Source organism: Taurulus bubalis (assembly GCF_910589615.1).
Source record: "Taurulus bubalis genome assembly, chromosome: 16".
Taxonomy (NCBI): domain Eukaryota; kingdom Metazoa; phylum Chordata; class Actinopteri; order Perciformes; family Cottidae; genus Taurulus; species Taurulus bubalis.
The window spans coordinates 4,710,324-4,912,823 of record NC_136604.1 but is presented as its reverse complement, the minus strand read 5'-3'; the positions used below and the strand labels follow the sequence as shown (position 1 = coordinate 4,912,823).

Here is a 202,500-nt window from a genome sequence, read left to right as displayed (position 1 = left end):
TAGTTTATTTGTTTTATATGTTTTTAATTTGCATTGTGAAGGAAATGTTTGCAGTTTTCTAAAAGTAGATCTGCTCCGTTTGGATTCAACATTCAGTTGATTTGTGTGGTTATTTTTGGAACGGGAAAAGAAGTCTTGTTGAGATTTCAAAAAGATAAAAACTGCTTTATTTGCATGTATTGAATGACATTAGTGGTGGAGACGTGAAATGTATTACAGTAACTTACTCTAGCAGCTTTAAACAGCCTGAGGACTTTAGTAACTTGTAACTGAATCTCTGCTTTTAAGTTTAGTATTGTACATCATATTGTCTGGTGTTCCTGTTGTGTAGAAATAATTATTTTCTTGTACAAAGATGGTCGTTCTTTGCTGAATGCAAATCTGATTTTACCCCAAAAAGACCCAGTTGTGATGTGATGGTACAAATGGATGGGATCAGAACTGTGGTGAGTTCAGGCTGAAACCACCAAGTGAACTTTTTACATTTCTGTTTGTGTCCAGATGAAACAAACTAGACACAACGTGTTGATAAGTGAGCTTCAGCGCTGTTTTCAGACCTGAGATGGAACCAGGCTGCTGTTTCTCCCTTTATGCTAAGCTAGGCTAACCACATTCTGTCTGTAGCTGCATGTTTACCACATAGACTTCTCTTTACTCACTTGGCGAGAAAGGGCAAGGGATCACTTTCCAGGCATGTCGATACACAAAAACATCGCCTGGTTTTTTTTCCCCTGGATGACTGTATTTTACTTACAGTAACTCTAACTGGGGTCATATCTATCTCTCTTGGTGTTGCTTTGATTAAAATGTGGATGAACACAAAATACCACGTTGATTACTTGTTCCTGTGTTACTGCATACTGCATATTGTTGAAGAACTTGTAAATAGTGGCATACTTCTTCTTTTTTTGCCTGTACAGTTCTGCTTCTAAATGTGTGTGACTGTTGAGACGACACTCTTTTTGTACATGACTGTCTTTTTATTTGAGCATATTGATTCTGTCCCTTTTCATTCTAAAGTTGAGTTTGAAGAGTTCAGACATGCCTGCAGTTTGACTTTAATAAAGCTGTACTCTGTCTCGGTGAAAGGCTCTCGCTGCATGGGATTCATTACAACGCATTCAGTCAACTACTTTGAAATAAAAATGCAACACATTAAGATAGATTGAAATGTTGCTTCCAAGCGTGGTAGAAAGAACGCAATTAATCATAATTACCCACAGTTCATAGCAATGTTATGTTAAACACATAGTTCCAAAAGGAAGAATGGAGACGTTAAAAAAAAAAGGTAAACAAAGAGACACGTGGGCGTTTAGCCCGATAAAATACATTTAATCAGAGGAATGCAAGCAGAAATGATATTTATAATATTTATTTACATTCATCAAACATTTCGTTTTGACAACACGAGTAAACAGATCATTTAAAATGACTTCTCATCTCGTGAGGAAGACGTTCAAATCAGTGAATAAAAAGTATAAAATAAATACACAATTGTACACAATATTTGGTTATGTAGTCACGTGATGTGTTGCAGCAAAGTGCTGTCCCATTCATATTTACACCATCAAGCCCTCACAGACTCTCACACTCAACCACTTAGCAGCTGACGTCAGTGAGTCCCTGAGGGTTCAGGGTTTGAGGGTTTAGGGGACATTGGGATTGTCCAATGTCTCAATCTCTAGTTTTAAGTCTTCTTCAAAACAGCATGAAGTTCATTTAGTAAATTATGGTCCATTTAGAGTCAAACAGACCATAATGCAGAGTATGCTTTAGGGGCGGGGATTACTGTGATTGACAGGTCTCTATCATATTAATACTAATTATTATTAGCTTCGTGTATCCAGTGGTTCACATTCACAAAGAAAACATGTTCAATTAGTTTACAACTCTGTTAATGATTCAATTATAAAACCGGTAAATAATGTGAATATAAAAGATATCCATAAACGCGTCAGTAATGAAGGTCCTATGTTTCTTACTGTCGAACATCATTGATTACAGAACGAGCTCCTGTCGTTAACCTAAAATACTTATTTTATAACATTGATCATTTTATGAAAATCACAACTTAAACAGATTCCAGTACTACTTCTTTGAAGTCACCATCATGTTATACAATTGTATTAATACTCTATATATTTAATAAGAGAGAAGGGAACATAGATTTGATTTGATTTTTTATTCATTCATTTGAGGGGAAACCTGGTCACCAGGAGTACACCCATCATGAATAGGACTAATTGGAAATTAGTGTGTACATTTTTGGAGGTCATGTCATACAATTGTATTAATACTCTATATATTTAATAAGAGAGAAGGAAACATAGATTTACTTTTAATTTTTTTTATTATTCATTCAAGGGGAGGACCTGTAGTAGACCCATCAGTAGTAGTCCATAGTGTTTTTTGATTATGTGGGAGAAACCTGAGTACCAGGAGTAAACCCACGCGAACACAGGGAGAACGTTGAAACTCCACTCAGAGACAAGGGTGGAGGTGTCTCTGTGAGGCTGCAGTGTTAAATCACTGCAGCCACTGTGCTGTCCTTGATTGGTTCCAGCTGTCTGCCCCACACCTGCCTGAATAGACTGGCCTGGGTAATTGAACCGTGCCATACTACCTCAACCAGAGGGGTGTCCTCAGCAGCCAGGCTGTTCTGCACCACTAGGGAGAGCGGTCTCCTCTCCCCATTCAATTAACATGGACTCACCGACTGCTACATACCATGCAGTGGGCGATGGCTCGGGAGTGTCTCTTGCTGTCACGGAGACCTCATTATGTCTGTCTTGTATTCTAGTTTGTTGTTATTTGTCACTTTGTTAAGATTTTGTTTCCCCAATGATATGTACAGGTTAAGATGGGGAACAAAAGCTTAGCAAAGTGATAAATAACAACAAACCAGAAATCAAGACAGACATAATGAGGTCTCCGTGAAAGCAGGAGACACTCATTATGTATGTTTTGAATTGTAGTTTGTTGTTATTTGTCAGTTGGTTAAGATTTTGTTGCCCCAATGATATGTACAGGTTAAGATGGGGAACAAAAGCTTAACAAAGTGATAAATAACAACAAACTAGAATACAAGACAGACATAATGAGGTCTCCCAGTAAGCAGGAGACACTCCCAAGCCATATCCCAAGCATGGTATATAGCAGTCGGTGAGTCCATGTCAATTGAAAGGGGAGAGAAGACCTCTCTCTCTAGTGGTGCAGAATAGCCTAGCTGCTGAAGACACCCCTCTGGCTGAGGTAGCATGGCACGGTCCAATTACCCAGGTCAGTCTATTCAGGCAGGTGTGCTGCAAACAGCTGGAACCAATCAAGGCCAGCACAGTGGCTGCAGTGATTTAACACTGCAGCCTCACAGAGACACCTCCACCCTTCTCTCTGTGTGGAGTTTCAACATTCTCCCTGTGTTCACGTGGGTTTACTCCTGGTACTCAGGTTTCCTCCCACATAATCAAAAAACACGTGGGTTTACTTCTGGTACGTCGGTTGCAGGTAACTGGCGGAAACTGTTCGCACTCGTGTCAACTCCACATATCTAAATTGAGTGCATTCAATAAAGATAAGGGATACACAGGTGTTTTCAGCTCCATCTAAAAGGTGTTCACTGCAGAGATCTAGAAAACATCACCTCCCATTAGGCCTGTCGCTGTTACGGCAGGTTCCAAACTTCACACAGAGACAAAGGTGGAGATGTCTCTGTGAGGCTGTAGTGATCAATTAAATCACTGCTGACTTTGTCTTTGGGGAAAGGGGACGGGAGGGAGATGGTGGGAGGGAGGGGGAGAAAGAGGTCACTGCTGATCTACATCAGCTGTAACCTCTTCCGCCTGTCCACCACCATCACCCGATGACTTTCTGCCAAGTCGGCCGAAAAACCCCGTCTTCACCTTTTCCTTCTTTTTCTCTTCCTTCTCCTTGTTTTTTTTCACCATCTTTTGAAGCTCTGTTGTTCTATCCACGATCTTCTTTCCAAATAGACCTCTGATTTTCTTCTTCTGCGCAAGGCAGACATCTGCGAGGTCCTTGTTCTCTTCGGTTAGATTATGGATTTCAGACTCCTTACCCCTCACTGTCTCTTCCAGCGTTTGAACCTGAGTCCTCAGGATGTGTTCTTGAGTTGCCCATTCTGATTCACTCTCTTTGGCTTTGCCTTTCAGCTGCTCTATTTCAGAGTGATTACCCCTCAGTGTCTCTTCCAGCGTTTGAACCTGAGCCCTCAGGATGTGTTCTTGAGTTGCCCATTCTGATTCACTCTCTTTGGCTTTGCCTTTCAGCTGCTCTATTTCAGAGTGATTACCCCTCAGTGTCTCTTCCAGCGTTTGAACCTGAGCCCTCAGGATGTGTTCTTGAGTTGCCCATTCTGATTCACTCTCTTTGGCTTTGCCTTTCAGCTGCTCTATTTCAGAGTGATTACCCCTCAGTGTCTCTTCCAGCGTTTGAACCTGAGCCCTCAGGATGTGTTCTTGAGTTGCCCATTCTGATTCACTCGCTTTGCCTTTGATTTTCAGCTGCTCTAATTCAGACTGATTACCCCTCACTGACTCTTTCAGCGTTTGGAGTTGAGTTGCCCATTTTGATTCACTCGCTTTGGCTTTGCCTTTCAGCTTCTCTAATTCAGAGTGATTACCCCTCAGTGTCTCTTTCAGCGCTTGGAGTTGAGTTGCCCATTTTGATTCACTCGCTTTGCCTTTGCCTTTCAGCTGCTCTATTTCAGAGTGATTACCCCTCAGTGTCTCTTCCAGCGTTTCAACCTGAGTCCTCAGGATGTGTTCTTGAGTTGCCCATTCTGATTCACTCTCTTTGGCTTTGCCTTTCAGCTGCTCTATTTCAGAGTGATTACCCCACAGCATCTCAGCGAGCGTTTGGAGTTGAGTTTCCAATTCTGATTCACTCGCTTTGCCTTCGATTTTCAGCTCTAATTCAAAGTGATTACCCCTCAGTGTCTCTTTCAGCGTTTCAACCTGAGTCCTCAGGATGTGTTCTTGAGTTGCCCATTCTGATTCACTGGCTTTGGCTTTGATTTTCAGCTGCTCTATTTCGGACTGATAACCCCACAGTGTCTCTTCCAGCGTTTTGACCTGAGTCCTCAGGCTGTGTTCTTGAGTTGCCCATTCTGATTCACTCACTTTGGCTTTGCCTTTCAGCTGCTCTATTTCAGACTGGTTATTCCCCAGCCTCTCAGTGAGTGTTTGGATTTGAGTCGAGCTAGTTGCCCATTCTGATTCACTCGCTATGGCGAGAAGTAGCTTTACTTCCTCCTGATGACTTTTCTGCGTCTCTTCAAGAAGGACGCGACAATGCCAGTTCAGGTCTGCAGAGGCCAATTCTTCTTCCCTCTCTATTGCTTTAAGGCGAAGAAGCTCTAATTTAGCTTGGTGACTCTGCTTCGGTTTTGCAGGCTTTTGGCGCTCAGCTTCCTCCAGTTGTTTCTTGGGCTTGGCAATTTCCAGGTCTTTGTCCACATTGCGCGCTAGACTTCTCTCCAGGCGGCTATATTTCACTTCCCCTTCATGAACTCGTTGGATGAGATTCCACTTTTCGATATCAGCTTTGGCAATTCTCTTTAACATCTCACTTTGTTTGGCATTTAGCCAGGAGATGTGATAGTCCTTATAACCCATTGCAGTTTGTGGGAAATCCTGAGGGGAAATTCGTGCAGACTTGAAACCCTCCTTCTCACGTACGTCCACCGCACCAACTATAGCCCGTGGTGGATTGGCATGTTGGTTCTGTGGAGCACACTTGAAACCCTCCTTCTTACGTATATCCACCGCACCAAATATGGCTTGTTGCGGATTGGCATGTTGGTTCTGTCTATCAAAAGACTTGGAAGTCATCTTCGCACGGGATATGTTTAGCAGTTTGTACACTTGTATGACGAGTTCGATACTAGAGATAAACTCTATGGGGTGTTGTATGACAAGTTCAATACTAGAGAAACTCTATGGGGTGGTGTATGACAAGTTCAATACGAGAGATAAACTCTATGGGGTGGTGTATGACAAGTTCAATACTAGAGAAACTCTATGGGGTGGTGTATGACAAGTTCAATACTAGAGAAAAACTCTATGGGGTGGTGTATGACAAGTTCAATACTAGAGAAAAACTCTATGGGGTGGTGTATGACAAGTTCAATACGAGAGATAAACTCTATGGGGTGGTGTATGACAAGTTCAATACGAGAGAAACTCTATGGGGTGGTGTATGACAAGTTCAATACGAGAGATAAACTCTATGGGGTGGTGTACGACAAGTTCAATACGGGGGAGAAACTGCTAAACTGCGAAGGTTGCGAAGGGTTGTGTGGGTCGTGCGGACAATGTATGACGAGTTCAATACGTAAGCAAAGAATCTCTCCCAAGCGGCTTGACTTATGGACTAAACATCAATGCCACGTTGAGCGATATCGCATCACTAACAGTTCAAAGCCACAGGGACTTTCCCTAAAACGTTCCATAATGACGCATTCCATCTCCATGGATACGACATGGACTACAAACCAACGACGACGGGGAAACGGGGCCAGATGTCTTGTTTGACAGATGTTGCTTAGCTTAGCTTAGCGCTGTCGGCTAACATATAGTTTCTACAACACAGGGACTTCATGCTAGCTTGTTAGCCTCGGCCAGTGCTTCGTCAGAGGCCGTGCGTTTAATATTGTCTTCATAAAAACACGACAATAAGACTTAAATCTATGCAATTAAAGAGCAGCTTTTAAATATGTAGCTTACCCGGAAGAGGAGGGTGCAGGTTCAGCAGGTTGGCCTCCATGTCAGGTTTTAGACAGACCGAAGCTGCAGGATACTCAGTATCCTAAGCAGTATCTTTACCAGTATTTCAATATTTATAACATATGTACTGTGAGTGAAAGTAGTGGAGGCACTTTATAGAAAGGATAATATTTTGCTCAGGGACAAGGGTCAGTAAAGACTGCTGATGTGGCTTTATGGAGCTCATTGAGAAACTGTGGGAGTTTACACTGCTTGTGTTTCATAAGACCACCATTTTTTCTGTGACACTGACGCTTGTCTAAATGTTCAAATTCAGAAGCATTCATTTGTCTTTATAAACTATTTTGAAGTGGATGCAAGAGGTGTATTTGTGTGCTTTACAAACAATAACTCCATTCCAAAGTCTGTCCACAACAGTCTATTTTGCAACTGCCAAATATCCAGTTGAGCGCACATCTTGGTCACAGTTTTTTTTAATAACCAAACTGTCTAAACCCATCCTAACGAAAACAACACTAGTGTCAGGAAGATGTCGGATGACTTGTCACTACTTTCTTACACTGTCCTAAAAAAAGAAAAAGGATGAGCACAAATACAGAACAAAAACAAGCCTTTGTTTCCTTCAGATAATCCATCAGGATTATACTTGTATTTAATTATGTTTAACTGATGTATACAGTAATTCGATTTACTGTAATTAGCTCATGAAATATGAGCTCACCACTCATTCATTTTTCCTTTCAACACACAAGTCAATGGTATAAACTTGAACTCTGCTCTTCATTTAAAACATTTTTTATTTTACCAGTCCCAGTTAAATTAAATGAAAGCGGAGTGACGATGTTTGCTGTCGACTGAAGTCCACTCCGAGAAAGAATCAGTTCTCAGGTAAACGGCAGTAATAATGTTTCCCGCTCTTTACAGACTAATCTACCGCCTGTGTGTTTGAGCGAATGTACATTTGATGTAGCGTTAATGTCGTAATTCCCCCAAACTAACCTTCTGCTACCTGAATAAAACCACGATGATCTACACCTCCTCGTTTAACCCTCACAGGCTGAGATGGCTCCTGAGACCACGCTGAGTCCACAGAAAGGTAGGGGATCCGTTTGTCATGGCTCCTTTTTGAAACCTCTGCTGTGGAAACTCCCATGACACACAAAAGTGAAATCCATCTTTTTTTGTCCTTTTCTTTGGTGATCCTCTAGGAGCCAGTGAGATCTCAGATGCCTGCAAGCCCCTGAAGAAGCTGTGGCTTTCAAGGAAGGAAGGAAAGAAGAACTTCTTTCTACTCATGACTCAAAGTCCTTGGCGACGGTGGCCTCGGTTAAACTGGTTGTTGTTGTTGGGTTTTTTTTATTTGGGGAGGGGGAGGTACATTTAATCAGCTAAAATAAAGTATTTAATTGGCGACAAGAAAAATCAGAATCAGAAACATTTATTTGCCAGGTATGTTTACACAAACGAGGATTTTTTCTTGACGGAAGGGGCATAACATTAGACATTAGACAAGACAATCAACGACAACACCAGTGCAATAGATGTTAAATTAAGTGTAAGATAAAGTGCTCAGACAAACATAACAGTAATGTAAAGTGTATGTTAAAGTGACATGTGTATTTAAATATGAAGTGTGAAGGGATGTGCAGGGGAGTGACCGGTAAGAAACTGATATCAAGCTGGAAGGAAACGTTTATTCACTTATTCATTTATTATTCATGTGCCTGCAACAGCTCACAAATCTCCGTTTGCCAAATCACAGGCGAAGTAGTCTCAAAAAGTTATTTTTATAAAAAATAATCAAATGGACACATCAAATGGAATAGAGGAGCCAGGGCTCGATCCACCGGGCCTCTGACTTATGCTGTGTTCACACCGACCGCGACACGATTTTGTCACGCGACCAGATTACATGCAAAGTCAATGCACGGACGCAACAGGTTGCGAAGGCGCGACATTTCCGGCGGGCGACGCGAACAGACCGTTTGACGCGGGGCGAACTGAGCGAAGGACGCTGGGCGAAGTCGCACGAGTTGAAATATCCCAACTCTTGCGACAAAAACGCCTGAGTCATAGTTGCGTCAGCCAATCAGCGTTGAGAATCAGCGTTGAGAAGCTCCGCCCGTCATCACCTCCGTCTTGCCGTTGCTGAATCAAACCGTTGCTGCTCCTCCAGAAGTAGCGCTGGTAGTCATTCAGACGCTGTTGTGGGACTACGGGTAATATTATGAACCCAGGCACCATGGAGTTTGATGTACCGACGTATGTGGAATTTACACAACAAGTATAAAGCAGAACTAGTTATTTCCATGGTGGATGAAGGAAACGGTAACTGTTTTTACGGAGATAAGCCAGACGCAGTTCCTGGAGGAGTCGGTGAAATTCACCGAGCTGTGTGCGGCTACGGATGATGTTATGAACCCAAACTCGAGGGTGCTTGATGTTGCGACATGTTTGGGACTTCCACAACAAGTATAAAGCAGAAATAATAGTTATTTATTCCTTAGTCGATAGCGGAAATGAAAGCTATGAAATGAAGAGCTATGAGAGCTATGAAATGAAAGTGAACTAATCACTCTTTTTGTTCATTGTAATGATTTTATTCATTGAAGAGAATAACTGTACATATTCTGTGTGAATATCAAGCAGTTTAACTTTACATCTTATTTCATACAGAGTCTGTTTACTGTGGTGATTGATTTTCACGTCATTAAGACATTTAATAAAATGTATCCCGTTACATATAAACACATTCGTGGGACGCGTTCATCTCTTAAACTCTGCATCTTGACACATTATATGGAGAATATCCATTTCAACCTTTGTTAAATCCACAGACATTTATTTCCACTTCCAGAAGAAAGCGCCTTCTTTAAAGACACCAAATACATGAAGCTGAAGTCTGACTTTGAGTAAATCCGGTAAATTAATTATATCTGATGTGCAACCACAGAAAACATGTTGATTAATAGTTTTGTCATAAAGCTTCATTTAAGAGTGAGGCCTATTACATTTACAGAATACAGTATGTGTTATTGGGTGATGAAAGTTAATAAATAGAATAGATGCAAATGTTTTTTTGGTGTGAAAAGTGGTTTGAATAACTATTAGTCACTTTGGCCAACTTTGATTTGTTTTGTGAATATTGGTGAGATGGATGTGGAGTTTACGGACAATTAAAAAAAGATAATCGTTATGTATTTTTTGGACTATAGACTGTATTGTTATTACACTTGTTATCATAGGGTGACCAGACGTCCTCTTTTTCCCGGACATGTCCTCTTTTCGAGACCGAAAAAAATGCGTCCGGCAGGGATTCCAAAAACGTCCGGGGATTTTGCCTCGTTGGATATTTGTGTTCCTCTGGGTCTTTCACAAACTAGTTATTACGCCCTTACAAGTTTTGGAAATGGTATCTCCCTTATGTTCCACCTTCTTGCGCGAGCTCTGACTGTCATTGGTCAACCGATCTCAGTGTTGCCAGATGCACGATAATTATCCTCCAAATACGACCATTTTGAGCCTTTGGTATGATACTTGGCCATTTCCAATCTGGCATCACTGAGCACCTTGCCACCTCCACTAGTTGCATTGTTTACAACAGCACATGACATCTGCAGCCATGCCGAAACCTAAATGTAAGTTCACGGACGAACTGAGAAAAAAATACCCATGTTTTCGCCTCGGCCGTGATGCTTCGGAAGCTGAGTGCATGACATGCAGAGCAGGCACTCACGTGTCAGTGGCAAATAAAGGTGGCAGCGATTTGGAAGCTCACGTGCACTCTGCAAAACACAAAACTGCAGCAAGAGGAGAGAGCTCATCCAGTAAAGTGACAGACTTTTTTGTGAATAAAACAGACACTTCTGTTACGGCTGCAGAGGGCACCCTTGCTTTTCATACAATAAAGCATCACAACAGCTACAGATCAATGGACTGCACATCTGGTTTTTTATTTGTTATCATTATTGCTTTAATATATGGACAAGACACATTAAAGAAGCACCGGACTAAATGCCCCAAAAAAGATTTGTTTTACATTTACACTTTGCAATTTTGTTAAAGTTCAATAAACATGTTCATATAGTCATTTTTGTCATTTCATTTGTGACATTTGTATGCATTCACATATATTCATATGTGGCATGCTATACACTAGCAGCAGCGTTAGCTAGCAGCAGCGCTAGCTCGCTACAGCGGGGACACCCACCGAATGTAGAAGCGGCTTGTAACCCGACTTTTACGGTATGTTTAAATAGCGTCCCTAGTGGTAGCTAGTATGTATTACAATGTGTTTACAGGTTAAAGGTCAAGCCAAAGGATTAACACTGAATGTACACAATTATATTAAAGTAGTAACACTGAATGTATTATGAGCCTATATTAAGGAATAACACTGAATGTAGTAGGTGAGTTTAGCAGAAATGTACGTATAAGAGACAATATTTAGGGCCCGAGTACTGACGTAGTCAGATCGAGGACCTATTGAAATGCTAAGTATTATTATTCCCGACCTATGCGCAGGGAAAAGAGGTGCTTGGGATAAACCTACATTCTTCAAACTTTGCACACCCATCAGACTCGGCGAAAATTTTAATATAATTTGGGTGTCGACCAAAAGTCTGAGAAAATGTCCCTATAGCGCCCCCTTTAGGCAGAAAGGCTACGCTTTTTGCCAACTATGGCCGATTGACTTGAAATTTTACACACATGTCCGGGTGGGACTGCTCTACAAAAAACTGATCCGTGAAATTAAAATGCGCCTAATTAGATTTTCCGCCATTTTCGATTTTGTAAAAAACACATTTTTGCCCATTCCTCCTAAACGCTGGGTCCGTTTCTTACGAAATTTTCTGTGAATCATCATTGGCTCAATGTGGTCAAACGATATTGTCAACCGTGTTGATATCTCATTGCGTTCAGAAGTTATTAACTAATTAACCTCTTAGGGGCGTGGCTCAATATGTCAATACACATAACTTCCTAATTACTTGGCCTATCTTCACAAACTTTGTAGCATATGTCAACATCGTGTCCCTTAACGTACCCAAATTGTTTCAAAATATTCAAACACTAGAGGGCGCTGCAGTGAACCGATCAATTTTGGCATTTTCCTTGTTTTCAGGCGTTGTATTCTGACGAACTCCTCCTAGAGATTACACACGATTGATTTCACATTCGGGCAATATGATGTTGAGACCTTTGCAGGGAAAAGTTATCAAAAGATTTTCAAAATATCGAACTATGTGAGCGCAGAGCAGCGGCAAAGAGACACCATTTTCCATGAAAATGGAAGTTGCTTTAACTCGGCCATACATGATGGAATCTACACCATATTTGTCATATGCCATGACCTCCTGACCCTGAAGACATCCATATGATCATTTTTAATCCTAGTCATAGCGCCACCTAGAGGCAACAGGAAGTTACATGTTTTCTACTTGTACACCGTGCTCCTCACAGATTATTCAGATCCCTCTCAAAATGCGTCGGAAGAGACTTAAGACATTGATAATGCATCACCTTGAAGATTGTAAGGATCCGTTGAACGGCGTAGCGTCGGTCCATCGCAGAAGTTCGATCCTTCGCCATGACCGAATAAACCGATGTAACTCGACTCCACATGATAAGATCCTTTCCAGGTTTCACATGTTTGATCAGCCTCCAGGCCTGAAGACATGTGCAGTCTAATTTTTAATTAGAGTCATAGGGCCACCTAATGGCAACATGAAGTAAATATTTCTATACTTTGGCTTGCTTCTCTTAGTCGGTCAATCAGATCAACTTCCAATTACTTCTAGACAAACATAAGACTTTCATGATGTCAGCCCCTAAAGCTTTTGATTTTTTGTGTAACGCTGTTGCCGTGGCGCCCCATCCTTCGCGGTCAACAACAAAGTCACTTTTGAGGGACTAAGCATGCTCGAAACGTAACTAAACTTGGCACACACATTTAAAGGCAAAGATGTAGTTGCCTGATATGACTTGAATGACTCAAAACTGGAACTTCGGCTCGATAGCGCCCCCTACAAATATTCAATTAATCAGCCCCAGCACTACGGTTGACCTACATGTATGAAACTTGCTAGGAATATGTAACACATGTAAACTTAGAAATAACTCTCTTGGGACCATGCTCTAAACCGTACAGGAAGTCAGATAGCGCCCCCTAAAAAAACGTGTTTTTTTTTGACAACCTGTGAGTTGTGAAAGCCCACAGTTTTTGCCCCCTATCACCAATTGACCTGAAATTTGGCACACATGTCCGGTTGTGTCTGCCCTACAAAAAAGTACGTGGTCGCACTATAGTCCGCCTACTTAGAATTTCCACCATTTTGATAAAAACAATTTTTTCCTCAAATCTTCCTAAACGCTGGCTTCGGTTTTTACAAAATTCTCTGTGGATAATTAAAGGTTCAATTTCATAAAAATATATCAAAAGCTTGTTTGTATCTCATTGTGTTCAAAAGAAAAGGAGCCATTAACTTCTTAGGGGTAAATTCAACTAAATTCAACAAAGCAGCCCTCGCAGTACGTTCAACATAGATATACAATATTTGATAGGCGTATGTACCACATATTAACTTAAAAATAACTCTCTTGGGACCATGCTCTAAACCGTACCAGAAGTCGGACAATTTCATTTTCGTCCTTCATTTCTAGTTCAAATTGCCATTGTTTCCCAGTAGGTGGCGCTCTGACTATGAGTTCATATTGGCATGCAGAAGTCTTCCAGCCATGCCTCTCATAAAGCATGTTAACTTTGGAACAGTTTTGACAAAGTACAGTGGAGTTACAACAGCTTGCTGCATGATCACGAACCATATGCAATAGTCGTCACACCACTTCCACGCCGTTCCATGAAACCTCAAGCTTTTGATCACTTTTAATACATATTTTTATCTTTTATATATATACTTACATGTACAAAATATATATACATATATTCCATTTTCCAGAGGTCAACCTTTCTGCAAAAAAGAGGAAATACGTGTCTGTCATCACATCAAATGACAGAACTCAGTTTGCGCTTCCCAGATCTTTCTGCCATTGAGAACGAGTTCAAGCTGTTCTCGACTCTTGATGATGCAGAAGAAGTGAAGAGAGTCTGAACTAGAACTGATGGAGATGCAGTGATGAATCTCTGAAGAACCAGCTTCAGTTTCTCTCCCTACCGACTTCTACTGGAGCTTGGAAAAGGCCAAATTTCCTCTGATGTGATTTATATATACGTATATATATATACATATATATATATATATATATATATATATATATATGTATATATATATACGTATATATATACATATATATATATGTATATATACATATATACATATATATATACATATATACATATATATATACATATATACATATATATATACATACATACATACATACATATATATATATACATACATATATATATATACATATATACATATACATATATATATATATATATATATATATATATATATATATATATATATATATATATACATAATTGACCTCATTTGATTCATTTGGCCATATACCTTACCTGAGTAGCCCAGACTTTCATATATTTTTCTGTTTGTGTCGGTGAAAAACGCTTTGACACCCCTGATATATATGTATATATATAATATATATATGTGTGTATATATATATATATATATATATATATATATAATCTTCCTCTAAATTAAAGCTGCGAGCAGCTGTGACTGGGCCCTCGCTTTAAGCACGTCGGGGTAAGCCGAAGGGTCGCCGGCTCGTCCGTCCGAGAACGTTCGCCTGCCAGGCGGATGTTCGAGGCCGGGAGAGTCGGCGACCCGCCGGCGTCCCCGACCTGCTTGAAGCGAGGGCCCAGTCACAGCTGCTCGCAGCTTTAATTATTATTATTATTCCCCTCTGATCACTTATGTGTAATACACAAAAATAATGATATGCAAAGACCACAGTGAGCGTTTTAAATTTAGTTTTTTTATTGATCAACGAGAGGTTTGACTGACACACAACATCTCTAATCACACAACCATGTTCCCGGTTTGTCGCACACATACACTCATAAAAACAGAATGGTAATTTCATACTGCCATTGTACACCTGAGAGTATATATGTTGGTTCAGGCCACTTAAGAACAGGGTCCTTTGACACCAGCTGCAGGCAGGACGAGTGTCACGACATCTTAGAAAAGAGAGCAGGGACATCGTGGCAGAAAAGCAATCTGAGGGATGAAGGAATGTCAGACGTACACATTGCTCCATGATGTGTTGTGGCAGGGATTTCATTGGTATTTAGACGGTTCCAAATTGTAATTGGCATTGATTGCAGAGGCAGTGTTTTTACATTTTTTTTATATAAACTGGGGGTATCCGTTTAGAAACTATCAGACAGGAAGTAGTTTGTTGCCATGGCGAGGATGGGAGCTCCTGTTGGGACACCGGGGAACGGCCCACTGGACCCAGCGATGTCAATGTGGGAGTACCAATGTGGGAGTACGGCAGAGGGGCCACGCCATGCTGCGTCGGAAATAAAGAAAAAAAAGTTAGTCACAGGCAGTCCAGGTTCTATTGTTCACACTTACAGATAAATAACAGCTCAGTCTGACAATATGCGAGCACCTTGTCGAGCCCCGCGGCCAGGATGAGGAACGCTGCAGGGGCCTGATGTCCTCGAGGTGTCATGGTGGACGGCAGGTTGTTGCTCTGCAGAATGTCCTCGTACTCAGACTTTCCCTTGTGGAAGGCGTAGTCCTCTCATCTGATGCTGGACACCTCGAACACGTCGCCCAGCGCCTCTCCAGCTGCACAAGAGCGGACGAAGACCAAGAGTTAGTTGTTGGTGGAAGAAATAAAGCCTCAAATCACCATGAAGCAGTCGTGCTGGAACTTATTTACTGTTTTACAAGTCAAAATGGCGACATCTGCTGGGCAGCCAGAGTTACTGCAGTTATACAAAGACTATCCAAGATGTGTAGAGACATGGGTGGAAAATAATGTTCAGTCCAGGGGGACATTTGGGCCAAATTTGAAGAATCCCCCCCGAGGCGTTCTGGAGATACTGTGTTCACGAGAATAGACCGGACGCCTCCGGCCATGACAGTCGTGGAGGCATAAAAATGAGCTTTCACCGTTAAACTGTTTTCTTCTTCTTCTTCTTCTTTTATTAAACATTTATTCAATAATTTGCACAAGTACAATTTCATAAATTGACAGTAGCAAATGGCAAAATACATCGTTAATCCAACAAGTCAGGGGCAACTGCAGAGAGGAAGAAAAAAAAGACGAGGCATACAATTAAATAAAAAAGAGGAAACTAAGCACGATTGTGTAATTACAAACATATATTACTGGCAACGCATGAACTACAGTTCTCATGGCCTTTTTTTTTTTGGAACAGCCTTTCAGAGTTTTTATACATAATTCAAATTCTTTGCAAAAAACACAAAAAAATAGGTTTTTGGTTTGTAAATTTACATTTGTGAATATAAAATTTAGCAAAGATGATTAATACATTCATAATATGTCTTTTCCTCAAATTTTCTGTCATAGCTAACAAATCCAAATATAACATGTTCATTAAATAATATAACATCTTTGTACAAAACATTGCTAATACATTGTGGGACATTTTTCCATAACATTTTGGAGAACTGACAATGCCAAAAAAGATGAGGCACCAGCACAACAATACAGGAAACCACAAAGTGACATGTTGAGAAGAATACAGGCAAAAGCAATATTACATGGATAAAGAATGGTAAATTATAAGAAAGCATAATATAATTGGCCGAGCACATATAACGTAAAGGCAGATATTGAGAATCGCAATTCAGTGGCGGGCCGTGTATTTTTTACCTAGGCCTGCTGTCTGATATCGTATACATAAATATGCGCACGACGGGATGCTGTTTGGCGCACACTTTGTGGACATCGGCGCCGTGAACAGTTATCTCTTGCACAGCTGTTCACGTTGAGGCAGGACCCCACCCAGACCAAGCCCTTCACCCACAAGGCCTTCAGGGAGCAGTTGGCCAAGGAGATGCTGGAGTTTGCCCCACCCTCCACCACTTGCATGCCCGTGTATATCGGCAGCGAGGAAACACAGGTTAGGAAGCATTGCAAGAGGTGCCTTGATGCTGGAATGCCCAGGGTGAAGACTTCCGTGATTTACAGGAAGTGTAATGTTCCTCTCTGCTCCAACTCCAAAAAGAACTGCTACCAGCTGTGGCACGATGCACAGTGACTTCCTGATGGACGTGTGCAAGTAAATGGACAATTTGGTTTGTGTATTTTTACAGTTTAAAAAATCCAATTGTGTAAATAATGTAGATAGTTTATTTGTTTTATATGTTTTTAATTTGCATTGTGAAGGAAATGTTTGCAGTTTTCTAAAAGTAGATCTGCTCCGTTTGGATTCAACATTCAGTTGATTTGTGTGGTTATTTTTGGAACGGGAAAAGAAGTCTTGTTGAGATTTCAAAAAGATAAAAACTGCTTTATTTGCATGTATTGAATGACATTAGTGGTGGAGACGTGAAATGTATTACAGTAACTTACTCTAGCAGCTTTAAACAGCCTGAGGACTTTAGTAACTTGTAACTGAATCTCTGCTTTTAAGTTTAGTATTGTACATCATATTGTCTGGTGTTCCTGTTGTGTAGAAATAATTATTTTCTTGTACAAAGATGGTCGTTCTTTGCTGAAAGCAAATCTGATTTTACCCCAAAAAGACTCAGTTGTGATGTGATGGTACAAATGGATGGGATCAGAACTGTGGTGAGTTCAGGCTGAAACCACCAAGTGAACTTTTTACATTTCTGTTTGTGTCCAGATGAAACAAACTAGACACAACGTGTTGATAAGTGAGCTTCAGCGCTGTTTTCAGACCTGAGATGGAACCAGGCTGCTGTTTCTCCCTTTATGCTAAGCTAGGCTAACCACATTCTGTCTGTAGCTGCATGTTTACCACATAGACTTCTCTTTACTCTCTTGGCGAGAAAGGGCAAGGGATCACTTTCCAGGCATGTCGATACACAAAAACATCGCCTGTTTTTTTTTTCCCTGGATGACTGTATTTTACTTACAGTAACTCTAACTGGGGTCATATCTATCTCTCTTGGTGTTGCTTTGATTAAAATGTGGATGAACACAAAATACCACGTTGATTACTTGTTCCTGTGTTACTGCATACTGCATATTGTTGAAGAACTTGTAAATAGTGGCATACTTCTTCTTTTTTTGCCTGTACAGTTCTGCTTCTAAATGTGTGTGACTGTTGAGACGACACTCTTTTTGTACATGACTGTCTTTTTATTTGAGCATATTGATTCTGTCCCTTTTCATTCTAAAGTTGAGTTTGAAGAGTTCAGACATGCCTGCAGTTTGACTTTAATAAAGCTGTACTCTGTCTCGGTGAAAGGCTCTCGCTGCATGGGATTCATTACAACGCATTCAGTCAACTACTTTGAAATAAAAATGCAACACATTAAGATAGATTGAAATGTTGCTTCCAAGCGTGGTAGAAAGAACGCAATTAATCATAATTACCCACAGTTCATAGCAATGTTATGTTAAACACATAGTTCCAAAAGGAAGAATGGAGACGTTAAAAAAAAAAGGTAAACAAAGAGACACGTGGGCGTTTAGCCCGATAAAATACATTTAATCAGAGGAATGCAAGCAGAAATGATATTTATAATATTTATTTACATTCATCAAACATTTCGTTTTGACAACACGAGTAAACAGATCATTTAAAATGACTTCTCATCTCGTGAGGAAGACGTTCAAATCAGTGAATAAAAAGTATAAAATAAATACACAATTGTACACAATATTTGGTTATGTAGTCACGTGATGTGTTGCAGCAAAGTGCTGTCCCATTCATATTTACACCATCAAGCCCTCACAGACTCTCACACTCAACCACTTAGCAGCTGATGTCAGTGAGTCCCTGAGGGTTCAGGGTTTGAGGGTTTAGGGGACATTGGGATTGTCCAATGTCTCAATCTCTAGTTTTAAGTCTTCTTCAAAACAGCATGAAGTTCATTTAGTAAATTATGGTCCATTTAGAGTCAAACAGACCATAATGCAGAGTATGCTTTAGGGGCGGGGATTACTGTGATTGACAGGTCTCTATCATATTAATACTAATTATTATTAGCTTCGTGTATCCAGTGGTTCACATTCACAAAGAAAACATGTTCAATTAGTTTACAACTCTGTTAATGATTCAATTATAAAACCGGTAAATAATGTGAATATAAAAGATATCCATAAACGCGTCAGTAATGAAGGTCCTATGTTTCTTACTGTCGAACATCATTGATTACAGAACGAGCTCCTGTCGTTAACCTAAAATACTTATTTTATAACATTGATCATTTTATGAAAATCACAACTTAAACAGATTCCAGTACTTCTTCTTTGAAGTCACCATCATGTTATACAATTGTATTAATACTCTATATATTTAATAAGAGAGAAGGGAACATAGATTTGATTTGATTTTTTATTCATTCATTTGAGGGGAAACCTGGTCACCAGGAGTACACCCATCATGAATAGGACTAATTGGAAATTAGTGTGTACATTTTTGGAGGTCATGTCATACAATTGTATTAATACTCTATATATTTAATAAGAGAGAAGGAAACATAGATTTACTTTTAATTTTTTTTATTATTCATTCAAGGGGAGGACCTGTAGTAGACCCATCAGTAGTAGTCCATAGTGTTTTTTGATTATGTGGGAGAAACCTGAGTACCAGGAGTAAACCCACGCGAACACAGGGAGAACGTTGAAACTCCACTCAGAGACAAGGGTGGAGGTGTCTCTGTGAGGCTGCAGTGTTAAATCACTGCAGCCACTGTGCTGTCCTTGATTGGTTCCAGCTGTCTGCCCCACACCTGCCTGAATAGACTGGCCTGGGTAATTGAACCGTGCCATACTACCTCAACCAGAGGGGTGTCCTCAGCAGCCAGGCTGTTCTGCACCACTAGGGAGAGCGGTCTCCTCTCCCCATTCAATTAACATGGACTCACCGACTGCTACATACCATGCAGTGGGCGATGGCTCGGGAGTGTCTCTTGCTGTCACGGAGACCTCATTATGTCTGTCTTGTATTCTAGTTTGTTGTTATTTGTCACTTTGTTAAGATTTTGTTTCCCCAATGATATGTACAGGTTAAGATGGGGAACAAAAGCTTAGCAAAGTGATAAATAACAACAAACCAGAAATCAAGACAGACATAATGAGGTCTCCGTGAAAGCAGGAGACACTCATTATGTATGTTTTGAATTGTAGTTTGTTGTTATTTGTCAGTTGGTTAAGATTTTGTTGCCCCAATGATATGTACAGGTTAAGATGGGGAACAAAAGCTTAACAAAGTGATAAATAACAACAAACTAGAATACAAGACAGACATAATGAGGTCTCCCAGTAAGCAGGAGACACTCCCAAGCCATATCCCAAGCATGGTATATAGCAGTCGGTGAGTCCATGTCAATTGAAAGGGGAGAGAAGACCTCTCTCTCTAGTGGTGCAGAATAGCCTAGCTGCTGAAGACACCCCTCTGGCTGAGGTAGCATGGCACGGTCCAATTACCCAGGTCAGTCTATTCAGGCAGGTGTGCTGCAAACAGCTGGAACCAATCAAGGCCAGCACAGTGGCTGCAGTGATTTAACACTGCAGCCTCACAGAGACACCTCCACCCTTCTCTCTGTGTGGAGTTTCAACATTCTCCCTGTGTTCACGTGGGTTTACTCCTGGTACTCAGGTTTCCTCCCACATAATCAAAAAACACGTGGGTTTACTTCTGGTACGTCGGTTGCAGGTAACTGGCGGAAACTGTTCGCACTCGTGTCAACTCCACATATCTAAATTGAGTGCATTCAATAAAGATAAGGGATACACAGGTGTTTTCAGCTCCATCTAAAAGGTGTTCACTGCAGAGATCTAGAAAACATCACCTCCCATTAGGCCTGTCGCTGTTACGGCAGGTTCCAAACTTCACACAGAGACAAAGGTGGAGATGTCTCTGTGAGGCTGTAGTGATCAATTAAATCACTGCTGACTTTGTCTTTGGGGAAAGGGGACGGGAGGGAGATGGTGGGAGGGAGGGGGAGAAAGAGGTCACTGCTGATCTACATCAGCTGTAACCTCTTCCGCCTCTCCACCACCATCACCCGATGACTTTCTGCCAAGTCGGCCGAAAAACCCCGTCTTCACCTTTTCCTTCTTTTTCTCTTCCTTCTCCTTGTTTTTTTTCACCATCTTTTGAAGCTCTGTTGTTCTATCCACGATCTTCTTTCCAAATAGACCTCTGATTTTCTTCTTCTGCGCAAGGCAGACATCTGCGAGGTCCTTGTTCTCTTCGGTTAGATTATGGATTTCAGACTCCTTACCCCTCACTGTCTCTTCCAGCGTTTGAACCTGAGTCCTCAGGATGTGTTCTTGAGTTGCCCATTCTGATTCACTCTCTTTGGCTTTGCCTTTCAGCTGCTCTATTTCAGAGTGATTACCCCTCAGTGTCTCTTCCAGCGTTTGAACCTGAGCCCTCAGGATGTGTTCTTGAGTTGCCCATTCTGATTCACTCTCTTTGGCTTTGCCTTTCAGCTGCTCTATTTCAGAGTGATTACCCCTCAGTGTCTCTTCCAGCGTTTGAACCTGAGCCCTCAGGATGTGTTCTTGAGTTGCCCATTCTGATTCACTCGCTTTGCCTTTGATTTTCAGCTGCTCTAATTCAGACTGATTACCCCTCACTGACTCTTTCAGCGTTTGGAGTTGAGTTACCCATTCTGATTCACTCGCTTTGGCTTTGCCTTTCAGCTTCTCTAATTCAGAGTGATTACCCCTCAGTGTCTCTTTCAGCGCTTGGAGTTGAGTTGCCCATTTTGATTCACTCGCTTTGCCTTTGCCTTTCAGCTGCTCTATTTCAGAGTGATTACCCCTCAGTGTCTCTTCCAGCGTTTCAACCTGAGTCCTCAGGATGTGTTCTTGAGTTGCCCATTCTGATTCACTCTCTTTGGCTTTGCCTTTCAGCTGCTCTATTTCAGAGTGATTACCCCACAGCATCTCAGCGAGCGTTTGGAGTTGAGTTTCCAATTCTGATTCACTCGCTTTGCCTTCGATTTTCAGCTCTAATTCAAAGTGATTACCCCTCAGTGTCTCTTTCAGCGTTTCAACCTGAGTCCTCAGGATGTGTTCTTGAGTTGCCCATTCTGATTCACTGGCTTTGGCTTTGATTTTCAGCTGCTCTATTTCGGACTGATAACCCCACAGTGTCTCTTCCAGCGTTTTGACCTGAGTCCTCAGGCTGTGTTCTTGAGTTGCCCATTCTGATTCACTCACTTTGGCTTTGCCTTTCAGCTGCTCTATTTCAGACTGGTTATTCCCCAGCCTCTCAGTGAGGGTTTGGATTTGAGTCGAGCTAGTTGCCCATTCTGATTCACTCGCTATGGCGAGAAGTAGCTTTACTTCCTCCTGATGACTTTTCTGCGTCTCTTCAAGAAGGACGCGACAATGCCAGTTCAGGTCTGCAGAGGCCAATTCTTCTTCCCTCTCTATTGCTTTAAGGCGAAGAAGCTCTAATTTAGCTTGGTGACTCTGCTTCGGTTTTGCAGGCTTTTGGCGCTCAGCTTCCTCCAGTTGTTTCTTGGGCTTGGCAATTTCCAGGTCTTTGTCCACATTGCGCGCTAGACTTCTCTCCAGGCGGCTATATTTCACTTCCCCTTCATGAACTCGTTGGATGAGATTCCACTTTTCGATATCAGCTTTGGCAATTCTCTTTAACATCTCACTTTGTTTGGCATTTAGCCAGGAGATGTGATAGTCCTTATAACCCATTGCAGTTTGTGGGAAATCCTGAGGGGAAATTCGTGCAGACTTGAAACCCTCCTTCTCACGTACGTCCACCGCACCAACTATAGCCCGTGGTGGATTGGCATGTTGGTTCTGTGGAGCACACTTGAAACCCTCCTTCTTACGTATATCCACCGCACCAAATATGGCTTGTTGCGGATTGGCATGTTGGTTCTGTCTATCAAAAGACTTGGAAGTCATCTTCGCACGGGATATGTTTAGCAGTTTGTACACTTGTATGACGAGTTCGATACTAGAGATAAACTCTATGGGGTGTTGTATGACAAGTTCAATACTAGAGAAACTCTATGGGGTGGTGTATGACAAGTTCAATACGAGAGATAAACTCTATGGGGTGGTGTATGACAAGTTCAATACTAGAGAAACTCTATGGGGTGGTGTATGACAAGTTCAATACTAGAGAAAAACTCTATGGGGTGGTGTATGACAAGTTCAATACTAGAGAAAAACTCTATGGGGTGGTGTATGACAAGTTCAATACGAGAGATAAACTCTATGGGGTGGTGTATGACAAGTTCAATACGAGAGAAACTCTATGGGGTGGTGTATGACAAGTTCAATACGAGAGATAAACTCTATGGGGTGGTGTACGACAAGTTCAATACGGGGGAGAAACTGCTAAACTGCGAAGGTTGCGAAGGGTTGTGTGGGTCGTGCGGACAATGTATGACGAGTTCAATACGTAAGCAAAGAATCTCTCCCAAGCGGCTTGACTTATGGACTAAACATCAATGCCACGTTGAGCGATATCGCATCACTAACAGTTCAAAGCCACAGGGACTTTCCCTAAAACGTTCCATAATGACGCATTCCATCTCCATGGATACGACATGGACTACAAACCAACGACGACGGGGAAACGGGGCCAGATGTCTTGTTTGACAGATGTTGCTTAGCTTAGCTTAGCGCTGTCGGCTAACATATAGTTTCTACAACACAGGGACTTCATGCTAGCTTGTTAGCCTCGGCCAGTGCTTCGTCAGAGGCCGTGCGTTTAATATTGTCTTCATAAAAACACGACAATAAGACTTAAATCTATGCAATTAAAGAGCAGCTTTTAAATATGTAGCTTACCCGGAAGAGGAGGGTGCAGGTTCAGCAGGTTGGCCTCCATGTCAGGTTTTAGACAGACCGAAGCTGCAGGATACTCAGTATCCTAAGCAGTATCTTTACCAGTATTTCAATATTTATAACATATGTACTGTGAGTGAAAGTAGTGGAGGCACTTTATAGAAAGGATAATATTTTGCTCAGGGACAAGGGTCAGTAAAGACTGCTGATGTGGCTTTATGGAGCTCATTGAGAAACTGTGGGAGTTTACACTGCTTGTGTTTCATAAGACCACCATTTTTTCTGTGACACTGACGCTTGTCTAAATGTTCAAATTCAGAAGCATTCATTTGTCTTTATAAACTATTTTGAAGTGGATGCAAGAGGTGTATTTGTGTGCTTTACAAACAATAACTCCATTCCAAAGTCTGTCCACAACAGTCTATTTTGCAACTGCCAAATATCCAGTTGAGCGCACATCTTGGTCACAGTTTTTTTTAATAACCAAACTGTCTAAACCCATCCTAACGAAAACAACACTAGTGTCAGGAAGATGTCGGATGACTTGTCACTACTTTCTTACACTGTCCTAAAAAAAGAAAAAGGATGAGCACAAATACAGAACAAAAACAAGCCTTTGTTTCCTTCAGATAATCCATCAGGATTATACTTGTATTTAATTATGTTTAACTGATGTATACAGTAATTCGATTTACTGTAATTAGCTCATGAAATATGAGCTCACCACTCATTCATTTTTCCTTTCAACACACAAGTCAATGGTATAAACTTGAACTCTGCTCTTCATTTAAAACATTTTTTATTTTACCAGTCCCAGTTAAATTAAATGAAAGCGGAGTGACGATGTTTGCTGTCGACTGAAGTCCACTCCGAGAAAGAATCAGTTCTCAGGTAAACGGCAGTAATAATGTTTCCCGCTCTTTACAGACTAATCTACCGCCTGTGTGTTTGAGCGAATGTACATTTGATGTAGCGTTAATGTCGTAATTCCCCCAAACTAACCTTCTGCTACCTGAATAAAACCACGATGATCTACACCTCCTCGTTTAACCCTCACAGGCTGAGATGGCTCCTGAGACCACGCTGAGTCCACAGAAAGGTAGGGGATCCGTTTGTCATGGCTCCTTTTTGAAACCTCTGCTGTGGAAACTCCCATGACACACAAAAGTGAAATCCATCTTTTTTTGTCCTTTTCTTTGGTGATCCTCTAGGAGCCAGTGAGATCTCAGATGCCTGCAAGCCCCTGAAGAAGCTGTGGCTTTCAAGGAAGGAAGGAAAGAAGAACTTCTTTCTACTCATGACTCAAAGTCCTTGGCGACGGTGGCCTCGGTTAAACTGGTTGTTGTTGTTGGGTTTTTTTTATTTGGGGAGGGGGAGGTACATTTAATCAGCTAAAATAAAGTATTTAATTGGCGACAAGAAAAATCAGAATCAGAAACATTTATTTGCCAGGTATGTTTACACAAACGAGGATTTTTTCTTGACGGAAGGGGCATAACATTAGACATTAGACAAGACAATCAACGACAACACCAGTGCAATAGATGTTAAATTAAGTGTAAGATAAAGTGCTCAGACAAACATAACAGTAATGTAAAGTGTATGTTAAAGTGACATGTGTATTTAAATATGAAGTGTGAAGGGATGTGCAGGGGAGTGACCGGTAAGAAACTGATATCAAGCTGGAAGGAAACGTTTATTCACTTATTCATTTATTATTCATGTGCCTGCAACAGCTCACAAATCTCCGTTTGCCAAATCACAGGCGAAGTAGTCTCAAAAAGTTATTTTTATAAAAAATAATCAAATGGACACATCAAATGGAATAGAGGAGCCAGGGCTCGATCCACCGGGCCTCTGACTTATGCTGTGTTCACACCGACCGCGACACGATTTTGTCACGCGACCAGATTACATGCAAAGTCAATGCACGGACGCAACAGGTTGCGAAGGCGCGACATTTCCGGCGGGCGACGCGAACAGACCGTTTGACGCGGGGCGAACTGAGCGAAGGACGCTGGGCGAAGTCGCACGAGTTGAAATATCCCAACTCTTGCGACAAAAACGCCTGAGTCATAGTTGCGTCAGCCAATCAGCGTTGAGAATCAGCGTTGAGAAGCTCCGCCCGTCATCACCTCCGTCTTGCCGTTGCTGAATCAAACCGTTGCTGCTCCTCCAGAAGTAGCGCTGGTAGTCATTCAGACGCTGTTGTGGGACTACGGGTAATATTATGAACCCAGGCACCATGGAGTTTGATGTACCGACGTATGTGGAATTTACACAACAAGTATAAAGCAGAACTAGTTATTTCCATGGTGGATGAAGGAAACGGTAACTGTTTTTACGGAGATAAGCCAGACGCAGTTCCTGGAGGAGTCGGTGAAATTCACCGAGCTGTGTGCGGCTACGGATGATGTTATGAACCCAAACTCGAGGGTGCTTGATGTTGCGACATGTTTGGGACTTCCACAACAAGTATAAAGCAGAAATAATAGTTATTTATTCCTTAGTCGATAGCGGAAATGAAAGCTATGAAATGAAGAGCTATGAGAGCTATGAAATGAAAGTGAACTAATCACTCTTTTTGTTCATTGTAATGATTTTATTCATTGAAGAGAATAACTGTACATATTCTGTGTGAATATCAAGCAGTTTAACTTTACATCTTATTTCATACAGAGTCTGTTTACTGTGGTGATTGATTTTCACGTCATTAAGACATTTAATAAAATGTATCCCGTTACATATAAACACATTCGTGGGACGCGTTCATCTCTTAAACTCTGCATCTTGACACATTATATGGAGAATATCCATTTCAACCTTTGTTAAATCCACAGACATTTATTTCCACTTCCAGAAGAAAGCGCCTTCTTTAAAGACACCAAATACATGAAGCTGAAGTCTGACTTTGAGTAAATCCGGTAAATTAATTATATCTGATGTGCAACCACAGAAAACATGTTGATTAATAGTTTTGTCATGAAGCTTCATTTAAGAGTGAGGCCTATTACATTTACAGAATACAGTATGTGTTATTGGGTGATGAAAGTTAATAAATAGAATAGATGCAAATGTTTTTTTGGTGTGAAAAGTGGTTTGAATAACTATTAGTCACTTTGGCCAACTTTGATTTGTTTTGTGAATATTGGTGAGATGGATGTGGAGTTTACGGACAATTAAAAAAAGATAATCGTTATGTATTTTTTGGACTATAGACTGTATTGTTATTACACTTGTTATCATAGGGTGACCAGACGTCCTCTTTTTCCCGGACATGTCCTCTTTTCGAGACCGAAAAAAATGCGTCCGGCAGGGATTCCAAAAACGTCCGGGGATTTTGCCTCGTTGGATATTTGTGTTCCTCTGGGTCTTTCACAAACTAGTTATTACGCCCTTACAAGTTTTGGAAATGGTATCTCCCTTATGTTCCACCTTCTTGCGCGAGCTCTGACTGTCATTGGTCAACCGATCTCAGTGTTGCCAGATGCACGATAATTATCCTCCAAATACGACCATTTTGAGCCTTTGGTATGATACTTGGCCATTTCCAATCTGGCATCACTGAGCACCTTGCCACCTCCACTAGTTGCATTGTTTACAACAGCACATGACATCTGCAGCCATGCCGAAACCTAAATGTAAGTTCACGGACGAACTGAGAAAAAAATACCCATGTTTTCGCCTCGGCCGTGATGCTTCGGAAGCTGAGTGCATGACATGCAGAGCAGGCACTCACGTGTCAGTGGCAAATAAAGGTGGCAGCGATTTGGAAGCTCACGTGCACTCTGCAAAACACAAAACTGCAGCAAGAGGAGAGAGCTCATCCAGTAAAGTGACAGACTTTTTTGTGAGTAAAACAGACACTTCTGTTACGGCTGCAGAGGGCACCCTTGCTTTTCATACAATAAAGCATCACAACAGCTACAGATCAATGGACTGCACATCTGGTTTTTTATTTGTTATCATTATTGCTTTAATATATGGACAAGACACATTAAAGAAGCACCGGACTAAATGCCCCAAAAAAGATTTGTTTTACATTTACACTTTGCAATTTTGTTAAAGTTCAATAAACATGTTCATATAGTAATTTTTGTCATTTCATTTGTGAAATTTGTATGCATTCACATATATTCATATGTGGCATGCTATACACTAGCAGCAGCGTTAGCTAGCAGCAGCGCTAGCTCGCTACAGCGGGGACACCCACCGAATGTAGAAGCGGCTTGTAACCCGACTTTTACGGTATGTTTAAATAGCGTCCCTAGTGGGAGCTAGCATGTATTACAATGTGTTTACAGGTTAAAGGTCAAGCCAAAGGATTAACACTGAATGTACACAATTATATTAAAGTAGTAACACTGAATGTATTATGAGCCTATATTAAGGAATAACACTGAATGTAGTAGGTGAGTTTAGCAGAAATGTACGTATAAGAGACAATATTTAGGGCCCGAGTACTGACGTAGTCAGATCGAGGACCTATTGAAATGCTAAGTATTATTATTCCCGACCTATGCGCAGGGAAAAGAGGTGCTTGGGATAAACCTACATTCTTCAAACTTTGCACACCCATCAGACTCGGCGAAAATTTTAATATAATTTGGGTGTCGACCAAAAGTCTGAGAAAATGTCCCTATAGCGCCCCCTTTAGGCAGAAAGGCTACGCTTTTTGCCAACTATGGTCGATTGACTTGAAATTTTACACACATGTCCGGGTGGGACTGCTCTACAAAAAACTCATCCGTGAAATTAAAATGCGCCTAATTAGATTTTCCGCCATTTTGAATTTTGTAAAAAACACATTTTTGCCCATTCCTCCTAAACGCTGGGTCCGTTTCTTACGAAATTTTCTGTGAATCATCATTGGCTCAATGTGGTCAAACGATATTGTCAACCGTGTTGATATCTCATTGCGTTCAGAAGTTATTAACTAATTAACCTCTTAGGGGCGTGGCTCAATATGTCAATACACATAACTTCCTAATTACTTGGCCTATCTTCACAAACTTTGTAGCATATGTCAACATCGTGTCCCTTAACGTACCCAAATTGTTTCATAATATTCAAACACTAGAGGGCGCTGCAGTGAACCGATCAATTTTGGCATTTTCCTTGTTTTCAGGCGTTGTATTCTGACGAACTCCTCCTAGAGATTACACACGATTGATTTCACATTCGGGCAATATGATGCTGAGACCTTTGCAGGGAAAAGTTATCAAAAGATTTTCAAAATATCGAACTATGTGAGCGCAGAGCAGCGGCAAAGAGACACCATTTTCCATGAAAATGGAAGTTGCTTTAACTCGGCCATACATGATGGAATCTACTCCATATTTCTCATATGCCATGACCTCTTGACCCTGAAGACATCCATAAGATCATTTTTAATCCTAGTCATAGCGCCACCTAGAGGCAACAGGAAGTTACATGTTTTCTACTTGTACACCGTGCTCCTCACAGATTATTCAGATCCCTCTCAAAATGCGTCGGAAGAGACTTAAGACATTGATAATGCATCACCTTGAAGATTGTAAGGATCCGTTGAACGGCGTAGCGTCGGTCCATCGCAGAAGTTCGATCCTTCGCCATGACCGAATAAACCGATGTAACTCGACTCCACATGATAAGATCCTTTCCAGGTTTCACATGTTTGATCAGCCTCCAGGCCTGAAGACATGTGCAGTCTAATTTTTAATTAGAGTCATAGCGCCACCTAATGGCAACATGAAGTAAATATTTCTATACTTTGGCTTGCTTCTCTTAGTCGGTCAATCAGATCAACTTCCAATTACTTCTAGACAAACATAAGACTTTCATGATGTCAGCCCCTAAAGCTTTTGATTTTTTGTGTAACGCTGTTGCCGTGGCGCCCCATCCTTCGCGGTCAACAACAAAGTCACTTTTGAGGGACTAAGCATGCTCGAAACGTAACTAAACTTGGCACACACATTTAAAGGCAAAGATGTAGTTGCCTGATATGACTTGAATGACTCAAAACTGGAACTTCGGCTCAATAGCGCCCCCTGCAAATATTCAATTAATCAGCCCCAGCGCTACGGTTGACCTACATGTATGAAACTTGCTAGGAATATGTAACACATGTAAACTTAGAAATAACTCTCTTGGGACCATGCTCTAAACCGTACAGGAAGTCAGATAGCGCCCCCTAAAAAAACGTGTTTTTTTTGACAACCTGTGAGTTGTGAAAGCCCACAGTTTTTGCCCCCTATCACCAATTGACCTGAAATTTGGCACACAGGTCCGGTTGTGTCTGCCCTACAAAAAAGTACGTGGTCGCACTGAAGTCCGCCTACTTAGAATTTCCACCATTTTGAATTTTGATAAAAACAATTTTTTCCTCAAATCTTCCTAAACGCTGGCTTCGATTTTTACAAAATTCTCTGTGGATAATTAAAGGTTCAATTTCATAAAAATATATCAAAAGCTTGTTTGTATCTCATTGTGTTCAAAAGAAAAGGAGCCATTAACTTCTTAGGGGTAAATTCAACTAAATTCAACAAAGCAGCCCTCGCAGTACGTTCAACATAGATATACAATATTTGATAGGCGTATGTACCACATATTAACTTAAAAATAACTCTCTTGGGACCATGCTCTAAACCGTACCAGAAGTCGGCCATTTTCATTTTCGTCCTTCATTTCTAGTTCAAATTGCCATAGTTTCCCAGTAGGTGGCGCTCTGACTATGAGTTCATATTGGCATGCAGAAGTCTTCCAGCCATGCCTCTCATAAAGCATGTTAACTTTGGAGCAGTTTTGACAAAGTACAGTGGAGTTACAACAGCTTGCTGCATGATCACGAACCATATGCAATAGTCGTCACACCACTTCCACGCCGTTCCATGAAACCTCAAGCTTTTGATCACTTGTAATACATATTTTTATCTTTTATATATATATTTATGTACAAAATATATATACATATATTCCATTTTCCAGAGGTCAACCTTTCTGCGAAAAAGAGGAAATATGTGTCTGTCATCACATCAAATGACAGAACTAAAGTCTGCGCTTCCCAGATCTTTCTGCCATTGAGAACGAATTCAAGCTGTTCTCGACTCTTGATGATGCAGAAGAAGTGAAGAGAGTCTGAACTAGAACTGATGGAGATGCAGTGATGAATCTCTGAAGAACCAGCTTCACTTTCTCTCCCTACCGACATCTACTGGAACTTGGAAAAGGCCAAATTTCCTCTGATGTGATTTTTATATATATATATATATATATATATATATATATATATATATATATATATATATATATATAATTGACCTCATTTGATTCATTTGGCCATATACCTTACCTGAGTAGCCCAGACTTTCATATATTTTTCTGTTTGTGGCCCTCGGTGAAAAAAGCTTTGACACCCCTGATATATATGTATATATATAATATATATGTGTGTATATATACATATATATGTGTGTATATGTATGTATGTATATATATATATATATATATATATATATATATGTATATGTATATATAATCTTCCTCTAAATTAAAGCTGCGAGCAGCTGTGACTGGGCCCTCGCTTCAAGCACGTCGGGGTAAGCCAAAGGGTCGCCGGCTCGTCCGTCCGAGAACGTTCACCTGCCAGGCGGATGTTCGAGGCCGGGAGAGTCGGCGACCCGCCGGCGTCCCCGACGTGCTTGAAGCGAGGGCCCAGTCACAGCTGCTCGCAGCTTTAATTTAAATTGAACTTTCTTTATTTAATTTGACAGTCAGTTATTGACTATTGCCTGTTGGCTACTTCAATATATACATAACATATTGGATAATATTGTGATGTTCTGGACCTTTGCCTGAAGAAATTCTCTCTAAATGGTCACGTGACGCGTGTTTCTGATGACTGCAACCACTGATCACATCTGCTGTCAGCTGTCAGTCGGCTTTAACAGCTGGAGAGTTTAGATTACTGTACTTCTGATAGAGACACCGTTATCATTCTGACGTCATTATTAAATAATCAAGAATGTGATTGTTGTTTCTCTTGAACACTGGATTAATTTATTAGGTTCAATGTTTCAGGTTAAATCATATCATGAAATGATACGTGTAAAAAAGTGTTTCCTCTCTTCAGCTCTTACTGAATTAATAATTGTATTAATAATAAAAGTTATTGAGGGATGTACCGATCACGAAAAGACATTTATTTTTTTTATACATGAAGAAAGTTGTTTGTGGTCCTTATGTTGTTCAGACCTACAATGAACATATTTAAACCAGATGAATCAGAAAGCAAATCCAGTATAAAACTTGAGTTTAATCTGTGATCCGTCTTCTTTGGTAGAAACTCCAGTGATGTTGAGTCAGGTCAGGTCAGTCTGATCAGCTGAAGCGGCCAATCAAATAACCGAGGAACAATCAGGGGGCGTGTCGGCCGCTAATCACTTCCTGGAAGGCTGCTCTCGCGCATCCTCGCTTATGGCTCCTTTGTGACGGCTCAGAACAACTTCCGGTTCAAGCGAGGATCGAGGATAAGGAATGATGATCTCGTGCGTTTTTCTTGACTATTTTAGACATACTATAAGTTTGATTTTTTTTCTTCTGTACTATTACTTGGTTTTCAAACTGTTTTTACATACTGACTTTTTTCAACTTACTAAATATACTATCAATTTATTTTCTTGACACATTAACTACCATGACTTTTTGACAAAACGTTCGACATACTATGATTTATTTTAGATTTATTTATATTTATTACATACTATACTAGGAATGCTTATAGACATACTATTCTATGACTTTTTTGTTTTACTTTTCAACATAATATATATTACTCTTTTCGATGTGCTTACTAGTAGTGCTTTATAAGTCGTTTAATGTTATACTATGCCAGAAATAGAAACAGGTTTAAATATGAAGTGTCACTATAATAATTCCATAACAATATATACATTAGATTTTGCATTGATAATCAAACAATGGTGTGCTTCTCTGCCTTAATGAATCATGGTTTTGCTTTTGCCTCCAGTGAGCAGGAACTGATGTGTAAAACAATCCTATTACCTTTAACATCACTAAAGTGGAGCGCTTCATGTTGGCTTTTAGTGTGCTGCCATCTACACATTAAACAAATATTATATATATATATATATATATATATATATATATATATATATCAGAAAAAGCCAACATGATCTGTCAAAATGTAACAATGACTAAACCAGAGAAAACCTTCATTTTCATGTTTATTTACATAGCGTACGGTGTTACAATAAAATTCCATGTCACCATTTTATTATAAATACACCCTTTTCGAAAAGGTTTGACAACCCTCATTAAAATACATCCTTCAAACCTTTTGAAACATAATAGTAAAACAAATGCTTTAATGGATTCCACTATTTTGTGTTTGCACCTTTTTAAATGTTAGTAAATCATGCAAAGCAGAAATAAAGAGTAAGAAAATAAAATAATATAGATGCTTTACAAAGGAGAATTAAAATAAGTGGAAAATACAAATTCTGGGTCTGGTGGCAAAGCTTAAAGATCTTTCTCAATCGTCAATGTACAGTACATATATTACATTACTATCTGTGTACGGTGGGGGGATTTAATTGTAAAATTGTAGCTATTAAACACTTAAACATTACATTGTAGCCCTGTGTGAATATTACATTTCTCACACTGACATGAACAGTTATTCTAAAGTTAGACTGACATACTGTAGTTGGACTGTAAAAAAGGCTTTCCTGATAGCACAGCAATTATACCAGCACGAGTAGCGTTGCTCTTTCAGTCATGCATCAGCCAGTTAGCAGAGTAACCACTGCACCGTGTTAATACTCAACATCCCATTGAAGGGGTTCAGAGTATTTTGCAGGCATTTACAAAGCATGGTATAGGCCTTTTAAATAAGTTCAATATTAGAATGAAATGCCATATGAGCAATTGTGTTTTTGTAACTGTTAGATTAAAATCATGGACAGAGTCTGAGTTAATGCCATGGGTGACTGGAGGACATCGGAGCAAAGAGCTGGAGATGAACTGTGGGGACAATATCTGAAACAGAATAATTCAACATTGAACAACATCATTAGACTTTAGAACCTAAATTACTAAAAACGTTACGAGAAATTGCACTAAATTGAGGCATAGTTGAATATCAGTCTTCTGTAAACGTACCTTTTTAAAGTGTCCAGAAAGGCGGGGCCTTGTATAATGTCTTGGTCAGATGGTGTTAATAGGCTACATAATCATTGCATTTATGGGAGCTTGCTCTTTGAGGTTCATCACGAGGTTAGCATGTTGCTGTAACTCCAGGTTATACGACAGACAACTGGGAATGGAGTAGATAATGGAGAGTATATGCGGCAGTGGAGCCCAGGAGAGAAAAGATCTTGAAGCTTGGCATTCTTAAAGCAGACACTCGTAGTGTGTATTCATCTTTGCGAGAGACTCCTTATTCTGCTCTGCAGAGTGGCATTTATCTTTCTTTTGCTAACTTTTTTTCTCCCCAAATATTCAGAAATTTACACATGTACAGAAATGTTTGTTTGGTTCAATCAGGTAATGAGCAGTTCTAGTGTAACACGCACAATATTGTAAATATAATCCAGTTTCTGGAACAGTAAGTCCTTAAACTTAAAAAAATCCAAACAAAAAAAGAGAACATATACACTTGAAACTTTTGTGATAGATATTAGAAATAATAAACAGCTCCTGCGTATGCTGCTTACAGAACGGCAAGTCTGATACAATAGCAAAGACATAACTAAAAGTAAATGTGACACATAAAATAAACATAATTATTAAACTTGTATTAAAGTCCGGTAATAATCACATGCAGAGCAGAATAAAAGTAGTCCATGTTCCACTGAGAATTAGGCATCTGGTGAGCACTGTGGCATTCTAGTGTGTCCTTCCCTTAGAAAATCATTGCTTTACTGTCAAACTCATTAGTATCGGCGGCCATAGCTTGGTGAACTATAGGAAGAGGAAGTGGAAGAGAAGGTTGTTGTGAAACCTGATCCCGTGGCATCAAAGCTGCCTCTTCTGGAGCCCGACCTCGAGCCGGACCGTGACCCAGAAGCGGAGCCTGACCCGCTGACGCTGTAGGGGCTGTACAGGCCTTTGCTTGATTGGGATGATGCTTCAAGTAGTCGCAGACCAGAGCCCTCCTCTATCATGCTCCTTTCCATAGCATCCTTGTAAGAGATCTTCAGCTTGGTTTTAGGGCACGTGAGGTATTTTGAGTAAGCACTAACATCTCGTAACTTCTGAGCAGTGCGTGCATCTAAGGTGCCTTTCTTTAAGGCCTCGTCTATTGGGACTCTGCTGGTAGCATCTGGTTCAATTAATCCACCGGTGAGATACTGGACCTCAAGGAATCGCTGGCCAGCCTCATAGTATAGCCAGCCTTTCTTTAGAGCTTGGGCTGCTGACATTTTGGTTTTGGTTCTGGGATCCTCAAATCCATTGCACGCCTTCTGGGCGAGACTGATGCGGTCGACCATGATTTTATCCACAAGCCCCTTGTTCATTGCATCCGCAACAGCAAATTTCTCCCCCGTATTTGGGTCGATAATACCTCCTGTGCAGGCCTGAGCTTCCAGCAACCTTTGACCTGTTATATTGTCCACAAGGTTTCTGTGTATGGCCTCTGTGATGGACACCTTCTCCAGTGTTTCTGTGTCTAAGATTCCAGCCACAGGGCCAGTTTCCTCAGTCGGGTCGTTCCATATGGTTGCTGGTGCGTTGATGGAAGGTATTGGAGTCATGGGGTAAGAGGAAGAGGAGCCAAAGGAGGACGACCGTGATCGTACACCGCTCGTGTTTCCAGATAGCATGTCTGCAAACTCTGTGATGGACAGAGTTCCTGCACGGTACTGATCCAGAGCCGACTTGTCGATCAGGCCTCTTGAGATTGCATCATCAATGTCATACTGCCGACCAGACCTTCTGTCAATGATCATAGACTTCACAACTCCATCAGATGAGGTGATGGTAATCTCCTCCCACTCACACTCCTGCTCTGCCAGCTCAAGATAGGTCTGGTGGTCAATGAGCCCTTTCTGGTACGCCTCGTACACGGACATCTCTTTGCCCGTCTCTGGATCGACGATGACGACCCTACGTTTGCGAACAGAGGACTTGGACGATGTCTTCCTCTCGCGCTTCTTCTCTTTCAGCAGCAGGAGGGCGAGGCCTGTTTCTGGGTCTATCATACAGCGCTCCATCAGTTGCAAGTAGGTGAGATTTTCCTCAGTGTTGGGGTCAAAGAAGCCCTTTGTGTCATCGGATGGGTCAGTGAGGATTTCATTCATTTCCTCATCAAAGAGGCCACGTTCATAGGCGGTTTCAACGGGCAAGCGATGGCTCTGCTCTGGATCAATGATTCCACCAGTAGCGATTTGAGCCTCTAGCAGGCGAATGCCGTGATCTTTCAGAATTAGGCCCTTTTTCATAGCCTGGAATAGTGAGATGATCTTGCCAGAATAAGGATCCTTGTAGCCTGTGACTGCTCGTTCAGCCGAGTGGAGTTTATCTTTAAACTCTGGGCCAACAACACCCATCTTAACAGCATCAGGGACATTTAGTTTCAGGTTCTTAATAGGATCAATTACATATCCTGTGGCGGCTTGAGCCTCGAGGAGCTCAAAGGCAGTCCCTGGTCTGATCATGTTCTTCTTCATTGCTTGGTAAATAGACAGGCGTTCTTTGCTAGATTCTACAAACACACCAGCAATACAGCTGGTACCCTCCAGGTATTTCTTCAACTCTCTGCTGACCTCCTCCACTGTAATGGTACCGTCTGTGAGTTCATTGTATGTCTTTTGGTTGATGATCTGTGAACGAAGCAGCTCGTCCACAGTGATTTGCTTTCTGATACCCTTGAAGAGAAGTCTTCTGTCTGCTAGTGAAAGCAGCCGCAAACCACTTGCTTTATCAACTCTGCATCTTTTCAGTAGCTGGGCGTAGGATTGTTTTTCCTCGGTCGTTGGATCAGTGTAGCCTTGCACATCCTCAGTAGGTTCAGATATTCTGTCGAGCGTCTCCTTGTTGATGTATCCACGCTGCATGGCAGCATCTGTGGGGAGGCGGAAGTAGTATTCAGGATCAATTAATCCACCAGTGGCATTCTGGGCCTCCAGAAGCCTCAAGGCATAATCCTCAGGAACAAGGTCTTTTTTCATTGCCTGGAAGAGAGAAATCACTTTCCCGCTGTACGGGTCCTTGTAACCTGTAACTGCCCTTTCAGCAGAGAGAAGTTTGTCATGAAGTTCAGGGCCCACAAGCCCCTTGCGTACAGCTTCATCTACTGTTAGAAGTTCATCTTTTACTGGATCGATCATGAATCCTGTCGCTGCTTGTGCCTCGAGGAGATTCAAAGCAACTTCAGGTTTAATCTTTCCGCTCTTCATTGCCTGGTAAATGCTGATCTTTGGAGGATTTTCTGACATGATTCCAGCAATGCAGCCTGAACCAAAGAGGTACTGTTTGACTGATGGCATTTCCATTACCTCCCGAATAGTCATCTTTTCTTGTTTCAAAAGGTTGTATGTCTGCAAGTCAATAATTCGAGCACTATATAACTCTTCAATAGTAATTCTTCTTCTGATTACATCACATGACATGCTCTGCTCCAACTTTAGAGTCTCTCTTTGTTCAATGAGTTCAATGATGATGATTAGCATTCTGTCCTTTGAGATTTGTCCCAAGCGATACTGCTCCATGATGCGCAGTCTCTCCTCCACAGGAAGCATATTTGAGTTCATGACTTCCCAAATGGTCGTAGTCTTTCCTGCAAAACTCTTATGAGGGATCTCAATTTGAGTGTCAGCTAGATCGGCTTGGGCTTGCTCTTCTGTGTACTGATACGATTTCTCAACAGGAGTAGGAGCTTCAATCTTTGACAGAGGCAGGTAGCACAGACCAGAATTGGCATCTCTTACACATTTCTCCACCAACTGCTTGTAAGTAACACTTTCATTGGTGTTGGGATTGGTGAAGCCTTTAACATCGCCTGAGGGTTCATTGAAGGACTCGGACATTTGTTTACTGCAAAAGCCACGCTGAATGGCCACATCATTGGGAACACGATGGCTGCTGGCTGGATCAATGATCCCTCCGGTAGTAAACTGAGCCTCCAGGAGAGGAATAGCATGCTCCCTTAGAACAAGTTCCTTCTTCATGGCTTGGAATAGAGAAATTGTATTGCCTGTATACGGATCTTTGTATCCAGTCACTGCTTTTTCAGCTGAGAGAAGTTTCTCATGAAGCTCTGGGCCAACAACTCCATCCTTCACAGCATCATCCACAGAGTATTTCAGATTTCTGACCGGATCAGTTATGAAACCAGTTCCAGCTTGGGCCTCAAGTAGCGTAAGCCCAGTGTTTTGCTGCAAAACGTTCTTCTTCATGGCTTGATATATGCTTAACTTCTCATTTGCATCTCCCATAGTGATACCATCAATGCGGTCTGTGCCCTGCAAGTACTTCCGTACTTTCTCAGTTTCACTCACCTCTTTAGGTGTCTTTTTACCCTGTTGGATTTGGTCAAATGTAGCCTTATCAATGATGTTGGAATCAAGCAAGGAGCTGGCAGTGACTGGTGCTCTAAGGCCTTCAAAACAGGCCTCTTCCTTTGTTTTGTCTTCTTCTTTTTCGTCAACCATTGTTATCACAATATTGATCAACTTCTCAATTGTCACCTGCCCCATTCTATACCGGCGAATCAGCTCTATTCTTTGCACCTCAGTGATGTATTCAGAGTGTATGATCTCCCAAATAGTGATTTTTCTGCCTTTGAAAGGGCCATAGTCCAGCTCCATGGTTGAATGGTTCAAAGCCTCTTTTGTCTTCGCCTCTGTAACCTGTTTGTCTTCTTTGGGCTTTTTTGCAGCCTTCTTTGAAAGAGGAAGCAATAGGAGTCCAGTTTCTTTGTCTGGGACACATTTCTCAATGAGCTGAGCATAGGTCGAATGCTCTTGTGAGTTAGGATCATAAAACACCTTTGTGTCGTCAGTGTTTTTGTTCAAGGTTTTGCCGATTTCCTCATCAAAATATCCACGCTTACAGGCTACCTCATGTGGGATGCGATAGCTGTTAACCGGGTCAATAATTCCACCTGTTGAGAGTTGTGCCTCCAGCAGACGGATGCCATGGTCTTTCTTTATGAGGCCTTTGTTCATAGCTTCAAACAGAGACACCTTCTTTCCTGTATATGGATCTTTGTAGCCGCTGACGGCTCTCTCTGCTGACAGGAGTCGTTCATGGAGTTCTGGGCCCACAAGACCCGACTTAACAGCTTCGTCAACAGAGACCTTCTCATTTTTGACAGGATCAATTACAAACCCAGTCGCTGCTTGAGCTTCAAGAAGGTTTGACACAGTTTCTGGTGACAGTAAGTCCTTCTTCATAGCTTGATAGAAAGGCATTTTCTCCTTGGTTGGCTCATTCAGTAGTCCAGCGATGCTCGGTGTTCCTAGGAGCGCCGTCTTCACAGGCTCCATCTCAGAGATCTCTTTCACCGTTATCTGGCCATTACTCAGTTTGTTGAACAAGTCTTTGTTTATAATCTTAGACTCCAACAGTTCACTGGCAGAGACTGGAGCCCTCAAACCATTAAACACGTTTCCTTTATCCTTCTCCTTGTCTTCCACAACAGTGATGACAATTTTGAAGATTTTCTCTACCGTGATCTTGCCTGTCCTGTACTGGCGAATCAATTCTCTTCTTTGCTCTTCTGTAAAATATTCTGAATTGATGACTTCCCAAATGGTGACGGTTTTGCCTCTGAACCTTCCAAAAGGCACAACAACGTTTGACGTACTGAACACGTCTTTGGTCTCCAGATCTGTGTATGTCCTCTCACTCTGAGCAGCTTTCTCGGTTACTGGTAATATCAGCAGTCCTGTCTCTGTATCCTTGGAGCATTTCTCCAGCAACTGTTTGTAAGTGAGTTGCTCCTGAGTGCTGGGGTCAATGAATAACTTGCAATCCTCACTGGGATCAGTGAGTTTCTTGTTCATGTCTGCATCAAACTGACCTTGCTTGTAGGCAGTCTGAAGTGGCACTCTATGGCTATTGATAGGGTCAACGATGCCGCCAGTTGCAAGCTGTACATCTAGGAATTTGGTGGCCTGCTCCTTTTCAATAAGTCCCTTCTTCATGGCCTCAAAGAGAGAGATTTTAGCTCCGGTATAGGGATCTTTGAAGCCAGTGGACGCTCGCTCTGCAGATAGCATCCGGTCATGAAGCTCAGGGCCGATTAGCTCATTTTTAACAGCCTCATCTACAGTGAGGAGTTTATTTTTCACTGGATCTACGATGTAACCCGAAGCTGCTTGAGCTTCCAGGAGCATTGTGGCAGTGGCGGGAGTGATCTTGTTCTCAGTCATAGCCTGATAGATGCTCATTTTCGTTTTGGATGGAGTCAAGACCCCTCCGACGCAGCTCTGACCCTTCAGACATGACTTCACTTTATCGGTCTTCCCGAGGTCTTGCACCGAGACCTTGCCCTTTTTCAATTTGTCGAATTCCTTTTTGGTCAGGACACCAATTTCATGAAGCCTTTCAGCAGGAACTTTCTCTCTCATTCCATCAAACGCAAACGGTGATTCTGCATCTTTCTTCGCTCCGTCCACGTCAACAGACCCATTGAAAACGGTCTGTGTTTTTCTCACCGTTGTCATGGTAACTAACTGCTCCTCAGGAACCTCATCCGTCTGGACTTTAATGTCCTTCATTTTGGAGGCGCCCTGTTTGGAGGCGACCTCCAGACTCTGAAGTTTCTCCCGGAGCTTTTTGTTTTCGTCTCCCAGGAGCTTTTCTTGTTCAAGCCTTTTCTTTTCGAGCACTTCCATTTCTTTCTGCTTGTTTTTCATCTCGTCTTCAGCCGCCTTTTGCTTCTTTACAGCATCCTCCAAAATGGCCTTCAGTTTCTTCTTCTCCTCTTCCATTAGCTTCTGCTGCCGTTCTTGTTCATCTTTGAGAGCTTTAGCCTTGTTGACCTCATCCTCAAACTGTTTCTCAAGCTTCTTTTTCTCATCTTCAACAGCCTTTTCTCTTTTCAACAACAGTTGCTTCTCTGTGAGGAAAGACTGCTGAAGAACGACCTTCTGTTGCTCAATTTGTTCTTGTTGGGCATTTGCCATCTATTTGGGAAAAAGTAGAACACAATTAGTCAAATGCCATTGCATGCAACTTATTATTAAGACTAATAGTTAAACAATATTGGAAATATGCTTTCTTGCTGAGAGTTGGATGAGAAGACTATTCTCTGTACACTGTATGAAGCTTAGTAAACAGACTGAATATGAAACATTTCGCTCTGTACCAGCAGCTCTAAAGCTAAAGCTCACTAATTAACATACGTGCAAAGACCAAAGTGAACTTGACGCCCAGGCTAGCAGTTTCAAGTCTTTATGCTGGGCTAACGTCTCCTCTTCAGCTTTAGCATAGCCATATCAGTCTTTTTAAAAATCTTTTTTTTTTTTTTTTAAGTATTCCAGTCAGTATTAGTGACCATTTGAACTCTGCAGTATTGTGTTTGGAATGGCATTCATATAAATTGCTGATTGTTACTTTAAGTCTCTGCAATTTGCATGAAATGCTACATGTGATTCCACAAATACTGTAGTTAGTTAGCGTGTTTAACAGGACTATGTTAATTGGAAAGGTTGTGTAAATTGAACTGACAGTGTTAATAATTCGTGTCAAATACCTCTTTAGATTTTTTCTGAAGTTCCTCCGCCTCCTTTTTCAGTTTTTCCTTCTCATTTTCAAGGTCAGCGATGGCCTCCTTTAAGTCCCCTGCCTCTCTGGTGCTCTGCAGCCTCTGTGTCTCCAGCTTCTGCACAACAGTTTCTGTAGTTTGTTTTTCTGTCTCCTGGAGACGCACTTTTGCTTCATCGGCTTGCTTTTTGAATTTCTTAGCCTCCTTTTCAGCTTTTGACTGAGCATCACTGAGCTCTTTCACCCTCAATTTCAGTTTCTCTGCTTCAGCTGAAACTTCAAGCTGCCTCTTCCGCTCAGCCTCTAATGATTTTTGGAAGTCCTCTGTCTCCTTATCAAGGCGCTGCTGGATCTGCTGTTTGTCCTCTTGTAGTTTCTTAGCTTTTTCCTGTGCCTGGTTCTTCTGTTTCTGGAGCTCCTCTGCCTCGGCTTTAAGTTTGGTAGCCTCTTGGATGGCCTGCATCTTCTCCTTCAGCATTTTCTCTGCAAGTGCCCTCTGTTCAGCCAAGTCGGACTCAGCGGTCTGTCTCTGTCTGGCTGCTTCCTCAGCTTCCACAGTCAGCCTGGCAGCGTCCTCCGCCAGGCTCTTCATTTTCCCTGCTTCCTCCGCCAGTAGTGTCTGTGTATTATCTTTGTCTTTCTGCATGAGGCGCCGGTTTTCTCCCTCAATCTTAAGTTTAAGTTTCAGGAGCTCGTCCATCTGGATCTTGACTTTGGACAGTTCATCCTCCACCTGTGCCTTTTGCTTGACGGCGTCATTTACTTCACCTTTAACTCGCTGAAGCTCCTCATCCAACACAGATTTCTGCTTATCAGTCTCGTCCAGCCGCAGTTTGACCGTTGTAAGTTCCTTCTCAACCTGGGACTTCTGCTTGAGAGCTTGTTCTGCTTGTTTTTTGTGCTTGGCCATCTCTTCATCCGCCTGCTTCTTCTGCTTTAGTGCTGCCGCCTCAGCTGCCGCTCGCTTGGAGGCCTCCTCCTCTGCTTCTTTCCGCAGTCTCTCCGCGTCTTTTTGAGCTTTGGCTTGTTTGGCGGCTTCATCCTCTGCAGATTTCTTCTGCTTCTCAGCCTCTGTGGCTTTTTGTCGGAGCAGGGCAGCCTCTTTCTCCGCTTTCCCTTTGGCCTTCTCAGCCGCTTGTGCAAGCTTTTTAGCATTTTCAAACTCCTCTTTCAGCTTTGCCTGAGCGAGGCCGTCCTCTTTATTCTTGCTGAGAACATCTTGGGCTTTCTGCTCTGCCGAACTGCATTTCTGCGCTGCCTCTTTGGCCAGAATGACCTGCTTCTCTGCCTCTTTCTCAGCCTTGTCTTTCTGTTTATTTGTTTCAGCAGCTTTCTTTTTGAGACGTTCAACTTCCTCCTGAGCGGCTTTGCATTGTCGAGCTGCCTCTTCTTCTGCTGCAGTGATCCTCTTCACCTTCTCCTCCGATTCCTTCCTTTTCTTCTCTTCCTCAGCAACAAGCTGTTTTAGTTTCTCAGCCTCTGCCTCAGCTTTGAGTTTGCTCTTCTGAGTTTCATCTGCAATACCCTTCAACTTCTTTAATTCCACCTCTAAATCCGACTTGCCTTTTGAAGCTTTCTCAAAATTGATTTTAATGATGTAAATTTCCTCTTCAACCACCTTCTTCTGTCTCAGAGTTTCTTCCACGATGGTTTTTTGTCTCTCCAACTCAGAATCAGACGAGCTCTTCAGGTGTGTGATTTTCTCTTGTATGTCTTGTTTATGCTGAGCAGCTTGATCCTCCAGCAGCTTTCTCTGATAAGCTTCGTCCTCAGCTTTTCTTTTCAGTCTTTCGTTTTCGGCTTCTTTGGCTTTCAGTGCGATCTCGGCTTCGGTCTTCAGACGAGTTGCCTCGTTGATGGCAGCTAGTTTTTCTTTCAGTATTTTCTCTGCCTCAGCTCTCTGCCGAGCCGCCTCATCCTCCGCGGTCTGCCTCTGCTTCTTTGCCTCTTCGGCAACTGATCTCAGTCGAGTTGCTTCATCTGCGAGTTGTTTCATTTTCAACACTTCAGTCTCAAGAAGCTGCTTGCCCTTTTCTGTGTTTGACATCGTCTGCTTCTCAGCTTGAATCTTCATCTGCAGAAGAGCATCCATTTCACTTCTGACTTTGGCCAACTCGGTTTCCAGTTGCTTCCTCTGGTTTTCAGCAGCATTTACCTCGTTTTTCAGACGCTGGAGCTCATTATCCAACAGGCCTCTCTGTTGTTCAGCGTGGTCAAAGTCGGCCTTTAGTCGTATGCATTCCTGTTCTGCAGACAGCTTTTGCTGGGCTACTTGTTCTGCAAATTTCCTCTGATTCTCCAGCTCTTTCTCTGCATTCTCCTTCTGTTTAAGAGCAGCATCTTCAGCTTTAGCCCTTTTCTTGGCATCCCGCTCAGCCTCTACTTTCTGCCTCTCCGCATCCTCTTGAGCCTGACTCTTCTTTTGAGCTTCCTCTTCAGCTTGCAGCCTTAAGCGGAGAGCCTCATTGGCTTTTTGTCTCCATGTTTCAAGCTCTTTCTCTGCTTGCTCCCTGGCTTTGTTCGCTGCCTCTTGTTGCTTCCTGAGTTTTTCGGCTTCCTCCTGCAACTGAAGAACAGTGCCCTGCTCTTTCTTAAGCGATAACTCCAGCTTTGTGGTCTTATCGCTGAAGGTCATGGAATGGGTTTGCAGCTGTGTGGCAGCACTCTTTTGTGCCACCTCCTCTACGACCTTGATCTGCCTCAGCTTCTCCTCCTCAGCCTGTTTCATGCGCCTCTCTGCCTCCTCTGCTTGCATTTTGAATTTCTGCAGGTCATCCATTGCTTTCTGCTTTTGCTTGGCAGCCTCTTTTTCTGCCTCGGATTTCCGTTTCAGCTCATCTTCTGCATTCTTCTTCTTCTGAGTCTCTTCAGTCACTTGCTTGCGAAGCCTCTCTGCGTCTTCTTGAGCAGCTTTTCGGAGCTTCTCAGCTTCAGCAGCCCTGTCTCTGAGCTGCTGCAACTCGGCCTCAGCGGTGCCTTTCTGTTTTATCGTTGTCTGTAACTGGAGTCTAATTATGTGGATCTCCTCCTCGATTTTGGTATGACTGACTAGCGCCTCCTCCAGCTGCTGACTCTTGGACTTGATCTCTTGCTCAGACAGACTCTTCAGATGATGCAGCTCATGCTGTATGTTTTGCTTCTGTTTCTCAGCATCCACCGCGACGTCTTGCCTCTTGCTGGCTTCTTCCTTCATCTTCAGCTTCAGCTGCTGGGCCTCTTGTTCGGCTTTGGCTACTGATTTAGCATGAGCCTCTGCCAACTGTTTCTGTTTATCTAACTCAGCTTGTATCTCTGCCATCTTTTTCCTCTCCTCTTCTTTCAGTTTCTCTGAAGCTTTCTGTATTAGTAGAAGCAAAGAGGGATCAAAGGTAATTGAGAAAATGTTAGCGGTGTTGGACGACAAAATAGAACATGTAGGTACATGAAAATGTAAATACATGAGAATATGTTACAGTTAATTGTCCACAACAGAGAACGTTCATTTAACGAGAGAAAATACAGTATAGGGAAATGCTTGTCAAGTTAATTAAACGTGTGGCTCACAGAATGACGCTTTACTTCACAACATCACAGCACGTCACTACACTTTGCTCTCATGCTGTTGAGGTATTTTAATTGATCTTTGTGTTATTCAGTCACCATTCGATATTTAGGGTTTGACTCCATCTTTACATTCATAAATAGCAGCTTCCGTAAAATGTGTAGACTCATTGAGATGAAATAGGAAAGGAACGATAGATAATTAGCAGCATGCAAAAAGTAGAAAACAAAAGATACGCTCACTATGAAGAAGAGCAGAATGATGCAGCAAACACAGCATGATTTGATGTAAACTTGGATTAAACTGGAAGTGACAAGACATAAATCCAAGATCAAGGCACAGTGAACTGACGACAAACATCAAGAGACGACTTCTACTCTTTAGTAACATGGGCAACAGAAACAGGTGATTGACACTCTAAAAAGGAAGGTCCAACACTTAAGAAACCGGTCATATTGATCTCTGATTGAGCTCTGGTTTAGAACAGTTATTTATGCTATATTTGCATCAGACTCCTATATTTATTTGCCAGTAAAAATGGAGGGAAAAAACAGTTTCACAGCTGAAACAAAGACAGAACTACTACTACTAATCAGAGGCAAATCATTTGAGGATTTGTTGACTTTCTTTGTTATATATTATTGCAAATCAAATATCTTAGTTTTTTTTTATACTTTTAGTCAATCAAAAGGCATTTCAAGATCTTACTTTCGACTCAAAGCTGCAAAGTTGTGATGGAAACTTTTTCACTATTATTAAATCTAAAATAACTCGTTGCAGCCCTAAACAGTATTGATACAAATACCAATAAGTCCTTTAAAAAGGGAAAGTGCTTTTGTGACAGTTATTATATTAAAAAAGTAGTAGTGAATTTCATTAAAAGTTGACATTTACACAGAAACCGGATGCCAATTGTTTTTAAATTGAGAATTAACTCAATAACGAAAGGTCTCCAACAAATCCTGAACCTTCCCTTGACCACAGACACGGGTCTGACACAGAGACGAAAGACATGAACTGTGAGGTTTTTAGTTTTCTTTTAAATACCTGGTGCTTTGGGGTTAATTCATCTCTTAAGGGTGTGATTAATATTCATCATGACAAAAGACTGGCGAGCAGGTCAAAAGGATCAAACACAATAGAAAGTTAGAAAAGGAGGGGGAGGTAAAAGGTAAAGTAGATTAAAAAATGAGATATCTGAGAAGGCAGGCAGCCAAATTGAAGTCTTCAAATCACAAGTGTAGGTGATTTCAAGAGGAAATAAAGAAGCAAATCCTAAATCAAGCAGTTGCAAAACGTAAGTGAGGTCAGGGCAGATGGCTGCAGCCAAATCTAGAGTCATATGTACCGACTATGTGACATGACTCAATACACAGAGTAGGGGAATGAGAGACAGATACTGTAGTGGGGATGTGATGCGCTGACACCAGGATGAAACCTTTTGCTTCACCACTGAACACTGTCTACACGGCGTAGTCACACGTTTTGAGTGCCAACACTTTCGGTATTAATGACAAATGATTTCCCATACATCAAATCGGTTAACAGGAAACGGGTGGCATTGTTTGCGTTAGTGCACGTCTCCAGAGTCTGAGTGTATTTACCTCGTCCTCCTCCAGGCGGCGGCGCGTCTCCGTCATGAACTTAATGTACTGGCTGGTGAGAGTCATCAGCTCACTGTAGCGGGTTCTCAGAGTAACGTACTGAAAGAAATGCAGTGTATTTACTTATTCATTTCTTGCATTCTTTCTACTATAACTTCAGTTCCCAGGATTATGTGTGTAAGAGTTAAACGGGGTTGTTTGAGTTTCTTCATGTACGGCTGTGGAAGCAACAACAAAACGTTTTTGGACAAAAAAGTCTACACAATATATCTAGAATATTTTGACCACTTTACCGAAGACTTTATCTCTGCTCTCTTCAAAGCCACTAGACTTCATTAAATCTTTAAATTGTATTATAATTGTCTGGGTGCAGTGTCTTACTCAGTCAGACAGTAGGCCTCGTGATTTAAGGACAAGTCGTTCTACCCACTGAGCCGCAGCCGCCCAAAAACAATCATTTCACCGAGTAAAACATGTGAGTTCTTGGTCTACCTCTGCCTCGATTGGTTAGTTAGTTTGTGTTATTGTGTGACTTTCTGGTGAATCCGAACCAAACTATTAAAAATACCAAACTATCGGATAGAGGCAGCGCTAGACCCGCAAATATTCTGCTGTGTTTGTCACAGGAGTCTCGTGGCTTTGAAGAGATGGATAGAACAGCTTCAGTCTGACGGCAAGGTAACACGGTGAACATTTTCTAAATAGTTTACACTTAAAACTGATATTGTTTTTTGTTTTTAGATGTCTAAAATACATTTGGCGGGTTTAATAAACATTTTTATGGCAGAAAGGTGATGTGTGATAAACATACCTCTTGAATGATATCATCAGATGCACACTCCATTTTGGGTTTCTTTAAAGGAGATGCAGTGGGATCCTGGAGGGCTTTGTAAGTCAAAATCTGGAGCTCGTAATCCTAAAAAAAGAAGAAAATAATCTTAAACCAAGCCATAAAAAAGATCGCTTGTTGTCAAGCTTGAAGTAGCTGTACATACCTTGACTGAATCAATGTAAGCCTTTGCATTTTTCTGGCAATTTTCAATCTTGTCTTTGTTCTTCTCAATCTCTTCCAGGAGTTTCTGCAAGTATGAATTAAAACATAAAAAACAAACAATGTTTCCCTATTCCGAATCTCTTTTTTACATTTTCATTGCATATTTCACAATTGTTGGTCAAGGGAAATCCACATCTACTACTCTTAATATGATCACTAAGAGCCAGTAAAGTGCACTACTCTGGTGGTCAACTACATCTGACCACCAGAGGGCGTAATGACCGTACTTCCCTTTACCTCACACAACTCATTCCTTCTTTTCCAATACCTTCTCCTCTGCCAGTTGCTCCTTGAGAGCCTTGCTGCCACTGATGGGCACAGCGTGAATTTTCTCCTGCCTCTGCCGCGCTTCTCCCAGCCAATGGATGAGCCACTCGTAGCTTCCATTGTAGGAGTTCATATGGCGCCCGAGGAGGTCGAGCTCCCGCTTCCTCAGGTCCACCTGAGCAAACACGGCCTGCCAGCGGTCCAGCAGGCCGTTGACCAGCTGGCGGTAATGCTCCAGCTCGGCGTCGCGCTCGCCGTGGATCCTCGTCATCTTGTCGTTGACTAGCGTTGCCTTCTTCAGCTCGTCCTGCAGGCGGTCGAATACCACCTGGTCGGCCTCTGCTTCAGCAAGCATCGCCTGTCAGATGGAAAAAAAACTGATTAATCACCTTTAACGTGGAAGCAATGCAGTCCAGTTTGAGTTCAATCATGGTATAAAACAAAATATGTTCAGAAAAAGAGGAAACACCTTCAGCTGGCTGCGCTGCTCCTCCAGCTCCTTCTCTCCGGCCGGCACTTTGCTCACATCGCACAGACGAGTCTCATAATTCTTCAGTGTGTCTTCTGCGTCTTTAGTGTTTCTGATCACAACATCAATGGTCTTCAGCCTGAAATCAAAGAGGTTTCCACTTAAAAAAAAAAGAAGCACAAATACCAGCTAGAAATTCTTCGCGAGGCGCTCAGTCACAAAAGCCTCACTTGTCCAGGTAGACGGAGGAGAGGCCGTAGACGTGGTCCATCTTCCTCAGCGTGACGTCCAGTTCGGAGCGCAGCATCGGGCCGGAGCTGGTCTGCTGAGGAGACACCAGCACCTCCTCTGTCTTCTCACTGATGGAGTTCAAGTCTTTCTTTAAGCCCTCCAACTCAGACTGGACTTTCTGTCAAAGAAAAAAGGGAGGTGGTCTGGAGAACTAATATTATAGCCAATAGTATGAATATGTTACCATTCAATCGGCAGTAAAATCAAATGGGATATGCAACAGAATACCTGATGAGTATTTAAACAAAAGGTTTATGAAGCACTCTAGAAATACTGTTCAGTTTTGGTAATTCTCTTTCCTTTCTGATTTTGTGTATTTTGTTTTGTACTAGTGTCATTGGTACCATTTGCTCTGCCGTCTTCAGGGCGCAGGCTTTGAGCGGCTCTCTGTCCACCGGCTGGCGGAGACGAGTCATTGTCCGAGTCTCACAACCCTCCAGCCTCAGACGAAGGTCTTGGATCTTTGTCAGGTACGTCTTACACACAGACTCGTCTTGCTCTCCTGGTTGGATTGGAAAACAAGCATTGATTACGATTGATTAACACAAACTCTCGATAAGTGCGATTGTCTGTAATACGTTACAAAAAAAACGTAAACTACAGAGGCTTTAGTACAATGATTTGATTTGAGGAAGTATTAATGTCACATTGTGCACAGCATATTTACTTATTCATGCTTGATTTGTTCCATGTTGATTATTCGTCACAGTGGTTAATTTATCAGTTAATTAATTTAATCATTCAGTGCTAAAGATTGAAAATCAGCTGCTGTTAAACCCATGCAGAGACAAGAATGCAACACTGAGTGAAGTTAGGAGGGATATCAGAATCAGTGAGGAACATGAAGCGGATTGAGTTATGGATGGAATGAAACATGACAACACAACAGCACTCGATACACACACACACACACACACACACACACACACACACACACACACACACACACGTTCCTGTTCAGCCAATCAAAAGCTCCTACTTCACATCTAGCACTGTAACTGAAGCACCTTACCTGCTCTGGGTGGCACATAGCCTGAAATGTGAATCCAACAGTCAACTCACACTCAAATGACCATGACTGAACGTCAACACAAATGTCTGAGAAATGATTCGATGTCCCACAAAAAACAAAACAAAAATGTGTCTCATAATTAATGTCGGAGCACGTCTGGGTAAAAAAAGAACCCGCAGTGGTTCATGAAATACTAAACAGCACACACCTTGCTCTGCAGAGCTGACCATTGTGTTGTAGTGCTGGTTGGCTCGGTTGTAGTTGGACTCGACCTGCATGCGATCCTCCGCCCCGAACATCTGGGAGTCCTGACTGTCTCTCAGGAAGTCCTGGTAGTGCAGCTCCAGGTTCCTCAGTGCGAGACGGTACTCCTCCACCCTCAGGGTCTTAAACTGCAAGGTGCAGATGAAAGATGGATATTAAATGCTGTTTGTTTATTGAAATGAATGATTGACAGTATAATAACAAATAGAATGTAAACCAAGAACAGATTTATGTTTGCATGGTAAACATGAAACAAGGTGTAAATAATACTTCACTTCATTGTTTTCACCTTCAAATGAGGTGAAACAATAACCCTGACCCCATCATCTGAATTTAAGTTTAAGTTTACTGGTAATCCATTTTCTAAGTCTTGTATAAACTGTATTCTCTGCTGTGTTTAAGACTTGAAGGAACATTGTGTAGGATTAAGTGGTCGTCCGTTGTTTTTATGTGGAAAAAAAAAGTTTGGGCATTCGTGTTTTCTTCCAGAGAGTTTAATTTCTCCATGCACTCTCAACAAGTTGTGTACTTTAAACCTCACCTGGAAGAAAACACACATGCTTTCAGTACTATTTAAAACATTTGTTCGTGTTGTACTTTTGGCCTCTTGTGGCCAAAATGATCTCACCAACAACAACAATTCACCAAACTTTTTTTCACCTGTTCTTAACTCATAAACACAGGAGAGAAATAATTAAGATCAGAGACGGATTTTCACAGTAACTGAGCGTAAACTTATGTTTCCACATACTGGTTAATTGCAGCAGATATTAATGCAGTAACTAAAAACGACCAGGTATACTGGCACAAATAATATCATTAACGTTAAAATACTCTTCTGCAATTCCCCAGGTTTAATGACAATGTAGATTTTGATGCTGAATATTTAAAGTTTAAATACATTCCCCTCCTGTCCTTGTTATATGGATTCTATAACAACCTAAAGGCCCCATTGGTGCATTAGCTCTTCTCTCATACAGTATGCCCAGTGTTATTACCATGGTGACGTTCCAGGTCTTGATGATGGTGATGTCTCTCATCAGGTACTGCCAGGACTGCATGCTCTTCATGTCCACAAACATCGTCTGCCACATCGTCTGCAGCCTCTGGAGGTTTCCGTCCAGTCTGAGGAAGGTTAATGGAGATTAGCACTTAACGCCACACACTGTGTGCCCGTGAATTCAGATTTGAAGTCATTTAAGACAGCGGCTCTCATCTCACCCGGCAACACTGTTCACAGCGTCCTTATTGGTGGGTGGAACCAGGAAGCAGATGGACGGTACAGTCGCCTCGCTGCCTTGATCGTTCAGCACCCTCCACTTGAAAGGCTGCGAATTGTTCAACAGAGCGCACTCGTCTCCTCTGTGGACTGTGATCTGGAAGAAGGTCAGTGAAGATGCTCATGTCTCGCTGACTTGATATTCCTGTAAATGTTCTGGTGTTTACCAAGAGAGTGACTTCACTTCATAAAAATTAACTGAAAGTTGGACGCAGCTTTTGAACGGCAGATCCATTAAGAATTTAGCAACTATAAGAATATTGAACAATATTAAAACATTTGATCAATTCTGGGGATATCCAAAAATATTGAACTGAATTAGTTAGAATAACTTAAGACGCCTACCTCCATCTGCTTGAAGTCGCAGACGGCCTGGACGGGCTGTTTGCCCTTTATCGCCGTAGCCGGGTTACGTGGTTTTAGCTGGATGACGGTCTTGGCCCTTCGCTTCAGGCCTTCCAGGTGAGTCTTGAATTCAGTCAGTTGCTCTTTTTCATCCTGTGAAGAAATAATTAATTGATGTGTTATGGTGATCCATGCACAATTACTCTGGTTAAGCAGTCTCTTCTCGCTACAGAGCTGAAGTGTGATAACGTAACAGTGACTTGATGTGTTCGGTACATAAGCATAATGGTGAAAAAACCCACAGCTGCGTCTTGCAGTAGATCTTCCAGCCGGGTGACTGTGATGGAGCGGTCGCAGGTGTACTTCCTCTTCATTGCGTCCTGCATCTTTTTGATCTTGTCCTCTGCCTCCTTCACGTCAGAGAAAAACTAGACGAGGAAGAAAGTGGAAGACGTTAGCAGCAGCTTTGAACACTCCCCTAAATACACAGGCAGCAACAGCAGGTCAAACAGAAGGGCAACATGTGTACTGATGGGACAGGTGAGCAATGAGGATTTCTAAATGAGCTTTGATTAAGTTAACTATTTCTAGATGAACAACAAAAGGGACAGTTGAGTTGACACAACAATTAATATGCCATTTATCAATCTAGATGTTAGTGTGAGTTGCAGAGTGTTGGTGTTAACAGCCGATGTCGTCTCTTCAGTATAATGGGACTAGATGGCACTCAAAACAAACGCATTTAAAAAACTCAACAGCTATGTCTTTTTCCAGAAATTATAACCCGGTTACTCAAACTCATCCAAAGACCTTGTTGTGATATTTTGTTTATACAGAAATACACACTCCAACATACCTGATACTGCTAGCTCACCTAGCACCACTGAGCTAGCTAACGTTACAGCTCAACCAAGCCCCGCGAAAAAAACATTGTTGAGTTTTGTATGTTCTGGCGCTTTGAGCGAAGGCAGACATCTCCACCACTCACACCAAAACTGTCTAGATTGATAAACAGCGCTACAGGTAAGAGGAAGAAGTAGTTTTGATGTTGGAGTGAACTGTCCAACATACCTGGTAGTAGGCGGTGTTTTCTTTCAGGTGGGTTTCGACGCAGCAGCACAGCTGGAGGAGCCAACTCCACTGAGTCTGCAGAGCTGCAGTGAAGGCCTGAGCAGGAGGGTAGTGGGGGAGAACAGGTGTTTTGATGAGGAGGGTAAACACTCTGATTTAAAACTAATACAGTCAAAGGCTTTAATTAAAATGTCTACAATTTGATACGGTGTTTAGTCTTGATTTTTTTTTTTTTATTTTGTTTAGATTTTTTTGATTTTGTTTAGTACGATGATTAGTCTAATCATCGTACCTCAACAGTCTTCCTGGCAGGGTGTCCGTCCCTCAGCAGCTTGTCTCCTGTGGCCTGGACAACGTTCATCTTCTTCTCCCTGAGCTCCAGGTCTCTCATCAATCCCTGCTCAGAACCGGCAATGATCAGAATCCCGCCACACTCATCCTCAGTAGAAAGCACTGCTGGTGAACATCATTGGATCATTGTCATCCTACCGAGTAGTTGTCTTTCTTGGCTGTCATGTTGGTGTTTCGTTCACTCCAGTCGTAGTTGACCTCCTCCTCCTCTTTGTCGTTCAGCCACATCAGCTCTTTGGTGGCTGCAATGACGAAGGCGTGCAGCTGGTCCAGGTAGTGCAGACGGGCCTTAGAGGCGTTCTGCGAAGGAGACGACAAACCATTATATTGACTTTTGAGGGACTCATTCAGAAGAAACTGGACGGGAACAGAGCGCTAAAAAGTGACATTGTGCTGTCATGCTTCATGATGTTTTGACTATGCTTAGCTTAGCATTGTAACAGCTCCGTCTCTACAAGGAGCTTTAAGTTGAACACATTTCTTGACCCAGGATCTCTTGTTGTGTATTTGTCGTAGCGTACCTGGAGCTTGCTGTACTGCAGCTCCAGCTTTACCAGATACTCGCGATAGGCAGCTTTACTGGCAGGTGAGATCTGACTCTGGAGGAGGAAGAGGCAAAAAGAAACATACAAACATAGGTCAGTCAAGATATAATGGTAGTACGTTAGAAAAAAACACTTTTGTCTGTTCTGAAGAGATCACTTTATTTCATTGTCCTTAAAATATCCATAACGTTGTTTACCATCATGCATGCTACTAGCTTCATAAATCATATAAAATATTTCGTTTCACTTTACTCGTTTATCTGAGATGTTAATTCAGCGGTCTTGAACCAGGCTACTTTGCTACAGCCTATAACACAATTTTCCTTCTCAGATAAAATATCGTTCTGCTTCATCACAAATATGTCTTCACGTTTCACCAGCTGTCCGTACCTCATCCGCCTTCGCCCTCTCGATCTTGGAGCGGAACTCCTCCACAGACTGGTGCAGGCCGCGGTGGCTGCCCAGCTGGGACTCGACGGTGGGCAGGTCGGAGCCCCACTCCCCGTCATCCACCCGCTGTTGGTTCTCCTCCACCCAGCCCAGCAGATCTCGGGTGTAGCGCATGGTAACCTCATCCAGCTCCGGCCGCAGCCTCATGGGGGCCTGCTGCAGGGTGGTGACCTGGGCGGTGTGGATCTGAGTCATGGGGATCTGGGTGGTGGTCACACCGGACTTGAGGCGCAAGTTGTACTCACTGCGGAGGTTCACCAGCCTCTCATGGAGACGATACACTCTGGAGCCAGAATAAGAATACAGAATGTCAATTAATGCATTGATTAGTCAATCAACAGAAAAAAAAAATCTACAGTATTTTTTAATCGGTTCATTGTGTAAGTCATCAAGAAAAAAATACCAAATATTTACTGAATCCAGCTTCTCAATTTTGGGGGAGATATTTGTTAATTATCTTATCTTCTACTACTGGTTCTGCAAATGTAACTACAGTGATAGTTGATCAAATAAACAATTAATAGAGAGCTGGAGGGATGATGGATTTTTGTAGGCCACCCCCGGAATTTATCATCACACTGGTTCCCTCGACAAAAAGGAGATTTTTCCATTGGCGTTTGGATTATTGCAGAAAATAAACTTATGATACGAACATGTTTTGTTCAGGTGAGCGAGAGTAAACACAACGAGGCCGTGAAGACGGACTAGTCGGCATGATGGTCTAATTACGACACCTGTTAGCAACCGGATTTTAAAAAAAGTTAAAATCTCTTAGACCTTATTTCAGGCATCTAATCCAAAAGCTCATTCAAAAACAATCATTGACTTCGAGACGAGGGAACTGGAAGTGCAAACAACCCAACTCAATTCCGGATAGGACTAATTCCTGCAGTACTCGGTTGAGTAATTAAAAAAAGGGATTGGCAGATCAAATAATAACTAGAATACTCATTAGTTGCAGGCCTCATGTCATAGGTTGGTCATCTTAAATTTCGCAAAGTTTGATTTTTGCACCTGCGATACATCTGCTCGGCCTGAAGGTGGCGTCCATCTTTAAGCAGCTGAACATCATTGAAGAGGAAGCGGATCATTCCTTCTGCTTTGTCCAGATCTGCATCCATCTCTGCCGTGTGCTGAGCAGGTCTCCCTGAGCTCAGCATCCTCACGTCCTGCAGCGCGCAGACAAGCACAGTTACCGCGCTGCACGTGGCTCTAATGACGCCCGATAGCACTAAAGTCACTCAATGTTCGTGTCTCACCGTCTGCAGCAGAGTCTCCACCTGGTTGAGCTGCTCCTCACACACCCCCGACTCCATCTGGACCTTACTGACGACCCTCTGGAGTCGCTCCAGCCTGCAGAGGGAGAGGGGGAGGTCAAAGGTCAAGAAGCAATTTAATAAGGTCGACTAACTGACAGTCAAACTAGCCTCCACGGTACTTTCTAGCTTTCTAGGTAAAAACTACCTGTTGACAAATTAAGGTTAGACTACTGAAAGAAAAAGAAGCACTCACTCCGTCTTCCGGCGGAATAAATACTTTAAGTCGTATCCCTGATGCATGAAAGCCATTGTAGAGCCCTGAGTGTCCACTAAAGTAGAGGTGATCTACTCCACAGCACTTTCTCCAGCCGTGGCAGAACCAAAGGCAACGCCCTGATAACCTTGTGATTAATGACAAGTTTATGACTATCAGATGACCATAATATTTTTGCAGATGGTTGCCGTGGCGAAGGCATGCTTGTCATGTGTTTGCCCTAATACAACTTTTACTTCCCATCCCACAAAGCCAATCCAGTTTCATTTTATTGCCAAAGTGGACTGTATCATTAGGAAATGAGTCATCGTCATAGTCACACAGTAACCAGTAGGTGAATCATTTCTGATCTTCATTTCTTAATATTTTGTGTATATTTTCATGTGTTTGCTTTGGCAACAGAGCATGTGATGAGGTTCAGATCGTGGTCTACTCGCCTCTCAAATTCGGTCCTGAGGAGCCGTTCTCTCTCCAGTATGGCGACGTGCAGACGACCCCATTCCTTCTCCACATCAAAGGGATGGTAACCCGGCGGCACTTTGACGACACCTGCCTGAACGGCACCCTGCAAAAGAAGAAGTAGGTTAGGGCTGCAACTGACCATTATTTCTTTAATGGCATTTAAATGTCAGAAAAGAAATCCCAAAAGCCAAGTTAACATATTCAAATGTGTTGTTCTGCCCAACCGTTGGCAAAAAAAAGTGTCGCATTTTAGGAGCAGTTACTCGATGCTTGAACAATGACTGCAACCATGAATCAATTATCAAATCAGTTGCCGATTAATTTCAGCTCTAAAACAGATCAAGTAAACTGAAGCTACTTCATTTGCGTTGCTGAGGAAACTCACCTCAAAAGACTTGAAGATGTGTTTGGAGCGGTTCTTGTCTGCCTCTTTAGCAGGAAGCTCGGTTTCCTTAAACTTCAGAAACTGACGCCAAAGAACCTGCAGACCACAAGAAGGGCATAATAAATGTATCGTCGGCTTCATCATCATTGGTTATTCTGCTGATATGTTAGTCAAAACACTTCCTTTGAGACTTCAGGCCCAGACCACTCACCTCGATCTCCTCGTAGCTGGTGGGGAACTTCCTCTCCTCAAAGACGAGGATGTGGTGTCTGATCCACTGCAGCAGCATGGTGACCAGCTCGTAATACTCCTGCCAACGAAGCTCCAGCTCCTGAAGCACGGATACAGAAAGAGGTTCAAGTTAACCAAAGACCTCCTAGTCATTGTTCATGTTTTAGGCCTTTTCTGCTTTGATTTGAAATGAGTAGAAAAGGGGGTGAGACGGGCCGGTGTAACATGCAACAACGGTCCCACGGCCAGATTTGAACCCAGGACGTTGCATTATATGAGCTGTATCCACTCGTCTGCCAAGGCGCTTCTTTACACAGATTATTTAAAGTTGCTGATGTTGTGACACTGCTTCACCAGACTCATCCTTTCTTGGAAAAGGTATTATGAATCAAAAGCTTTAAATTTGATATTTTCCTGGATATTAATGTCATTCTGTTAACACAGTGAAAAACAACTCATGAATCGATGATTTTGGTGGAATGCGCAGAACGCAAATATTTGTGACGGCTTTGGTGTGAACGTGAAAAATCACCAGCTAATATTCACTTTTTATTTGTTTTCATCCCCGGTGGGAAAAGGCCTTTGCTCCTAATTGCTTCGATGATCTCTCGTTCTTATTATCATTATCTCTGCCAGGAGATTATGTATTCAGTCATGTGTGCACCTGACTATAAGCGAGCGTGTCTCCTCATGTCGGTAGGAGGAGAGCTAGTTAGCCGTTAGCAGCTGGTGGGCAGCAGCGTCTGGAAGTGTGTTTGACTAAGCGAGCTAACGGAACTAGAATAAGGCAGAAGAAGCGTGAAACAGTCGACATGAAGGTGTACACGGTGAACTGCAGTTTAACTGCATGGAGCGGGTGCAGTGATTGTGATCTGCTCTGAATAAGAGCGTCTGCTACGCTACATAAATCATTACGGTGATAATTTAGGCCACGTGTATAATACTACTTCTAGTCTCTGCTGCTAAAACATCTTCATAGAGATCTGTTGAGGATCTGATGAGGAGGAAGAGGGAACTCACATTGGCTTTGACCCCGCTCTGAACGTCGGGAACCCTGGGCATGGCGTCGTACAGCGAGGAGACGTATGTGATGATGGATTTCTCATCTGGATGGGGCACATCCACATCTGTAGATGGGAGGTAAGGTTTTGTTGGTTTATTATGAATATTAACTGTGTGAAGCTGAAAACAGGAAATGCAAATAAGCTCAGATATTCCCTGAGCAAAGCGTTCAGGATCCTCTCACCCTCAGGGTCCAGCAGTCGGGTGACGCCCAGCTCTCTCTCTGCCACGCTGAAGGCCTGCTCCAGGTTCTCCTGGTTGCTCTGTCGGTACACTTGGCTCATGTCGATCAGAGTGGGCCTGCGGACAGAAAGCAGCCAGAGAGGTGAGTGCAAATTAGTGGTTACGTTATTACTACTGCCAATCAACGCTTAATAACTTTAATGAACGATAGACGGTTAAATATGTCAGCGAGAAAGATACTCATCAATCACCTTTTGACATTTCTCTGACTTCTGTGTTTTTGCAATTTCTTTAATTTTCTCACCTGACAGCCATAATTCCACATTGATGGCTGTCAGGCAAAAAAGAAAGATACACATTTCATATGTAATGAAAGTGAGTAGTGGGTCTATCCTGATATCTGGGAGGGCAAGCCGAAACAAGAGTCCTCACTGCCACAGATGCTTGAAATTCCCCCATCGCTTCATACACAAAGACAGACAGACGTGTTGCTTTTGAGTGAACTTTGGCAGGAAGATAACGGCAGTCTAATAACATGCAGCCACAAGTTCAGAGCATAAAACATAAAAGCGCATCTCATGCCGACAAATATCCAAGACTTTCAGGACAAAGAACGTGGAGTAAATTCTGCACATTTAAGCTTCATTTGAAAAAGAATCACGCATACGCTTGCATGACTCTCTGGATGTAGTATTCTTTGTGTGGTGCTTGCTCCACGTAGCAGGCCTGTCTGTAGGACAGTCTGTCCCCGCTCAGGTGGATGGTGCGAGGCTCCGATCCCGATTCGTGCTCCTCGCTCCGGGAGACTCGACTGGAGCGAGCCCCGGGGCTGGTGGAGCCTCGGCCCGAGTCAAAAGAGTTCTCCGTTGGGATGTCCTCGCACAGCATGACCACCCGGTCCTCCAGGTCACTGACGGAGCCGGCGGTGCTGCTGGAGGCACTGTTCAGACGCCTCTTTGAGTGGAACTTCCTCTTTAGTTTCATCATTGTGGCAACGGTCAAGTTTCGCAACACTTCCAAGTGAGTAAAAAGTGTAGCTTTTATCTAGGCCCCAAATAAAAAATACTAAGAAAATACAACTGATTTCATTCTAGCTCAAGTCCACTGGTGATTCCTAATTAAATCCAATTCTCGTCGCTAAGACTCCTCGCTGCAGCCGTTAAATCTCTGCACGTCCTGCTCTTCCTCCACCAACACAGCATCTCTGCTGGAGCAGTTAGCAGTAAGTGTTTTGCTACAACCTGCCGAGCCTCCAGTGAGCATTCCTTGAGGACAGCCTTTTCTCAAATGAAGAGGATACACCCACATCTAGAAAGGAAAACGCGCTTTCTCTTCACAGCGAAATGATGCCAACTCAGGATGTTGATGTTATTTTTTTATCCCTGCAGGGCTTGTTTGTCTGTGAGAGCACAAAGTGGTGCTCCACCCAAAATATATGGTTTGAGTCTAAAACAGACGCCGCCTGTAGGCTTGAAAGGGTGCTGTTAAACTGTGCCATTTCTTTAGTGAGATGGATAGCAGCTATGGGAAGCAAGTTTTCACAGCAGGATAAATTATTAAATCATCTATAAAAGTTTTTCAAACTTCAAATGATTTATACACCCGAGTATGTTCAAAACAGTCACATTTCTAAATACGACTGGTACTGCAATTCTGATGGAAGCAGTGTATTCAGAGTTACCAGAGAGATTTCTGGTCAGAAGACATCTGAATGAAATGTGTTGTGCTGTGATATTTATCTCGACGTTTGATTTACAGCTGAGCCGCATTTCGTCCCGACAAGTCAGGTGTGCAGCTGTAAAACTGCCTCTGTACACGTGAAATATGAAAAAGGTCACAGAGGAAAATCAACTTCAACGAAGAGAAAATGTCATGTCCTGCGGTGTTACGAGATCCAAGTCCAGGCAAGCTTTTCCCATCAGAAAATGTTCCTTTGTGGTTTAAAAAGTTGCCATAGTGTCCTTTCTTAGATAATCATTTGTGTCAATATTATTTTGACAGGTGGTTTTAATCACATTTTTAGCTCCTTCTTGCAATGTTATAGTGTTTATTGCATGTATGTTTGATTCAAAGTTGTGTCTTTCTTTCCCTCTTACCTCACCATTTTTATCCAAGACAAACGTTTCAATAGTGCAAAGTTTGACTCAAACTTCTAAACCTGCGTCTGCTGAGGATCGGCGCCTCACCTGTGTTTGTGTATGACGGCGTTGAAGAGCTTGCCATCCCTCCAGCCGGTGGTGAAGTTGTCGCAGCGCAGGCCCTGGTATCCCTCCACCATCCTCTGGGACCAGAGCAGCAGCTTCTCCTTGGCCGTCATGTCGTCCGACTGGCCGTTCACCTGAATGTCTGAGATCTGAAGGAGGAGACGGTGCAACTGGTCAGAGATAGTAAACTTCCGTTTCATTTCGTCTTTAAAGAAAAGCCCTAAACACTTCTACTGAAGCTCTTTGTAGCTCTTTTTGAGTATAAATGCACGTATTTTAAGTCACTTTGGACAATGATAACTTCCAGATGAGTTTTATGATTTTTTTCCTAATTATTACATCTAATGCTTCAACCAATACTGTTATATTTATGAAAAGTAAAACTCAAAAGACTTGTATTCATTTTGGCATCGACCTTCCTTTTCTTTGATATTCTGATTTCTTCCAGACTTGAGATGAGTCACGTTTGAAACCTCAAATAACAACCAGCACTTTTACTTTGAGGGCAAAAGAAACATTCAGCTCACTGTTTTGGAGAGAAACACAAACGCATTTACTAAACGCCAGCAAACCACAAATTAGAAGAAGTAGTGAAAAGTCAACGATCTTACAAAGTTATACTGTTCCAAACAGAAATTCTCATTAAATACTAAATGCTGTGACCCAGAACGTCCACAGGCAGATCCCTCTTCTGTTAAGAGCTATGAGTCACAAGAGCACACTACTGAAAAACATCCCTCAACAATGTGCCGTTTCTTTGCATGAAAGACGACGAGCCTAAAATAAACCACAGGTTTAATCAACCCAGATGTCCTCTGAGGTTAATGCTGGCGCTGTGTCGACCCCGAGGGACTTGACATGAATTTTACTATTTAAATTTTGCAGCAGTCGACTTCGTGTTTATTTTGCATGAATCCATCATCCAGTAGTTGTGACAGCGATCATCAGATGTGCAAACGGTACTTGTGAAAAGTCCATTGTGTTTGTTTTGGTGGGCTTGACGTACCAGATGGGTGGAGCTAGCGACAAAACTAGGCACAAGTCGTAAAAAGTCGCAACAATCGCAGGAAAACCTCTGAAGGTGAACTGCGTGTGTTTGAGACTTCATTTGTTTTGATACCGAAAACTGAGAAAAGTCAGTTCAAAAGAAATTCTGCAACTTGGTGTCTGTGTGTCACTACTTTGTGACTTTATATATAAGACCAGACAAAGGAGTTAATACATCTGAAGGTTCCAGTCCTGATCAATGTGTCTCGTACTGGAACACACTCCAGTGTTATTACCACAATATACTAATTCTAGTGTTTTTAGGTATGACGATGAGTCATAGCAGAACTACCAATTCCACTGACATGCTTCTTTCTATTTTAATGCAGGAAAGGGTGGAGGAGGGAAAAAAGAAGGCATCTCTTCCTTCTGCTATTTCCCTTCAGAAGGGAAACCCCGGTGCCACAGTGTGGACGTGGGCACCGAGTGACTCAGAGGCTCAAACGGGACCTCCGCCCTCGCAGCCTCGTTTTTTAAAAGTGTCGAGAGAATATCAGCTCCCTCTCTGTCACGAGGCAAACCCATTATTCATTATTATAGTGTTAGTATGCTGGGATCTGCATCTGGGGAGAAATACACCATTGTTTGTGATGACTTGCATGTTACAAAATAAAGAAGGTTATGGGTTTGTTATTGAAGAAATAATAGCTTCCTGGTGACTAAGTGCATCTAAAAGACATTTGTTTTAGGTTTCTTCCTTATGTTCAGTTAGATATCAGAGAAAATGGAACTTTTATAACATGTGCAGACTGCATGCTTTTGAGTTACGCCCACGTCTCCTTCCAGCTTTCTGAGTCACACAGGACGAGGAAAAGGATCCCACATCCCAACATAACCACAATACCCATCAAAGAATGTCCATGTACTCCCACTGTTTTTGTGCTAAATGAATCAGGAACACATCTGACGAATTACTTTTTCCAATGTGGCCTTTGCTGCTATAAGCAATTAGAGACTGTTAATGTTTGAATGAAATGTTTAGATTTAACAGTAACCTACAGATGTGCATAGAACCATAGATACGAGTATATAAAAAAATAAGAAAAAGGCTCTGAAATTGATCTGTGAACATTCTTCTTAAAAAATGAATGAATGGCTCTTTTCTAGTGTTTAGACTGGGTGCACTCAAGGACAGGAGAAGCGGTGGTGGTTGTATAAAAGAGCCTAAGTGCTGCCAAATGTCCAATAAAGCCCATTTGGAAATGATTGGCTGTTGGACTCCGCCGTACTGTAACTGCTGTGTCAACATCAGGAGAAATCGAGGCTAATGATTGAACCCCGAAGAGGGAACGGCTTTTCCTCACCGAGCCGCGGAAGCAGACTATTCACAAAGTAATGAAAGTAAACTGAAATGCATGGTGCTATGGGATAATTTGATCTCAAGCAATTAATGGGCAGTTTAAAAGAAAAAAACACATGCAGTTCAGGAAATGTGAGTCAGTCAGTCTAGTTTGAATACATGCAAAATGCAAGGAAAGGCAATTTAAATAACGACCGACTGGGTTTTAGTGTCCAAAGCTTTCTCTCAAATCTCCTAAATGAACTCCACTGTTGTAATGACAGTAAATTGGGACTGTACGGTTTTGTGTATTTGTACTGAACCGTCATGGAAAGCACTGCATTTAGATTGATGCAATTAGTGCGGGACCAAAGTTCACACGCCCAAATTCCATCCGGAAACTTTTAGCTGAACGCTGTTGTGAGCATAACAAGAGGACCGGCGTACGAGTCAGTCCATAGGAGATGATTTGAGGTTGCATAGCCTATTGAGACCTGGTGCCAATTGGGAAAGTGTTTGATGAACTCTCCAGTCCATCTTTGACACCTGCACCACAATAAATGAAAATAAATGGATCCTCATGCATTTACGGAACATACTGAACCATGACACCTAAACTGTGGTTGAACCAAACCGTGACTTTGTGTACCGGCACACCTAAAGTAAATTACAGCAAAGTTAAAAGTGCCCTACATACCTGGAAGTGAAGGATGATGGTCCATATCAGCCCCAGGGTCAGCTTGGGGTTTCCATCTGCAATGTCGTCGTTCCTGATGTTGACCAGTTTGACCTGAGAGGGTGCAGTTTTCAGGTTAGCGTGGAAAGTTGAAACAGAAACACTCAAATGCTCGTTTGAAATGTGTAACTGTGATGTAAATGTGCATCGTTGAAAGTGTCATGGTCGACCGACCTGTCTGCGTTTGAGAAAGTCCAGGGCGATCTGGACATTCTGCAGCTTGTGGAAGCGCATCCGGCCTTTCTCCCGCGGCTGCAAAAGACGAGAGACCACATTAAAGTGTGATGAATGATCAACAAACAGCAAAGCCCCGTGACTGAGGAACAGGTGTTTCGGTGGACCAGCAAGAACCTTTTGTGCTAAAAACAAAAGATCTAACCTACTGGATAGAAAGATCATCACAGTCATGGTCTGCTTAAGATTCAAATACGGCAAATTTGAAGTGCGATTCAAATTCTGCGTGATTGTGATCAAAGCGTTTGGTCAGACCTTCGACCAGATCTGAGCCTACATGACACCAGAAATGCATTCGAACAAACCAGCCAGCATGTCTGCAGGTGGGAGCGTGTTGATGGATGAGACACGATCTGAGTGATTCCCCCGATCATCCTTCACAATCCTCATTTTCTATTTGACCTGCGATCAACAGTTTTTCTGCCCCTTTGTTCTGAAACACCTTCTCCATCTTATACTGTCTTTGATTTAAACTGCAGTCCAATCGAGCGGGATCTCTGATCTCTGAACCTGCACAGGACAGAGTTACCCATCACATGCGTCTTAAACCGGTAAGAAGCTTTGGATTAGTCAACATATCAGCTTGCATGTGATGAAATATTCGCCTTTGCTTTCAATGCAGTGAGGGAACCCAATACGGGACCATTGTAAAGGAGCATGCCAGCGGTGGTTTGTATGTTTAAGTTCAGAGGACAAAATAACTGAAGATTGATTTCATACATTCCACGCACTCATCTGCGTCTATTCAAAAAAGTAGAGAGAAAAAGAAAGTCTAATGCCACTGATTCAGCTTTATTTTTAATTATTACATTTTTTGAATTATTAATTCCTGGTGATTCAGGTGTACCTTTAAGTTATGCTCTTCACTTCTTCATGAAATTTGAGTGAAAACTTATCCGATTACTGGACTCCACATATGAAAAATATCCACCATGAAATTACTTTTAAATAAGCAATGACTGTAGAAATGATTCCACTAAAACCTGTACTTGCACTTCCTGTCTCCTCAAAAGACTCCTGATCCCGGCGAGCTCTCTGATACAATGGAGGCGGGGCGATGTGGACACAGAAAGGGGACAATACAGGGACTGTCATCATGCACAACCCAGCAGCCACCTGGGGTGGTGACGCATGCTACGCCCGACGCCCGCAGTCCAGGCGCCACTCACCAACCGCACGTTCCTCACAACGTCGCGTTCCCTCGGCTACCGCAGCAAGAGCATTGCAAGAGAGGAAGGCGGAGGCATAGGGGAAGAGGTCAGGGCAAAGGTCAGCAGGAATTAGAAAAGGGAAAATAAACCAGGGGTCAAACAAGTCAGTGCAGAAAGGTTACGAGATGGAAGCAAAGAATGAAAATTAGTGTCTTAAGGCTACATCACCAGAAGGTGTGTTCCCAAGAAAACAGCTACGGTAAGTAAAGTAAATAAAAGAGTGCGCATAACCTCAGCATGTTCTGAAATGTCCAAAAACCTCCACAGAATCAAAGTCAACGCATGCAAGAGTGGAGACAAGAAACCAGCACGATAACATTTTAACTCAGAAAAACACAGAAAGCGGTTCATAGCTGACTGGACAGTAGAACAAATACAGCAGCAAAATAAGTCGTAAGATAGGTTTGGACAGGACGGGGTTAAGGCAGAAGCAGATGTCCTAACAGCTAAAGGCTCAAAGGTCACCAAAGCTCACCAGTGTCTCTCCGGAGAGCACCTCCAGCAGGGAGATGAGGTTGTGTCCATCTCTGAGGTCCTCGTACAGGTCAGTGATGTGTCTCTGGGTCTATGGAGAGAAGACAGGAGGCAAATGTTAGCGATAGAGTATTGACCCGTACATCGAGTCCCATCATGTGAGCATCAGTGGTGAGCCACAGGTTTGACGTTCACACGTAATACACACAGCACTGAAGCTGCTGAGCACCTCAACACAAACAGCGGGATGGGATTAGAGTAGGCACAGACACGTGTGACTGAATCCCGTTATGTTAGGTCAAAATTACAAAAGCAACTGAAAGGGAAAGTCTGGATTTTGTTTTAATGAGGTTGTATGAGGTTCTTATCCATAATCAGTAGATGGCGGTCAGCACAGGAGCAACGCGATGTACTGCTGCCTGACGGACAGTTAAAGTAGTGACGAGAATCCAGCGTCACTTAGAACTGATGTTGATTACTTCAGGTAGCTAAATAGGTTTTGCTGCGGCCCGTCCACAGCAGTACATCACTTTGCTCCCGTCCTGTCCGTTTCTCCAAACTGGGGGTTGTGCCGACCGCCGTCTGATGTGGATGAGCACCTCATACAACCCCAATTAAAAACGATTCCTTTAAAAAGGCAAGGATGATGCACAACAACAACAACAACTGTCTGCCTTCTGCAGTGGCAACTGCGTCCAGTTGGGCTTTAAAATAGTTTTCATCTTCATAGTTTTGGCTCATTCAGGTGACAACCACAGTGAGTACCAAACTGTTGGTTAAATCCCTCATTGCATGGAAAAGGCGTGGAGAGTATAGTAAATATAGTAAAGTATTGTGAGCTCGATAGGTCAAACTTCAAGTTATGTAAAGCAAAATCTAATACATCTTTTCAAATGTTTTTGGGGTAAATAGGTATTTGTTTGCCTTGATTTTCTCATCTGAAAACATTAACTAAACCCTGGGGTGTTGTTTGGAACCTCTTTGATCACTTGCTCGCTAATTTCCCATCATCTTTTTGGATGTGGTGATGTTGCTGTGTCGCCCAATCACAGCAATGAAGCTGATCATCAGAATATTACGTCATAACCAAAAAGAAGGATATCAGAGCTATTATTAGTAGAAACGTATATATTTATAACACCTCCAGTAGACTTTATGCACGACCCTTATTACTTCATAAACTTTCATGTGTAACTATTTATTTATTCTAGCTGTTGTAAACCGAGGGACAGAACATGAAACGACAAGTTGCACTGCAAAAAAGGCTCCGACAGGAGTTAGAAAAGAAAGTGTTAAAATGAAGGAGAAGGGAAAGGGTCAGAAGCTAAAGAGCTCAGGTAACGTATGGGAGTGAGGGGGTAGAAATGTAGACACAGACGTGCAGGCAGAAACTAATGTACGTCCACTCAGCACTCTCACTGACAGCACCTACCTCTGCCTTCCAGTGCTGATGGGAAAAGGAAGGGAGGACAGGATGAAGGATGGAAAGAAGAGACAGTTGGATGAGAGAAGGTATAAAACTGCAGGGACTCGTGGGGCAACAGAGCAGACCAAAGACAAGCAGGCAGACGCTGGTTTGATTTGACACAAAGACAGTTTTCATGTTTGTTTTTTAATGAAAGAAATCTGTTGTATGATTTGACTGGTCCCTCCAAAACAACTGTTGTTTTCAGTATTGTTTTAATGAACGTTAATCTGTGTCTGGTCTACATTAAAGTAGCATGCGTAAATAAAACACAGAGCTACGTCTGGTTTTCCTGAAGAGATGCAGGAAAGCAGAGACAGCCGCTGAACCAAAATGCAGCGCCCCTTTTGTCCTTAAATCCCATGACTGTCTTAGAATGCCTTGAGGGCAGCCAGAGCGCCGACCCGCTCGCTCTTTTGGACCCAAATCGGAGGGATTTCCAGACAAAGAAACGAGGAGTACGGGTCGTCTCGGACAGAGCCCTGTGCCACACGGAGAGGACAGCAGACATTCCTCACAGTTTAACACACTTCAGTTCCCGGGTGAAAACAAGGCTTCGTCGACCAGCAGTAAGAGAGTAATTTAACATTTTGATTTAGTTGATAAAAGTCTTGATATTTTAGTGGATTCACTTAGTCTTTTAGTCTATAAAAGGATACTATAGATTAATAGTCAGAGCCATCTTCAAACTGCAGTGAATGTTGAGCTTGATAATCACTTGACTAATGGTTTCAGCACTACTTAAAAGCCTTTAAGTAGTTTGTAGCTGCGGCCCTTTATTCTGCACCTGACTTCATAGATCAGGGGCTTGCATGTTACACAAAAGGACTTCCTTTTTTTAAGGGTCATGGGCCAGAACCCTTAACAAGCATTGCCATACAGTATCATAGCTGCAAACCTGTGAAGTACCCTCCACATTCAGAGGTTCCTGTTCCCCTGCAGAGCCCCGAGAAGCCGCCCCGCCGGTGTGGAGCCCAGATGTAAAAAGCTGCCCGGCCCGCGATGCCACAGTTCCTAAAGCGAGGCCAGGTGTCCATGACTCACTCCCTCACACTCATACAGTTAAGGCAAAGAAGGAGCCATTTCTATGTTGTTTTTTTTACTTTTCCAAAAAGGGTTAGGTTTCGCTCGTTTTGAAGAGAGATGTCGGGAATCGAAATCTGATTTTGCTTTGCATTTCTGTTTCCAGTTTATTTGTTGTTGCTTTCAGGCAATTTTTTACAGCCCTCAGACTCAGTTAGATCAGACAGTCCATCTCCTCCTAGAGAAACATGTGTGTGTAATTTAAGATATTGTAACCAGGTGGGATATGAAAGAAACGGCTTTGGGCAACCTCTGGGGTTATTCAAGGACAGTCGAAGTCCTTCTGTTTACCAGGAAGGATTTGTTCAGTTACAATAAGTATGTTTCATAATCTACATCATTTTTCAACAGATGTACATTTGTAGAACAATAAGTATCGTATTGGCAAAGGTTACCTTCATCAGGTGCTTGTTGATCCATTTTGTGAAGGTCTTTTTCTGAACTCGATCACGTTCATCTGTGGAAAGACAGACCACACAGAAGTTTAATCCGATGTTACAATGCAAGGGTTGTTGCACATTTCACCCTGTTTTAACAAAACATTTCCATTAAAGTCAGCATGCCATGAAAATTATTGTACATAAAACCTCCGGTTTAGATAAATAATCTAGTGCATTCAGAAGAGAACGTCAATAACGTTTCATGTGAATGACCCATCAAGTAAATTACAAGTCGCAAATGCAAATTGTTTTTGTTCACATAGGGAAATGAATTTAAATCAAGGGCCGCCTGGAGGAATATAGAACAATGACCCCCAAATGTATTAGTCTATGACCTCAGAGGGAGCAATGCCGGATGGCTTCACATCGTGACACTGCACATGTCTACCAGTTGGAAACAGTTCTCAAAGGGGAACGTTTACTTCTCATGGACTTAGTCTTCGGTTTTTAGAGGCCTGAGGCAGTCAAACAAAGCAGAATTGGCAAAAATAACACTTTGTGACCTCACAGAGGGGTCTTGACCAACGAGTTGGGAACCACTGCTGTAAAAGATGGTTGGCAGTAAACATCCAAAACTACCGTTACGGTCCCACATCTGATGAGACGCTCCAGGGAAAACATCACTTGATGAATATCTGTTCTCCCCAAAGCCCGAAACCAGAACGTTGAACATGAGACTGCACAAGTTGCTGTTACGCTGGTTTAAAATCAGTCCGCCGACACAAAGGAAATATAAAGGTGTTGCGCTTGTCAGGGGAGACGTGTAATTTACCGCCGACATCCCTCAGATTAGCACCTCGACGGGAACATGTTGCAGCTTGCGAGACTGTTGCTGTTTAGGGTTCTACAAGCAGGGCTCTCACATACCAGCAGGTATATCTAGCAGGAAATGTTTTCCCTCCTCACCCAACTACCACCCTTTCGGATCCCTTTCACTTGTTCACCGTGGCGCTTCAATAAGTGATGAGAGTGGTTGTCAAACGTAGAGGCCGGTATGACGCAACAAAACAAGTCTGCCTTTGAAGAAGTGATTAGAGACCTGATCTGAAGAAACAGTGGAAGCATTATGCTAGCTTTTCTTATCGGTCACACAGCATGACTACATTATCTGGATGGACTGAAGTGATCAGAGGAAGAGAGCAAAGGAAGCGACATCCCGTGGTGCCAACGCCCACGTCGGGGTGGCATTATGTCGCTGACTCACAGACACGCTCGTGACTGTGAGTCTGTTTCAGAGTCTGACCACAGAAGTGAAATTCACATTACATTTCATTTAGCTGACGCTTTTATCCAAAGCGACTTACATTTTTTTCTAAACACCGTAGACACATCAACGGAGAGCAATTCAGGGTTAAGTGTCTTGCTCAAGGACTAATGGCACCGGGGCTTGAACAACCGATCTTCTGATTTAAAGACGCTAACCACTGAGCCACAGTCGCCCAAATTTAAAAGAGAAAACCTCAAAAGAGAAAGAGAGAAATTCCTGAAGTTAATAATAAGTTCTGTAGAAACTCAATCTGCTGACATTCCGTCTGCTGAGGACACCGTTATCCATGACCAGGGTCGGACAACGTTCCAAAACTCAGGAACTTTTAAGATGAGGCGAGAGGCCATGAGGCTCCTTATTAAAGATCATTCCTTGTTTGTTCATCGCTGCATGGCTGCGTCACATGGAGAGGACACAAGCAAAAGAAAAAACTTGTCTGGTTAATGCATCCGAAAACTGAGCCCTGCCAGATATCGTCACTGCTTCGTTGATCTCTCGTCTGGTTGACCAACAAAAAGAGGATCCAGCGTGACACATGAAGGGGCGTGGCCCGTTTGATTCAAGAGGTCGCAGAAGACCACCGCAGGGAAGACCGACGTAGATTCTACCATTTAGGACATTAGACGACATTTACACCAGTTCTTCATAGAATACCAAAGAATTTCCACCTGGTGTGATGGAAGCGACCAGAACACTAAAGATTAAACAAGAATGAACACAAAAGGCCTCCACGCCTGTACAAGTGAAACAATGTAAAGAGGACTCTACCTTTCCTGTTATCCATGGCCTTGAGCATCCCCTGATAGTGGGATTCCTCTATGAAGACCCCGTCGCTACTCACACTGTCGGAGGAGTAGTTTCTGAATCTCCTCTCCATCGCCATGCCGGCCTTATCTCAGTGATCAACAACAAAGCAGCAGGTTGAGAGACGAGGTTGAGCTTTACGAGACTGCCACTTCTTGTTGTTGCCTGAGACACTGCTTCACAGTGTAGGATCCTGTTGTTAAGTGGGAGTGTTCAGGACACTGATTCAGTTCTTACTCCCTTTTTTTTTCCTCCCTGTGCACGTCTCTGACATTCTATGCTGCAATTTCTTTTTTTTCTTTTTTTTCAGCAGTACTTGCTAAATGCCTGCCCGCGGGCTACAATGTCAGAAGCTGTCATTCAACACGCAGACAGGGATCTGTGGAAGGAGAGGGAAGGTTCTCCCCCCGGCCCAGCCCTGTTATGCACCAGCCCCACCCACCCAAACACACCTCTCCAGAGACCCTCACTGAGCACTTCACCAATACCTTCTGCACCGATTACATCAAAGGCACAGATGTGCAGCTCTTCAAGAACTTCTGTGCGTCTCAAAGTTTACTTCACAGTTGCACAGATTATTAGTCACTTTGGATTCAACGATTTCACATGTTGCATTTATCTTATACTACTTACGAACATTTTCAAACTCATATTTTAGATTAATTTCCCTGCAAGCTCAGTATGTTCAAGGATGATATCCGTGATTTCAGCTAATTAAGTTCTTAATGAGACAAACAGAACCTTTTCACATTTTATTGTCTAGCAGCGGAGCACAATTTCCACAGCTTCCCTAAAATTGGTTCCTTAAAAAAAAGAAAATAAATCCTGCTTGTAGCTGCTGTACCAAACCATAACTACATGTTCACATTGTAGATTCCCAATCTCAAGCAAGTTGCAAGTCTCTGAGAGCTCTTAGTCAAATCGTAAAACAAACGCATGCAAATGGAAAGCTGTCTGGAAGAAAAGAAAAATCCAAGTTGGAAAATGATTGTCAATAATTCACTGAATGCTATGTAAGAAAAAACGTCTGGATGTTGCTTCAACTCAATTTCAACGAGGGCATCAGCAATACCGCCAGTGACGACGGCATGATTTGTGGAAGATTATCTGGGGAGGGAGGTCAGAGGTCAGGCTAATGAGTCAAAAACAGGAGCTTTTACTCGGGTGGAAGGACGGAACAAAAACCATGCTGTTCCAAAACATACAGTGTGTCCTTGAGACCCGTTTGTCAAACAGACCGGGACGAGGGGGGCACTGCCTCATTTAGACCAGGCTGTACGGACACGGCCCACTGGAGCTTGTTAACCCCAACTGAGCTCCACAGCGCAGGCTGGCAGTCTCCGGTTTGTGTGGTCGGAGGCTGGAGGGCTGGACCTGCCACGCAACCACCACAGAGCCTCAAAGAAAAGCCTGTTCCTCAACACGGATGGGAGGCCGCGGCGGTGGAAACAAACGCCCGCGGCCATTTCTCGACACGGAACAATCACGACAAAATCTTGAGAGCGAGCGCTCTTCCACCATCAGGACGCAATTACGGGGGAACTAGCGCTGAGGGGTTGGTTTCCGTATGCGAGGGCAGCGAGAGGAAGAATAGAAGCATTTCTAGATCTCTAATGAGAACAACCTGCGAGGGGAACATTTTATTTCTCTTATGATGAATTTCCAATTTTGAATAATTTGCTTCTGTTGAGCCAGTGGCTTACAAAACAAATAAAAGATCTTAACAGAGTAGCCACGCTGCTGCAGAAACTGAGCGACACAAAGAGGCTATTGTGGCTCTGAGTGGACTGAACGGTGCATGAGTGGTAAAAGAAAAAGAGAGAATTGTTCCATCTGCATCTGTTTCATGCAATAAAACTTATTTCCAGCCGCACAACTCTGCCTATGAACAAAACACAAGTTCTGCATTCGGGTGCTCTGAACCAGCACCTCCCTCACTACCACGTTCATGTCCCATAGCACCTAAATACCTGCACCACCTCTCACCCTTGGGAGCATCAATATTCCGTGCAGATACTGACACCAGACGGAGTAACGGAGGCGGCTTGTCGGGACTTGTGTGTTTGTGGAAGCTGCAGCCCTCAGCTCGTCACTATACTGTACGTGCTGGAAATGTAATCGGATCAAAATGTTGTCGTGCCGAGGACATGAGCGTGGTCACAGATTATTTAGTAGCTCTAGAATGAGCAAAGTGCAACGTGTGTAAAACGTAGTGGTGTGCAGCTCCCAGAACACTGCAGGCCAAACTCTTAATTTGTGCAGATATCAGCTGATTGAAGTTGTGACACAATCAGTGGCAGTGAGAATTGATTCATTGACTTAAAACACAATTTTGTGTAATGTTTATGAAGCACTTTTATTGCGATGCAATTATGTGGATCGTTCTCCTTCCCCTGTCCCTGATAACATGCAGTGATAAAAAACCTGAGCCCTGAGAGCTGATAGGAGTTTTACGATGACAGTTCTGGCGTGAGAAGTCAATGCATTCCTGAGGGCGCGCCCGCCCTCCTTGCAGTGTGGGGGGGGAGGGGAGGAGGAGACGCCTTTCTGCGATAACACCACCCCAGCCCCCCCCAAAAAATGTAAACTCTGTCTGCCTGCTCCCTCCGTGCAAGTGACAGCACGCGGTGTCAGTCCCACCGAGGACAGGAATGTTTGGCGTATCATGTGGCGAGCGCCTCTTGATGGAGTTCATGACTGAGGGGTAATGGTATGAGAGTTGGACAGTTCGGGGAGGGCGTTTGCCAAGGTGAGGAATGAAAGCCCCGGGGCATTATGGGGCAGATCCAACCTGGAGCTGGCAATGAAGAGGGCATGAAAGCATGCAGCAGCACCAGAATAAGACAGAGCTCTGTCTGTTGTTATCACTGTCAGGAATGTATACGTCTTCAAAACAAACTCAGGTGCTGATAGGCAGGGGGAGAAAAAAGAGAAGAAGCTTTGTGAGATGCAGATGGACAATGAACCCAATGAACCCCAAAAGCATCAACGCTGAGACATTTAGTTGTCCTCCAAGTCGCCCACATTATGTCTTCCCTCCATAATTATACAGGCCTCGTGACTCATACTACTCACTTTTGCAACAAGAGTATCATTTTTAGAGAGTGTGCATTAAAAAAGAAAAACAACATGTAATTAGCCACATGTGGCGTTTACAATCTTGTGGTGATATGAGGACAAGATAATTGATGTATTTATGATACTTAGATGTGAAGAGGAGACAATCAGAGAGGAGATTAGGTTACTGCTCCACACGGTTTGTCTCCCTCTCCTGTTGGAGAAGCGGCACGACAACTCAAAACTAGGCTGAATAAGCGACGATGATTTAAAGTCTAACTAACCAGGAGCTTACAATCCTCTTTGGACCGCATCCCAAAACAAGAGTTGTACTACTGTTAAGGAAGTCCAAGGTCTCTTGGGACCCTGCGGTGTTGACTTATGCTGACTTCAAAAATCTGGGAAGAGTCATTTGGGAAAGTGGTTGCCATGGCAACGCAGCAAACACACACAGAGACAGAGTCCACCAGTGAGCTGTTTTTTTTTTTTTTTTTTTTACAGGAGGAGCGGTTTTGACCTTAAACCTCTGGAGGAAAAAATACAAACTTTTCTCAGCAGCAGTTAAACTTCACAGAAACACAAACGTCTGATAAACTACAGATTATCTCTGTGACACGTTCAGACGGTATAGTCAGGTGGTGAAACAAACAAACAAACAAGCTCCCACCATCTTGAGCCTCTTAGCACACAAACTGAATGTATACGCAGTCAGTGACGGTTCGTGTATTCAAATGTGAGCCGTCATCGTCTCCCGAGGCCGCAGCGGCACAACGTCTTTCTTTCTCAACTGAAGCTCATCAGACACGCGCTCCTCATCGACTACAGGTCTGAGTTCACAGCATGAGGACCATCAAACACCATCACATTACCGATCTAATTATATACTTATTGATATCATTATAAGTTTACATGATTACATTCATTGTTTGGTTTATTAATATTACCAGAAAAATGTCATTTGCATTTGAGAAGCTGGAACCAGAGTGTTTTGGCATTTTGGCTCACAAAAGTATTTTTTATAATTGATTAATTAACAAAATGGTTGCTTTCTGTAACCAGCTAATTGATTAGTTGTTACAGCTCTATTGCATTACATTTAGCTGACGCTTTCATCCAAAGCGACTTACGATAAGTGCATTCAACCACGAGTACAAACTCAGAACAACAAGAATCAAGAAAGTACAATTTCTTCAATAAAGCCAAACTACAAAGTGCCAACTAAGTGCTACTAAGTATCTGCTCTGTGGGATAGTGGCATCACTGAGTGCTCCTTTAAAAAGTTACAAAAGTGCAACAAAAGTTGCTGAAACAATAAACTATACTTAAACAAAAAAAACAAAACAAGAAAAACAAAAGCTTTGCTCAGAGACGCCCACTCTTTTGACCCTCGGGGGTTACTGTATAGTGGGCGGAGCCCCCTTCCCCCCCCCACCACCCACACACACCCCGGAGCCCCTCCCAACACGAATATCCTCCTACAGGCGCAGAGCGATGGAGCCGCAGCCGGCCGGACCTTACCTGCGCAGCACATGCGACTGTACAGATGAGAGCCCACTTCTCCGCCGCTCATCTCGTGGATGTAATTTGTTCGTCGATAGATCGTTACGCCGCCGCACCAGGACGGCAAGGCGGCGCGCATCGTATCCTCCACCTCGGCCATCCTGGTGTGTGTGTGTGTGTGTGTGTGTGTGTGTGTGTGTTTGGGCCGCGCGTAAAAACGAAGAGCGCGCTGAACTTTCCCGGAAAAAAAAAAAAAAACGCGCCCCCACTGATTCGCGTGTTTCTCGTGAGTGGGACCAGCCCTCAAAAACTCTCTCTATCCGAGAAGAAAAGAAACACACACACGCACACACAGTGTCAGATTGCAGACACTTTGTCACAAGCCCGGCCCACTTTTGTTCCGTTTAGTGAGATGAACGGAGCTCTGTGCCGCTCATCCTCCTCCGGTTGTCGCTTCGTGCGCACGGCGCGTTAAACCGATCTGTTGCGCCCGAGAGGAACATCCCCCGAAATAAACCGTGTTGTTTCTACTGCTGAACTATCACGATGTCCTTATTTTAGCCTGAGGGATGTCTGCGCCTCGGCTCAGACTCTATTACCCCGCAGGCCCCTGGATGCGAAGCCACTAGAATAACTTGATCGAGACGCTCCTATCCATTGTCTCCCTGACGGACTGTTAACAACAAAGGGCAGAGTGCAGGTCTGTCATGTGCCACTGGGTACTGCATGATCACCCCCCCTGCCTCACATGTGCAACAGCTGTTTCTCATAACTTACTCCACCTCAGGACTCTTGTTTTCCCTTTCTGTGCATAAGAAATACTTCACATTCACAAGGGCATGATATTGGCTCATGGTCAAGTTAAGGCAGCGTACAAACCGCCATGACAGTACAGTGAATCCACCTCACGGCTGGACTAGCTGGACTGTAATTTAAACAATAAAACTATACAGCAACCAACAGAGCTCAGTCAGAAACTTCACTGGACTTAAAGGGTCAGTCGTCTGTACGATTCTGGGTCGGTTACAAAAGCAAGAATCATATGGTAAAGATCTTGGTTGTGACAAATTAATGCCTAACAGTGTGCACCTGTGCACACGATATGAACACAAGGCTTTCTTTACATGCACCCATTGTTTGATTATTGGTCATTTTGTTTGCACAAAATAGCGTGTTCTGTGTGGCTGACTACCAGCGGGCTTCACCACTAATGTGTTTCATGTTACGCCGCTATTGTAGTGTGAAGGGCGTGTGGGGACGCGGTGGGCGCGCATTATTCTCAACGCTTGACATCCTTCAGTAACAGCATGTTGTTGTTTTTTTCTCCTTTTTTTCCACTTTCCAGTGAAAGCAGAGGCTTCCCTCCCTCCTCCAGTCTGTTATTACTGTCGCAGTGAAAGGAGACGACGGGGGAAGTGAGTCATGGCTGCACACCGCCGGCCAGAAATCAAGAGCCCAGTCCTTCCCGCGTGTGGTTCTGCAGACGCCGGCAGTCTAGAGGGTCCTCCGTGAACGCTGCCGCAGACTTTTGGGTGTGGCTTCCCGAATGGATTAGACGTATTCAGCTTTCTAATCTTTTCAGAGCCTCGTACAAAATCGTTAACGGAAATCTCAAGTTAGAAGTCGAGCGTTACGAGAGACGCCACTGCAGAGTGTTGAAGAGGGGGGTCGAGATCAACAGGCCTCGCCTGAGTCATAACAGTTTAGGATTTATAGAAACAACCATTCTTAATTATCTAAGCAACAGAGAACTCAGATTCTTCTTTAAATGAAAAGGTCCCGAGGATCAGCATGAGGCCTCTTAAGGAAAACCCCAGACCCCCTCCTCCTCCTCCTTGTTATGAGCGTAACCAGGATACACAGTTCTCCAGTCCCAGTGTCGAGTTTACTACCACTAGCCGGCCGCCATGTGTGGCACTGTGAGCTTTTTTTAAACCCTGGCGCCGGGTGAAATCCCTTTTACCTACTTCCCTCCTTCCCACTGTGTCAAAGGCACCTTGTGGCTCCGGCAAGCTTACAGTTCAAACTCACAGCCAGCTGTGTCCGTACATCCAGCGTGTCAACGCTGCAGATGTTTGTTACGCTACAGGTGCGGTTCAAATCAGACGGCCAGAAATCGATCGAGCCACTTCCCGCCTCTGATCAGAATGCATCATTAAAGCACGGGGAAGCGCTGGGAAGAGGGAACATGAGCGGTGCTGATGCACAGGGTGCAGACTCATTGTCTGCACTGCGGCAGCCGAAAGCAGATCTCTTTAAAGGAAAGTGGGCTAGATATTGAGGGGAGAGATAACAAGGCCCGCGTTTGCAATGCAATGTTTGCCAGCTCTTCCAGGCAACCTTTGCACTCGGGCTGTGCACGGTTTACAGAATGCATATACTCAGAGCACAGACGAGGAGAGGAGGGTCCTTTTGTAATTATTTTCACTTTGGTTCTGTGATTTGCATATTAAGCGATTTTAAGGCTTCTTTCTGAGAAAGTTTTATTTTTCTTGTCACTGTGTACTCACTACAACCCCCAGGCAAGTCGCTGTTGTGAAAACTATTCTTATCTACTCGAGGCGTGTCCTCCTCAACTTACTTTTTTTTAAAGGATTGTGCCGTTTATTACCCGACCTCGGCCACTGGGAGCAATAAGGAGAAAGTACACTGCATGGCTTCAGTTTAGCAAAAACAACCAGACCATTTCATCCTGTAATAAACAGTATACAGCTGGATTGCAGTTTAGACGTGACTTGGTGATACTTTATCTATTTAGGCTGCTTCATTGTCTAAAGTGAGTGTGCCTGTTTGCCAAACTGGTTTGTCACAATACTTTCAGAGGTAGATAAACACATACATCTTTATGTACACCTGCAGACTGTCAGTCAGACATCCTATAATTTGCCTTGGGGCGTGTTGCCTGCAGGGGTGTGTTTGACACCGCTATTGTGCCAAGCTGTGTCAACAGTAAAAAAAGAAAATATGTAAAAAAGGGCCTGTGTGAGGTGTGTCTGTGACATCAAAAGCCACAGGTGTCTGGAGGTAACCTTCAGGCTCTTCAGTGGGACCAATAGAGACTCATTCTTGTTGTGAAGAGGATATTCATTCCAAGAAGAAAACGACTAAACCAGTTTATTAACAATGAAGGAGAAGGAAAAGATAAGAACCGGACTAGTCAGAGGCTTAAGCGCAACACAATTCATGCCGCACAATTCAAGCCAAAAAAAACAACCCGTTCAAACAGAATGCTCTGACTCCGAGGTCATCACATTACAGCCAGCATTTAGAGGGTTAACAGCAACATGTCCATACCACAGGAAACCCAGACGTGTGAGGGTGGAAAAAAGAGGGGGGGAGGGAGAGCGAGGAAGCGAGAGAAGGAGTGTGTGTCATGAAAACACACGGAACAGTAGAGACCGGAGACGACGGACGAGAACAGCCGGCGAGAAACTATTTTGAACAGAAAAAAAACCTTTCAATTCCTCCGAAGGCACCGTCATCTCTCCTGAAGTAAAGAAAGCCTCCAGCGGTGACATTCCCCCGGCTTTTCTTACCTTGCGTCTTCCGTACTCTCCACTGCCAGGCAAAGATTAAGGTAATAATGTGGCCCGCGACCACCAGGGCCGGGAACACATTTCCAGGGGGGCTTGCCGGCATCAGGCCTGGTACAAAGTGGAGAGTCCCGGGCTCTGAAGTCCGACGGGAGGGCTGGGGAACGTGGGGAGGGAAGGGGGGGGTGAAAGGTGAGGGAGGGGGGTGGAGAGGTGTGTGCGCCTAGGGGTGTGGTGCCATCCCGGACTTTAAAAACAAGCGACGCAGCCAAGTTGTCCGTGACATTCACAGTAGAGAGACGAACCAGAGAGCACCCCCTCCCTCCCTCTCTTCTCTGTGACTCAGTCCTCTGGCACAAGTGGCCGATCTCCCTCCCACTTTTCCCCTGTACTTTACACTCTAACAGTTCCTCTATCGCTTCTACACACTTCTTTTATATTATTCTAAATTGTACTTATTTCAAAAGCTGCTCTAATTCTGCCAGCACAAGCAACTCTGCAGCTTTAAAGTGATTGAAAAGAAGTTTTGTCCTCCTCAGTGACTCCGCTCGCTGCTCTCCTCTCTCGCTGCAGCCTATCTGCAGGAGTTAATAATACATGAGGCGGTTTCGTGGGACACACACACACACACACACACACGCACACACACACACACACACACACACACACACACTCACTCCAGTCAGCCTGGATGATAAGCAAAATGAGTGAGATCCACCTTGAGACAGTGTCAAAGTTTCCAGACTCCCTCCATAGGATTTTATTTTACCCGCAGAAGCCCCTTCAGTTATTTTCCATCCCGGTTTACGACTTGCATATCATCTCAGGCCAACCCCTTCCTCCCCCGGCCAAATGTTTATACTAAAGCCACGCTATATTTTTCCCCTTCACACAAAAACCCACTCGCAATCAATTTGTTCTCGTTATGCAACTTCATTACTTCTCCCTAGACGTTGCTGTAATTGCTTCCGTATGTTTGAGCAGCGCAGCCTATACGCTTCCCAGAAACCTATTGAGCTGCATACTGTTTCACCACCAACCGTTTCAAACTCTCCTTTGGATTTAACCCTTACAATCAGAGCCTCCAGGCAAAATGTCAGCTTAAAACTAGACTAAGTTCCCTCTGACAGCGTCACTTCAAACCTGTTGTTCAGCTATAATTAAAATTGTCACTCTCTGGTCACCAGTAAATCCTTCTGAGCAATTCACCTGGTTCTCAGCTACACCCCTTTTGTAGCCAAGGTGTTTCCTCATTGCACAGAGCTGCAAGGACTGTAAGCCCTTGACATTTGATGGAGTCCTCTGATAAGACCAACGTTAACTGCAAAAATCCACACACACACACACACACACACACACACACACCTGTTTGCATCACTGTAAAATCATCTTGCCGCGGGCAAAGCGGCATCTCTGCCAGACGTTCTGTAGTCAGAACATGTCGTGCGGGGAACTTGACTCTATTGGCGTGCGCTCCAAATAGTGTCACGCAGAAACCCGACACCAAGACCGGTGTCACGGTCACACAGCGGCAAAGCAATGCCACACGCCAGCCGAAATAGACAAAGCGAGCATAAAAGAAGCAGAAATAGACGGGGGGAGCGTCGACCTCGAGCCGCCTTTGGCCCGGTGCACAAAGTAAATGAATATATGTTAAGTTGCCTTGAAAGTAGAGTATTTGTAAACAAAGAGGAAAGGGTGATTTTAACCGAGAGATTTTCATCTGAGGAGAGACCTCATGATCCCAGTTTTCAAAATGTCAACCAAATCTCTCCAGAGCCTCAGAAACTGGAAGCTCAAATTGCCGATTAGTCAGTGCAGACTGGGCAAAGGGAATAAAACCAAGGAAGCCGGACAGATGTCTGGAATAAATTAAATCCACCACTCCTTCATGGGAGGAGTCGGCCCCCTCCCACTCACCTCCCATGGTATGCGTTTGCTCAATGATTCCCATATTGTGACACATGCTCTGCATACCCGCACAACGGCAATAAAGCCCAACTTCACATCAGTCTGTTGAGTAAAAAGTTCTCTTGATTTTAGTTAAAATGCCTCAATCACTAATGACAAAGATTCCCCAGGTAGGTGAGCAATGACAGCAATGTTTTTAATCTGCAATCTTCAAAAGAAAAATACATTGATGCTGGGAGTGGCCCTGTCCTCACATGGCATGCAGAGGGCAAGAATTTAAACTCTACCGAGTTAGTTCCCATTGTAGCAACATCCCTAAATGTACCGAGAGAGTTTAAAGTGAAAAGCTCCTGTGAAAAAGCAAACCTACCATTCGGTGGTCCAGGACAGAAACAGCAGCATAAGTCCATCTTTGCTCTGCGTCTTCACAACTTTTAGAGAAAACACTGAACTGCCAAGGAGTCAAATCTGACCTCCCGACATTGTGTTCTGATGAAAACCAGGGGGGCGTGTTGAGAAACCAAGCAAGGGGAAAAAAAAAAGAAGAAAAAAAAGAAAAGACCAGAGAACCGGAGGCTCGGCTGCGAAGTGAGAACTAGACAGCGTTGCGAGTTTTGACTTAATTCGAGAGGCTTCCTCAGTGGAAACAGCGTCTCATGCGTAGTGGTTTCTGACGAGCGCCTCTGGATGAAATCCATGCGCAGCGCTGCAGAAACTCCCAGGGACACATTTCCTGAGAGGATTTAGACAAAGAGCGGAAAACATGATTTTTGCCAGCGAGCTACTATAACAAAGGCTTCTCTGTGGAAGCCATAAAAGAACTGAGGACAGTTAAAATATGCGCCCACATCCACAGGATGAGCATCATACTTTAGCACTAAAGCAATGGACTCAAAGCTAAGACAAGAGGAGCTGGACGATTTGTCTGATTAATTATAAATGTATGGAATCATTTGGGCATCATTCTGATGATGTTTTAGTTGTGTTAAACTGTGATTTAAGAACATTAACAGTGTACTATTCCTTGTACTACCAAGTCGCAGCAACTCTTATGACACACTAAAGATAAACTTATCTACTTAAATATTTGTTTTGACAACATTTGGATTGATGGCGCCTAAAGCTCTTTTTTTCCCTTCATTTTATCAACAAATGGATTCCTTAAAAAAAACTAAATCATTAGTTGCAGGCCTGCAGATAAACGAAAATAACAAGCAACACTAAGGCACTGTGTCTGTTCAATGCAACCCACTGTACAGTCTGTGTCTCTTCAAGGCATGATCTATACAGCTGTGCATTATTTCGGAGCCCACCCAGGCCTGGTGCTTCACTGAGACGTGGAGCAGCCGCCCCCGCCCGCTTGGATTCAACGCCAGGGAACATGATCCCAGACGCTGCGGGGCAGCGTGGGTGGTGTGGTCGTCAGCGGGAAGTCACAGCAGGAACTATAATCTCCTTCACTCTTACTCTCTAAATAAACACATCTGGTATCAGAAAACCAGACACACAAAAACACTTATGGTGTCTCGTCACTTGATGACAAACACAAAGCCCTGTCCTGGACTGTTATAAGTCCACTGGCAGCGAGAGACACACCCATACCTGCTGCATCCTCTCTGGTCCCCTACACGAGCCTCACCATAAAGCACTTCTGTGCTGACACCTTTTGGTAAGAAGACAGAACTGTTCCAACGGCGGAGGCTTCCTACCTTGGCCGTGTTGAATCAAAGCCTCCATGAAGTCTCGTGAGTGTTTCATGTCCATCGCAGCTCGAGTGGCGTCCCGTTCGCTTTCCTTATACCACGTAATAAATGCAACACACAGCACTGTGAGACGGTTGGTGACTCTCTGTGTGTGTGTGCTGCCGGGGCTGGTCCATTCAAGTGCACTGCAGTCTGTTTAAATGTTGGAGTTTACGTTCATTGCAGGCTGGGCTAACGCACTGAAGGGCAGATGAAAGGTGGCAACTGCCACATGTTCTCATCCGGACTGCTTCGCCCCTTCTTGCGGAGGCACGGGCAGGAAAGAGCTGAGTGTGGCTTGACTGGGCTCACGTTTCCCGGCCGCTCTGCTTAGTCATATGCACCGGCCCCGACAACGGAAAGTTTGCAGGCAGGCTGCATGGTAAGGTAAAGTCTGGAGCTTTATTGTGAGGCTTGTGCAGAAGCGCTGATCATCATCAAGCTGACATCTTGTGTAAGTGATTCAGGATATGAGAGCGCTGGGAGATGCTGCTTATTCTGCCAGACCACGAGAGAATGACTGGGCGGTCTGTGCACAGACATGATGTGCAGTGCCGCATCAGGACAGTATTCAAAGCAGATCACTTTGTCCCCAGCAGGTGGCAGAAGGAAGCCCATCAGTCATTACTGTGCAAATACGACTCAATGTCAACAACATCTACATGTACACATTATATGAAATCTCAACACTTTAATACTAAGGATTTACTCTGCACAAGCCATGACAAAAACATATCTACAGAATACCTACAAACCTATAATAATATTTACACCCCTTGACGTAATAAAAGATTGTCTACAGAGTGATTAAGTTCAGTTCCCTATGAGGACGCCCTGGATGGTGAATTCATGTGTCAGTAGTCTATAAATAAATAGGGTGTCTGTCTGTTCTTGTATGGAACAAACATGTAACGGCATCAGTGTTGGGCAAGTTACTAAGGAAGTATAAGAAGGCACTTTTTAGTCCTTAAAAAAAAAAAAGAGGGTATTTCTTGAAGTTACATTACTTGTGACATTACCATATTACTTTTGAATGCGCCGGTTACCGGAGCACACCATAGACTCTTTTCCAGCTTTCTTAGAAGCGTCTTAGGTTTTAACCTTGGATCACATTGCACACACTTGTATGTAACACTGATTATTAAACTATGTGACCATGTATAAAGTGATACATTAGAAGTACTGCTAAAATAGCGTTGTTCGATCTCATCTTATGAACTGTTTGGCCAAATTAAATTATTATATTTTATCATTATGATAGTGACTACCTGATGGAAAATCCTTGTCCATCTGAAGATGTGTGGTCATGTCATGGCGCTTTGGCCCATCCAGACATGAGGTGCTGATATGAAGCTATAGCGTAAGTTCAGACAGGAAGACAATCCCCTCCCACTAGGCGCGACCTCTCACTCATAATGTCCCTTACCAGCAGCACGCACGTCATACCGGATGTCCCTGTCAGAAGTGGCAGAAGCGTCAGACTCTACCAGCCGTTCAGCAGCCATTAGCGCAGAGTCACGCCCTCCTCGCTATCCTATACGCTTGCTGCCATCTCCTTTAAATGTTCTCTATCCCCGCCTCTAGCGTCCTGCTGGTGTCACATGCGACCCGCCGATTCCCCAGCACCATCCACCTTCTCAGATTCAGCACCCCATCTGCACCTCCAGCAACTCCAGCAGAACCTCCAGCCGCCACCACCCGTGTCTGGACTCCCCGGGGGATCTACAGATTGCTGCCGCTCAGGGCAAACACAGTGCGATCTCAATCTCCTCGCGGAGTTCAAGAGCCAAAAAAATTCGGTGTAACCATGGACTTATCATCTGGCAAAATAAATATTAACTACTAATCACTCACTGTCTCTCCTGATTGATCTGTCGTTAGTACGTTTAACTGCGATCGGCACGGCTGTTCCAGAGCCGTGAGACCAGCGACGTGACTGTTTAGTAATCATCACACCCGCTCAACTTCAATCTGCCGGTTTACACGAGACATGAACCAAAACAGAAGGTGTTTATGGAGACGCACACACAGACCGTGGAACTACTACTTTACGCTTCGCATTTATTAGTCACATTTCCACTGAGGGTGAAATACATGCGTTTGCACCCTCGTAGAACCGGCCCTGTCTCTTCCTCCGCTACAGTACAGTCACAAGTGCTCAATCCTTATTTTAGCACAGAAAGTTGCACCAAAAGTCAGCAAAGAAATTAGTAAAGGGGTATGTACTTTGTTTTAAAACTCTTGCCTGCAATGATGCCCACTTTTAAACTGAAAATCAACACTAACAATTGTGCAAACATCTACACAACACTTCATAACTGGTCATGCAAGGAAGCTACAGGTTGGCCCAATACTTCATGCATCCGGTAAAAAGATATCTAATTGGCAGTCTGGTTGTTATTTAGCTGTATGGAAAATGACAAGGTCATTACTTGCTATTGTATTGCTAGAAGATCAAATTATCCCTCTCTCAACCTCCCAAACACTAGCAGTGTCCATAGCAACGCCCAGATAGCCTCTACTACAGACAAGAGAAACAAGGAGGAAACAGATGAAGAGGAGGAGGACGAAGTACTAAATGGAGCTCAATCTTTCCAGGAAGTCACAGCCGGACCCTCTGTGAGGAAGCCCTGGTCTCCCTGAAGCATAGTGGTCTTCAGGGAAACAACCGGACCCTCTGAAGGGACAACAGGGTCTCAAAGGCTGGACTGGTGGAGGTCTCTGAGGCGATATGAAACTCAGACATGGCTGTGAGGGGAATGGTCTGCTCCATGGTCTGAGTGATAAGAGCAACCACCACTTTTTCTGTTACTGTTGATGGAGGTGTTGCTGATTTATGGTTGGGATCAGAGTTAAAAAGGTCTCAGCTTGGGTCACAGGGACAAAGACCTAAACATTCAGCCGTTTCATCAGCGAAACATCGTACTTCTTAACAGTCACCACATTAGCTGCCTCACCTTCATCGTTAACGTCCTGTCGTTCTTCCTTTTCAGTAAGCTCTGCCATCAAAAGGACTGTGTGCTCGTCCACCACTGCAGGTACTACCTCTCCAGGTACCTCCGAGCCTGGGTTCTGGGATTCTCTGGGATCTGGGATCAATTCTTCTGGGGGCCCCTTCATCGTATCCTCCTGCATCTTCACACACTCAGACTCTTCAAAAACTGCAGATGAGTGAGCAACAGTCGTTTTAACAAACGTCTGCAGGACTTCCTTGACTGGGTCACAAGGAGTAATGTGAACGGTTGGTATCTCATAGGAGAACTTTGGTACAATTGAAGGGACATAAGAAACGGGAAGATTGGACTCCTTGTCTGAGTCGGGACATCGGGTGACTCTGTCTTCAGGGGGGAGATAGGAAGCGCTACAGCTTTTCCGGTCACCCTCATTGGCCCAAGGTTCCTCTCCTCTGCAGAACCCCTTCTTGGTCTGAACACCGAGCCGGCCGACTGGTGCATCACAGTGGTAGGAGCCTTTGAAGTCCTTTGGAGGCCTCTCAGATTGATCTCCCTCCTCACCGACTCTCTTGTGACGGTAAATGTGCCTGTCCGTCGCGGCCTTTTGGATTTCTCTTCCAGGCTCGGGTTTCGAGATGTACGATGTGGGGCCTTTCACAGTGTAGACTCGAGCGGAGGACGCAGGCCGATGAAGGCGTTGAAGGGTAGCAGGCAAGATCTCTGGTGGCAGGTGCAGGTAATCTCGCAGGTATGCAATTCCTTCATTGGTAAGATAGTAATAGGCATGTTTCCAAGCGAAAGTCTCCCTGACACAGCCTTTGGATTTGAGCGAGCCCATGGCACGGATCACCTTTAGGTTGGTGACCCCCGTGACGTCAGGGTGCATGGACTGTGGACGCTCGTCCTTCTTGGCCACAATGACGCCATCACAAAAAAGAAGCTCATAGATTGCCCTCAAGTCGGCTAAAGGCATGAGCATTCCAGCCACCATTTTGACTTTTTCTTTTCCAATATCTTCTCAAAACAACAACTTCAATATACACTGTTTGAATGCAGAAACATCACACGAAGAATATTTCCTTTTGCATCAGTTTTGCCTCAAGGTGATAAAAGACCTATCTACCAAATTGGCATTGTGAGTCAGCAGACGGCGATGCTCAGAACCCCTCCTACCGTTCTCAGTCTCCAGTCGAAAGAGAAACTACGTGGAGGAGAGGCGAGAGGGACGAAAGGAGGAGAATTCAAGGGGGTGTGTGCACACGGGATGGAAACAGGAACCAAAAGGATGAGAGGGAGCTGCGTAGAGAAGGTTTGTGTTCTGTGTGCCTGATGGACGAATGCTACAAAGCCACCACCGTCTCTTTAGCCAATCTAACCTAGCAAGCAAACCAATCCTCAGCTAAGACCGTCTCACATTTGCTCACACACGTAAATAGCCTAAGTCGCTCTTTTGCAAAAATGTATTTAAATGTAATTGGTAGGACTGAAGGAAAACCAATAACGTAGGTTTAGTTCTCATACCAAAATATTCCCATTGTGTAATAGAAAGTGAAAAAGAAATTAATGTATAAGAAATAAAAATTAAAAAAAATATTCCCATAGTTCCTCACAAATCAACAACCTAAATTTATTTTTAGAAATAAAAATGTCTTAAGCTAATGTATTTTGTTTTGAGAGTATCAAAACAGAAATATACAAATCAGAAAAAAATGTTAGAAACTAAAATTAGCTCATGTCATGGCAGACTTTTGCTTGTTTTCCATTTTTGTGAGATGGATAATTTTTGTAGATAATGTATAATAATAAGAAATACATTCTGTGTTCCAGGCCTTACATAAGTCAGAATTTGTTTTCCCAATTAAGGCCGTTATCTTACAAATGTAAACTGAAGGCTTTGCTCCTCTCTTTAGTCGTGTTAGAGAGAACTCGGTAACATTACATCCTTAGTCTGGTGAAAAGATATATATAATATCACAGTGCATACTGAGAGAGCTGGTGTACAACTGATGCTCTGTTCAAAATACCAGGTTGAGTGTATACAGAGGAGAAAGATACATCTGATAGGCAGCAGAGTGTGTGTGTGTGTGTGTGTGTGTGTGTGTGTGTGTGTGTGTGTGTGTGTGTCATCTCTGCCGCCAATCAGATACACGTACACACACACACACCCAACAGGGCTGAGGGGAAACCCCATCCACACAAAGCACACAGCTGTGGCAGGGCTAAAACTTTTAAAAGCAAGAGATTGATGGTATCGAACATGTCACTTAAGCAAGGGTACAAAATGAACAGCACTGTGTGCTAGACCGCTGAAGGCGTCAAATATAATACTCTGTCAAAGCATTTATTCCTTTCCAAAGGGTGTCCATGATCTCTGGTCGCCCTACTTTTCCCTCAGCAGTCACAGCCCACAACCGGCCAACTCCACAAACCTAAATGGAAACGCCATCAAGTCATTTCTTTCCCTGAAGAGAAGACAACTGTGCCTGTGTTTCCTTCTGTTGCTCAGCCTCCGCTGAGCGTGATTGACACTGGAAAGGAACATGGAGTCCAGGGTTACCACGGTTGGAAATTGGGCTAAAAATACAAAGAGGAGGCATGGAAAATTGTTTGCATGGAAGGGTTATTTTTCCCCGTTTGCCTTTAAATCCTCTGACAGCTGTGCGTCTTCAGTGCCATCCTGTAATGAACATCAGACTAAAGCTACAGTGCCCTCTGTAGTCCCCCCGCTGTGCATGGCACCGAGTACAGAGTGGTGAGATAACGGAGAGCCTTTTTATTCTGCAAATACGGGCGAACATCAGTTGCACTGTTTAGTTTCGATGAGTCGGCGATTTACTTACTCAACCATTTTGTAATCCCCTTGATGAAAATCACCTTTGGCCCGTTTGTCACCCAAAAGGAATGTGAAACAGATTCCCTCCTCTTTACTGGGAAAGGGTTTCTTAACAAACCTCTGGGAGTAACAGCATGCAGAGGAGGCGATAAGCGTAGTGAGTTTAATATGGGCTTTGTGTGTAGGCCATATCAAACTTATACAAATACAATAAGATGCATTTTTAAGTCATCGCCGCACCCTTCTGGGACATGGCAACGTAAAAAATAAATAATAAATCGCTGCAAATAATGATTTTGCGCCAGACATACCTAATGATGTGCTGCCAGTTCCCTGGTACTTTGATCATCAGGGATGATATACTGAAGAGCTCAAGTGAAGATGACGAGGAGAGCGAATCACAAATCATAAACGTGGCTGAAATGCTGCCTCGCTAACTTGGTTAAAGTCTTGATATATGGCGTGGTGGGTAAAATCATGCACGTAGAAGAAAACATCTCTCACAGTGCAAGAATTCTGTGATATTTTGGATCCAGCTTAATAACTTGAGGTCTGGGTTGTGTCGGTTTATTGGATGTAGAGACTCCTATCTTCATGTGCTCTTCATTACCTGTCCTTTGGCTCTACATCAAACAAAACCGCGGCAACAACAGACTTTTGTTTGGCTACCAATCCCCAAATCATAAAGGAATAAAACAGTCTGTACCTGCGTCAAACCTCTTCCAGCTTGAGCTCTTACCTGAAGCCTTTTTTTTAAAAACACACGGCACACAATGTAATGGCTACAACACAATAAAAAAAAAAGTACAAATAAACACAACAGAGTCACTATTTAATTATCAACCTAATGTGAATTGATATACTGGGTGGAAATCAAACTGGATGGGGAAATGTGAACATGTGTAAACATGAAGAAACCCAGCATGCTTAACCTTTGCCTGGATAGAAATAAAGCCCTCGTCTTTATTGAGTCCCTCTCGGAGCCGTGATGGCAGCTCATTGCCATGGTGGAGGTGGCAGACGACTGGAGAATGGAGACAACTGGAGTTGACGGTGGCTACTTTAAAAACAAACCCATTCAACTGGCAGATGAGTTGCTCTCTGCATTCCAGTGCAGACTTTACAGCAAGTAATTTAAGCTATATGGTTGACTTCCAAATCGTTAAACGCAACTATGCATTTTGACATTTGGAAAATGAAGCGGTGGGAAAAGTGCTGGGGGAAGTGTTGCTTGACCAATATACACACACACAGACACACACAAACATCTGGTGGCAAACATTCCGACTATTCTGCAAAGAAAACAATCCAGCATGCTGATAGCAAAACACCTTTGAGGCCGTTCTGCCTGCAGTGAAAAATCAAAGCCGATTCCACTGCTTTTCTAAGAATCATCTGTCCTCTTCGATGTTCCATCTGTTTTCTCTGTTCTGGAGTTGGATCTGACATCTGTCCGCCTCGTGTACACTGAATTTCTAAATATTTCACTGATTCAAAGTACATACATTAGCCATGGCAGACTGTGTCTTATAAAACATCCTCCAGAGGTTTTAAATACTCAAACTACTTTGAGCAGAAAAGGCTGAACGTCCTATTAAAATTAAAAAGATGATTTGTTGAAAACCATAGATGAGGAAACCATTATTAATTAGACTTATGTTCCGGCGTTCAGCAATCTCAGAACCCCTCAGGCGATTTTTTGCCTCTGGGGTTAATGGCTCATCTGTCCGGGGTTCAGGTGTAGCCTGTGATTATCTTCTAATTCTTGCTTTTCCGTGTGCTGGTCAATTGTCTCCAGTCCGATTAACAACTTTAGACACAAGAATAAAGTTGAGAGATAAGTAGTTAACCTCTCAAACAAATTTTGCTCATCATACGGACGGATTACTGCATGCAACCAAAACCTGCAAGAAGAAAGAAGAAATAAGAAGAAAGGGGAAAGAAGAATATATTCCCCTATTATATATACATATAAATAAATAATAGGGGAAGTTGTGGTTAGGTGCCTTGCTCAAGTGCTCAAGAGTACCTCGGCAGTGCCAATGAGGGAACTTAAAAGGGGAAGTTGGAGGGTAAAGTTTCAGCTGGTATTGCACAAACCACTCAGGCTGTAAAACCTGTTCAGTATAGCAGCATTGGAACAGGACTGGTCTCGGGGGCAGTTGGGGTAAAATGTGAGAGAAGGAGCAGCTAATGGACGCTCACAGCGCCGTACGAGTGAGTCTGGCTGAACCACAGAGACTTTAGGAGGAAAACCCTGTAGGGCACCTTGGGGAGGCAAGAAGCAGCCGCTGGTGTGGACAGAACTGTAGAAACCATCTAAAGAGGAAATGTTGATCAATAAAAAATTGACACGACTTAGTCCGCCTGCAAGATCACGGAGCTAAAATGGCCGACTTGGGAAGCGGCTAATGGAGGACTGCACTTTGCCGCAGTTGCCGGTTTTGCCAGATCAGATCATAAGAGCACCGTGTGAGGAGTTACTCCACAGAGGAGGAAATATGAGAGAGTGTGTGTGTGTGTGTGTGTGTGTGTGTGTGTGTGTGTGTGTGTGTGTGTGTGTGTGTGTGTGTGTGTGTGTGTGTGGCCACTGCAGTGAGTCATCAAATAACCCATGGCAGGGCGTGGTCGGCCAGGAATGCTTGAAACCATAGAAACGTGACGCACTGTCGAAATATGAGTAAATACACAAGGCCAGACCGGTGGTCAGGGGAGAGAGCATCGCTACCGGCAACACACACACAAACAGCTAAACTCTTCCTGGAAGCGAGCACGGTTAAGCGGCTCATCACCACCTCATGACCGTCCCAAAAGTTCCAAATGATAAAAACATTTTTTTTTTTTTTTTTAAATTGGGCAAACTGGCAGTGTGAAGACATGATGAGGTGAGTTATTGTGGAGAGGATTTTTCATGTTAGCATGCACACACACATTCATCTCCAGCCTATAAATCCTAAACCCATTAGCTGGTTTGTTCGTCCCAAACTCTCATAGCTTCTCCACAACATACTGCAGCTGTTTACCCACATCATGCTATCGCCCCTTCATAGAGTGTTTACACCATACTGAACATACCGATCCACAGAAGGAGAGTTGATTACAATTACTGGGAAGTGGCCAAAGGATCTTAGCTCTACATCTTGAACAGTGTATATGTGTTGGTTTGTTCATGGCTGAAGCTGTTATCCAACCTTGGGATGCTCAAGGAGATGGGAGCTGATGGAAGTTGGCCTGTTGACTCGGAAACAAAAGATGTAATTGTATATATAAATCAGTGACGCACATCTGCACTAAAAAACCTAATTGAAACATGTCTGATATAAACCATGGTGTACGGCACACAGTTGCAGCTTTTCTCCATGGAGGCTTCAAGCCCTCAATCAGCCGGCTCCACGACTCATTACAACAACACTGTCAAGTTAGACTAACTAACTACCAGATGAAGAAAAAACGGCAGTCAATGTGAGGATGTGAACCGAGGGAATTTATGGTAACGGGTAATAAATTCACTTGGTGCAACAAGGGTGTTGTGTTGCTGACCGCCAGATGAGCAAGAACAATACTTAAAGGCACTTTGTCAAAGCCCTGAATGACACTGCCTGTAGATACAATCCTCTTTGGTCCCTGTCAGCATGATATATGTGGCGTCGTGTTAGTGGCGTCCTATAGATCAGCTCTCCCTCTTCATAAACCCAGCCGTGACAGTGTGAAAGGGGCTACTTTTAAAATGAAGCCTTTCACTGAGTGACTGTCTGGCTACACTCCCCCTCTTCTCTGTCTTCTCCAGGTTACTCCGGGACTTTGCACCCCCGGGAGAAAAAATGCAAAGACAGGAACTGTGATTTTCCTGGAGGAGAGTCGTAAAGAAGAGGTCTTGTGAGGAGAGAGCAGATTCTATGTGTTCTTTTCTTGCTGGCTGTTGGCTGTTTTGCCTGCGGTGAGGGTTGGCGAACCGGCAGCCCTGCAGCTTTTAGAGCGTCGCCTCGTGCCAGGCAAGTTCTGGAAACGGCTCAACTACCAATTACTGACTTTAATGTCAGTAGGAGGGATGCTTATTTAGAACACACTCTTGAAGCAAAATATAGCGCATATATATATATATATATATATATATATATATATATATATATATATATATATATATATATATATATATAAATAAATAAATAATGTGTAGGAATTGGAAAATTGGGGTACTTTGAGCTATGTAACATACAAACATTTCTCACAATGTCTACTGAGAATCAGAGTCTATCAACAAGTCAATATCTGTCAATTAATGCTGAAACAACTAACATAGTGATCAATGAGTCAACTGACAAAAAACACTGATTGTTATATACTTGTGAATTTGATATATTTAAGTTTTGGAGTGTCACTAATTAAGTAATAAAGTGAAGTTGCGATGATCTTTTTTCACCAGTCTTTGCATAAACTTCATGACTGATTGTATAAATCAACAGAATAAATTAAATGAAAATAATAAAAAGCTTCAGCCCTAATATCGCACAAAAAGCAAGACTCTCAGAGAGTAAACACAAAGCACATGTTGTTCATCCTCTAACAAGGGGGGTTATAGATTTAATTTGAGATACAGAAGTACAGAAAGAAAGACGGGACAGAGACGCCGCCTCGAGCTGCAGATCAGATGCCGTTGATTCACTTTGGCTTCGGAGCAAAGAGTTTGTCAGACATGATGACGAACATCCTGCAGCCTCTAGTGCCACCGACAATCGAGACACAGGCTGCCTACTCATAATCATCATTAAGGCAAATAAAAAGCCGTATTCATTTGAAGGTCAGGCCACAGACAGAGCTGGTGTATAACAGGAAAGTGAATTTGGATCAATGGCAAAGACAGAAGCCCCAATTTGATCAAACGTGTCCTGTCTGAGAGGACCACTGCATTAGGAGCTCACCCTTTCTGTGCCGGCAGACAGAACTCCACCGTCACCGGAGAGCCACAACTCAAACCCACAAACAGCTTTACAGGCAGGAACAGCCACTTACCTAAAAGAAGAAGAAAAAAGCACAAGAGAAAAGGAGCAGTTAGCAAAGAATGCAGCTTGTTCCAAAGTGAAATCTCAAAAACATACTCTTTAAAATGTTACTGCCTGTAAAAATGGAAAGAACACTTAAATAAAACACCCAGGAGAATGTTGACACAGACTTGTAGTGTTACTGCAGTCGTTAATGGACTGAGCTGGGCCGGGCCCATGGGAGAAAATGCTTTTAATGGCATAAGATGCAAATTAATGTGGAGACCACAGCACTATTTTGGAAGGATTAACGAGGATAAAAATAAATAAATAAAGCCCAATATCTGTAATAACTCGGAACACAATCTCATTAAGGCCTCCACCAATCCTGGCAATTCGTACCGGCCTGCAGTAGCTTCACTAACACCGCCACCTTCTGGCCGCCTCATGGAAAGCTCTTCAGGATCAGCGGCATTTTAAAACTCGTCGTACAAATGATTTAAGAGCCACGTGGTTTCAATCCCACAGCTGATTCCTCTACCGCCTGACAAAACAAAGCATGAAGAGCGTAATCACGACCCACCGAGCGGAGGAAGTGGTGGATGATCAGAGGGGATGTGTCAATTTACGCATGCAGTCCCCGTTCTGAATTACAGGAAACCTGAGGTTAATGAGATTATGTAATCACATCAGCGAAGTTAGGAGGCCACTCAGAGCTGTCGGTCACGCTGGTGGAGAAGTCTGGCCTTGATCCTCACTAACAGGATTACACAGACTTTTACTGAGGAAGACCGGCCCCAGCAGAACACACGGACTGAATTATCACCAGGAATACAAACTCTTTACTGTACAAAAAGTTAAAACGGCTCAATGTATTTACTATGGTGTTTGCACGTTCTCCCGATGGTAGCGTGGGTTCCCTCCGGGTTCTCAGGCTTCCTCCCACAGTCCAAAGACATGCAGCTCAAGTTCATTGGAGACTCTAGATGTGAGCGTGAAAATGTCTGTCTCTATATGAGCCCTGCAACAAACTGGACACCTGGTGATCCAGTTTGGGTCCAGGTGAACTCTGCCTTCGCCCAATGTCAGCTGGGATCGGCTCCAGCGCCCCGCGACCCTAAATAGGGTAAACTGTTTGGATAATGGTACCCCATCCCTCAGTTTTCTTTCAAGCGGTGTATCTTGGTTTGACATGTGTATGCCATGTGTCAAAATGAGCATTTCTAACCTGTATACTTATTTTTCCTGCTTATACCGGTGGTACCAGAGTTCAGGCCACTTGGGGGCAGCGGAAACAGGTCGTAAACATTATATCAACATATTACCACCTGCTAAGTTGAACTTGTTTACACATCCAATAGATATGGGTGTGTTTTTCAGCTCTCTTTTGGGCGCTATCAATACTTGGTAGAAATATCCGCCTCTTTAGCTGCAAAGTCTCACTCTGTCAGATGTTTGGTGCTGAACAGATATAGAGTAGAGAGTGAAAGTCCAAAAAGTATTTCAATGAGTGCCCTATGAAGGGTTAAAAGGATAGTTCCGATTTTTTTTTATGTAGTTGTCGGACGTGCTTATCCATAGTCAGTGTGTTACTACAGCAGATGACAGGAGTACCAGCACGGCAGCAAAGCAATGTACTACTGTGGGCGGGGCAGCAAAACCTATTTTAGACAACCAAAATAAATCGATATGTGTGTGCTGTATTTAGATATTACCATCACACAGCCCTTTCAGAAATGTAACTTTAGTCGTTATTTATGCTCTCTTCAAAGCCACAGGACAACAAGCTGAAAGACACTCAAGCCGTCAGTAGAGCTGAGAGCACAGTCAGGAGGTTATTATATTCAGTTCGGTTTGTTTTTTCTGCAGGATTATGGGAAAACTGATTTTCATAAAACCTGGTGAAAGGGTTAAGCACAGGCCAAGGAAGAACCCATTACATGTTGGTGTGGATCCAAATCACAGGGCGGATACACACACGCTTCCCGAGTGCCCTTGTAGCCGTCGACCTTCACATACGAGTTATGTGATCTACACTAAAATATCGATTACAATTTAATCTGGGTGGGGCAACCTCTTTGATGTATTTTTATGTCTCTGCGAGCAGTGTAACGCGGCTCCAGTTCTCCCATCTGGAGTGAATCCTACCGCTGGCTGGGCAGAAACAGGTGAGGAATCTGAAACGTGGCCGCTCTTTGATTCTGTGCAGCTTAAGTAGCAGCTGAAGCGCCCGAGAGCTGCAGAATACGGCTGCTGCTGAAACTGGGAGCGTGTCGTGTGAGCCCTGCTCTGAGCATGAGCAAGGTGTGCGCCTCGGCAACATCCAGCAGACACGCCTGAAGAATGAAGCCACTTGATACTTTCAAGAATCACAACTGTACAGAAATGTGACCGTGAACATCCAAGATTTCATTGCACACACGTTTAGTGCAGCAGGCGCTTATTCGTCTACGTTGTTCTCGTGGAGCATTTTATGCGGGGAGATTTCTTAGCATGCAGAAAGTGCAGCAGCGGTGGGAAAGGACTGTTATCTGCAGATCCAACAGATACACATGTACAGGACGTTGTGGGGCAATAAGAAAGATAATCATAGAGGGTTACTAAATCAGATTAAAATCTTACCCTTGTACTTATTAGGGAGCCACGTAATAACCCTGTTAACCATTATGCTATTTCACTTTACAAAGGTTATGGAGAACATCCACAAATTGTATATCTGCCCAACTGGAAGCTGTAATCAGGCTGGTGAATCAATGCATCATGAGGAGAGAGAGGTCCACATCATGATCACTAAGCAGTCTTAGTGCTGGAAAAAAACATCTACTAAAAAGTATATTATCATTGGACAAGTAATATCTAAAGTTCATAAATGAAACTATAGAAATGCATTAAATTATCACAGCTATTGCGTGTATCGCCGCCATTAGAAAGCACTTCCTGTCCGCCTCTGTTCATGTTAGACACAACACGGCTGCAAGCGTGAAAAGGACGTCTGATGACCCAGAATCACCTGCATGCCTGATAGTCAGCTGCTGCCTGTTCAGCCCTCTGTATTTACAGTACATACCTACTAAGTCGTAAAAACAAGGGCTGACCCCGCCTGAGCTCCAGTCACTGTGAAAAAGGGATGAACTGAAAGAGTCCAGACCGACGCCGTCATTAAACACACCTGAACATGACAAGCAAAACACAAAGTAATATTTATTATACATCTGTAATTATGTGTATTGCATGACTCGTGTAGAACACCTGTCACCATTTAAAATGGAACCTTTTTAGCCCCAAGCTCCGCCCATTATCGGACAAGAAAAGAGAAGAATAAGTCAAGTGACGCTACCTAAAGGATCTCCGGAACCACAACGTTGATTAACTTTATTTAAATTGTTGAAATACAGTAAGGTCTTGTGGGAAGAGTTTTATCAGCTCAGAAAATGTTTTAACTTACCGTTAAGTTCATGTAAATACATAAACCCTGTAGCCTCGACGCCACTTTCCCGCGGCGGCCGTAACGTTTCACTAGATCGTTAATAAGTACCCTTTACAAAGTCGGATTTCAATAAAAGACACCTCTTCGTAACCCTACGAGCTTGTATGTATGAGTCTAATGACGCATGATTGATCCTTGTGTGTAGTATATTAGTACCTGAAAAATGTGCAGTCGGACTGTTTTTTCTTTTCCTACTCCCTTCGACTTTTTCGACTGCGTCGGCTTCCGTGGTCGTGGGAGGTTTCTTAGAACGCGCCACACGTCTTAAGAGGGAGTTTATGCACAGTTGAATACCCAGCATGCACCAAACCGACCATGTTTTGGCATACAGATAACAACTTTTCCATTTTTTAACCGAAAAACACAGTTTTTTGACTGAAACTCCTTCGTAACACCCCAATGCTTTGTTTTATTGTGATTTTTTTAGGTCCTAATCAAAAAGGTGTCTTATTAGTATGTGGGATGTTGTTAAGGCCCTGAACATACAGTTTGAAAAACTGTATGGGCATTTTGGGGAAATCTTGCTCATATCATGCTGGATGTTCATAGTTAATAAATAAAAATATATATAAAATATGTTATAAAAAGGGATTTCTTTAAAAATAGAATTTTTTTTCACAAATAAATTCTGAAAAATTATATAAAATAACACAAGTATTATAACTGTGGGGTTCATACGACGACTTGAACAGACCTCACTAAGGCCTCTAGGAAGGCTTCTCCCCTCCTATGGGGGGACTTGGGGCCCAGAAGGTTAAAGTTTCTTACTTTAACTTTAAAACATTTTCTATGACATTTAAACCCATTTTCTTTCTTGCATACAATTTAATGTTATAATCTGTTACTTTCTAAATCTGGGGGCGATATTGAAGTAGGTCTGAACCTACAGAGTGTCACAATGCCACTTTGCCACGTCCGTCTGAAATACTGAACCGCTTGGAGGTCAAGTGCACTGACCCCTGCTCTGAACTTCCTTTTAACTGGATATCCCAGGTTTGAACCTGCCCTCCTGAAAGAGTCCCGCCATCTCTCTTTCACCGTCTGGCACATAACCTTCAGAAGGCATGCGCTCTGTTTGTGAAAACATGCCGATAAGGGCGAGACAGAAACCCTGGAGTGGAGGCAGTGTTGAAACATACAGAGTTACACACAAAACTAATAGCAGAGCTCCAAAGGCCAATGGTTAAAACAGAGCAAGTGTCAACTGGGTGGTAGATAAGCTCATGGTTACAAAGCAGAGGGTCTTGTTTCTTGTTGCTTCTGTTGTTTGATTCAAATAAATGAAAAAGACACACGACCACTCATTTAACCAGGGAAGCCTGTTTGAAGAAACCTGTTTGAAGTGGGAAACCGTTTGAAGTGGGAAACCTCTGATGCAAGGCCGAGGTGACAGCATAAACAGTTGTGGATAAAACGATACAAGATCCGGCAACAGAACCGAACAGAAAGAAAAGGAGAACGTTAAAGTAAGAGCAGAACCAAATGCTCATGTCTTTGCATGCTGGGTTAAATTCAGCTCGATAGATTCTTTTACAAAAACACTTCCTCGGTCTTTGTTCATAAGCCTGAAATGAGCTCAACATATCTGGGTCAAGACCCAAAGCTGCTAGAAAGAAAAGAATTCCAGGCTGCTTTAACAGGTTAACACAGTCAGTGATGAGTAACCATGGCCATGTGTCAACAGCGGCCTCGGTGGTCTCGGCACACACAGAAGAGCATCAACAAGCTCTTGTGTTAAAGGGCCGATTCTCTACCAAGTGTCTGGAAATAGCAGACAAGAAAGCACCACGGGGAGCGATGGTCTGGAGGTGACGACATGCGTACAAATGAACCGGCCACGTTAGTAAGTAACTCCTTTGGGAGCGCTCGCTGAAGCGAGGGAGCTTTTGTTCTCCCGAGGCCCTGGGGAAAACATTCCCGGCCCCGGAAAGGACTCCTTCTGATCATTTAAATGTCCCCTGTTCCAAAGTGTTTCCACGTTCTGCCAGAAAGCACCAGACAAACCTCGACTCCACCCAGAGCACCTTTTAAAAAGCGGAGCCAGCTCTGCCAGTCTGGTTAGGTTCTGTCTCCTCAAAGTGGGGTTTCTCTGTCCGTATAAAAGTCTCGTTAGTGATTAAAAGATCGGTCTGAACACCTGATCAACTGAGTCTGGAGCTAGCAACATGAGAGGCAAACGGGAGGAAAGGAGAAGTATTTGAATATTTTAAGATGCCTTGGAGAAACTAATTGCTTACAACAGTCATACAGTTGGGTGTATGCCAATTAAAAGACTTCACAAGAGTTTGTGTTTAAAAAAAGAATACATTGTGGAAAAAAGGCCTTTGCTTTACTTTGCCAGTTGAGCAATTAACAAAAAAAAAAAAAAAATCTTGTCTTGGGGTCAAAATGACCCATCAACACACATACATATACACGGGTCATTTTGACCCCAAGACAACGGGAGGGTTAAGTGTGTTGTCACAGCAACAATATGTCAAACTAACTTTGACCACGGTTGCTTAGCCTTTCTTCAATACCTCAACTTCTATGAATCTGTTTTTAAAACACACTATGTCATTTAACAAATAAAAAAAGGTCACATCTGTGACATATTATAACTTTCCCATAATAAATTATTATTATCAGAAAACGTTTGCTTTTCTCTCCGTCTCTCAAAGAACAGGTATATAAGATGATGAAACTGACATTTGAAAGCTTCTGATTGATAATTAAGGCATTTCAGTCAGTTCAAAAAAGTAAAAAGACATTCTCTTGACACCTGGAAGTGATGGAGATGGGAGGAGCTAACTTTGCTGATGTAAATATCAGAAGCATCAAACCATGCTGCACCCTGACACGCTGCAGACAAGAACAAGGAGAGAGAGACAAAAAGGATTGCTCCTTCACAACTACAGATGTTCACTTCTGACGAGGCTAAACCATCCCATCGCTGACTGAGGGGCAGGGCAACACTTGGCCGGATCCTTGCTGTTACCGCGGCAGTGCAGCAGCAGCAGTCGCTCTGCAGCAGCCGACGCTGGCGCATTCAACGTGCCGCATGCAGCAGCAGCCGCAGAATAACAGCTTGAAAAACACATCCTCTCAACACAACATTCCCCTCTGACCCATGCTCCATCCGCTCTCGTCACAAAGAGGAACAAAAGCGTTCCATTCCCTTTCATCCACAAGAACGAGGGAGCACAGAGGATTACGATTGCTCCATTTGACCAAACAGCCCTGAAAGCCTTCAAAGCTGAACTTCATGCAGCCTGGATCTATATGATGAGGAAGTCCTCAGCAGAGAGGCATTGTGGGAAAACAAGGCGGTCCTGCAAGCATATGACGGTGATGACAGCGGTCACAGGAAGCAAAAAGGGTGTGAGGAGTACCTTTGAGGGAGCTGATCTCATGCTGGATGGACCTTGCAGGATCCATGCTCGCGTCTGCCTGAGGCTCCAAACAGCCGAGTCTGAGCTCTGCAAGGTGAGCCGGCACCCAAACACCCGCCGGAAGATGCAAACGTCTCTCTGCTAGCTGCAGGCTCTCCGTATCCCTCTCCCTCTCTCTCTCTCTCTCTCTCTCTCTGCTCTGCTGCAGCCACAGAAGTTGGCAGCTTAGTGTTTTTGCTCACTCCCTTTCTCTCTCCCCCTCTCCCTCTCTCTTCCCCCCTCTGCTGCCGGCTCGCACACAATCCGTGTCAGCAGAAGGACTTGTGAAAGAAAAGAAAGAAAAAAAGAAAGAAAAAAGCACGTCTCCCGTCTTTTCTACCTCTCCCCCCTCCCTCGTGTCGTCCCGTCTCATCCTGCTCAGGGAGGTGCCTCGACCAATAACAGTGGTGCTTGGCCGTCACATCACAAGGCTCAGCTAAAGCAGCCAATGCAGCAAGTGTTGACTCATGACTGAGGGGCAGGAGGTGATGGGAAGAAATACTGCTGATAAAAACCCACTCAGTAAAACATATAAATGCTCTACCAGTCTAGGAGATACAATAAAACATCTACTTTGAAGTATGTTCAAATCAAAGACAAAGTGAAGGTGAAGCTGAGAAACATCAAATCACTGTGAGTGGTTTATTTCTCCTCCAATAGGACCGCAGCCTCAGTGACTCAGCATTATATCCCCTTAAATACTCTGGCCTCCCTAGTTTTTCATGAAAGTGCTGCAGAGTGGACCTTGGAGGGGTTCAGATGACAGGGCACTTTATTTTTTTGCAATCCGAACATGTCAACAAATTAACATAAATTTAATTCAGGTCTCAGGTCTGCTCGGTTGCTGTATGTACAATGAATCACATCGATGCTAATGAAATGATAGTTTTAAAAGATATACAAATTAATAAAAGGCAATAAACCAAGAGCCGTAGAGGTGTACATTGTTAAATCCTTGACAATATTATGTGAGAAGATGACAGTGAAGGTTATGCTGACTTTGACTCAGCAGTCTCCTCTGGTCTCCAGTGACTGGCTGCAGCTCTGAAGTCAGCAGTACTGAAATTGCTGGCCTGCCTAAGTATGAAAGGACTGACAGAGGGCATGAGCCTCTACACGAGTGAAAACAGAAAACATGACTAACATGTGTGTAGTATGTGAATATTCAGAGCTGTTCGGGGAAACTTTACAAGTTGGCAGATAGAAACGATGAGTTAAACATTTTACCGAAGAGAAATAATTCTGTTGGTATAAAAAATAGCAAAGGTTATTCAAGTTGTATAGAAATCCATGAATGCATGCCAACTGTTATACATGTGTTCATTTCTGTACAGTAGATCTTTTATGGTAAAATTAGATTATATGACCAGCTTTTTGCAGATGGGAGGGGAAAAAAAGCATTTTAAGATTGAGGATCAGTTTCCTGACCTGCTCTTCTGATATCAACGCCATAACTGACGATCTTTCTGGAAAAGAAAATTAGATTTTTTTTTTTGGTCCAGAATTAAAGCTCTACTTATGGAAACTAATATGTCAAAACAGGACAACAACAACAGAGGAAAGCCAGCTTGACTACAAAAAACACGATCAAGAATGTTTGGTTTGTGCAGCATATGAGCATATTATTAATGTGTGTGTGTAGGTCTGTGTGCAGCGCCGCTTCTATTGTTTCTGGGAAAACAAAGTATCTCACATCGCTTTTTCTGTCAATATCTGGCCTGATCAATGACATCTCTATAGGATGGGGATGCAGTGCATCGGGGCCACATGTCCACACGGGTTCTAGTTTCACAGTCAATGCCACTTCCTGCTAAAGGTTCGTCTTCCTCCTAATTGCCACTAAGTGACACTAACTAAGTGTTCAGTGACCAGACTACTAAGTTTAACAAAAGCATCTATTACAAATCAATGAAAATGTTCTCAGTGCTGCATTTCTAAAATACTCTCGCAGAGCTTTGACAGCTGCTTTTTATCATAAAAGATTAAATAATAGCTGAAATAATTTATGTTGCCTCCAAATCCAAGCCAGACACTACATGACAACAGGGTTCAGAAGTGCGCTGCAACAAAACAAGGCATCCTTTGTAAGGGAAATCTAAAACATGCATTACACTTAAAGATTGGGGATACATGAGGACAGCCGTCTTAAAACCCATCAGGTACAAGTCCTTTGGCCCACGTGAAGACGGACATCAAACAGTCAGCTGTCCTTTACTCAACTTCCCACGAGCCACCTGGTTCTCTTCCAACAGAGAGCTGCTGAATTCAACAGCCTGCCTCTGACCTCACTCTCTCTCTCTCACACTGATCCTTAATGTTGTACTGCTGCCACATGATTGAGTCAGAGTGAGACAGCTGAAGTAGGACACTCGCAGCATCAATGTAAACCACCTGCATGGCTAATTGCATTACGCTGCTGATATATTTTGAGACATGCTACAACGTACAGTCTTGTGGAGTCGAGAGTTTACTCGGGAGGGCTGAAACAAACCCCTTTTCCAATCAATATACAATCAATGAATGCTTGTCGGCACAGATCCAGTTCCAGCCAGCTGCAGCGACAATGAGAAATAGAAAGAAGAAATATAGGAGGCACAGTGGGTGGGAGATGGGAGGCGCTGACTGAGAGGACAACAGACCCTCAGATGTCAATATTATGTTTGGGATGGATTCACTTTCTATAACAGAGAAGAACATTGAAAATAGAGTGGAACTCTATTATTATCTAAATGCTGTTTTTTAATGCCCAAATTAATGTTTCATCAAATATTTCACTTTTCTCACAGAAGACTTGTATTCCCCAAATTAAGGCTCTGCAGGCAGAACTTTCTCAGATCCTTACCCTGAGACTAGCAATCTGAACAAGGCGGCAACCTCCGATGCTGCCGAGGCTAAGTTCTTCCGGAGGCTACACCAGGCATCCAATAATTAGTACGCATTAACAGAAGCCATTGCAGAAGTGTCGGAAAACCTGCATTCTCTCTACTGACCAGCACTCAACTGGTTGTATAGAAGTCTTTGAGAAAATGACTCTACTTCTCTCTTGATTTATTCCCTCAGCAAACATTGTAAACATGAGTTTATGTCTCAATCTTCAAGTCTTCTTCAATACAGCATGATGTTCATTTAGTAAATTATGGTCCATAAAGCAGGGGATGCTTTAAGGAGGGCTTACTGTGATTGACAGGTCGCAACCGCTAAGAGAGCCGTATACGGCGTCTCTACGTCACTCCTAGCATTCCAAATATGGTCACTTCTGTTCACTGGTTGCAAAAATGCCAAGATGGCGACGGCCAAATCGCAAAACTCAAGGCTTCATAAACAGCAGTCCACAAACCAATGGGTGACGTCACAGTGATTCCGTCCACTTCTTATATACAGTCTATGGTCTGAAATCTGTACTTTATAAAAGGTTTACCGACCGAATTACAAAAGGTATTATAGAGCACTATGCCCAGAGGTGCTCCCCGGTACCTGAGACCCCTTGTTGAGGGCAACTTAAATTATAGCGGGAGAGACTACGTCACCCCTGCAGCTTCCATGAGAACTATACCAATTTACATTCAGACCCCTTCAAACGGCAATGGCACAGCCTTCAGGAGCAATTTGTGGGTTAAGTGTCTTGCCCAAGGACACATCAACGGGGACTCTAAGAGTCGGGGATCAATCCACCGATCTTACAGTTGAAATGCGACCCGTGTGGTTCTGCTTTTTAAAACTTCACCTGGACGAAGTGCAAAGTAACTGATAACAGTGCAGATGGATGCACTCCATTTAGGTGTGGTTCGTAAGTCATGGCACTGAGTCTTAGAACTGGCACACCTAAGTGGAATGAAGCCATCTTTACTCATATTAGTAGCAGCTGTTCAACAAGTCAAAACGTCTGCTGTAAGACGGCTCTATTTCTCCTGTTTTTGCCACACATAAAAGATCAATAACACCTGGATATGGGGCACAACAGGTGAACAAACTAATGCCCAGTTGATACTTCTGTAGAGAAGCTTGAGCAGAGCTCCCGCAGAGCCGAACGGACGGTTTGTGGAGCTCACAGAGACTACACACCGGGCACCGCAAACCCTACTTAGTCAAAGCACAGGAGCTCTTCATCATCATCCAACTCGTCCATCATTTTTTTTTCCTCACCCATGCAATTGTGTTGGACCAAACTCATGGAACTCAGACCTATCAAATAAATCAACAACGGCCTGACAACATGAGCACATTATATTAAATATGCCATATGTATTCAAGTGGTGATCCTAAGTTGTATAAGCTAAGTTGGCAGATAAATACATGGAAAAAATTAACAAGTAAACTTAGTCTAAGATACACGCCTCAAAATGTATCCTCAAAAATGCATTAGTATAAAACATACATCACTTAAAAGGTGTAATGTTAAGATCTTGAAAGAGTTTTCATTTTAAAAAGGACAAAAATGGACATATGAAACAAAATCTATTTTACGTGGAAAAAAAAGAAGTTTCTTGTTTCTGCCACTTTGGATTTAATCCAGTGAACTATCATAACGCACACGGTTAGTGGCACTGTGAACACAAAGACGGTGAAATGCTGCCCTCTGTGAGCATGGAGCATATGGAGGTCTAACGTTGCACCTTCAACGATAGGAAAAGGTGGCGCATGCTGGAAAATGTTGAGGTTCACTTTTGCCACTTGAAGGGACAAAAAGTATTTCACGGATGCTACCTCAGTCTATACATCTTTGAAAGGAGAAAATATTCATGCATATTATGAATATCTTGATAGCGTCAGAATACAATCTATCTGATACATAATGTAATAAATAATTGCTTTTTATAGCAATGATTCATCTTAATTAGATACTGCTATCTTTTTCCTAAAATAAATGGATTTAAATTTTTTTAAACACGCTAAATGTCATAGTGTGGCATTGGAAGCCATCCGAGTCCACACCTCCCCCCGGGTGACTTGGTGTTTCTGTTTGCGTGCAGCTGTTCAGTACTACGGTGTCAAAACTCAGTCTGCAACACAGCCAAAGTCTCATGTCCCTCTTAATCAGAGGCGGGGACCTGATACCCGCTCCTCCTCTCTCCAGCAGCTCTCCTCACCGTGGAGTTCAGCCATGAAGACTTGGAGCTGGACCAGTGCACTCGGTGGTGAGGGAGTGCACTGGGCACTAAAGGTGATATCAAACTCCATGTGCAGTTGTTGCAGCTCATCCGCACACACGTACACAGCAGACAACCAACCAGTCAGGGAGTCAACTGTCAGCAGCTGAAAATAATCTGGTTACTATTGCCGCTCCTTCCGGCTTCTAGCGCACGTTAAAAATGAGCAAATACAACAGTTTATGTGAGCAATAACACACAACAAGATGTACAGAAATAGTAGAAAAGGGGATGGCTCTTCTTGAATCGTTCATTTCAGTGGATCGTATCGAACCAGTCTTTCAACATTTACCAGTACATGAAATTTGTGTGGACTATCTGTATTTTTAGAATGTAACCACACTTAAGTAGAGAGCAAATTAAGTGGCACTTGGGTTTTCATGCTCGCCCAGTCCCGCCCTTGTGTGCTCTCTTTTCTCTGTCTGATGAAGAGTTGAGATGTGGAGAACAACTACGCTCCTCAATCAACCCAACTCACCAAAAGGAAAGAAAAATTAAAGTGATATTCTTCACATGTATATTATGCAGCTATGGGGACTTTGCAGCCATCTTGTCACAGGTTTGTTGACGCCTCTGTATTCCTTTCTCTAAGTGAAAGACACCATCGCTGTCAATTTCCTGCTACTCAGAGAGCAACTACAGAGTAGCATGGTGTGTGTGTGTGTGTGTGTGTGTGTGTGTGTGTGTGTGTGTGTGTGTGTGTGTGTGTTGTGTTCTTTGAGACACTTTCACACAGAAGAAAGAAAGAAAGAGCTCTTTACAGGGAGACACCAACACGGAGGAATTCACAGAATGTGCCAAGATGAAAAATGGATTCTGAGGCCCGCGATCCTTCAGCTCTACAACCGTGAAAGAGACACATTCAGGCCGTCTTTTCGTCTTTTGTGTAGCACTGAAGTAGCTCCACTGGAGGCTGTTCTAGGGCCAGCGGGAAGAAACAATTCATTACCAAAGAACAACGAATCCATTCTGTGTGGCTGCTGCTCCGGAGAACTGTGACCCTTAATAGACGCAAATGACCACGCAACAAGAAGGGCCAGGAAATATATCTGCGCGGTGTTTTGTGTATGGTAACATGATGATTGTATTTCAGCCTTTTATTCCTCTGATTGAAGTAAAAACATGTTGCAGTGTTTGTAAATGGCGAGGCGATACTCTAAATATAAGCATTTTGATTACAATTGTATCTCCTTAAGTCAATGACAAGATTCAAACCTAGAAGCTCATTCTTTCTCAGTTTTGAGAGTAAGATGGAAAGGTGAGACACAATCAATGTAAATGTGGTTATTGTTGTTCACTGCGGCAGATCCCATGTTTAGCAGTAGCTGGGCGTGGATTCGGGGAAAAGGCAGCAGTGCCTTCTCAAACTCAGGCACCCTGCTGAAAAATAGAGTCCATGCCAGCCAGCTCACTACTGACATTCCTGCATTAGTCTGGCTTACTGCAGCATGCCAGAACCAGGGCGTTAGCACCATTGTTCCACAGCCCAGGACCCCACACTGTACACGGGTCAGGCCGAGGGATGGACAGTCGACTTATGGTGACACCTTGTAAAACACAGATTGCGGTTTCCTCTTGCATGTCAGCATTGAAGTAATTAATCAATACACAAAAAGGACATTGAGTGCAACAGGGCTGACGTATTGTTGTCACCAGAAGGTTGGCATTTCACTGGTTCCAATTGGGAAAAAAGGCCAATACGGTTTTTCCACAGGATTTTGGATTATTACAGAGCATAAACTCTGTGGGAAACAAACGTTTGATACCAACACGTTCTGGTCAGCAAGATAATCTTCACAAATGAACACTGGTTTTATGATTTTTGAAGCGTGAATGCAGTTGCAGAAGTAAAAAGGTAGAGGCTGTAAAGGAATTACAGCACGGGCACAAGAGCCAGAGTATACACGACGATGATGATGATGATGATGATGATGATGATGATGATGATGATGATGATGATGACGACGACGACGACGTTTTGGAGCCTCAATTACTTATTAGAACTGGGCTTTTTTAAGACCAAATTCACGAGATGGTTATCTACTGAGGTATTTTGTATTTTATTTTACATTTACAAAAGCTGAAAATTTCTTAAGCTTGTGTTAACCATGGGCCCTATTTTAGGCATCCAACCAAAAGTGAACCAGAAGTGCAAAAATGCTGACTCATTGGCTGGTTTTAGGCCTCAATCCTGCACCACTCTATATGCAGGGATGCAGAGTACAAATCATTACTTGGAATGCTATTTTAGTTTATTTGTATCCACTCACAATCTTGTACAGCTCCACCACACAGAGCACTCAGGCGGGATAAAATGTCAGTTTGTATTTGACTGTATCCTGGAAACAGAAATCTCTCTGCGACCAGCCAGACCTCTCCGTCCTCACAGACAGGTTAGAAAGACATCCTTTCATCGTGTCACTGCTGTAAATACCTCATCAGAGGCACAGTGGACTCTGTGGTGCATCAGTTTCTCCAAACACTGTGGGAAAGTAAACACTGACTTCATACCGTACCTGAGGAGAATTGTTGAAAACCTCATTGATTATTCTTCTTTTTCTTTACTTATGGCATTGAAAGTAACAGATGCAGCAACAGTTAAAGCAGATGTGCAGTAAGCAGGAAGAGAATCATGTCCATACAAACACCTGATCGTGTGTTTTTATTATCAATTAATAAAGTATGACAAATGCCAATGGATAAGAGTCTACAAAGAAGCTAGCTTTGACTGCTCGCAATTTATGTAAAATAAGACATATTTATCACATTCAAGCTGTATTTCCATATTTTCCAAGTATATGCTCTTGAAAAATGACAAACATTTGACCTATTATTGTAGTTTGTCTTAATAAGCTTAACATTTCCATAAACAGACCTCTTTTATTCTATAAATAATTAAAAGTAGAGAACTGATCAAAAGAAATATGGTTTCAACCATATCTAGGGGGGGGTGATGAAGACCATGCGATGTGGTTGAAAGCTTTTCTGATTCAGTTTTAAAATATAAAATGCTAGAATGAATATTTAGCATTCTGGTTACGCAATCAACGTCAGCTGTTATTGACTCCCTGGGTTTGGGAGACACTAATCCTCCACTCCAAGATAAATCCCATCTCAATTACCGCGGCTCTGCCCCGTCCCCTCCGGGCTCGGGACACTTTACGCGGTTCATGGTTCAACCATTCTGCAGACTTGAAACTGCTCCACAGAAGAAACCAGAGAGTAGAGAAACTAATTACATCCCGATGTCACGAATCATCAAAGGGGATTCTGAGTCAGTGAAAGAATGTGGACACATCTATTACTGCCAGATGAAGTGGCACGGCCAATGGAGCCTGTGCTTGCATACAGGTCTTACTTCAGGAACGGTGCTGCTGGAGATGCTGTGGCATCAAAACGTACAGCAGTCACGGGCATTTAATCTTCTCTGATGTCAACGCTTCATACATTTGTCACTATAAGGCGATAACGTTAAACATGTCTATTGGACCTCTTACCATTCAGAATCCAGTATTCACTGTGACCTTTGTTTCCTTTCAGATTATTTTCATGGTCATTAGCTTCCATTTTGGGGAATTTCACAGTGCAAAGTTGCACTTTACGTATGAAGGTTTATAAGTGTGGCTCTTTAGCATAATCCTTGTGATGAATATTCAGCCGTTTCCAACAATTTCTAGAGGTAAAAGGCCATTTCAGGAGGAAATAAAGCAAAAACAAGGGTTGATAAATTAAGTTGACTGAGAAAAGATGACACATTCATTATTCATGTCAGGAAACAAGCAACAAGTTACAAACATTTACTGGTCACATTAGCTCCAATGTGAGGATTTTCTTCCCGTTATAGTTTGAGTTGTCATTGGTTGGTTGTTGTTGTGGAGATACACTGTTTTCAGTAGCCGGATAGTCACGTCCAATCACTCCACATATACGAGCTCTCACATCATGTGCTCAGCAAACGATATGTTTCAGCTGCACATGTGAACAAACAGAGACCAAACAGGTCATCTTACAAACTCATGTGAAGTAGCAGACAGGTGAGAGGATTCCGCTGCTGGGTTCTGGGTAATCTACGGCACAGCAAGCCGGCCTGGTGGCACGGAACTGTGGGATTGCGTGAATTTGCGAACATATGTGGAGATAATGTACGAGTGTGTCCTCTGTCAGTGGAGGTCATCACAAACGGAGGCCCCAGATATTTTAGTAATGTTCATGTTTTCATTCAAATAAAATAAACAGGCAACCCAGACATAGCTAAAAAAAACACATACAAAATTGCATTGAGGTCAAGCTAAAACAATGCTGTTTGTCTTTGTCATTATCTGAAGGGTTTCTTCACACTGTAAAAATAATTTTGACAGTCAGAAGAAGACATAGATAAACCCTCAGGGATCGAGCTCCCTCTCTAAAATAACACTCGCGTGTCGCTTCATGCACGCAGACTAAATCAAAATTCCATGACTGAAACTTTCCTCTGGACCGACCGCGCACACAGCCTGCAGAGAGACTGCAGAATTGATGGATGAAATTAAATAACACAGCTTAAAAATCCTGCTTCAAAAATGTCCACAAAGACGTCCGACAGCTACAGTCGGACTCATTTGACTGACTGGTCGCCGTTTAACTGCCGTTTCTCGTTGCGGGTGTTGACACTCATCAGACTATATCAGCAGATGATTGACAGCTCATAAGAAGCCAACCGTAGACATGGGACAAAGGCCTTTTAATGAAAATTACGAGTCATTTCACAGTGAGAGCCTCCTTTAGGGTGGAAGACAAACAGTCCGTTGAAACAAGAGTTTACACAGTGAACCAAACTGCACAAATACATTCAGATTAATGAGGTCTCTGGACAAGTACAGAACAGAGGCTGTATAAAAGAATAGAGAGCATTTTGTCCATCGCCAGTGAGCAGAAGTGACTGTACTTGGACTGCGGAGGGAGCAGAGTAGGCTCATTTTCTCATAGACTTCTATACAACCAGACTATAAGATACTTCAGCATTAGCTTCACTGTATCAGAATAAGAGGTTGCCGCCTGGTACAGACACACAAACACAAACCATCTTAAATATACAGAAAGTGACTGCAGTAACTGTCTATTAAACGTTTTTAAAGTCTAGAAGGTAACAAGCTTGTGGTTGATGAAATAATGTCACTTTTACAGAGCAGATTCTTCATTGTGAATGCATAGTTGCCGGCAAATTGTTGTATTCCAACTTTGTTTTTTTAAATGTTTACTTAAATGTGTTAAATAAAGAGCTTCAAGTGTGCTGCTAGGTGGATTTGATAACTTTCAGAAGCTAACCGTCTCCTGGTTCCAGTGACCGTTCCTATTTACTGTACGGACATGAGAGTGAATGCCACCGAGTTTCTATATAATCTCAGCGAGGAAACCAATAATCATATTTTCTTACATTTTTGACTATTTGTTTAATGATAGGATCATCTGAAACAAAACAAACATACAGCAAAAAAGGAAAAAAATGTACAAATGATATACATTAATCGCTGTTTCTATTTACATATTTGTATGCATATTTTAAGAAAAATTTTAAGAAAAGCTGTGATTTGCATTAAGATTTGATCTAAATTGGATATGGATACATAAGTATATTGTATGTTGTATACGTGGCTAATATTAACTGACATGAAAGAACAATTCAAACTTGCCCAAAGTGAAACTAATCCCTGAAGACCTCGCTCCATTTTTCTCTCGTAGATCAGGTGACCACAGCGACTTGTTTTGTTTCCGGTTCGTAACCTCTACTTCTTCTACAGCGTTTCCTGGCAGCCACGCGTAGCCTATAGCGCCAACTTCTGACCAAACTACGCTGTTGTTTATGTGCTTTAATTAACCCAGTTGGTGGAAAATTTGCTTGAAAATGGATGGAAACACACAAATGAGAACATTTACATATATATTTATATTTTTAGTCATATAGTTTTCTAATATATGCATTACTATTATAACATAACAAAGCCTCCATGTCTGATTTCGTTACAGCACACAACATTTCCTCCAACTTCCCAAACTTCCTCCAGCCTCCTGGATGTTTTCAAACTAAAAACGGACTTTTAGCATTGTGAATAGGTCATGTACTTTGATTATGCATCGGTGCACATGATTCGTTTTCTATGTGCACTACATGCGTGCATAACTTGAGGACTGGCGCTATTTTTGATTTTGAGATCAAGTTGCATGAAACTGATCTGAGGCAAGTGCTGGAAGTGACATGTGGAGGGAGGCTTCTCTGTGGACGCACCAGCTCTCAACATGGATTCACAAGATAAACTTATCACAGCCCTTTTAGAAGTGAACCCTGTTGGTATTCTCTCTCTCTCTCTCTCTCTCTCTCTCTCTCTCTCTCTCTCTCTCTCTCTCTCTCTCTCTCTCTCCCTCTCTCTCTCTCCTGAGTCCAAATGTAAAAACAGGGTCTGTTGCATCTGCAGGTTTCCCAATGCGTTGGTCTATAAAAGAGTGTTTGAGAAGGGTGAGTGGGACACTGAATACGTTTAAAATCCACCTTACGGGTTAGATTTAATCACACGCACTAAAGTCCACTTTACAAGGCAAACACCAGGATGAGATCAGCAAAAACAAAGACTATTGTCATTGTCTTGTGAAACCAGTCACAGTTTACCTGGAGGCTCAAATGAGCAAAGGGAAAAATAAAAGGGAGAACTATTTTATATTCCAAGTTGCAATCTTTAAGATTTTCACTGAAACAAATGATCTTTGCAGGAAGTCTGATCGCTGTTAGACACTGGGTGGATATGTTTGATTCTACGCTGCGATTGGCTGGTCCACACTGCTTTTCAGTGTCTTTCTGCCATAAATGATTGCTCTCATATCTGCGATGTCTCATTTTATTTATTATTATTTCAGTATATTGTAAAAGTGTATTAGCCACGTTTGACATTAAGCATTTTGTTGTTCACAATGTAGCATTTTCAGGGATCAGCAACTAAAGCAATAATGGTGATCTCCCGATCACACGTTTTTAGCATCGGCCCCTCGTAAAGATCACATTTATTTTTCACTTGTCCATCGGATAACTGAATGAGACGTTCAACTTGAGCAAAGATAGAATTGACTTTCCCTGTGCAGGTGGGCAACCGGTAATGTTGAGCCCGGCACCTAGTTTTCTCTTAGCTTACAATGATGATTTTAGAACTTAATTAATCTTAAATACAAAGGGTTTAAGGAAAAAGTTGGTTATAATTCCTGGATATTTGGCAGCGAAACCAGCAACTTAACTTGAACAAATGCAAACTTGAGGCGATCACCTGAGCCTGAGGCGAGTCAATCGTACAGTTCTGTGTTTGAGATCCTTCTATCCTGAAATATTCCTTCCTCAGTATTACGTATTGTATAAGTATTACGTATTGTATAAGTACTTCCATGAGGAGGAAGAACACTGCAGCCAAACCGCTATAATCGTAGGAGCTTCGTTCCAAAAGGAGATATCCAATATTGTTAATACATGACTTGTATTTCAAAGACGTTGATTGCACTAAAAATACTTTGATGCTGTAATACCAATAACATTTGTTGAGGGAAAGACCAGTTATTGCAGCCTTCCTAAGCAACATCTCACTGAGCTTAATGTCAAAACTCCAACCAGAATAACTTGAAGACTGACAGAGTAAACTCCTGGGATATATTCGTTGTGAGTATTTAAAGCAGAGCTGCTTGTTTTACACTAATAGATCTGTTCAGTTACTATTATAACACAGAACCGCACTATCATTCCCAAGGGAATTTCACCTGTTGCAATAACGTATACATCACCATCAGCAGAGCAAGGTCATACAAATTTAAATCATCCAGTATGGTGTATCGGACGGCAGTTTATCCCTGATCCGTATAGAGCGTTATCATGTGATATTCAGTACAAAGCTGCGACTAGGAGACGACCATTAATGCTTTCTAGTCGCCGAGTCCTGATAATGCTGCATTGTGAACAAATCCACGTTGAAGAGTCACGTTGGCAGCATCGCTAACAGCTCACGTACGGAGGTTACATTCAGTTATATTTATTTTCTAATCACATTAATAATTGTCTGCTCTTATGCAAATAACCACTATCACAAAGCAAAAGGATAACATCTAGAATTGTTGATGATCTACAGCGGTTGAAAAGACTTTTGGGAAGGGGGTGAAAAAATAAAAAATTCTGGAGCCTTCTAGACTAGTTGCTGACCTGCTTCCAATAAATTAGTAATATATTATTATCATTATTTATAGCTGATTTTAAATTCATGAATGAAACTACATTTGGAAATATGTCTTTCAAAAACAATCTGATACGACATGAACAGCATTAAGTAGCTCATACTCGGGTTATTCAGTTCACACACAGTCATCTACACACATACAGATTCAAGCAAAGGCTTGGGAGAAAGGGGCTGTCATCTCATGACAAACCCCAAAACAACAAACCCACATTTAGCTCAAAAACAAGATCAGCTTCACACCACAAGGACCAGTTGATGAAACAACTTTCACTCCACCTCCCGCTTCACACCCACAGACCTTTCCATTCGCTCTGGTTGTACAATTATCGAAAACGAACAGCGTCAAGCCAAAAACCAACAATCAGAAAGAGTAACAGGAAGTGCAATGTTGGCAGAGGGACTGGAGGTTGTGACGGGGCGTGGAGCAGCAGACTGGTGCCAGAGCTCCCCAGCAGGAACGCTGCCCACAGCGACCACGCACAGTAGGCAACCGCATGGGAAGAAAAATGACTACAGTCCGTTGGGACTGGATGGAACGATGCCGTTCCCAGGATAGACACACAGACTGGCACCATTTTCCCTCACTGATAGCCTGCTGTACGTGGGGTGGAAATGGAGCCCACAGTTATAATCTCTGCTTCTATTTCTCACCTATTTTTAACCAGAGATTCAGATGAAAATCTAATCTGCCTCTTGGCAACAATGCCTTGCTTTGATACAGTTACACAAACTACTGATGGCTCCACAAAAAGAGAGCTGCTACTTCACTTATGTCCTACTGTATGAGAGAGCACAGCTGTTCCTGTCAGCCGGGGTCCAAGCCCAAATCACCTCCAGATGTTGCTCTAATTCACCTGCCGTTAATCGCACATTGAGCTCGAGAGTGACACATACAGGCAGCAAAAGTCCTTTAAAATTGTAACTACAACAGCTGTCTTTAATTATAAAAGCAACAGAGTCTGGATTGGAAAGAAATAATGTCCAAAGTAAATACTAATAGGACATCACATGAGGCTCTTATTTTGAGTGCTACATGGGCATGAAGGAAGGATGCTTGAGCATCGGACGACTTGGACATTGTATGACAGCATTGGTCGGGGCATTTCAACAGTTTATCTATTCAAACTTTCCTTTGACACATTTTGCATTACTCTGTTTGGTGCATAAGTAAACCAGCAGAACAGTGTATAAAAAAAAACTGCTTCAACCAGCGGCTTCCTGCAGCACAGATCATGATTCCCTCCCAAGTTTTGCATTGGTCAAATCCAGACTAATGAATAAAGTAAGCAAATGATCTGCAGGGAATATTTTGAGGTTGATCCGGCTTCCTGTGCCTGCTTTCTAAATTGATAAACACCATCAAGTCGTGGCAGTGCTTTTACCCAGACATAATCAGGTGAATGTCCTTCTGATGTGCCGTCTCGCTGGCTGGTAGCTCCTATCACTCACGTAGCTCTGTTGGACCCGTGCCAGTCCACCAAGGGCCAAATGTCTCCCCTCTCTGCTCTCTGTCCACAGTGATTCCCCAGTATGCAAAGGAGGCTGCCAGCTCAGAGAGGAGGACACAAGCTTGTGTTTTATTGTGCGTGACTGCTTAACCTGAAGGCCACAGCCCAGCCTCCTGCATCTCAGAGACATACTTCCTTTAAACTCTCAGAAATCACCACAAAGGAAACGATTGTTATAAAGTGACACTGTATCACGTCCACCAGTCTGAAACTACAATAATAACAAACAGTTGATGCTGAACTTTGTCTAGCAGATGTTTGCAAACGTGTCAGACCACATTTAATGTAAATGTCTAATAATAAACATCCTGTTTCTACATCCCACATAAAGCTTTCTTAAACTAACAGTGCAAATCAATATAAAAAACGGCTATACTCACTAGAGCATGCACTCACTCACACCAAACCTCCAATTCTAACATATTGTCATTTGAGTTATGTACAGTGAACACCACAAAAAGAGGGTGGGGGGGGGGTTGCCGTTACCTTTATACTTTTCCCTGACGTTCTCATAGGCTTGCACATAGTCCTGCTCCTCTGACAGCCGCTGACCTGGGTCAAACATGGGCATGGACATGGCCTGGATGATACTGAGTCGGGAGTTGGGCACCTTCCTCTCTCTTCAAACTTTCCACCCTCTTTGACTCTCTGTCTCCCTGCAGTGCTGATAAAAGCCCTCCTGGCTGTTTGTCCACCTCTCTGTTTGTCCCCACCTTCTTTCTCACCCACACACAGTCACAGCTTTCCCTCTGAAGCTGTAGGTTTCATTCCAGACCACCACCACTCCCCTCCTCAGCTTGAGAAATACCCACACACACATATACTTATCAGAACCTCCTCTTAAAGGCACAGAGGCGTCCGCACACCACACGGAGAGAGATACCAGTTGAGCCAGACCAGCAAATCCCACAAGCGCGCACACACACACACACACACACACACACACACACACACACACACACACACACACACACACACACACACACACACACACACACACACACACACACACACACACACACGGCTACCTCGATGAAAAAACAAATGACGGAGCTGCGTGGGGTTATTTGAGTTCCTGCTGCTGGAGAAACTGGGGCAAGGCACGCTGAGTGGATCCTGAACTATTCACAGCTTTAAAAAAGAACTCCTAGAACACTTACATGGTTCTCTTCAAAGTCACGTCATACTCCCAATACTGAATGACGGCAGATTTTTACGTTTTAATGCCAGAGGACCACACCTCTTGGGTTAAGGACTAAACACTGGGATCACACTGCTCAAAGACAAACAACTCTGAAGTATACTGAAATGTCACAACACATAATAAGGACTTCACAATACTTGCTTCTTATATGCAGTACTGCTTATATGCCAAAACGTAAACTTGTAAATCTGACCTATCAACTTTAACTGCCAAGCTCTGACTTAAGTGTGTGAAACTCAAAATGAATCAGATTCCAGACATTTACAGTGCAAAATACTGTATGAACAGAGTTCAGTTCTTTTAGATCCTGTACTTTAAGGAGTCCACAGTGCCAAGAAAACAGATCTACTATTAGACTCAAAGAGATGACAGAGCCTCTCACATAGAGCAGTGACAATATCAGGTCAGGATGCCAAGAAAAACTCCAGCTACAATGAGATCTTCCCACAAGGAAGTGGTGCTTGGAAGAATTTCTCTCCAAAAGGAAAGGTTCACAGGAAATTTACTGTGAATCACAGTATATTTCCTTATCAACAGTAACATAACTTCTGTTGCCTGGATGATGGTACGGCATTGTTATTGATAGGCAAGCTAAATAGGATTTACATTTTGTTGTTTCTTTTAATGAATTATTTTGTATTCCTGCGTTGCGATCAACATATCTATCCAGGACCACAGACTGTATATAAGAAGTGGACGTCGTCGTGGTTAAGTCACCCGTTGGTTTGTGGACTGACATGTCTCGAGTTTGGCATTTTTTGTCGTCGCCATCTTGGCTTTTTGCAACAACTAGTGATTGGATTGTGACCATATTTGAACTGCGAAGGAGTGACGTAGAGACGCCGTAAACAGCTCTGGTAGCACCCTGTCAATCACCTTGTGGCCCCGTCCTAAAGCAAGGACCATAATTTACTAAATGAACATAATGCTGAGATTGAAGAAGACTTGAAACTAGAGATTGAGACATAAACTCATGTTTACAATGTTTACTGAGGGAATAAATCAAGAGAGGAGTCATTTTCTCAGACTTATATACAACATGACTTATTTTTGCAACCAGAGGACTCGCCCCCTGATGGCCATTAGAGAGAATGCAAGTTTCATGCTCTTCAGCTTTGACTCCACTTTTCAGAACCGGAGCTGTAGGACATGTCTTTTCACAACAGACACTCTGCACTACATTTCAAAATGCTTCATGCATTAACAAATGCCAACAGAAGCAAGTGTTACAGCATCTCATGCAATGTCTGTATGAGCCACGGAGCTTAGGTACCATCTCCAAAATCTGTTGTTGCTCTATTAACAATGTTTGACCATATGCACCATTATAGTCAGAGGAAGCAGAATAGCAGCGTAGCTACACTCTCACTGTTAAAAGCAACACAATTCTGCAAACATCCTTGCAGCCTGAGCACACATGTGTGTGTTATCACTTTCTCATACAGCTGGGAGCTTTTGTTTACTCAGCTTTCAGAGAGAATTAGGAGGATTTCATCAGCATGAAACTGCAAGTTGCAAAATTTGCATCGATAAATTCTTCATGTGAAAAATATTTCAACACTCGGGAGTCACTTGAATAATCAAGTGCAGCGTTGCAACTTTGAGCCTCCCAACTCAGTGTGGTGTTTCTCAACCAGTGAAGTTCTGACAACATATTGTTGTTCATTTCTAATGAGTTAGCATTTTCCACATTTAAACACATGTAAATGTAATACTTGTATAAACCTGTGACCGAAACTAACAAACACTAAACCATAACTCAATGTATATTTATTTGTTTTCCAATAAAGATATCCTTTACAGTTTTACAGACAAAAACATTGTTGTTGATTTTTGTGGAAATATAAAAAGATGGCTAAAATGATGTTGATTTTGTTCAATATAATCATTACTTATGTAGAGTTGTAATAGTTTAGTTTGTCTACATTTGACTGCACATGTATGAAAAGGAAATATTCAATGTGTACATTACAATGCATAAGAGGGATATGATTATTAATAAGGGATATTATGAAGAATATTATGAAGGATGTGTAATTATATGCATATGAAGGTCACTGTATGTTTTTATTACTGTATAATGTTCAGGAGTGAATGGAGTTTTAAAACAAATTGTTATTGCATTTGTTAGGAATGTGTCTTTAAGAAGAAAAAGTAGTTCCCTCGTTCGGTTGGGAGGGGGCGGAGTGAGACATTGATACCGGGAGTGGAACTTCGGTTGCGCGGACTGATTTCGCCAAACCGGAACTTTGTTTGTTGCATCGGATGAAGAAATGACTCCTCCTCTGATAACGTAGGACCAACGGACACATGGAGAATGGATTCAGGTGTTGTGTGGGGGAAGGGATTAACGAATGAGAAGGTATATGCTTTGTGTCTGGAGAATGTATGAACTAACCCGCTCGCAGAAGCACAGGACTTTTTTCCGAACGCGAAGGTAGCAGTAACTATTGGAGGATCTGTGCATCGTTCCATTGTCTGTGAATTTGCGGGAAGTGAGAGGTCCTCGATCGAGACTGTATATGCTCTTCTGTCATAATCTTTTATTAAATAGTTTTTATTATAACTCATTGGATTTTGGACATTTCTCCACACGACCTCCCAGGATTTTTTATCATTATCTTTTACTTATAAGAAATATATGGGAAAAACACCTGTTACTGGACTTCTCAAACTGACTCACATAAAACAGAAGCAATTGATTTGATACAACAAAGCAGGCAATCTGATTTACAAAGCCTGAAAATGCTACCATAAAGCTCCATGTGCAGCCATGAGAGTGTAACTCCAATCACATCATATTGGCCACAACAAAAAGACATTAACATGTATAAACAGTGGCTTGTTTGGATTAAAAGGCAGTTCAACTAACTGCCACCATGAAAAGGTCAGAGAGAAGAGAGTCACCTCACAGAAAATCAAGGAAACTGTGCAAAACACACCACTACGTCAACTCTCATCTTAGCTCTACAGATATCACCAAAGTACAACACAGATGACAACTTGAAAGCTCTGGTGATTTATTTCAAGTTGGTTCTGATTTTGCAAATTGATGGGCAAATGTATGAGTATCTCTCTGCTACAGTATGGATATAAAAAAAAACATCCCACTGCGTTCTCGTCACTGGCCAGAGGGTGGTGTCTCTCAGAGAGAGAGAGACTCACGTTTGCCTCGGTTTGCCTGTCTGACTTTGGCTGCAGGGACTGATTGCGGTGCCAACCGGGCCTCCCGACTATAGACTCTCTGCCCCGGCTTTGCCACCAATTCATGTTCACTGCTAAAAGCAATGACAACAGTAACACAGCAAAGGAAGGATACAGCTGCCCACTCACTATTCATTGACTGCTTTTTGTGTGTTCACTGTTTTGTGTTTGGAAAACTTGTCTGGTTACTTGCTTGCCGGTCGGCAGCCTGAATACTAATCACAGGGTGAAATTATGGCTGGGTATTGCCACTGATTTCCCGAAATCGATTCATAGGATCCCAATTTGATATAGATTCAATTAAGGATATTTTATGGACAAGACTGAGACAGCTTGGATATGAAAGAGATTATCAGAGAACTAATGCTTTAAATTGTACAAAGACCACTCTGACCTGATGCTTAATTAAAAATATTCATGTCTACCGCCTTGCATTGCAAAACGAGAGCTGGTGAAGTAAAACAAATTGCCAAAAACCACACAATTTAATTTTTCTGCAGTCTGAACATTGGCTCTGTCCTGACTCAGCTCAACGTGTTATAACTGTGCACATCTGTAGTTCTATAAGACTAAAAAAAAGGTATTCACAATTCCAAAATGTGGAATCAAATGGTAACACTGCAGACGCTCCACTGCACTTTACCTTTGGATACTGACCTCTAGGGTCCAGCATGTAAACTGCACAGAGCCCTCTGTCCTGGTTCATGAGCATGACTATGATCACAGTACTGGGAAGCACGTAACTGATACTTTTCACCTTACTGTAAAATGGATATGTGTTTATCAGTTAACACCGGGAGTCTTCATTATTTGGAAATGAGACAGGACGAGCCTCGGGAAAGAAACATGGCTAGTAAAAAACATAATTGTAAAAAGAAATAAAACGACTAGAGTCTCAAAGATACCCTTACACACTTCTGACGCAAGCAGCCATGGTGGTCAATAATAGATCCACAATTTAATATTCGGACAAAAAACTGCACAAAGCCCCACGTTGAAAGCAGTTAATCATATATCTGGATCTCTACGAGCAGACCCTGGATGTTTTATCGACTCAGTTAAGAAACTACACCATGACATTTTAAGACTTACGTTTGGCCTTTTCCTGTATATTGAGAATGAATTGAAAAGCGGGAGCAGGACGGCCGGGTAGAAACAGATTGCTGCGGGTGCTTTAAATCGCCTTCGTCGCCGACGGATCGTTCTCTTTTGCGTTACGGAGGTCAGATTGAGTGGTGACAAGATCATTCATAAAGTAAGAGGGCAAGCATCCTCCAGTTTGTGTGCTCACGGTGAAAAGAAATGGATCGTCAAACAAATGGATTGTAGGCCAAATAGATAATAAATGGCAAAGGGATGATACTGTCATACAACGGTGGTTGGAGTTATAATATGTTGTCAAGATATTAGAAAACAACATTGTTTTTTAAGTGCTCCGGGACACCGGCTCTAAGAGATTAAGTATAGATATCTACTTCAGGAGGCAGAACAATCTAAAAGTTACAGAAATGGCAAAACAGGATTCCTGACAAAAGGTATGTGTCTGTTCCATCCCCATCCTGTCTTACAGCCTTGTCTTGTTCTGTGTGGTGAAGGTAAACATTCTTCAGCCATGTTCCTGGATGAAATGTAGTACGATTCACTGGCACTGCAATAACACTGTCCTCCTCTCCCACACTGGGAGTGGGGCATGACACAGCATGAGTCATGGTGCATCCCTCGCTGAGAAACAGGATCACAGATTATTGGCTCACAACCTTTAAAACAACAGACCAAAATCCAGCAAGTCTTTGTGGACACCACTCTGCTCATACGATCACCGTAACACAACAGTCAAACGTGTACAGATGCTTCAAACACTGTAAGGCAGACAACCTGCACCTTCAAATAATTTAAAGAGCAACTGACAGTCCAACACGATTTGGATGTTAGCCGTGATGCTAGCATGGATAGCAAAGCAATGTACTGCTGTGGACGGGGGCAGCAGCAAAACATATTTTAAACACCTAAAAGAAAAATCTATAACAGTATTAGTGTACACTATAATGACTGTAACTGCCAAAGGATTCTGGTGGCTTTGAAGAGAGCATAAATAATGGCTTCAGTTGCCTGACGGCAAGGTGAAACAGTAAAGATATTCTGAACATAGGGTTGGCTTTAACAGATATATATGTTTTAAGTGCTAGTAGTCCTACTTGCCTCTCCAAAAATGCCAAACTATCCCTTTAACCTCATTAGGAATTTTACCCCATGGATAAAATGTAGTTTTTGATCCTCGGTAAGATCATCAAAAATATGAATTAAATTATACTACTTTTTTTATTTTGTAGTGGCTGATAATCTTTAACACATTTCATCTTGGTGTGTATTTCAAACTGATTTCAATTTTCATGGGCATGAACGTCTAGCAATTTGAAAAAGGAAATTAGTGTTTGATTGCATGGCTAGACATAAAGCACCTCATGAGTCCAGTAAATAACTCTCTTAATAACTCACTTGCACATTCATTCAATTAGGCCCATCAGCCCCGTGTGGTTGCTACAAGTTATAACACAGGACTTTCTTTCACCAGCACTGTGTGTTTTTTGTTTTTAACACAATCACTCTGTACTGACGTCAGCAGAGCAATTGTCGAGTTAAAGTTGTCTGATCACTAAACAGAGCTTTGGTTAGAAAGCCCTGTTTATTGATCAAAAACCGTGATACAGTTCCACTGGCATCATATTTAGTATCTGCCAACACTGCCAGCCTCTCAAACGGTCTCCATTTGTTCTGAGATAAAGCTGCAGCTCCGGCCTTGTGCACATGCGTCTCACAAGGCTAATGAATTATGGAAGAGTTCAATGAGAAAACATTGATACAGTCGCCTTTATCTACTATTTCATCCTACTCACGTATAGAGGCACATTGGTTATGACAGGAAGTCATGAGAAGAATATTAAAGTCAAAATGTTAAACTCCTGAAGTAAATCAACCAGCTGCAGAAGAAGGAGTCCTTCAATCCGGCTGCTGCTAATGTGTGTGCAGAGACAATAACAAGCAATCATACAATACTGCTGCAGTACCCCACCCCATCAAATCAATAGCCGGTGAGACGACCAGGGAGAGTGGAGGAGAACGAGGTCGGTGTTGCCGTTTGTGGTCCAAAGAGATAGTATGGACTCAACACACACCACAGGAAGTGCTGAGGCAGTGAGTCACATCTTCTGAGCCCTGCCTCTGTGCTAGGATGGCAAACAGAGGTGGAGGAGCTGTAGAGCCCTACGAGTAGGTTAAACCCCTCCCATGGGAACTAAATGAGTATAATGAGATGATAATAATACCGTTACGCAATATATCTCTTTCAACTGCCTATAAGAGTCTCGGAGGTAAAGTATTATGCTAACTTCAGTACAGGTCAGAAGTGTAAATTCAGTCAGTGTTAGCAGGAGTGAAAAAGCAGTTAGAAAATCCGATTACAGCAGGAACATGAAGAAAAAAATTAGGTTAATCTTAACTAGAGTTGTCTTTCAACACATCCCCCTGAACAGACAATGTTGCCTCCATTTTCATCTGTTCTGTGCAAGTACCTGCGATGCGGATGACGGCCCTCTCTGCTGCATCCAGCACATCTCCAGAGGCCGACTTGGAGCGCTTCATGCGATGGTGTTTGGGCAGGTTCCAGGGCAGCGTGTCCCCGGGGGACGGAGAGTAATTTAAGGAACTCAGATCGCTGGAGGTCTCCTCTGACGCGGCCCTGACCAGAGGCCTCCTCTTGGGCTTGTCCTTCGCCTCCTCCATTGTCTGGATGGACATAGTGAGAAGAACAGGATAAACATGGTGTCAGTAAGAGAAAAGAAAAAAACTTTTTCAAAACAGAAAAGAGACTGTCTCTGTAATTCCTGCAATCTATTCTGTGTTGTTATGGGCCAGGTTTACTTTTCTAGAAAGCTACTTGGGAACTGTACGCGTTTAATTGTTTCTTCATAACATCAAACCTCTACAAAAGTATAATATTTTAAACTTTGACCCAAATACAAAGCCAGATTTTGCTACTTTTTTGAAGGTAAGAAAAAAAACGAATTAACTATTTAAGACAGACTTATTGAATCTAACATCATCCTGGTTGTACAATTAAGGTAACTACAGGAAAACCAAATTCAAAGAACTAAGTTAACGCTAAAGCTACAGTTAACATGGCAAACTACTGGTCTTTCGAGTAATGGGTTATAGTTGACCCTCTTGGAGAGCTAACTAGCTAACATGCTAGGTTGAATTCAGCCGTTTGGCAGTTAACAACTGCACTAGTAACTTTTAACAGACTTTTCCTCGTTACGTTTTTCAGTCATGCTTTTCATACTATCTTCTGGTATGTTTTTTGAAAGGAGTCGCTACATTCAGGGACCGCCAAAGTACCCCCTACTACTCGTTAGCTAACTTTACCGCTAGCCATCTTTGCGGACTCACCACCCTCCAGCGGGTCTTTCTCGGACACCTTCTTATATCGTCGCCCTCTGACAAACAATTCTGTAAAGTCCATTTCGCGGTTGAGACTTTGGGCTTCGGCTTATTAATAGTACATTTTCTCCGTAGCAGCAAACGTTATAACGTTAATATTAGACGGGACGAGCTATGTTAACCTTGAAACGCCTCTAATTAACCTAACTCTGGAAACACCTGTTAACGGTCGGGCCCGGCATGAGTCGCTAGCTTAACGTCGGGCTAAAAACAACCCATAATGCACCGCTCGCTGGACAAACAACAGACTCACTTTAAGAAACAAGTAAACTCAGGTGTAATATAATCCATTCATAAAATGAACAGCAGTTTAATTAAAATGTCTGGTCCTATAATATAGTATGACTTGATAATTTCCAGAATTAAACATCATCTGATATACCGCCTGCAGACAAGAGGGTTTTAAATAGCCTCTTTCGTGTTTGATGTCAGTGATTAAACAATATTCTGGAGCCGGACCATATGATTGCAAGCTGAACTGTGATTTGAATAAAACAAGAATTCCACAGTATAAATGTATCACAATATGGCTAAAGTATACACCAACAACAAAAATCACACATAAAATAATTAAATTGATGCACAGGGAAGGCGATCCACTGATATGCAGACAAAAGTCTTCTACAGTCATCTGAGAATGATTAACATGGGCAAGTCATATGATCACAAACAGTGAATATGTTGATGTATCTAACTGTTAGCCCTATTTGGAGAATCTATTTTGACCTACGGTTTATGTGTAGTACAGGACATACGCACAGTGCTGCAGCCCGACACCGCTGCTAGCAGCAGGCAGGTGCTGATGCTGGTGCTGATGCTGGTGCTGATGCTGATGCACTGTACAAACGTCACCACGCTCCCAGCTTCTTTTTCAGCTGAGTCACCATCCGGCACTCAGGATGCTCCCTACAGGGGCGGGCTACTTACTGGTTGTTGTTGTTATAGAAATACTGTACTGCAACACTATTCATTTCTTAAAGTGTCACTACATCTTTATCTAAGGCAGCTCAAACCAGAGCACAGCAAACAAAAAATAGGCTATTTTAGGAATGAAGGAAGAGTGATATTGAACATTATTACACGACATTGTGAGCTTACGTCATACCTCCATGTGTCACACTAATTGCAGCGTTATAGCAGCGTTTTCCTCTGAAGGTAGAGCATCAACACAAGCTACGGTCCTGTGGAAGTTCATTGACTGATCTTCATGGACACGTGGGCATCTCACTAATAGTTAACTGGTCAGCTACTTTAGGGTTCAGATCGGCTTCTGTGGATTCAGTCTCGTGTGCAATACAAGATACTGTAGTATACTTCAGACTGAGTTGTATGAGAGGCTGGAGCCACTACAGTGAGAGAGACTGTTAAAAATTCATAGCATCTAAAATAGATCTCATGCACGGCAAGAGAGCGTATTGCCTCGAGGCTCCGCTGAAAGTGAGCACACAGCCTCAATATATACAGACTCCTTTAGGAAGGCAGCTGCTTTGACTTTAAGACAATGAATACACCTGATAATCCTCTCCAGGGACTTCACTCCATCTCCCTCTCACACTTATTCAGGCTGCCACTGAAGCTGAAAGCGTCAGGGTTGACCAGGCAACCACAGGAGCCGCAGAGAGAATGCGCCTGGAACTGCAGGACTTGGACTTGGAAGAAAGTTACGGTGTGGGAATGGAGACTGACAGCTGACTGAGGCTCTCCATCTCCATCTCTCTCTCTGTCTGTCTGCACCTCTCGAAACTGTCATATATGGTTGGATCTGTTGAACCCGTCATGTCTGGATCCTTCTCCCTAAATTGCACCCTCTGAGCTGCGCTGCATCGCCGCCACACCTGAAATCCGGCTCGTTGACCTGAGCCGCAGCGATGAGACACCCGAGTGGTGCACCTGCTGCAAAATGCAAAGAAAAAAACAAAAACTACTACACTAAAATAAATATTAAAATATTGTTCTCACATAGGTGATGGGTGATAGGTGATAATTTCTGCAGTTATTTGTCAATGGCACTAAAATCATGTGATCGTCGGCGATGCGGCAAAACACGAATTGTGTGAATATTTGTTCCTGCTTTACTCACGCCGAAGATATCCAGGATGACGTCCCGTTTGGGTTCAAGATGAATGAAAAATCAAAAGAAGAAAATCTGTCTCCTGCAGTGGAGGTGATGATTCGTCCCAGTTAGATCCGTTCAAACTTGCAGACGCGTCATCCTCACACAGCCGCATGCGGGAGTCGCGCCCGCGTCACTGCGGTGTCCCGGACCGTGCGGAACGTTCAGCCGGTCAGACCTAGACTGATCGGGGCCGACGGGACCGATCTTCTCCCACAGCTCGCATTACCTCCCTCGCGAGTCCAAACGGCGAAGTTGTTTCCCGAACAGCAAACAGGGCGCGCAGAGGACGCGAGAGGAGCCGAGGTCCAGGTCGCACGCTCGGCGCGCGCGCACGAGAGACCGAGCGCAGAGCAGGTAGACGCAGCGCGCGGAGGCAGCGGCTTCTTCATATCACCATCACCAGAGTGATTTCACGTAAAGCTTATGGAGAAATATATGATGCCAACACGTATCATGTTTCCCGTGTTGCTCATTTATGATTAGTACATCATAAATCTATCTTTCCTTTAACTGCACCTTCAGGATGCTGTGACACGAGGATTCTGCTGAGCTCAGCATCCTTATGCGGAAACAGATGGGCTGCTGTGATAGTAAACACTGAGATTGCATAGGGGAATAGCTTGTTGTTGTTGTTGTTGTTGTTGTTGTTGTTGTTGTGTTCGGCTGTGGTCAAAACTATGTTGACTTTTCCCTCTTTATATTGCAATTTATTGAAAAAAAAAGATGTTTTGGGTTTAAATGGAACAAAGTTAACAATAATTTGGGACAAATGTCTTCAGTTCTGACAGAACCTTGCTATAGCATGTCTCCATGGCAACTGAATAACTACGCCCACAGAAAAAGGCCATAATGTGATTGAAAGCTCTGGAGCTGCACTGTCACCATGTGTTGAGATGTTTTCCCATCAAGTTAAAATACACATTTTGACGTATAAAGGTAGCGGTCTACCAAAATGTGGGCCACCAAATGCTTCCTCAGTAATTCATGTTGGATTGACTGAGGTATGTTGAAGAAAAAGACTTCAAGAAATCCAGTTCATCCTGTACTGTATTCTATGTGCGTGTCTGACCTCCGCCTGCTCTTTCAGATCATACAAATATGAACGTATTTTTGCTTGTTTGTAACTTTTTGCCTCATGAGCTGTTTCAGCGTTTCTCCTCCGCTCCAGGCCGAGCTGTAAGGAGTCCAATTAAAAGCCGTCATGCTGAGCTGTTACGCAATCACAGAGACGTGAGTGAAGGGGTCACTCGTTTGTTCATTAGCAGTTCTCCCCCTACTTGTGTCGGGTGGATCAAAGGGGCACAGAGGAGTCCCTCTCTTGTATTCAGAGAGGATGCTATCAGGTCTGAACCCCATCCGATCTGAACCCCATCCGATCTGAACCCCATCAGGTCTGAACCCCATCAGGTCTGAACCCCATCCGGTCTGAACCCTATCATGTCTGAACCCCATCAGGTCTGAACCCTATCAGGTCTGAACCCCATCAGGTCTGAACCCCATCAGGTCTGAACCCCATCAGGTCTGAACCCCATCAGGTCTGAACCAGCAGCCTCTCCACCGTGCTGGAGGGTCAAACTGATCAACCAATGCTTCATGAAGCAGAGAGGAAGGTGAAGGAAGGTGCAGGTCACTTTAGATTTAATCACTGAGGAAAATCATTATGAATGATAATAATATAATAACAATTATGTTTTTTTTTTTAAATCAACAAAATAAATCTACAAATATTCTTGCTCTGGAATACTATTCAAGCCAATATTATTTCAATAAATAAATACAGAAATAAATAAAGAAGCTTTTGAAAATAAATCTAGAAATAAATATATAAATGTAAATATAGATAAACATTTAATTACTTTTGGTTCATAATGACACATTTATTTATTTTAGGATTCACTTCATAGGCATGTTTATTTATTTATGTATTTATTTATTCATTTATTTAATAAAATATTCCATACTGCTCCTCATACGCGTGTACTTGTCTCTTATATATATATATATATATATATATATATATATATATATATATATATATATATATATATATATAAAATGGATGTGTTCACCGACATATGATACTCAAAGTTACACCAAACTAAGACATTAGTATGCACACTAAGAAAAACATTTCATATTTCCGGGCCCCTGATGGGTCAAAATCTTCCTTTTGCCTCCGTAGCCACATACATACATGCACTATACAATATTTGCCAAAAGGAGCTGACCTTTCCATTTCTTTAGGTACCCACTCATAAATCATCCCCATCAAGTGAACTACAAATGTTTAAATCAACAATTTATGCCCTTTATGTTTAGAACAGCTGACTCAGAACCCAGTGAACAGACTCCAACTTAAATAGTTGTAATTAAAAACAGCCTGATGAAAGCAGACTGAGTGGAGGGAGAGGTCCTGACCGGCCAGGAAACGAGGCCTTAGACGACACCCAGGGGAGAAACATTCCTCACCTTCTGCGATCTCAGGGCCGTCACCGTTTCCACGGTGACTCTCAGAGGTCGTCTCTTCCTCTTCCTGAGAGCCTCCTGTCCCCGAGCCTCAGGCTGCTTCACCACGGCATCCTCTGACTGGGCACCAGCAGCAGCTGGCTTCTCTTTGGGCTTCCTCTTCCTCTGAAATGACAAAGATATTGGTTTTAAAACATTATTCAAATCACAGCAGAGTTGTCCCTTCTGTATCAGCTTCAAGCAGCTGCCTCTCTCACATTCAGATTATTATTCGTTTCAGAGTTACGTCCCACATGGAACCAATTTTTATTTCCACATTAAGGCTCATTTTTCAATGTTTGCTTTGAGTAAAATCCACTAATGACACAGCAGCCCCTGATATCTGGCGCGCACACTGAGCCGGACAAAAGCCTCCTCATTCACAGGCCGCTGATCGTGATCCACGCTGTCAGGTAAACAAATGGGTTTTGTTTTTCCTGCCACTCAAAGCGTCAAATGAGGTTTTTGCAACCAAGTGAAGAATTTTTTGTGTGATTGAACGGCAACTCAGTTAAGAGACATTCTTACTTGACATCCTGATTATAGCTCTTTACAGAGCCTCTCTGCTGAATTTTAAGACCATAAATCCGACGTGTCAAAGTTCTTACACAGTGGTGGAATGGAACTCACATTTTCTTAAGTACAATTTAACAGGTACTTGTACTGTACTTGAGTATTTCCATTTTCTGCTACTTTATACTGTCACACCGCTACACTTCAGAGGGAAATATTGCTTGTTTTACACCACTAAATGTATTTTACTTGGCAAATTCAGATCAATAACCGAAAAATAGGATCAACAAATAATGTATATATTAAAATAAATATATGTAAATAAATGTATAAATAAATAAATATATATATACACAAGCTGCAATATTGGAGTAATCGACGTCTTATTGCAACACTGAATATAATCAAGAATAATAAAACAAACATTATTCTAGAACGGGCCTTTCTGCATGAGCAGCTTTACTTTTTAAGTCTGTTTTGATGCTATAATACCTTTGCACTTACTCCAATTCGATTTGCTATATGATTTATACACTGTGCTTTTACTTGATACATTTTTTGTCTCACAGCCTGACTTGTGGGAGGAGTCATTACCCTCAATCACTTCCTTATCTCATCATCACGCAGCAATCGTCAGTTAAGAGTTTGAAGGCATGTATGTGCTTTGTTTTTTAAAGGATGGATCACAGCTTCAGAAACACAGCTTCAAAGTTTAATTGCTTTGAGCTCTCAGGGCCACCGTACCTTTCGTTTGCTAGGAATTAAAACTATGAAAAAGAATGCGTGGGTGACATTTCCATTGTGCAAAAACAACAAATCCTTTCTTTCATGCACATGCCATCATAATGAAATCCTTCACATGTCACAGACGGACGTGGAAGTCCTTTCTTGCCACAATGAGAGCAATGTGTTCTCCACAGTCGTCTACTTTGAAATTTGGGGACAAAGACTTCTCTTTTTTTATTCGCCAGCGTGGAGGCATTTGTCTTCTGTGCGATTCCAAACAGACACCGACAGACTAAATAGTTCCCTTCGGCAGACCGAGACCTCGCATGTCTCTTTGTCCGCACTGTGGACGCAGCGGGAGAAAATGGACCTCTGCTTGGCGGGTCGGTGCCAAGCGGACAAAGGGCATCCCTCACGGAGGCCTTTTTAGAGAGCCTCACAATGGCAGCTCAGTGCTTCTCCACTGTGCGACAACACTCAGAGTGACGGTGCCAAGACACACGGAGCGAGGCCCGGACGGAGCAAGGCCCGGACGGAGCGAGACCCGGACGGAGCGAGGCCCGGACGGAGCAAGACCCGGACGGAGCGAGGCCCGGACGGAGCGAGGCCCGGACGGAGCAAGACCCGGACGGAGCGAGGCCCGGACGGAGCGAGGCCCGGACGGAGCAAGACCCGGACGGAGCGAGGCCCGGACGGAGCAAGACCCGGACGGAGCGAGGCCCGGACGGAGCTCCATGTAGACGGAGCGAGGCCCAGAGGGAGTGAGGCCCGGACGGAGCGAGGCCCAGATGGAGCGAGGGCCCGGACGGAGCGAGACCCGGATGGAGCTCCATGTAGACGGGGCGAGGCCCGGAGGGAGTGAGGCCCAGAGGGAGTGAGGCCCGGATGGAGCGAGGGCCCGGACGGAGCTCCATGTAGACAGAGCGAGGCCCGGACGGAGCTCCATGTAGACGGAGCGAGGCCCCGACGGAGGCACATCTCTCCGTAGAACACGGCCCACTCGCAAGATGCTCGGGGGGTTCGTGATAAAGCTCCAGAGATGTTTATGACAGCACATATAGATCATATGGTAAGGATGTGAACAGCGAGATGGAGGCTGAGGCTGAGGAGGGTCCGTTAAATAGGTGCATTGCATTTATATCGCATGGCTTGTGCGCCACACAAACTGGAGTAGGAGTCGCATGTCTGGGACTCTGAGTGAGAACAATGTCCTTTGTTTTGAAAGTTAAAGCCAGTTCCTCTTTGTATTTATAAAAGAAACAGTGTGGCTCTGCTGGAAACATTAAACGCATCACTTCCCCTTAATAATTAAATGGAACATGAAATGTAAAAACAGGACACATGCAGGTTGAATCACTCGCTACACGAGCAACAAATGGTTTTAGTCGTACTACTAGCCAGCAGTGTGTTTTTTTCCGCTAGCTCCACCATGTGGTCCACATTGTTTTTATTGGTTTGCCATGTAATCTGGTTCAGACATTTGTGTTCCCATCAGGACAAATTGTTTGGGCTCTCCGTGTAGTGCCACTCACGGGTCAAAGTATTTATCGGTGAACACTTTAGACTCCCAAACTTCCTGACAGCCCCGGCTATACTATGCTAACTAGCAAAGTTAGCATGCTAAGGCCAACTAACTAGCATGGTAAACGTTACACCTGCTGAACATCGCCATGCTAGCATCTAGCGTTGCTACAGTGAACACAAGTGTTAACATTAGCATTCTGCCATTAGGTAGGTGTACTATTTAAAAATGAGTGTTATTTACACTTCATTGTGTTTTGGACAAATAGTTCAACACATTCTCAACGCTTGACAAAGATGTGTTGGCAGTTTGATAATTAAAAAAAGGTGCAGTGTGCAGGATGTGGCGCCATCTAGCGGTGAGGTGGCAGATTGCAACCGGTTGAAATGTCTCCCGCGCGAGTGGTGACGCAAGACGGAGGCCGTTTCTCAAAGTACACAAGTCCGTACTTGGTATTGAGAAATGGCCGGAGGGAGTTTTTCTCGGTTTTCCGACCATGGTCTGAAAGTCAAAGCAGGTTGGTTGGTCCCTTCTGAGCTACTGTAGAAACATGGCCGCCGGCTGTATGAAGAGGACCCACACCCCATGTAGATATAAACGGCTCAATCTAAGGAAACGCCAACATGGTTCTTACTTTCAGGTGATTTTACACTTAAGAAGCTACTAGTATTATACTCTATTTCTGCCAATAGATCCCCTAAATGCGACTCACTGTTCCTTTAAGTGCTGCTGACCTGCTTTTAAGAACTCATTCAAAGTATTTCAAAGCCTCAAATGAAGACCGGTTGATTGAAAACTGAAGTTGCATTTTCACAGCAACACCAATCAAGGCCGACTCCACCCGGTGCTTTGTGATTTAAAACCTGAAGGTCCTCTCAAAAGAGGTCTCAAATTCACGTTTTTTTGTCCCATATTGGAAGAAGCCTATAATAATAATGTCACAGCATTAAATAAAAATGGTTTAGTACGAGCAGTAATGAAGCCTGCCGGTTCTTGTGAGTTCCTCTGGTTGTTTGAAACTGGAGCAAAGTGCAGGTGAACGAGGACCTCTGGAGTCTGAAGGGGGCGCTACAAGCTGATGTGCGGCACTGAGGAGGACTTCATAGCGGTTACACAGGAATGTGAGGCACGAGGTGTTCACACTTTTAGTGCAAATGAAGGAGTTCTTTAAAATGGTTGTTCTCATGAGACGTATTCTCTCACCTGGGTTGGAGCTTTGGATTTGGAGGGCTTTGCCATCACTGTATGGGGAAAACAACAACAATCAAATATTACTTGAGGCAGAAGAATATAGGAACAAAAAATAAGTTGATCATCATTATCTTAACGACTGTCATGGAGTGGCATTTCTTTAACACTGTGTAGTGCAGCCGAGGTGACGAGTCGAGATTCCCTGCAAATATCCTGCAGTGACACCACGTTCCCATCATCACCTCATATTCATGACATGTCATTAAGCTCACATACTGGAGTGGGGGTTAATGTGTAGTTTCACATTATTAGTCAAACACAAAGTATGCCTGCGGTGGCTCAAGGGAGCGTCCTAAAAAATAAAGATGTTTTACTGCACTAAACGGAGTGAAAGACCCATTGTACGCGCTCACATGGACAAACGCACATGTGAGCTGTATTCAGAAACGGAGGCGGAGCCAACACGAGCTGGGACATTTCTGGAAAATGTGCTGGCTTGGAAAGGAAAACACTAACAATTTGTAATTACTGGACTTGGAGAGAGCGAGAGCGAGAGAGAGAGAGAGCGAGACAGAGAGCGAGAAAGTTTGTGTGTGTGTGTGTGTGTGTGTTCCTCCCTATGAAACAGAGCCTGAGCTGAACCTAAACCTTCACAGACAGCAGCGTCAGTCTCAGGCCTCCACACACACCTCCAGAGAGGGGGAGGCTCGAGGGCCCACCTACCTGCCAGGTACCGCTCCAGGGAGGACGAGGATCTCTGGTTCCAACTGTAGCAGCAGAAGAAGAAGAGCCAGACCAGGAGGGTGGCCAGCACCAGAGCTAGGACCCAGAGGAGCCGGGCCACAGATGGGTCGGTGACAGCCCAGGCCATCAGGGAGTCCATGCCGGGGGCTTGGCGAGCGCGCTTTTCTCCACCGGCAGAGCCTTGCTGTCCACCTCGGTCAGATTCCCTCTGCAGCGGAGCTCGTGAATGTGGGGTTGTTCGGCGGGGCCGGTTCCTGTCCTCTCGGGGCGGCCACGGTGCCTACAGCAGCAGGAAGCAGCAGCAGCAGCAGCAGCCAGAGCAAAGGCAACCACAGATGGATACCAGCTGTTCCAGAAGGGAGCCGCACACAGACCTCAGGCCCACGTCAGCTCTGGAGAGAGAACGTATGTGTGTGTATGTGTGTGTGTGTGTGTGTTGTGTGTTGATCTTGAGTCCTGGAAAAGTGTGTGTGGAGTTTGGAGGAGTGGCCAGGCTTAACTGTCAGCTACTCTCCTCCTCCCCTCCCCCCTCAGGCTGAACATCTTGCTCCTTCGAGGCCGTCATGCTGAAGGAAAGTCTAGAGACGCACCTGGGGGCACTTTCCCCTCTTTACCTGCCAGAAATAGTTCACGCGATGACAGGGGTGCATATTGTCTCCTGACATACCACCGTGTGTGTGTGTGTGTGTGTGTGTGTGTGTGTGTGTGTGTGTGTGTGTGTGTGTGTGTGTGTGTGAACTCTTTGCAGTTGGTAACCACAAACAATGTGAGGAACAAAAAGCCTCAGCTTTTTATTGACCCAAACTATTCACCGGACAGGTTTTACAGGCATTAAGGTCTCATTCTCTGGAATGCTCTACCATGAGACCTCAGGGCTGCTGCAGCCGTGTCTTCTTTGAAAACTCACTCAAACATAGCTTTCACCCCCGAGAAGCTTTTAGTTAGGTGTGCAATTTCTATTTTAGTACTATTTACTTTGTAATACCTGCTTATCTTGTATGTTTTGGCAACGTATAATCTTTGCACATTTTTATGTTGAATGATATTCTGTCAAACTAAATGTGCTCTGTAAATGAACCCGCCTTGTTCCAAACCCTGACTGCATGTTTCAGTACATGGACACAGGTCAAATATTTGCACCGTAGCATCGTTCAATATTCTGAAATTAGGCGTGGCCAAATATTTAGCATACACAACAGGTTCTGACAGACGACGACCAGAGTGGCCTTGAAAATAAGTGGTTGACTGATGCGTGCTTTGCACCTCCATTTTTGATTTGATCTCCACACAGACAGCATTTTTCCTTTTTAATCCCCAAATTATTCGTGCCACTAACGTTGAGGTTGGTCAGAGGAGAGCTGAGTTCAGCGCCGCCTTCCAAAGAGTTCACTAGTTTCATTAATGCATCCATTTTGCATCTGCTAGGTTCCTTTTTCTCAACAAATACTAAATTCAGACTCTGTAGTGGGAGCCACAGTCTGGGAGAGATTGCACTGGGAAACGCTACAACTGTCTGCAAACGGCAGGAATCAAACATTAACCGATGGCGCCATCTAGTGGTCGAATATTAATAGAGGCAGAAACAAACAAATTTCTCTCAAGAGGCAAAAAGTGTTTAATGTTATTTGCAGGTTTGATCGATAAACCAAAGTTTGGGTGAAAACTTAATACCAGAATAAATATAAGTCATGATGAAGAGCGTGTCCACATAATAAATAATACCTCTGACGTCTTGATCCAGTCTCGCTGCGTCCTCTAAGACAATTCATACTGCAGAAGTCAGGCTGCCAGTTAAATAACAATAGTTGCTAATCTGATCAATAAAAAGGGATTCAATAAATAGCATAAATAACATCTAGTGGAACCATCTGCATCCTCTTGAAGCCGATTTCCATTTTAATAAAAGCCAGAGTCTTGGGCAGCCCAGTTTGGTGTCTGAGAAAACAAACAAACAAAAACAAACATTAGAGGAAATGCTCAAACTACTTCATTAAAAAAGGCAAAAGATTTGCTCCATAATTAGACATCCGCCAACTGAAAACACACTTGCTTCTCTCTACAAATGATTGACAGGACGAAAGCAATGTTGACAGATTGGGCAGAATACTAAGTGGCTCGTATTTTAATCAGGATTATTTTACCCAAAATAAAATGTTGTACTATCGATGAGGAGAAAAGTTTAAGAGTTATCTGTGTTTTCACAGATTCATTGGAGGGCAGTAAGACTGAGGCAAGAGGTCTGAACATACCGACGGGACAGGAGAGCGATGTGATATTTAGATCCAGCGTAAAGTATAAACCTACGATCTTACTTAAAAAGTCTCACATTATTTAGAAATCTAGCATTGAACAATCTTTAAGTCTCAACTTGGTCGGTTTAAGGAAACAAAAAGAAAAGGAAGAAAACACTGATATACGGGATTAATGTCCTCTTTCCCTCAACAGTAAATTATACTAAAAGGGTCTAAAGTTCACATCCAGGCAGCACTCCTCCGGTTCTGAAAAGTGAAGCCACTGCGGAAAAGCCTTGAACCTGCATTCTCTCTAATGTCCATCAGGGGGCGACTCCTCTGATTGTATGGAAGTCTATACAGAGCTACCAACTCTCACGGTTTCGCCGTGTGACACACGCTTTTGCATGTTTTCACACGCACTCACGCCACACAACCAATTTCTCACGGCAAAAAAAAATATTCCGATTTTGGGCCGAGGCGCGTTCGTTCCTTTTCAAACTCCCGACGATAAATGACGCTATGGAGAGCATCTGTAAACCTATTCGCTGCACAGACATCCTATTTACCCCAAAGTAGGGGCGGACTGGCCATGGGGGACACCGGGGAAATCCCCGGTGGGCCTCCGTCATCAAGCGGCCCGGCCTCTGAGATCGCCGGCCACGACTATATTCTATGGCTCAGAGAAAACGTTAAATTTACTCTAATACATAATGTTGATGATCACTGACTGACACTTATAGTAGTCCTCACGTCCGTACTCACACTCATGGTTTCCACACCCAGCATGCAACACTACTTGTCGCGATCTGTATTCACATTCATGGTTTGGATGTTGCTTGCAGGTTTTCAGGATATTCTGCCATTAATTTCATCCAGAACACCGGCACTCCAGCAGAGTTGAAACGTACATTTAAGTTTCATTTTCGGAGAAACGTTATCACGTGGCCTCTTGACTTGTGTCAACACTAAGAGGCTCAGACGCACAGACGGATGTATCCGGTCATTCTTCAAAATAAAACATATTTTTTGATTATTATTTTTTCCATTCTTTCTGTGCGGCCCGGTCCTAAGGGGATCTTGCGTCACTCGCTCGCAGACAAAGCCGCTTTTGCCGCGTTTACTGATATTGCTTTTATTACCATGTGACTGCACACACAATATTTTTTTTTTTATTTTTGCTTTTGGATAATTTCTCCCCAACGGAGCAGTGCCAGACCGAACTTCCAGACCTCAAATGTTGTGGGCGGGGCTAAGTTCGGCTGGTACCAGGCTACATCTTTAGCATACCACCCAAAAATCCACTAGAATGCATGAAATAACATCTACTTCAACCAAAATGTCCTGGGGGTGGACCATCAGCGATGTCTTTGCTTCACAGAATGTAACCAATGTTGTCCTTCTCCAGTAGGCCGCCCCTATCAACGAATTTGGGCCCCGCAAACCACCAGGATGCAGGGTACAACATGGGTACAACATGGGTACAACATGGGTACAACATGGGTACAACGTGGGTACAACATGGGTACAACATGGGTACAACATGGGTACAACATGGGTACAACATGGGTACAACATGGGTACAACGTGGGTACAACATGGGTACAACATGGGTACAACATGGGTACAACATGGGTACAACATGGGTACAACGTGGGTACAACATGGGTACAACGCCAAACTAATTCCAATTTCCTGATATTTGAGCCACCAACGTGTGTGGCTGCGTGCGCGGCAAAATGTTGGTCACCCCCGATAAAATCTCACTCCAAGGTTTTTTGAAAAGTTGGCAGCTCTGGTCTATATGAGAAAATGAGTCTACTTTTCTTAATTCATTCTATTATTAGTTTATAGTCTCAATTAGGGCTGCAACTAACGATTATTTTAATAATCGATTAATCGGTTGATAATTTTTTTCGATTAATCGGATAAAAAAATTAAAAGAAACATTAATTTCCAACCCTTTATTCAAAAACAGAACTGACAGTGCAAAACATCTTCACAAAGCACTAACAGGTTGCTCCTTGAACATCACTGAGCTGTTAATTAAAAAAATAAAATAAAAATGGACTAACACTAAAAACATACACATAGCCAGATGTGAGCCCTTTTTACTGTAATTGATCTCCTTGGAGCAGAGGCTGCATTTACATGCCCTGCTTTATCAATATGTATGAAACACTGGACAGAGGGAAGCTGCACTGCTGCTCTCACGTCTGTTCTGATCTCCACCTCCAGCTCCACTTCATCTCAGCTGCATCAAGCTGCGCTGCATATCGAGCGTCCTCTTCCTTAAACTCTTTCATTCTGGGTCTCTTATGACCACAACGTCACGTAGTTGGCTAAGCCCAACGACGTGATTTGATTCAGTCTACTTTGAGTAAAAAATTTTTTAACTTGCAGCCAGATCCTCCGGCGTGCCGATTTAACGTTAACGAGTGACTGGTGAACTGAACCAGTGAATCACGTTATGGTTTTTTACAAGCAAGACTGAACTGTAACGGAACATAAAGTAACTTTAACGGCAATACACAACCAAACACGTTAGCTAACGTGATAGCTAGCCGACTAGCTTCCATTAAAAACAAGTTTGAGGGAAATGAAGCCGCTGTTGACATCTTAACGCTGATTGGCCGAGACTCGACACGTCACATCAAAGAGGTTTTATTTTTGCGAAGATCACAACCTCAGCTTTTATCCGTGTCACTCCAATCTCAGACACGCTGGCGGCCAGTTGCTCCGCTCTTTTTTTTCTTTCTTCTTCTCCGCGACTTATTGCCTGGCGTAATAATCGCGCGACACAACGAATCAATAATGAAATTCGTTGACAACACTATTGATAATAGATTTTTAGCGATTCGTTGTTGCAGCCCTAGTCTCAATCTCTAGTTTCAAGTCTTCTTCAATAGAGCATGATGTTCATTTCGTAAATGATGGTCCAGATGAGTCAAATAGACCAGTGGTCTCCAACCAGTGGGTCCCTTGGTACCGTGCCGCACAGAAAGAATGAATGAAAAAAATGTTGATTATCGAGGTCGGAAAGATGTTTTATTTTGAAAAATGACCAGATACATCCGTCTGTGTGTCAAGAGGTCACGTGATACGTTACCCCAAAAATGAAACTTAAAAGTACGTTTCAACTCTGCCGATGTTCTGGATTAAAATCAAGGCAGAATATCCTGAGATCGGCCAAAAAAGCAGTGAAAACCCTGCCTCCATTTCAACATCCTGCCTTTGTGAAGCGGGGTTTCACGGAGTAGACTGGACTAAAGGTTTAAGTTACGGAGTAGACTGGACTAAAGGTTTAAGGTACGGAGTAGACTGGACTAAAGGTTTAAGGTACGGAGTAGACTGGACTAAAGGTTTAAGGTACGGAGTAGACTGGACTAAAGGTTTAAGGTACGGAGTAGACTGGACTAAAGGTTTAAGGTACGGAGTAGACTGGACTAAAGGTTTAAGGTACGGAGTAGACTGGACTAAAGGTTTAAGGTACAGAGTAGACTGGACATAAAAAGGTCACACGTCGGGTGTCGTGGTCTCCCGTCACCCCGAGATGGGACCGGCTCGTTGCAGAGAAACAAGCTTAGGCTCCACTAATTAGGAGTAATGGTGAGTTGTATTTTTATGTACTTTATATTTGTTTTTATGTCGTCGTATAATTGTATTAAGTTATATTTATCGCCCACACCGTGAAGGCCGGTCCGTAAAAAAATATCTTACACTAAACCGGTCTGTGGCGCAAAAAAGGTTGAGACCGCTGAAATAGACCATAAGTAAGAGTCTGCTTTTGGGCGTGGCTACAAGGTGATTGACAGATCCCTACCACGCCGTTGTTCCCATGCGTTTTCACTCCATGAAAATGACATTAGGTTAAATAAGGTCGCCTAAAAATGTTTTATTTACAAGATTAGACGCCCAAAAGCTGAGATGGCTCGAGGCTTTGAAACAGCCTACAAACCAACGGGTGACGTGACGGTGACTCCGCCCACTTCCTCCATGCAGCTCATGTTCACATCCACACACCTCGTTCCGGTTGCTGTGGGCCACTTTCTTCTCGATGTTCATTGCCAACATCTGGCTACGGAAGGACAGGCTCTTGGTCTTCTCGATCACCTGCTGGTACGGCGACACCGCGTTGTTGCCCATCACCACGTGACCCTGAGGGACAAATCCACACAAATGTGCATTTAACAAATCTATCCACCAGCTAAACGCGTGTATGCTGCTTGCTTTTGCGTGAGCAATGTATGCATATGTTTCATAATAGTCTAGACAGGGCCGTTTCTCCTCGTCTCGGGTGCTCTGAAGCTCATCTGACAGAAGGTGGATCAGTGAGTGCGGAGCCTCACCAGTTTGGAGTCGATCTTGGCATCGAGCCTGGCATTACGGATGAGGTTGACGATCCACCTCTCCGCCTCCTCCGGCGTCATGTTGAGCTTGTCTGCCAGCATGCTGAGTGGAGAGAGAGGAGGAGGGGCATTGCAGTAAATACCCTTTGGGTCATACACACACTCCGTTTCAGACAAGTACTGCTGTCACAAAGACTCCGTACCTGATGCTGATACACTGGTGAATCCGACAAAATGTCTCAAAGATGAAGAGGCGGGCATTCTCGATGAAATCTTCGAGGCAAGCGACCAGGAAGAAGTCGTTCACGAGAACCTGAAGGACAAAAAAAGAGCATTAAGCATTCACAAATAGGAAGCAGAGAAAAACCTGGAAAAGACAGTCTTCTTTCAGTTACTAGTTCGAGGTCTCTGCCGGCACATTTTCAAATATATGCACTCAATGCAGTCATCATTAAGGCATATGTGTGCGCAGCTATAATTTAAACCATGCTCTACTGGAATAATAAGTATACGGGAGTGTATAATAGCAACATATGATGTTGTGGAAATCGACTATGAATATCTACTATCAAAAGTGATATAGATTATATGGTCACACAAGCTCATTTCCCTCATTAAAATGCACATATATGCATCAATGTGCTTCCAAATCTCCTCAGGTTATCCAGCTTCAGAGGAGTTTCCTGTGGTGCGAGTGCGACGGCTAAATCATGTGCTGATGTTGAGAAGGAGGAAACCACAAGAGAATGGAGCTCAACCTTTCCTTCTTACTTTTTATGAGTGTCCGTGAGAATCGGCACAATTAACGCTCATATTACAACATACAAGGCTTTGTATACAGTGGCGCGAGCTCCGAGCACGCACAAACACATTGGCGCTTGAAGCAGTATTCTGTAAAGACGTCACACAAACAGAACGCTCAGTGAAGAAGCAAGAAGACAAGGAGTGTCACCAGCAAAACCCCAGAAACCAACCTCTACAGCGCCGAGGAGGAATTGTAATTAACCTGAGCCTTGTATCTCATATTCATGCACTACTTTATGCGAGCCCCGTAAAGACAGACATGAATTATCAAATGTAGTGTAATGAAACATGGCTTCACTGTGGCATGCACCAAATGAGCTTAAGGCTACGCGTCCATATAAGTCCTGCTTTCAAAGATCCATGAAAGGAAAGCCTATCACCGTGTGCAGAACAAAGAGACCTGCTGTCGGGTATTACAAAAGCATCAATCCGCAATTTAAATAAACTGTGATATCGTCAAGCTATATGAATAAATTCAGCAATATATTAGCTCATGTCAGTCAAACATGAACATAATTTTGAAGAGTAATTTACATCCGGTTTTCAAACTGAACATTGCTTCAATGTAATGAATTATACAATCCATTAGTGGAAAGCTTAGGTTTGGATAACAGCAAACTAATTGCACACGTGATTGAACATGTGTTGGTAGAATTCTGAATACGAGACTATTCTCGTAGAGTCCTGCACGCTCTCCTAAATCACTCGAACAAGCCACTGAAGAACAAAACGTAAGAACTGTTTGTACGAGGCCCAGTGTTCTGCCTTTATAACAAAGTCAAAATACTAATGCTCACAGCTATAAATATTTAATGTATAATAGGGTTGAGCAATTGTACAAATATATCATCTATTGTGCATCGACGTTTTGTTGTTGTATTTTACTTCAGAGGCAGACCATTCATTTAGCAGAGCTGCTGATTGTTAAAGCTGTGGAACGACCAACCAAGAAGGTTTTGGGGAGTTTGAATGACGCGTGTTAGATTTCCCAGATGAAACAAACATTTTAAGATTAATATGTTTAGATCACTATCGCAGAACAAGATGTACAGCTACTGTATTTCTCCACCAACCCGTCACCCAACTTCATCATATCATAAAGCAAACACTAGAGCTAGGGTTGTGTGAAACCACAATTTCCACACGGTATGAATTTACCGTCATATACCGTCATAACAGTTGTCGCTCTTCAGCAGGCAGCAACATTTATTTTTCACAGCTCGTCGCTGTTGGCGCGGTCGGAGCTACTATACACTATTACGTGTATTGAGACTGAGTCATGGTTTCTAACTTTATAACAAGAATTAATAACCCACAACTAACACTCTTTAACAGGGTAAAACACATCACAACAACAATTTGTAACACTAATAATTGTACATTTATAGAATTGCACCGCCGAACTGCATGCTGGGTAGAGCTCGGCCACTTTCACAGAAACTCCATCGCAGGAAGACCCTTCCGGATTGTCTCTTCCTGCGACGGAGTTTCCCTGGGTCCTAAGTCCCTCCATGTTTAGCTTTCTAACACTCTATGTACAAACGTATAAACAGCTGTTCGCCACTTGCAACAGCTTTTCAGTTGGCCAACGGTCCTTTTCGGCGTCAATGAATGAATGTTTTTACTCGAAAAAAAAAATAGTGATATACAGTGAAACCGCCAGAATAGAATAGGCCATACCGCCGAGCCCTAACCAGAGCCCTAAAGAGTGTACGTGTTCGTGTGTGTAGGAGTTTATGTTGAGACGTCTCCATCTCTGGTTTAAAATCAACAATCACAGAAACAAATGAGATGTTTGACCACCTTTCATCTCCAGAGGAGCTTAGATTCAGGACGATATTAGCGTCTGGGATTTTGAAAGGAGATGTGGCACCCTTATTTCACAAGGAGCCGTTATTGTGTAAGAAATCCAATTATTCAACGCTTTGCCGTTGTAAACAAACAAAGGAAGGTGCCATGGTCCATCATAAATATAAGAATTACCAAAGCAGTCATTTTCATCATGTGATTGAGACCAAATTGGCCCAGTACTGACATTAATATTCAACATCAATCTAAAAGTTTTCTTCACACAACAGGAGAAAATAATAATAACTTATTTTTCCAGTAATTAAGACAAGTTGCTGATCTCTAGAGGGAAACTGAACAAAAACATGTAAATTCTAATTCCCCTGACAATTAAAAGCCAGCAGATTCCACGAGCGCTCACTCCCCGTATCTCACAGGATAGTTGAGGCCTTTGCAGTCACTGCATAATTTACACAAGAGGGGTAAAAGCCATTTGATGGGGGTGCTTAGAGAAAGCGCAAAGTGGTCCCCCGACAAGCAACTAAAAAAAATAATACTGCAGGGTTTCGAAAGAGAAGGCAACCGAGTCCCAAATCTGACAGCGGTTCCGCTTTGAAAATCAAACTGAATAAAAGTAAGAGCCAGCAAATCAGGCCAGACATGGATTTGCTGAGGCTGAATGGCTGCAAAGTTAAGTGCTTTGGGCTCAGGAGATCAGAGCACCACGGTTAAGGGGAGCTTCATATTACCCCTCGGTCCCGGGAGACAGCTCACTTAAAAAAAAATATTTTTTTTTTTTTTTTTTTTAAAGGGGTGATTCAGGCCTGTGCACCATGACCAACACACACTGTCAAGCAGGAGAAACATCAGGAAGCCATCCTCACCGACTCACACTCCCTCAGCTTCTTCTGGGCGCTGTCGAAATCGAAGTTCACATAGAGACACTCCACAAACTCGGTGATAGGGTCCTTGTATGTGTAGGATTCCTGCAGGAGGGAGGGAGCGAGGAGAGAGAGAGACCATCATTTAAATGTTGAATGAACCCACGCGCCGATTTGAATGAAAATGAATTGAAAAAGATTTTGCCGACATTTATTGACTTTACCTGTTGAATGACTTTCACCAAGTCCTTGAGCACTTGCCTGCGCTTCCGTACGTCTTTGTTGGTGATGACTGCGGTTGTGAGGTATCGCAGGATGTGCGGGCACATCGTCTGGATCGCATTCAGATACCTAAAGAAAACCTTGATTCATGCAGTAAATTCATTTACAAGGTACAATTCTAAACAAAACTCGTACACTTCTGTGGCTGCAACATGTTCTGATGAAAAATACGTTCATAAAATGTATTAACGATACAACAGCAGGGTGGCCTTCAAACTATAATGGTCTTTTCAATAAAAGGTCTCATGTTCAAGCCGAGACAAAGCCAGCGTGCGGCTATGCCGTACGTTTTAGAGCGAGATAAAGGATGAAGCGCAGGCTCTGCATGGCGGCACCATCGCGCCCGTGTAGGAGCCTCGCATTCTTTGCTGCATATCAAAAGCACGGAGACTCACTGAGGCTGATGGAGGAAGAGCTCAATGATGTTGTCCCTGCCTTTAGGGTGGTTGAAGAACACGAAGAGGGACCAGTGGATGAGCCAGGTCCTCTGTTGGAGGGACTGGAGAGGAGAGCTCACTGACTGAGAGGAGAGAGGGCACACAAGCGGGAGAGGTGACGTAACGGTGCAACAGATCAACGTCCCATGACCTTCCTGCCAAAGTGCAGTGAAACGGTCGAGGAGCAGGTTCACATAGCAACTAGTTGAGGCAAGTAGCAGTAGATCGTCCGTTAGACCTTCATCTGCATACACAAATTAAGTCAGGATACGTTGGTATTCGTTCTGACATTTCATAAAATGAGCTCCGCTCTTACAGTACGTTAATTTCCTACTCTTTTCTTTATTGCTAATGTGATTGATCGTGAAACTAGGAGGCCATCTTGACACAGGACCACAGCAGCCAAGATGCCCAATCGGACGTCTTGGGGGCCAATGGCACTGTCCCCACTTCCTAAACTGCCCTTCTGGACCACAGCAACCTTCAGGGCCCTTCGGATTTGTTCACATACAACTTGCTTTCACTTTGAATTTGTATAAATTCTGCGTTTTAGGATTTAAATCATATTTTGTGTTCAACAATGTGATAGAGTAATACAATTTCAACAATTCATGAAAAAAGGCATTTGATGTAACACAACAAGACAGTGCTTCACTACAGTTATAAAACCAAACATTCCATCCTTTTGAGAAATAAAGTGCTTTAAGTTTAGCTGCTGGCGTCAAACTTTTTCGTTTTTTGGACGGCTAACAAGCAACCTCTACCCAAAGTTTCCTCTCTACAGGTGTCTTGAGCTCTCATCTTTGAACTCGGCCTTCATTGTGATCTCAACTGCACACCTGTAAAGTTTTGTGGATCATCGCAATGACAAAATCTATTTTGTTTAAAAAGTATTTAAAACCGCCTCTGTGGTAGTTCCCGTTCCAGTCGATGTCTCCAGGTCCACATTTGCCACATCCCATGATGCCACACACAGACTCACATGGTGGAAACAACACCGGTGTCACTGTCGCAGCTGGTAACCAGCTGATCTTGATGACATCCGTCAGTATCATAAAGTATTCTTCACTTACATTGTTATCGATAGTCTCCCTTAGTCGAGTGAGATCCTCCATGGCTGCTTCCCAGTTCTGCATCAGGATCTCAGAGGCCAGTTTACCCCACAAAGAGCTCAAGGCATTCTTGTCTGTAGAGGGAACCTGAGCAGAGGGCAACAAGTTCCTCGTTTCAAAATAAAAAACAGAATGAGTTTTATTTTGGAAAACATTTAAAAAAGTGAACAATGTCATTTACTGCGGCTTGTATTGAACCTGTTCTATTAGTATGTGGTTACTCTTACCAAGACACGAAAGAAGTAGAGGTATTCTGCAGCCCCAGAGTAGTTACCGCACTCGTACTGGAATTTGGCGTACCTGTACAGCGTGTCCAGGTATTCTTGTTGAAACTAAGAAATAAAAACAAACAAAGAGATGCATAGATTAAAGCGCATTAAACGTTAAAGGTTGAAAGCTGACCAGGAACCAGTTAAATGGAGAAAAGGTCTGGCTTTTACTGAAAGGTTTGCCATCTCGATCTGCAATGTAGCTGGTAAAGAGTCATTAAGGAGGAGGAGTGTTGTAATGAATGTGGCTTTAAACAGGACATAGCCCTGGAGGGCAGTCACTTTTCACACGGCTAGCACCTTTGAAATCCAATTGTTAAAAGGTTGCAAGGCTGACACATTGGGGCTGATTGGGGAATGGAACAGAATATTTAATCTTTTTAGGCAAAGCCTGTTCATTTTCCAACAGCAAGTCCTCTATATGGGGTAGTGCAAATTATGTGGAAGATATCTTCATATAAATGTGTAATCGATTATATAAAAAAGGTCATATCATTAAACCATTGGCAGGGAGGTTGCAAGTAGTTACTCTGATCGAGTAAATAATGAGCACATTGGTGGGTTTGTGTGATGTTTTAGGAATCTGAGACATTGACGACAGTCCTGCTGGCTCTGAGCGGCAGCTGGTTGTTATGGAAACAAAAACACACTGTGCAACGAGCCTTAAAAGATAAAAAATTCAGTGCACTCTTCATTCAACACACTTACATTGTGTTTCTCTGAAAGGTATTCGAAGAGCATCCGTCCATCTCTGATTAAAAAAACAACAACCAATCAGATGTCAGATGAGCCCTTTACAGGCCACAGACATACTTATCAAAATACTGTCACGACTGTAGTATGATTAATAAGAAAATCATTTAGAAGAGAAGCATTTCTTCGATAAGTCGATCGGACCTGGTCGACTGCATCTGTCGAGTCGTCTCTGGGTCTTCAAACATCTTGACGATTGGCTCCGTCTCTGACTGGAGCTGCTTCAGCTGGGCCACCACAGTGCTCCTCTTCTCCTTCAGAGCTGAAACAGAAACCATTCTCACATCAACACGAATGAAGAGGAAGAACAACATCTCATCCCAGATTATGGCACCATTATGATCTGTTGGGTTTGATCAATAAACTGCTGAAGTGCGCAACACATCCAGTATGCTCTTCTTCTACTGGCAGTAGATGAACACAACTACTGTTTGAAAGCTAGCTGTTATGAAAGAATAAAAAGCTATTGAACCCAAAACCAAAACTATTAAACTACTATGTTTCTTACGGTGTGGGATTTCCATGTCCGCGTACAAGTTTTTGTACACATCCATGGCGAAATCCACCATGTTGGTCTCGCTGAGGAGGTCCAGCTTTCCCTGAAGAAGTTCCTTTTCATTGTAGATCTGTTGAAAACAAAAACACGTAGTTTCCTCTGGGACGCCGACTATATTTAAGATAATAAACGACCTCAGGACATCATAACGTGCTCGGTAACGGAAATAAGAAGCGTGATATAGTGCTACTATTACTAACATGACATCAGCTCCCCCGTTATAATATATGTACTTAAATACATGTCTACCGTTGGTTTAGCTGGCGTTAGCTGCTAGCTGACGCGCTATCTACCTAACGGTCCTAACCTATCAACTGCTAGCCAGCTGTCAGCCGGTTGAGGATGAACCTGTGCCGGTTTACAAACGTATTGTCATGGATAAGTACGCGGTAATAAACGAGCACGTTATATTGTTGGCGTCATGGGACAAGGCGACTGTACCTCTTTCACGGACAGGAATTCCAAAAGAGGAAAAACCAAATGCCGGTCCAGAAAATGAGCTATCTTGGTTGTCAAGTCGTAGTCCGCCATCTTGACCGGCTTCAAAAACAGACTTTATTGACAAACACCTCGCGGACGGAACCAGGCCCGGCTACGTCATCTCGTTTTCCCGCCGGAAAAGACACTGCAAGACATTAGAAAAGTAGTACATGCATAAAATAAAACAAATGGGAGTAGTACAATATAAAGGGAAAGGATATGCAATGCATTTGACAACATAAACCTGTAAAGTGCAGGCTCCAAACCAGTAATTTATCCACCGCAGCGTACCTATATCCTTACTGACAAAATAAAATGAATTATCAAAAGAATAATGAATTGGTCTGCTCTCCTTTTTTTTCATACATGTTGACGTTTTGCTCATATTCACATAAAAAAACATCAGATTAACATAAAACATTAAATGTTAGTTTTTCGTAGGTAAGCAGCTAGGTGTAGTTAATTCATAGCCTAATGGTGTTTACTTCTGTCGATCATAAAAGTGATCTTTTCGAGGATTACCTTGCTGAATAAAACGCATCATAATCGTTTGTTTATTCTCTGCACTAATCCAAAATCCAGTGGGATTTTTGTCAAGGGAACCAGTGCAATGCTAACTTCCTGCATGACCTACAAAATGTGTCATTCCCCCACAACTCTATTAGTGCAGATTTACTGTTGATTATTATCCCCTGTAGCTATTTCGAGAGCTCCAGTCGGGATGGTTCACCAAGCATTCCTGTGTTTGCTCTAAAGCTGACAGCACACCAATAAATGGAATTACATAGATATCAGGAAACATGAACATATTAGTAGCTGAATTGTTATTGCGTTTCACTTGCATATGATTGAAATCTCAAACATGGCTCAAGGGAGACTTTAGACCAGAGGTGGGCAAACTACGGCCCGCGGGCCGGATCCGGGCATTTTAATCCGGCCCGCTGAGTATTATAATTATTATAACATTAAAAAAAAAAAAAAAAGTTATAGGAAAGACCGCTGTAGCGCTTCTCCGTTCCCAAGTAAAGTTTCCCGAAGCACGATGACCACAACAGACCAGCGTTGATGTTTCTTCATGCTTATTTATTGCACAGCGCTCTTTTAGGCTCTTCGTGTGTTCTGCTGCAGCAGAAAGACCGCAGTAAGGCCTTCTGCTGCGCACACGAAAAGCCTAAAAGAGCGCTGTGCAATAAATAAGCATGAAGAAACATCAACGCTGGTCTGTTGTGGTCATCGTGCTTTGGGAAAATCAAGTCGGGAACAGAGAGGCGTTACAGCAGCTGTTCTGCTGCCTGCCGTGTTCTGCTGAACTAGAGCGACACGCAACACTTGCTGTGCTGCGCTGGTCAATTCCACCCCCTATCCCACTGATCCCACAGACAAGGGCGACACTTTTTTATTTTTTTATTACCGTAATATACCGCAAACCACTGAAAAGCTCCACCTTTTAGCGGTCAGAATCCTTTTTAATTATGTCGTAAAGCGTTAACTTTAGAAGAATTACGGTAATATGAATCACTTTCGCCGGAGACAGGGTTTGTACTACAACAGTTTTAGAGTAGTAAAATGAACTGACAGCTGCATGCAGAGTATTTTTCCTCAGTATAACTAACATAACTAACCACATTCGACCCTGCGCGCTCATGTCACGTGACATATAGGTTTCTGTCTGCCAGCCTCCTGCCATCCTCCTGCAGTGATCCCTTCTGTCAAATGAGTGGACCCAAGAAAAGAAAAGTCCACAGTGAGTGCAGAGTCTTTATTGAGTGGACTGCTAAGTATTTTTTCACCGAAGTACGATCAGAGGCAGTATGTCTTATTTGCCAAGAAACCATTGCAGTATTTAAAGAATACAATATTAGCCGCCACTTTTCCGCCAAGCATGCTAACTATGCTAGCCAACAGTCAACGACAGAACGGGCGGCTACTGCTAAGAAGTTGGCAGCCAATTTGAAGAGTCAGCAAAATATTTTTTTTTATTTAACCAGCGAGTTGAACAAAAAAGCTGAGTCATTTACGTTATATTCTCACACCGCCCCCTGCCGGCCTCGCCGTCGTCCAGTGTAGAGCCACGGGTCTCCCACCGCCCAGCACCCCCTTGAAGACAGAACATGGAGCGATCAGACAGGCAGCGGCTGTCTCCGCAGCAGGGATTGCGATCAGGGACGTGGGGACACTCATCAGTCGGTGAGGACGAAGAAGCACTCCTCAGCTCGCCAGGGATGTTTCCAGCTCCAACCAGCTCTGATCACGGAGTCAATAGATAGATCCATTCTGTTTAAGGAGGCAGTCTTGGTTTTGTTTCCCGAGTCAAATGTTTCATTGGCGCAGGGAGGAATGATCAAACACTTCTCAACCACTGTGGCTGCCAGAAAGTTGATGGCAAGGGAACGAGGGCCTACAGGGCCAGGGGTTCAAAACAAAGTCAACGGAAAGCTAAAAGATTAATGAGAGAAAATCTACAGAATCTAACTAGGTTATAACTGATGAAAAAAACATGTAATATAGTATGTGACAAAATTAAGGCATAACAGGCCTACCGAAGCCTTTCTTGATTACTCTTCACCAAACTGTCGGATTACGCTGCAAGGAAAGTTTACGGGAAAAGAAAAAAAGACTTTCTAGCAGCAACAATGCTAACATGCCGATGTTTAGCAGGATGTTTGCCGTATTCGCCGTCTTAGTTTGGCGTGTTAGCATGCTAACATTTGCTAATTAATCGTAAACACAGTGTACAGTGAGACATGAAGAGCCATTTTGTCATAAACCAAAGTAATTCATCTTGTGGCAAAGTCAGAGGATCAATAATTCCTCCTCTGAGGACCACGAATGTCTGTACAGATAAGCCCATAGTGGTTGAGACATTTCACTTAAAACCACAGATGCTAAAAGAGGAAAAGCTCAAATGAGAAGCATAAGGAGATGGAAGTGGAGGATGCTTGGATAAGTATTGCCTGCCAGGATAAACAGCACTATTGACTGTTTATTATTGTTGTTTGTTTGAACAGATGAAAGAGACACTTTAGTGCACATTAGTCTATTTTTATTAGATTCCACAGTGTAGGTGTTTCAGACACATTGAGGTATGAATTATTCACACTGAGACGTGTTTAACTCGTAGATGGTGCAAAATGTGTCAGTTTTTCCCTTTAATTTCATAAGGCATCTTAATGTCATGTTGTTTGTTGTATCTGCGCAAATAAATACCAAACTGTTTTTAAGGCAGTTAAAGTATATTTGTAATGTTCCTCACCAATAGGCAAATTCATGTTTTTGGTAAGAACTGTTTAAAAAAGAGGCAAAATGCAATTAAAACACAAGATAAAAGAACTTCATAAGAGACATAGACCTTTTATTTTACTTCCTTAATTCTATTGGAGGCACCGCCAGTTGTTTACATTTTCAGAATAAGAGAGCAACGGTTGTAAAAATCATTATATTAATTTATAAGAACAGGTAATAGCGCCATTGTGTTTGAAACTACCCAGGGCCATAGTACAAATACACCTAGCAGATTCACATAATACTAACATGGGACAGGTGTTAGACATCCATAAAAATTCCATAATAAATATGAGAACTGAAACAAAATGTGAGAGAATGAGAATCGACACACTGATACAGGTATAGGCACAGGTAGTTGCATCAGGAGAAACTTAATTTACGGTAAACAAATAAATGTAATAAATAGTGCACAATAAAGACATAACTGGAGAGTCGACCCTGTTGGGGGCGGTGAACAGCTGGAGCAGGCTGAAGATCTAGATGATGGCATGTGGAGCGGGACCGGATGTGATGGGGAGGAGGGTCTCATCGGTTCGTACTGAAATGACAGTTGACAGCAGATCCGAGAACAGGTCTTTAAAGTTTGACGGTACATATGATTGGCTTAGGGAGACCGTGAAGAAATGACCCATAGTCAGCTGACAGAGTAGGAGCCAGAGAGCAAGAGACAGATGCTGAGCGGGTGAATGAGAGCATAACAAGACCTAATGTAGGAAGTTAGAATAAATCCCTAAATTTGACATACAGTTAAAGTTATTCAATTTACAACTGTATGACTATAAATACTATATTTAAACAAATCTACATTTCCTTTTCTCTATAAGCAAAGCTCTCTTATACGTTTCAATCTTAACCATTTGATATTGAAGGAGGGATGAAAAGTGGTAGCAGTAAAAATCTATTCTGGATCCAAAGTTACAGGTCAGATGTGCCGCTAGTTTACACGACAGAAGTTTGGTGGAGTATCTTCCCACAGCGACCACACCGGACACACCGGAAGCCTGAAGTGAGCTTTGAGGCAGACCGGCACGCAGACTTCCCGCCACCTGGTTTAAGCTTTGAAGCTTCTCGCCATGACCTCGCTGCGGTCAGCCACTCAAGCTCCAGAGTAACGAGCCCTCTGGGACGCGGGGGCCCGTGTCCAGAAGTCTTTGCCCTTTCTACCAAATATGGCTTTAACCTGTCTAGACACCTGCAAGTCAGCTAGTGCTTACTGGGAGACGTCTGAACCAAGTTGCACTCTTCAACCTATTTCAGTCGGGTTACGTCATGCAGACGACACAATCAGAACCATTTATTGCCATGTATGATTTCACATACAAGGAATGTGTCTTGTTTGACAATGAACAGAGTGCAATAAATGGGAGCATGAATATTTACAATTACATTTACAGTAGAATATAAAATAAAGTCCACAGATAACAGTACTTTAAGGTGGAATGTAAGTGTAATGTGAAAGTGGCAAGTGTATTTAAATATGAGGTGTGGAGGGATGTGCAGGGGAGTGGGCGGTAGGAAATTGTCTGGGGGTGACAGAGTCAGTCAGTGGGGAACCCGGGCTCTGTTGATGGGCCCGACTGCTGACGGGAAAAAACTGTTTGTGTGGCGTGAGGTCTTGGTCCTCAGCCTCCTGCCAGATGGAAGGGACTCCAACAGGTTATGTCCAGTGTGAGAGCAGTTGGCGACAATATTTCTTGCCCGCTTCAGAGTCCTGGAAGCGAACAAGTCCTGGAGGGACGGCAGATTGCAGCCAATCACCCTCTCGACAGAGCGGATGATACACTGCAGCCTGCCCTTGTCCTTGGCAGTGGCTGCAGCGTACCAGACGGTGATGGAGGAGCAGAGGATGGACTCAATGATGGCTGTGTTGAAATGCACCATCATTGTCTTTGGCAGGTTGAACTTCTTCAGCCTTCTTAGTGATGCAGCTGATGTTCAGCTCCCACTTGAGGTCCTGGGTTCAACAACCCAGTTCAAAGTATGACTATAGTAACATGGTTGGAACAGTAATGAAAGAAGGAATATCAACATCAACGTGAAACCAAGGGATTTAGTGTAGATCTTTTATGATGATTTTAATGTTTGCAAAGTATCTTTGATTACTATGAAAAGTGATATATAAATAAAATGTATTATTATTATTATTAGTCACTAATTCCCAGTCTGCACAAAACTACCAGGGTTGGTACAAGAGGGGAAAAGGCCCCAAACTGCCTTCTTCATGGAGCATGTCTTTCCATGTGTCCCTCAAACTGTTGCTGAACCTCAGCGCCAACCAGAGTGCCAAATTGGTCGAGAGCAAGGCCAGCTTTGTTCCCACACAGATGGAGATGGAGAGCGCTGCTCACCGGCCAGCAGTATATGAGATGGCCAATGACAAACCCGATGTCTCGGTGTGTCTGTGCGGACGCACTTAAGAGTTAAGTAGAGGCAGAAGCTCAGAAAAACTAATAAAAAACACGCTCTCATCACTTTGTAGTTCTCTCTCTCTCTCTCTCTCTCTCTCTCTCTCTCTCTCTTTCTTTCTGTGTGTTTTTCCTCCAAGGCTGCAGTTGAGCACAGACGTTTTCATCCGCTTCTGAAAAGCTATAGGCAATGACTTCTGACGGGAAATCTCCACGGAAAACCTTGACTTATGAAAATGTAATGTCGTTGCTCGCCCCCACTTCTCTCTTCTTGTCCATCCTCGAGGCCGGGACATATCCTGGACTGAATCTCAGTCTGGCTGCCTTCCACTTCTATTTTTTCCTCTTTTTTTTTTCACGAGAGCAAGAGCCAGCTGGACACAAAGCGCTTCAGAGAAGAAGCCAAGAATTGAAAAAATACATAAGAGCAGGAGGCACAAATCAAAGTGAAATAATTACAGACAAAAAAAAAGATGGAAAAAAGAGAAAGAAATGAAATATGCTGGATCCTTGGATGATAATTCAGATTCAGTGCCTTCTTGTGAGATTGCTTTGCTTTACCAGGTGGCACGCAGCTCTGCGAGGATCACAAGTGTCAAAGCGAATGAGTTTCCACGCTCTGACGGTAAAGCAAAGGAAATAAAACCCGGGGGACGGGAGGGGGGCTCCTACCTCTCCCTGGACGTCGACTTCCAACGCTCACAGTCTGCTGGGGGATGTTTGCCTTCGTGGACACTTTGTCACGCGACACCAGCCATGTGAATAAAAGTGACACTAATGGCCAGTGTTGTCTTGATCGCTATCTTTGAAGACGGTGCAAGTTCGATGTTTGAAGCTATTTAACCAGGTGCATAGTGTCTGTCTGATGTATAAAGTCTGCAGACAGGCAGAGAGTCCAGCTACACACAGCACTTATGACTGGAGTCTGATGGAAGCACACATGGCCATGCCATGTTGTGATCATGAATACAAAGGATATGCATTGAGTGTTGCAGAGGAATTCACACCAACCCCTGTCAGCATTTCTTCCTCCAACGCAGAGACAATTTGTGGAAATAGAAAAGTGTATTTTTACACTCTCATAATTTGGCTTATTTGGTTACTGCAACTCGCTAGAGAGTTCTTCTGTTGCTTTTAATGTTAGATTCCTGCTAGCAGTATGGCCCATTTCAGAATAATGTTTATTATAAAATTGGATTATATTATTGATGCATTTATTTGTACATTACTTTACTTTTTTACGATACATTCTGTATATACTACCAGGTAGCTTGTGAATTTCTCAGAGTGACCAATTTAATCTTTTTTAATCTTTATCCATAACAATATATCATAATATATTTGTTGATTACATTTTCTATTTCTGGGTATGTGACAAGATAATCTGCCAACAAAGCTGATTCTTATATCCATAAAGGGAAGGGCTGGGTATGTGGGTTTACACAGTATATACCTACACATTGTCATATTAATTGCGTCACAGATTAGACCTCGGCTGAGGCAGCTGCAAGCACTTCACGAAATTAAGACCCATTTCCCATAAACCTCTTTTTCCTCCTGTCAAAAAGACAAAAAGCTGCTGATTTAGTGTTGTTGTTGTGTTTTCCTTTTCTCAGAAACACCAACCCACACGTTGGAAGTGCATCTTCCTCCGAGAACCTCGTGAACTCTGAAAGCTTTGACTCCATTTGTGTTGGAAGACATTTTTTCTTCTTCCTTAATCTCGTGGAGTTCCCGCAGCGCAGGGACCGTAAAAGGCTGCCAATCTTCTCAAAGAGGGACTGTTTGTTAATTGCAACACGTAAAATCAATACGGTGATGCTAATGTGCTGAATGTAGAATACAGTCTGATGAATATTGCATGTAGACACACATGGAACGAATGGCATCCAACCTCAGACGGGTGGTGCATTCTTCAACAGCAGAGCACAATAGACAGAAAAGGCACACTGAGTACAGTCTGTGGTGTGAAAGGAAAAAGTGTGAAAGAAAGAGAAAACATGAACAAAAAAAGGCAAATAAAACTCTCACTCGATGAATTGTATCACGATGTCTAAAGTGTGTCACAGCTAGAGATTCACGGCAGAAAAAGAGGACATTTTCAAATGAATCTGGGAGTTTTATTTATAGGGCTAAACTCAACAAAAATACACGACAATGCGACAAGCTATGTGCATTTCCATGCATGCATGTGGGGGAATGTGTGCACGTATAGCTGGAAAAAACACAAAGCTGCAAAGAACAAAAAGCCCCAAAACACTGAATATAATATCCTAATGGCTACTCAGCAATTGATTGAGATTTTTTACAAGCTTTAACAAGGTAGCGCCGTCTTCAGCACACGGAAGCTCGCGTAGAGAAGACAAAGAGCAGAAGGAAGTAAATAGACATCTGCAAAGGGAAGACCCAGCCAACATTTCGCCCTCACATATTCTTGGCTGAATGAAACAAACTGGGCTCCTTGAGTTGCCTGCGCACGCTCACTGTGAGTGGAGAGAGACTGCAGTTCAGGCACATTTTTAGTAATTTATCTGTAAGGTTGAGTGTTTTTGTAGTGGGAAAACAAGTGCTTTGATCCCAAACTCTCCACCAACCTGATGACTTTGCCCTGCCACCAAACACACCCACACACACTACTAGATGAATAAAATATGTGCTGTCTATTTCCCCCCAAAATATGGAGTGCATGCATATAAGAATAATACATTTTATATATATTACCACAGCTACAAGCTCATATTTCTGCGAGGCTTTAAAGACTTTAAAGCACTATTAATCACGTTTTGTACTGCCTGTGTCCTGCAGAACAAGCTTTAACTGCAACCCAGTTGCAAGAAAAAAGGTACTAGGCATTGTACATTTCTGTAGACCGTGGGATACGTTGAATAATGACGTCTCTGAACCAACGATATGTTTTGTTTCATATCAGTCTTGTATCGCTCGTGCAGAAACGCACAATGCCATATTGTTTACGTTCTGAGACCGATTGCTGGGTGGAGGCAACAAAACTAAGGTTAAGGTGGAAAAAAAGAGCCTCGATGTTAAAATGATAATGTAGCAAAGTAATGTAACAATGAAACAATGTAACAACCTAACAACATAGCGAACATAGCGTAACAACATAGCGTAACATAGCGCAACATAGCGCAACATAGCGTAACAACATAGCGTAACAACATAGCGTAACAACATAGCGTAACATAGCGCAACATAGCGCAACATAGCGTAACAACATAGCGTAACAACATAGCGTAACAACATAGCGTAACAACATAGCGTAACAACATAGCGTAACAACATAGCGCAACAACATAGCGTAACAATGTAACGTAACAGTGTAACATAATAATTTAACGTAACGATGTAACGTAACAATGCAATGCAACAATGTAACGCAACAATGTAACGTAATCATTTAACGTAACGTAATAATGTAACGTAACAATGGAACATAATAATTTAACGTAACAATGTAACGTAATAATTTAACGTAACAATGTAACGTAGCAATGTAACATAATAATGTAACGTAATAATTTTGTAGTGGAACGGAAAGTAACAACAGAACTTAAAAACTGCAACAGCGGAACTAGCGTTAATATAAAACAACCACCCTGAGTGGACTATCTTTCCGAACAGTTTGTGGGTTGGCAGCCGCTCCAGATACCCAAAAGGTTGAGATGTGTCCCCTTTAAGGTCATGTGAGATCTCTCATCTCAATAAAGTAAAGTTGCAGCAAGGTTGCAATGTGCAGACGTGTTTAGAACCACATTAAGGCACAAATGCTTAATGAAGGTGTGGATGGTGCTGCTAATGAATTTGGGCCTCAGTCTCTTTAAAAATAACACCTTACTCATCACATTTTAAGCCCTCTTTCTCTCTGTGTGATGAACGCCTTTTGCCCAGATTTCCCCAAATCTCACAACCACTTGTGAGATCTTTACAGTTATCTTCCAATATCGACACAATTCTAAAGCACACAAACAGTTTTGGACTCAATATTTATGAGTGTGCGTCTGTTTGCGTTTGTGTCTTTTTCTCAGTTTTCTCAGTGTATGTGTTTCACGGAAGGAGGTTTCTCTGACTCACATGACATGTGTAGCTTTTACAGGGATAGTCTAAAAATATATATTATCCTAGTCACTTTTGACTGTCAGTCACTAGGATGAAAAAAACCCTTCAGGAAGAGGCATCTATCAGAATACGAGAAAAATAAAATAATCTAAATATAGCTTGTTGACATAAAATAGTAACTCTAGCTAATAGCTCATTATCCTCATAAACGTGACAGAAAGCATCATGCAGAATACCTAATATATGCAGAGGAGAATTTAATCTTGACTGAGTTGAACTAAAATATGTATTTTTTTGCCGATTTTGCTGCTGGAGGATGCATGTCAGAGGGAAGGGGAGCACGGTGTTGTCAACAGCGTTACAAGGGATTTAAAGGCAGACTGAATGAGGTCTGTGAAGTTCCTCCCGCTCGGCGTGCAGGCTCATTATTTTTACTGTGTTAAAGAGAAATAGAGTGCGGTGTTTGTGAGCATGTGTATTCTCTTTTTGTTTTGTTGCATCACTTGAATGGTGTTTGTTCACGATACTGACGTGCATCACCTCGGTTTGATGCAGTTTGACTGACAGGCGGCATAATTCTCCCCGGAGAACAGACGGGGTCGTGTGCACAAGCTGAGCGGGAACAAAGAAGCGCTGCTGTTTTCTGGATTCGCAAACCTGAAACGTTGCGTCGGGACTTCTTACTCAGAAGCACAACTCTTCATGAGGGGAGACTGCCATCCCCGCCACAGTAGAAATATAAATATGTGTAGTCAAAAATGAGCAGTGTTTGAAATGTGTGCGTTACTTTTTGTACTTGGTGTGTATTCGCATTCGGACCAAACACCGAGATTCTGATCAAAAACTAATCGTATGTTTGATTCAGTCTCCAGCGGAGTGATGGATATGTTGTCGCAACGAGTCACTAGCAATCTCGCGAGTCACTTGGCACTTCCTGATCTCCACAGAGCGGCACTGTTCCCCACGCTTCTGCCAGATTGTGGAGCCAAATTTTGGAAAATAAAAATTGGTGTTTCGAGAGCTACTTGTTGAAAGTTACGGGATTCAGAACGTTTTTATAGTAGCAAACAACAATGTCTATAAAGAAATAGTAACGTGAGCAGAGAACGAAGTCACTCTCCCTGTGTGTGTTATGAGAGCTTCTCTGTGCTTCTTATCCCAAACAAGCTGCCAACAGTTTTCACAGGGACTATTTCTTCAGTAGAAAGCCGTTCCTATGAAAACGGTTTGTACTGTGGTGGAGACAGAAAGCTCAGAGATGTATATCTCAGTGCACTGGAGGAAATATTCAGATACTTTACTGAAGTTAAAGTAGCAGTATCACACTGGAGGAAACACTCCAATACAAGTGAAAGCCCTGTATCGAAAATGTTACTTCAAGGGACTTTTAACCGGTGAAGAAACCGTCTCAATTCAATCCGGATGCCTCTAAATTACCCACGAGACAATCAGCGAGAAGAGTGACTGTCTCTTAGTTTTTCTTCATGCTTCATCTGTGTCACCTGGTTGGATTCAGTGACGAAGTCAGATGTAATCATGCAGGTTCACCAGAAACTCCTTCAGCTCAGACTCCTCGCTTGGAGCCGACGCCACGTTGCTGGAGACCCAGGCAGTATTGGGACCGCAGGAGGGAAGGGATCCACAGGAGAACCGGAACCAGGATGGAGCAGACTGCTGCAGTAAAATGAGAGGGTTTCTAAAGAGAGTCTGGAGCTCAGAAACACGACAACCAACACAAAAAGTTCCTAGCTTTAAGTGTATGTTACCAAAATATACTTTCCCACCAAAATCACATTCCAAAGTATTAAAAGTAAGAAAATATGGCCCTGTGAAAGTTACAAATTCTGTCAATGGATTACAATCACTGATGGGTAGTGATAATAGCACAATATGTCCCAAAAAGCCTCCCAAAGTACAGTGTTTGAATGCATTCCTCCACTATCTACATGGCTCAGTAAAACTAGGGCAAAGTGAGGAACTATTGGTAATTTGGGTGAACTAATTCTATAAAATGAAGCGGGCATGATGTTGGAAGATCGCTTTTGCACATTTATGTAACAAATTACCTCTCGCAGGCACGGAACTAAAGCACGGAGCCAGCGATTACCAACACCTTTGGGTGGCTTATTCACTCTAGTTTTCGGAACATATGTAGCTTCCTGGCAGTGCACTTTGAGAAAGCATCAAAGCACCAGAGAGAACGAACTCTGTCGTACTTCAAACTAACCGTATGAGAGTTGCATCGGGACGACGAGCCCCAGCTCGCACGCTGAGGCCTCCTCGGCCTGGATTCTAAAAGTATTGATCCTGATAGAGCGGCGCGAAAAGAATAGACACAATCGATGTGAGAGAGAAAAACACCCTTGTAGTGTTTGATTCCGAATGATTGCACTCAATCGATTCATTCCAAATGAAGCCGCTCGAGGCCTTTTGTCTGAGAAAACCTTCCGCAGAGTCAGTCGGCATCCAGAGGGGGGGACGTCAAAGCCCCCCTGGAGAGCGAGATCCAGTGTTATAAAGAACTACTTAAATGGGATTAGAACCCCTTTTTATGTTCTCGCACAGGCGGCATCCATACAGATGTGAAACACCCCCAATTAATTGCGGCATAAATCAGAGACAAGGTGAGTGAAACTGCCCTGCTGCGAGATTAACATCCCCCCCCGCCCCCTCGCAAAGTGCTGAAATATCTATTCAGTGGAATCACAGAAGGGCTACAGCTTGTAAACCCTCCACGTCCTCTTGATGCATCTGTAGTTGAAGGACCCGTGTTTTTATTTCATCTTCAAACGATGAAATAAAGAACAACACTTGAAACACTAACAGCTCACTTCTTCTTCCCATTTCTGATTCATAGTTTGATCAACGGTACCTTAACCGGTTTGTGATGACACATTCCTGCACATAGCCCACATAGCTACGTCAGCAGTGTACCCCTGGAGGGTCCATATGGACACTTTATGCTGCAGAGACTTCTCATGATTATGATGCTCTCAGAATCTATATCGCATGTTCGCATGTGGAGAGTGAAGTCGGCCTTTCTAAAATCACCTCGTGGTGTGAAAGGTCCCTCTGGATTAGTTGTCCCCTCAGTTGTCACGGTGATAAATGCAGTTTTCATCAAGATGCCGCATAAATAAGTCAGCTGAGCTGTCTCTGTGACAACGGGAGCGACCTTTACTCTCATCCTCAGATGCTGGAAAAAGTCAAGTGAAAGTCAGTAAATGTGAAATCTAATTATTCCAAATAATATTACAACTGTGTATCCGGTGGAAAAAAACAACAACAATAACTGCATTTCATATTGTGTCTGTTATACCAAACTGAGCATACAAAGTTGGACAGTTTGACTGGAGTTTATGCTCCTCGGCTCTGATTGGTTGTTTTGGGTTGTGGAATCTTGCAAATCCCAGCAGAAGCACTAGCAGGAGGCAGAGGGACCAGAATATGTCACAGATTATCCACGTGTCAGTGACAGTTTGACCAAATATGACAAAAAGCTTAATAAAGTTATACCAAATGTAGCTTTAATAAAGCAAGCGCTCTAGTTATGAAGCGTGCACTGACCCGTCACGCTTAGAATAACGCTGTGTGTCAGGAGGATGCATCACTGCTATATGTCATGTACTGTGGTGGAGCAGAAGGAAACATTCTGCTGTTTCATGATTTAAAAAAAAAAACTCCATCACCATAAAAAAGTTTTGTGAAGCTTCTGCTTTATTTCATTAAATTAAGAAACCCCATGGCTGACTGGCAGACACATGTGGCGAAAGATCCAGCCTCAAATTACATCAAATGAGCCAGACACTGTTCCCAGGGCTTGCTGGCGGCTTCATTTCCCTTTTTAAAATTGTGTTTTTTTGTTAAAAAGACAAGATCAGGCTGATATTCCCCCTCACAACCACACACAACCAAGTCAATAAGATACAAGAAAGCTCGTCACAGAACCATAGAAAGGAGGGATAAGTAGGTGAGCACGTTTCTCCTCTCAAGAGTCCTGACCAAGGTCTAGTATGCATAAAAAAATGCTGAAAGATGAAACCCCGCTACAAGTAGTCTATTCAGCAATCCGCACACTCCGGCTGCATGTTTGATGCAAACAGGAGACAAGCGGTGACACCACCTGACACTCTCCTCGGGGTGCAGTTTAAAAAAAAAGCAGCCTCTTCATATCTTTACAGCGGCGTATAATAGAGGGAATGTGTCACCCCCCCACACACACACACACACACACTGACTGCCACAGCTGCCATTAGTGTGGCAAATGAAAAGAAGAGAGCATCTTTAACTCCCTTACACTGAGCCACCGTGGCAATTCTCCGTAGCAACAGGCTGACCCCGTTTCTATGGTTATGGTGTCGCTTCTGCATTTCTTCCAGGAACATGATGACAAAATAAAAAAGCCACATGAGTACGTGGGTGCAGCTCAACCTACAGCAGGTTCACTTCATCCCCGCAAACAAAGGGAAGGAAGATAGTGAGTGTTTGTGAGGAGGATTCCTGCTCCTATGAGCACACTTCATGTCTCCTCTCTGTGATCCGCTGACTTAAGGTGATGTAGCGAGCGCCACAAAGACGAGTCATCTTTTTTAAGCTGGAAGCGATCAGGGAACACCTCCAGGTGGATTACTTCTTTTCCTCCCCAACAAAAGAGTGTCAGGTTAAGATGCAGCCTGCAGGTGTATCTGCCTCAACGACTTTCAGCTCTGAAAACCTCCTGAAAGACAGCTTGAAAAGGGGGTGGTGTCAGTTTGTGCTGGTTTCTTTCTTTTTGAGAGGGGGGGGGGGGTTACTGACAAATGATGTGGACTGTGATTTGATTTCCAGCTCGTTTCCTGTGCCGCCTCAGCCCAAGAAGAGTCCAGTGACTGCCTGGCGTTGCCATGCAACAATCGGGAGTAACGAGGATCCTCATTGAGTAAGTCATTAACTTAAGGCAGCGGTTCAACAGAGGCCTGGTCCGCTGTGATTCACGGACCCGGCAGCACGGAGTCCGCCATCGAGAATCCCGGAGCGGTGCGAGTTCCCCGTCACTCAGCGGGATGAGCGGCTATGACAGCTGATAATGAGCCAGACGGCGATGTGAAAAAAAGAAGAAAGGCTTTTCTGCTTCCTGGTCCCCAGTGTCCACAACCACACCCAAGCTCCTGACCCCGAGTGACCCCTTCAGCAATCCAATTCCATTTCCTGCTGCCAGCTGCCCTGAATGATTACTCTGACTAACTCCATTCATGGAGGGGGGGGGGGGGGGGGGGGGGGGGGGGGCTATGAGTGTGTGTGTATGTGTATATAAGTGTATGTGTGTGTGTGTATATATGTATATGGGTGTGTGTGTGTATATATGCATATGTGTGTGTGTGTGTGTGTGTGTGTGTGTGTGTATATGTATATGTGTGTGTGTGTGTGTGTATATATGTATATGTGTGTGTGTGTGTGTGTGTGTGTGTGTGTATATATATGTATTATGGGTGTGTGTGTGTGTGTGTGTGTGTGTATATATGTATATGTGTGTGTGTGTGTGTGTGTGTGTGTGTGTGTGTGTGTGTGTGTGTGTGTGTGTGTGCGTGTGCGTGTGCGTGTATGTGTCAGTCAGCAGAGGATTTGTGAGTTTTTTTAAATTTTGCTGTTCGGTGCTTTGGCAGTTTGTGTGAGTGTGTGAGTATATGTGCGTGCGTGTGAGTGTGTGAGTATATGTGCGTGTGTGTGAGTGTGTGAGTATATGTGCGTGCGTGTGAGTGTGTGAGTATATGTGCGTGTGTTTTTTCATTACAAGTATCCCCTGGCAAAACCAACACAGACACCAATTAAAGCTGCTGCAGCGTCCCACTCCCTTTACATCACTAATACCGTGTGGTGGAAGGAACGAGCCGCTCCACACCTTTTTCCTTCAATAGTAATAATAATAATAATAATACATTTGATTTGTTCCTCAATCAGCTTCAAACCACTGGGGCCTCACATGAACACATCCCACTCAGACCCAGACTGTAGGTCTGTATTTGTGCTTTGAATTTAACAATCAATGCAAGAGAGAATCTGATGACAGCTGTCGGATTGTTGTTGCGTCAACATGGAAACTTCCCTGAGCAGACCACACCACACACTACAGTCCCCAGGTTTACTAAGTGGAGAGTTACACAACCCATTTAGTGGAAGCAAGTCTCCCCACACAGTTCTGACGTCACTGTGAATAAACAGCAAACCCCAAACCAGAAAGGTGCAGCAGTGGAGAGCCGATCCAGGGGAGGAAGGGAACATGGTTGGACTAATCTGATTGATCCAAATGCTGTTTAATATGAATGTAAACTGAGAAGATTTGTTTGTGCGCTGATATGAATAACCCTTTCAGAACGGATTTGCTGGTAAATTTAATATGCCTTTTTCTTCTGCTCCTCAAACTGCTCTTCTTTGAAGTTGTCAGCCATAGTTCAGTAACTTCCTGCTCACACTGTTTCCTGGCAACAGAATCGTCTTTACTCACCGAGACATTTTATTTTTTTCCTTTCGAAGGAGCAACTGATTTGATCAACCACTAGTTTGAAATTGTGGGAATAATGGGAACGGATTTATAAATAGGTGGTGCGACAAAGGTTAGCAATTTATTTTTTTAAAGGAACAGTGTGTAACTTTTTAGGAGGACCTGAAAATACATATAATATTATTAAGTATGTTTTCATTCATCATCTGAAAAGAAGAGTTGTTGTGTTTTTGTTACCTGTTTATATACGGGGCATTTATCCTCTTCAGGAAGCAGGCAGCCGTGTTTCTACAGTAGCCCAGAACGGACAAACTAAACACTTAGTTGGTTGCAATATGCAACCTTACCACTAGATGGCGCCAGACCCTTCACATGTCTACACCTTAAAGTTATAAACTACTGTTATTAGTTAGGAGGGTTTTTTTTATATTTTGTTGCTTATTGAGTCACCAATATGAAATAATTTTGATTTGAAGTTTTTTAGGTTAAGTTTAGAAGTTCTTCTTGACAAAAACAATCCCAGCACAATAAAGTAAGATTAAATAACTAAACTAAATGCAGTTGAGATTGATTTAGTTTTCAGTTGCTTTTTGTGGAGAAAATATACCTTGAAGCTGCTCCATGTTGTTTAAAAAGTCATTATTTTATTTCCAGGGCCATTGTGTTGGCTCTAATTCCCACAAACAGAGACACAGTGATGTCAAAATTAGACATTTCCAGATTGGTTACAGACAAACCTCCAATTTTCTAACTCCTCGGCAGTAAATGTCAAGTGTTCTGTTGTCAATTGCGTAACACTTTCTCTTCAAGGCGGAATAATTTTTTATTAAATTGAGATTTATAAACTTAGTTTAGGAAAAAGAACCACGCCTCGACATATCTCATTTCCTCTGCACAAGTCTTTAAGCACAACCGACCCAGTGACTTCCTCTTGGAATCAGCTTCAACCCTTTCTCTTCCTATATTTCTTCCTCCCTCTTTCTCTCAATCCTCTCTCACTTGATTACAGGAGCCACGGGGGACTTCTGTAAGAGATAACCCACTCACGAGTCTCCGCTCCCTCAGTTCCCACCAGCGACGTCAGCTGTCCATCACGGCTCCTCCGTCCATCATTCCATGACCTTCTTTACCGTCCTCGTTCCCTTACCCTCCATCCCTTCATCCCTTACCCACATCCCACCTGTACAAATTTGTGGTTGTCACTTCTCTAGCTATCTAATCCCACCTACTGAATGCAACAGGTTGCCAACCTGGTGGATGTAAGACATCGCCGACCGAAGTGGATGAGTCAAGCCGAGGAGAAGTGGGTGATTCTCGACACTTGGGACTGGAAACAACACCAGGAGCGGACCCAAGCGAAAGTAAACTGTTACTCCATGACATTTAAACAAGGACAGGTTTGCATTCACAATCAGCTGAATATTTCATCGTCAGGTCGGCTGATTGCGCTTATTTAATTACATTGATTAGGCGGGAGAGAGAGCGAAGGTCGCGTGGAGGATAATGTGATCCTGCCGGCCGTATAAACACTTCCAATTACAGCGGCTGCACCATTCTCAGCATCTTCTGTCAGAGGCGGCAATCCATTACTTCCTATACTCTTACCTCCTACTTCCTTTCCTGTCGATGCAACGCTCACTGCAGTATATTGCAGCTGGAACGCTTTGGGCTTTCAGTTACGCGAGCTTGATTGAGGCAGTTGTTTAAAAATGTTAAAATGCTCCGGGATTCTTTTTTTCTCCCTCTCACTGATTCACAGGCCTCCCATGAGCAATTAAGTACAACACCAATTACCAGGAGAGCTTTCGCCCCCAGGGGTTTGTTGACTCTCTCTCCGTCTCTCTCTCACTGTGTATGATTTTTGAACATCTGCAGTCAGAACCCCCCCGGGTGCATCCGGCGTGAGCCGAGCTTCCCCGACATCGGTGCTCAACCACAAAATCTAATTACACCTCCTGTGGTATCACCATTTGCATTTCAACGAGCAAACACAAGCATCGCTCTTCAGCACGCGGTCACAATCACATTACACAGAGTCTCTTTGGAGCTCAACGCGGAATATTCATGCAATTGTTGTTGTTGTTGTTGGTTTTTTCTTCTTCTGTAAAACCACATCTGCACTGTTTCTGACGTGGTGGGAAATGAAGGCGGAAGCAGACACACACACACACACACAGGCAGCATCATTAGAAGCATGTGACGCAGCAGTAAAGCAAACGGCGGGTCAGAGGTCATCGTAAGGCGAACCACCATCCGGTAACGTGTCTATGTATTTCAAGGGGAGCACGTTTCATGTTTGTCTTTCAGAATGGATGAATTGTACAGCTGTGTGGGCGCAAGTGATACGATACTGACATGCACTAAAACAGTTGGTGGCTGTAATTGTTCCTCTTGTCCATGCTGGCTGTGAAGGAGGTTATTCCAATGTTAGTGAGCCACGGTCCTCGTTCTGTATCTCCCAAATGTAGAGTCCTTTTTTGTTGTTGCACAAAACCCTCCTTGTGACAGTGTTTGTATGAAGACTGGGCGATTAGGACTGAGGCCACACACACGTGAGCCCGTCTGTTTTGTTGTTGTTGGCATCTTCACATTTATTATGGATCTGCTTCCTGGACTACAGCTGGATTGTATTCCTTTGTCTCATCGGTACCTGAGGCAACACGCTTTGTGTTGTTTCATGACAGGGATGCTTCTGGTCTGAGCCGATACTGTAAATGAAAGTTTAAAAATGCATTCGTATTCAAAAAGAGGACTGTGCTGTTTGACCCATGCAGGCACACTAGGACTGGATCTGTTCAAGGCCAGAAGGAACAATTACAGCAAAACAGAAAGTCTGTCAGTGTACATATGTGAGTATTGTATAGACAAGTCCATATATCATCTAAAAACCGACTGTTAGAAAAAAGAAAAAAAAGGCATTAAACCCCACCACATCCCCGATTACAAGACAGCACTAGGAGGATTTCCGAGACACTTCTCGGAGTCTTTTCCGCTTGTCCTGTCCATAAATTCAGCTGAGCACTTCTAAATCCTCATCAGCCGCTGACAAATGAGAGCAGGATCCCCGAGTCGGGCTGGAGCCTGCTCTCAAATTGATCGACCCGTACAACTTCGCTGCGTGTTTGGAATAAGCGAAAGCCTTCCTCCTCATCATCTCCCCTTTCCACATGGAGATCATGAGCAGGGTGGAGAGCAGCACGCCCCCGAGGGTGAGCAGGCACAGTCCCGCTATGACGCACCGGTCCAGATGGGCCCCCACCGCGGCTTTCTCCCGCTCCAGCTGCTCCATCTCCCGGGCGGACACGCTGTCCGGGTCCGCCCGGACGTCCCTGGGGACCGCGTAGGATATGGCGACCAAAGAGATGCCAGTCACCAGACATGTCACGGCGATGATGAAGCCGTAATCCACGGACTTCCCCGAGGCGTCGTCGGAGAGGTCGTCGTCGGACAGCAAGTAAAGTTCCGGGATGTCCCCTTCCTCCTCCTCCTCCTCCTCGTCCTCCTCCTCCTCCTCCCCCTCGCACAGTTCACTTGATGAGCTCTGACTCAGTCTGCATGTTTGTGGACATGCCCCTATCAGCTGGACATCATCATTATCATCATCTTCATCAGCCCCTTGGTGTTTGCAGGTGAAAGATGTTTCCGTTTCCTCCTCCGGCCGCGCGGCTCTCCGGGTCTCTGTCCGTGGTGCTGAAGCCTCTCCTCCGCCGGGGTGCAGCGACCTCCCGCCGCCGGTCTGGCGGACACTTTGCTGATTCGCAACCGGGGAGGTGTCCGTCGGATCGGGTTGATCAAAGTAAAACAGTTCGAGGTCAGCCATCTGAGCATGGGGCTGGGTTTCCCGTTTTGCCAAGCCCATGCGTCCGTCTCTGTCGCTAAAGCACGCAACAACAGAAAAGAAAAGGAGAGAGAAGATAAGATGTTTAAAGTACCTGAAATGACTTGAATTATTACCGCACGCCTTGTCCCTGCATCCACTTTATATCTGCGCTTTAAGTATTTGCGCGAGAGAAACCTGCACGCATCTTTCTCCTGGGTGCAGCGCGAGTGTTTCAAAGTACAGCGAAGCAAGTCTTAAATTAATTCCCGTGACAATATACATCTAACACTTTGCCTTTCTTGCGGGCTCTCGCATCGCGGCTCCAGAACACTTAGCGACGCGCTAATGAATCTAATTCCACCTAATGTGTTTCAATAAGCGGTTATTAAGCAACAACAACAACAACAACAACAACACACACACAAAAAATAATCAAATGCGGTTTGCTGAGTACCTCTCTCTCGGTCTGTGGCTGCTCGCATCCCCGGCTGCTTCTGCTCCCTGGTCAATTAGAGGGGAAGGTTTGGCAGACCCCTCCCACGGACCGGGCTCCGGCAGACCGCCTCGTAAAGCCCATTATGAGTCAACTTCCCCGGCGCGCACCAACCAGACGACAGGCTGCCTCTCGTGTGGCAAATGAATGAGAAGAGATCTTCCCCGTTACTGTACCCACCTCCTGGCAAGACGGTGCAAATGGGTTATGAGCAGTAACTAACTGCTTATTTAATAGTTAATAAATGCTTTGGAATCAATCAGCTAATAAGAGTGGCATTTTGGGTTGAAATCCTTCTCTCCGGGGAGTAATTTCATGCTTTTCTCACTTTCAAATAAACTGACTGCGGTTAAATGCAAATAAACAATAAATTCTGCAGCTACGGATCACGAGTGTGTCACTTTCCAATGAACCTCCAGCAAAAATCAATCTGCAATTAACCCATGAGACTAACGATCTACAGCCACCTCAGGGCTTTGAGCTAAATTGTGTTTGTTTGTGTGTTTAATTCAGTCAATCACTACAATACAATATTCTATATAATATATAAAACAGAAAGACTGAAAAGGTATAGGTAGAAGCAAAAAATGATTATATATTGCTATCCTAAATTATTAGGATCAATTAAATCAGACAATTAATTCGTGATAAAAAAACATAAAATAAATATATACATATATATTTTAATTTTTTATATATATATATACACACACACACATACATCTATATACATACATTTCATTCACACTTGTAACCCTCAAAAATTGTTTTATAAATAATCATTTTGAAAAAGGCTAACATACTCACAAGCACAATGTTTACTATAATCCCATCTGAATTTAACGAGCTAGCATGCACACATTTGCTGATTAGCACTGAGCATAAAGGACAAATAGCTGCACGGCAGCGTCATTCGCTTTTGCAGGGGTTTTGTCATAAATCAAAGTGCCGGATGATGGCGGTATGAAAAGGAAAGGAATCAGCAAAGTTATTCCAATTCATCCTGAGGGGGACATGAATGTCTGTCGCACATTCTGTGACAATCCATCTTATGGCTGTCGAGACAGTTCACACAAAACCACAAAGGTCAACCATATGGTGTAGCTATAGAGGAAAAGTCAGAGGATCAGAAAAGCCATTATGATTCATCCTCTGTGGACTATGAATGTCTGTTGTAAGTATCATAGAAATCCATCCAATAAGTGTTATGTGTTAAACGGTAGGACCAAAGTGGTGAGCCGATTGGCTGGCATCCAGCTAGCTAATGATAGCTAATGAGTCTCAGGGCATTTATAATATATTGTCTCATCTGCAGTTGAAATGTAAATAAATAGTAAATAAATACATGAAATAGTAAATAAATACATCTTCTCCAGAAAGTCAGAGGTCAAAGGTCCATATAGGGGACTACCTAATAAATGATGAGCTAAATCAAGTGTCCTGACGGAGGAGAAACACACTAGTCAGAAATATTTTTCACAATCTACCAGAAGTTGTTCTTAATAAGTGTAGATGTGTGATTTATGAAGCATCGGTCAATAATGCATTCACCACTAATGAAGTCATTTGTTATTCACCCTTCAGGGATTTGAAAAGTGCTACCAAAATGTCTGTTTGAGTAACTGTTGTTCCTCATGACAGAGCAGGAAGTGGCTTATATTTCCAAGATAGCAGTGATCGGATTTAAGTGTTATTGATTGCTGAAGAGAAAGGGTCCTTTGAGGCATGCCCTGTTTTTAGTGAGGTCAAAGGTCAGCAAGAGCCCTGCAGCTGAGGCAACAAGTCTCAACCAGAGCTTTAGGATTTAAGAAAAAAGGAAGTCATGGCTCCCCTCAATGGTCCCAAACCCGACTATTTTGTCAAGTCACTTGGATTGAGATGGTTTGATCTAAGGTGTAAATGCAGTCTTAAATTCTACTAAGAACATAGACTGTATATAAGAAGTGAGCGTAGTCGCTGTGACACCACCCAATGGTTTGTGGACTGCTGGTTTTTGAAGCCTGGAGTTTGGCATTTTGGCCGTGGCCAATTATTTGTTTTTGCAACCAAAAGTGCCTGGGAAGGGTGCAGCTATTTTTAGGGGACCAAAATGTAACAATACATTTTTTAATGAACCAAAAAAGACACTGTGAAAGGGTTAACGTTCTAAGACAAAAACTCCCAGACCAGACACTGCTGTTGTAGAGACCTCTCAATCACAGTAAGCCCCGCCCGAAAGCCTACTGTTAATGCGTGCTAATTATTGGATGCCTGGTGTAGTCTCCGGAAGAACTCAGTTCAACAACTTCTCACGTTCTCTAAATTTATTTACTAAATGATCACAAGCAAAGTAATAGGCGCTGCAATTGCAAAAGCAGTGAGTGGTACAGCAACACGCAGGTTGGGCACAGAACCACTGCCCACCAACGGAAGTGGGGCCTTTCATACACAGGTTATCGTCACAGGTTCGCCTCGCCTCGTCCTGACATCTGATTGGCTCTATCCTGTCAAGAGGAGGAGAATCCCCAGTCTCACAAGACTGGACCGTGCAACGACCAGTCTGCTTCTCTAATGTCAACATACTGATAAACAGGTGTGAGTGTTGAAGTGCGCAGGCGTGTGACTGACTTCCCTGGAGAACTGGACCTTTCATAGACACAACCACCTCCAGCTGCATAGCTGTGTTACACTGACCTCGTTAACCTGAACTTCAATAGACATGAAGAGTAATGGAGAATATCTGCAGAATATAAGGATTTATATTATCAATACTCCTCTTTATGGTCTATTTGATACCATAATGTACTAAATGAACATCATGCTGGATTGAAGAAGACTTGAAACTAGAGATTGAGACATAAACTCATGTATACAATGTTTACTGAGGGAATAAATCTAGAGAGGAGAAGAGTCATTTTTTCATAGACTTCTATACAACCAGAGGAGTCGCCCCCTGGTGGACATTAGAGAGAATGTAGGTTTAAGTGATTTTTGCACCTGTGTGAGATACTAAATATGCTTATTCAAAGCTACCACTCTCATGCCTCTACAGTAATTATATTCCCTGGATATGAAACTCCTGACCCGCCCTACTCAACCTCTGATTGGCTAGTACTCGTTGCCTTCATTGGATGGGTTGGTTAGGTTTAGGCACGAGTACTGAGATTGGTTTAGGTTATCGTTAGAATATCAGGGTAAACCAAATAGATGTAGAGTAGGGCGGATCATGCCTTCGCCATCCTGCAAAAACAGAAATTGCCTTTGGTAAATATGAAGCTACAGTCAACAGCTGGTTAGCTTAGTGGAGCACAAACACTGGCAACAGGGGGAACAGCTTGCCTCTGTCGAGTTAACATGTTTTATCTCACTTGTGTAATCGGCACAAAAACGATAGGCGGATTCTGTTACCGTCGGAGTAGCTGTTTCCTTTGTTTTTCCTTTTGCTCCCTATCCAGGGATTTCTTTTCAGTCTTTATGCTAAGCTAAGATAGCTTCTGGCTCCAGTTTCCAATGAACCAACAGAAACAAGGGTGGTATAGGTCTTCTCATCTAAATCTCAGCCAGAAAGTGAATACAAGTAAATACCAAAATGTAGCTGTTCCTTTAAATATAGAGGGCGTAAAATACAAGAGTCACTCCGCTACCAGTTTGCTAACAGCACCCCCACCCAATTTCCCACAAAGAAAACAACTACAGATGACATAATCTCAGTGTCGTCATGATTTGATAGCTGTGTGTTGTCAACAGCAGAGTAAGACAAGATCCTGTTGTCGAAGAACAGCCTCATTAATCACTGGAGTCGCCTTTCTTCATGGGAACACATTCAACATCCTCATGGGTATACGCATTCAAACAATATCATTGCGACAACGAAAATAATCTGAGTCCAGAAAAAGGGATTCTCTTCCTTTGAAAACAAGCGTTTGCTTTCCAGACTGGCCCATTTCCAGAGGAGCCGGAAGAAAACTCTACTTTGATATTCAATCAAAACCATGTCAAATCCATACAGTCAGCGCTGAGTGAGAAGCTCATAAATCCAAACTGGCAGCTTTTCAGAAAATAACAAACCCAGCAGCTTACCCCGACAACGTCATCACGTATTTAAAAGTTTAACAGAGGGGTATCAACATCAAAGACTATCATGTTCTGACCCACAAGAGGAGAATTTCATTCCCCAACTGAATTTGAAAGATTGAAATGAGAGAAAAAATTGGCGTCCCAAGGTTTTTAAATGACAGCCACATTCTGCAGGAACCGGCAGATTCCACTTCCTGAGACCCTTATAGAAATCCTCCAGCTTTTACCGTCTCTGCAGAGCACTGGAGCATATGTAGGCTATAGGTAGCCAAAGGTTATGATTACGGAGCGCTTCAATGCTCCACCGTTCAAGGTCGTTTCCTCTGTTTACTAAGATCAACCGCCCCGGTGCTCGTGGGCTCGCCGGCACACAACCCAACGCTCTGCTCGTCGTACGTTTCAGCCGTCAGGACCTTTTATTTTCTGAGGGAGAGGAGTGTGAAGGCGATACGCTTCAGGGTGGCTTTAACATTTCCTACCGGGAGAGAGGAAGTTTAAAAGCAACACATTTCACAGCTGTGCAGCACAGCGTGTAGACGTTCAGCCTGCAGAGGGTCCAGTAGAGACGGGAAGCTGGAGGAGCCTGTGTGGGCACTTTAAAACAAATACATGTCTTACGTAGAATCTGGCATCTTTCTATTGGTGACCGACTACATGGTTTGATTCATCTGGAACCATTTTTTTAAAAAGGGAAACAAAATGACTGAAATCTGAAACCATCTTAACTAAGTTTGCGAAACTCCAACAGACCGCACAGTTCTCAACATTAAACATTAAACATCCAAAATGAAAATCTCTCTGGGTCATTGTGAAGGCCCGTGAATCAACATGGCTCATCGACAATGGGCCTCGCATTCGCAAACACTACAGTTTTAATAGCTTTTCCTATTCTCAGATCACAGATTCTCATGTACCTCGAGTGAGCAAATAAAAAGATGAGAATAATAATAATCGGGGAAAAAATGACATCTCTTGTTAGGAAATATGTTCTAAATAGTTGGACATCCCTGTCCATGTCCTTTTGTGTACTTATGGTCGTGGCCTGTTTTTATGATTTTGGTCTCCAGGCCCCTTCAATCCAGCTAAAGCATGCATTAACATTTTAAACAAAGTATTCTGATGCTGAGCTGCTATAGCAGCGTTTCACGGTTTATTAAAGAGTAGGTTTATCATGTATCCACGTTCTTTTCGACCAGCAGTGGTGTAGCACGCCTGTACGTTCACGTTCAGACACACCGACAACACCGTCGGACCAGGTGAGAGAAGAAAACTGCTCTGAGCTGTCGGCTCGTATGACTTTTCTTCAGCTGGTTCGTAAAGCGTCCAGAGTGCATTATCTCTTGACATGTTTTTCCTCATTCTTCCGACGCGGCCGGGCTGATGTGGGGGCGATAGCCAAGGTTTGTTACGCCACTCCAGGCAATATCCGACCATCCGTCTCTTCCTGTGCTGTACATGCGGTACAGTGTGTACAGCACAGTCTACTCATTGTTCACGGCACATCGGTCACGGCCTTGTGGTTGTACAGTAGGGGCAGCAATTTAATATACAGAGTTTGGAAAAACTAGCGAGGCGAGCCTCCAGCAAGTGTTATACGTATATATATATATATATACATATACACACTCTCCCTCTCCCCCCAGACAAAGAAGAGTTGAAACTCACTCCTGGGGATTTATTCCTTTCATATCGTGCCTTAAAATATCAGGTATGGAATTAATCTGCAGATGTTCCGGCTCAAAATGAGACAGAATTTTCTATAGATGTGAGTTTCTGAGACACGACAAAGACTAGGTAAGACTTATTTTAAGCCTCGGCGACTGCCGGAAAGGTCTTTTGCTGCCGAAGCAGTTGTTGATCACTTGAAGTGTTGAACAGGAGGAATCAGCAGTCAATATATTTTATTGTAAATTGGGAATCCCCAGAACCACAAGAGATCCTAGAGCATACGAGCAAAAAGAATACCAGCTGATTGGTCCAGTACGATGAGAGATTAGCTAGGACAGACAGACAGATTACGTTTGCATTTTGTGTTTTCAGACTATTTGCCATGCTTTCAAATAACACAAATAAACATTTACGGGGAAAAAAAACCTTCATTTACTCCAATATTCACAGTAATATTTCATTTTTGTCCCAGTCTTTAGCATTTATAAGTGGTATAAACATCTTTTACAAATAACTTTATAACAAACTATAACATATATAATCAGATAGAAGCATTTATTAATTGAAAGCTCTTCTGTAGTTCTGGTACAGCACACACACACACACACACACACACACACACACACACACACACACACACACACACACACACACATACACACACACACACACACACACACACACACACTTCACAGGAGAAGACAAACACTTAATCGTACATTAATAACACTGGAAAAAAGTTCTGCTTACAACTACATTAAATCCTTGTGTCGAAAAGAATGTATTAAATGAATGGATGCTAAACAAATTCTTTGTTAAAGCTCAGTTCTTGAAACGCTGACTCATAGCATGAACAGGATCCTGCAACATTAATGCCACTACAGTCTCTGCTGTCCTGCCTATAGCGGCCTTTAATATATAACCATAACGGTGCCATGTCAGGAAGACTCACACATACTTTCATAACCTCTCACACACATTCTCACACACAGAGGAGCCTGAGGAGGGGAGGGGAGGGAGGGATGGGGGGGGGGGATGGAGGGGGGAGGGGGGGCTGTCATCAGTCCAATGCTTAACACGCCACGTAACATGGTCCACATGCCAAACTGCAGCTGGAGGTTGAGGACGAAACGTGGCTCCATTAGTCCAATGTCTAACCAGAACTGTGAAGAAGATCATAAGCATAAATATACATATTAATATGCTGCGGTTGTGTGATTTAAAGGGAAACAGAGTGGGAATAAACCCCCTTTACACCTGCATAAACTGCCATCAGTGTCTTTGAGCAAGGCAGCAAACAATCACTGAGCAGCCTCTCTGAAGGCTGACAGTTCAGTGTTTTGGTAACCTAATCTCCCCCCGCACCCTCCAGGCAGCAAACATAAGAGGGGGGGGGGTCCATCTGTCTAACTACGACTTGAAGTGCAGCGCTGCGGTGAAATAAGAACTGTAACCCCTGGGAGAGGCATTGAGATGAGCGCCTGCAAATACTTCGGCCGCGTCTCCGGTCTGAAGAAAAACCAGCAGACTGTTGTCGTGAGCCGCCGCCGCAGGTCTGTTGTTTATGATCTAAACTGATTTGTCATTTCCTCCAGAGATGCTCCCGACCAGCAGGGCCCGTTTTATTTACGCCGTCGAGGCGAACTGTGGCATTTTACACTGACGGATCTGCTGCGAAGCCCGAGCACAAGTGAAGCTAAGAATAGCTGATGGGGAGCCAGCAGCAGCATCAGCATCAGCATCAGCATCAGCATCAGCATCAGCATCAGCGGCGGAGGCGAAAGACGCAGGTCCAAGGTTAGACGTCTTTAACTGGACGGAGCGGTCATAAACACACACACACACACACACACACACACATGTTCTGTGGTCACTAATCATAAGAGCTGAGCCAAGCTGCAACGCAAAGCTGAGCTGACTCATTTATTTCCCCTCTCTGTGGAGTCACTCAGCACAACTTAAAGGGCATTTTGGCTGAGGTTCAAACAGGTAAATCATGACATCGGGCAAACATTTGCCCAGACAGCTAAACTAAAAGCACAAGGGGAGACTGAAGGTTCACTTCCCTCCACCCACTCGCTGCTCTAATCCATATGCACGCTCAAACACAAACGAGTCCATCAATTATTGGACACGTTCCCGATTTAAATTCTGGGTTCATAACCAAACTTTCTGCTGCAGTTGTTTGTTCAAAATCTGTCGATGGAGGAACGCTTTTATTTCAGCTTGCACAGGAGAAACCGGGCCAACTATGTGTGTGTGTGTGTGTGTGTGTGTGTGTGTGTGTGTGTGTGTGTGTGTGTGTGTGTGTGTGTGTGTGTGTGTGTGTGTGTGTGTGTGTGGGTTTTTCTTGCACCAGATTGTCTGAACAGTTGCTGCGTCATATTTCGGGGAAATTTTTTATTTGCTCGCAGCTTTGTAAAAATCAGACCAAAAAAAAGTGCAGTTTCAGAAGCGGAACAGTGTGAAATGAGAGTGTTGGTGACAGTTATGATGAGTGTAAAACATGTCGGATGATGAACAAAGAAACGGGTTGTTTCAAGAATGGTTAAAATGTCACTTATTATTTCTTCAACTTCAGCTGGGACTTGTGAATACAGGACTTACAGAAGGTATAGGATATCTTCATTATATATGTATTAATAGTAATAAACGCTATGTGTGTTGTTATGTATCATGTATGTTGTTGCATTGGTGACTGACACCAACATGTGTTTAGGTTGAACTGGCTGCATTTGAATTCCACATACTTGATGAATTTAATTTACAATAAGTAGATTATATAATTTGTTTGTCTTGCTCATCTTGGAAGTGCATTACATGTCATTGCATATGTATTGAGACCATGGGTGGGTTGTGAGATAACGGGCCCCGGTCACTGAGGAAGGCCCCACCACCACATGTAGGAGCAAGGCACATCGACTTTGTGATGCTTTTGCCTCTTTTTGTTGCTGTTTTTGTCTTCATTTGTAGTCTTTTTGTGTCTATGTGGTTGTTATGTGTATCTTTGAAGTTGTTTTGTGTCTCTTTGCAGTCATTGTGTGTCTCTTTGTCGTCGTTTGTGTCTCTCTGTAGTTGTTTTGTTTCTCTTTGTAGTCACTTTGTTTCTCTTTGTAGTCGTTTTGTAGTCGTTTTGTTTCTCTTTGTAATCGCTTTGTAGTCGTTATGTTTCTCTTTGTAGTAGTTTTGTGTTTCTTTGTAGTCGTTTTGTGTCTCTTTGTAGTCGTTGTTTCTCTTTGTAGTCGTTTTGTGTTTCTTTGTAGTCGTTTTGTGTCTCTTTGTAGTCGTTGTTTCTCTTTGTAGTCGTTGTTTCTCTTTGTAGTCGTTTTGTGTTTCTTTGTAGTCGTTGTTTCTCTTTGTAGTCGTTTTGTGTTTCTTTGTAGTCGTTTTGTGTCTCTTTGTAGTCGTTGTTTCTCTTTGTAGTCGTTTTGTGTCTCTTTGCAGTCGTTTTGTTTCTCTTTGTAGTCGTTTTGTGTCTCTCAGCAGTTGTTTTGTCACTTACATTAGCCTTGTATTTACATTGTCATCTTATCAAAAATAATGTAAATATATTCACCTCTTTTTTCTGTCTTGTAAAGTGTTCAGAGTGCGTCAAACAACACAACACCTTCACTGTGCGTAACCTTCCCAAAAACAACACGGAAACCATAGGAAAAAATATGTCAGTTGATTTGTCTTTTGGCAGCTCTTGAAGCTTTATTTTATGGACCACTTGAGCATTTCAGGGAGAAAACTGGAGAACACCCAGGTTTTAAAATACTGAGACTTACTCACATTTATCATACGAGTACAAGGGTAGACATGAAGTGGCAGACTCCAAAGTCAAGAGACATCTCAGGACAAGGTCCATTTAGTAGCCGTTTCCTGTCACACTGAGATATTGATGGAATTGTTCAATCCCAAACTTCTGAATGTGTAAACCTTTAAATTCAACACAACAATTGCCTTATAAGTATTAGAGAAGAATACGGTATACGGACGCTTAAGGTCCACTACAGAAAGTGTAATCCAGTGACAATAGCAACATTTTTGCCTCCATCTCACAGGTCAAAGCATCACATTTCTGCACTGGGGGTTTTCAGCCTGGTCGTGGCTGAATGCTGCAGAAAACTATTCTCTCTGCCCCATCTTTTTTTACATTTAAATGTAACTAAAATCGTAAAACTGAACTTCTCCTGTTTAACATACTGTCCCAAGAGCAAAACACATATTGGTTGTGTTTTCATTGAGCACACATAATTGTATTCTGTAGTCTGTTTGTTTTGTAATGTTTTTATTTCCTCTTGTGAAAAGCATGCCGTCACAAATGCAAAGCGACACAGGCAGATTTAAATCTCGACTCTATCTCAAAGGAATCCCTGCAAGACACTTTCTTATCACGTTATACAGCAAACACTGAGAACGAAACCAATGACAACATTTGGTATTGTTTATTGAATTGCATCGAAACATTTCGAAGACACACCAGATGATTAGAGTAACAAATTAAACTAATAGATATCAACATGAAACCTCCCGAACTGATTATTTATATTGATTTAAATCAGGGAAAATAGTGAAGTAAACACCTTTATGTGTATTTTGGATGTTTTCTTCACGTGTGTCACTGAAGAAAAAGTTGACCAGTTCATGAAAAACAAGTTTTTTTTGCCCGCATAGCAGCCCGTCTTAAAAATCTTGGGTTAAATTTAATGCATTTTGAATGTGACACACCTTTACACCCACAGCCCCTGGACAGGCTGCTGTTGTCGTGGGCGTGTCGCCGGGCCCCCAGATGTTTGGTATGTGGCGGTGAAGAAGACCGGGAGCTGTCTCATGAGCTGGAGGGATGATTTCTGTCAGCAGGTTATGGACCGGACCCCATAGTGTACTTAACCATCACTGAAGGGAGGTCAGGGTCGGCTTGTTTATGACCGACCTTGAGCCCCGGTGTGTTTATTGTGTGTGTGTGTGTGTGTGTGTGTGTGTGTGTGTGTGTGTGTGTGTGTGTGTGTGTGTGTGTGTGTGTGTGTGCGTCTCAGTCGACTCGGACTGACTTCCTTTAAAATGACCTGCCACCATCTCAGTGAATCAGAGCGGTCAGAGGTCATTTCACGTTTTGAAGTACTCCGTTTGGTGAGTTATTTTATGCATAGCAGAAAAAACAATCTTTTTTCTCCAGCAAATAATTATTTATTGATTTACTGAACAGCAAGCTCACGTGTTCAGTCGCTGTGTGCACAGTGTGTAACAGCAGTATAACTCAAAAGGGACTGACACCTTTTATGGTTTGGGGGAAGAAATACAGGCGTGCTGGTATCCATGTTATGGGCATAAATGGTGCACAATATCATCAGGCTCCGCTTATCCATATTCATGAAGTACCTGCAGAGGACATCAAAATCTTTCCTCTGTGGGCTTTTTAGTTTGAGTCTTAATCATTTCTACCAGACCTAAGCAGTGCTTGTGCTGGATGTGCGTGCGGCGCAGCAGAAACACTGACTGTTTCTGTTATTGTCAAGGTAAATGGTCTGTGGGCCGCGGCTCATAAACAGCCTCTGTCGACACGTGTTCCCCTGCTGGCTTCACTGTGAAACCATGCATGGCTTAATCTGCACACTTTCCTCTGTTTCTGTCCGTCTTTCTAAATGTTCTTCTGACAGAAACTGTTTTATACGCCGCAGGACAAAACCTGCATTACAGACTTGGAGGGTGCAGTTTGAGAGAGCGAACTGAAAGGGTTTAGTGTTTGGTTCTTCGTTCACACTGCATGCCCTTAGTGCTCAATTCTATTTATTTTGTTTTGTGGCAAATATCAAACGGATCTGAATGCACAAAAGAACAATGAGGAAGATGTCACAAGCGCCACTCTGTTGTACGGAAGTAAACATGGAGGCGCTGGAGGCGGCCTTTATGTTGTCATTTATAAGCTGTGCAGCGGAAGCTGGCCAATTCCTCAGGAGATGATAACGAAGAAGACGAGTGTCTGATTTTGAATGATGTTTTTTGTGCAGCTGCCACTGCTGCAGGGAGGTGGATGCAGAGTGGAAGCACAGCGGTTGAATGGCTTCACGCCGGGGACTTTCTGTCACTTTTGACTGCAGTGTGAACGTGGCCGAACTCAATGGAGGGTCCCAAGTTTAAGATATCACCTTGTTTGATACCTTTGCAGCAGAAATACAGAGGAGGGAAAAAAAGATGATAAGTCTATGTGTGTGTGTATGTATGTATGCATGTTTGTATGCATGTATGTATGTGTGTGTGTATGTATGTATGTATGTATGTGTGTATGTATGCATGTATGTATGTATGCATGTTTGTATGCATGTATGTATGTATGTGTGTGTGTATGTATGTATGTGTGTGTGTATGTATGCATGTATGTATGTGTGTATGTATGCATGTATGCATGTTTGTATGCATGTGTGTATGTATGTGTGTGTGTATGTATGTATGTATGTATGTATGTGTGTGTGTATGTATGCATGTATGTATGTTTGTATGCATGTATGTATGTATGTATACATGTATGTATGTGTGTGTGTGTATGTATGGATGTATGTGTGTGTGTATGTATGCATGTATGTATGTATGCATGTTTGTATGCATGTATGTATGTATGTGTGTGTGTGTGTGTGTGTGTGTGTGTGTGTGTATGTATGTATGTATGTGTGTGTGTGTGTATGTATGCATGTATGTATGTATGCATGTTTGTATGCATGTATGTATGTATGTATACATGTATGTATGTGTGTGTAAGTATGTGTGTATGCATGTATGTATGTATACATGTATGTATGTATTTGTGTATGTATGTATGTATGTATGTATGCATGTATGTATGTATGTATGCATATATGCATGTATACATGTGTGTATGTATGTATGTGTGTATGCATGTATGCATGTATACATGTGTGTATGTATGTATGTATACATGCATGTATGTATGTATGTATACATGCATGTATGTATGTATGTATGTATGTATGTATGTATGTATGCATGTATGTATGTATGTATGCATATATGCATGTATACATGTGTGTATGTATGTATGTGTATGCATGTATGCATGTATACATGTGTGTATGTATGTATGTATACATGCATGTATGTATGTATGTATACATGCATGTATGCATGTATACATGTGTGTATGTATGTATGTATACATGCATGTATGTATGTATGTATACATACATGTATGTATGTATGTATGTATACATGTATGTATGTATGTATATGTCAAAAGGTAACACTAGCTGACGATTTTCTGTCTCTCCAGTTTATAACTTTACATGTGTGTTAGCATGTGCTGTGTTTTAAGCTAGCGGTTAGCTAAAGATACGATAATGCGATGTTAGCTTTTCAAAATTGTCTGATCTGATTCTCCTGTAACTAGGCTACATTGCTTAACATTATTGATAATTATTTGATGAGAAAGGTCATTGTGTTTTCACATTATGATTTGTAAAGGACTCGATGGAGATGATGATGTTATGGTGTGGTGTGTTTCGTGTTCCTGTTTTATTTTGTAGTCATTGTCTTGTGTGTCCTCTGTGTTTCCTGCACTTCCTGCCCCTGTGATTGCCTGTTGATTGTCCTTGATTGTTACATTGTTATATTTACATTCTGGTGCTAGTGTGTTGTTGTTAGGATTGTAGTTCTGCAGTGGCAATTGGTTTTAATACTCTTTTCCCAGCAAAGACTGTTTGTAGTTAAAATGTTTAACGACTAAGATACTTATTTTGAATTATGTTAGAAGTTTATGTTGCATGAGAATAATGTTCCACCACTTGTGCTTTACAGTGTATGCTCAGGACTGCAGATTGGTGTTGTGTTTTTTTCGATATGTTTAGCCCAGTTCCTCAAGTTGAAATGTAGAATGTAAATGCCTGCCTGTGTGAATAGTCATTCACAAGACAGTTACTGTGTAATGCTGCATTCCTTCTCTTGGCAGGTTTTTTTTTTTATTTTTTTATTTTTTTTTGTTACTCCAGTAAATCACTTAAATGGTTAAAATGCAATATTTTGAAAGAATAAATTACATTTGAACATTCACATTTATAGCTTTTTCTTTTCTTCTGTACAATTTTCTTGAAACAATGCATTCAATCTTAAAATCAAGACATTACTTAAATAAATTATTGATCTTAAGTAGCAATAAATAATGTTGCATTAGTGATTTTATTATATATGCATATGTATGTTGAACTTAAAATACTTATTTCATTAAACTTAGACTAAAGTAAGTAAATAATTAAAGTGAACTAATGATTTTGAGTATGTGGCGGCTTGGCCTGTTTAGTTCTTCCATGTGTAAAAACGTAAATGGTTTGAGGCAACGGGTTTCCACGAGAATTTCTAGTAAAGTCAACTAATTTAGTTGGGGCTAAGAGTCTTTTCTAACGCTGCGTTCAGAACAAACACTGCATCATTTGTGGAGCTGCGGTCTCAACAATTTCGTCACACAAATTACAAATGTTCTCACCACCAGGATGTGAACGCATGTCTGTCCTCTCCTCTGATACTCTGACCATCAGGAGAACTGATGGATTCCAGTGGAACGTCTCGGTTTGGGTGCTGCTCAGGTGTGTCCTTTGGGTGGCAGTAAAACTCTTTCACTCCTGGTCCACGGCTTTTTTTTTTCTTCTTTCTGCCACTGCTGCTATGATTTGAATTATGTAATCGAGCAATGTTTTTTATGCAGGAGCTGCATATGATGGCACTATTGTTACTGTACAATAATAACAAGTCTCTGATAAATTGGCATTGATTTCAGCATGTGATACATTGTGTGTTTGCATTTGCAGATTTCTCCAATTCTCCAAAAGTTACCAATAGATAATGCCTCATGTGCATATTCAAACATATTTCAGAAAATGTGTAATACAAATAAAACATGTTCTTAATGTGGGTAATCTAAGTTTCATGGTGATATTTATTAGTTCATTGTTTTTACATCCACCAAACTTTCCAGTTTCCATCTATCTTCTGAAGGTTATTAAACAGGGATTTGTTCATATAAACTTAAACTTTGTGACGTTAGTCACATTCAAATCAGTCATAGTCTGATTTATTAAACATTTTATAACCAAAAACATGGAGAAAATAGATTGTTTTTGCATGGCTGATTTATAGTGACAAAAAGAGATATCTATAGCTTTATTTATTGATAAGATAATGCCTAATTTGCATATTTAAACCTAACATTTAAGAAAACTAGCAATCAAACAAGTACCTGTCTTAATGTAAGTTATTATGGGAATTGCAGACAGTTTTTTTCTTTTGCCATTTTACTGTCTGCCGAAAACAGCATCTTAGGCCTTAATTTGAATAAATTAAAAATAAATTAAAAAAATAAAGCTGCCAACAAACAAATCAGCCTAATTAATCACAGCGGATTTGACAAAACAGCAGGCGAACAAATATAGAATCAAACAAGGGACTGTTAAACGGACTCTTCCTTCATAGCTGAGAGATAATGGGAGTCATGGGAGAGGGGGTGGGGGGGCGTCATCATTACGTCATCTCCCTCGTCCCGGTCCACTTGTCTCAGGATGGACGGCTTCAGTACTCGCAGATCGGCCGTGAAGGCAACGTGTTGGTGCGATGAGCTCTGTGCTGCGGAGAGCGCGTGCACAGTTGGTGTAGAGGAGCGCGCGTGCACAGTTGGTGTGGAGGAGAGCGCGTGCACAGATGGTGTGGAGGAGCGCGTCGCCACCTCCACACTGCTGCGCGCAGAGGGAACAGGCCACGCCCACGGCAGACTCCCATGCTGCTGGACAGCACGGCGGTTACAACAGGTCACATGCTGGCGAGCACTGCTTTATTTATTTATTTATTTATTCATCTTCAAACTTCACAGGCAACATTTGTTTTTGTAAACTGAATCAGCTTCCTGTCCAGGGTAATACGTTGAGTGCCTTTAGTGCTTTAACTCATGTCAGTATTGCTCAGCTTTTGGGCAATTCAGGAGGATTTTCCGTAGTGGACTAAATATGTTTTACTGCATGGAGATGCTTCAAAGTGAGGACGTGTGTCAGATCTGATACAAACAATAACTCATAAACATCTCCAGTACTCTCGAGCCTGTAATGGCACCTCTGACACACTTTATATGGTCAGTATTTTATGAGCTGCTTAGTTTGTTTTTCAGGCTCACGTGCTTGAACATGGACTGCAGAGTATAGTATTTTCATCATATTGGGAGTATATATATATATATATATATATATATATATATATATATATATATATATATATATATATATATATATATATATATATACACACACATATAAATGTATAGTGATGAGCCAATTTATATAGTGATGAGACACTTTGCTTAAAGACAGGTCAGCATTTTCTTCCTCGATGCCAATAATTCATCCATCATCTGTACTTTGGGCATATTCCAAAGAACAATTAAGACAATCATATTTCAGAACATTATTCAGGATGTAACGACCCTTCTTAACTTCGTTCTGCGACTAGGGTTGGGTGCCATACTGGCACCGGTTCCAACACGTCCGGTACCTACCGAACCGAAAAAGCAACGCAGATTTCGGTGTTTCCTTCCGGTGCCTGAGCCGATTTAAATCCTTTTTTTTTTTACACTACTCTGTAAAGTTGCACGGTATATAGATACTAAAAAGGTAGCGCGGTGCCCGCACGCTAAAAACGATTATTAAAATAGCGCGGATCAGAGCGCACTCGCTGCTCTGCTCTCTGTCCGCCTGCATGCAGAGCGGGGCTCGAGGGGGCGGGGCTTCCAGCGCTCACACACACACACACACACACACACACACCCCCAGTGCGCGCACACAGAGATCGCTGGAGACACGAGCACGAGCTTTTGAACGTCCGTCCTCGGCTTGATGGAACAAATCTCTCCAGTTGATATTAATGATGACATGTTGTCCAGTAAAGCAGCAGTTTTAGGATCCAACAGTGTCTGAGTTCTGTTGCACACGGTCCCATCAGGCCACCTGATGCTTGTGTCTGTTCTTTTTTTAAATATATATTTTATAGTTTGAAGTTAAAATGTTTGAAGCTGTAGTTTGAAGTGTGTTTTGTATGTACTTATTTATTTATATCTATAGTATACTTTAAACAGTTAATAATATTGTTCAATTTGAAGAAAAAAAATTGCCTTGGCAATAAAAAAGTATCGGTTCAGGCACCATTTAGGCACCGGCATCGTTTTAAAAGTATCGGTTTAGCACCGGTATCGGAAAAAAACCAAGCGATACCCATCCCTACCTGCCACTGTAATCCTGTATTGCAGCTTCTTCGCCTAAAGGGATGCATATTAATCACAGCATCATTTTATAGACTGCAGCTCATTCCATAATGCTGCCTTAAAAAAAAAATTAAAGTGGCAGCCTGTTGATCTGAGCTGCAGTCAGACTGCAATGCATCTGCACAAACCTTAGGAACAGGGTTCTGATGTTCAGGGTTAATTAAACTAAAGTTCAAAGAGTGGCGCCGGCACGTTGAACTCATATTTACTAAACATAATGTCTGCAGCCTTCTGTGAGTGATGATGAAGCACCGGAACACTCGGAACTACGTTACATTGTGGCGTTTGAGCAGCTTTTGTTACTGGAGGGTGGGAGGAGGGTCTGGTGCCCAATAATGTCACGGTGGGCTAATCCCCTCGCATGCGTAATGGGAGCTCGTGCCAAGAGCAAGGCTTCAAAACCAACCCGACATCTGCGCGGCGGACGCAGTTCATTCTGACTCGGCGCCGCATCGCCCACTGGTTTTTATTTTTTGTAATTACGCACAACCCGAAACCCGGAGAGGGAGAAGAACCATCAGAGTCCGAGCGATGTGTTCACGTGCAGCACGCGACTGGGAGCAGCTGTGAGCTTTCCTGTTAGTTGTTTCTTTGCTTTTCGGACCGATAAACACCCGGACGCGCAGCGTTCATCCACCGCGCGTAAAACCCGTATACTTTGCGCGTCAGGAGGCGGACAAACCCCGCGGAGTGTTTTGGAGCGTCAAGATGGAAAACTTTACAGCAGCGGCTCCGGGGCTCAACGACACGTTGGGCTTGTGGACGGACTACAGTCTCCAGTACAAGGTGATCAGCAGCGTGCTGCTCCTCGTGATCTGCGCGTTGGGGATCGTGGGCAACGTGATGGTGGTCCTGGTGGTGCTCACCACCAAACACATGAGGACTCCCACCAACTGCTACCTGGTGAGTCTGGCGGTGGCCGACCTCATGGTGCTGACGGCGGCCGGCTTACCGACGATCACCGACAGCCTCTTCGGCTCGTGGGTGTTCGGCCACTACGGGTGCCTCTTCATCACCTACTTCCAGTACCTCGGGATCAACGCGTCCTCGTGCTCCATCAGCGCCTTCACCATCGAGCGGTACATCGCCATCTGCCACCCGATCAAGGCGCAGTTCCTGTGCACGCTGTCCCGCGCCAAGAAGATCATCGTTACCGTGTGGGCGTTCACGTCTCTGTACTGCGTGATGTGGTTCTACCTGTCGGATATCCAGCAGCTGGTGTACGACAACGTCACCATCATGGCGTGCGGCTACCGGGTGTCCCGGAAGTTCTACCTGCCGGTCTACTTCTTCGACTTCGGCGTGTTCTTCGTGCTGCCGCTGCTGCTGTCCGCGGTGCTGTACGGCCTCATCGGCCGCATCCTCTTCCTCAACCCGCTGCCCTCCGACGCCAAAGACAAGAAGAAGAAGAATAAGAAGAAGAACGGGCCGAGCAGCGGCGCCGACGACCAGAGGACCAGCTGCAAGAACTCGCGCCACTCCAGCTCCACCGCGACCTCGCGCAGACAGGTGTGTGTGTGCGCGTGCGTCTGTCTTGAAACAAGGGAATGCACATCTGGTGATGACGCGCCTGAATGCATCCAAGTACATTTACTCTAATTAGTACAACTGCAGAACTTGTACTTTACTTCAAAATGAAGGTTTCACACAAAACGTACAAAAAAATATGAAGATTAAGAATAAATACTACTACTACTACTACTACCTAATACTGCCTTATTATACAATATATATTGTATAAAAGTACGTCTCAAGGGGCATTTCTTCTAGAGTCCTTTAACAGAGCGGTATTGCTCCATAAATGTAAGTACACCATCTAAATACTTTACTTCCTGCACCTGTAAATAACTAAATAAATAGTGGAGAGAGCAGGCCTCACAACACAGTGTTGAAAAAATATTTATTTAGGAATCAGATTGATGCCACAGGAATACACCCATTTTAAAAAGGCCTCAGACATGCTTTTCTAATATAGATCCCCGAAATGGCATCTCATCTCCATCATGGTTTGCTTTTTGAGTTTCCTGAATTTCCTGTATGGAATAGCCTTCATTTCTATATGAACAAGAACAGACTGGAGAGTTTCACATGAAAGTTCTCTTTTTCTGGCCATTTTGAGAGTATAATGAACCCACAAATGTGATGCTCCAGATACTCAACTAGCTCAAAGGAAGGCCAGTTTTATAGCTTCTCTCACCAGCAGAACTGTTTTTAGCTGTGCTAACATAATTGCACAAGGGTTTTCTAATCCTCCATTAGTCTTCTATGCGATGAGCAAACACAATGTATCATTAGAACACTGAGTGATAGTTGCTGGAAATAGGCCTCTATACACCTATGTAGAGATTTCATTAAAGACCAGACGTTTCCACCTAAATAGTCATTTACCACATTAACAATGTATAGTCTATTTCTGATTAATTTAATGTATCTTCATTGAAAAAAACGAAGGACATAAGGAATTTTCTAAGTGACCCCAAACTTTTGAACAGTAGTGTATGTAGTAGTGTGTGTGTGTGTGTGTGTGTGTGTGTGTGTGTGTGTGTGTGTGTGTGTGTGTGTGTGTGTGTGTGTGTGTGTGCGCTTCATAGTAACTAATACTTAAAAGCAGCACATATTCACATTTGAGAAACTGCAACATGAAAATCTTTGGCATTTCTGCTTAAAAAGATTATAAAAGACAAAAGCCTAATGATTTGATTATAAAAACCTGTCAATTAATCCAGTGATTCTCAAAGTGTGTTTCAGAGGACCCGCCCACTTTCCCACTCTTTCAGAGGGTGGGGATAATGCACTATGAATTATAAAATTGTGCTGCATCATTTAAACATGCATCTGTGCATCCAGATGGGAACCATCTGCGTCAATAAAATGAGCATATCTGTCCATGAGAAACTTGACCCCTGTCAGTTTGCTTATAAAAAGGGCTGCGGTACAGAGGATGCGGTCGCCACACTGTTCCACCTGATTACAAAACATCTAGATCAGTCTAAGGACAACTATGCAAGGGTGTTGTTCTTGGACTTTTCTTCAGCCTTCAACACGATACAGTCTGATATATTGGTGTCAAAGATGGTCCAGTTAGAACTGAATCCATATTTGATTCACTGGTATGCATGTTTCTTAACCAACAGAGTACAGAGAGTAAAGGTGAACAGAACCCTTTCCTCAGCATTAACTACAAATGTTGGCGCTCCACAGGGTTGTGTAAGCTCAGCTGTACTCTTCACTCTTTATACTGACAGTTGTCGTCCTGAAGAATGTCTGTCTGAGGGTAGGAGCAAAGGACCAGGTCAGTACATTCTAAAGTACTCTGACGACACAGTTTTAATTTCTCTCTTAAATAGTTTCAGTGACCCTGGACTGCACCAGCAGAGAGTAAATAAGGTGGTTGAATGGAGTGATAACAACGCTCTCATCATAAACACAAAAAAGACAGAAGAGATTGTTTTTGGTACACCACTGGAGATATGCAAATCTCCTATTACTATTCATAGTGAACAGATCGATCAGGTATGTTCATACACATACCTAGGAGTAGCAATAGACCATCTTCTTTCATGGAAAGATCAGATCGAATCAGTGTGTAAGAAAACAAAGCAAAGAATCTATTTCCTTCGCCGTTTAAGATCTTTTGGTGCCAGTAGAAGGATTCTTCTTTTGTTTTTCACTTCTGTCCTTATGAGTGTTCTTCAGTACTGCAGTACCACCTGGTGTGGATGTCTGTCTGCAGCCCTAAAGTCACAAATGTTACAACAACTAAACATTTGTTCAAAGATTGTTGGACAACCACTTCAGGAGCTGTATGCTTCCACGTATGACAACAGCATGCTGAGGTTGGCAAAAAACATCACCTCAAACACTAATCATGTTTTGTATAGTGAATACAGGTTATTGCCCTCAGGAAGGAGATACGAGGTACCACTTTTCAAGAAGGTTAGACTAAAAAAGTCTTTTGTCCATCAATCGACTTTGATGCTAAACCGGAGATAGGCGGAGTGGTGGACAATGTGCTCTCGACTATCTGTACCCATGTATGTAAATGTGTTGTGTTTCAATGTGTCATGTCAATGTGTGTAATTCATGTTTTCTGTTTAAACATGCAACGGCTGCTGGGTCGCAAGACAAATTTCAGCACCAGCTGACGAATAAAGTTCATATCATATCATGTCATACCATAACTTACACCCACGGTAGCTTTGGGCCTTTAGAAACACGTCAACCTATTATGAATCAGTCACTTCAGTTGCCGGTCGTTCCTGAAGCCACTTAGCTTGATTCGTTAGCCATCCAGCTAGCTGGCTAGCATGGAGAAACAGTGGAGTCAGTCCACATCGGCAAAAAATGAGACAAACATGACGACGGTTCCAGTTTGGTTCTTTAGAGAACAGCGATGCCAGCCGGGCTAAAGCAACATATGATGACAAAGAATGCAGAATATCGGCGCAAAACAAATAAATATATACACATAGATAATTATAATACTTTAACAACTGAGATTACGGGCAACTGTGGCTCAGAGGGTAGAGTGTCGTCCCTAACCGGTTCGACCCCGCCTCCTTCAGTCCATGTGTCCTTGGACAAGACACTTAACCTTTCATGTTCTCCTGAAGGCGGTGCCATCGCTGTGTGAATGAATGTGAATGATGGGTGAATGACAACGCCATACAAGTATAGTATACAAGTCCATACCTTCTAATGGCCAGAACCTTCTCATTGTCAACTTAAAAGATGGTCTCTTTATGAATCATGGAATCTAAATCATGAAGAGATAGAAGCTAGAAAGCCTTTTAAAGCTGGTTCCTCCGTGTTCAGTATTGATTCGTCCGCCATAGACCCCTCCGGGTGTTTCACTGCTGCATGAGTTCTCATATTGATCCCTGTTGCCCGACTCCAGGTGACCAAGATGCTGGCCGTGGTGGTGATCCTGTTCGCCGCGCTCTGGATGCCGTACCGCACTCTGGTGGTGGTCAACTCCTTCCTGGACCGCGCCTACCTGGACAGCTGGTTCCTGCTCTTCTGCCGCGTCTGCGTTTACCTCAACAGCGCAGTCAACCCGGTCATCTACAACGCCATGTCGCAGAAGTTCCGCGCCGCCTTCCGCAAGATCTGCCGCTGCGGGAGGAAAGGCTCGGACAAGCCCGCCGCCTACAGCGTGGCCCTCACGTACAGCGCCGTCAAGGACACGTCCATGGTGGAGAGCGCCGACCACTTCACCACCGAGCTGGAGGAGCTCACCGTCACCGACGAGCTGCTGTCGGACCAGAAGACGAGGTTCCCGGACCCCTGCGCGTACGAGAAGGTGGACTTCAGCGACGCCTGAGGTTCAGGTTCGAGGCCAGACGGAGGATTTCAGGAGGGCCAATCGAGGGAGTTTGAAAAAAGTCACTTAATGGATTCTGCTAAGTGGGAATATTGTTTCCTGAGTGCCTGCTGAGCTTCTCAAAGCCGGTCTGCTTCGGCCGGACATGTAAACATAGATTACAGCCACTGAGAGGCTCTGATCCACGAGGATCCCGGACATTGTAAAGCGACAAACGACGACAGATAAGCGCTCTGTTATCTCATCCCGGACCTGCCGACGTGATGAACCGCGTGCGAGTCAAACACATGAGTGAACTGAAACGCCGGGGCCACTTCAGATATATGGACTTGTTGCCACAATCAAACTGGAAAGTGGAAGAATAACGCCAACGAGTCCGGCTCACGGGAGCCGAATTCATTCCTCATGTTCCGATTCACCGCTTTTCAGGTTGGGTCGGTTTCCTCAGCTTTATACAGACTTTGTGGATTTTAGGCTGAGAAAAAAAGGTATATTTTCACAACAAAAAAAAGCAGCTTTATTACCGGTTTTCCACCCGCCCCGCCAGATGTGTTCAGAGCAGACAGCCCATTGCAGGGTGAGTCACGCCTGAACCTTCACGGACATAACAGGCTCTATTTTTCATGCGAAGGACACGCACGCGGCCTCGAAGCCCGATGTGCAAACCAAGACGTACCGTGCTGAGTGTGTTGGAGGTCGGGGGGTTCGCGTCCCTGCAGAGGCTTCTGGATGGTTTGTACAAAGTACTCTGTAATATAAATCCAAAAAGTGCCATAATGACGTTATTGTGTTGTTTTAGCTCCCCCACCGCATCTACCTGCTTCTAATAAGGCCTACTTCATAATGGGTTTATAATTTGTCACTAATCGCTTCAAGCCAAAAAAACAAGGCTTTACAGATTAGTAATAAGCCATTGGGTCGCCAGGTGTCCCTTTGGTTGCCGTGTATATTCCTGTCTCGTAACATCAAACCCTTTTCAACACTATTCATGGGTGACATGTTTTCCGCAGTTGCCATTCAATGGCTGTGCATTGTGGGTGTGGTTACACACCTGTAACCACACCCACATATGATGTCACAGTGTCCCAACGCAGCCCAGAGTACAATTCTACATCACTGACTTTCTCAGTTGTATAATAGTTATACATGTTTACAAACAGTTGACACATTTTAATACAGCATTAGTTAGAACTTATAAACCCTTAATAAAATATATTTATATGACAACGGTACCGCCTTCACCCTTGAATTATGAATTATTTATCTTTGATTCTCTGAAGTTAGCAGCTGAGGTGGTTGTAAACCTCAATGCTCTACAATGTAAAAGACTGTACATAGTGTGACAGAGACTTAGTGTAAAGTAAAGCACATGTGGACATATGACATCTAAGCGTCAGTGTTCAGTTGATGCAAAGTGAAGTGAATGTTTTGTATCATGTGGGCACTGTGGATGTAACAAGCTTGGCTCTTTCACGGTGGCCGTGGCTGGCTGGACGTGTGATGTGTCGACATGCTGGAGTTTGTGTCTCCACATCAGTGGCTGTTTGTGAATCTGCGAGCAGTCTGGAGGACGGGGAATGTAATTGGGCAACAGCAGAGGAAGATGGAACCAGGGGGTTTCAATGCTTATGTGGAAAATGCTGCGATTTCTGCTTAATGATTGTGCCAACACTGTAAATGCCTTGAGTATCAGTAGATTCATGCACTCCTGTGTGTTCCCTGTGTATTTAAAAGGGATTGTTATTCATGCTAACTCCTCTGTTTGTCAAGAGAAGTTTTCTGCATATTTGCAAGGCCACTCTTGCTTTCGTTGTTGCCCACTCAAACAGTATAAATAGGATTTTGTGATGAACATTTGGAAGCTGCTGCCTTGGACTTGTTGTTGTGGAGTATAATGTAATTCTGTGAGTATGTTTGATTGTCGTCTAAATAGCTAATTTGTACATTTTATTGCTATGTTCCGTAATAAAGTTGTTGGAGTAGATTTGTTTTCTTTTTGGTACAGAAATGCACATTCGGGGGCGTGAATCTTTTTTCCATTAGAAATTAAACTGATGTCCAAGATGTTTTAGAATCAACTGTTCCTTCTCCTCACTAACCGCCCACTCAGCAGGACTTTAGTCAAAGGAGAAGAGAGAAGAGGGAGAAAATAAAAAAAAATCTTCTTGGACATTCAGAGGATCAAAACAACTTTTAGCAGACATCAAGAGCCAAATTTCTTCCTGTCAAACTGACTCAAAGACAGCCTTGATTAAGCCTGTTGCTCTGCACAGGGAGCTGCCCGATTTAATTTATATAAACCCCACAAATTACAATGCATATTAAAATGAGACTTTGTAAAAAAGAAGAAAAAAAGAGAAAAATAAAAAGTTGTTCTTCTTTCAAATTAAAAATGTCCATTCAACCCTTTGCTGCTACAACATTCTCAACCTTTTCAATGCAATGGACGGAGTCGTCACAGCTGGTCACCTTGACCCCAGGCAGCCAATCAAATTACACAGGAGGCGGGTTATACTAATATTCAACGTCTGCTTGAATACATTTTTCGGTGGCGCCCAACTGCCCATTCCCCCCCAAAAGAACAAATGCTGCTTTAAATAACAATACATGTGATGGTTATTCTATTAATCTAAATACTCATGATTGTGAACTGTATGATTTAGTGATTTTATTATATTTAAATGTGTTCATTGAACAGAGGCATCAAATAATATTCAAGTAGGGTTTTTGTTGACGGACAGCTCCTTTGACTCAATGGAAATTGACTAAATGTCAGACCGCAGCTCCCACCCATCACTTTAGATTAGACATTACAGGAACACTGGTTTGCATTCAGATGGAGACACATTTGCTTTAAGAGAATAAACGCTGCACTCCTCACCAATAAATGCTAATGCGGTCGCCATATCTACCGAGCGTCATCTAATATAAACTCTGCCTGGGCGCCGTTTCACTTAACTGTTAATTCACTGCCGTCACCAGGATGAGCTGCACGAGCAGAATTTCAAAAGGCTTCATACAATTTCTCTGGAGTGTGAATAATGTTGAGACAGAGACACACACACCTTTAGCCAGATCCCTGAGGACACTGTATTTAGTTTAACTTAGCTAAAGCTTTAGCTTAACGTCAACAAGCAGCACTTCTTTGCTTAAGAGCACTACTTTAAGAAACTCTCACACACACACACACACACACACACACACACACACACACACTATAAAAAGCAGCTGTGCCACCAACCCTGTTTGATTGACAGGTGATTGCAGAGCAGAAACACCACAGCAATTATCCATTAACAACAAGGACAAAATCATTTAAAAAAACAACCCTGCAGGTTCCCACTTTAAATGCTGCTCATTTATGACTTGAATGAGATGAATCACATTGCTGCCCCTCTGGTAGTTAAATAACAGGTCTCTCGCTATGATCTGTAGTCGGAACTTGTCTGATTCAAGTGTCAAAACAGACAAGGAGCAAAGGTGGGAAGTGAAGTTGAACGAGAAATACAGGACAAGAAGAAGAGAAAGTGAGGAAGGAAGAGCAGAGAGGAACATTGATTCAGAAAGAAGCAGTGAGGGAGAGTTGAGAAGCTTTTCGGCTCATTAACTCTGAAATTAAAGTATTCCAGCGCAATATAAAAAAAAAAAGGGCTGTTCTGTGATAACGGGACAGACATGTACATACAGGATGGAGAGGGTGGTGCTGGTGATGGGGTTAATTAGAGCGCCACTGCAACACGAGAGCAGCCTCTGCTTTTCTGAATAATTACACGTGGAAGGAAAAGGTGAGTGTCTGTTTGAAGAGGAGTCACTTCTCATCTCATGCAGCTACAGTAATGAAACCAAACGCTGTAAAGCCCCCAGCCCAGGATTTATGATGCCGTATATGTCAAGGATAAGACGGGAAATATTTTGTATTGGTCCATCCCACCACCAAGAAGTGTGTGTGTCCACTTACTGTTACTCTGTTATAGAACACACTGTTTGACATGCCGTGATTGTGGGCACTGGAGTTGATTTTGAGCCCATTATACATTGTTCATACATTGTTATTCACAATGGAACAAAAGACTACAGCATGTGTAACGTAACAGAGCCTGCTAGAAAACAAACTGACGGATATATAATGCTTCAGAACCTACGAACCCTCCAGATTACAGCTTAAAGAAGTGGTTTAACATTTTGGTGAACATGCGTATTTGTCTGCTAGCTGAGAGTTAGACGAGAAGATCAATATATTACATGTCTGTAGGGCAAATGTGAAGTTACCTCCAGCAGCTGGTTAGCTTAGCTTAGCATGAAGATTGGAATATAGGTGGGGAGGAAAAGCTAGTTTTGTTCTGTCCAAAAGTAATAAAATCCAGCTAGCACCTATAAACCTCACTTTCTTACACGCGTGTTATGTTGTTTGTTTGATAAAAACAGAAGAGAGAGTAAAAATGACCAGTGAGGTTTTTTTAAAGTCTTTGTACCACTTATACTCTAAGCTAAGATAACAGAAACGCACCATCTCATCTACTTCTCAACAAGAAAGCAAATAAACTCGATATCCCGGGGAAATTAAACTCTTAAAATCTACATTGCTTTATTACACGCCTTGTGTAAGTTGACTACAACTCTTCTGTAATTACCGTTATACAATATATAATTTTAGTGCATGAAAACATTGGCAACATGAATCAACAAGGTTGCTTTAAAGACCGTCTTATCTGCCTGGCTTTGAGATGTTTTCCACGCCGTCGTAACATTCACCGCCCGCAGAGAGACGAGCGCGCAGGCATGACATCCATAACACCCAATTACTCTCCCTCCATCTCCATCTCCCACCGGGGAGGATCTCTATTCATTACCGGAGAATGTGTAATCAACTCAGTAATGATTCGTCTGCACGAGCCTACTGGAGAAATGTGGGTTTGTTTCATTTAAAAAGGTGCCAATTACACCTGCAGAGAAAAGCAGTTTCATCATGAGGTGAGCTGTAATGATAAACCAATTGTTGTTGTTTTTTCCTCGAGCCCCAAGGCGGGACTGCAGAGAAAGAACAAAAAAAAAGTGTGCTACTTCTTCAGCACCACGGACAGCGACGTGGATCTATCAGTACTGGCAATAGAGTCCAGCTCGCACAAAACCTCATGATGGAGGATCAGGATCATGTTCTGGCCCTCAGATCCTGTTCTTTGTTTCAGTGGCCAACGACTACATCACTTAAAGTTACTGAGGAACTTTTAACTGACCTTCATCAATCAGTAAACGAGACCATCGGTTATGTCTCTATAGTTATTCTTAAAGCTCGTCATCCATGTCACCGGGTCGGATTACTTGCAAAATCAGGGAAAATCCTCCTCCTCCTCCTGACAGCAGACCCTGCTGTCAGTTTAAGCAAGAGGTTTTCTAAAAAGGACGCTAAAAAAAGAACAGAAAAGTCTGCAACAAAATGAAAATTCCTCGTAGGAAGTTAAAGTCAAAGAAACACCGGCACACGCTGAAGAAACATGGGTGAAGACTAAAGATCACAACGTCCCGGTTTCTTTTAGGAATGCACTCGTCACCGTCTCACAGTCTTTGTTCATGCAGAGAACCAATCTGATAGCAGCATTGTGTTTTCTTTAAAAAATATTAAAACAATTCATTACCTGTATGCTGCACTGTGTATTTAGTGTGGCTACCGAGCCGAGTGGATCTCTACGATCAGACAGAACTGGAGCGTCCAGGTTTCTGAAACCAGGTCACGCTCATCTACATGTTCAGACACCGTAACCAGCCAGCCTGTTATTTGGTACAAACCTGCAAACATTCTGTGGTGATGCCACACCAGCTCGTTGTTCTATATAATCTATATCTTGGCCAGGCTTCCCTTGGAAAAGAGATCATTGTATCTCAACGGGACCGACCTGGTAAAATAAAGGCTAATAAAAATAATAAAAAATAATCTAATCACTGAACTAATGCATTCCAATTACAGCTGGATCCATGCAGGCTGCTGTAGACGAAGCCAATCACCGTATGTGGTGGTAAGAACGGGACGAGGAGCTGATGCAGAGGGAGATCTGTGGCCTGAAGGCCCCGCTGGATGAAGCCCTGCATGGTTCAACATCTACCAGCCACTCTTCATCCAGAGTGTCTGAAAATAATACAATGCAAAACCCCTGAACATGTATTCCAGCTGCATCTGTGCAGATTCACAGTCTACAGAGCAGTTCAGGGTTCTGTGGTTCTAAACCCACGTGAATCATTGTGAACACCGTGAAGAGAGAAATATCCACCAACCAGCCTGAATAGATGACGACATGTCGATCATTGTGTTGTTAAGAATGTACAAAAATATGAGTTGCAGCCATGGCAACGGGGGAAGAATGACACAAATCTGAATCTTGTGCACTCGTCACCTCAGCGTTTCCCCGACCGGGAACCAAACGTGGGCCGCCCAGAAGCCCAGAAGCCCAGAAGCCCAGCCACTAGACCCCAACGGGGCCCTTGGTGCAAACGCATCTATAGCGTTGGTATTGTTGTGCCTGCTATGTCCAATTCTCTGATTCACAGATAACCGTGCTCTCTCTCTGCCAACATACCGCCTGCAGTGCAAACAAATAAATAGACTGGAATCTGCTCAGCAAGCTGCTGGAGGAGTTATGTTCTGCTTTAGCAACATGGGATAGATCTCATTTGTATGAACTAAACTATGAACCAAATACATTCGATTTAATCAACTACATTAAAGTTGCATTTGTATTTCATTGAATGTCACGTGACTCACTTGGTAACCTCTGCAAGCTGCATGTCCATCTTAGTTAAAGTATCTAGTTCTGCATGACACGGAGCAGGAGCCAGCTGCACGCCTCCGGTCACGTCTCCTGACCCTGCAGCCAATGAGACTCACTTTGAGGGACTCACATTTTCTTTTTAAACAAAAAGGAATGGCTGTCAATCTCGCACGCCCTCTTTTAATTAAGTCCTCTTAGAGCCGTCTTTGTGAAAGGCACGCGGCGTCGGCCTGACCGCGGCGACCCGGGGATCTGGCGAGCGGCGGCCATCTCCCATTACTCGCTTCCCTGCGGTCAGATGGCTCGATACGCTTGTTCTGTCGAGGCCGACCTCGGAGACGTCCTCGCCTCTGGCAGGCCGCCTTTGAGTAATCATGGGACGCCGGTGCGGCTCGTAAAAACGAGCGGCGGAGTCTGATCCAATTGCGCAGCAGTAATTAAATAAAAACAGAGTGAAAATGATTTTTCTTGAGCAATACAATGGGAGGGAAAGAAAAAAAGGGTGATTACAGACAGCCTCGGGGTGGGGGGGCGGGGCCGAGGACACAAATGGCGGCTCGTCTTCAGAACATTGCCGGTCCTGATGAAGACGGTTGATTTGAAGAAGCCGAACTGCCTTTCACTGGAGTCGCACTGATCTACGGTTCCTTGGTTGTTCCAGTTCACACAACACTGGCAATTTCAGGCTTATTCAATAAGTTGGTCGGAAACACAGGCTTCCGTTTGTTGTTGCCTCCAGCCGCTCACAAAAAGACTCAGATATGGATCTGTTTCTCGCTCTGGCGGGTTTAAGCCTTTTCCCAAATCTCATCCTGCGAAGACGCTCTTGTGTCTCTCTCGCTACTTTCCTGGGTCGCAATCAAAGAAGTGGACATTTCTCCCCCCGCCCCCATCCCCCTCCATTAGTTTCCAAGTCCATTAGTTTCTCTCTTGAATCTTTTCCTATCTCTTCGATTGCTTGGATGAGTGGTCTTCTTTGGGGTTTTCTTAAAATGGAAATAGAAAATGTCTCTGATGAACAGACATGCTTGTGTACTGGGGGGATTTGGGGTTTTGGCATAAAGAGGAAATGTTCAAAAAGTTGAAAACGCATTCTTCCATTATCCGTTTCTAAAAAAGGCACACGTACTTTAGTTTAATATCACAGAGGATTAACGCATCAGACGCCATCTAACAGTGTCAACAACTGATCCAAGCGGGGAAGAGAAGCGCAGCTCGTCATAAACAGGTATCAGACATGATGGAATCTTTAGGCCTCGCAAGATTTTAGGCTCCAAGACCATCCGATCCGTCTCAGATTGAAGATGATGCGACTGCAGCCTGTGAAACATGGTTTATGGGAATGTATGGAAATGAACGATTGGTTTCTTTCATACTTTCACAGCGTCGGCGGTAGAACGAGCCAAGCAGAGGGATTCCCCCGGCGCCCTCGTCCCCACCGACCATCTGACTAAACACTACGACCAGCCGTTAGCTGGTCGTCTAGAGAAAGCTACACTGTAAAAAAAAATCCGTATAATATACGGTAAATTACCGGCAGCTGTGGTTGCCTGAGCTTTACCGTAAAAAATAAAGTGAAACCGTACAAGACATTACGGTATATGTTTTTGCAACCGTAAAATTCACAGTTGAGAACTGTTTTTTGTTTACGGTAAATTACTATTAAAAAAACGGATATATCATAAACCTGTTTACGGTTATTTGCTTTAGAAATAACATCAATGTTATAAACGCGTTTACGGTAAATCTTTTTTTTTTAAAGCAGTTATACCGTAAACCTAATTACAGTCTTTCTCAGTGAAAAACACAGTACAACTGTACAATCAATATATTACGGTACTAGTTCAATTTAACGGTAAATTACTGGCAGCTGTGGTTGCCAGAGCTTTACCGTAAAAAATAAAGTGAGAACGTAAAGACAATACGGCATGTGTTTGTTTTTTTTAAACAGCAGTTATACCGGGAACCTAATTACAGTCTTTCTCAGAGCTAAACACAGTACAACTGTATGAGTTACGGTATTTTATTACAAAGTTCGAAGCAAATTGACGCAACTATGGTCGCCAGAATTCTATTGCAAAATGATATGGTACAACGTATAACGTATAACAATTGGTTGGCATAGATTTTATAGTCAACATCAGGAAATATTAAATAAAGCCTATTGTAAATCAAGATACAGACCATCATTGATAAACCTTAAGAAATTAACATTTTCTGTGAAAAACAGGTTGAACTGATCCAATAACTTGACCGTATACTCACAAAGCATTGTTGAGATCTTGAAGAAACAGCATGTGAAGGATTACTCATGAATAAACATGAAAAGATTAGCCACTTGAAGATTAGCTGAGTTGATCAAGAGTAACAAGCAGGCATGAAAACGGGTCAGGGGTGAAAAAGGTGAGAAGGATTTTACCCCTCTAGGGGGGTCCGGGGGCATGCTCCCCCGTAAGAAAAATGTAAGTATTCCATATTTTAAAGCATCAATCTGATGCATTTTGAGATGCTTTTTTGCCAACCTGGGGAGAGCTGGAGAAACTTAACTTCAGCCATGAGTCAAACATTATTATGGCCTGCTTACTAAGTATTATGCAAGCCATTTCATGCCAGCCTGTCACTGGGTCTAACATTTACAGTCAGACCTGCAAACTCATGAGGGGTGAAAAGGTGACACCAGCGGGGCGTGGAGGCAGTGACGGGAGAGTCAGTGCCGAACAGCGTCACTCGTCGAGAAGCTGACAAACTATGATCATTATGGGTTTTAATTCTTCTTTTGTCAATACCAAGTGTACATATATACATATATATATATATATACATATACATATATATATATATATATATATACATACACATATACATATATATATATATATATATATATATATATATATATATATATATATATATATATATATATATATATATATACGTATATATATATATACAGTATATATATATATATATATATATATATATATATATATACACATATATATATATATGCCACGGACTCTCCGCTGCCAGTAATCTCACTCGCTGTCTCTCCAACAATGTTAGCGAACGTGTTAGCAAGCTGACTAGCTTGCTATTATTAAATGAAGCCACTGTAGACATCTTAACGCTGATTGGCCAAGACTCGACATGTCAAAGATCTTCTATTGCTAAGATGATCACGACCTCAGTTTTTTTTCCGTGTCCCACTCCAATCTCAGAAACGGCGGACAGTTGACCCCCCCCCCCCCCCCTCTCCCAAAAACTCTTCGGATCTACACGATCCACGTAGGTCACCTATTTTGGTTTCAAAACGGCGAATTTCGCCGAAAGGTGAGGGATTTTCATGTCTGAACAAGTCGCTGAGTCCAGACTTGACTGAAGAGGGCACCCAACATGGTATAGAGTCTCACACGGACACAAAGTTCAGGAAGCTGAGCTGTTCGGGAAGTTCTGCTTGAGGACTTGTATCTTGACCATCAGGTGTTCACTGTGGATTGGGAAGATCCTCTCTGCAGCCAAAAAAACAGAAACAAAGGCAAAGTTAGATTGATGCAGTGCTTGAGCATGATGCCTACACAGAAACATTCACTGCCTTCTGGTGTTAAACTGATCTTCACTGACCTAGAAAAAAACAGCACTCTGGAATAAGTATCAAGTCGAATGTTAAAAAAAAGAAGACACATTTTAGCACAAAGGCATCATCAACACGTGTTACATTTCTGTAATCTTGTGGCCTACAGATGCCTCCACTCAAGCAATCAAGACTATCATCACGTTTCACGTTTTTAAAAACCAGGGTAACTGCACATCTAATTATTCCATCAATTAAAAAAATGTTGTTTGTTTTTTTTCAGAGACCTTTTTAAATGCCTCTAAAAACAATAACACAACTATTGTTGAAAAAAAGAAGAAACTAGAATACAGTAGTAGGTAATACGCAGTGTGCAATAGCTAATACATCTGTCTTTGCCACACAGTTAGATTTTTTTTTAATGAGACCCAGTCCAATGGGAAACAATGCCCCCCTGGCATTTACAAGATGTACATGAGGATATGTCCTAGAATGACTGACATGTTACTGCTACGTGAAATGAAATTTAAGAGGGATATCAGTTCAGAGGACAATATTTATTTTTACTAATGCAAAACTATCTTCCAGTTTTATGATTTCTTCTATGTTTGCATAAAGCTGTTGGCTCAGGCCATGGACCTGAGCAACCCTGTCTCCTAAAAATTACATTCCCCTAAAACTAAAAACGCAGTCTCAATTACGTTTATGTTTGACATATTACAAATACGTTTATAATCTATGTATGTTTGTATTATTGTTTTCATGTATATGTTTATAAGCAACGTATGTTTGTGTTATTGTTTTCATGCTTTCCCGCTGAATTTAAGAATATTTGAATTTCTAAGCTCTGCGGAGGAAAAGACACTAACAAGGATTCCCTCAGTAGCGGCAAGCGAAGAGGGGCAGTGTGAGGCCGGTTACGGGGCCGGTCTGGAGACCGCTTGTTTGGGAATGCAGCCCAAAGTGGGTGGTAAACTCCATCTAGTGCAGTATAACACTGCAGTCAACTCAACAGACATTCGGATCTCCGTGGTCAAATCAGCAGACACTGATATGTTAGGAAACGCGTTCAAACGAGCGGAAAGAGCCACGTGACACAACATCGGATTTTCAAAATACTGACTGATATGGATGTGTTCAGAACATTTCTGAACACATCTTAACTGGACCAATTCAGATATTTTACAAAGTAAAAGTCCTACATCCAAAAAAAAAAAGTTTATCAGTCATTAAATATTCAGAAATTAGATTTTTGGATGCAAGACTTTTACTTTGTAAAATATCTGAATTGAAAACCGGATGTGTTGTGTCACGTGGATCTCTCCGCTCGTTTGAATGCATTTCCTACGGGCTGCATTCCCAAACAACCCGACTCGGAGAAGACCGGCCCTGGCGTGACGGGGGCTGTTACCGGCCTCACACCGCCGTGCAAGCGGTCTTCAGACCGGCCCTGTTACTCTTCGCTTGCCGCTACCGAGGGAATCCTTGTTAGTATCTTTTCTGCCGCAGAGTTTAGAAATTAAAATATCCTTAAAAGCATGAAAATAAAAGCTATAACACAAACATACGTTGATTATAAACGTATTTGTAATATGTCAAACACAAACGAAAAAACAAACATTAGTTGATTATAAACGTATTTGTAATATGTCAAACACAAACAAAAAAACAAACATTAGTTGATTATAAACGTATTTGTAATATGTCAAACACAAACGTAATCGGGCAGACAATACGTTTCCAGTCAAACGTAAATTGAGGATGCATTTTAGTTTTGGGGGAACGTAATTTTTAGGAGACAGGGTTGGTTTGAGGATGATCCCTTGAGTGAAGTTTGAGTTGTGCTTGCACCTATCATTTGCTACAATGAACTATAACAAAAAATAAAGCTTACCTTTAATTAGCCTTGACAAGACTGGTGTCTGAGTCATTGGGTCTAGACTGAAGACAGGTGGGACAGAATATCATGCAGACATGGCATGATGGTCAGGAAACTGGAAATTTTGGCAGGTGTGTTGTCATCATTTCGGCTTGAAGACCTAAGTCAATCTGGTGTTCGTTGTAGGCTGACATGATCCTCTACAGCCAGAAAAAAGACAAAATAGAAAACATTAACAATAAAAACAGTAACAACAATACCAATAATATAACTGTATACAGCAAAAACGTACAAAATGGTGAAAGAAAGAGTAGAATAAAAGAAAGAAAAAGTATAGTATATCTTTTTTTTTTTAAATAAAGTCACATTAAAGTATATAAAAAAAATATTATGCAATGCCTAGATTTATGCAGTGTTTAGCGCCAACGATACATGCATACACTGTCTGAACATGAAATGGCTACACAGCGCTATAAAAAAATAGATGACCCTAAAGCCTTCTGTTGTTAAATTAACATCCACTATTTATCCTTGACAAAACTTGTATCCGATCAAAAGGCTAGACTAGTAGAACAGCAAAGAAGGTGATGAGGTTCATGTGAAGGTCCATGCTGGTAGTCGTAATCACACCTGAAAGAAAGAGTAAAGGATGAGTGGGAGGGGGGGGTGTCAATCACTGACACCTGCTGTGACCTGTCCCTCTCTCCTTAGATCTCACTCCCTCTGTGTAGCTGTCTGTCTCTCTGTCTGTCTACTATCTTCAGGTCGTTGGTCAAGGCCAGAGTCTGGATTGATTTTAGATTTTTTTTTTTTTAAGAGTATGAACAGCATGAAGGACTTTATTCAGAAGTGGTGCTATAAGTATGCAATATATTGTGTGTCTGGGGACA

General features: G+C 42.9%; 4 protein-coding genes across 4 annotated transcripts; 1 reads left to right on the top strand and 3 right to left on the bottom strand.

The window, feature by feature from the left end:
- Nucleotides 1–32,897: 32,897 nt before the first annotated feature.
- pleca (plectin a) lies at nt 32,898–132,707 on the bottom strand (the record flags this gene model as incomplete). Its single annotated transcript, XM_079231571.1, has 37 exons — nt 32,898–40,825; nt 41,395–44,742; nt 46,551–46,649; nt 47,362–47,466; nt 47,546–47,629; nt 47,873–48,229; nt 48,341–48,479; nt 48,571–48,749; nt 48,976–49,133; nt 49,644–49,664; nt 49,852–50,035; nt 50,906–51,032; nt 51,129–51,283; nt 51,532–51,684; nt 51,834–51,959; nt 52,603–52,698; nt 52,895–52,999; nt 53,092–53,253; nt 53,475–53,552; nt 53,889–54,231; nt 54,963–55,117; nt 55,208–55,301; nt 55,919–56,046; nt 56,329–56,424; nt 56,540–56,659; nt 57,580–57,686; nt 57,806–57,921; nt 59,991–60,157; nt 63,032–63,124; nt 63,245–63,322; nt 64,991–65,080; nt 66,422–66,436; nt 67,933–67,994; nt 122,324–122,537; nt 127,837–127,998; nt 131,837–131,874; nt 132,548–132,707. The coding sequence occupies 37 exons, from the start codon at nt 132,705–132,707 to the stop codon at nt 34,625–34,627; spliced, it is 14,115 nt and encodes a 4,704-aa protein (XP_079087697.1). The 3' UTR covers nt 32,898–34,624.
- A 1,493-nt stretch (nt 132,708–134,200) lies between these two features.
- Nucleotides 134,201–146,561, bottom strand: eif3eb (eukaryotic translation initiation factor 3, subunit E, b; the record flags this gene model as incomplete). The annotated part of the gene is made up of 13 exons (XM_079231620.1): nt 134,201–134,503; nt 138,823–138,957; nt 139,149–139,251; nt 139,352–139,461; nt 142,625–142,726; nt 142,846–142,972; nt 143,299–143,423; nt 144,414–144,539; nt 144,680–144,784; nt 145,430–145,472; nt 145,619–145,736; nt 145,983–146,100; nt 146,472–146,561. 13 exons carry the CDS (start codon nt 146,559–146,561, stop codon nt 134,465–134,467), a joined length of 1,341 nt encoding a protein of 446 aa, XP_079087746.1. The 3' UTR covers nt 134,201–134,464.
- A 19,201-nt stretch (nt 146,562–165,762) lies between these two features.
- Nucleotides 165,763–166,611, bottom strand: LOC306748935 (uncharacterized protein; the record flags this gene model as incomplete). Its single annotated transcript, XM_079232167.1, has 1 exon — nt 165,763–166,611. The coding sequence occupies one exon, from the start codon at nt 166,609–166,611 to the stop codon at nt 165,763–165,765; it is 849 nt and encodes a 282-aa protein (XP_079088293.1).
- An 18,173-nt stretch (nt 166,612–184,784) lies between these two features.
- Nucleotides 184,785–189,399, top strand: trhrb (thyrotropin-releasing hormone receptor b; the record flags this gene model as incomplete). The annotated part of the gene is made up of 2 exons (XM_079232283.1): nt 184,785–185,585; nt 188,974–189,399. The coding sequence occupies 2 exons, from the start codon at nt 184,785–184,787 to the stop codon at nt 189,397–189,399; spliced, it is 1,227 nt and encodes a 408-aa protein (XP_079088409.1).
- Nucleotides 189,400–202,500: the final 13,101 nt, after the last annotated feature.